At 43.7% G+C, this 238735-nt stretch overlaps 2 protein-coding genes across 52 annotated transcripts; one reads left to right on the top strand and one right to left on the bottom strand.

Moving 5' to 3' along the window:
- Nucleotides 1-54007: 54007 nt before the first annotated feature.
- LOC118386927 (EH domain-containing protein 3-like) lies at nucleotides 54008-93580 on the bottom strand. 50 transcript variants are annotated; one of them, XM_052523660.1, is made up of 15 exons: nucleotides 93456-93580; nucleotides 91399-91596; nucleotides 88234-88410; nucleotides 83479-83576; nucleotides 70757-71169; nucleotides 65323-65487; nucleotides 57587-60077; nucleotides 57074-57503; nucleotides 56732-56989; nucleotides 56487-56572; nucleotides 56358-56443; nucleotides 55670-56185; nucleotides 55541-55626; nucleotides 55154-55497; nucleotides 54008-55110 (listed from the first exon to the last, which is right to left on the bottom strand). In XM_052523660.1, the coding sequence occupies exons 1-7, from the start codon at nucleotides 93524-93526 to the stop codon at nucleotides 59547-59549; spliced, it is 1653 nt and encodes a 550-aa protein (XP_052379620.1). In that variant the 5' UTR covers nucleotides 93527-93580; the 3' UTR covers nucleotides 54008-55110; nucleotides 55154-55497; nucleotides 55541-55626; nucleotides 55670-56185; nucleotides 56358-56443; nucleotides 56487-56572; nucleotides 56732-56989; nucleotides 57074-57503; nucleotides 57587-59546. The 50 variants fall into 50 exon arrangements, with proteins under 50 accessions (XP_052379620.1, XP_052379622.1, XP_052379623.1 ...); XM_052523662.1 differs by having other exon boundaries at nucleotides 55154-55282; nucleotides 55412-55454; nucleotides 55670-56572; XM_052523663.1 differs by having other exon boundaries at nucleotides 55154-55239; nucleotides 55326-55411; nucleotides 55584-55626; nucleotides 55670-56572.
- A 234-nt stretch (nucleotides 93581-93814) lies between these two features.
- LOC118386926 (polypeptide N-acetylgalactosaminyltransferase 14-like) lies at nucleotides 93815-224458 on the top strand. Of its 2 annotated transcripts, XM_052523656.1 has the most exons (15): nucleotides 93816-94187; nucleotides 117086-117255; nucleotides 159500-159598; nucleotides 168474-168541; nucleotides 183507-183572; nucleotides 192951-193072; nucleotides 197991-198078; nucleotides 199658-199742; nucleotides 206521-206624; nucleotides 209032-209158; nucleotides 211440-211532; nucleotides 211981-212064; nucleotides 213037-213181; nucleotides 220654-220773; nucleotides 223913-224458. In XM_052523656.1, exons 1-15 carry the CDS (start codon nucleotides 94056-94058, stop codon nucleotides 224069-224071), a joined length of 1662 nt encoding a protein of 553 aa, XP_052379616.1. In that variant the 5' UTR covers nucleotides 93816-94055; the 3' UTR covers nucleotides 224072-224458. The 2 variants fall into 2 exon arrangements, with proteins under 2 accessions (XP_035630826.2, XP_052379616.1); XM_035774933.2 differs by lacking the exon at nucleotides 159500-159598 and having other exon boundaries at nucleotides 93815-94187.
- Nucleotides 224459-238735: the final 14277 nt, after the last annotated feature.

Here is a 238735-nt window from a genome sequence, read left to right as displayed (position 1 = left end):
TGACTCATTAGCCAACAACAGACAGGTGTAAAAGCAGGGGAAAAAAACTGAAAACATTGGATTTAATAGATTCTTGTTCACTGCTGTGCGATGCAAACGGCAATTCTCCAATCAGAACCGTCTACAGATTATGGATGTAGCTTCGAACACGGGACAAATGCTCCTAGCAGGTGCATTCATTGGACCATGAGTTGTCTCAAACGCAGTCGCTACAGTCTGCCCTCATTAATTTATGAAATAATGAATCAAAGGTCTAAAATTGGGTGAGGTGAGAAAGAGAGAGAAAATAGAGAGGCAGAAAAAGGAAAGACAGCTTGACATGTAATACGGGTTGAAGTTGGAAGTTTACATACACTTAGGTTGGAGTCATTAAAACTTGTTTTTCAACCACTCCACAAATTTCTTGTTAACAAACTATAGTTTTGGCAAATCGGTTAGGACCGCCAACTAAAATAATGACCTACCCAAAACAGGACACCAAACAGTCCAAAAACATAACCAACCACAACCATCCACAAACAGAACAGAAAACAAGCCCGCACAAACGCAGGCGGGCATAGAAGGCTTAAATAGCCCTGAACAAAACCCCAAACGAGAAACAGGTGAAACCAATACAGACATAACCAACAGAAAAGGAAAAGGGAATCGGTGGCAGCTAGTAGACCGTTGACGACGACCGCTGAGCGCCGCCTGAACAGGAAGAGGAGCCACTTTCGGTGGAAGTCGTGACAAGCTCTGTCAGTAGGAATGAGTCACAATTCACCCAACTTATTGTGGGAAGCTTGTGGAAGGCTACCCAAAACGTTTGACCCAAGTTAAACAATTTAAAGGCAATGCTACCAAATACTAATTGAGTGTATGTAAACTTCTGACCCACTGGGAATGTGATGAAAGAAATAAAAGCTTAAATAAATCATTCTCTCTACTATTATTCTGACGTCAATAAAGTGGTGGTCCTAACTGACCTAAGACAGGGAATTTTTACTAGGATTTTTACTAGGAAAAACTGAGTTGAAATGTATTTAGCTAAGGTGTATGTAAACTTCCGATTTCAACTGTAGATTCTAAAGGCTTTCCTGGTCCTTTTAAATGGCCTAGTCGTCTCCCAGCCCTGTTTCTTGGCTGCTGCTTGGTAATCATGCCTGATGTTTCCAGTGGGCCCACAGATCAAAGCTGAAATTACTGGACCGTCCTATTAAAGCTCTGTGCAGAGCCTTAGGTTTACACTGTAATTAATGGGATAATTAAGGGCAGTATGAGTCCAAATCAAGGGCACCGCCCCAGAGAGATATGAAGACAGTCATTGGATATGACTGGATGACCTCTCACTCTGACCTTAGTACAGTCCCCGTCTACCTTATTAGAAATAACCACTGAAGTCTCCCTACGGCACAGCGGTCTAAGGCACTGCATCGCAGTGTTGCGGCGTCACTACAGCCTGGGGTTTGATCTCACAACCGGACCGAGAGTCCCATAGGGCGCCGCACAATTGGCCTAGTGTAGTACGGGTTAGGGGAGGGTTTGGCTGGGTGGGATCTACTTGTCTCATCGCGCTCTAGCAACTCCTAGTGGCGAGCGACTTCGGTCACATGTTGAACGGTGTATCCTCCAACACATTGGTGCATTAAGCTAGCAGGTGTTAAGAAGCGCGGTTTGGCGAGTCATGTTTTGGAGGACGCATTACGCGACCCTTCACCTCTCCCGAGCCATCTGGGAATTGCAGCGATGAGACAAGATCGCAATTGGATATCACGAAATTGGGGAGAAAAAGGGGGTCAAATTTGAAAAATAAATCACCACTGATATTTCTCACTGACCGGCTGGGTTATTGAGCGTGACCTTCTATTGCCATGTTGTAAGAGGGTTATAATACCAGTGAGATTGTAGAGGTTATGCCTGAAGTACTTCTGTTCTGCAAGATTGGTGTAATTTGTCCTGCCAATTAGCCAAATGGCATTAATGGGAACAGAACAGTATCCACTGGGTTGGGTTCCCTCCTACATGCATAGGCCTAATTAGGTTAGCATTGTCTTATTGGCATGATTGCGTTGTAATGTATTTTTATGATATAAATACGAAATCTCCTAAAAATAATTGTATAATTTGGACTCCTAATAAGGTAACAATAGTATCAATTCCATTATGTTACTGTATAACATACTGTGTACTCATTGTGGGTATGGAACAATTTTAACCATTTATATGTGTAGAATTGTTGGAAGAAATTGAAACTTGATACTGTGTGGTGAGATTGTAGAGTGCCTTTTAATATAGTCCAATTCAATACATCTGATTTTTAATATGAATAAAAGCTAGCTAAATTGACACAATTCTGCATTTTCTACATTTCTTTCCTCACACCTGTATCACTTTTAGGAAGATTTTAAGCCACGTAACCCCAAAAAATGTTTAAAGTTATTTTGTTACTTTGTCAAAAGTCACTTCTGAAAATTATGATTTATTTACATCTGTCCCTCCTTTTAAGGTCAACACCTGTTATGTGAACTCTCGTTTTCATAATGGTGAAACTATTTTAAATATCATTTTTACATGGAACATTGAACATCTAAAAGTCAAACCATAGAGAAAAGGCAGGTGAGCTGATTCTACTCTCTTTGGACATGTTCTGGTGTTTTGTGGTGGAAACCTGAGACAGACAGGATAGAAATGTTTTGGGATGAAGCTTGCATTCAATTGCCACTCCCTGATGCACACAACAAGCTTCCATTCCCGCTGTCACAAGGGAATTTCTAATCATATCAAAAATCGAATTGTATTTGTAACATGCACCGAATACAACATGTGTAGACCTTAGTGAAGTGCTTACTTACAAGCCCTTAACCAACGATGCAGGCTTAAGAAAAATATATGTTAAGGAAAAAATAGGAAATAAAGGTAACAAATAATTCAAGAGCAGCAGTAAAATAACACTAGCGAGGCTATATACAGGGGGTACCGATACAGAGTCAATGTGTGGAGGCACAGGTTAGTCGAGGTAAATGAGGTAATATGTACATGTAAGTAGAGTTAAAGTAACTATGCATAAATAATAAACAGAGAATAGCAGCAGCATAAAAGGAGGAGCAATGCAAATAGTCTTGGTAGCCATCTGATTAGCTGTTCAGGAGTCTTATGGCTTAGGGGTAGAAGCTGTTGCCATAAGACTCATGAACAGTGAATCAAATTTATGGCTGATTTAAGAAGAAATCGTCAACCCTGTTACTTTATTTGGCACAAACCTGTTTTTAATGAAGTTGAACATGTGCTGTTTATGACAGAATGTTAAAATTAGGTAAATCCCAACGTTTATTTTTACCAAGTTACACTTCTCAAAAGGCACCGAATTGGTGAAATTACCAAGAGGTCGAGCAGAATTTTCCCAGACTATGGTTTATTAAGGACTGGACATGGAAATGCAATTGTCAATTCTCAGTAAATATTCATAATCTAACCCAACACAGATTGTCACTCTTTATCCCTACAAGGTTGTGTGTTGCCTAGCAACAGTGAAAACTGTAGGTAGAAGGGGCCATATTGATTGGGGTATTTCGCCTCTTGACCTGTGTGTGGGATTTATGTCATTTAAACTATAAGGTAATATGCTGAAATCCCTCTGACACAGCCCCAAAGCATTTCAAACATGCATTGCGTCCATTTAAGAGGCACACATTTGGGTTTGATGAAGATTGGTCTCACCATAGAATTTTAAATAATTATATTTCTATGGGTCTCCCATTGAATGAAATCTCCTTGAGTCATGTCTAAATAATTACCATTTCATAAACAGCTTTAATGGACTACTGTTATACCTTACAGGTGACATACATCAGCAATATGCAATGCTGATTTATTATGCCCAATGTATTTTTCATTCCAATTCACTGTTCAATTTATTTCATTTATACACATTTACTGTTGCATGTTTCATTGGAAACAACTCGTATTGGAGAACGCTTTGGATTTCAATGATATCATATCCCATAGAGAACCCCAACCAAATGAGAGAGAGAGAGGGGAGAGAGAGAATTTAATTTTCTCCAGACATATTGAAGTACCATATGAAAGGGGATCTCATTGCGTATTTGATATGATCCGACCTTTCCTACTCAGAACTTGATTATTTCTCCACAGTCTCTCGTATCCCTGGGTCATGTGTTCGAATTGAAGTTCAGGCTAAAACTGAGGAAATTAACAAGTGTGAACAAGTCAAAAAGGTCAGCACTTGCTGACTGATAAGGATCAGATGATGTACTTCTTACTCACACATTTATTCTCCATTTATTTTATTTTATCAATCAGTTTAAACTTTGGAGTGCATTTGGAAAGGTTTAGCAACCAATCAAGCTTCTCTGCATCTTATTTTTCACAGAACTAAAGGCACCGCCATCTTTGTTAACTTGAGTGGGGGCAAAGAAGGCACAACCGACTTGCCAAAACTATAGTTTGTTAACAAGAAATTTGTGGAGTGGTTGAAAACGAATTTTAATGACTCCAACCCAAGTGTATGTAAACTTCTGACTTCGACTGTTGTCACACCCTGACCTTAGTTATCTTTGTTTTCATTATTATTTTGTTTAGGTCAGGGTGTGACGAGGGTGGTTTGTTTAGTTTTTGTATTGTCTAGGGGTTTTGGTAGTCTAGGTGTTTATATGTCTATGGTTGTCTAGATTGGTTCTTAATCAGAGGCAGCTGTTTATTGTTATCTCTGATTGGGGACCATATTTAGGTAGCCATATTCCTTGGGTAGTTTGTGGGTTCTTATTTTATGTTTAGTTCTTTATTTTATGTTTAGTTCTGTAGCTCAGTTGGTAGAGCATGGCGCTTGTAACGCCAGGGTAGTTAGTGGGTTTGATTCCCGGGACCACCCATACGTAGAATGTATGCACACATGACTGTAAGTCGCTTTGGATAAAAGCGTCTGCTAAATGCCATATATTATATTATTATTATATTATATTAGTTGCCTGTCTGCACTACGCATATTAGCTTCACGGTTCGTTTTGTTGTTTTGATAGTGTGTTCAGAGTGTTCAGAGTTTAGTGTTCTTACATTAATTAAAGAAGTATGTACGCTTACCACGCTGCGCCTTGGTCTCCTCCATACAACGACCGTGACAACTGTAGGTAGTGGTAAAGTGACGAGGCAACAGGATAGATAATAAACAGTAGCAGCAGTGTATGTGATGAGTCAAAAGAGTTAGTGCAAAAAGGGTCAATGCAGATTGTCCAGGCAGCTATTTGGTAAACTGTTTAGCAGTCTTATTGCTTGGAGGTGGAAGCTGTTCAGGGTTCTGTTGGTTTCAGACTTGGTGCATCGGACTTGGTGCAAAATATACATATATAATCCGGTGTTTCTATGTCAAACGGTTTTGTCATATTTCAGTCTACTGTGATGTATATAAAGTGTTGTATGCAATATATTTCAACCATACAGTGCATTCAGAAAGTATTAAGACCCCTTCACTTTTTCCACATTTTGTTAGGTTACAGTCTTATTCTAAAATAAATGTTTTTTTCCCCCTAATCAATCTACACACAATACCCCATAATGACAAAGTAAAAAAAGAACAACTAAAATATAACAGTATTCAGACCCTTTACTCAGTACTTTGTTGAAGAACCTTTGGCAGTGAAGCACCTTACAGCCTCAAGTATTCTTGTGTATGACTACACAAGCTTGGCACATCTGTATTTGGGGAGTTTCTCCAATTATTCTCTGCAGATCCTCTCAAGCTCTGTCAGGTTGGATGGGGAGCATCCAGAGATGTTTGATCGGGTTCAAGTCCGGGCTCTGGCTGGGCCACTCAAGAGACTTGTCCTGAAGCCACTCCTGCGTTGTCTTGACTGTGTTCTTAGGGTCATTGTCTTGTTGGAAGGTGAACCTCCACCCCAGTCTGAGGTCCTGAGCGCTCTGGAGCAAGTTTTCATCAAGAGATAGATACTTCCGGCGCCGACAGAGATGGCCGCCTCGCTTCGCGTTCCTAGGAAACTATGCAGTATTTAGTTTTTTTACGTGTTATTTCTTACATTGTTACCCCAGGAAATCTTAAGTTTTATGACATACAGTCAGGAGGAACTATTGGATATAAGAGCAACGTCAACTCACCAACATTACGACCAGAAATACTACTTTCCCGAAGCGGATCCTTTGTTTGGTCCACCACCCAGGACAATGGATCGAATCCCAGCCGGCAACCCAAAACAACGGCGCCGCAGAAGGGGCAAACGGAGCGGTTTTCTGGTCAGGCTCCATAGAAGGGCACATCGCACACCGTACCCGGGCATACTACTCGCAAAGGTAGACGAAATCCAAGCAAGGGTTCCCTTCCAGAGAGACATCAGAGATTGTAACGTTCTTTGTTTCACGGAAACATGGCTCACTCGGGATACGTCATCAGAGTCGGTACTGCCACCTGGTTTCTTCATGCATCGCGCCGACAGAAACAAACATCTCTCTGGTAAGAAGAAGGGCGGGGGTGTATGCCTTATGATTAACGAGTCGTGGTGTGATCATAACAACATACTGGAAATCAAGTCCCTTTGTTCACCTGACCTAGAATTCTTTACAATCAAATGCCGACCACATTATCTACCAAGAGAATTCTCTTCGATCATAATCACAGCCGTGTATATCCCCCCCAAGCAGACACATCGACTAACCTGAAAGAACTTCATTTGACTCTATGTAAACTGGAAACCACATATCCTAAGGCTGCATTTATTGTAATTGGGGATTTTAACAAGGCTAATCTGAAAACAAGGCTCCCTAAATTTTATCAGCATATCAAATGCTCGACCCGGGCTGGCAAAACCATGGATCATTGTTAATCTATCTTCCGCGATGCATACAAAGCCCTTCCCTGCCCTCTTTTCAGAAAATCTGACCACGACTCCATTATGTTGCTCCCAGCCTATACACAGAAACTAAAACAGGAAGCGCCTGTGCCCAGGTCTGTTCAACGCTGGTCTGACCAATCGGATTCCACGCTTCAAGATTGCTTCGATCACGTGGACTGGGATATGTTCCGCATAGCGTCGGACAATAACATTGATGAATATGCTGATTCGGTGAGCGAGTTTATTAGCAAGTGCATCGGTGATGTTGTACCCACAGCGTCTATTAAAACCTTCCCCAACCAGAAACCGTGGATTGATGGCAGGATTCACGCAAAACTAAAGCGCAAACAACTGCTTTTAATCAGGGCAAGGTGACCGGAAACATGACTGAATAAAAACAGTGTAGCTATTCCCTCCGCAAGGCAATCAAACAAGTTAAGCATTAGTATAGAGACAAAGTAGAGTCGCAATTCAATGGCTCAGACACGAGAGGTATGTGGCAGGATCTGCAGTCAATCACGGACTACAAGAAAAACCAGCCCCGTCGTGGACCACGATGTCTTGCTCCCAGACAAACTAAACAACTTCTTTGCTCGCTTTGAGGTCAATACAGTGCCACTGACACGACCCGCTACCAAAACCTGACAGGGCTCTCCTTCACTGCAGCTAATGTGAGTAAAACATTTAACATTACATTTACATTTAAGTCATTTAGCAGACGCTCTTATCCAGAGCGACTTACAAATTGGTGCATTCACCTTATGACATCCAGTAGAACAGTCACTTTACAATAGTGCATCTAAATCTTAAAGGGGGGTGAGAAGGATTACTTATCCTATCCTAGGTATTCCTTAAAGAGGTGGGGTTTCAGGTGTCTCCGGAAGGTGGTGATTGACTCCGCTGTCCTGGCGTCGTGAGGGAGTTTGTTCCACCATTGGGGGGCCAGAGCAGCGAACAGTTTTGACTGGGCTGAGCGAGAACTGTACTTCCTCAGTGGTAGGGAGGCGAGCAGGCCAGAGGTGGATGAACACAGTGCCCTTGTTTGGGTGTAGGGCCTGATCAGAGCCTGGAGGTACTGAGGTGCCATTCCCCTCACAGCTCCGTAGGCAAGCACCATGGTCTTGTAGCGGATGCGAGCTTCAACTGGAAGCCAGTGGAGAGAGCGGAGGAGCGGGGTGACGTGAGAGAACTTGGGAAGGTTGAACACCAGACGGGCTGCGGTGTTCTGGATGAGTTGTAGGGGTTTAATGGCACAGGAGGGAGCCCAGCCAACAGCGATTTGCAGTAATCCAGACAGGAGATGACAAGTGCCTGGATTAGGACCTGCGCCGCTTCCTGTGTGAGGCAGGGTCGTACTCTGCGGATGTTGTAGAGCATGAACCTACAGGAACGGGCCACCGCCTTGATGTTAGTTGAGAACGACAGGGTGTTGTCCAGGATCACGCCAAGGTTCTTAGCGCTCTGGGAGGAGGACACAATGGAGTTGTCAACCGTGATGGCGAGATCATGGAACGGGCAGTCCTTCCCCGGGAGGAAGAGCAGCTCCGTCTTGCCGAGGTTTAGCTTGAGGTGGTGATCCGTCATCCACACTGATATGTCTGCCAGACATGCAGAGATGCGATTCGCCACCTGGTCATCAGAAGGGGGAAAGGAGAAGATTAATTGTGTGTCGTCTGCATAGCAATGATAGGAGAGACCATGTGAGGTTATGACAGAGCCAAGTGACTTGGTGTATAGCGAGAATAGGAGAGGGCCTAGAACAGAGCCCTGGGGGACACCAGTGGTGAGAGCGCGTGGTGAGGAGACAGATTCTCGCCACGCCACCTGGTAGGAGCGACCTGTCAGGTAGGACGCAATCCAAGCGTGGGCCGCGCCGGAGATGCCCAACTCGGAGAGGGTGGAGAGGAGGATCTGATGGTTCACAGTATCGAAGGCAGCCGATAGGTCTAGAAGGATGAGAGCAGAGGAGAGAGAGTTAGCTTTAGCGGTGCGGAGCGCCTCCGTGATACAGAGAAGAGCAGTCTCAGTTGAATGACTAGTCTTGAAACCTGACTGATTAGGATCAAGAAGGTAATTCAGAGAGAGATAGCGGTAGAGCTGGCCAAGGACGGCACGTTCAAGAGTTTTGCAGAAAGGAAAGAAAGAAGGGATACTGGTCTGTAGTTTTGACATCGGAGGGATGGAGTGTAGGTTTTTCAGAAGGGGAGCCACTCTCGCTCTCTTGAAGACGGAAGGGACGTAGCCAGCGGTCAGGGATGAGTTGATGAGCAGGTGAGGTAAGGGAGAAGGTCTCCGGAAATGGTCTGGAGAAGAGAGGAGGGGATAGGGTCAAGCGGGCAGGTTGTTGGGCGGCCGGCCGTCACAAGACGTGGGAGATTTCATCTGGAGAGAGAGGGGAGAAAGAGGTCAGAGCACAGGGTAGGGCAGTGAGCAGAACCAGCGGTGCCGTTTGACTTAGCAAACAAGGATCGGATGACCTTGAGCTAAATTACTATCGCCCCCGTAGCACTCACTTCCGTCATCATGAAGTGCTTTGAGTCTTTTCAAAATGGTTGACAGAAGTCATCTGCAGAGAGGGAGGAGGGGGGAGGGGGAGGAGGATTCAGGAGGGAGGAGAAGGTGGCAAAGAGCTTCCTAGGGTAAGAGGCAGATGCTTGGAATTTAGAGTGGTAGAAAATGGCTTTAGCAGCAGAGACAGAGGAGGAAAATGTAGAGAGGAGGGAGTGAAAGGATGCCAGGTCCCCAGGGAGGCGAGTTTTCCTCCATTTCCGCTGACGGCTGCCCGGAGCCCTGTTCTGTGAGCTCGCAATGAGTCGTCGAGCCACGGGGCGGGAGGGGAGGACCGAGCCGGCCTGGAGGATAGGGGACATAGAGAGTCAAAGGATGCAGAAAGGGAGGAGAGGAGGGTTGAGGAGGCAGAATCAGGAGATAGGTTGGAGAAGGTTTGAGCAGAGGGAAGAGATGATAGGATGGAAGAGGAGAGAGTAGCGGGGGAGAGAGAGCGAAGGTTGGGACGGCGCGATACCATCCGAGTAGGGGCAGTGTGGGAGGTGTTAGATGAGAGCGAGAGGGAAAAGGATACAAGGTAGTGGTCGGAGACTTGGAGGGGAGTTGCAATGAGGTTAGTGGAAGAACAGCATCTAGTAAAGATGAGGTCGAGCGTATTGTCTGCCTTGTGAGTAGGGGGAAGGTGAGAGGGTGAGGTCAAAAGAGGAGAGGAGTGGAAAGAAGGAGGCAGAGAGGAATGAGTCAAAGGTAGACGTGGGGAGGTTAAATTAATTTAAACGTGTTAACCCAACGGCATCCCCAGCCGCGTCCTCAGACTAGCTGGCTGGTGTGTTTACGGACATATTTAATCAGTCCTTATCCCAGTCTGCTGTTCCCACATGCTTCAAGAGGGCCACCATTGTTCCTGTTCCCAAGAAAGCTAAGGTAACTGAGCTAAATTACTATCGCCCCGTAGCACTCACTTCCGTCATCATGAAGTGCTTTGAGTGACTAGTCCAGGACAATATCACCTCCACCCTACCTGACACCCCAGACCCACTCCAATTTGCTTACCTCCCCAATAGGTAAGCACAGACGACGCAATCGCAATCACACTGCACACTGCCCTACCCATCTGGACAAGAGGAATACCTATGTAAGAATGCTGTTCATCGACTACAGCTCAGCATTTAACACCATAGTACCATCCAAACTCGTCATTAAGCTCGAGTCCCTGGGTCTCAACCCGGCCCTGTGCAACTGGGTCCTGGACTTCCTGACGGGCCGCCCCCAGGTGGTGAGGGTAGGAAATAACATCTCCACCCCGCTGATCCTCAACACTTGGGCCCCACAAGGGTGCGTTCTCAGCCCTCTCCTGTACTCTCTGTTCACCCATGACTGCGTGGCCATGCACACCTCCAACTCAATCATCAACTTTGCAGACGACACTACAGTGGTAGGCTTGATTACCAACAATGACAGGACGGCCTACAGGGAGGAGGTGAGGGCCCTCGGAGTGTGGTGTCAGGAAAATAACCTCACACTCAATGTCAACAAAACAAAGGAGATGATCGTGGAGCAGCCCCCTATCCACATCGACGGGACAGCATTAACATCTTCTAGCCATGAGTATGTGACAAATAAAATTTGATTTGATTTGATTTTGTACTTTGCTCCGTTCATGTTTCCCTTGATCCTGACTAGTCTCCCAGTCCCTGCCGCTGAAAAACATCCTCACTGCATGATGCTGCCACCACCATGCTTCACTGTAGGGATGGTATTGGCCAGGTGTTGAGCAGTGCCTGGTTTCCTCCAGATGGGCCGCTTGGCATTCAGGCCAAAAAGTTCAATCTTGGATTCATCAGAGCAGAGAATCATGTTTCTCATGGTCTGAGAGTACTTTAGGTGCCTTTTGGCAAACTCTAAGTGGGCTGTCATGTGCCTTTAACTGAGGAGTGGCTTCCGTCTGGCCACTCTACCATAATAGGCCTGATTGATGGAGTGCTGCAGATATGGTTGTCCTTCTGGAAGGTTCTCCCATCTCCACAGAGGAACACTGGAGCTCTGTTAGAGTGACCATCGGGTTCTTGGTCACCTCCCTCACCAAGGCCTTTCTCCCCCGATTGCTCAGTTGAGTCAGACTGCCAACTCTAGGTAGAGTCTTGGTGGTTCCAAACTTTCTGAAATTGTATTTTTATCAACCCCCCTTTTCATAATTGGAATGTGATACCACTAGGCAACGGTGTGCTTTAGGACCATGCGGACACCTCCAAACCGTAGGGTAGGCTGTTTGGTGTGTTTATCTGACTGGATAAAAATAATAATATTAATAATAATAATTATGTCCCCCCCACTTCTAAAACCAAAATTGCACCCCTGAAAATAGGCAATAGTGAAATTACAAAACAACAACTAACAATTCAATGAGTCAGGATCGCAGTCCTTGGTCAATTGAGCATCACCACTCAATAGTCTTTCTGGAGGCCTGCTGGTCCTCTGAGACCTGCACAGGGACTGAGGCATTGTGTCAGAAGCTACTGTCACTCTCCCATTACCTGGTGTCCCAGAAACATCCCCCCTAGAGTCACACTCCTAGTACCTGGTGTTCCACAAACATCCCCCCTAGAGTCACACTCCCAGTACCTGGTGTCCCAGAAACATCCCCACTACTGTCACACTCCCAGTACCTGGTGTCCCAGAAACATCCCCACTACTGTCACACTCCCAGTACCTGGTGTCCCAGAAACATCCCCCCTAGAGTCACACTCCTAGTACCTGGTGTCCCAGAAACATCCCCACTACTGTCACACTCCCAGTACCTGGTGTCCCAGAAACATCCCCACTACTGTCACACTCCCAGTACCTGGTGTCCCAGAAACATCCCCACTACTGTCACACTCCACCACTCAATAGTCTTAGAAACAGGCCTGCTGGTACTCTGAGACCTGCACAGGGACTGAGACATTGTGTCAGAAGCTACTGTCACTCTCCCATTACCTGGTGTCCCAGAAACATCCCCACTACTGTCACACTCCTAGTATCTGGTGTCCCAGAAATATCCCCCCTAGAGTCACACTCCTAGTACCTGGTGTCCCAGAAACATCCCCACTACTGTCACACTCCCAGTACCTGGTGTCCCATAAACATCCCCACTACTGTCACACTCCCAGTACCTGGTGTCCCAGAAACATCCCCACTACTGTCACACTCCCAGTACCTGGTGTCCCAGAAACATCCCCACTACTGTCACACTCCCAGTACCTGGTGTCTCAGAAACATCCCCACTACTGTCACACTCCCAGTACCTGGTGTCCCAGAAACATCCCCACTACTGTCACACTCCCAGTACCTGGTGTCCCAGAAACATCCCCACTACTGTCACACTCCCAGTACCTGGTTTCTCAGAAACATCCCCACTACTGTCACACTCCCAGTACCTGGTGTCACATTATTTATGTGTCCTGAGCATCCTGAAACTTCTTTGAAACTCCGGACCCTGAATTCTAACCATATCCTGATCTGCCAACGATGGCAACACTCTAGCAGCTTAGTCATATTATAGTTTTTGTATTGCCTTCAACTGCAGGGCCCTGTCCTGTACAACAGATTGTCAGTCTTTCCTGCAGGGGACAGGCAACCTGGAACGCAACTTGCATCCTATGCAACTTCAAAAGCCTCCCATTTGGACTTCCTGTCACTCACTAATGCTGTTTAACCCAAAAGGCTCAGACTTTTCTTTTTCCATCTACGCGGGCCGGCACTTGTGTCTCACTGGACCATGGCTCCTGCAGACCTGCTCTAACTTGGAGACAAGGCCCTGGGTACTTTTCAGCTGGCATTTACATGACAATGGCTAACTGTGATCTTTAAGACCTTCTTACAAAGCAACAGTCTTGAATGATCAATCAATCAATGTATCAATCAAATGTATTTTATTAAACCCTTTTTACATCAGCAGTTGTAACAAAGTGCTTATACAGATACACAGCTTAAAACCCCCAAAGAGCAAGCAATGCAGATGTAGAATAATGCAAAGATTGGAGATTTTGCTCACCACTAGTCTTTAGTGTCACATTCCTGAGGGAAACACAATAACACTAGAGCTCACATTGACACAAAACAGTGGCAGCCCACAAGTGTGGGGTAAGTCTCATTGGAAAAGCACCACGAGAGAGAGAGCCTTTCAAACCCAGCAAGAGGGATAGGACTACTTCCTGTTCGCGTCCCTCCCTGTCAGAAATGTGATATATTAAAAGCACTAAGTGAGATCCTTCAGTGTGTATATGTTGTTCCAGAAATACAGTTGCTTTCCAAATTCCTCATCACTGACAACTGCGGCAGGGTAGCCTAGTGGTTAGAGCGTTAGACTAGTAACCGTAAGGTTGCAAGTTCAAATCCCTGAACTGACAAGATACAAATCTGTCGTTCTGCCCCACAGGCAGTTAACCCAGTGTTCCTAGGCTGTCATTGAAAATAAGAATTTGTTATTAACTGACTTGCCTAGTAAGATAAATAAAACTCTCACCTAAGGATTGTCTTTGCATGAGAAACATTAATCGGCTTGTTATGCATTCACATTCAGGATGTATTCAAAATAGTATAATTTGTGAGCAAGACTAGACAGGTGTCTTAACTCCAGACAGCAAAACATCTTATGAAACATAGCCTCTCGGTGCTTTTCAAGCTTCAGTTCAAATTTCTAGATGCACAGACATGCACGCGCCGAGGGTCGTATAGTTCACAGTTTTATTGTATTACACAGAGAGCTCAGTGCTCTTCTCATGTCATCCCTGGAGAGGCAGAGTGGCCCTCTTCGTCTATAAGGCAAGTGCAGCGTAAGTATATTGAACTGGATATTTCAATTGAAATTCAAGAGAACAACAGAGCAGGATCCATCCTTGTCTGTCTCAGAGAAAGAGCTTTATAAATGCTTCCCAATGCTAAACGAGTACAGTTTGTCCCCGTGTCTAGGAGGCAGGCAGTAGCATTGCTAAAATGCCCCAGTGTGAGGGGGACTAAGATGCTACTTGTTGATGAGATTACAGTAAAGTGCCTGGGCCTAAACACTGAGTGTACAAACCATTAAGGACACCTGCTTTTCCATGACATACTGTAGACTGACCAAGTGAATCCAGGTGAAAGCTATTATTGATGTCACTTGCTAAATCCACTTCAGTCAGTGTAGATGAAGTGGATGAGACAGGTTTAAGAAGGATTTTTAAGCCTTGAGACTATTAGGACATGGATTGTGTGTGTATGCCTTTGACTGACAACTTGGGGAACATGGGTGTGGATGTGGTTGACGAGTGCCCTCTTGTGGTGGATGATGGTACTACTGATACAAGCATTTCTCCTCACAAACCAGCCAGTGCAATTGAGTCAGATAATAAGCCAATACTAGTGAAAAGCCATGCAAGTGTACACCCCATTTACAGAAAAGCGTTCAGAATCAGTGATCAGACTGTTGAAGTTGGCCAGAAGGATACATTTTACTTCAACAGATTGAAAGAGCTCAGAAAAAAGGCTATGATGAAGGGGAAATTGTTGAAGCCGTCATTCAGTCGATCGCTCCAGAGGTTAAACTGAAGACATACTTAGAAAGCAGAACTGAGTTGACACTGAGCTCATTGAGACAAATACTGAGAACTCACTACATTGAAAAAGATGCAACAGAGCTGTATCACTCATTGACCAGTGCAGTTCAAGAACCCAAAGAAACCCCAATTCAGTTGCTGGTGCGTGCAATGGACATGAGACAGAAAGTCATCTCTGCATCAGAAAGCGCTAAAGCTGGATTGACGTACAATCCAGAACTGATCCAAACATAGTTCCTGCAGACAGTGATGACAGGCCTCCAAGATGACGTCATATGTGCAGATCACAAGCCTTGCTTACAGGATCCAAACATGACGGAGGAGACATTACTGGAGAACATGAACACTGTCTACATTCTGGAGATGGAAAAGAAAAACAAGTGGTCGGCCTTATTGAAGAGCAGAGGAGTTAAAGTAGCTGCAGTTCAGGAAGAGGAGAAAGATGACACAGAACAGGTCAGTGGTTCCAGGAAGGGGAAAGTCACACACCTAAATCAAATACCCTGGTTGAGAAGCTTGACGCTGGAAACAAAGCTATCTCTGATGCTCTTCAAAACCTCACCACACACAAGTAGCCAGCCCCTCTCAGACCAATAGGACAAAGACTGGGAAGTAAACACACCAGCCACGTACAACAACAAAAAAGACTGGTGGTGGTAACGAGAAATGCAAACCAAGACAGTGTGAAGAGTCCAACCCTGATGGAAGATGTGCACACTGTTACAAATGTGTCAGTAATGAACAATTCTCTGCAGGCTGTTGTAAACAAAAAGAGAATACCGCAACTACACGCAAGATTGAGATTACTCTCACTGAAACATGTTCAGCTGCAATTACAGAGAGACAGTTGCCACTTACCAGGAAACAAGCGAGAGCTGCCAAGCTGGTAGGACACATATGTCTAGTCCAGTGCTCTCTTGACAGAATCAACACCTCAGTGTTGTGGGATGCTGGATTACAAGTGTCAATTGTGGGGCTGAACTGGAAGAGGAGATACTTATCTGACGTTGAAATCAGATCCGTTGAAGAAATACTTGATGATGGAGGGTTGAACCTCCCAGCTGCTAAAGGAAAAAGTGTACCTTTCGAGGGCTGGTTTGAAGTGGAATTTGGTCTGACAGACAACCCAGACAGGAAGTCCCAGAGTTGGTAAGCACCAGTTCCTTTGAGAGGCCGATCATAGGGTTCAACATGATTGAAGAGTTGGCTCAAGAAGATTCAACTGCAGACAAAACTGTTTCCTCAAGTCAGTTTGTTTACAGCTTAAACTCAGCTTTAGATGTAGGGCCTAGAGCTGCTTTTACAGTGCTGAAGAAACCGAAACGCAACACCGACAGTCACATTGCAAGACAATACAAAGTTGCAAAAGTGAACTATGGCAATTTGAATAAGAATTTAACGACAGGAGCTCGTGATGCTACAACCCAAAGAGAATACTTCATGGCCTATTGGATTGGAGGTAAAGAAACATGAATACAAAGCTGTTATCACAGTGACAGTAGAGAGCACTACAAACAAAATGACTTCACTCTCCAGAATAAAACAGTGCTTGGTTTGTTACATGCTATTGATGCCATCCACCCTTTTGAAGCTAATCCAGCACCACAAGAGCAGTCCACACGGCCCAGATCCGGACATGAAATACAAAGTGGATAAACACCAAGAGAAGAAACCTGAAGAGGCTAGTTGGGACCCACCAGTCGACCTCAATTACTTATCAGAGGACCAGCAAGAGAAGATTTGTTGCATGTTAAGAGAGGAATGTGATGTGTTCTCAAAATAGGATTGGGAAACTGGATGTATTCCAGATCTACAAATGGAGATCCAACTGAAGGATGCATTCCACTACCACTGTATCAAGATGGGAAGAATCACGTACAAGATCTACACGGTCGAGGATGGACTCAGAAATTGTACTTTTTCTATTCCTCTCTGATCGTGTGCGTCAGGAAGAAGGATGGTAGCCTGCGTCTATGTTGGGACTACCAAGGGTTGAATGAGAACACACGGCTTTCCGAATGCTCGAGCGTCTTTCCAGCGCTACATGGAAGGTTGTCTGGGAGACCAGAGAGATGAGATGTGTGTCCCTTACCTTGATGACATCCTGGTCCTCAGCTCCGACTTTGGCAAACATACCGAGAATGTTCGAAAAGTGCCGCAAAGACAAAAGGAATGTGGAATCAGGCTAAAAGAAAAGGAATGTGTTTTTTTAATAGAGAAGTCTGGGACTTGCGAGAGAGAATGGATACTGCATGGATACTGCATGAACCCCAACGAAGTGGAGGCTGTCCAAGCTCTGACACTGAAAAACCAAAGACATTCAAGGAGGTGAGAACACTGGTTGGCTTTCTGGGATACGTCAGAGCTTACATCGCTGATTTCTCCAGGATCACCAAGCTGCTGTACGACATGTTATTACACCCAAAGAAGAAAAATTGTGGATGTCGTTCTTTCCAGCTGCCATCACCCCAAGCAGTGGAATGGACAGAGAAACATCAAGAGGTGCTAGAGAGGTTCGTCAAGACACTGACTAATCCACCTATGATGGGATATTCAGATTTCAAGTAGCTGTTTTTGTTACACACAGACGAGTCTGAAGAAGGTCTTGGTGCCGTACTGTATCAGCGACAGGGAAGTGTGTTGAAAGTTATCGGATACGGGTTGCGGACCGTTAACCCCTACTGAGAAGAACTACAGGTTGCATTCTGGGAAACTGGATTAAAGTTGGTCATTACTGAGTGATTCCGGACTATCTGTTCCATGCCCCTCATTTCACTGTACATAGTGACAACAAACCTTGACATCGCTGGGTGGGAGAGTTGGCCGGATTATCGGTTCACACTGAAATACTGACCTGGAACCGCTAACAGAGGTGCAGATTTCCTATCAAGATGTCCATCAAAGAGATGTAACACTATGTGACAAGTCTACCGCTGTCTGAAGCAAATGAAACCAAACAGAATGACAAGAACACCGCTGCAAAACATCAAAACCTCTTCCCCATTTGAGATCATCTCAATTGACTACCTTATAAATGAGGAAGACACATTTCAGTTGAATGCATTCATTTGTACAACTGACTAGGTATCCCCCTTTCCTTTTCCTTTCAATTGGAGAGAAGCAAGGGTGATGTTGATTCAGGCGATCACAAAGTTTTCCCAGGCTTACGCTACACCGAACAAGTCCACAAAGACTGCAGCTTGCAAGATCTTCAATGACTTCATTCTGCGCTTCGACTACACATCCAAAATGAATCACAATTAGGGGAGGGAGTTTGAGAATGAACTGTTCAGAAAGTTGCAAAGCTACAGTGGTATACATCACTCAAGAACGACCCCATACAATCCAGATTCAAACCCAGGAGAACGCTTTAACAGAACCTTGTTAAGTATACTGAGGACACTGAAAGAAACACCGAAACTGAACTACTGTTTTCACTCCCTTTTTCCTTCTCTTTGGATGAGAACCGATACTGCCAATCGGCCTGATTTTATGGAGAGAAAATGGAGGAAGAACACAGTCTTGTGAAGGATACGTAGAGAAATGGAAGACATCGATACTGGAAGCTTACAACATTGTGACGAAGAACATGAAAAAAGCAGCAAAGAGACAAAACTACTACAATCAAAGAGCATGGAGTTCAGTACTGGAACTCGGAGACCATGTCCTGATAAGAAATCTTTCGCAGAGAGGAGGCCCGGGCAAAATCTGTGCTTATTGGGAAAACCATGTCCACGTGGTTAAAGGAAGAAGAGGAGTGAACAGTTCAGTCCATGTGGTACAACCTTTGGAAGGAATCGGACTAAAAAATATTTTGCTACCCTGTCCTTACCCCATCGATAGACAAAACACACAGCAAAACTCAACAAACCTGAAAGAGAAAAATAGAGAACCAAGAAAATAATCAGTGAGACGTAAACAGTCAAAGACTCATACCGTGGACAATATGAAAGTTCAAGTGAGGAAAAGTACAACCTGTGGATACCAAAGCAAGAAAACATTCTCAACACTCAGGCAAGTGTCTTCCGACCTGAAGTAAGAGATTATCTTGAAGAAGCGGAAGGTGAAGAGGAAGCTGAGGCACCAGAGTACGCTAATTGCTGCAAATTGAGGATTCTTTGACAAGAGCAAAGCTCACACTTATTATTTAAACGTAAAATCCTTATTTATAACCTTGTCAATGTCTTGACTATATTTCCTATTCATTTTGCAAATCATTTCAAGTATGTTTTCATGGAAAACAAGGACATTTCTAAGTGACCCCAAGCTTTTGAACGGTAGTGTATGTAACAGCTGGTGTCAGAGGAAAGCCCATAAATTTGTCAGAGATTCCAGTCACCCAAGTCATAGACTGTTTTTTCTGCGCCAAGTCTAGGACCAAAAGGCTCCTTAACAGCTTCTACCCCCAAGCCACAAGACTGCTGAACAATTAATCAAATGGCCACCAGACTATTTACATTGACCTCCCCCACCATTTGTTTTGTACACCGCTGCTACTCACTGTTTATTATCTGTGCATAGTCACTTCACCCCTACCTACATGTACAAATGACCTCTAACCTGTACCCCCGCACACTGATTCGGTACCGGTACCCCCTGTATATAGCCTTGTTATTGTTATGTTTCTGTGTTACTTTTTATTATTTTTTACTTTAGTTTATTTGTTAAATATTCTCTTAACTCTTCTTGAACTGCACTGTTGGTTAAGGGCTTGTGAGTAAGCATTTCACGGTAAGGTCTACACTTGTTCTATTTGGCGCATGTGACAAATAAAGTTTGATTTGATTTGATACACTTCTTATGCGGGAATGTTGTAGAATAATATGTATCCTGTGTGTATGCCGTTTTCATCAGAAAAGAGATGTGGACATACTCTTTTGTAATGTAACTATATGCCAGTGGCAGTCTGTGCCATTTAAGATGGAGGACGGTTATTTTTTTATGAGCATGGCCTTATTTCTTGTTCAGCATATTGGATGACTGTCATTCCTGTTCCATTCACCCAGCTCATTGTAATTTTAATAGGTTTAGGCTACTACACGAAACTCTAATTTTTCCCTGTAATCATTGCGAGGTTGCTACAACCTAGCATATGAATAAAAGTTTGCAACATAGGCGCACTAGTTGAGAAAATTTTGAGTAATCAAGGTGACAGACAATACCGCCTTGCACCTAATCAAGGTGACACATTCAATACCACCTTGCACATTCTTGCCTGCATCTATCTGATCTAGGGTGTAATCCTTAGTCCAACAGTTGCAAATGAGAGTTTCTGTTGGACAAATTCAAGTATGTTAATCCCCGTTTTGTTCCATTTGCTTCCATTTTAGAAATGTTTTTCAACAGAATTGGCGGAATGAATATACCCCTGATCACACGCAAACATTTCACTTTCATAGCAGCAACATAAAAACAGCATGATCACTTTGTTTGTGGTATATATAATTCCTTTTCGCAGCCATCTAGGTGCTATACTAATCTGATCTTTCCCTTCACTTGTGGACTTCAGTGCACAACACATCAGCTGACCAGGCCAAAAATTATTTCCAAGCCAAACCTTCATATCATGACCGCTAACCGCTATACACAGCCTACATTGATTTCAGGTCATAGTGAACTAGAACTAACGTGTTAGTAAATCCGCTACAATCATGCAGTACAGTGTACAGCCAGAAAGCAGTTTAGCAGTTACACCAGGGTTCCCCGATGGCAATAAATTAATGACACCAAAAGCTTACCTTGACTTGGACGAGTTCCAGTGTTGGATACCTATATCAAATCAAATCAAATCATCAAATCAAATGTATTTATATAGCCCTTCGTACATCAGCTGATATCTCAAAGTGCTGTACAGAAACCCAGCCTAAAACCCCAAACAGCAAGCAATGCAGGTGTAGAAGCACGGTGGCTAGGAAAAACTCCCTAGAAAGGCCAAAACCTAGGAAGAAACCAAGAGAGGAACCAGGCTATGTGGAGTGGCCAGTCCTCTTCTGGCTGTGCCGGGTGGAGATTATAACAGAACATGGCCAAGATGTTCAAATGTTCATAAATGACCAGCATGGTCCAATAATAATAAGGCAGAACAGTTGAAACTGGAGCAGCAGCATGGCCAGGTGGACTGGGGACAGCAAGGAGTCATCATGTCAGGTAGTCCTGAGGCATGGTCCCAGGGCTCAGGTCCTCCGAGAGAGAGAAAGAAAGAGAGAAAGAGAGAATTAGAGAGAGCACACTTAAATTCACACAGGACACCGAATAGGACAGGAGAAGTACTCCAGATATAACAAACTGACCCTAGCCCCCCAACACATAAACTACTGAAGCATAAATACTGGAGGCTGAGACAGGAGGGGTCAGGAGACACTGTGGCCCCATCCGAGGACACCCCCGGACAGGGCCAAACAGGAAGGATATAACCCCACCCACTTTGCCAAAGCACAGCCCCCACACCACTAGAGGGATATCTTCAACCACCAATTTACCATCCTGAGACAAGGCTGAGTATAGCCCACAAAGATCTCCGCCACGGCACAACCCAAGGGGATGATCACATCAGTGACTCTACCCACTCAGGTGACGCACCCCTCCCAGGGACGGTATGAGAGAGCCCCAGTAAGCCAGTGACTCAGCCCCTGTAATAGGGTTAGAGGCAGAGAATCCCAGTGGAAAGAGGGGAACCGGCCAGGCAGAGACAGCAAGGGCAACGCCTTTCCGTTCACCTTCCCACTCCTGGGCCAGACTACACTCAATCGTATCACCCACTGAAGAGATGAGTCTTCAGTAAAGACTTAAAGGTTGAGACCGAGTTTGCGTCTCTGACATGGGTAGGCAGACCGTTCCATAAAAATGGATCTCTATAGGAGAAAGCCCTGCCTCCAGCTGTTTGCTTAGAAATTCTAGGGACAATTAGGAGGCTTGCGTCTTGTGACTGTAGCGTACGTGTAGGTATGTACGGCAGTACCAAATCAGAGAGATAGGTAGGAGCAAGCCCATGTAATGGTTTGTAGGTTAGCAGTAAAACCTTGAAATATAGCCAGCTAGCTAACATAGCATCCCAATATGTTTGAGCCAAGTGTTTGAGTAGGCTAAACCAGCTAGCTGCATTTGCTAGCTATGCGAAAGTTAAAAAATACAACCAAATGTAGCTCTTCTCTCTTTCTTTTTTGCTTCTCCTTAATTTGTTAAAAACTGTTAATCTACTGTCTTTCTCTTTCTTTGAGTCAACTACTCACCACATGTTATGAGCTGCAGTGTTGTTACTAGCTGTAACTTATGTTATCAGTATCAGATTAATTCTCTGATCCTTTGGGTGGATTGGGTGGACATATCAGTTAATGCTGCAAGAGCTCTGTTCCGTTGGGGCGGGGGGTGGGGGGGGCGACGACTGTAACTCAATATTAGGAAGGATATTAGGAAGGTGTTCTTAATGTTTTGTACACTCAGTGTATATTACCTTAATGTAAAAGTTCCACATAGGTTAACTTCCAGTCTCGGCTCTCTAAATTTGTAAGTCGCTCTGGATAAGAGCGTCTGCTAAATGACTTAAATGTAAATGTAAATGTAAAGCAAGCCCAGATACACTGACGGTATGGTCTAAAACCGTTGAATCTTGGTGGAGTTACCATGGTTTGCAATAGGCAAACTGTAACCAAAGAAGCTCCTTAGAGTATAATTTCTCACCCCATGTCTCTCCTTACATTTTCAGTACCCACTTCCAAAATCCAGCTGCACTGTGCGCTCTGCAAGTGCATTGTTCGAATGTAACCTTTAAATGCATCACTCAGACTACCATTCTGCAGTTTACAAATTCATATATTCATACCATGACATTTTCATACAGTACAGGGAGAATAGATATTTTTAGATACAGTTTAAACCGCATAACATTTATACGCTCCGTTGTGTCTCCCCTGCCAATGCTTCTCACAATGATGGTAAAATGATTGTTTAATTGGTTGGCTTTGTGTGAAGGTCTTAACACCAGAGATATTGTAATGAAGGCTGTTCCTTTGTGTCTCCAGACCAAAATACACATAAAGAAAAATGGGTTCCAAATGGGTTCTTTGCGGAGGGATAGGGTTCTACCATGAACCGTTTTGATCTGAATAACCCTTTTTGGAAGGCAAGAGTTCTTTTGAAAGGCAAAGGGTTCTACCTAGAACAGGGATGGGTAACATTGATGGGGGTGGGGGCCACAAAAAAATCTGAACTCATCATCAGGGACTAGCTGCTTGCAGGTCTGGGTACCCACATCGGGGCCGTAATCTATGAATTTCACATGACTGGGAATCAGTGGCGATTTTAGCGAGTAAATATTGGTGGGACAAACTGTATGTATGCTTTTTTATGCATTCCATCAAAGCCACTACACAACACAACCCTAAACAATACATTAATTGAACTATAACGGTGACAAACGGTGTCCACAAACTGTTAGGGCCTACATAAAGCTGTCCCAACCGTGGAGTCCCAACAGCAGTCCCTTACCACTGTAACCCCTGGCAGCGAAACAGTTCATGCAGCCTCATTTACTGCCGTTTAAAAAAACATAGCTGATATGGCTGACTTGCTTAAACAAATGTGGTTTCTACTGACAATTGAGATGTACAAACTACGGCATAAGGGGACGACAAGCCGACAAGAGGCAATCCCTTATTTTTATTAAGAAATTAATGAGCGAACTAGGACGGACGTAGTCAATATAACTATTTGTTCAGCACATTTGAAATGTACAGCAACAGAATTCAGACCATGGGCCTTTTGTACAGTATTCTCCCTGTACACTAAGTCAGAACTAGGATAAATAAAGGGGGTATATAAGTAGCCAATGAAAGCTCTTGCAATACTCAATTAATACATTTCTCTTAAACAAGCTATAGGCTACATATGTACCACCACCAAGTCAGAACAGTAGACTAAATTGTGAGGGGAAAAGAGAACAAATGATTAGGTTGAGGCACAAACAACTACTAACAACTTACTGCACAACATTACACTTATTATTATTTTCTTAGCTGCAGTATACATATCTCCCTGTCATATTACATCATTTATGCAGTATCATACAATACATCTTTGGACTCACCTTGTTGTGCTGAGCTCACTTGAACAGGAAGGTGGCTTGGCAGTCCATCTTGTGGGCAGATTTTGTCATCAAAGTCTAGCATTCTCTGGATTTATGGTGCTTTTAAGACAACTGGGAACTCTGAATCGTTATGACATTAGTGATCTTCAGGTCAGAGCTCTAGAAAGAGGCCTGAGTACCCGACTTGGAATTCGAAGTTGGATGACCTTTCAAAACATATTTTCCCAGTCGGAGCATGAGTTTCCAGTTGTTTTGAGCGTGCCAGACATCATGCTGGATTGACAGCATGGCCAATGTTGAATGATTATCATTTTAAGCTTGGAAAAGAGACCATTAAACCCAGACTTGGACCACACATCCACGCCACTGAATAACAGGCTAGTGATTGCTTTGTAATGCTTGCAGTTATACAGCTGCACAATCGAGAGCATCATGACCGGTTGCATTACCGCCTGGTATGGCAACTGCTCGGCATCTGACTCTAAGGCGCTACAGAGGGTAGTGAGTATGGCCAAGTACATTACTGAGGCCAAGCTTCCTGACATCCAGGACCTATATACTAGACTGGTGTCCGAGGAATGCCGCAAAAAATGTCCCCCAAGTCATAGACTGTTCTCTCTTCTACTGCACAGCAAGCGGTACTTGAGCGCCAAGTCTAGGACCAAAAGGCTCATTAACAGCTCTTACCCTCATGTCAGAATAAAAGTAGAGAGAATGATTTATTTCAGCTTTTATTTATTTAATCACAATCCCAGTGGGTCAGACGTTTACATACTCTCAATTACTATTTGGTAGCATTGACTTTAAATTGTTTAACTTGGGTCAAACATTTCGGGCAGCCTTCCACAAGCTTCCCACAACAGAGCTGGTGTAACTGAGTCAGGTTTGTAAGGCCTACTTGCTCGCACACGCATTTTCATATCTACCCACACATTCTTTATAGAATTGAGTTCAGGGCTTTGTGATGGCCATTTCAATACCTTGACTTTGTTGTCCTTAAGCCATTTTGCCACAACTTTGGAAGTATGTTTGGGGTCATTGTCCATTTGGAAGACCCATTTGCGACCAAGCTTTAACTTCCTGACTGATGTCTTCAGATGTTGCTTCAATATATCCACACAATTTTCCTTCCTCGTGATGCCATCTATTTTGTGAAGTGCACCAGTCCCTCCTGCAGCAAAGCATCCCCACAACATGAGGCTGCCAACCCCGTGCTTCACGGTTGGGATGGTGTTCTTCGGCTTGCAAGCATCCCCCTTTTTCCTTCAAACATAAAGATGGTCATTATGGCCAAAAAGTTATATTTATGTTTCATAAGACCAGAGGATATTTCTCCAAAAGGTACGATCTTTCTCCCTGTGTGCAGTTGCAAACCGTAGTCTTGCTTTTTTATGGCGGTTTTGGAGCAGTGGCTTCCTGATATAGGACTTGTTTTACTCTGGATATAGATACTTTTTTACCCGTTTCCTCCAGCATCTTCACAAGGTCCTTTGCTGTTGTTCTGGGATTGATTTTCACTTTTCGCACCAAAGTACATTCATCTCTAGGAGACAGACCGCGTCTCCTTCCTGAGTGGTATGGCGGCTGTGAGGTCCCATGGTGTTTATACTTGTTTGTACAGATGAACATGGTACCTTCAGGCGTTTGGAAATTGCTCACAAGGATGAACCAGACTTGTGGAGGACTACAATTTTTTTCCTGATGTCTTGGCTGATTTCTTTTGATTTTCCCATGATGTCAAGCAAAGAGGCACTGAGTTTGAAGGTAGACCTTGAAATACATCCCCAGGTACACCTGCAATTGACTCAAAATATGTCAAATAGCCTATCAGAAGCTTCTAAAGCCATGACATCATTTCCTGGAATTTTCCAAGCTGTTTAGAGGCACAGTCAACTTAGTGTAAGTAAACTTCTGACCCACTGGAATTGTGATACAGTGAATTATAAGTGAAATAATTTGTCTGTCAACAATTGTTGGAAAAATTACTTGTGAAATGCACAAAGTAGATGTCCTAACCAACTTGCCAAAACTATAGTTTGTTAACAATAACTTTTTGGAGTGGTTGAAAAACACGTTTTGATAACTTCAACCTACGTGTATGTAAACTTTCGACTTCAATACTAGCCTCGTTATTGTTATGACATTTTCTTGTGTTACTTTTTTATTTTGGAGCTGCGTTACGGAAGAAAGCAAAAAAGAGACCATGTTTGTATGCGGCTTTATTAACTCAATGATTTATTTTTTACATTGTTTGCAAACCGTTTGTTTTTATTTTTATATCTAGCTTAATAGGTGGGGCTCAAAACAGCTCTGCCCCATCTGCCCAGAATGGCAGGTCCCCACTGCTAGGAATACAGATATTTATTTATTTTTACATTTATTTCACCTTTATTTAACCAGGTAGGCTAGTTGAGAACAAGTTCTCATTTGCAAATGCGACCTGGTCAAGATAAAGCATAGCAATTCAACACATACAACAACACAGAGTTACACATGGAATAAACAAAACATACAGTCAATAATACAGTAGAAAAAAGAAAACAAAAAGTCTATATACAGTGAGTGCAAATGAGGTAAGATAAGGGAGTTACGGCAATAAATAGGCCATGGTGGCAAAGTAATTACAATATAGCAATTAAACACTGGAATGGTAGATGTGCAGAAGATGAATGTGCAAGTAGAGATACTAGGGTGCAAAGGTGCAAGATAAATAAATAAATACATTATGGGGATGAGGTAGATAGATGGGGTGTTTACAGATGGGCTGTGTACAGGTGCAGTGATCTGTGCGCTGCTCTGACAGCTGGTGCTTAAAGCTAGTGAGGGAGATATGAGTCTCCAGCTTCAGTGATTTTTGCAGTTCGTTCCAGTCATTGGCAGCAGAGAACTGGAAGGAAAGGCGACCAAAGAAGGAATTGGCTTTGGGGGTGACCAGTGAGATAAACCTGCTGGAGCGCGTGCTATGAGTGGGTGCTGCTATTGTGACCAGTGAACTGAGATAAGGCGGGGCTTTACCTAGTAGAGACTTCTACATAACCTGTTGCCAGTGGGTTTGGCGAAACGAATATGAAGCGAGGGCCAGCCAACGAGACCATACCATACAGGTCGCAGTGGTGGGTAGTATATGGGGCTTTGGTGACAAAACGGATGGCACTGTGATAGACTGCATCCAATTTGCTGAGTTGAGTGTTGGAGGCTATTTTGTAAATGATTGCCGAAGTCAAGGATCGGTAGGATAGTCAGTTTTATGAGGGTATGTTTGGCAGCATGAGTGAAGGAGGCTTTGTTGCGAAATAGGAAGCCGATTCTAGATTTAATTTTGGATTGGAGATGCTTAATGTCAGTCTGGAAGGAGAGTTTACAGTCTAACCAAACACCTAGGTATTTGTAATTGTCCACATATTCTAAGTCAGAACCGTCCAGAGTAGTGATGCTGGACGGGCAGGCAGGTGCGGGCAGTGATCGGTTGAAGAGCATGCGTTTAGTTTTACTTCCATTTAAGAGCAGTTGGAGGCCAGGGAAGGAGAGTTGTATGGCATTGGAGCTCATCTGGAGATTGGTTAACACAGTGTCCAACGAAGGGCCAGAAGTATACAGAATGGTGTCGTCTGCGTAGAGGTGGATCAGAGAATCACCAGCAGCAAGAGCGACATCATTGATGTATACAGAGAAAAGAGTCGGCCCGAGACTTGAACCCATTCTAGGACAGTCTAAATCAAAGGGAGATTTTCATCAGGTAATCGACTGTAATGATCACACCACGCAAGGCGAGCATAAACTGTTATTAATAGGAGTGAAAGAAGAGTTAACTTCAATGCATTCTCTTAGGCAAAGCCTAACAACTGTGTGGAGACCCTCTCTCTTCAAACTTCAAAACCAGGAGGCAAGATTTACAGTGCCATTAATTCATGGTCCTAATTTCCAAATAGATGCTGAAATAATAAATAAGTGGTTCGAACGGTGACTTTTGAGTGCAACTTGAAATGTAAAGAATGACAGAATGTAAACATTCTAAGACAGGATGTGGCTGAAGACCATGAAAGGCAACTGCTGCTGGATCGCATATCTGTGTGTTCTGCATTCAGCTGCTACACAAAAGCCCTAGCAGCTCCATGAAGTGTTTTTTCAGTTAACATGAGCTCAGTACTGCGTACGTATCATATCATGTGTTCTGTATATTTCAGGGGCTATACAGCATGAATTATACTTTCAAGTTAACACACTTTAGTTGAACATGCTGACATGTCTGAATCATGAGTCATTTCATTCAGAGGGTGTCCATATTTACTTTAAGAGTGTGCATGTTAGTTTCATTTAGAAAGTATTCATTTAGAAAGTATGTTTATCTCGTTCTGAGAAAGACAGAAACAGAGGTAACATCTGATTATATCCAAATAGGATGTATTATTCCCATTAAACCTCAATAAGTTAATCTAAGTAAAACATTTTTTTTTGTATCATGTAGTTATCAAAAGGCCTGATATTCAGCGCTCTCATAGTAGTGTAAAGAAGCCGCTTATTCAATGGGATGTAACAGAAAGGAAGAGGCAACTCGAGAAAGATGGGCCCAAAAATCGCTCTTCTCCAACAGGTGTCTTTTTTTTCACTCACCAAGCGAGGAGTTTTTGTATGGAGATCAATGAGTGTTGAATTTGGTTAACAAAATATGTAATGGCTTATTTGCTAAGTGTGGCTTATTATAGTTATAGTTTCGCAATGCTTAGGTTGTTATGACTGTACTGATATAAGTAAGCCACGTGACATCCAGGCAACGTTGAGAAATACCCCTCCTGTACAACAGGCACGCGAGGCTTCAGGGATTCAACTTTATGCATCAAATCCTGCACCCACTATCACATCTGCTCCTGCGACGCCCTCTAGTGCTCACCCGGTGTCTCCTTGACCTGCCGCCACTCCCCCAGTGTTCTCTCCCTCTCCCTCTCGCTCTCTGTGTGCGCGTGTGTGTGTGTGATTGTGTGGGCAGAGACAGGTGTGCTGGAGTCAGAGCAGAGCCCCACCAGGTGCAACCTGTTCCATAATCACGACCTCTACAAATACTCAGTCCTGCACTTCCACACTGCCAGATCGTAATCTCTGCCCAGTCAGTCTATGTTTCTCGAGGTTTGTTCCTGTTGTGCCTGTTTTCCCTTTCCTGACACTGTTTTCCTCTACGCTACAGTTCTGTCCGCTCTGACTCTGGTCCCTGTCGCCAGTCTGACTTCTCATCAGTCCTGCTACTCTGTCCTGTATTCCACACTCTACACTCCCTTGGATTTTTCTCCGGACCTGCTTACCCTGTCCCCACACCTCTCGCTCCAGCCTCAGCCTCCGCACCTGGTTTCCGGCAACCCGCCCGAGCTTCCCCTGGCCTGCACTCAATCTTCCCCTCGTGTTTCAATAAATACCTTGGTTACCACATGCCAGTCTCCTCGTCTGAGTCTGCTCTTGGGTTCACCTGTTCCGATCCGTGACACCCACTCCTGATCCGGGTTGGCACATCTTCTAACACCATTCCTCATGACAAATCTGAAAGACACATTATGAGTATCAAATAAGGGCCATACTGGTTGAATGGGTAATTGAGTTACCCGTAGAAAAGTATGTAGCCTATTCACATAACGCCATCCTTGGAGCATAGAGGACGTGTCTTTTCATAATTGACCACTCTATCTTTTTGAGGTAATAATCAAAACAGCACTCACCTGCCCCAAAGCTGACTGTGAATGTGTAACATTTGTTTCATTACACTTCTTGTTTACATACGCACAGGAATCAATGGATGCTGTGTGTATGTAACTTTATCTAACTGAAATATTTAAAAAAAAACTTGCGCAAGGCATTACCTTCTATACAATAAGAGATCAACTAACATTACTATAGTACCACTGGATCAGAATAAACCAGGAAGAATACACAGTAAGGTCACAAAAAGAGAGACAAGCAAGAGAACCAAAAAGATGGAGACTTACATTCACAGAGAGCCAGAGCACACAGTGCAGAAAGGAGGAGAGTAGTGGCGATCAGGCTTGTGGGATTCATGGCGGTCAAGTTGAGTTGTTGAGCAGTAGTAGCTAATCTTCAGATGTCTGGTTACCCTCTCTCATAACCTGTCCCCTTTAATCAGTTAACTCTGATGCGTGTGATGGGGAATTTTCCATTTAAACCACATCTATCTAACAATGACTCTCTACTTAGATGTGGTTAAGGCCAGAGCTCAGCAGAAAAACCAAAGTGTGAAATTACCGAAGTGAGAACTGTCTATGATGCACAGTGGAAAAAGAGGTAGGGGACAGCTAGGTTAAGAAGCATCATCACAGTTGTGCCTAAGCTGTGGTGAGTAGCAGAAGTCAATGTGTTTTACAGCTGATGCTGCTTTACAAAATGTGTGGTCAATTGACAGCAAAAGCTATCAACGCTGTCAAAAGTATGCCATAACAGATGCAAGGAAGAAATAATGTTCTCTAAGTAGCCTACAAAATGTCAAACAATTTCAACTGGTTAAGATAGACAACTATTAACACCTAAGAAGTAGCCAATATTCTCAACGGACAATGTTAACATCCACTGCCACACCACATCCACCACCATTTCTCAAACAATTAATTTTACAGACACAAAAAGATCCCACCACGTCGAACAAGCATATTATCTGTCTGCATTCATGAAATTGTACTGAAATTTCCGGTTTCCATCACAGCTGTCATATTTGTTTATATGGTATGATTTTACTCTCATAAAAACAGTGGATGGGAACATGGTTACTGACAGTCACTCAATTAGCCCATGTCAGCAATTTTTTTGATCGCTAGGTTAGTCTAGGCAGCTATGTAAACCTTGTAGTAATCATGGATGAATTCGCTTAGCGACCTGGTACGCAGGGCACTTGCCCAGGGGCGCTGACCTCCAGGGCCTCCCATTGATTTTTTCAGTTTCTCTCAATCACATATCATATGAACATTGCATAAGTCATGGCAAAATGTCTAGAGTTACAGGACATTAGCTTTGAAACGGCCACATTTTCTCTTCTCCATGCCATTAGAATTCACCTGACGATAAGACAACACATGAATTCATTCATTTTTTTACTGACATGTGATGGGGTCCTTGGGTTGCCGGTTTACCTGGGGGGGTCATACACTATAGTTTCTTATTAACCGGTTCCTTCCACAATGTCTCAAATTGTGAGTGCTGTATAAGAATCTATTGGAGATTTTTTTCACAGAATTGGAGGATACTCAGGGTAGATGGAAACACCCGTTAGTGGAGGATACTCAGGGTAGATGGAAACACCAGTTAGTGGAGGATACTCAGGGTAGATGGAAACACCCGTTAGTGGAGGATACTCAGGGTAGATGGAAACACCAGTTAGTGGAGGATACTCAGGGTAGATGGAAACACCAGTTAGTGGAGGATACTCAGGGTAGATGGAAACACCAGTTGGTGGTGGATACTCAGGGTAGATGGAAACACCAGTTAGTGGAGGATACTCAGGGTAGATGGAAACACCAGTTGGTGGAGGATACTCAGGGTAGATGGAAACACCAGTTGGTGGAGGATACTCAGGGTAGATGGAAACACCAGTTGGTGGTGGATACTCAGTGTAGATGGAAACACCAGTTAGTGGAGGATACTCAGGGTAGATGGAAACACCAGTTGGTGGTGGATACTCAGGGTAGATGGAAACACCAGTTAGTGGAGTATACTCAGGGTAGATGGAAACACCAGTTGGTGGTGGATACTCAGTGTAGATGGAAACACCAGTTAGTGGAGGATACTCAGGGTAGATGGAAACACCAGTTGGTGGTGGATACTCAGGGTAGATGGAAACACCAGTTAGTGGAGTATACTCAGGGTAGATGGAAACACCCGTTAGTGGAGGATACTCAGTGTAGATGGAAACACCAGTTGTTGGAGGATACTCAGGGTAGATGGAAACACCAGTTAGTGGAGGATACTCAGGGTATATGGAAACACCAGTTGTTGGAGGATACTCAGGGTAGATGGAAACACCAGTTAGTGGAGGATACTCAGGGTAGATGGAAACACCAGTTAGTGGAGGATACTCAGGGTAGATGGAAACACCAGTTGGTGGTGGATACTCAGGGTAGATGGAAACACCAGTTGGTGGAGGATACTCAGGGTAGATGGAAACACCAGTTAGTGGAGGATACTCAGGGTAGATGGAAACACCAGTTAGTGGAGGATACTCAGGGTAGATGGAAACACCAGTTAGTGGAGGATACTCAGGGTAGATGGAAACACCAGTTAGTGGAGGATACTCAGGGTAGATGGAAACACCAGTTAGTGGAGGATACTCAGGGTAGATGGAAACACCAGTTAGTGGAGGATACTCAGGGTAGATGGAAACACCAGTTGGTGGTGGATACTCAGGGTAGATGGAAACACCAGTTAGTGGAGGATACTCAGGGTAGATGGAAACACCAGTTGGTGGTGGATACTCAGGGTAGATGGAAACACCAGTTAGTGGAGGATACTCAGGGTAGATGGAAACACCAGTTAGTGGAGGATACTCAGGGTAGATGGAAACACCAGTTAGTGGAGGATACTCAGGGTAGATGGAAACACCAGTTGGTGGTGGATACTCAGGGTAGATGGAAACACCAGTTAGTGGAGGATACTCAGGGTAGATGGAAACACCAGTTAGTGGAGGATACTCAGGGTAGATGGAAACACCCGTTAGTGGTGGATACTCAGGGTAGATGGAAACACCAGTTAGTGGAGGATACTCAGGGTAGATGAAAACACCAGTTGGTGGTGGATACTCAGGGTAGATGGAAACACCAGTTAGTGGAGGATACTCAGGGTAGATGGAAACACCAGTTGGTGGTGGATACTCAGGGTAGATGGAAACACCAGTTAGTGGAGGATACTCAGGGTAGATGGAAACACCAGTTAGTGGAGGATACTCAGGGTAGATGGAAACACCAGTTGGTGGTGGATACTCAGGGTAGATGGAAACACCAGTTGGTGGTGGATACTCAGGGTAGATGGAAACACCAGTTAGTGGAGGATACTCAGGGTAGATGGAAACACCAGTTAGTGGAGGATACTCAGGGTAGATGGAAACACCAGTTAATGGAGGATACTCAGGGTAGATGGAAACACCAGTTAATGGGCTGTGCAGTATGTCCAACCACAGCACAGTGAGATGGGGCCGACCACAGGTGACAACGGTAGTCTCCCACAGCCTCCCACTTCCTTCTGTAAATAGACACAGATATCAGTAGCACAGTAGTAGATACCACAGGAGGTTGGTTAATTGGGGAGGACGGGCTCGTGCTAATGGCTGGAGTTGAATAAGTGGAATGGTATTAAATACATCAAGCACATGGTTTCTGGTGTTTGACATTCCATTCGCTCCTTTCTGGACATTATTATGAGCCATCCTCCCTTCAGCAGCCTCCTGTGGTTCATGCTTATTATAATAGGAACTCTGACAATACCATTTCAAGAGAATTTGGCAACACTTTCCTTAAATCCAACATGATATTAATCTTTGATGTTTTATCCTGAAACTCATATCACAGTTCTTTTAACAGTCCCCACTAACCTTTGACTCATTCCTCTCTGCCTGTTTATGTTCAGAATGAACAAACTGTTTTGACCTCACCCTCTCACCTTCATGTCTCACAAGGCAGGCAATGACGCTCTGTGCCTCATCTTCACTAGATGCTGTTCTTCCATTAACCTCATTGCAACTACCTCCAAGTTTATCGACCACTATCAGAGCTCTGTGGTGTTTTATCCAACTGCTGTTAGGCTACTGCCCCTAAGAGGATGGTAAATAAGTCCCAGCGCTACTCTCTCCTCCATCACACTGCCCCTACCGGATTATGTATTTTCTGCTGATGTTCAGTATCAACTCAGAAACACATTCATCCCTACCACTGCATCAAATGTTTCCAACCTATCTCCTGATTCTGCCTCCTCAACCCTCTTCCTCCCTTTCTGCATCCTTTGACTCTATGTCCCCTATCCTCCAGTAGCTCGGTCCTCCCCTCCAGCTCCGTGGCTACTGCGACTCATTGGCTGGGCTCACAGAACAGGGCTCCGGGCCATCAAACCCAAACTTATCCAAAACGCTGCGGACCTGGCATCCTTTCACTCCCTCCTCTCTACATTTTCCTCCTCTGTCTCTGCTCCTAAAGCCACTTTCCACCACTCTAAATTCCAAGCATCTGCATCTAACCCTAGGAAGCTCTTTGCCACCTTCTCCTCCCTCCTGAATCCTCCCCCCTCCCTATCTGCAGATGACTCCTCAACCATTTTCAAAAGAAGCACTCCGTTCTGCCACCTCTGGTCTCTTGGCCCTCCCACCCCTGCAGGAAGGCCACGCCAGCTTCTAGCTCAGCATTCAGTCCAAGCTGTTCTCTGTCCTGGTACCCCAATGGTGGAACCAGCTTCCCCTGAAGCTAGGACAGCAGAGTCCCTGCCCATTATCCAAAAACATCTGAAACCCTACCTCTTCAAAGAGTATGTTCAATAATCGTACAGCACCTTCCCCCTTGTACTCCCTCTTATCATGTGGTCCTTCTGTAGCTCAGTTGGTAGAGCATGGCGCTTGTAACGAGGGTAGTGGGTTCTGAAAAAAAACCGGGACCATCCCTCCGATGTAACAACTACAGACCAGTATCCCTTCTTTCTTTTCTCTCCAAAACTCTTGAACGTGCCGTATCGGCCAGCTCTCCCGCTATCTCTCAGAATGACCTTCTTGATCCAAATCAGTTTTTCAAGACTAGTCATTCAACTGAGTACTTTTTCTAGATCACGGAGGCGCTCCAACAAAAATAACTAACTCATATATCCTCAGTTCTCATCCTTCTAGTAACGCAACAAAAATGTGAAAAAATGAAAGGGCACCTATGATACCCACTGAACATCATAAAGGGTGTGCATTTTGGGCATAGAATCATATCATAACATCTACATTACATTTACATTTAAGTCATTTAGCAGACGCTCTTATCCAGAGCGACTTACAAATTGGTCATTCACCTTATGACATCCAGTGGAAAGTCACTTTACAATGTGCATCTATGGTCTCTCTTTCATTGGGGTGCAGAAGGATTACAATTAATCTATCCTAGGTATTCCTCTAATGACCAGGTGGGGTTCTGCATGTCTCAGGATCAGGTGGATGACGGATCACCACCTCCTGGCCTCGGCAAGACGGAGCTTTCTTCCACCATTGGGGGCCAGAGCAGCGAACAGTTTTGACTGGGCTCACGGTTGACAACTGTCCTCCTCCCAGTGGCTAAGAACCTTGGCGTGAGGCCAGAGGTGGACACCCGTCAGTGCCCTTGTTTGGCGTGTAGGGCCTGATCAGAGCCTGGAGGTACTGAGGTGCCGACCCCCTCACAGCTCCAGGCAAGCACCATGGTCTTGTAGCGGATGCTGAGCTTCAACTGGAAGCCAGTGGAGAGAGCGGAGGGCTGGGGTCCCGTGAGAGAATTGGGAAGGTACAACACCAGACGGGCTGCCCGTTCTGGTGTTCAACCTTTAAGTTGGCAGAGGCAGGGAGCCCAGCCTCCACTGGCTTCCAGTAAGCTCGCATCGGGAGATGACAAGTGCCTGGATTGACCTGCGCCACTTCCTGTGTGAGGCAGGGCACCTCAGTACCTCCAGGCTGTTGTCAGGCCATGAACCAAACAGGGCACGGGCCATCCACCTCTGCCTGTCCCTACCACTGAGGAAGACAGTTTGTCCAGGATCACGTCAAAACTGTTCTTAGCGCTCTGGGTGGAGGACAAACTGGAGTTGTCGCCAGTGATGGCGGAGATCATCACGGGCAGTCCTTCCCGGAGGAAGAAGCTCCATCTTGCCAAGGTTCAGCCTAGGTGGTGATCCTTCATCCACACTGATTTAGATGCCAGAAATGCAGAGATGTCATTCGCCACCTGGTCATCAGAAGGGGAAAGGAGAAGATTAATTGTAAATGTAATCTGCAAGCAATGATAGGATGATATTCATCTTTGATGTTTTATCAGAGCCATCAGTGTCTTTTAACAGTACATAACAAATGTCTATTCCTTACAGAGTTTATGTTCAGGGACAACAGTTTTGAGAAGTCTTTGTATTCAGTCTTTCACCTTGTGAGCCTGTGCCTGCACCTTCAGCTATCACTAGCTATTTAGATGGCGTGGGCCTGCGCTATACAGCATGTTTATCGGAGAGCATTATCAGGAGGCTCTGATGGTTTTTATGGGCTGCTGTTAGGCTGAAGGATGAGAGCAGAGGAAATAAGCAGCTTTATGTATTTTGCTGAGCGCCTCCGTGATACAGAAAGACATTCAGTTGAATGACATAAATGTTTCTCAAACCTGACTGTTTTGGATCAAGAAGGTCATTCTGAGAGAGATAGCGGGAGAGCTGGCCAAGGACGGCACAGTTCAAGAGTTTTGGAGAGAAAAGAAAGTCTGGGATGACTACTGGTCTGTAGTTGGCTGGACATCGGAGGGATCAAACCCAAACTTTTTCAAACGCTGCAGCACTCATTGTGCTCCTCTTGAAGACGGAAGTTCTCCCAGTTCAGGGATGAGTTGATGACAGGCCTCCAGTCAAAGCTTGCATCACAACAAGACCATGGTCTGGAGACGTAGCAGGAAGAGGAACTGGCCCTCCCTATCTTCAGGTTGTTGCTCCGGCCTCACCCGAGCACTCCGTTCTGCCATCTGGTCTCTTGGCCCTCCCAGGGAGGAAGGCCAGAGCACAGGCTCAGCTCAGCTCAGAACCAAGCTGTTCTCTGTCCTGAGTACACCAATGGTTTGGAACCAGCTTCTAGAGTTAGGGCAGAGTCCCTGACTCAGGGTTATCCAAAAACATCTGAAACCCTAGAGTTAAAGAGTTATGTTCAATAAGGGTACAGCCAGAGTTTGGACATGAATAAGTTAGGGTTCAGTTTGACTGAGGGCTATTTTGAGCCAGGGTTTGGATTTTCTCTTCACTTTTGAGAATTTTGTGTAGATCAATGACAACAACACAAAATAACAAGGGCATATATTTCAGTTCCACGTTGAGCAACAAAATGTGAAACATGAAAGGGCAGTTATGATACCCACTGAACATCATAAAGGGTGTGCAGGGTTTGGACATGAATCTATCAGTAACCATAAGCTGTATTGTTGTTGGCTATACTGTTTGGACAGAAAATGGTTAGGGTTAGAGTTATGACTATGGTTAGGGTTGAGCCAGGGTTTGGACATGAAGCTAGAGTTAGGGTTAGAGTTATGACTAGGGTTAGGGTTGAGCCAGGGTTTGGACATGAAGCTAGAGTTAGGGTTAGAGTTATGACTAGGGCTAGTGTTGAGCCAGGGTTTGGACATGAAGCTAGAGTTAGGGTTAGAGTTATGACTAGGGTTAGGGTTGAGCCAGGGTTTGGACATGAAGCTAGAGTTAGGGTTAGAGTTATGACTAGGGCTAGTGTTGAGCCAGGGTTTGGACATGAACCTAGAGTTAGGGTTAGAGTTATGACTAGGGTTAGGGTTGAGCCAGGGTTTGGACATTAAGTTAAAGTTAGGTTTAGGGCTATGGCTATGGTTAGGGTTGAGCAGGGGTGTGGACATTAAGTTAAAGTTAGGGTTAGGGCTATGGCTATGGTTAGGGTTGAGCAGGGGTGTGGACATTAATTTAAAGTTACGGTTAGGGCTATGGCTAGTGTTAGATTTGAGTCGGGTGTGGACATTAAGTTAAAGTTTGGGTTAGGGTTAGGGCTATGGCTATGGTTAGGGTTGAGCAGGGGTGTGGACATTAATTTAAAGTTACGGTTAGGGCTATGGCTAGTGTTAGATTTGAGTCGGGTGTGGACATTAAGTTAAAGTTTGGTTTAGGGCTATGGCTATGGTTAGGGTTGAGCCAGGGTGTGGAAAAGAAGGGTTAGGTGTATTAAAGAGTGGCAAGAGATAGTAGTCTCGTCCACCAGCCGACTCTCTAGCAATCAGCCTGGGGACAAGGTAAAATAGAAAGGAAATAAGTCCTTCTATGACGCACAAGAGTTGGCAGCTGTGGTTTTCATAAGTTTGCCAAAGAGTTAAAGCATGCTAAAAATACAAGATATACGTATTTGGAAAGGTGGCGACATTTCATTTTTCATGATTTCTATTTGATCTTTGCCACATTCATGATGATATCAATTCATGAGACAGTAATCAATATCTACCAAGATTATCTCCAATACTCTACTCACCATCCTCACTGTAATCATTTACCAGGATGATCTTCTCTATTTACCATCCTCACTGTAGTCATCTACCAGGATGATCTGTACTCTACTCACCATCCTCACTGTAGTCATCTACTAAAATAATCTCCTACTCTACTGACACCCTCACTGTAGTCATAAACCAGGATGATCTACTGTACTCTACTAACCATCATCAATGTAGTCATCCACCAGGATAATCTCCACTACTCGACCTACAGTCCACACTGTAGTAATTTACCAGGAGGATATCCTATACTCTACTCACCCTTCTTACCGTAGTCATCCACCAGGATTATTTCATATGCTCTATTTACCATCTTCACTGTAGTCATTTACCAGGCTGATCTCCTCTACTCTACTCACCATCCTCACTGTAGTTATCTACCTGGAAGATCTCCTCTACTCACCATCCTCACTGTAGTTATCTACTAGGATGTTCTCCTCTACCCTACTAACCATCATCAGTGTAGTCATCTACCTGGATGATCTCCTCTACTCACCATCCCCAATGTATCATCTCCCTAGATGATCTCCTCTACTCACCATCCCCACTGTATCATCTCCCTAGATGATCTCCTCTACTCACCATCCTCACTGTTTCATCTCCCTGGATGATCTCCTCTACTCACCATCCCCACTGTATCATCTCCCTGGATGATCTCCTCTACTCACCATCCTCACTGTTTCATCTCCCTGGATGATCTCCTCTACTCACCATCCCCACTGTATCATCTCCCTGGATGATCTCCTCTACTCACCATCCTCACTGTATCATCTCCCTGGATGATCTCCTCTACTCACCATCCCCACTGTATCATCTCCCTGGATGATCTCCTCTACTCACCATCCCCACTGTATCATCTCCCTGGATGATCTCCTCTACTCACCATCCCCACTGTATCATCTCCCTGGATGATCTCCTCTACTCACCATCCCCACTGTATCATCTCCCTGGATGATCTCCTCTACTCACCATCCTCACTGTATCATCTCCCTGGATGATCTCCTCTACTCACCATCCCCACTGTATCATCTCCCTAGATGATCTCCTACTCTACTCACCATCCCCACTGTTTCATCTCCCTGGATGATCTCCTCTACTCACCATGCTCACTGTATCATCTCCCTAGATGATCTCCTACTCTACTCACCATCCCCACTGTTTCATCTCCCTGGATGATCTCCTCTACTCACCATCCCCACTGTATCATCTCCCTAGATGATCTCCTACTCTACTCACCATCCCCACTGTTTCATCTCCCTAGATGATCTCCTCTACTCACCATCCTCACTGTATCATCTCCCTAGATGATCTCCTCTACTCACCATCCCCACTGTATCATCTCCCTAGATGATCTCCTACTCTACTCACCATCCCCACTGTTTCATCTCCCTTGATGATCTCCTCTACTCACCATGCTCACTGTATCATCTCCCTAGATGATCTCCTCTACTCACCATCCCCACTGTATCATCTCCCTGGATGATCTCCTCTACTCACCATCCTCACTGTATCATCTCCCTGGATGATCTCCTCTACTCACCATCCCCACTGTATCATCTCCCTGGATGATCTCCTCTACTCACCATCCTCACTGTATCATCTCCCTGGATGATCTCCTATACTCACCATCCTCACTGTAGTCATATACCAGGATGATCTCCTCTACTCACTATCTTTACGGTAGTCTTTTACCTTGACGATTTCCTGAAGTCTACTCACCAACCCCACTGTATTGATCTCCCTGGATGATCTCCTCTACTCACCATCCTCACTGTAGTCATATACCAGGATGATCTCCTACTCTACTCACTATCTTTACGGTAGTCATTTACCTTGACGATTTTCTGAAGTCTACTCACCATCCTCACTGTATTGATCTTTCAGGATGATCTCCTATACTCTACTCACCATCTTCACTGTAGTAATTTACCAGGATGATCTCCTATACCCCACTCACAATCCTCACTGTAGTCTGGCTAAGAGCATCTGCTAAATGACAAAAATATTACCATTATTTCTGGAGTTGAGATAAAATACATTGTCTTTTTTAATTTTTTACATTCATTGAATTATATAGTAGCAGTGTATTTCATGCTGCACACTTGTCTGACAGGTGGTTACATATGATTTGGCTGGAGGGGATCAGATATAAAAAGTCACACTTGTCTGACAGGTGGTTACATATGATTTGACTGGAGGGTATCAGATATAAAAAGTCACACTTGTCTGACAGGTGGTTACATATGATTTGGCTGGAGGGGATCAGATATAAAAAGTCACACTTGTCTGACAGGTGGTTACATATGATTTGGCTGGAGGGGATCAGATATAAAAAGTCACACTTGTCTGACAGGTGGTTACATATGATTTGACTGGAGGGTATCAGATATAAAAAGTCACACTTTTCTTGACCCTTGGACCGAAATTGTACGCTTTGAATATTTCCCCAAATCCTCCAACTCTGACCCTTAGCAAAAGGAAATAACAGTTGTCCTAATGTCCTTGTACACACCATGTTCATTGCTATGCTTCAGAGAGGAGAATTAGCTGATGGCTGTCAGCTAATTCTCCTCTCTGAAGCATAGTAATGAACACCAACAAAACCAGGGTGTATCCTCTTAAAAACATTAGGAAAATAAACCAACATTTCAAAACAGGATGTTAGTACCATTATTCATCAAATTATACTCTCACAATCATACTTGAACAACTTGTGCTTTTAGAAACATACTATTTCTAAAAAAATAGTTGTTTTTACCTCCACGTATGTTCAGGACTTTAGGATCATGGATCAATCAACACACTGATAATTTCCACACATAAAGCGTAGTAATTCAAAGAACTTCACTTGACTGACCATTATGTGGTGCCATTGGCTAACAATACCAGTGTAAAGGCATGCAAATTACTTGGATTTCCTTACGTTCAACAACAGATAAATAACCAATGAATTCAACAGCCAGTATCTGGCAGTGAAATTGACTGGCATATAATTCATATTTTACATTATTAATGTATTTTATTCAGCTTTTATGCACTCGTAGTCTGACACCAACAGAAACACAAGATATAATGTTTTTGTCATTAATCTTTTTCTGGAGGCAGGCTCTGCAGAATGGTCACTAGTTAGCACAACCACAAAGTCATACCATCTGATTTAAAACCTAACACGGCTTACCCTAATGCCTAACCCTAACCTAATGAATTTTTACACTGTATCTAATATGGACTTTTCAGCTGGCCCATGGAGTAAATTGCTCAGTTCTGCTTCCAGGGCAAGATTCACGAAAATAAATGTCCACCTGCAAAAGAAACCCTCAGCCAAATAAACATCTTACTTCTGAACTAACATAACTTCTTGAGTAAAGCAGCACCACAGACTGCCTGGATCCTCTCCCACACACATCTCAGTAGACAATCCCCACTGGCCACACACTGGTTGAATCAACGTTGTTTCCTCGTCATTCAAATGAAATTACATTGAACCAACTTGGAATAGACATTGAATTGACGTCTGTGCCCAGTGCGTCTCTTCTGCAGCTAATATCTCATTGTGGAACCCACTTTTTTTTATAACATGTTTATCGTCTGGAATCACCACAGGACCATGTCAGGTGCATCACTGCTCTGTCTATACAGTAGGTCCTCTGTCATACTTTCATTAACGCTGTCCTGAAACTTGACCCAAGGCACTACTTTCATTCTCTGCTTGTGTCATACTTCCACATTGGCATACTCAAGCTCAACCATATCCCTGTCATTCAAGGCCCCTCTGGGGTTGTCGCTTGTCAAAGGACAAACATCCTGCCATGCTCTCAGAGGCATAGCAATATTTCTTTCCTCACAGGATAGGAGCTGGAGATAGAAGGCAGGTTAACAGGAAGATGCTGCTTGGTAACGGGCCTGATGTCAGACACTCTTGTTTTTGGTGTTTTTTCTTTGTCAACTTTCGACTTGGCTATGTCTGTAGTGTTTGACGCCATGCTCGTGGAGGTGTTCGGTGTGTGTAGTGTGTCTAAATCCTTGTATCCATTTTAGTGGATGCCATTCATCATCACTATCAATCCCCCATGGGAGCGAGAGGACTCTTTTCTGTGGGAAGTTCAGCATACACTGGTCACAATCTCCCTCGACAGGCTTGGCCAGTATACCACCTGATCATTTCGACATCTACTGTATTGTAGGTTCTTATCTATGATATCCTGTTGACCAGCACTTATATAATACCAAAGATTAGATAACAACATAAACTATTCTAGACATTCTGGAAATTCTATCATGTCTAAATGAAACATGGAGATATTTGAAAAATGGTTTCCTGCTTCAGAATAAACCCACATTAATAATAGCACAGCATTGTTGCCATATCCATGTACTCAAGGGCAACTTTCTAGGTTTACACTGACATTTATTATGACTTTGTGCTTTACCGCTAACACCCAGAATTAGAGAAGAGTAAAACATGGTCTTAAACTGAACACCCAGACATTCAGTACATTAGTCACTCACTACTCTGAAGAGTAGAGTATACCTACACTACCCAGGCTCCTCATGGCTAGGGCAGGCCCAGCATGGCTTATATGACCACAAACATGTCAATGATTTGCCCAGCTGTAGCTGAGTAATGCACTGTTCATGTGCAATTGCACTGTGTTTGATGTAGGGGCAGTGGCAACCCATCAATTAAGGCCTGTTTTGAGCCCCACATTTTTAGCAAAAAAATATTATTATGATTTATACAAATGAAAATGAAAAATTAATAATGCCGTATACAAACATGGTCTCTTTTTTGCTTTATTGAGTAAGGCAGCTCCAAAATGCAGGCATTTCAGCCTAGCTCAGGTAATGTTCTCTAGTTGTGCCGTTATTGGCTCAGTGTTCTGTCACTCATGGGGACAATACGTCACCGCCAAATCTAAGGGTAGAGCTCGAAAATTGTAATGTAGCTTTGATTGGACTGATCACGTCAACATCATACTTTCAAAATCTTAGCTAGCAAATTCAACAATGAGTGGTTTGGAAGCAATCAGTGGCTAACTGCAAGCATTGCAAAGTAATCACTAGCCAGTGGAGTGGTTGTATGGTCCCAAGTATGGGTTTAAGGGTCTCTTATTCATGCTTAAAATGATAAACATTCAACATTGGCCATGCTGTCAATCCAGCATGATTTCTACCGAGCTCAAAACAACTGTTGACTCGGAACTGAGAAATCTGACTTCAGTGAGTTCAAGACAACTGGGAACTTGGGAAAAAACTAGTTCTGGCTGTGAAAATACGTTAATCCAACTCAGAATTGTAAATCGGGAACTCAGGCCTCTTTCTAGAGCTGAAGATCACTGACGTCATCATGATTCGACGTCATCATGATTTGATGACGAAGTTTGATGACAAAATTTGCCCACGAAGGACCGCCGAGCCATCTTCCTGTTCAAGTGAGCACAGCACAAAAAAGTCTTGTATACTGTAGCTAAGAAAGTAATACTAAGTGTATGTTCTGTAGTAAGCTGTTAGTAGCCCATGTGCCTCACCCTAATAATTTGGTCTATTTTCCCCTCTTAATTTCAATTACTGTTCTGACTTGGAGGTGCACATATATCCTTTAACCTGTTTTAGATAAATGTAATCATCAAATATTGTAAGAGCTTTTGTCTGTTTATATACCCCCTTTTATTGACTACGTCTGTCCTAGCTCGCTCATTAATGTCTTAATCAAAATTATGGATTGCCTCTTATCCGCTTGTCGTCCCCTTATGCCATAGTTTGTACAACTCAATTGTCATTAGAAACCACATTTGTTAAAGCAAGTCAGAAATATCAGCTATGTTTTTTTTAAGGCAGTAAATGAGGCTGAATTTTATTTTTGCTGCCAGACAGGGCTCTGATGACAGCCAGGTGTAGCAGTGGTAAGGTGTTGGGACAGGTGTATGTAGGCCCTAACAGTTTGTGGGCACCTTTTGTCACTGTTATAGTGCAATTAATGTATTGTTTAGTGTAGTGTAGTGTAGTGGCTTTGATGGCATGCATCCCAATTTTGTGTTTTTTTTGTTTGCCCCACTACGGTTTACATGCTAAAATCGGCAATGTGTGAGGGCCCTGGTAACTGCAGCAGAATCGAATGTAAAAAACATTGATGTCACTTGTTACATCCACTTCAATCAGTGTAGATGAAGACAATTGAGATACAGAGATACAGTGCCTTGCAAAAGTATTCATCCCCCTTGGCGTTTTCCCGATTTTATTGCATTTCAACCTGTATTTTTATTTGGACTTCATGTAAAGGACATACACAAAATAGTCCAAATTGGTGAAGTGAAATGAAAAAAATTACTTATTTTAAAAGATTCTCAAATATAAAAAACTGAAAATTGGTGCATGCATATGTATTCACCCCCTTTGCTATGAAGCCCCTAAATAAGATCTGGTGCAACCAATTACCTTCAGAAGTTACATAATTAGTTAAATAAAGTCCACCTGTGTGCAATCTAAGTGTCACATGATCTGTCACATGATCTCAGTATATATATACAGTACCTGTTCTGAAAGGCCCCAGAGTCTGCAACAACACTAAGCAAGGGACACCACCAAGCAAGTGGCACCATGAAGACAAGGAGCTCTCCAAACAGGTCAGGGACAAAGTGGTGGAGAAGTACAGATCAGGGTTGGGTTGTAAAAAAATATTAGAAACTTTGAACATCCCACAGAGCACCATGAAATCCATTATTAAAAAATGGAAAGAATATGGCAGCACAACAAACCTGCCAAGAGAGGGCCGCCCACCAAAACCCACGGACCAGGCAAGGAGGGCATTAATCAGAGAGGAAACAAAGAGACCAAAGATAACCCTGAAGGAGCTGCAAAGCTCCACAGCGGAGATTGGTGTATCTGTCCATAGGTCCGGTTTAAGCCGTACACTCCACAGAGCTGGGCTTTACGGAAGAGTGTCCAGAATTTTTTTTATCAAACACGTTTGGTGTTCGCCAAAAGGCATGTGGGGGACTCCCCAAACATATGGAAGAAGGTACTCTGGTCAGATGAGACTAAAATGGATCTTTTTGGCCATCAAAATGCTGTGTCTGGCACAAACCCAACACTTCTCATCACCCCGAGAACACCATCCACAGTGAAGCATGGTGGTGGCAGCATCATGTTGTGGGGATGTTTTTCCATCGGCAGGGACTGAGAAACTGTTCAGAATTGAATGAATGATGGATGGCGCTAAATATAGGGAAATTCTTGAGTGAAACCTGTTTCAGTCTTCCAGAGATTTGAGACTGGGACGGAGTTTCACCTTCCGGGGGTCATTGGACCCTAAGCATACTGCTAAAGCAACACTAGAGTGGTTTAAGGGGAAACATTTAAATGTCTTAGATTGACCTAGTCAAAGCCCAGACCTCAATCCAATTGAGAATCTGTGGTATGACTTTTAAAGATTGCTGTACACCAGTGGAACCCATCCAACTTGAAGGAGCTGGAGCAGTTTTGCCTTGAAGAATGGGCAAAAATCCCAGTGGCTAGATGTGCCAAGCTTATAGAGACATACCCCAAGAGACCTGCAGCTGTAATTGATGCAAAAAAAAATGACCTTGGGGGTGAATAGTTATGCACTCTCAAGTTTTCTTTTTTTTTTTGTTTCACAATAAAAAATATTTTGCACCTTCAAAGTGGTAGGCATGTTGTGTAAATCAAATAATACAAACCCCCCCAAAATCTATTTTAATTCCAGGTTGTAAGGCAACAAAATAGAAAAAATGCCAAGAGGGGTGAATATTTTTGCAAGCTACTGTATGTATTGTGTATGTGTGCCATTCAGAGGGTGAATGAGCAAGACAAAAGAATGGGGTATGGTAGTAGGTACCAGGCGCACTGGTTTGTGTCAAGAACTGCAACACTGCTGTTTCTTTCATGCTCAACAGTTTCCCGTGTGTATCAAGAATGGTCCACCACCCAATGGACATCCAGCCAACTTGACACCCATTTTGGGAAGCATTGGAGTCAACATGGACCAGCATCCCTGTGGAATGTTTTTGACATCTTGTATATTACGTGCTCTGACGAATTAAGGCTGCTCTGAGGGCAAAAGGAGGGGGAAGGTGTTCTTAGTTGGATGTGATGGGACCTCTGTGGGGCTCAAGGCTCAGTTTGAGAGTAGTATGAATAAAACAGATACTTATACTCAGAGCACAGGGGTCAATGTTTGGGATGGGCCTACAACATTTTCACAACATTTTTACCAAACGGAACGAAGAAGCAATATGCAGCATGTTAATAATACTACATGTCATGGAAATGTGGAGGACAAAATGGCTGAATGTTCCCTTTTAATCTGCTTTGCAATGTTCCAATAACACTTTACATGTCTGCACTGTACATACTTGCATGTGTTTTAGATGCAAGTAGATTCATGTATAATATCCATGAATATTATGTGACCTAGATATTAACCTCCAAAGAAAGCTATTTCTTTTTGGAGATGATTCCCAGATTTGTCTTACAGTATCTGTCTCTAATCACACACACACACACACACACACACACACACAGAGTATGGAATGTCGTGCTACAGCAGCTCAGAATTCTTCCGTTGACAGTCCATGGGTGTGCTTGTTGTTCTTGGCCTGTTAGTGGCTCTCTGAGGAGTTATTGTCCTTCTTTTTCTTTGCTCCTATTGGTGGAGCAGAAGGATGCTTTTGACCTGGAAAAGCCTTGACTAAACACAAGGGAACACTTAACGGTGGGACTTATTTCCCGTTGTCACTGTCACTTAAACTCAAATAGAATCGGTATGATATTTGTGTCATCTTTCATCCCCCAAGACCCTTTACTAAATATATGACAATAGATTGAGTAAGAAAAATTTGCTAGAAGTTCAAAGAGAATTGTACCATGGAGAATCATTACAAGGCTATTCCAAATGATACACTCCCACGGTTGCTGTAAATGCCTGTTTTCATTTTGATAGACATTATTTAGGAGACAGTTTCAGGGGTGTTTATTGTGCATTTAACAGTCCCATGTACATAAATCTGTCTCTTCATCTGTGTGTTTGTTAACTAATTGAAACAGTCATTGTCCTTGACCCAGGAGAACACAGCTGTGTTCTTAAGCCACAAAATGGGACTTTGCTGAGAGACTGCAGACTCTGGGAGACTCAACACAACACAATACTATCAGTTAGTTTAAATGGCCATATCACTTACCCCTCCCCCGAGTCAGTATCATCCAAGCCTCTCTCCCCTCTCCCCTCTCCGGCCTCTCAAACACACCCAGGCCGGAGGCTGTGCGAGCCACGCACCATCCGCATCACCACTTCATTAATCCTCTCTGCTGCCAGTAGTCTGATCTGGCACTTAAGTAAGAGATGCTTGTGGTTGCTCCCACACTTCTAGAAATACCTTCATCCATTCCAGGGAGGTATGAGGGGTCAGGGGCCTACCTTGCTGTCTGGCTAATCCCCATTCCTTCTCCATCTTTACTCCTCAACATGAACATATTTCAGAGCAGATGAAACTTCAGATAAGATGAGAATTCCTCAACTCTCTTTGATGAAATAGTATGTTGATGAACTAACTACTATGGATTTTTAAAAATGTTTTACTTTTATTTAACTAGGGAAGTCAGTTAAGAACAAATTCTTACATACAATGATGGCCTACTGGGGAACAGTGGGTTAACTGCCTTGGTCAGGGGCAGAACGACAGATTCTTTGCCTTGTCAGCTCAGGGATTAGATCTGGCAACCTTTCGGTTACCAACCCAACGCTCTAACATCCAGGCAACCTGCCACCCCAATGTTTTCCACAAATGAGGCACGCTCTTCCATTTTCCTGTGTAAAGTACACTATGTGGTATATCTCACATGATGAAGTCTTAGATTTCCTAATCCTAAAGAAAAGATCATGAGTCTAGTCCAGTGTTCTTGTCATTGCTGTGGTCAAGGAGAGTCCACTAATCCTCCTTTCTAGCCTCTATCCACCTGTCTCTGAGCCATAGGTAGTAATGTAGTGGCATTGACACATACTGTATTGGAGTGGTGGTGACGGTAGAAGTTTGGAGTTTGGACACTGCCCTTGTTTGTGCCCTCTGACAGAGGAAGAGTCCAAGGAAAGGTGACCTTCATCATTCACAGGAACTCAAGTTCCATCATTCACCCTGTCAAAAGAAACAAGGCCTTAATCCACATTATTTAAGTAAATTTAATTTGTTTATCATTATCTGTTGATGATTTGTGCAAGCACTGTATCATTCGTAAATACATGTCAGGTATGATTATAGTGAGTCATGGCTGACATTCTAGGGAAATAGTTTCTAAAAATACTGAAAATAGAGTCATTCACTTCTGGTTTCAATGTTTTGATAGGAACATAATGTCGCCCACAGGGATCATCTATAACAAACCTGTGTGTAGCAGTGAAGGTTTTTCTACCCTACAGTCTTTTCCTGTATCTGAGTAACATTGAAATTGATGTACAGTAATGTAGGGTATAGTTTTCCCAGAGGTTGTTTAGGGGCTCATGACCTGCTAGGGAGGCCTTGCTTAATGGGAATGCTTTTGATATCCTCGCACACGCATGTACGCACACACACGGGTCCTGACTTCCACAGCTGCACTCACCCCCATCCTGTGCCCCCCCACCCTCATGATCTCCCCAGCTCTCCCACTGGCCTTTTCTCTCTCTCAATAACCTACATAACACCCAGCATGCAGACAGAGCAACATCCAATCACGGCCCTGTGTAGCTGTAGAGAGCTGCGGAGAACCTTCATCCCAGAGGCAGGTGTGGATTCCCTGAGGTCAAGACTCCTAAGAGTGCTGGCTGAGCCAACAGTCCAGTGTACTTATTTACCCAGAATACTTAGATCAGCCACAGGGGAGAGAGTGGAGGTTCTCAGGGCCTCTCCAATGACACATCTAAACACAGTGCAGTCAGATTGTGTCCGCTCTCACCCTGCCTGGCCTGCTGTCAACCCCACTACCCCCCCACTGTACTGCACTCTATGTTTGTTTGACTGCTGTGTTGATTGTCAAAAGAGCTGAATTTCTACTAGCACTGTCCTCTTGTCTCATTTCTGCTACAGGGTGCGACAAATACTCAACGCCATGCAAGAGCTGAAGCTTACTTCTGCCAAAAGTTGATGATAGATCTATGACTTTGTGGTGGATTTGGTGCGCAGAGATTACAGGAGCGATAACTTCCTCACACGTTAACCACAGTGTTTCCTCTGAAAAGAGAGACATATGAGGAGCACATTGAGTACATCATCTGATATTTTGCAGTACCATATGTTTTGCACTGAAAAAGGCAGAAATAACTGTATGAATTGTAAAAAATATAATCAGCTCTGCAGCTTGCAGGCAGAGGTCAACAGTGCCAGTATAGCTTTGTTCTCGTGAACATATCTGGCATGTACACTACAAAAAGTGTGCCTCCATGTATCTCTTCTCACATGGCTACATGCCCTGGGTTCAATGAGCCACACAGGCACTCCACATTACTATGGTCCTGCTCACCCTCAGTAATGCCCTGTAAACGCTTACTGTTGGAAGATGTCAATTAGCACCAGGGTGTGAGGAGTTATTGTCCCATAACTGGAGCCGGCCGCGTGACTCCCACATACTGCCAGGATGGTGAGGTATCAGGACCATGGTGATGACTCAGGACCACGGGCACCACTCACAACACCCTCCACCCCGTCATAATGTGACTCTTTCTCATGGTACCCCCATTAATATTTTAGCTCTCCGACCTCACTCTCCCTAACTATCAAGCTATGCTGCACCCCAAGACCAAGAACAATCTAAAATCTAAATTTAAGAAGGGTGTGGGGGTTTCTGTGTTTTTATTGCCTTCTCGCTCGATAAGAAGTTAGATTTATAGGGTCATCACAGTGGAGTCACTTTCATGTAGCTACAGATCATTTTAAAGAATAATTACCTTCCCCTGAGGAGGTTCATGGTGTCACATATTCTACAGATTTATATGGTTGTAGATTCACAGCAGAGGTGTTGTTCATGGTTAAATTGAATGCACTACACGGTCTCTGGCTGCTGTAATTCAGAGGGCTGTGGTTGGGTCTGACGGCCTGGGTAAAGGAGAATAGACAAAGAGCCTGGTGCAGGGCTGAAACTGTGCTGCTGGCTGTATCATTTTATTTCCATCTAGCAAATATTTCAAAACATAGAAATGCAAGTGTATGTTCTTCTCTTTAAACAACCTCATATCGAGAAAATAGGCATGAAGAAAGCATTGTAGATGTGTATTTTAAAGAAGAGGAAGTGCCATTATTTATAGGCCAACCCTGCTCTCGCCTCATTCCCGTGAGAACCCACGTCAGCCTGTAGTTGGAGTGGACTATAGTTGGAGTGGGCTATAGTTGGATTGGGCTATAGTTGGATTGGGCTATAGTTGGAGTGGGCTATAGTTGGAGTGGGCTATAGTTGGATTGGGCTATAGTTGGAGTGGGCTATAGTTGGATTGGGCTATAGTTGGAGTGGGCTATAGTTGGAGTGGCTATAGTTGGAGTGGGCTATAGTTGGATTGGGCTATAGTTGGAGTGGGCTATAGTTGGAGTGGGCTATAGTTGGATTGGGCTATAGTTGGATTGGGCTATAGTTGGAGTGGGCTATAGTTGGAGTGGGCTATAGTTGGATTGGGCTATAGTTGGGGTGGTCTGCATCACACAGGGAACGGAGGCCAATGAACCCTCGTTATAGTTTTGTCCTCTGTATCCTGCCTCTTCAGAAGTTATATATGCTCAACTCAATCACTGATTTTTTAGATACTGATTTTCCTTGGGAAGTGATGAGATTCCTGTTTTTGAACTATGTGTCTCCTGCTGAACAGCTTCCAGGAAACATAGTAGTTTTAAAATATTGTACATTGTGTCTCCTTGTCTGTGGAGTTTCTGGAAGTCCACCTCTTCCTCCCATCCCCTCGGGAGCTGTTAAAACCCTGGTTTCTAAAATTAAACGCAAACAGTTTGCTCTGAATCCAATTTATCAACGAAAAGACATCGTTCAAAGCCTCGGGTGAGATTAGACTCATACTAACGTCATGGTTACTGCTAGCACATCACAAATAACATGAACAGTCCAAGAGCATATCTCTCATTTGAGCTCATGATCTTCCGCTCAGGAGACATAGTATAGCTGTACATAAAAGAAAACCTGTGACTCTTTCAGAATTATTATGCACATACTGACTTGCCTGGATTTGGTACTGAGTGAAAATACAAGCCATAGATAGAGTGGATTTTATTTTACCAGGCAAGTCAGTTAAGAAGAAATTCTTATTTTCAATGACAGCCTAGGAACAGTGGGCTAACTGCATGTTCAAGGGCAGAATGACAGATTTGTACATTGTCAGCTGGGGGTTTGAACTCACAACCTTCCAGTTACTAGTCCAACGCTCTAACCACTAGGCTACCCTGCCGCTATAGGGCAGGGATCATCAACTAGATTTAGCCCTGCGCCCATTTCTTTTCTTGAGCAGATGGTCAGGGCGAAACATAATTGCAAATAATTTGTAGACTACAAGAAGCCCAAACAGATATGTTTGACTAAAACATAATAATTTCAAACTTTGCTTACATTTGTATACAATCACGTGTCTCTCTACAACACATTGGGAATACTTGGGATTTTTTATTTTTTATTCAAATAACTTTGAGCTGATTTCCTAGTGTTTTTAGTCTTTTATGTCCAAAACATGAAAAAATAAAAGGAGTGGTTGGCTGTATTGTCAGTCAGGGTACAGGGGTGAGCAAGGAGCACAGACAGAGATTACAGCTGCAACGGGGCAGCATTTCCTGTAGGAAGTGGAGAAAGTGTCGGATGTTTGCGATCTATGGTGTACTTCTCAGCTTCCTCCACAAGTCTGTGTGTGTGTGTGTGTGTGTTTGGCTTTACTATCCTTGTGGGGACCAGAAGTCCTCACAAGGATAGTAAAACAAGGACATTTCTGACAAGTGGGGACATTTCGCCGGTCCTCACAACGAAAAAGGCTATTTTAGGTTTAGGGGTCAGGCTTACAGTTAGGGTTAGAATTAGGGTTAGGTTTAGAAGTTAGGGCTTAAGGTTAGGGTTAGGTTAAGGGAAATATGATTTTGAATGGTAATCAATTGTTTAGTCCCCACAAGGATAGTCAAACAAACATGTGTGGATGTCAAGGCCAGTGGCCTGCTCTTGGCCAGCCCTGACTCCAGGGCTGGGCCTCTCCTTTCCCTCAAATTTCCCCCCCTTTCCCCCATCTCTCCCACGCACACATACAGGGTCTACCGTGACAACTGGCAATATTCAGCTTGGCCTTTTTCTCAATATTTTGACAGCCTAAGGAGCCATGCTGATACTTAGTCTACACAGTGAAAGTGGAAAAGTCAGATCATTACATTATTCTTCACATATTTATGAATTTGTGAATTAATTTTTTTACCAGGTAATTGACTGAGTACACATTCTCAGTTACAGTAACAACTTGGGGAATAGTTATAGGGGAGAGGTGGGGGATGAATGAGCAAATTAGAAGCTGGGGATGATTTGGTGGCCATGATTGGGAATTTAGCCAGGACACCAGGGTTAACACTCCTACTCTTACAATAAATGCCATGGGATCTTTAGTGACCACTGAGATTTAGGAAAACCCATTTAACGTCCCATCTGAAAGACAGCACCATATACACAGGGCAATGTCCCCAATCACTGCCTTGGGGCATTGGGACATTGTTTAAGACCAGAGAGTAAGAGTGCCTCCAACTGGCCCTTCAATACCACATCCAGCAGCATCTGGTCTCTCATCCAGGGACTGACCAGGTCCGAACCCTGCTTAGCTTCAGAGGTAATGCTAGCAGTGGGATGCAGGATGGGATGCTGCTGAACATCATTGTCACCATTGTGGAGGTGTTATTGTCATCATGGGATCAACTGTACAACAGAGTCTATTTGTCATTTGGGTGGGTTCTCATCAAGGGGACACATGGCGCCACATAGCTTCTCATGACCAAGACTGTTTTGTGTGCGTGCAGCTGGGATGCTGTGCAGACCAGAGGCAGTATCTGAGGTGACTCACCTCCCCATGTCCATGAGACACAGGGCAGGGCCAGGGAAGAGGGAAACACACTGGATCCCTGTAGACAATCTCCCATCTCCCTGCTTTGGTCCAGGATGATGGAGCCACTCTCTGCCCTCCCATGACACACAAACATCACATTCTAGATGGCTCGATCCTGGTGTCCAATGTATCAGCCATGTGAATGTATAGGAATGAGGAGTGTGATGCAACAAACAGGAAAACATCATAGAGTTGGTGATGCAGAGGATGTATTCTGCAGAGGGGGTATGACCAATGTATGATCGATGTCAGAATTTCCTTAATAAAGTGAACAAACTGTATCATCTTTCCAGGCAATAAGTCATCTGTTTAATTCATGTGTATTAGATACTGTATCCATGGTGACAGAGAAATGGAGAGAGACAATAACTTTACAATTTCTCATCCATGGTCCATTCCAGAAGTGGGAAAAACAGTACATGCCAACGTTTTGGTTGCTGTATTCGAAGCTCTTGCCCTTCCCGCTGCTCTCTGCCTTCAGTCATAACAAACAAGCATGACCCACATCTCTGGCTGGAAAACCCCAGCAACTAAACTCCACAAAAACACGTTCCCTTCTTCTCCACACAGTCTGAAAAGAAAGAAGAAAGACATGACACGAGCGAGCGAGATGAGAGAGTTTATACAGAAGGCAGTGTGGTCTACTCCCATGTGGGGACACATGAAAACAGCACAATAAACTCTGTAATAAATGAATGAGCTTTATTTCGTTTTCAAAGCAGAACATAATATGCGGAATGTTTCACCATCCAACTTCCCACAAACTGGAGAACAGTTACATAGAAGAACATACACATGAACATGGCTACTGGTTTTCTGCAAGTCTGTTAATCACACACGCACATATGGTACAGACAGACACACGCAGGGTACTGTGGTTTACCAAGTAGACCGCTCATTGTTAATCATGAATAATACAACTGAATGAAAAGATCCATATCCCAGGACACCCCTTTACATTTGCCCATGGCACACACTCCTTCTAACTCTCTATATTCATGGCTCAGAGAGGTGACTGCACAAACATCACCGACAGCTCCACTTGTGATACACCACATTAGCCTATAGATCAGCGAGTGCCACCCCAGCAGCTGTCTGAGTATTCTCCACCAGCTAGACAGGGAAGACTGTGTGTTCTCATTTACAAGGGGCTGTACAATGGATTTACAGTCATTGTGATGAACACAGAGCAGGCATCCAGTGTATGTAGTTATCATTGAATGGGTTGTGTACATGTGAAGCATAACTGTTGAGCACATGTGAGGTGCGATACAATCAGAAGCTGCAATCGGACTCAAAATACATCCCTTTAATTGGCGTGCATGAAAACAGTCATCTGATTTGTGTCCATGTAGATTCATAGCTCCCTGACATCTGGAAAGGGACTGTCTCAGGAGATAAAATAGTCTTACTGAAGTTAATCAAAACAAAAACAGGAAGCAGAATGAAAAATGCTTGGCTCGATCGCCTTTATTGGCTACCGTATCATTTGCAACATCTACTCAAATTGCCGACAACAGGATACCGAGCATACGGTCAGCAGCAACATATTGATGACAACAGGATACCTGGCGTACTGTCAGCAGCAACATATTGATGACAACAGGATACCTAGCGTACTGTCAGCAGCAACATATTGATGACAACAGGATACCTAGCGTACTGTCAGCAGCAACATATTGATGACAACAGGATACCTAGCGTCCTGTCAGCAGCAACATATTGATGACAACAGGATACCTAGCGTCCTGTCAGCAGCAACATATTGATGACAACAGGATACCTAATGTCCTGTCAGCAGCAACATATTGATGACAACAGGATACCTAGCGTACTGTCAGCAGCAACAGATTGATGACAACAGGATACCTAGCGTCCTGTCAGCAGCAACAGACTGATGACAACAGGATACCTAGCGTACTGTCAGCAGCAACAGACTGATGACAACAGGATACCTAGCGTACTGTCAGCAGCAACAGATTGATTACAACAGGATACCTAGCGTACTGTCAGCAGCAACAGATTGATGACAACAGGATACCTAGCGTACTGTCAGCAGCAACAGACTGATGACAACAGGATACCTAGCGTACTGTCAGCAGCAACAGATTGATGACAACAGGATACCTAGCGTACTGTCAGCAGCAACAGACTGATGACAACAGGATACCTAGTGTCCTGTCAGCAGCAACAGATTGATGACAACAGGATACCTAGCGTACTGTCAGCAGCAACAGATTGATGACAACAGGATACCTAGCGTACTGTCAGCAGCAACAGACTGATGACAACAGGATACCTAGTGTCCTGTCAGCAGCAACAGACTGATGACAACAGGATACCTAGCGTACTGTCAGCAGCAACAGATTGATGACAACAGGATACCTAGCGTACTGTCAGCAGCAACAGATTGATGACAACAGGATACCTAGCGTACTGTCAGCAGCAACAGATTGATGACAACAGGATACCTAGCGTACTGTCAGCAGCAACAGACTGATGACAACAGGATACCTAGCGTACTGTCAGCAGCAACAGATTGATGACAACAGGATACCTAGCGTACTGTCAGCAGCAACAGATTGATGACAACAGGATACCTAGCGTACTGTCAGCAGCAACAGATTGATGACAACAGGATACCTAGCGTACTGTCAGCAGCAACAGATTGATGACAACAGGATACCTAGCATACTGTCAGCAGCAACAGATTGATGACAACAGGATACCTAGCGTACTGTCAGCAGCAACAGACTGATGACAACAGGATACCTAGCGTACTGTCAGCAGCAACAGATTGATGACAACAGGATACCTAGCGTACTGTCAGCAGCAACAGATTGATGACAACAGGATACCTAGCGTACTGTCAGCAGCAACAGACTGATGACAACAGGATACCTAGCGTACTGTCAGCAGCAACAGATTGATGACAACAGGATACCGAGCGTACTGTCAGCAGCAACAGATTGATGACAACAGGATACCGAGCGTACTGTCAGCAGCAACAGACTGATGACAACAGGATACCTAGCGTACTGTCAGCAGCAACAGATTGATGACAACAGGATACCTAGCGTACTGTCAGCAGCAACAGACTGATGACAACAGGATACCTAGCGTACTGTCAGCAGCAACAGACTGATGACAACAGGATACCTAGCGTCCTGTCAGCAGCAACAGATTGATGACAACAGGATACCTAGCGTACTGTCAGCAGCAACAGACTGATGACAACAGGATACCTAGCGTCCTGTCAGCAGCAACAGATTGATGACAACAGGATACCAGCGTACTGTCAGCAGCAACAGACTGATGACAACAGGATACCTAGCGTCCTGTCAGCAGCAACAGATGACAACAGGATGACTGTCAGCAGCAACAGACTGATGACAACAGGATACCTAGCGTACTGTCAGCAGCAACAGATTGATGACAACAGGATACCTAGCGTACTGTCAGCAGCAACATATTGATGACAACAGGATACCTAGCGTACTGTCAGCAGCAACATATTGATGACAACAGGATACCTAGCGTCCTGTCAGCAGCAACAGACTGATGACAACAGGATACCTAGCGTACTGTCAGCAGCAACAGACTGATGACAACAGGATACCTAGCGTACTGTCAGCAGCAACAGACTGATGACAACAGGATACCTAGCGTACTGTCAGCAGCAACAGACTGATGACAACAGGATATAGCGTACTGTCAGCAGCAACAGACTGATGACAACAGGATACCTAGCGTACTGTCAGCAGCAACAGATTGATGACAACAGGATACCGAGCGTACTGTCAGCAGCAACAGATTGATGACAACAGGATACCTAGCGTACTGTCAGCAGCAACAGACTGATGACAACAGGATACCTAGCGTCCTGTCAGCAGCAACAGATTGATGACAACAGGATACCTAGCGTACTGTCAGCAGCAACAGACTGATGACAACAGGATACCTAGCGTACTGTCAGCAGCAACAGATTGATGACAACAGGATACCTAGCGTACTGTCAGCAGCAACAGACTGATGACAACAGGATACCTAGCGTACTGTCAGCAGCAACAGATTGATGACAACAGGATACCTAGCGTACTGTCAGCAGCAACAGATTGATGACAACAGGATACCTAGCGTACTGTCAGCAGCAACAGACTGATGACAACAGGATACCTAGCGTACTGTCAGCAGCAACAGACTGATGACAACAGGATTAGCGTACTGTCAGCAGCAACAGACTGATGACAACAGGATACCTAGCGTACTGTCAGCAGCAACAGATTGATGACAACAGGATACCTAGCGTACTGTCAGCAGCAACAGACTGATGACAACAGGATACCTAGCGTACTGTCAGCAGCAACAGATTGATGACAACAGGATACCTAGCGTACTGTCAGCAGCAACAGATTGATGACAACAGGATACCTAGCGTACTGTCAGCAGCAACAGACTGATGACAACAGGATACCTAGCGTACTGTCAGCAGCAACAGATTGATGACAACAGGATACCTAGCGTACTGTCAGCAGCAACAGACTGATGACAACAGGATACCTAGCGTACTGTCAGCAGCAACAGATTGATGACAACAGGATACCTAGCGTACTGTCAGCAGCAACAGATTGATGACAACAGGATACCTAGCGTACTGTCAGCAGCAACAGACAGTGGGAGAAAATAGTATCAGTCATATCAGCCAGGGAAAGAAACTTACCCTTGTGTATAGTGGGAGAAACTCTCATTCGGATTGAGTCGATATACGCAGTGTTTACCGTGAATGCAGTCTCCGCGACCACGGGAACATTGTCTTTAATTGTCAATCGCTCTATAAAGCGGATCTTCAGTGCTACGGATTGAATAGAGCCCTTTCATACTGTGTGCTGTATATTCTCTCAACATATCATTTGCCCCTAAGAACTCCTTTCAGACCAGTGTTCCCCCAACATGGTCCCAGTAATAACCGCCAGTATTACTGAAGCTACGAAATTAAACTTGCCCTGAACACGCAATTAGGGGGCCTTTTCTATATAAAATACCCATATATATTTGACCTATTCAATTTCTGTTTCTGACCAATCAGGTACACAAACACGGGGTATTTGGATTATGATATATTCTTTATGGTGGATCATATCCAGAAGTGGTCTCAACCACAACACTAGTGGATATCATAAAATATAGAACCTAGTCTCTATGGTAGACATACACTCTATGATGAACATTGAAAGTCACAGTATAGGAAGAATGTAACTATTTTTTGTGCTATCTACAGTATTGAGGGAAGCGATCTGAGTACAATAATTGAATGAAATGTAATGAAAGTGCTGATTTAAAACCTAAAAGTTATGCATTCAGTGAGCACTGTTTACCTAAGGAAAGATTGAAGTCTCTTTCCCTCAACAGTGAAGTATTCTAAATAATAGGTTAAATATGCAGGTATAAACATACAAACATTGGACAGGGATACAAGTTACTAGAAAGCACTTTCAAAACATTATACATTTAAAGGTCTACCAACTCAGATTTCCGACATGATAGCCATACAGTTGTAACAGTCTCTTGGTCAGGCTACGAAGGGCCTGCATGTTTAGGATGCCGCCTGTTCACAAGAAGAAAATAGAATATGTCTATTTATTTAAAAAAAATGATTCATTTCACTGCATTTGAGCCATTATTGTATTTTAAAGATGATAAGTAATAAAGATTATTAAGATTAAGTTGATCCTTTTTGAAACATGCCTATTTTATGCCAAGGGAGATATGACGTAGGTTCAAATAAAATACAAAATCCTTTATGCTTGAGAAACAGACAGGGTTCATGTATCCAATGGTGATGCAGGTTATTGTCACAGATAGCACACTAAGTGGGGGTGTTTAATAATATGGCATGCAGGTGGTACAGTCAGTAAGAGTCCAATATCAGTTCCCCCAACTCTGAACCATGACCTTTACCCCCTTCAACTCAGTTTAATCAAAAAAAGAAACAAAACAAAATCATACATAGGTCAGATGAGCAAGCCAACAATTTCAATCTTTTTGCTCTCTCTAAGCATGACCACAAAGTTGAAACTTTTCTTTGTTTCATGTTGAAGCGTGGTTGTCCAACCTTGAGGAATTTACCCCTGCACCCCCCAAAGATCATTCCCTGCCCTTCCTCCTACCAACTCCCTTTCTTCTTCAGTGCCCTGTGGAAGTGAGGATGCAGGGGTGGGTCTACTCAGCAGGGATTTTCCTCTTGGAGGGGGGGATGAGGTGACCGGGGAGGTCGGCGGGCAACTCGTGCCCCTCCAGTTTGACTTTAATCAGGTGATTGGCCAGGGCAAACTCCTCATCATCCAGCATCCCATCCTTATCGATGTCGGCCAGCTTCCAAATCTTCCCTAACACAGTGTTGGGCAGCTTGGACTTCACCATCTCCTTCTTGGCGTTGGCACCCGTCACTTTCCCATTGACCGGCGACAGCGTGTAGAAGATCTCGTCGTACATTGGCTTGTCACGGGCCACCACCCACTCTGCCTCATCGATGCCCTCTCCAGCACCCTCTCCGTAGCCATGGCCAAAGGGCCCGTTGAGGGTACCGTCAAAGGCCCCTCCCTTCACCACTTGCTGGGGTCGGTTGGTCTCCTCCTGCCTGACCAGCACCATGAGGCTGGCGATGTCGTGGGCCAGCATGTCATCCACTGTGTCCAGCAGTTTCATCTTCAGGGGCTGGAACTTGTTCAGGTCATGGGCGTTCAGTTGCTCCTATAAGAGAGAAGAGAGGGCAGAGGTTAGAGTTAAAAAGAGATGTGTTTTCAGAGTCAAGCTGATCTTCGTTGATACATTTTTACAGTCTCTAATGCGTGTGAGGTTGGTTGGAACAAGGTACATGACTGTCCTGGTCTGTGCATTAGAGATACATTTATGACAGAATGGATCAACATGACTGCTGTTTATTCTCTACTCTGAGCCAAGTCATAATGGTGTTTCTCTCAGTGAGGAAAACAAAGTGCTCATCAGGCCCAGATGGACTGGGGGTGGTTCAGATGTAATGGCTGACCACAGCCAATCAGAAAGGGGCTGTTTGACCACCATGGCTCAAAGCAGTTTGTCCCAGTAGGGCAGAAACATTGGTTTGTTAGCTCAGTCAGAGGATTTGTGTTTGCTTGAAAATAGCACAGATTGTGGGCTTTATCCAAAGCAAATCAGGCTCTCTAGGTAAACATGACAATGCGAGTCATGTTTGTAGTCATACTTTTTGGCTCTTATGTATACATGCTATGATGTTGTCTGTCCAGCCCATATGCTGCATTATACACTGCTGTTCAAAAGTTTGGGGTCACTTAGAAATGTCCTTGTCTTTGAAAGAAAATCATATTTTTTGTCCATTAAAATAAAATACAATTTATCAGATGCCGAGAAGTCATACCATGCAGTGATGCAACTGGTCAGGATGCTCTCGATGGTGCAGCTGTATTACCTTTTAAGGACCTGGGGACCCATGCCAAATCTTTTCAGTGTCTTTAGGGGGAAAAGGTTTTGTAATGCCCTCTTCACGACTGTCTTGGCATGTTTGGACCATGATAGTTCGTTGGTGATGTGGACACCAAGGAACTTGAAACTTTTGTGAATGTTGACCTGTTTAACGGCTACCGAGAGCGTTATCACACAGTCATCCAGAGCAGCTGGTGATCTCGTGCATGCTTCAGTGTTGCTTGCCTCAAAGCAAGCATAAAAAGGCATTTAGCTCGTCTGGTAGGCTCACGTCACTGGGCAGCTCGCATCTGGGTTTCCCTTTGTAATCCGTAATAGTTTTCAAGCCCTGGCACATCTGACGAGCTTCAGAGCAGGTGTAGTAGGATTCAATCTTAATCCTGTATTGACGCTTTGCTTGTTTGATGGTTCGTCTGAGGGCATAGCAGGACTTCTTATAAGCGTCCAGATTAGTCTCCCACTCCTTGAAAGCGGCAGCTCTAGCCTTTAGCTCGATGCGGATGTTGCCTGTAATCAATGGCTTCTGGTTGGGATATGTACGTACAGTCACTGTGGGGACGACGTAATCGATGCACTTATTGATGAAGCCGATGACTGAGGTTGTGTACTCCTCCATGCCATTGGAGGAATCCCGGAACATATTCCAGTCTGTGTTAGCAAAACTGTCTTGTAGTGTAGCATCTGCGTCATCTGACCACTTCCGTATTGAGCGAGTCACTGGTACTTCCTACTTTAGTTTTTGCTTGTAAGCAGGAATCAGGAGGATAGAATTATGGTCAGATTTGCCAAATGGAGGGCAGGGGAGAGCTTTGTATGCATCTCTGTGTGTGGATTAAAAGTGGTGTAGGATTTTTCTTCTCTGGTTGCACATGTGACATGCTGGTAAAAATGTAGTAAAACTGATTTAAGTTTGCCTGCATTAAAGTCCTCGGCCAGTAGGAGCGCCGCTTCTGGGTGAGCATTTTCTCCTTTGCTTATGGCCTTATGGAGTTGGTTGATAGCGGTCTTGGTGCCAGCTTCATTCTGTGGTGATAAATAGATGGCTATGAATAATATACAGTAGGCTCCAAAATTACTGGCACCCCTGACTGGCAATGTACAAACAATACTTTAAAAAATATATATTAATATAATTATAGAGAAACTCAAAATACCAACATGTGAGAAATACTGTACATTATTAATGTTTCAATGGAACCAACCAAAATCATACAATTATTTAATACAATATAAATGTAACCAAAATCAAGGTTTCATAATTATTGGCACTCCTCATTTAGTACTTAGTGCAACCACCTCTGGCAAGGATAACAGCATGGAGTCTTTTCCTGTAATAATTGACAAGGTTAAGGAACACATTTGAAGGGATTTTGGACCATTTCTCTATGCAGATCCTTTCAAGATCCTTCACATTCTTGGGTTTGCACTTACCAACTGCCCTCTTCCACTCAGCCCCCAGGTTTTCACTTACCAACTGCCCTCTTCCACTCAGCCCACAGGTTTTCACTTACCAACTGCCCTCTTCCACTCAGCCCCCAGGTTTTCCATTGGATTGAAGTCTGGTGACTGAGATGGTCATGGCAGAACATTGATTTTGTTGTCACAGAACCATTTCTGTGTGGATCTTGAGGTATGTTTCAGGTCATTGTCTTGTTGGAAAGTCTACCTAAGGCCAAGTCCCAGCCTTCTGGCAGAGGCAACCAGATTGTCAGCCAGAATTGCCTGATACTTGGTAGAATTCATTATGCCATCAATCTTAACCAGTGCCCCTGGACATCTGGAATTAAAACAGCCCCAAAACATCACTGACCCTCCTCCATATTTCACCGTGGGTATGAGGTGCCTCTCCTTGTATGCATCTCTGTTTCGACGCCAAACATGCCAATGCTGTATCTGACCAAAATGTTCAATTATGGTCTCATCTGACCAGAGCACCTTCTTCCAGTCTTAATTTAAATTACGTTTGGCAAACTCCAAGCGCTTGCATCTGTGTCTTGGGGTCAGATAAGGCTTTCTTCTGGCAACCCTTCCAAAGAGCCTGTGGATGTGGAGGTGGCGTCTGATGGAGCTTTTTGAAACCTGGTGACCCTAAGACGGCACCAAGGCCTGCAATTTTGTTTTGGTTTTGTTGCTTCTCTCACCATCCTCCTCCCTATCCTGGGGGGCAAAATGCATTTGTGTCCTCTATCCGTGAGGTTTTCAACTGTTCCATAACTTTACAATTTTCTAATAATTGCCCTGACAGTGCTCAGTGGTATATTCAATCATTTGTGGATCTTCTTGTAGCAATTACCAGATTTATGAAGGTCTATGACCCTCTGTCTCTTTTGAATTGCTAGTTCTTTTGTTTTCTTCATGGTGTTGGAATGACAGCAGGATATTGCACGTGTGTTACTTCATTTGTATACCCTAATGAAACAGGAAGTGATGTAATGGCTCAATATAGTTCCTTAAGACTTAGATAACTTAAATAAGTGGAATTTAATTTGAGGTTTAATTTTGGTAGATGTTATTTACAATAATCTTTAAGGGTGACATTAATTGTGAAACCTTGATTTGGAGGACATTGATTTTTAATTAAATCAATACATTATTTTGGTTGGTTCCATTGAAACATTAATAAAGTACAGTATTTCTCACATGATGGTATTTTGAGTTTCTCTCTATAATTATATTGTTTATATTTGTTTAAGCATTGTTTGTGCATTGCCAGTCAGGGGTGCCATTCATTTTGGAGACCACTGTAGCTCTCTTGGTAGATAGTGTGGTCTACAGTAATCATAAGGTACTCTACACCTCAGGCGGGCAATACCTCGAGACTTCTTTGATATTAGACATCACGCACCAGCTGTTATTGACAAATACACACACCCCCATCCCTCATCTTACCAGAGGTAGCGTCTCTGCTCTGCCGGTGCATGGAAAATCCTGCTAGCTCTATATTGTCCGTATCGTCGTTCAGCCACGTCTCGGTGAAACATAAAATGTTACAGTTTTTGATGTTACGTTGGTAAAATAATCTCAATTGTAGGTCATCAATTTTATTTTCCAATGATTGAACGTTAGCAAGAAGAACGGATGGCAGTAGGAGTTTACTCACTCGCCTACGGATTTCTCAGAAGGCTGCCCGAATCTGGGCCTGTTCCAGTGAAAGCAGGATATTCTTCTCGTCGGACTCGTTAAAGGAAAAAGTTTCCTCCAGTCCGCGGTGATTAATTGCTGTTCTCATGTCCAGAATTTATTTTTTTGGCCATAAGAGACTGTAGCAGCAGCATTATGTACACAATAAGTAAAAAAAAAAATGTTACACAAAATGCAAAAAAAAACTAAACAAAATAGCACAATTGGTTGGGAGAATGTAAAACGTCAGCCATGTTCTTTGGCGCCATCTTAATTTTTATAGGCCAGTCTGAAATATGGCTTTTTCTTTGCAACTCTGCCTAGAAGGCCAGCATCCCGGAGTCGCCTCTTCACTGTTGACGTTGAGACTGGACAGGGGAACTCTGCCTAGAAGGCCAGCATCCCGGAGTCGCCTCTTCACTGTTGACGTTGAGACTGGACAGGGGAACTCTGCCTAGAAGGCCAGCATCCCGGAGTCGCCTCTTCACTGTTGACGTTGAGACTGGACAGGGGAACTCTGCCTAGAAGGCCAGCATCCCGGAGTCGCCTCTTCACTGTTGACGTTGAGACTGGACAGGGAACTCTGCCTAGAAGGCCAGCATCCCGGAGTCGCCTCTTCACTGTTGACGTTGAGACTGGACAGGGGAACTCTGCCTAGAAGGCCAGCATCCCGGAGTCGCCTCTTCACTGTTGACGTTGAGACTGGACAGGGGAACTCTGCCTAGAAGGCCAGCATCCCGGAGTCGCCTCTTCACTGTTGACGTTGAGACTGGTGTTTTGCGGGTGCTATTTAATGAAGCTGCCTGTTGAGGACTTGTGAGGCGTCTGTTTATCAAACTAGACACTCTAATGTACTTGTCCTCTTGCTCAGTTGTGCACTGGGGCCTCCCACTCCTCTTTCTATTCTGGTTAGAGCCAGTTTGAGCTGTTCTGTAAAGGGAGTAGTACACAACGTTGTACAAGAACTTCAGTTTCTTGGCAATTTCTCGCATGGAATAGCCTTCATTTCTCAGAACAAGAATAGACTGACGAGTTTCAGAAGAAAGTACTTTGTTTCTGGCCATTTTGAGCCTGTAATTGAACCCACAAACGCTGATGTTCCATATACTCAATTAGTCTAAAGAAGGCATGTTTTGGTGCTTCTTAAATCAGAACAACAGTTTTCAGCTGTGCTAACAATTGCAAAAGGGTTTTTCTAATGATCAATTAGCCTTTTAAAATAATAAACTTGGATTAGCTAACACAACGTGCCATTGGAACACAGGAGTGATGGTTGGGCCTCTGTACGCCTATGTAGATATTCCATAAAAAAATCTGCCATTCTAAGTGACCCCAAACATTTGAATGGTAGTGTACATCTACTCTTATACCTTACACAGGAGTGTGTCTATCTCACCTGCATCTTCTTGAGGTTGGGGAAGTCTCCAGGGGAGATCTGGTGTTCTCTCTCAATCCGGCTGTAGATCTCTCCCAGGCTGTTGATCAGCTCCTTCTTCTTGCCCTCCTTTCCAAACACACTTGGCATCTCCTTCTTCAGAGAGCTGATGATGTAGGCATGGACCTACAACGAGACAGCAGAAAACAACAGGACTGGTAATACCAAGTGGGGCAGAGAGACATCACGCAAGTAATGCAGTGTTTCCCAAATGCTGGTTCGGGACCCATACAGGGGTTGCTGCCAGCTCCTCTTGGGTCATAATATAATAATAATATATGCCATTTAGCAGACGCTTTTATCCAAAGCGACTTACAGTCATGTGTGCATACATTCTACGTATGGGTGGTCCCGGGGATCGAACCCACTACCCTGGCGTTACAAGCGGGTCATAATTTTGTTTATGTGTCTGTTGTGCCACAAAGGGCTCTTTAATGTTTCCCTTATCTCCCAAAGTCATTGAAAAGAAATGCCTGATATTTTAAACATTCAAACAGGAAGGAAGCACTTAAAGCAGTTTTATGAGGGTGCATGTAGCAAGTACCACATCCGGCTACTCAAGAGGTTCCCTTCCTTAGGGTTTCCTAAAACTGAGAGGGGAAGGCGAAAAAAACAACAACTGACTCTCCTGGAGATTTCTGAGAGACAATTCACCATGAAAGAAGAACTTCACATGTTATGTATGCTATATCTGAATGCAATACTCTCTCGCTCTCTACCGCACCTGCTGTCTCGACCTCTAGACCGCTCAGCTATGAAAAGCCAACTGACATTTACCCCTGAGGCACTGACCAGGTGCACCCTCTACAACCACTGTGATTATTATTTGACCCTGCTGGTCATCTATGAATGTTTGACCATCTTGAAGAACAATCTGGCCTTAAATGGCCATGTACTCTTATAATCTCCACCTGGCACAGCCAGAAGAGGAATGGCCTCCCCTCACAGCCTGGTTCTTCTCTAGGTTTCTTCCTAGGTTCCTGCCTTTCTAGGGAGTTCTTCCTAACCACCGTGCTTCTACATCTGCATTGCTTGCTGTTTGGGGTTTTAGACTGGGTTTCTGTATAGCACTTTGTGACATCAGCTGATGTAAAAAGGGCTTTATAAATAGATTTGATTGATTGAGTGATTGAATACTGAATATGGAATGTGGATTTTAAAAGAGAACTACAGATTAAAAAATAAAAGACGCCTGATTGCTGAGATAAGGCATACTAAAAGTGGAAAACAAGTTTCAAGCAGTGAAATGGCAACAGCAACTCAAATCCAAGGCCACAATGTTTTTGTTGATATTTAACAGTTGCTCCGAGACATTATTGACTGTGTTCAATGAGGAATAAAAGCAATTTAACAATAGTAGGTGTAGGGGTGAAAATAACGAATTACAAATACTCTCGTTACAGGAATTGAGTACCTTTTCCAAGAACTTGTACTTTCTTTTGTATTTTTCAAAAAGGCAAGCCATTTTACTTTCAAATGTTTTGTAGTATTGTACTTTGCTACCTTTTTAAAAACATCTATTAAAGAGTACAATTTTTTAGGCTATTCATAATAGTAGATCATGAGGGCATGGAAAGATTTGGAGAGCCCCTTGAAGGCAGAAAAGAAAATGCTCATTGTTGTTTAGTCAGTGACCAATTAAATAAAATGTCACGCATCGTCGCACCCATACAGGCCAATCAAGCTGTGCATACAAATTGAACGATGATGGTCAAAAGATTTTCAAAAAGTAAAAAAGAACTTAGCTAGTATAGTTTGAGATAACTAGCTAGCTATGAATGATCAACCATGTCGTTATGGATGGCTTTAGCAGCTAGTATAGCTAGCTATCTAATAGTGTAACTTATGTATGTTAGCGTTAGCCTAGTCTAGCATGCTAATGTTAGCAAGCTATCCTTGCAGCTAAATTAGCTGTGCATATAACGTTGTTAGTGTACACAATAGGTACAGCTAGACATGGAATCATCTCAACATTAGACAACATTTAGGTCTGAGAACATCTGACCAACTCACTTCAGTCTCAGTATCTGAGAATAACAAGTATGGAATGTCTGGGCTATTGTAATGTCAGTGATATGAAGTTTCCACCTAAAGCAGAATTTGCTGAAATATTAAATATGTGGATGTTTTGTATTTGTAACTATACAGGATTGGTCTACCTGAAGCATCATCTTGACACAGAGAGCGAGACAGAGCAACAGAGGCAGCATTCATCTGATTAAGAGGATTTTTCTGCATCACTGATGCCCAAAAGGTCACCAGGTACAGGGGAGCTGGATGGGTACCTTGCCTGTGTGTCAGATAAGATGGACTTGCTTCATTCCTTTCCATACAGACAGAAAGGAATTGAACTTCTCTTTCAGATGTGTGTCCCTCAAACTGAACAGAGGCCTGCCTTCCTCGGCCGCCTGTGAGCATCTTTTTAGCTGTGTTGGACTGCTCTGCAAAGAGAGCCAGGACAGATTCTATTCACTTGGAAAATCAGCTCCTGCGGAAACTGAACAGCAAGTTCAGAGAGAAGTGAAGGCATTCGAACAGAACCTCTTTGTTTTTGCTCAAGGAACACAACAAAACCTAATGTACATGTAGCCTATATACACTCAAACTGGCCAGTTTATACACCACTCCATTCACGGAAAGGTATCGCTCCTACAGACGGAGTCACGTGGCCATGGCTTGCTATATAAAGCAGGCAGACAGGCATCAAGGCGTTCTGAGTTTGTAACGTCGTTCTGAGTTTGTCGAAAGAGAGTCGGACCGAAATGCAGCGTGGTGGTTACTCATGACATTAATGAAAAAAGCGACACATGAAATAACTATACAAATACAAAACAACAAACGGAACGTGAAACCTAATTACAGCCTATCTGGTGAAACTACACAGAGACAGGAACAATCACCCACGAAATACACAGAGAAACCCCGGCTACCTAAATACGGTTCCCAATCAGAGACAACGAGAATCACCTGACTCTGATTGAGAACCGCCTCAGGCAGCCAAGCCTATACAACACCCCTACTCAGCCGCAATCCCAAATACTACAAACCCCAATACGAAAATACAATATATAAACCCATGTCACACCCTGGCCTGACCAAATATATAACGAAAACACAAAAATACTATGACCAAGGCGTGACAGAGTTGCTGTTCGATTGAATGTTAGAATGGGAAAAACGAGTGACCGAAGCAACATCCCTGTGCAGCATCCACCAACTTCCCTGTGGAACGTTTCTCACATCTTGTAGAATGCCATGAAGAATTCAGGCTCTTCTGGAGGCAAAGGGGCCGACCCTACATCCTCTCTATTTCAGTGGAGTTTGCTCAATCTTTATTTCCATGGTGTTCTGTTGTTGCCTCCAAGGCTAATTTGAAATCAAATCCTTTAGGTAGGTCCAGTGCCCTTGCACTCCTCATTTGGCCTTGAGAGAGTGAGAGAATAAAAGAAAGAGGGAGTTTGAGAGTAAATGGAATGGTCCCCCAGCAGCCTCCACTGGACAGGGGGAGGTCGAGGGTGGGTTGCTATCTCCACTCAAAGTGGCCACCTGTCTGGGTGCGATTCCATGGACTGTGGATAAAACACGCATGCAAAGGCACACACACACCCTTCAGGACATCCTGTTGAACAGCCAGGTACTGTAGAGGAGGGCCCTACAGTACCTGCATTTGTCCAATAGAAACTCTTGGTTTGCTTTGGTTTGTTTCTTAAACGGTAAAAGGTTTCCGTAATGAATACACCCCAGGTCTCGTTGTTTTAGAACAAACACTTCTCATGCTCTCTCAAGGTCTTTCTGCCCATAATTCAATACCCCCCCACCTCCCTGCTTGGCTCTACTATCCAACTCACTCTATCCATCCCTCCCCCAGCCACAGATCATGCCTATACACATCTGGATCCAGTTGAATCCTACTGTAAGGTCAGGGACATCCCAGAAATTATGATAAGCTCATCAATTCAAATCAAAATATTTATTTAACCCTTCTTAGATTAGCTGATATCTCAAAGTGCTGTACAGAAACCCAGCCTAAAACCCCAAACAGCAAGCAATGCCGGTGTAGATGCACGATGGCTAGGAAAAACTCCCAAAACCTAGGAAGAAACCTAAAGAGGAACCAGGCTATGAGGGGTGGCCAATCCTCCTCTGGCTGTGCCGGGTGGAGATAATAACAGAACATGGCCAATATGTTCAAATGTTCATAAATTACCAGCATGGTCAAATAATAATAATAATGATCAATTAAACACTCCTCACTGTTTGTGATCACACACACCCCCTCTGTTTGTTTAGCTATAGGGCGATAATATTGTACTGCAAATCATGTTTGCCTGTGACACCACAATAGTTGGCGGCAAGACAATATGGTCACGACTCACGGCTAGGTCACCACAGAGGCAAGGTGGTGTTGGGGTTTATGGCTGTCTGGGAGGGTTATATACTCAGCCATGGGGAGTGAGATTCATCATGAGGCTGAATGTTAATCATCTGATGGTATTGGACACACCCGGAGCCTGAATGACCTGTCTTTATCCTCATCACTGCTGTGATCCCTGGATGCTCGTCCATCAGTCAGCCAATAGGCCTTGACCACAGAACAACTCACCTCTATCTAGCTTGGAAAAAATGATTCATCAATATAATGACTTATAAAACCTAGTCCTTGTGGAATGATTTCTTTTGCTGTAAAATTATCACCATCGCCCAACAGTTTTTTGTTGACGTGTAAAAAAATCAAATAAAAATAGGATTTGTTTCCAAACTGCATGATGTGAGTTGTAAAATTAAAAAAATAAAAACATTCCTGTGTCCTGAGAGAAAACCATGCTCCCAAAAAAATGTAAGCTACATGTGGGGTTGAAGTTAAGGTTTGTCCATGACCAACTGCGTCTCAAACCCACTTGCAATCAAGTCTCTATGTCAAGTGAACAGTAGTGACCGATGACTGATAGTTGATGTGGTATGACTTTGGGTTCTCAGTGCCACCAATGCTTTATGACTCTATTAGAGTGTAGCTCAGCTGTGAAGGTACCCAGGTACAGCCACTGCACCAGCCTTCAACTCACCACGCAGTCACATAATGTTCCCCTGGGGAGAGGGTTGGCAGCTCGCTTAGTAGGGGAAGGTTATCGTATCCTAACAAAGTGGGTGTGATTGCACTCATTACTCTTGCATAGTGAGTCTACTGTATTGTAGTTCCTGGTCAGTCAGGGCAACTGTGTGGTGTCTCTTGAGATTCTATTCCATTCAAAGACCTTTTAAAAAATGACCTTTTGGAAAAATGACTTAATACTTAATAAAAAGAGAACTTTCTAGTCAGACGAAAATGACATTGTGCTTAGGAGTACTTTCCACTCTTTTCTGAGAGAATGTGTGCGTGCATGTAATCAGAGCTTACCTTAGCGAGCCGTGCCCTCTTGATGAGGTCGTTGAGCTTCCTGAGGGCAGCGTTGCGGGGCAGTGACTGGATGTCCTTGAACAGGTCCTGCTCCTCCGCCTCAAACAGTTTACGGTTGTCAGGGATGAGCAATGGGTGTGACCAGAACGACCCGATATAGACACGGATGACCTCGGGCGTGTTGACGATCTTCCCCAGCGACCACATGAGGGCGCCATAAACCCTCATCAGCTGCTGGGTCTCGATCTGGTCAGCCTTGTTAAGAACCACCCGGATCTTGTCTTCGTGGTTCTTCAGGGCCTTGATGACCTCCGAGAACTCGTCTGAGATGTCTAGCTTGTGGGCGTCGAACAGGAGGATGATGCGGTCCACGCGTTCTGCGAACCACTCTAAAACGGCTGCGAAGTCATAGCCTGGAGAGGGGGGGCGAGGGGTAGTGGAGGGAGATAGGCAGGGTCAACTACCGGCAGGGTCAACAACCAGCAGAACATCAACAGTACAGACTCTTGGAGGGCCAGAGCGATCCAGTGGCATCCAGCTAAGTAGCCAGAAGAATGTTGTAAACTTGGGAGGCCTGCTATTGCTCAAGAGGACAAACAGTATGACACGTCATAAATTCCTAAAGACAACAGTTAAAACCACTATCTGAGATAGCCTGAAAAACATGATCCAATGGTCAATCATTTCGCGCCTCTCCCTTTTCTTACCGTTATGCAGTGAGAACAGGATTTCTAAAGCCAATATTAATCTGTCCTGTCCTCACTTCTCGCTTAACTATGTCATCACTTCATGCTAATACAGTGGATTGAGGAGAATGAGGGTGCTTTCTTTAACCCCAGTCTGAGGAGCAGGGAAGGACAAGAAGGGGCTGAATGACTCAGCATATGGCTTCATGACCTCCTCCTCCTCTCCTACCCTCAACCTCGCTAGCTGGATAACAGGTTTTACACTAAGCGGGTGACTGACCCACTTTATTCTCCTCGTGCACCTATCTCCCAGCAGCAGATAGGGAGGGAGAGAGAAAGACAGGCATTTCAGGCGAGAAGGAGAATTCCCCCAAACAACTGCTAATCTAATGGAGCAATTAGCTGTCTAATCTGAAGCCAGTGATCCGAGAAGCCCAGAGACGAAGAGAGCTGTCGGGGGAAAACAGATTTCAGCTCCAGAGAAATTAAAATGTACTCTTGTCTCTAGATAGCAGCAGGTGATGAGTACTAATGGACGAGTCCATTATCAAAGCATGTATTCCTAGTCGTGAAAGTAGTTAAGTCTCCCATTGACAAGAAATCAGTGGTGGACATGGCTATCGTATTTGAATGCCATTGAAAGAAGAGTTTCCATTGGATGGGGAGAGTATTTCACTGTGTTAATTGGAAGCAGACCTGCAGTCAGCCAGTAAGTCAGAGAGTTGACCTTGGGCACCGCACTCTCTCTCTCTCCATTCCATTCCTAACTCTAACTGGGGAAAATCACATAATAAAAACTACGAATATAAAAAAAAGGTTCTGCTCAAAGAGCTTGACTACAGAAAAATGAATGTGTGTGCTGTAATATAACAATGGGTCAGGGAACTACACACAGCATGTGTGACATAGGATTATGACGAGAATAAAGAAACATAGCTTATGAGTACACCTTGAAGAAAACAAAGCATCTGTTTAAAGCACACGTGTCAAAGTTGGTGAATGCAAATCCAGACAATGGAGTGATCTATGAAATCAAAAATAATAGAAGACAACCCGGGACTTCCATTTCAGTTCTATTGTTTGTGCATAGGCACATCATAGACACAGTAACAACAACCTCAAGCTGTTTGCGCTGAGATGCATTTCAATATCAAGACACATAGCATCTATAAAGTGAAACACCTGTTTCATGGAGCACTTAACCACCCTTCTCCAACCCTACTCCAACCCTACTCCAACCCTTCTCCAACCCTTCTCCAACCCTACTCCAACTCCAGGGGTGCATGGCAGAGCTCCTCCTTACCTTGGTGCACTTACAGATGAGGGGAAGACTTCCACAGAATTGGAGAAGGTACTGTACCAGAAGCTGGGATTAGTGTGTTAATGTCGCTCAAATCAGAGGCATGGAATATAGCAGCCAGGGCCATGTTTCCAGGGAAGGATTTTATTCCATGCCGATACAGGATAGAAACGCAGAGGCCTCATCCCTGATGATTTGGTAGTTTCACTATGGGCCTTTATCGTTACCTTCTGAACACCTTTCTCACCTTTTCGTAGGAGGTATTTTATCATTAGTGGTTACTTGCTACTCCATACCCTTTGACTAGACGTACTATTGACTATGGATCAACAACCGGTATTACCGTCAGGGCTTAAACAGAAATAAACACTCACGGCTCCTTTGCCTCTGGAGCGAAATATAGGCAGCAGTACAGTGGGTCAAAGACCATACGTGAATAATGGGCAGGACAATAAGAGCAGTGAAACTGGTTGGAGGACCATGGCATTATGGCACTGATTTATAACGGTGGGGCACAGTAAGCTGTTAATGTCAAGGGACCCAGTTATTTTAGGCCTGGCTTGACGCAGCACTGCAGAAATCCCATAGTGTAGTATAGGCAAGCTGCGTTGGTTAACACTGCGGTTGTTTAAAGTCGGACTTTCACTACAATACCTCCGTATGGGCATTTATGATACTCGCTGTAGCCGGGTCCATGTTCATTCGCAGCTGTACACAGGAAGAAAGGAGACACAAACAGGTGAAAAATGAAATTTATGAAAAGGGGGGGGGGGGTTCAGAGCTTCAAGTCAACATGGATATGTGTGGGTGAATGTTGTACATTGTGATAATCATAATACAGTCTAGTAATGAATCTCTCCAGAACTGAAACACAGTCAGGGTCCTGACAGAACAGAAAACCAAAATGTTGAAGAAAAGAGGTTTAAAAGAAATTACAGGTGGAAATAAGAGCACTCTGTATTCTGCTTGTAGACAGCTCCTGGTATAACTTCTATTTACCAACCCATTGTATTTCAATAAGTTAAGATGACACACAAACAACGAAGACTGCGACCACATTTCCTGTGGGGTTGCTACAGCAACAAGAGAAACAGTAACATTCACACTCTGAGAGACAGGCGTCAGAGAGATTCAAGAACAGCCCCCCCCACACAGTTACACATCACGCACTTAAACACGCCAAGACTCAGACGCGCACACACACACACACATGCATAAACACAGCTGTGCTGACTCAAATAAGGTAAGATAAAACCAAAGTGTAGAACAAAGTTATGTGGGTGAACAGCCATAGCCGAATAAAGAATTACCATGTTTCAAGTAGTTTAACTATAATTCAAAAGGCACTCGCACATCCGAGCTGAGCAATCTTTTTTGCAGGTGCATGAAAACAGTTGAATAAGATGAGAAAAAATAAGAAACCTGCACACTGCTCTTTATTAAGCCTTAGGTAAAGCTTAAAAAGCAGTGAGAGTAGCAAGAGCAGTGTGCGGGTTTCTTTTTTTTTTCTCAAGCAGTTTAACTATAAATGAATAATGAAGACAGTGAGCAATCTATTGTTATTGGAAGCATGGTGAATGTGGGCTTGCTACAGAGAACACGATGCCAAGGCAAGAAATGAACGAAGTCATACAGTCCACCAACCTGGAACCAATCTTCTGTCTGTCTGTTCTGCTACCTAATTACCTAAGAGTGACACTGTCCTAATGTCCATGTCCAGTCTATCCAAAGGTAACAAGTGTAAGATACATAAAAAATCCCACTTTCCTCACGTCATTGACTTGCAACCGAACTGAACACACAAACAGCTAGTCAACTAGCGCTGTGAATTTGCCTACACTTGGGCTTCAGAAGCCATAGAAAGTGATTGGAATATCAGATCCAGGAATCTGTCATTTTCCACAGTTTAATGACAGTTCACAAGTAAGGGATAGTCTTCATGTCTTTTCCTAGCACTGTACTTCTGACTCCTGGCCCCTCAGAGGTTTAACTGTGTTACTGGTTGACTTGGGAACGCAGGCTTGGCCCTTGGTTATGAAAATACGCTGCAATCAGACACTTATTCACTTAGGGCAGGTATGCGTCCTGCTGAAGATGACTATTGTGTTGCCTGAAAGGGTGGAAAACCACTCAGTAAATAAAAAATACATTTAAAAAACACTGTGCATCTCTTTGTTAGATTCAAATTAAGCTGAAAAGTTATGATCAAATGCTTTATAGATTTGAAAGAATTGATACACTCAGTGGACCTTTCAGTGATTGGGACAGATTTTTGTCATGTATGCCTAAACAAATGTCCTCAAACTTTATCTAGCCAGACCCGTACCTCACCATACCACTTAATTACATTGGGACAACAGGTGCAAGCCATCCAGAATGAGGGAATCTGCTAGGCACAGAATATAACATCATTATTGCTATAATAGACCTGGGCTGGTATTAGTATTTTCCTCAGGATATGAGCATGGTGTAGGTGTCCTGGCCTGGTGTAGTGGAGGTCTGTGCGGCCTGGCCCAGCAGAAAGAGAGGCTTCTCCCGGGGAGAGAGGTGTTGGCTGAGTATCAGTGAAAGCTCCCAGCTGCTAAAACTAACAGCAGCCCTTCTGCCAGGCCAGGCCTCTAATACAGCCCAGAAACTACAGGATAGAACAGCTCTATAGCAGATATAACACAGCTACACTGGAGATATGTGGTTAAAAAGCTCCAAGTCATTTGCTGAATTACTCTTATAAAGCCTTTATTATACTGGGGTTAAATGTTTTCCCCTAAAGGTTAAAAACAGCAGCCATTATCAGGGTATCCTACTGTAGCGAAAGCTGTCCATAAACTAACCAGTACTCTCTCTCTCTCCATTTGTTTGTGGGCTTAGAGACGTCTCTATTATTGTCCCTTCTGGGCATCCTTACTGAGGTCATTATCCTTCCCATCTGCCAGGTAAGTCTGTGTTTTTAAGAAGTCTGATTCTCTCTCGGCTCAGTTCTAAGCATACACAGATGGTCACCCACCTTGTACTGATGTGCTACGGGGGAAGGTGTGGAATATACTTGTTCGGGGTGATAAAAAGTCTTCCTGTGGCAACCCTCCCCTGTCCCCATACTCGTGGCCCTGTCCCTAGCCAACTGTTGCCAGGCCTCTGGCATTCTTAGTAGTTTCCAGAGATATGGCCTGTTTACTACTTAGCTACGAGTGGTACTAAAGAGTTCTACTTTCTGTGAGGGACTTGAAAGAATCAAGCAGTACTTGGCCCTCAACTTTAACCTGTTTCAAACTCATTTCACTCTTCCCTAAATGCTCGACACAAGCCATCTTATTAAATTGGTGATTTGTAACAAACATGTTCATGAGTGATGTTATGGAAATGTGTCCACTTATTATGGAATCCTAAGAACATTAACAGGCTGTTGTAACGGTTTTCTAGGTGTGGTGAAGGAGAGTTGGACCAAAACTCAGCGTGTAGATTGCGATCCATGTTTAATCAAACAAACGTAAACACGAAATAACACAAACACTACAAAACAATAAACGTAACGAAAACCGAAGCAGCCTATACTTGTCAACTAACACAGCGACAGGAACAAAGACACTAAGGACAATCACCCAACCCAAACTCAAAGAAAATGGCTGCCTAAATATGGTTCCCAATCAGAGACAACGATAAACACCTGCCTCTGATTGAGAACCACTCCAGACAGCCATAGACTTTGCTAGATCACCCCACTAGCTACAATCCCAATACCACCACCAAAACCCCAAGACAAACACACCACAATACAAAAACCCCATGCCACACCCTGGCCTGACCCAATACATGAAGATAAATACAAAATACTTCGACCAGGGCGTGACAGCTGTGAAAAGTATCCTCAGGCCTGTCCACTGCAGTGGTGTACGTAGGATCCTAAGCTGTGCTACTTTATTGAAACAGAAACAAACCTGCATCTGCCAAACCTGCACTACGCGCACTCAGCACTATTAATCCCACAGACACGCTCAGGCCAACACGCAGCACAGTGGGAGGGAACAAAACAGTAGCAAATACATGCAGACACATATGCACAAAAACACACAAACCTGTCTCCTCTAAAAGGATTACAACGCTCGTTAAGCATCTTGTCAACACGTGACTACAACCTTTCACCAAACCACATTAAAAACACATTAGGTGTCACGCCCTGGTCGAAGTATTTTGTGTTTATCTTCATGTATTGGATCAGGCCAGGGTGTGGCATGGGTTTTTGTATGTGGTGTGTATATATTGGGATTGTAGCTAGTGGGGTGATCTAGCAAAGTCTAAGGCTGTCTGGAGTGGTTCTCAATCAGAGGCAGGTGTTTATCGTTGTCTCTGATTGGGAACCATATTTAGGCAGCCATATTCTTTGAGTTTGTCGTGGGTGATTGTCCTTAGTGTCCTTGTTCCTGTCTATGTGTTAGTGTACACAAGTATAGGCTGTTTCGGTTTTCGTTAAGTTTTATTGTTTTTTGTAGTGTTTGTATTTTGTTTATTAAAACATGGATCGCAATCTACACGCTGCATTTTGGTCCGACCCTCCTTCACACCTAGAAAACCATTACATTAGGCCTACTCATTCAAGGGTTTTTCTTTATTTTTTACTATTTTCTACATTGTAGAATAATAGTGAAGACATCACAACTATGAAACAACACATATGGAATCATGTAGTAACCAAAAAAAGTGTTAAATTAAAATATATTTGAGATTCTTCAAAGTAAGCGACCCTTGGCCTTGACAACTTTGCACACTCTTGGCAATGAAGGAGTTCCCACATATGCTGAGCACTTGTTGGCGGCTGTTCCTTCACTATGCGGTCCAACTTATCCCAACCCATCTCAATTGGATTGAGGTTGGGTGATTGTGGGGGCCAGCTCATCTGATGCAGCACTCAATCACTCTCCTTTTTTTGTCAAATAGCCCTTACACAGCCTGGAGGTGTGTTTTGGGTCATTGTTCTGTTGAAAAACAAATGATATCAAATATCGCTGCAGAATGCTGTGGTAGCCATGCTGGTTAAGTGTGCCTTGAATTCAAAATACGTCACTGACAGTGTCACCAGCAAAGCACCCCCACACCATCACACCTCCTCCTCCATGCTTCACGGTGGGAACCACACATGCGAAGATCCTCCGTTCACCTACTCTGCGTCTCACAAAGACACGGCAGTTGGAACCAAAAATCTAAAGTTTGGACTCATCAAACCAAAGGACAGATTTCCACCGGTCTAATGTCCATTTATTGTGTTTCTTAGCCCAAGCAAGTCTCTTCTTCTTATTGGTGTCCTTTAGTAGTGGTTTCTTTGCAGCAATTTGACCATGAAGGCCTGATTCACGCAGTCTCCTATGACCAGCTAATGTTGAGATGTGTCTGTTACTTGAACTCTGTGAAGCTTATATTTGGGCTGCAATCTGAGGTGCAGTTAATTGTTGATTTCTGAGGCTGGTAACTTGAACTAACTTATCCTCTGCAGCAGAGGATCTTTCCTGTGGCGATCCTCAATAGCGCTTGATGGTTTTAGTGACTGCACTTCAAGAAACGTTAAAAGTTCTTGAACTTTTCGGGATTTACTGATCTTCATGTCTTAAAGTAATGATGGACTGTCGTTTCTATTCGCTTATTTGAGCTGTTCTTGCCATAATATGGACATAGGTATTTTTACCAAATAGGGCTATCTTCTGCATACCACCCCTACCTTATCACAACACAACTGATTGGCTCAAATGCATTAAGAAGGAAAGAAATCCCACAATTTAACTTTTAACATGGCACACCTGTTAATTGAAATGCATTCCAGGTGACTACCACATGAAGCTGGTTGAGAGAATGCCAGGAGTGTGCAAAGCTGTCGTCAAGGCAAAGGGTGGCTACTTTGAAGAATCTCAAATATATTTTAATATGAACACTTTTTGGGTTATTACATACGTTATTTCATAGTTTTGATGTCTTTATTTTATTATTCTTCAATGTCAAACATAGTAAAAATAAAGAAAAACCCTTGAATGAGTAGGTGTGTCCAAACTTTTGACTGGTACTGTATAATATTCTTATTTTCAATAAAAGTGACTCCAAAATGACAATACATTAGTTACCATTATTTTCTATTGGGCACAATATCATCTGAAACACAACCAAAACAGCAAATGCATCCAACACATGTGTAGTCACAAGCTTGATGTCATCACTGTGTGCTGTGAATATGGGACCAAATACTTAACCTTTTAATACACAAGTGAATTTGTCCCAATACTTTTGCTCCCCTAAAATGGGGGGAGGGGTACTACGTACAAAAAAGTGCCTTCATTTCTAAACGGTTCACTTGACATGGATGAAAATACCCTAAAATTATAGCTAATAGTATAGAGCCCAAAGAAGAACAATTCTTCACCGTCTCAATAATTACAGAGGGCAATGTATATACTATTATATGTGGCTGGTCAGCCTATGGTAGCCTGCTAGGATAACAGTGATAAGCACCATATCTGTCCACTGCAGAGTCCTGATGTCCTTGTTGATAAGAAGGCTGGAACACTGTGACATCATGGTGACATTGATCACTACTCCACTGTCCACTCTGCCATCCTCAGAAACACACAGAGCCATTCGGAATAGCAGACGACATAACTGCAGGTACATACTGTACTTTTCAGCATTGGAACCACTATGAGAGTCATAAGTGATATAAAACCCACATTTTTTTATTAGGATTAACCAGAGTGTACTCAGACTGACATACAATGGTCTTCACTGTTCAAAGGAATTCATGTGGAAAGAGCTGGTGGGCCATGTTACACTTAAGTGATAATTCCCGAGAAGCTGGTGTTTGGAGGATATATTGGCACAGTTTGCCAACACATCCCCAAACACTGGCTTCTCTGGAATTATCACTTCTATACAGCAGGTTACCAACATTCAAATAATGCTAAACATATTTTAATTAAAACACTTGATTTTTATGAATGTATTCGTACTATTTCATCCTTCCACAAGATATAGTCCCGACACAAAATCTAGGGTTGCTACCCAAGCCGGCTGGTCGACCCAGTCATTCAGTTTTTTTCCCCCTGTATCTATGGACAGGGGGAAATAACGTATGTAATAACCCAGACGTTCGTTCAAAATGTTCAAAATGTTCCATTGCCGTATTGGCTGGCAACGTTCTTATCCCTTGCTTGCTAGCTAGCCAACTAGCTATATTTGTTTAAGCTGTTTCTAGTGACATTTATTTGGAACATATATAACAATGAGCTAATGATGAGCGATTTCACCTGGCATAGAAAATGTGCTCTCTCGTCAGGACACTGTTGTTCAGAAGAGCTAGCCAACAACACAGCTAACATAATCACTTCAAACTGAAGCTGGAAAGATTTCACACTAGCTGCATGTCATTTTATTTGACCCGTTTTCTATTGATAATTATTTGTACAGTTGAAGTCGGAAGTTTACATACAACAAATACATTTCAAATCAGTTTCACAATTCCTGACATTTCATCCTTGCAAAAAAATCCCTGTCTGTAGGATCACCACTTTACTTTAAGAATGTGAAATGTCAGAATAATAGAGAGAATTTATTTCAGCTTTTATTTCTTTCATCACATTCCCAATGGGTCAGAAGTTTACATAGTAATTGAGTCTATTAGGTAGCACTGCCTTTAAATTGTTTAACTTGGGTCAAACGTTTTGGGTAGCCTTCCACAAGCTACCCACAATAAGTTGGGTGAATTTTGGCCCATTCCTCCTGACAGAGCTGGTGTAACTGAGTCAGGTTTTTAGGCCTCCTTGCTCGAACACACCTTTTCAGTTCTGCCCACAAATTTTCTATGGGATTGAGGTCAGGGCTTTGTGATGGCCACTCCAATACCTTGACTTTGTTGTCCTTAAGCCATTTTGCCACAACTTTTGAAGTATGCTTGGGGTCATTGTCCATTTGGAAGACCTAATTGCGACCAACTTGTCTTCAGATGTTGCCTCAATATATTCACATAACTTTCCTCTCATGATGCCATCTATTTTGGGTAGTGCACCAGTCCCTCCTGCAGTAAAGCACAACCACAACATGATGCTGCCACCCTTGTGCTTCACGGTTGGGATGGTGTTCTTCGGCTTGCAAGCATCCCTCTTTTTCCTCCAAACATAACGATGGTCATTCTATTTTTGTTTCATCAGACCAGAGGATATTTCTCCAAAAAGTACGATCTTTGTCCCCATGTGCAGTTGCAAAACGTAGTGTGGCTTTTTTATGGCGGTTTTGGAGCAGTGGCTCCTTCCTTGCTGAGCGGCCTTTCAGGTTATGTCGATATAGGACTCGTTTTACTGTGGATATAGATACTTTTGTACCTGTTTCCTCCAACATCTTCACAAGGTCCACTGCTGTTGTTCTGGGATTCATTTGCACTTTTCACACCAAAGTATGTTCATCTCTAGGAGACAGAATGCTTCTCCTTCCTGAGTGGTATGATGGCTGCGTGGTCCCATGGTGTTTACACTTGTGTGCTATTGAACGTGGTACCTTCAAGCGTTTGGAAATTGCGCCCAAGGATGAACCAGACGTGTGGAGGTCTACAATTTTTGTCTTGGCTGATTTCTTTTGATTTTCCCATGATGTAAAGTAAAGAGGAACAGGGTTTGAAGGTAGGCCTTGAAATACATCCACAGGTACACCTCCAATTGACTCAAATGGTGTCAATTAGCCTACCAGAAGCTTCTAAAGCCATGACATTTTTATTAAAATTTCCAAGCTGTTTAAAGGCACAGTCAACTTTAGTGTATGTAAACTTCTGACCTAGTGGAATTGTGATACAGTGAATTATAAGTGAAATAATCAGTCTGTAAACAATTGTTGGGAAAATTACTTGTGTCATGCACAAAGTAGATGTCCTAATCGACTTGCCAAAACTATATTTGGTTAACAAGACATTTGTGGAGTAGTTGAAAAATCAGTTTTAATGACTCCAACCTAAGTGTATATATCCATAAAAATGATGCCGATTCATGATTTCGACTGGCTAAGAAAAGCTGCCTACCGATCTGTCTCATCCTGCCTCCCAACATCTTCATTACTATGGGACAGCTGGAGATCGAATTTGAATATTGAAACAATGTTGCAAATGTCGGAGAGACAGACAGCAAGGTCTGTACAAAACTCCGCTTTTGAAAAACTAAATGTTAGTCTAAAAGAAATGTGAGATTACCAGAGACCCTGGGTTCGCGCCCAGGCTCTGTCGTAACCGGCCGTGACCGGGAGGTCCGTGGGGCGACGCACAATTGGCCTAGCGTCGTCTGGGTTAGGGAGGGTTTGGCCGGTAGGGATATCCTTGTCTCATCGCGCACCAGCGACTCCTGTGGTGGGCCGGGCACAGTGCACGCTAACCAAGGTTGCCAGGTGCACAGTGTTTCCTCCGACACATTGGTGCGGCTGGCTTCCGGGTTGGATGCGCGCGGTGTTAAGAAGCAGTGCGGCTTGGTTGGGTTGTGTATCGGAGGACGCATGACTTTCAACCTTCGTCTCTCCCGAGCCGTACGGGAGTTGTAGCGATGAGACAAGATAGTAGCTACTAACAATTGGATACCACGAAATTGGGGAGAAAAAGGGGTAAAAATTCAACAACAAAAAAAAGTGAGAAAATGTCTAGATGCTTTTTATAGTAGATATAAAGTTTAGAAATTGCCTGGCTGGGTTGATGAGGTGAAATGAGACAGTGGATTGCGCAGTTAGATGGAACAGAGTAAATAGGCATTTTAACATCATAGATTTAGCCGGTGGTAACTTGTGGAATAGACACCGGCTGGAATGCAGTTTTAACCAATCAGCATTCAGGATTAGACCCACCCGTTGTATAAAATCCCATAAACATATCGGTGTCGTATACACTCTCTCTGTGATATCTGGTGTCTTTCAACCCATTATGATTGAACGCAGACTAAAACCCTGCCTCAGCTACATGTTTCACTGTCTTCCTACATGTGGTTTTAAAGGTCAGTCAACGAGAAGCAGGATATCTGAAGCTTGCTTGCTATTTCCACCACAAACATAGAAACCCTGTGGGAATGAAGGTTCAAAAGTGTACTGGAAAATGCTAATAAAGTAATTACAGAAGTGGCGTAAGAAGTGTGGAAGCCACAATGTTTTGATACAGAACTGGTTATGCAAATCCCTCAGTGGGTTCAACAGCACAGGCCGGGTTTAACGTCACCACATTATCATACAAATGTTTTCCTTTGGGAAATTTGTTGTAATGAAGCTAAGAAAACAGAGCTAAAGCCGCCAGCAGTAACAGATGTTGCATTTTTCAAGGACATACTTTCTTTGCTACAGACTGATTTGCACTATCACGATATAGGGAATAGATTAGCAAACAGGCACTGCTAACATTAGAATACAGCACTACTTTCTCCCGAGTCTTGCTTTTGTACACATTTGCATTATGACTACTTCTGTAGTAGTAAATATAGGGTTTTCAGTCAGATTTCTTTCTTCTCACTATGTTGTGCAATAAAACACTGCTGTGCTTGTGTCTGTAAATGGTTTGATCTCTAAATCCTGAGGGTGACCATCCTGGACTGAGTGAGTGTGTGAAAGACGGGTGGAGGGGTTGGGAGAGAGGTGGAGGGATGGAGGGGTTGGGAGAGAGGTGGAGGGGTTGAGACAGGGGTTGAGAGAGGGGTAGAGGGGTTGAGAGAGGGGTAGAGGGGTTGAGAGGTTGAGAGAGGGGTTGAGAGCCGTACCTCTGCTGATCCTCTGCTTCTCTCCAGACAGGATACCAGGAGTATCTATCACACTGATGCTCTCGAGAACAGGGTTGGGAAGCTGGGCACACACAAACCTACAGAACACACAGACATGGCCATAGACATGGTCAGATATATAGCCCAACACTGAAGAATACGGAGCTTACATGATCAAATCTGACACAGAAAGAGTTGGCCGGACATAAGACAAACAGACAGACCGACTCACAGATTGACAAATAGACAGATACAGGAAATCACAAAAGTGAGTACACCCCTCACATTTTTGTAAGTTTATCTTTTCATGTGACAACACTGAAGAAATGATACTTTGCTACAATGTAAAGTAGTGAGTGTACAGCTTGTATAAGTGTAAATGTGCTGTCCCCTCAAAATAACTCAACACACAGCCATTAATGTCTAAACCGCTGGCAACAAAAGTGAGTACACCCCTAAGTGAAAATGTCCAAATTTGGCCCAAAGTGTCAATATTTTGTGTGGCCACCATCATTTTCCAGCACTGCCTTAACCCTCTTGGGCATGGAGCTCACCAGAGCTTCACAGGTTGCCACTGCAGTCCTCTTCCACTCCTCCATGACAACATCACGGAGTTAAGAGACCTTGCACTCCTACACCTTCCGTTTGAGGATGCCCCACAGATGCTCAATAGGGTTTAGGTCTGGAGACATGCTTGGCCAGTCCATCACCTTTACCCTCAGCTTCTTTAGCAAGGCAGAAGTCGTCTTGGAGGTGTGTTTGGGGTCGTTATCATGTTGGAATACTGCCCTGCGGCCCAGTCTCCGAAGGGAGGGGATCATGCTCTGCTTCAGTATGTCACAGTACATGTTGGCGTTCATGGTTCCCTCAAAGAACTGTAGCTCCCCAGTGCCGGCAGCACTAATGCAGCCCCAGACCATGACACTCCCACCACCATGCTTGACTGTAGGCAAGACACACTTGCCTTTGTACTCCTCACCTGGTTGCCGCCACATACGCTTGACACCATCTGAACCAAATAATAATAAGTTTATCTTGGTCTCATCAGACCACAGGACATGGTTCCAGTAATCCATGTCCTTAGTCTGCTTGTCTTCAGCAAACTGTTTGCAGGCTTTCTTGTGCATCATCTTTAGAAGAGGCTTCCTTCTGGGACGACAGCCATGCAGACCAATTTGATGCAGTGTACGGCGTATGGTCTGCGCACTGACAGGCTGACCCCCCCACTCCTTCAACCTCTGCAGCAATGCCGGCAGCACTCATACGTCTATTTCCCAAAGACAACCTCTAGATATGACGCTGAGCACGTGCACTCAACTTCTTTGGTCGACCATGGCGAGGCTTGTTCTGAGTGGAACCTGTCCAGTTAAACCACTGTATGGTCTTGGCCACCGTGCTGCAGCTGAGTTTCAGGGTCTTGGCAATCTTCTTATAGCCCAGGCCATCTTTATGTAGAGCAACAATTATTTTTTCTTTTTCAGATCATCAGAGAGTTATTTGCCATGAGGTGCCATGTTGAACTTCCAGTGACCAGGAGGGAGGGAGTGTGAGAGCGATGACACCAAATTTAACACACCTGCTCCCCATTCACACCTGAGACCTTGTAACACTAATGAGTCACATAACACCGGGGAGGGAAAATGGCTAATTGGGCCCAATTTGGACATTTTCACTTAGGGGTGTACTCAATTTTGTTGCCAGCGGTTTAGACATTAATGGCTGTGGGTTGAGTTATTTTGAGGGGACAGCAAATTGACACTGTTAAACAAGTTGTACATTCACTACTTTACATTGTAGCAAAGTGTAATTTTTTCAGTGTTGTCACATGAAAAGATATACTCAAATATTTACAAAAATGTGAGGGGTGTACTCACTTTTGTGATATACTGTAGGTATTCTTCATGTAAAATAAAGTATTGACCACTTAGAACCAAATCATACTTCCTAAACCACAGGAGGTTGGTGGCACCTTCATTGGAGGACAGGGTCGTGGGAATGGCTGGAGCGGACTAAGTGGAATGGTATCAAATACACCAAACACATGAGTTTGATGCCATTCCATTCACTCCGTTTCAGCCATTATTATCATTAGTCTCCACTGTCCTAAACATAGTACATGAAAGTGACAATTATTACTGAGGGGAAATGACCGGTCTGGTGTAGCCTTTCAAGACAAGACTGAGTGAGCTTGGTGTCTTGAAGCATGTGAACTGTTCCCAGAAACATGTGTCATTTTTCTGGGTGGGTCTCAATGGACCTCTTAGACTAAAATATGTTTCATATCCCCCTTTGGTAATTTCAAACTCAAACGGCAAAATAAGACAAATTCAATTGACCAATTTACAGTATAAAGCATATTCTTGAATCTCGATAGTGGTTACTGTAACACAGGAAGGCTAGCAGACTAGGATGATGCTGCAGACAGGATGTTAAGGCCTCCTCGTCTGCAAGCTGCACCAAGCAGCAGAGGGCTTCTCATGACAGCGTCACATGATCGTTCGCTCACCAATTCAATGACAGCTTTGTCAACCAAATAATGCAACTGTAACATTGGCAGTTTCTTATCTATAAAAAAAAAACATGTTCATGCTGATATAGGAAATATATAATTATGTTGGAAATGCAATAGACTAGAATGCCAGATACATAGTTGTGCTATCCTCTGCTCTTTTGATTCTCCTGTTTGCAAACAAACAGCGGCCTTATGCCAAGAACCCTTAAAAGAAAACTCTTAAGAACCCTTATTTCCACACATATGTTCTCCTCCTTATCATTGTCAGAGCCACCTGCAGAAACCATCACAAGCCCTGTATTCCTATAGTCTCCCTCAGGAAACACACTGAGCCTTGTGCTTACAGTGGAAACCCCCTGGGTTGATCAGTCGACACAGTGCCTTCAGAAAGTATTCATACTCCTCGACTTATTCCACATGTCTTAAATATAGTTCTTCATTCATCCACACACAATACCCCATAATGACAAAGTGAAAACATGTATATATTTTGATTTTAGGAAATGTATCGAAAATGAAATAGAGAAATATCTAATTTACATAAGTGGTCACACCCCTGAGTGGTGTTAGAATCACCTTTGGCAGCATTACAGCTGTGAGTCTTTCTGGTTAAGTCTCTAAGAGCTTTGCACACCTGGTTTGTACAATATCTGTCCATTATTCTTTTTTTTTTAAATTCAAGCTCTTTCTAATTGGTTGTTGATCATTGCTAGACAACCATTTTTAAGCCTTGCCATAGATTTTCAAGCAGATTTAAGTCAAAATTGTCACCCGGCCACTCAAGAACATTTACTGTCTTCTTGGTAAGCAACTCCAGTGTATATTTGGCCTTGTGTTTTAGGTTATTATCCTGTCTACTGAAAAGTGAATTCAACTCCCAGCGTCTGGTGGAAAGCAGACTGAACCAGGTTTTCCTCTATGATTTTGCCTGTGCTTAGCTCCATTCTGTTTATTTTTTATCCTGAAAAACTCCAAAGTCCGTAACAATTACAAGCATACCCAAAACATGATGCAGCCACCACTATGCTTGAAAATATGTAGAGTAGTACTCAGTAATGTGTTGTATTGGATTTAATCCTTTTTAAATTCAGGCTGTAAAATGTGGAAAATGTCAAGGAGTGTGAATACTTTCTGAAGGCACTGTAAAGAGCAAACAGACCCACTGACAGTCTGCAACTAAGGGAAACCCTGAGCAGTGAGCAGAGTGGAATTCAATCAGAGGTGGAATGTAGAGCATGTGTGGCAGGTTCAGGAGTCTCTGGTCATGATATCATCCTGTGACATGGTAAACACAGCTCAACACAGCAACCGCTGAGAAAGGCTAAACTTAACTTTCATTCTCGCTCCTGTACTCATTCCGCCTCCCTCCCTTTCCTTTCCTCAAGGATGGTGAGTTTCATGCCAACTTTATACAAAGGAGTATTCCAAAACATATTGGAATTTCAAATCAAATGGTATTCTGAAACTGATTGGAATTCAGCAAGAGCACAGAGAAGCACTCACAAGGATTACTAGAAGAATTCTAGATAAATATTCTAGCATTTGAGCACAGAAATAAATTAGGGGAACAACAAACTTAAAGCAAATTTTAAGAACTTCTCCAGGGGCCTTTAGAGTTTTTTTCACATTCTGTCTGATGCACAAAATAATTTTTTTGGGGAGAAAGATAATAAGATACTGAATATTTGCCCTGTCATCAAGGATAAGGCCACTAAAAACAACAAGTCATCGTAAAATAAATCAGAAATGTGAGTTTTCATATGCAAGTGTAGACGGGCTGGCTGACAACATCACAAAAAATATGTTCACACATCGATGTGGCCAGAAGGCATGTGTTGTTATGATTCAGAACGGTCAGATAGCTAGCAACAATGACAAGAACCTGCCATGTGGGGAATCATAGGTGGTTCGTTTTAGTTCACTGTATCTTGTTAGTGTCTTGTTTTGAGGCGTTTTGACTGATATCATGTCTATGCTATGGTTGAAATTCGCTAGCTAGCTAACCAACAACTGTAACAATGTATTTTGAGTGATAACAAGTGCTCATTGTGCAAATGTACTTACGTTTTCAATAAACATTTGGAGACTAAATATAGTTTACATGTTGTCAACAGTCTAAGTCAACCCCGTCTGTTTTGCACCATAGTTGTGCACGTGTCGGTTTTGTTGCTAAACAACCAACCCTTCTATAAAAACTTGAGTCATCCAACTAGAATAGTATATGTGGACTGCTATAGTCTCACCTGTTGAGAAAGGCATTTCCGAAGGAGTTGAGCTTCCTAAAGGGTTTCTTGGGGTCGACAACTAGGGCGTTGCCAGGGATCACCCCCTCCGTGTCTCCATGCATCACTGCAATGAAGGAGTCTGTTGTGGGCTCCGGCCCAATCCGCATTCCAGGGAAATCCTGCTCCAACAGGTATCTGGGGAGTAATAGGAGAAATGGATGTCTGTTTATGCATTATTTTATTCTCCACTATCTTAGTTTACATTTTACATTACAGGCCCGGTACACCTACCAGTTACAAAGTAAAACCATACTTAACCATCTTTTTAAAAGAACATACTAACATTCTTGAATTATAGGGTCACGGTCAAGAGTTTCATTGTCAATCAGTCCAAATTGACATTACAGATGTTTAAAAATGTAGTATAATTGTATAGAATGTGCAGAATCCTAGAAATGCATTGAATTGTAAATACTAGTAATTTATAACTGAAGTTGTCCTTTTAAACTACTTTAAACCTTTAAAGCACTAAGAGATGTGAGGTCAACCAGCTGATACTCTATATATCCACTCTACACACATCTTGTCATAGGGGTCAACAGTGCCAGTTAGTATGGTCTCTGTAGACACTGTTTAAATCCATAATATAGTGCCGCAGTAAATGGCCAACAGTAGATGAGCAGCACTGTCCAGAGCCAGATGTTTAACCTTCCCACAGCTCTGCCACTGAGGCTTCAGTGAGAGGAAGGGAGGCAGAGTGAAACTGGCCTGATGGAGAGCACAGGGACAGCGCACGTGTTAGGAGACAGACCAGAGAGGAAAGAAGGCCTGTGTTCTTTCATAGCACGGAGGACTGAGGAGTCAGCACACACACAAACACAGGCTTAGCTCTTCCCCAACAACTCTCCCTACTGCAGCCGCCACATAGGCCTGCAGGTCCTCTATGAACAATGCACACAGGAAACTAAAGACGCTGCCTATGGCCCTATCCTGCAGGACAGTGACCTCGCATAGGGTACAAATCACAGAGAAAAGGAGAGTAGCCCAACTAGCCCCGCCCATCTCTTCCTCTATCCCCAAGCCATTAGGTATGTTGTCGTCATAGGTCTCTCTTTATGTAGTGTTGTCTCTCTTGTCGTGATGTGTTTTGTCCTATATCTTTATTTCATTTATTTGTATTTCAATCCCAGCCCCTGCCCCCGCAGGAGGCCTTTTGCCTTTTGGTAGCCCGTCATTGTAAATAAGAATTTGTTCTTAACTGACTTGCTTAGGTAAATAAAGGTAAAATAAAAAAGCAATTGGGAGAGGCTAGCTCTAGAAACTGACAGTGGACTGGACCATGACAGGCAGCATAGGAAACCCCACAGGGCACACATTGGTTGAATCAACGACGTTTCCATGTCATTTCAATGAAATGACATTGAACCAATGTGGAATAGATGCTGAATTAACGTCTGTACCCAGTGGGACAAAGCCATCATCGACTTGGCCAGTGCTGAACCGTAATTGATTAAACATTCAAATGTTTCTATCTTTAGAAATGGACTCCTATTGTGGGTGCACATAGAGTATGGTCTGGCTTTAGCATCAAATATAAGTATAAAGTATAAAAAGTTATTTAGCAAAAAAACTAAAGTATCATCATATAGAAAGGTCCTAGATGTGTGATATTTTTATCAGATGGCATGCGATCCATATCTAATCCAAGATTGATATACCTGGAATTTAGCATGTCTGATATCAATCAGAGGATTTCAAGGATTTCTCCCTCTGTCTATACCAAGGGATCACGACAATACCTGGTTACAGAATGTTGTTTGCATGTCACCGTGGATTTTAAAGGCCTGCCTAATTAAGACCAGTTATATGGCCAGATTGAGACAGAACCCTATCAACCAGCCCACACTCCAATGTCATTCTCACCCACACGTTCAAAAGCATGAGAACAAAGCCCTACTATTCAATTACTTAACCCAAACATGATAACTCGTTTGAAAATAAGTACTACAATCTATGAAGGGCTATGAAGTAACAGCGCCCTAAAGCTAATAACTCATTTAGATAGTACAAACTTAAAGGGGATAGGAAGTGAGTGTGTCCCAAAGCTGTTCAGACTTTTAAAGCTGATCATACACAGTAAGTGCTTCCAGTGGCCAGGGGCATTCTCTACATGATTCCAGACTAATGTCTCTAACTTATCGTGCCTCTCTAGAACTCCTGGACTAGTCGCTCTGGAAACTATTAGTGACATGTTGCTATAGCAATAAGGGAGCTGATGAGAGGGTTGGAACCAGCAGGGCTTATCAGCGAGAGGACAGCATCTCACTTCTGACCTTGGGATAGCAGGAAAAGCACTAGTATTCACTGGCATTACTGCACAGCTAGAGGGATTCACTTAGTCTCACCAGTAAAGTTTGGATGTGGAAAACATGCCCCCACAAAAACAATTATACAAGGAGAGTTATATCTGCCTCCCATCCCATCTCCAATACAAAGTTTGCTTTGTGGTAGACTCAGAGAGACCAACACATGCTTTTGGGTCCAAGATTTTCCATCTGCTCTTGTATTCCTTTGATGAGCACTAAGTGAGATGGTTGGCATGCCATATAGCAGTCCATAGTTAAATGCTGGAAATATGATATGTTCTATGGTCATGGACTAGTTTAACAGACAAATCAATGGAACAGCTGACATTCCTGTGTTATGGGTGTGACTATAGGGGAACATTGCAGATGATTAGTGTAACATGTAATCACAAAACGGCATTGAGGATTACAGGATAGTAATAGGTAGATCTTTGTCTATAACTATGCAATACCAATAGATTTCCATAATGTACTTGTCGTTTTGTAGTCATCTATACCATAATAGGTGAATGCTAATTCAGCAGGTTGCTCTCTTGTCTGTTGGAATGTCTCATCCCTCCTAAATCAGACTATGTCAACATTTGACCTGCATCTGCCCAAGGTTGAACAGGAATCCAGTCAACCCAAACACTAACAGATGTCTCTTTCTAGGATCATTTGTACTACAATAAAAATCAACTTGTTGCATCAAACTCTACTTATGCAGTGCCTGTCATGCATGTGACGTCCCCTCTTTGCATATTAGTGCACAAAACTCACTAGTGTTTTGGCCTACTGACCGGCAACCAAAGCACCCACATTTCAAACACAGACGTACCGTATGAAGCTGGTCTTTCCAGTGGAATACTGCCCCACAAGGAGAACCATGGGCTTTTTGTCGAAGTCGGCATCCTCTAAGGCGGGCGAGTGGAACTCGTGGAATTTGTAGTGTTCCTCCAAGGGTAACAGCTTGGTTTTGTAGAGCTTCTTGAGGCCATCACTGACTGTCTGAAAGACCTCAGGATCCTTCTTCCTCCTGTCATCGGTACCCAACCAGCTGAACATGATGCAATTCGACAATGGACAATCTTATACTCTATAGGGACCTCTATTGGTGCTTTTTCTATTAAAATAATTCGGATGATCTCTTTCTTATTGGTTTAGTAGATGGTTTGTTTTTTCTTTCAATCAAATATTATGCAGATATATCCTTGAATGGAAAGCGTTCCCCAAGTCTTTACAGGCCAAACACGAGACAAAGATGCACAGACCACTATAAGCCAGTAACTTTACTAGACTAAACACATACTAGTGATCCTAAGTCATTTTTACATGCACATTTACATATCACAGCTAAAAAGCACGATTTTCATTCAAACTGTAGAGGAATCCCAAAAATGATCCACGTATCAAGCTGGCAAATTGTGATGTCGTCTTACATTTGAATTCTGACGCGGTTGAATCTTCAAAATACTGTTCTATATAATATACCTTTTTCGAACCAAATGAAGAAAACAATAATACAGGTATAATATAGCGTAGAATCTTGAGCGGTCACTGGTTTCCACTGGCTTCCCCGGCTTCGTTACTGCAGCATATTTAAATACCAGTCTGACAACGAAATCTAATCCGAAAGGAAATGCCCAACTACTGGCAAAACCCCACCCAGTATTACAGCGACTGAAGGCAGTGATGGCAGCGCCATATTAGCGGATGAGGGACCACTAGCATCTCATTGTTGATGCTCCTCTAGTGGTAATACAACGTAACAAACAATGGGTGATCGCAAAATTGCTATACACATTGTATCAATCATAAATTGCAAGTTTATGGTTTATAACAATCTTCCATCTTACATTACTAAAGAAAATAGAAAAGATCCATGTCAACATTTCCATATACCTACACATATATTGCTTGTGTAATTTAATATATATATATACTGCTACGCGCAAATATATAAATTGTTGACTATATATAAAAACAATAATTTAATAAAATCTTCTCTTTAATAAAAATAGAAAATACCAAAGTGTTACAAAAAAAATGTCATTTTGATGCAGCCCACAATTAAAGGAGAGCACAATGGAACTAAATTGAGGAGAGGATACAACGTAACTGTCTCAAGTCAATTGTAGGCCTACGCTGAAGAATGTATGGTCTACAGTGATGTCAAAAGTTGTAGAGACACAATTGTCCAAATGTAGAGAGAGGGGCAGAGACCATAGCAAGACATCTATCCTTTTCCTTACAGTCTATTCTACATACCAGTATGACACCTGCTGGACAACATTTAAGCATACAATAGTTTATGGTTTATGGATTATTCGACGATTGACCACCACTAGATGGTGCAACAAGATAATACTTTTTTGATCCGTTTGCTATTTTTTTAAGGTCTGTAAATTCAGTTTAGAAGTAAATCGAAGTGAGATTAGTCAATATCAAAAGTACAGCACAATATATAGGATGAATTCGGGAATTGTCAATAAATACATTTGTTCTTTTTTGTCACCAGACCTAGTCTCACCTGTTCAATGGTCACTGCACCTAGCTCTCACAGGCTCACGTCAGAATGAGACATTCATCCATGTTTCTCAAACATACCATTGCAAAGTTGTTGCAAATGTCACATTTCGAAGTGTTTCAGGTTAAGTTTATGTACTACCTCAGAATATGTTAGGGTTAAGGTTAGGGTTAAGTTTGGGCATTCATTCCGAAAGCTTAAGGTTAGCCAAAAACTCCCAATGGTTAACGTAAGGGTTAAGATTTGGGAAAGGCTTAAAACTAAAAACAACTTTCTATTGCCAGATTCGAATTTACAACCTTTGGAATCAGATGCTGCCACCGGTCCACCATCCCCATCCACAATAACCTAGCAAAAACGAAACCTACTTGAAGGTAACCTCGCTGACTGTTACCCCTCGTGGCCGGTTTCCACATTGTCTCCCGAAATCCTCAGACATTGATGAACGTCGAATACTGGCTGGTATCACGGGTGACCCAGCTGGGTCACCAGTATTATAATACCCCTCTGTATAACTCTGTATAAAAAAAACTTGAGATTAATTAGGCTGCATGGTTGATTATAGACGATATCTATTACTGCATACATACATTGCAAGCACAATAGACTACAGAACCTTGTACATTATGATTTACACGGTAGGTGGTGCTAAACCCATTCGATTTTATAGATACCCCCAACCGGCTGATTTTTATCGAGCTGGACGGATTCCAGTATAGTACTTCGTAGCTCCAGCGAGTCATCGCTGTGTAACAGCCTACTACCAGTCCCGTCATAGACATTCTCGCAACCAGGGAATGCGTCTGGAGCGAGCGTGCAGCGCTCGAGAAGAGAACCAGAGAATGTGAGAGCAGCGCGCAAAACCACATCTCCACAACCGACTTTCATAGAATTCCTAGAAATGTGCTTCTCGTAGATTGCCCAGCGCCAATAAAGCGGGGATATCTGCTCCAGTAACTCATAGGAAAATGAAACGGCTTTCCCGAAAGCTGACTTTGGCATTGGTGGTGCTTTGTTGGATTGCTGCACTACTGTATTTGATACTCTTAAGTAGGCAGAAAGTATCGGACCTGGGGACTAAAGATGCACAGTACAGAAAGGTAAGCAGCACTATCAGTTCTTATTCGATAATAATTTTACCTATATCACACAATATCACTTCCTATGCATTTAGCAGTTGTGTAGTCTAAACTTGTACCAATATACAGAAGAGTGCTAGGTGCGCGCAGGTAATGCGTGTTTCTAGGAAAATATTTCATGAGGTTTGAGAGGGTGTCAGAATTTCCACGGAGCTATATGCAGAACGAGTATCACGGCTCCCTCTCTATATTGCTTCCTAGAAGTTTGCAGACTACATACAACCAGTTTTTCCTAACTTTAAAAAAATTCAGGATCGAATGAATTTGTCTGCATACATTATCTATTGCAAAGTGCAGTTTCAAGTGGTTAAAAGTTTCAGGTTTTAATGTCACACCCACAAGTACAGTGAAATGCCTTTCTTGCTAGCTCTAAACTCCAAAAATGCAGCAATCAATAGCAATGTAAAACTAAAAATAATATTAGGTTGAACAAAAACACACAATAAATAAAAAATAAGATATAAGAAGAACACGAGAAACGTAAGCATACGATATACAGGGTCAGTCAGGGTCAGTCAGTTCCAGTATCATAAAGCATGTACAATGTGCAGGGATACTGGAGTGATAGTTATAGATATGTATAGGGGTAAAGTGACTAGGCATCAGGATACATAATAATGTGTTTATAAGTATTTTATTGATGTTTAGATGAGATTTCTGTACGTTCCAAAGTGAAAAGAAGATACAGTTGTAATCATATAATATTTAACGGAATACACATCCGATAGCCTATGACATGCATCTTGCACAAGTTATCAGTTATTAAACACTGATACATGAATTCCTATATGAATTCCTCAAATACACGAATTCCGCAATTCCTCAATCTGTTGTTAACATAATTTAAACTGTATCCATGAATTTCTGCCTATTGGCCCTTTATAGGCACCTGGCCTTAGATGTTCTGTACTTGTGCCTGAAAATGCAGCATTATCAGACAATCGGTTAAATCATTGACTTGTAATAGGTGGTCCCTGTGTGAAAATACATTTTGAATGAGCTGAAGGACATAATGTGATGGAATAACACCGTCTACCTTTACCAAAACAGTCAGACTGGGGCAATTATAGCCATCAAAGATGTAACCTTTTTACAGCCGACACATTTCTATGCCTAATACTCCTGTTTTATAAAGGCAGCTTTAATGAAACCATTGCCACTTTCCCCCCTGAAGTATAACTTGTTTTGTGCAGTTCAGAAGACAGATTTGATCATATTTTGTGGTCCAGTTATTGTGGTATATCTGGGGGGTTTTCAAAGCTGCCTAAAGTGCTGTATGCCACTCCGAATTCCTCAGGCAAATGAGGAAGTGAGTGCTTTTCAGTGTGGGAGCTGAATGGTGGAATTACACTTGTGATGTAGGCACTCGGCTGGATTGATGATTCAGTTTCAAAATGGTACACACCAAAATCAATGGTGCACATTTCACTCGGAAAGTGTTAAAAGTACACTATTTTCAGTGGAACGTATGATTCCCACTTTACTGGTTTTAAAATAACACGTTTGAAAGTGTTAAAGATTTAATTCTGTTGCAGTGTTCTCCATTTAACTTGGAAAGTGTCAAATGAAACTGATTATGGTGTTTGCATAATTCTACTGTAGAGTAATATGCAGCACCTACAGTGTAAAATATAACACTTGATTTAGAGTAGAATTGACTCACTTTGCTTAGTGCTCACGCTGCTTAGTGTAAGAAATGATCACCTGTAGTGTTACACTAAATAGTTTTGGGGTGTTGTTGTAACACTGAATGGTGTAAAGCAAATGTTCCAAACTCATTTCATCAAGGGCTAAGTGTGTGTGGCTTTTCACTCCTTCCTTATACTTGATTGATGAATTAAGGTCACTCATTAGTAAGGAACTCCCCTCACCTGGTTGTCTAGGTCTTAATTGAAAGGTAAAAACTAAAACCAGCAGATACTAGGCCCTTCAACGGAATGAGTTTGAGACCCCTGGGGTAAACCCCAGTTTGCATATTACCCAGGGTGCCTTTTTTTATTTGATTGAATTGTAGCGTTACCACACATGACTGTATTTGTTAGCGACAGAGACGTGGTTATACAATTATTTCCTTATTTCATTATTTACAAAACATAAACATACAAACGCACAGAAACATCCGCGACACCACCCCTGCCCATATCCACCTGCCCATATCCACCTGCCCATATCCACCTGCCCATATCCACCTGCCCATATGCACCTGCCCATATCCCCCTGCCCATATCCACCTGCCCATATCCCCCTGCCCATATCCACCTGCCCATATGCCCCCCCTGCCCATATATCCACCTGCCCATATCCACCTGCCCATATCCCCCTGCCCATATCCACCTGCCCATATCCACCTGCCCATATCCACCTGCCCATATCCCCCTGCCCATATCCACCTGCCCATATCCACCTGCCCATATATGCCCATATCCCCTGCCCATATCCACCTGCCCATATCCCCCTGCCCATATCCATCCCCTGCCCATATCCACCTGCCCATATATGCCCATATCCCCTGCCCATATCCATACCTGCCCATATCCATGCCCATATCCCCCTGCCCATATCCACCTGCCCATATGCCCATATCCCCTGCCCATATCCACCTGCCCATATGCCCATATCCCCTGCCCATATCCACCTGCCCATATCCACCTGCCCATATCCACCTGCCCATATGCCCCCCCTGCCCATATCCACCTGCCCATATCCACCTGCCCATATCCACCTGCCCATATCCCCCCTGCCCATATCCCCCTGCCCATATCCACCTGCCCATATCCATCCATCCACCTGCCCATATCCACCTGCCCATATCCCCTGCCCATATCCCCCTGCCCATATCCACCTGCCCATATCCACCTGCCCATATCCCCTGCCCATATCCCCCTGCCCATATCCCCTGCCCCCTGCCCATATCCCCCTCCATATCCACCTGCCCATATGCCCATATCCCCTGCCCATATCCCCTGCCCATATCCCCTCCACCTGCCCATATCCACCTGCCCATATCCCCCTGCCCATATCCCCCTGCCCATATCCACCTGCCCATATCCACCTGCCCATATCCACCTGCCCATATCCACCTGCCCATATCCCCTGCCCATATCCACCTGCCCCACCCCTGCCCCCACCTGCCCATATCCACCTGCCCATATCCACCTGCCCATCCCCTGCCCATATCCACCTGCCCATATCCCCCTGCCCATATCCACCTGCCCATATCCACCTGCCCATATCCACCTGCCCATATCCACCTGCCCATATCCACCTGCCCATATCCACCTGCCCATATCCACCTGCCCATATCCACCTGCCCATATCCCCCTGCCCATATCCCCCTGCCCATATCCACCTGCCCATATCCACCTGCCCATATCCCCCTGCCCATATCCACCTGCCCATATCCACCTGCCCATATCCACCTGCCCATATCCACCTGCCCATATCCACCTGCCCATATCCACCTGCCCATATCCACCTGCCCATATCCCCCTGCCCATATCCACCTGCCCATATCCACCTGCCCATATCCCCCTGCCCATATCCACCTGCCCATATCCACCTGCCCATATCCACCTGCTCATACCCCCATCTTCAGCGCCTGCATCACTCTCCGCCACATGGCCTCAAACGGCACCACTTTGTTTCTCTTCATCGCCCACACACTTTCAACATTTAGATAATAAAGCAGTTGACCCTTCCATTGTGTTAACGATAGAGGATTGGTTGATTCCCAGTTTTTAAGTATAGCCTTTTTTCAAGATGATTGACAAGAAAAGTATCGTCCAACCCATCGGGTATCTCACTGCACCCTCATATGCCATGTCTTGAAATATGCAGACTGATGGATTAAAAGTACATTTAAATTGTAATACTTCGGACAGCCAACTTTCTAACTCCGCCCATAACATTTAGAGTTTATAGCATTCCCAAAAGGCATGGATTATTGAGTCATTGTTAGTTTACACATACGACATGACTCTGCCATTCTGAATTTGGTCCCTTGTGTAATACATTCTCTACATTCGTATATACTGGATTAAGTGCCCATTTTCATTTAACTGTCATTTATTTATTTATGTTCCAACATTCCCTTCATCAGGGCTCCCGAGTGGCACAGCAGTCTAAGGCACTGCATCTCAGTGCTAGAGGCACCACTACAGACCCTGGTTTGATTCCAGGCTGTATCACAACCGGCTGTGATCGGGAGTCCCATAAGGCGGTGCACAATTGGCCCAGCGTCGTTCGGGTTAGGGGAGGGTTTGGCCAGGGTAGGCCGTCATTGTAAAATAATATTTTTTTTTAACTGACTTGCCTAGTTACATAAAGGTTAAATAAAAATATTGTACCAATATCAGTTATTTTTAAGCCTTGGTTCCAATAGTTGATATATTTTTTAAAGAGATTGTCAGTTGGATAGGGTCTCTGCAAGGTTTTTTATATCTTACCTATCATATGAATATCCTTTTCTGACTCAAATAGGATTCCCTCAAGTTTGCTAATGTGTCCAATAGATTTCAATTTGAAAGTTCTTCCCTTTTAAAGGCCTGTGGCTTTCACCAACGGAGTACCTAGGCGAATGCTATTATTAAAATGTAACTCTATAACAATACAATACATATATCATAAGGCCTTACTTCAATGGCCTAATTTTAACCTAACAGTGGTGTTAAGAAACTCCTGGTTTACAGGTCACATCAGGCCTGCAAGTCACATTATGCTGGCTTGCAAAGTGATGTTTAATTCCTATTGGAATCCAAACACTGTTAGGATATCCAACAGTTGGAATTTACATTCACCCACACCCTGCATTCAGAATGACTGTCAAGGGTTTAAGAAATGTGTTAAGAAGACTGCCTAAACCATTTAAACTGGAACAACCATTTCAGTAACAGTGCAATCAATCGAACTAACTGATTGGATTAGTTTAGAAACATTTGTTATGTATCTATGTGTATCATAAGATTAATCAATCAATCAATCAATCAATGTACAAGCAAAAACACAGATATTAAAAACAATCATAAAAAAAATCTCCCTGAAGTAGAGCATGCTGAAAACTATAACAATGATTGGTTAGGTTTTGATGGGAGTGTTTTACTCTCTAAAATGTAGATTTACTTGACTGTTAATTTCACTTTTACGAAGTGAATTTAATTCTGGAATCAACACTAGAAATGTTACACTGAAAAATCAACACTGGCCAATTGAAGGGCCTCTATCAACTGAGTACTGTTAGGACATTGGTAAAATGGGAAAAAAATGCAGAGTCAGGCGCAGGGCACAGTTCTGAGTAATCATCCAAAGTTTACTCCAAAATAAGTAAGATTCCAACAAGGAACAAATACAATAATCCCAAGGATGAACAACGAGAACCCACACGACAAACAATACAGAGAGGGAAATCAGAGGGTTAATTAAGGAACATATTTAATGGAATAGAAACCAGGTGTGTATGATCAAGACAAAAAAAAATGAAAATGAAACATAGATCGGTGGTGTCGAGAAAGCCAGTGACGTCGACCGCCGACCTCCGAACACCGCCCGAAGAAGGAGAGGGACCAACTTCAGCCGAAGTCGTGACAAGTATGTTTTAGTCTGAGATGGTGTTTGGGTTTCTGGAGTAAAGTTTCAAGTTGGAATGTTCATGCTGATGAGTTTCAACGTTGGGTAAAACATTGAAATAAATCAAAAATATTTTCAAGACGCTGAGTTATGGGTTGAAGACCTGGAAGAAATGATTTGTAGAGTAAGCAGACCAGAAAAATGGGTAGTCTGTGGGAAATGCTGCTGCACAGATAATAAAACATACATTGTGGGTATCTGTCATTCAAATGCAAATGCAATATTCCCACTCAGTGTACTCTCACCACATAGTTTATTTTTGTATTACATTTTTTCAGGGGGTAGGTCAGCTTTAATACTGCAGATAGAGTGTGGCTTCCATTAATGTAAATGTCTGTATCATTTCCAGTCCCCCATATATATTTATGGTAAATATACAGTACCAGTCAAAAGTTTGGACACACCTACTTATTCCACGGTTTTTCCTTCTTTTTACTATTGTCTACATTGCAGATGATGACATCAAAATTAGGAAATAACACATATGAAATCATGTAATAACCAATAACTAAATAAATCAAAATATATTTATATTTGAGATTCTTCAAAGTAGACACCCTTTTCCTTGATGATAGCTTTAAACACTCTTGGTATTCTCTGAACCAGCTTCATGAGGATTGCTTTTCCAACCATCTTGAAGGAGTTCCCACATATGCTGAGCACTTGTTGGCTGCTTTTCCTTCACTCTGAGGTCCAACTCATCCCAATTGGGTTGTGGAGGCCAGGTCATCTGACACAGCACTCCATCACTCTCCTTCTTGATCAAATAGCCCTTACACAGCCTGGAGGTGTGTTATGGGTCATAGTTCTGTTGAAAAACATTTAATAGTCCCACTAAGCGCAAACCAGATGGGATGGCGTATCACTGCAGAATGTTGTGGTAGCCATGCTGGTTAAGTGTGCCTTGAATTCTAAATAAATCACTGACAGTGTCACCAGTGTCCTTCTCCATGCTTCACGGTGGGAACCACACATGTGGAGATCATCCGTTCACCTACTCTGCGTCTCACAAAGACACTGCGGTTGGAACCAACAATCTAACATTTGGACTCATCAGACCAAAGGACAGATATCCACCGGTCTAATGTCCATTGCTCCTATTTTGTCTCTTCTTCTTATTGGTGTTCTTAGTAGTGGTTTCTTTGCAGCAATTAGACCACGAAGGCCTGATTGACACAATCTCCTCTGAACAGTTGATGTTGAGATGTGTCTGTTACTTGAACTCTGAAGCATTTATTTGGGCTGCAATTTCTGAGACTGGTAACTCTAAGGAACTTATCCTCTGCAGCAGCGGTAATCTGGCTCTTCCTTTCCTGTGGCTGTCATCATGAGAGCCAGTTTCATCATAGCGCTTGATGGTTTTTAAGACTGTACTTGAAGACTGTACCTTCATGTCTTAAAGTAATGATGGACTGTCATTTCTCTTTTGCTTATTTAAGCTGTTCTTGCCGTAATATGGACTTGGTCTTTTACCGAACAGGGCTATCTTCTGTATACCACCCCTAGGTTGTTAACACAACTATTTGGCTCAAACTGTAAGGGAGTGCGTACCTGGCGACAGGGAAGTCAGGTGCAGGAGCGCAAAACTGGGTAATCAACGGGGCAGTTTTATTCATAAAACCACCGGAAACCAGAACAATAAACAAATGGGTACAAAACCCGTCGCGCACCAGAGAAAATGTGCACATGCACTTACAATAAACAATTCCGCACAAAGACATGGAGGGTACACAACATGTAATACACAACATGTAATGAGTGATATTAAGACCAGGTGTGTGAGAAGACAAGACAAAACAAATGGAAAATGAAAAGTGGATTGATGATGGTTAGAAGACCGCCGAGCGCCGCCCGAACAAGGAGAGGAACCGACTTCGGCGGAAGTCAAGGCACAAACACATTAAAAAGGAAAGAAATTCCATAAATGAACCTTTAACATGGCACACTTTAACATGTTAATTGAAATGCATTTCAGGTGACTACCTCATGAAGCTGGTTTGAGAGAATGCCAAGAGTGTCCAAAGCTGTCATCAAGGCAAAGTTGGCTATTTTGTATAATCTCAAATATAAAATGTATTTTGATTTGTTTATAACCTTTTTGGTTACTACATGATTCCATATGTGTTATTTCATAGTTTTGATGTTTTCACTATTATTCTACAATGTAGAAAATAGTAAAAAATAAAGGAAAACTCTTGAATGAGTAGCTGTGTTGTCACGTTCTGACCTTTATTTCCTTTGTTTTGTATTTATTTAGTATGGCTAGGGCGTGAGTTGGGTGGGCAGTCTATGTTTGTTTTTCTAGGTTTTGGGTATTTCTATGTTTCGGCCTAGTATGGTTCTCAATCAGAGGCAGGTGTCATTAGTTGTCTCTGATTGAGAATCATACTTAGGTAGCCTGGGTGCACTGTTTGTTTGTGGGTGATTGTCTATGTTAGTGGCTTGTGTCAGCACAGGTCTCATTTTGTAGCTTCACGGTCTTTATTGTTTTTGTAGTGTTCGTGTTTATCTTTTGTTATTAAACATGAATCAAAGAAACCACGCTGCATTTTGGTCCGCCTCTACTTCACCTAAAGAGAACCGTTACAGAATCACCCACCACAACAGGACCAAGCGGCGTGGTAACGGGCAGCAGCAGGAGCAGCACGAGAGACTTCTGGACATGGGAGGAGGAATTGGAAGGAAAAGGACCCTGGGCACAGCCTGGGTCCTGGAGAATATCGCCGCCCCAAAGAAGAGCTGGAAGCGACGAAGGCGGAGAGGCGCTGGTATGTGGAGGCAGCACGGCGGCGTGGATGGAAGCCCGAGAGTCAGCCCCAAAAATGTATTGGGGGTACACAGGAAGTGTGGTGAAGCCAGGTAGGACACCTGCGCCAACTTCCTGTGCTGGGGCTGGAGAGACCGGGCAGGCACCGTGTTATGCTGTGAAGCGTACGGTGTCCCCAGTGCGGGTGCATAGCCCGGTGCAGTACATTCCAGCTCCGCGTATCGGCCGGGCTAGAGTGGGCATCGAGCCAAGTGCCATGAAGCCGGCTCTACGCATCTGGTCTCCAGTGCGTCTCCTTGGGACGGCTTTCATGGCACCAGCCTTGCGCACGGTGTCCCCGGTTCGCCTGCATTGCCTAGTGCGGGCTATTCCACCTCGCCGCACTGTCAGGGCGACCTGGACCATTCAACCGGGTAAGGTTGGGCAGGCTCGGTGCTCAAGAGCTCCAGTGCGCCTGCACGGTCCGGTCTATCCGTCACCACCTCCACGCACCAGCCCTCCGGTGGCAGCCCCCCACACTAGGCTGTCTCTCCGGCTCATCCTTACAGGGGCTCCCGCCTGTCCAGCGCTGCCGGAGCCTTCCTCCTCTCCAGTGCTGCCGGAATCTCCCGCCTGTCCGGCGCTGCTGCCGGAGTCTCCCGCCTGTCCGGCCTGTCCGGCGCCAGAGCCCCTCAGCCCAGAGGCGCCAGAGCCCCTCAGCCCAGAGGCGCCAGAGCCCCTGCCCCTCTGTTCCGAGCCCCCGCCCCTCTGTCCCGAGCCTCCGTCCCACTGTCCCGAGCCTCCGCCCCTCTGTCCATTGAGAAGAGTTGCCATGGTTAGGAAGCCACGGAGGCGGACAATGAGTCGGACTAAGACAATGTTGAAGTGGGGTCCGCGTCCCGCGCCAGAGCCGCCAACGCGGACAGACGCCCACCAAGACCCTCCCCTATAGGTTAAGGTTTTGGGGCCGGAGTCCGCACCTTTGGGGGTACTGTCATGTTCTGACCTTTATTTCCTTTGTTTTGTATTTATTTAGTATGGTCAGGGCGTGAGTTGGGTGGGCAGTCTGTTTGTTTTTCTAGGTTTTGGGTATTTCTATGTTTCGGCCTAGTATGGTTCTCAATCAGAGGCAGGTGTCATTAGTTGTCTCTGATTGAGAATCATACTTAGGTAGCCTGGGTTGCACTGTTTGTTGATGGGTGATTGTCTATGTTAGTGGCTTGTGTCAGCACAGGTCTCATTTGTAGCTTCACGGTCGTCATTGGTTTATTGTTTTTGTTACTCTTTTGTATAGTGTTGCAGTGTTCAGTGTTCTCTTTATTAAAATTCACTATGAACACATACCACGCCGCATATTGGTCCTCTGACCCTTCTCGCCTCTCCTCTTCATATGAAGAGGAGGAAGACCGTGACATGTGTCCAAACTTTTGACTGGTACTGTATATATAAAATATGTACTTAAAAACAAATATTTTCCTTTATTCTTTTCCCGTAACACTACCACCCCTCCCCTAATTGGAGTAAACTAATGGACAACAACACTTAGACTTCTACTTCCATAATATAGTATATACGTACTATATACATTTTACAGACACTGTATATTTTACAATAGCTATCTTTTGTTTGTTCTTATTCCCATCTTTCAGCTACCCTCAACCCCTCCAATCTATCTCAGAAGACCATGTAGGTTTGTTTACCTAGCTGCTTTGTGAACAATAAAAGCTGCAGACTGCCTAAGGATATCTATAGCAGAGCATGGATTCATCCTTCCTTTGAAGAACACAGCAGTTTCTCTTCCCCCTCAAGCTCTGTCTTTTGGGGGTCTTTGAGCTATTCCTGATGCAGATTGGGAGCTGTTCTGCAGAGGAAGCTTGTGCAGCACAAAGCACAGATCCCATAGGGGATCTCGCTCAGCCTTTTCATCCCCAACGATATACTTTTCTTTTCTGAATCAGTTGTCTGCCGCTAGGCTTTTATTATGCGTCTTACATCTCTTTTTGTGTGGCATTTCAGCAGCACACTTTTCTGAAGCTTAAGTTTGTACGGTGCTTGGCATGTGGTTGAGACTCGCCCGGAGCTGTGTGTGGGGAATCTAACTACTATGTAACCTTAGGATAATCGGGTCATTATTATGTTTTTAAGTTGTACTGTAAACTTAAATGACTCGTAGGATGTATAGCACACAATGATTGTTTTCAGGAGAACAATTCTCATAGACACGCGTGTGTTTTTCTCAGCCATACTGGGTTCTTCTATTTTTCCCTCTATGTCATAAAATAACCTTACCTTACCTACCTTACATTCCTCCAGCTCTCAACAACTCTGTTATTTCTCATGTCATGTCTGTTCCCAATGTAACTCTCACCTGGTGAACAAACAAGACAGATGTTCCAATCACAGTGTTCCGCTTTTGTATCACAATGCCAATGACTCGCGAATGCTCTCGTCCACATGATTGGAATGACACATTTCTACCTCGTATGAAATTGAATTTTTGTTATTTTTTCCCATTGCTAGTAGAGCAACGAGGGAGAAATAAAATGAGTTCTGAGGATGAAAATGACTGAAGCTGGGAATGAATATGTTTTACATGTAAGGATTGCCGCACCACATCTTCAGGATTGGTACAGTAGGTGTTATATGAATGTGCTAGGATTACTGTGGACGGAGTCAAACTATGGGATATTGAGTCATCTTGAAGGGAGCGAGTGTTTGTGGTTATAGAGTAGCCATTGAAAGGAGGCACTGTCCTTGTGCACAAGGTCTTTCATTTTCTCTGACGTGGTGTTTGCACAGTACGTGTAAAAAGTGAGTGTTATTGAAAGCCTTAGGCAAGCAGGATGGGATCGACTGAAGGAACTATGAAAACACTTAAACACTTAGCAAAATATGCAGTGTCCTTTTTATTATTTACTCTCAAAGTGTTACCCAAAACCCATCTCCTGTTAAAGAGAAAAACAGTAGCACGCCTCATTTAATATGTGTTAATCATTTTGCTATTCCCAGTTTGATATTGAAAGAAATTGCCTTAGCAGAGGCTGTTAGACTGTTACTCTTAGCTAAGTGCTGTGATAGGGCTGTTTTGCAGTCATTACCATGCCCGGAGGAGTTATTCCCCCTATTATGAGGAGCAGATCAATAAATCATACCATCCTCACACACACACACACACACACACACACACACACACACACACACACACACACACACACACACACACACACACACACACACACACACACACACACACACACACACACACACACACACACACACACACACACACACACACACACACACACACACACACACACACACACACACACACACTGCCTGCTTGATAATAACTTTCCCACCCATACAGCATTGTAATGGCACAACACTGCTGCTGCTGAAATGCTGAAACATTCAAACAGGGCTGATGGGATTCTGTCTAGACTATGGAAAAATTATATACATTTATTCTAAATGGGCTGTCAGTTGTAACCAATGTGTTTTTCGCTCTCCCTAGAAAATGTCTGCTTTTGCTGCACATTTGTAATTTTCACCTTTATCTCCCAAGAATTGAGGCATCAATCTTATTTAGTCAGTGCTGCTAGAGCTATTTCTCAATGCACTAGACAGAGCGAGTGACGTTCTAAAGACAGAATAGTGACAAAGAGCAAATAAAACCATTTAGAGAAGAGAACGTACCACCTTCTTTTTGTTTGAAGTCATTCATGTGAAAGAGTCTGATTTCAACCGGAGTCAGTGAGGAAGATGTTGACAGTGGAGAGGGATCACACACCTAAGTGAAAGGAATAAACTAACTTGTCACGTTTGGTATTTCCCTGAGAAATTGGTGCCGTTAAGCGGATGGCTTTAGAGCTGAGAATCTGCAGTGTTTGCTGTCACACATTGAGCTTTCATAGTGTGTCTGTGAGCAGAGTTACATCATGGAGGATTCATGTAGATGGCCTCACACATGAATCAAACCTGAGACTAAAGCTAAGAGAAAATGAAAAATGAAATTCACCTTCAGGTATTGTTGTTGTTTGTTTGATGATTAAGAATGTATATACACAGTATATAGCCATGTAATAAAATGATAGTTTATTACATCTCTCTTGTATAAAGGAAAAAGTGTTACCAATTGGATTGCTGAATATGAACATTTTATTTTTGTGTGATCAACAGTTTTTTTTCCCAGAGTGAAAAAATATGGATATTTCTTCTAACTTTATGAAAGCCCAGCAGATTTCTCTCAACTCAGGCTCAGCTCAAACACTACCTGAATCTGAAGTTATAATGAAAAGGATTTAGAGGCACACAAAGTCTATACACCTTGATGCCTGGGTGCTGGCACATTTGTGTGAATTTAGTTAATATTGGGGCTATTCAGTTTATTGCCTTTCAGACAATTTCTCTCCCAGCTACCAAAATAACACTCAGAGACCTGTGTCCGGCAAGGAAGCGCCCCAGTTATTAGTTTTTCGGTCTGTTGCCCGCAGCCGCTTTGATAATCTCACCACTGATGTTCTTCTGAAGCCTGCTGGAAGGGGGGGGGGCACCTGGAATTTTCTGTTGCTTTATTGTCCCCCCAGCTTGAAAGACATGCTCTATAATTCAATTTGGAGCCCGGGATGCAGTGGCAGCACAGGCAGCAACAGGGAGAGAATTTCTACCATAGAAACCTTGATGCGCTTTTATTGTTTTTTCATTTTCTTGACCTTAGTAAAGGAGAACATGTTCCATGGCTCTCAGATATTCAGCTATGTTCGCAATGTCCCCCTCCCCGAACAGATTTTCTAAACTTAACAAAGTTAGATTCAAGTAGCCTCTTAGGTTCCTATTCAGCTTGAAACGCAGCACAGGGACCATTATATACTGTACATCCTGCCCTGGAGTGGAGTCACCCACAGGGTTACCAGTTAGAAATGACTCACTTATTAGTATGGTATTTCTGTAAGAAATCTGCACTCCATATATCCAATTTCCATTTCCATTCATTTCAAGTGGACCACATGCAGCAGCCAATCGTGGCAAAGTCAACAAGTTGTCAACCAGAACACAGAACCTTAGTAGGCCTGCTAAACCCCAGTGCCTCAGTGATCAAAAGAGGCAAGAGTCAAACTCTCTGACAAACACATTTGGTGTGTTTATTCTGGTTAAAAAAATGGAGAGGTTGGTTTCTCCAGACGCCAAATGCAGAAAAGCAAAAAGGGAATCAAAGTGAATATTTAATAGAATCATCAGCCGGCTCAGCTTTCATACAGTATGGTTTAGATGCGATTGATCAAAATCGCTTCCAGTGCTGTGTACCTCAAATGCGGTTGTTGATTTTTTTTTTTTTGCTCCACTTCTTCAGCATGTTGGAACTAGACCCACTTAGCCCTGGAGATACGGGTTTCCACTGCTACAGTGACAAAATTAAATGACAAACAAATGATTCACTTTATACTCACCCATTTGATTTGCATGGGAATTGAGACATGGGACTGAGAGAGCTATTTATATTATATGTAGGGAACCGTTGGATGTTCGAATGCCATTATGCTTTGGTACAAGGTATGATGGATATGTGAAAATAGCTATAATGTGTGTGCGTTGGCGATAAAAAGCACTTGTCTGTTCCCAGAAAGGAGGCCTGCTCAGGGAGCACTCAAATAGCCTATTTATGTTTGCTTTGATTTATACTTGACCTCCTGCCACATTTAGACATGCTTTTGACACATACAGTTGAAGTCAGAAGTTTACATACACCTTAACCAAATACATTTAAACTCAGTTTTTCACAATTCCTGACATTTAATCCTAGTAAATATTCAGTGTCTTATGTCGGTTAGGATCACCACTTTATTTTAAGAATGTGAAATGTCAGAATAATAGTAGAGAGAATGAATGCAAACCGTAGTCTGGCTTCTTTATGTCGGTTTTGGAGCAGTGGCTTCTTCCTTGCTGAGCGGACTTTCAGGTTATGTCGATATAGGACTCGTTTTACTGTGGATATAGATACTTTTGTACCTGTTTCCTCCAGCATCTTCACAAGGTACTTTGCTGTTGTTCTGGGATTGATTTGCACTTTTCGCACCAAAGTACGTTCATCATCTGTACAGATGAGCGTGGTACCTTCAGGGGTTTGGAAATTGCTCCCAAGGATGAACCAGACGTGGAGGTCTACAAAAAAAATGTCTGTCTTGGTCTTGGCTGATTTCTTTTGATTTTCCCATGCTGTCAAGCAAAGCGGCACTGAGTTTGAAGGTAGGCCTTGAAATACATCCACAGGTACAGGTAATTAGCCTATCAGAAGCTTCTAAAGCCATGACATAATTTTCTGGAATTTTCCAAGCTGTTTAAAGGCACAGTCAACTTAGTGTATGTAAACATCTGACCCACTGGAATTGTGATACATTGAATTATCAGTGAAATAATCTGTCTGTAAACAATTGTTGGAAAAATTACTTGTGTCATGCACAAAGTAGATGTCCTGACCAACTTGCCAAAACTATAGTTTGTTAACAAGAAATTTGTGGAGTTGTTTCAAAACGAGTTTTAATACTCCAACCTAAGTGTATGTAAACTTACGACTTCAACTGTATATGTACACACACACACGCACGCACGCACACACACACACACACACACACACACACACACACACACACACACACACACACACACACACACACACACACACACACACACACACACACACACACACACACACACAGAAAACAGCACATTCCATGTAACAGCTGCCAGACTAATATCACGTCCTCTTGCTCTCCTCCCACTGCTGCAATGATTCATATGACTGACTGTGTTTTCTCCACCCTGTATTGCGGCAAGCACCATTCCAACATTACCCATTGAAATAGAGAGGAAGCATTAGACAGAGATAGATTGGTGCAACCAGAAAACAATGTAAAAGGTGGTCGTTGTAAAAGTCCCTTTTTTCACTCTTTGTTGATGACTGCTGATTTACCTGATTGTGTTCCGTCCTTTATAAGACACCAGTATTGACACACCCCTGCTCTGCAGTTTTGGGCTAAATAAACACTGGCTACAGTAACACCAAATAAGAAATGAAGAGAAGGACAACAGAAGTCAAACAAAGTACAAATTATTAGAACAATTCATGATGATGATGCAATGATACCATTTCCAAGTATCTTGTTTTTCCACCTTGAATCAATGTGGCCCTCGACAAGGGCAGGGATAAAGGCAGTGACTTTCTATTTGATTTATTTTAATTTTATTTATTTTATTTCACCTTTATTTAACCAGGTAGGTAAGTTGAGTACAAGTTCTCATTTACAATTGTGACCTGGTCAAGATAAAGCAAAGCAGTTCGACACATATAACAACACAGAGTTAACACAGAGTTAATTCCAAGCATCCGCCTCTAACCCTAGGAAGCTCTTTGCCACCTTCTCCTCCCTCCTGAATCCTCCCCCCCTCCCTCCTCCCTCTCTGCAGATGACTTCGTCAACCATTTTGAAAAGAAGGTCGATGACATCCGATCCTCGTTTGCTAAGTCAAACGACAACACTCCCCTACCCTATGCTCTGACCTCTTTCTCCCCTCTCTCTCCAGATGAAATCTCGCGTCTTGTGACGGCCGGCCGCCCAACAACCTGCCCGCTTGACCCTATCCCCTCCTCTCTTCTCCAGACCATTTCCGGAGACCTTCTCCCTTACCTCACCTCGCTCATCAACTCATCCCTGACCGCTGGCTACGCCTCCCTCCCGTCTTCAAGAGAGCGAGAGTTGCACCCCTTCTGAAAAAACCTACACTCGATCCCTCCGATGTCAACAACTACAGACCAGTATCCCTTCTCTCTTTTCTCTCCAAAACTCTTGAGCGTGCCGTCCTTGGCCAGCTCTCTACCGCTATCTCTCTCAGAATGACCTTCTTGATCCAAATCAGTCAGGTTTCAAGACTAGTCATTCAACTGAGACTGCTCTTCTCTGTATCACGGAGGCGCTCCGCACTGCTAAAGCTAACTCTCTCTCCTCTGCTCTCATCCTTCTAGACCTATCGGCTGCCTTCGATACTGTGAACCATCAGATCCTCCTCTCCACCCTCTCCGAGTTGGGCAGATTGCGTCCTACCTGACAGGTCGCTCCTACCAGGTGGCGTGGCGAGAATCTGTCTCCTCACCACGCGCTCTCACCACTGGTGTCCCCAGGGCTCTGTTCTAGGCCCTCTCTTATTCTCGCTATACACCAAGTCACTTGGCTCTGTCATAACCTCACATGGTCTCTCCTATCATTGCTATGCAGACGACACACAATTAATCTTTCCTTTCCCCCTTCTGATGACCAGGTGGCGAATCGCATCTCTGCATGTCTGGCAGACATATCAGTGTGGATGACGGATCACCACCTCAAGCTGAACCTCAGCAAGACGGAGCTCCTCTTCCTCCCGGGGAAGGACTGCCCGTTCCATGATCTCGCCATCACGGTTGACAACTCCATTGTGTCCTCCTCCCAGAGCGCTAAGAACCTTGGCGTGATCCTGGACAACACCCTGACGTTCTCAACTAACATCAAGGCGGTGTCCCGTTCCTGTAGGTTCATGCTCTACAACATCCGCAGAGTACGACCCTGCCTCACACAGGAAGCGGCGCAGGTCCTAATCCAGGCACTTGTCATCTCCCGTCTTGATTACTGCAACTCGCTGTTGGCTGGGCTCCCTGCCTGTGCCATTAAACCCCTACAACTCATCCAGAACGCCGCAGCCCGTCTGGTGTTCAACCTTCCCAAGTTCTCTCACGTCACCCCGCTCCTCCGCTCTCTCCACTGGCTTCCAGTTGAAGCTCGCATCCGCTACAAGACCATGGTGCTCGCCTACGGAGCTGTGAGGGGAACGGCACCTCAGTACCTCCAGGCTCTGATCAGGCCCTACACCCAAACAAGGGCACTGCGTTCATCCACCTCTGGCCTGCTCGCCTCCCTACCACTGAGGAAGTACAGTTCCCGCTCAGCCCAGTCAAAACTGTTCGCTGCTCTGGCCCCCAATGGTGGAACAAACTCCCTCACGACGCCAGGACAGCGGAGTCAATCACCACCTTCCGGAGACACCTGAAACCCCACCTCTTCAAGGAATACCTAGGATAGGGTAAGTAAGGGTAAGTAATCCTTCTCACCCCCCTTCTCCCCCAACAAGATTTAGATGCAAGTGGCTGTTCCACTGGTTGTCGTAAGGTGTATGCACCAATTTGTAAGTCGCTCTGGATAAGAGCGTCTGCTAAATGACTTAAATGTAAATGTAAATGTAGAGTTACACATGGAGTAAAACAAACATACAGTCAATAATACAGTAGAAAAATAAGTCTATATACAATGTGAGCAAATCAGGTGAGATAAGGGAGGTAAAGGCAATAAATAGGCCATGGTGGCGAAGTAAATACAATATAGCAATGAAAACACTGGAATGGTAGATTCGACAGTAGATGAGTGTGCAAAGTAGAAATACTGGGGTGCAAAGAAGCTAAATAAATCAATAAATACAGTAGGGGAAGAGGTAGTTGTTTGGGCTATTTATAGAATGCCTATGTACAGGTGCAGTGATCTGTGAGCTGCTCTGACAGCTGGTGCTTAAAGCTAATGAGGGTGATAAGTGTTTCCTGTTTCAGAGATTTTTGTTGTTTGTTCAAGTCATTGGCAGCAGAGAACTGGAAGGAGAGGCGGCCAAAGGAAGAATTGGCTTTGGGGGTGACAAGTGAGATATACCTGCTGGAGCTCGTGCTTCGGGTGGGTGCAGCTATGGTGACCAGCGATCAGAGATAAGGCGGGACTTTACCTAGAAGGGTCTTGTAGATGACCTGGAGACAGTGGGTTTGGCGACGAGTATGAAGCGAGGGCCAGCCAACTAGAGGATACAGGTCGCAGTGGTGGGTAGTATATGGGGCTTTGGTGACAAAACGGATGGCACTGTGATAGACTGCATCCAATTTGTTGAGTAGGGTATTGGAGGCTATTTTGTAAATGACTAGGAGAAGGAGGATTACTTTGGCCTACACTGTATAAATCACAGATACAGATGAGGCTTTCAAGTCACACCGACTGTATGAAAAATCCAATGAATTGTATTGTGTTTGCGTAAGCAAGATTTGATAATCCAATGCCTCTACCCATACTCCTCTGTATTTCTCTGTTTACCCTCCAGTACAGGGACGAGAACACATCACACAGAAGAACATTTCCCCTCCCTATGAAATCACCTCGGCACACTGTGCTAACCCTGACCTGGAAGTTGAAAAATGAATGGGCTGTCATCAGCAAGAGGGATGTGTTAACATTCTACAGGTCAGGGCTGCCTCTGCCTGTCATAATGACTGACTGTTTCTGTGATACCCAGGGGGACGGAAACTACACCTACATTGGACCAAACACACATCTATCATTTACCCACCATGCACCATGCCCAGGCACTTTGATATATCTCCCTCTCAATTGTTTCAATTCAATTTTTTGGGGTACGGGAAACATATGTTAACATTGCCAAAGTAAGTGAACTAGATAATAAACAAAAGTGAAATCAAAAATCTTATTTAACAGTAAACACACAGTTCCAAAATAATAAAAACATGACCAAACTCTCTCTGTGTCTCTCTCTGTGTGTGTGTGTGTCTCTCTCTCTCTCTCTCTCTCTCTCTCTCTCTCTCTCTCTCTCTCTCTCTCTCTCTCTGATGACATCAGAGAAACAACAATGAAGATTGGAGATGATGACACATTATGATTATTATGGTGTAAAGGGCTGAGGCATTAGGCCTAATGTGTGGACCAGTGGGATGATAAATGAGCCTATCGGTCTCAGGGATAAATTAACCATGCAGGATGTGTGTTATTGGGCTGGAGTGTCCACACCCTCTTAATGTTATTGGTGTCTGGGCCTCCAGCTCGGCCTTGGCACTGATTTGTACTTTATCATTCGCTGGTTTATGAGCCATGACCCCCAGCTCTGAATTATACCACCACGTGGACTTCCAATAATATCCCTGTGTGTGTGTGTGTGTGTGTGTCTTTGTCTGTGTGTGTGCTGTGCAGTCCTGAACATCACGTCTGAGACGAGACAGACAGAGATCTGTAAATGAGCTGCTAGGGGTAATCTCATTACCTGGCTAGGAGTCAAAGGAGGCTGTGCAATTACTACACCATAGCTTTGACACTGTAACTAGGCATGTGCACCTCCTGTGGTACCACCAAGACCACAGACAGACTATGATGAGATTCCCCCTGCTACAGTTTTCCTTTGGTTATCTCTGTTGGGTAAGACGTGTTGCGGTGGTTGAGTTAAGGGGTCTAGGAATAGGACCAACATGCACAAACACACATGCCGAGACACAGGGGAGGAGGGGGGGGGGGCATTAGGATCCAATTACAGCTCCCTCTGTCATACACAACTCATTAAGACACACTTCCCTGTCTGGGGAGCACCCCTAACTGCTGGGGGTTAAAATGTCGCGCAACTCTGTCGCGGTGTAGCTTACCAACCCTCACTCGTTCCTTCCTTCCCCCATTCCCTCCCTCTCTCCCTCCACCAAGGTATCATGTCCAATTAGGCTACAATATCCTCCACATGAAACCTGGCTCTCTGGTGGCTGCCTGCCTGGCTTTCCTGTCTTAACAACCGAGGGGAGGCAAAGGCAGAGTGATGATGACTGGACCAAAGACAGGGGTATTTCTGGAGGACTTGCCTTGCTTGGCAGCCCAGGGGAATTCCAATCTTGAGGCTCGCCCGGTTCTTTCTTGAGTAAAGGACCTTTGGTGGGCTGCTAGGGACCGTTGAGATTTGCACTTATTGCGCTCTGAAATTGAGGCTCAGGCCGCTCAACCTTGTTGTGACAGATCGATTTGCAGGCAGATTTTCTGTGTTGTCCAATTATAATTGAATTCTGTTTGCTGCCTGGGCCATGTTCCCTCCCTGATAAAACACAATAACTTTCCCCAGATTGGTGGCATCATGGGGTGACAGTGGCACTGTGCTGGAGATGACAAAGTGAATATGTGAGCACCAGATTAGCATTTCCTCTGTGGATTCAGCTGTCAACCGTCGTAACTCTGAGAAAAACTCTGAAGGCAAAGGATTAATTGGTGATGTGTCAATGTTTTTCTGGAGCTTTTTGAGGAGTTGCATTTTAATACATTCAGATAACTTCATACAAAGGTAGAGATTATTAAAAAGAAACCTGATTTCAACATCTAGTATTGCACACATAAGCCCCTTTTACTACATCAACTTTTAGTGTGGGAAATGTATAACATAAAGAAACAGGCTGTTTTACCAGGGAGCGCTCCCAGACATCTGGTCTAAGTTATACGGGTGCTGCTGCACTGTAGCCATTATCATGCTAAGCAGTCTATCTTCAGAAACAGACATCTGCAATTAGCCACCTCTATTACCGGCTTGGAGGATGCTGTTGTGATTCTTATAAAGTGGCAGGGCATGACATCCCCCGCCAGACTGAAAAGGCCTTGAAAGACAGCAGTGTGCTTAAGAGGGAATTCATCCACCGCACGGGTGGACGGACAAATAGCGGACCCTAACGACTCATTACTGTCCTCCTAATGTGGGGAGGACGCCCCACATCTCTCCCCACGTCTTCACTGTAGTCCTCTCTCCTCTAGGATCTCCCCTATTCTCTTTCTCCCCCTATCTCCCCTGTTCTCTTTCCTCTCTCGCTTCCCGGGTTCTCGTTCTCTTTTCTCTGTCCCCTGTTCTCTCCCTTCTCTTCTCAGTCCCCTCTCACCGGCCAGCAGTGTCCTCTGGGAAAAATGAGCTTGGCCAGTTAAGACAGAGGAGCTGCCTTCCTATGGCTCAGTGGTCATTGCCATGTGCCCTTGTGCTTGTATCGCCTCATTTAGGTTCGAACCCCACCCCCTACTCAATGGCTTTGTCTCGTGAAATGATCCTTCTTACGAGCAAAGAAATATCATTACCATTTAATGCACCTGTGTTTGACATGAAACTGCCCTATTGTGAGGCCACCAGTCATGTCAGAGAAATGAATAGGATCCTTGGTTGTTTTGTGCTGTTTAATAACACAATGCTGTTTTTTGACGTTATTGCATGATTCTTGTTTCCAGAGGTCATTTGTTGAATGTCTGTTTGTGTATTTTTCGAGGTAAGTGAGTCAAGAACAAATTCTTATTATCAATGACAGCCTAGGAACAGTTAACCCACTGTTAACTAGGGGTAGAACGACAGATTTATACCTTGTCAGCTCAGGGGTTTGAACTTGCAACCTTCCGGTTACTAGTCCAACACTCTAACCACTAGGCTACCCTGCCGCCCCTATTAGGAAGAGACATTGAGAAGGCAATACAATTGCTCAGGGAGACAAGTCTGGTAAATATAATGAATCCACAGGACCTTGAGCAGATTCTCTTCGCCAGGTGTAAAAGACACAAACAAACGCACCATAAAAGAAAAGCCTAGTAGAATTCCCGTCAGTACGGCTCCCTCAGGCTAGCTGTATCTCCCCTGAGTTTCACCTGAGGACTACACGATTCTGTCGTTCTGCTTAATAAGATAAAATATAATTTGTAAAACAGAGAGCCAAGTCCTTGCCACAACCTCCAGCAGGTCCTTCCTGAAGGTGGATTACGTTTCTGGAGTATTGATGCAAAAAGCCATAAGCCAGGGAACATTGTAGGTTGTGTTATTGTCTTGAAGGCCAACAATTACCCTGGCGCTGCCGCAATGCATGGAGATCAGATTTAATCACTCAGCATCAGCAGGCAGTGATTCATGGGCCTTCAGTCACAATGTCGGCTGCCTTTTGTTACCCAGCAGGCTGTGGGGACATGAAGGCTTCACCCAGAACCCCCTGCTGCCTGCCTCTACTGTGGGCCTGCAGTGGGATAAGTGTGTTTGTGTGTGGGTATGTGCGTGTGTGTATTTGCGAGTGCGTGTTGAGGATTTTTCATTAGGCTCCATTCAAACTGTCATCAGGGGAGAAACTAGCAACCTGCTAGATTGTTAATCACCAGCATCATCCAGGCTGGTGGGAGTATAGACCTCTGGTTCCCATCAGCCCAAATGGCTGGAGCTGGAGAATCTGGCACATCAGCAAAACAAAACAGAAAATAATAACAGGAAATATGGAAGAGGCTCCAGTTTATGGGTGATTTCAATCTGCTGCCGCTGCACAAAAGAGGGTTTTATTAAACTAGAATTGATACGCCCTCCAGATTCTGCACCAGCAAATTCAGAGGTGTGTGTGCATCGTCTGCGTACCCTGTTTGTCTCTATGGTTGTTGTCGTTATGTTGAAGACTTATTATGAGGATGGGGACTTGCCAAAATGCTGCCATCAATTGTTATGTTTATGACAGTGTAAACCTCATTTCATGTCAAGCAAAAAAGCTGAACATCAGCAGCTTACAGCACAAATTCCACAGTTGGACGCTGTTGTTCTTGCCGTTTCTAAAGTGAACTCTACCCCAGCAAGTTGTTTACAGTGGGGTTTGTGTGATGACTGGATTTTTTTGTTGTTTCAGATCTCAGAGGCAGAATGGGACGACCTCCTGGAAGAGTTTGAAGAGAAGAACTACCTCAACGCCAGACGTTGGAAACCAGGCCAGGATCCGTACAAACTGTATGCCTTCAACCAGAGAGAGAGTGAGAGGATACCCAGCAACAGAGTTCTCAGAGACACACGCCATTACAGGTAACCTACACAGCACAGCACGCGTACACAGCCCATTAATGTGTGTGTACCTTCATGCACACTCGTATGTGTGTTTAAGTGTGTGAGAAGGCATTTTGTCATTTCCATCTTAATGGCGCTTATTATGCCAGATCACCCTGTCTTTCAAACAGGGCTGCATGTGTCTGCTTCTGTGTGAGCTAACGATGGCTTGTTTCCACACATCGGATATGGTTTCTAGAAGATGAGAGGGAGTTGATCTGTGTAGCAGCAGCTACAAGCTGCATAGACATAGATAATTGCCACATGCGCTGCAGTTTGTGTGAAAACACCCCACTTCATTGGTGGGTGGGTGCTTACATTTGTCCTATTTCACACATGTACAAGTGTGTATTATGTGTGGTTTGGAAATTAGTTTTCAGCATAACACACTCCCCCCGAGACACCCTCGGAGAGTAGGGTCACGGCCAGGGATCAGCCATTATTGACGGCGACCCTGGAGCAATTAGGGTTAAGTGCCTTGCTTAAGAGCACATAGACAGATTTTTCACTTTGTCGGCTCGGGATTCAAACTAGCGACCTTTCAGTTACTGGCCCAATGCTCTTAATCGCTAGGCTACCTGCCACCCCCATTACGTTTGCTTTCATTCGCAGACTCCCAATTAGACTAAGACCATTAGTCTTACAGTGGATATCATTAAATTCCTCTCACTGCACGACTGATGTTTCAAATACCATGAAGCAACAAACCCTACATGAATCCCTCAAAGACGGATTCCCCCGGAAATAAGAAGAACACAGGGGATGCTACTATAATAGTGGAACACATACAGATGTGGAAAATATCAAACACCGTGTTTGCAAATATCATAGGATGATTTTTGACCATAGAAACACAGACTTGGCAACTTCCACACTCAATTGTTGACTGGTGTGATGTTTTCATGAATGAAAGCAGTTGAGCATCATGCTGACAGAGCCTACACTCTCGAAATGTTTAACTAACATACAAAAACCCTTAGGAGGCGAGACAATCGTGTTATTTTACACAGACTAATCTGCTGGCATGAAATGTTCATTTTAGAGCACTATGCTCTACTTCAACTTCGTTTGACAGTGATGTTAAGCTTCTTTTTCATTCTGTTTTCAGGACTATTTAGCTGCTTGCTTTTAACTGAAAATTCTACCCCAAAACTATCTTGCATCATATGGGGATGATTTCTGTATTTTGACAGTTATACTGTACCAGTCAAAAGTTTAGACACACCTACTTGTTCAAGGGTTTTTCTTTATTTTTTACTATTTTCTACATTGTAGAATAATAGTGAAGACATCAAAACTCTGAAATAACACATATGGAAGCATGTAGTAACCAAAATAAGTGTAAAACAAATCAAAATATATTTTAGATTTGAGATTCTTCAAAGTAGCCACCCTTTGCCTTCATGACAGCTTTGCACACTCTTGGGAATCTTGATTGCTGACTATTGAATCATTTGGGGACAACGTCATCAATGCTCCCTGCCTAGTAGACAGTTAAGGACACTGATGCGCCTCTCAGCCATACTCCCATCTCTCACAGCTTCTATTCATCCATGCTGGAATGAAGGGTGAGAGAATTGAACAACCTATATTGATTTTCACTTTTAGTGGTGTGTTTGTCTCCAGCCCTCAGGAACCGCCTGCTTGTTAGCTTCAGCAGAAAAACCTGTTTATGTAATTAATGTGATCTGCTCAGACCAAACAAAGGAGAAAGAGAGATGTGTGTCTTTATCATACACTTATTGTCTTGCATGTCGTTTTAATTTTGTTTGAGCTAATTGTCCTGTACTGTAGTTACCTAGTTGGGTATGTGGATGATCTTCACAAATCTTTATCATGCATTTTTACTGGTGGAGAACGATTTGCTGCAATGTTGATGAACATGGGGCAATTACTAATTTATGACATATCTCTAAGTTGCTTACAGCTATGAGCTATTTTCAAATGAACAACTGCACACCCCAATCTGGGTCAGCCTACCATCTTTGTTTGATCTTTCAGATTACTGTAAATCCATGAAAGTTTAAACATGGAAACTGCATTTGGGGAAAGTGGGATAAGTTGCAACCTTTTGGCGCGTACTGCACCCGGCCCGCCACAGGAGTCGCTGGTGCGCGATGAGACAAGGATATCCCTACCGGCCAAGCCTTCCCTAACCCGGATGACGCTAGGCCAATTGTGCGTCGCCCCACGGACCTCCCGGTTGTGGCCGGTTACGACAGAGCCTGGGCGTAAACCCAGAGTCTCTGGTGGCACAGCTGGCACTGCAGTACTTTTTCAACACTTTTAACATAGGCCTGGCCCTGCTGTTACCTCATATACCAGAAATAATGCCTTGCATTACGCCTGAGAAGAAAACAATTCAATTTGCTCAACTTGCTCAATTGGGCTCAAATTTGCTCAACTTGCTATTGACTATTGATTCAACTTAGCCCATGGCCATTGGTTCAACTTACCCAAGGCAAACATTTGGACTATATTAGCCCACACAGTTACAAGGATGCACTTTCATGCTATGTGTTTAAGACCTTATAGAGATCCCAACTGATGTATAGAACAACCTTAAAAGTATTTACTTTGGTTTAGATAAAGTTAAACATCATGAAACTTCTAACACAATAACTTAATTTGACTTGGTGAAAATCAGTTTTTTGGACCTAACCTGCTTCCCAATTTTTCCATGTGTTTTCTTCCATCACAGACTCTATGAAATGATGACCTCTTCCAAAATATTTGGTCAAATTAATAATTTTGTGTATGGTTTCCTTTAAACAAGGGTGGCTCAACTTACCCCTTTGGCTCAACTAACCAGATAGTATCTTTTGGATACAAAGGGAGAGTTTTCCGCAGATTCGGTTATTTGCATTTCGTGACCTATAAACATGTACTTTGAGCACAAATCGAACTGCTTATGGTTAGCCAAGATCCAGTCTGAAGAGCCAAATTGAGAGTTAAAGTTCGCCTTTGCCCCAGGTATTGCACTCAAGCTTTTTGGATGGTTGGTTGTTGCTGATGAGGCTAGGATAGAAAGCTGTTCCTTCTTGTCTCATTGATCGGGTCCGTCACACGGAGCCTCAGGCTTTTCCACACATTGACCTGGCTTCTACCTGTCTGTCAACCATTGTATCACTCCATCGCTTACAAGACAACCACTTGTCTCACTCCCTCTTTCATCTTTCAGGTCCCCCTGCGGAGAGATAGGACATGTGTGGGAATGTGTGTGTGTGTGTGTGTGTGTGGTTATGTGGGTGTCTATGTGTGTGTGTGTGTGTGTGTGTGTGTGTGTGTGTGTGTGTGTGTGTGTGTGTGTGTGTGTGTGTGTGTGTGTGTGTGTGTGTGTGTGTGTGTGTGTGTGTGTGTGTGTGTGTGTGTGTGTGTGTGTGTGTGTGTGTGTGTGTGTGTGTGTGTGTGTGTGTGTGTGTGTGTGTGTGTGTGTGTGAAAGAGAGAGAGCGAGAGAGAGAGAGAGAGAGAGAGAGAGAGACTGAGTGTGAAAGGTAGAAATGAGTCAGTTATTGATTGCTCCTCTTTATTTCGCTAACACTAGATCTACGGTCAGCCAGTCACCAGGACATGTCCTCCTGTGTTTGGCTAACACCAGATCTACGGTCAGCCAGTCACCAGGACATGTCCTCCTGTGTTTGGCTAACACCAGATCTACGGTCAGCCAGTCACCAGGACATGTCCTCCTGTGTTTGGATAACACCAGATCTACGGTCAACCAGTCACCAGGACATGTCCTCCTGTATTTGGCTAACACCAGATCTACGGTCAGCCGGTCACCAGGACATGTCCTCCTGTATTTGGCTAACACCAGATCTACGGTCAGCCGGTCACCAGGACATGTCCTCCTGTGTTTGGCTAACACCAGATCTACGGTCAGCCGGTCACCAGGACATGTCCTCCTGTGTTTTGCTATTACACAAGCAGCCTCGACCCCCTCCGGGACACACACCAGTCCAGTTGAATAAATGGTGCCTGGCATCCAGCCTTGTTTAGGAATTCATATTTACTCAAAACGTGAAACCTCAACTGCATTTTGCCGTTTCAGCAGGTCTGAAAATATATCCTCACACTGTCTGCCAAGTCTCTATTCACTGTAATATTTATGTTGAATTGGTGCCAGTGAATATTCACAAACGTCACTCCTCCCTGCTCCTGCAGACAGACAGGCAGGCAGACAGACAGACAGACAGACAGACAGACAGACAGACAGACAGACAGACAGACAGACAGACAGACAGACGCTAAACCCATTCTATTATGTTATGAGCTGCCAGCCTACAGCCCAGAGTGACCTTCCTAGAAATGCACAAGCATTTCGCTACACTCGCATTAACATCTGCTAACCTTGTGTATGTGACAAATACAATTTGATTTGATTTGATTTAGAGCAAAGCCTTTCATAACGGAAACATTCACTCACTGTCGTGGGGCTCACCAGTCGCCACACCTAGCGCTTTTCTCCACCTAGAAGCTAGGCTGCTTTGAATGTGAGGAACATGTTGCTGTGGCATTTCGTATGTGGTGGTTTAGGAAGGCAGCTGTGCTTAGGGAGAACATTGGGCTCCATATTTCCCCACAGACTCCCCTCCGCCTCTCAGTCGGCCATCGATCTCCATTGAAGCACAGTGGTTTAGTAATTACACAGAAAACACAGCACAGAAAATGAGTTAATTGCTCTCTGGTTCCACCTGGGTTGTTGTTGTCGTAGCTGGATCTAAATGTGTTTTGAAAATATACCAGGCTTTACTGACTCACTTATGGCCTGTTTATACCTGAAAAGCTCTATGTCAATCAAAGAAATGACCACGTTCTATACGATATTAATAACTCCTGTCCTCCACCCTCCTCTTTTTGTGTGTAGAGCCTGCAATCCACTGTACCTGAATCAAACATGAATCATTCAACTCCTGTCTGTGTTCTAGTAAAACAATGTTGCAGCTCTCACAGCTCCACAGGCTTCATTATAAAGCCAAGGAAGGCTATTGTACAGGGTGAGTTCTCTTATAGGAGGGGTCATTTTTCATCTTTGATTAAAAAAGGGGTTGTATTGAAATTGGGATTGCTGAAGCGCACACCTCACACGAGGTTCATTTCACAACACATTCTCGCTCATATTACTGTAGAGAACTTTCACCGCCTCTTTTAACCTAACGTTTCAGATGAATGGCTAAAATTTGATCAAAGTTTCTCACTCAAATTGTATTTACTTTTTGCACTCAGTTTATTTAAGTGTTACCTGAATTTTAAAAAGCTTAATCTTGAGAAAAGTTTGGCAAAAATGCAGTCAATTTAAACTGATGTGTTTGCTAAAATTGTCTTATATGTTCATTAATCGTCTAATATGCTCATTCATGTATTTGACACTGGGCATATTCATTTATACAATAATTATTATTCAATATGTCCTCACCTGGGATTTGAACTCACTACCTCTTGGGCCATGGCATTCAAACCTTCCTGCTATGCCACTATGTCTGTGTCAACTATGACTTAATTTCACCATTCTGTCTTCATTGATTTAATTTATTATTGAAACAACTTTCGCGTTTTCTGTATAGTTGTCTCTTATTGGTGGGGCATATTACTCTGTTTTAATTAATATTACTCCTTAATCCCTATGATAAATAACATTTTGTGTGTACTTTTAACATACGCGCAAAGTGTAGCAATACAAGGGCCAAATTAAAATGTTGTATGTTAAAGGCACTGTGTGTGTCTAATCAGTTTCACAGCCTTTTTTAGGTAACATGTCCAAATACTCATTTCTAATTGAATGAACCTATTAGGCAATTTGAGGAAACACATCATTTCAAGTTGACAATATTTTCCATATGTTTTCTTATGCATGGACCAACAAAAATGCTTAAGTTCAGGTAACACTTTGACTGAAAAGTGAGAAAAAAAGGCTGTGGAACCAGTTACTTAATGATATTTAGTTGAAACAACATGTTTCAGTGTTTGTCAGATAACCTTCGTACACAGTACGCAACATCAGAAGACGGTTGAGTAAAAGGTTGAATGAAATAGTTTGAAATGTAATGACAGGAGCCATCATCTGTCAATATTGAACGATGACACAATGCTGGCTACAGAATCTCTACCTCCTCTGTCGCACTAGTACAAATCAAATCAAATCAAATTTATTTATATAGCCCTTCGTACATCAGCTGATATCTCAAAGTGCTGTACAGAAACCCAGCCTAAAACCCCAAACAGCAAGCAATGCAGGTGTAGAAGCACGGTGGCTAGGAAAAACTCCCTAGAAAGGCCAAAACCTAGGAAGAAACCTAGAGAGGAACCAGGCTATGTGGGGTGGCGGGTCCTCTTATGGCTGTGCAGGGTGGAGATTATAACAGCACATGGCCAAGATGTTCAAATGTTCATAAATGACCAGCATGGTCGTATAATAATAAGGCAGAACAGTTGAAACTGGAGTAGCAGCACGGCCAGGTGGACTGGGGACAGCAAGGAGTCATCATGTCAGGTAGTCCTGGGGCATGGTCCTAGGGCTCAGGTCCTCCGAGAGAGAGAATTAGAGAGAGCATATGTGGGGTGGCCAGTCCTCTTCTGGCTGTGCTGGGTGGAGATTATAACAGAACATGGCCAAGATGTTAAAATGTTCATAAATGACCAGCATGGTCGAATAATAATAAGGCAGAATAGTTGAAACTGGAGCAGCAGCACGGCCAGGTGGACTGGGGACAGCAAGGAGTCATCATGTCAGGTAGTCCTGGGGCATGGTCCTAGGGCTCAGGTCCTCCGAGAGAGAGAGAGAGAGAGAAAGAGAGAAGGAGAGAATTAGAGAACGCACACTTAGATTCACACAGGACACCGAATAGGACAGGAGAAGTACTCCAGATATAACAAACTGACCCTAGCCCCCGACACATAAACTACTGCAGCATAAATACTGGAGGCTGAGACAGGAGGGGTCAGGAGACACTGTGGCCCCATCCGAGGACACCCCCGGACAGGGCCAAACAGGAAGGATATAACCCCAGCCACTTTGCCAAAGCACAGCCCCCACACCACGAGAGGGACATCTTCAACCACCAACAAACAACTCTACGATTCCTTAACTTGAGCAAGTTTAACCAGAGCCTGTGATCATGTGGCTGGGTCTGCGTTATAGGCAGAGAGAGAGAGAGAGAGAGAGAGAGAGAGAGAACCTGAGCCTACTGTACGCCTTCACTATGGTGAATCCCTAAAACAATACAGAAATACACTTCGGAAAAAGAAGGAACAGCATGTCAGAAACCAGCTCAATGTAATTGAAGAACCCATTGACTACAATCACTTCTGGGAAAATTGGAAAACACTTGTAATGGTTTTCTTCCTCCTCTGAGGAGTAGGAAGGATCGGACCAATATGCAGCGTGGTAAGTGTTTGTCATTTTATTAAACTGAACACTACAACAAAAAGAACAACCGAAACAGTTCCGTCTGGTAACTAACACAAAGACAGAAAACAACTACCCACAACCCATAGTGGGAAAACAGGCTGCCTAAGTATGGTTCTCAATCAGAGACAATGATTGACAGCTGCCTTTGATTGGGAACCATACCAGGCCAAAACCAGAAATACAAAACAAAGAACAAAAACATAGAATGCCCACCTCAACTCACGCCCTGACCAAACTAAAATAGAGACATAAAAAAGGAACTAAGGTCAGGATGTGACAACACTAAACAAACAACAACACGAAGAGTTATCTATTCAATACGGAGATGTATAGTAAACCACTTCTCCAATCTTTTTGGCACTATAACAAAGAACAAACAGCAAAAACATATACAGTACCAGTCAAAAGTTTGGACACACATTCAAGGGTTTTTCTTTGTTTTTACTGTTTTCTACATTGTAGAATAATAGTGAAGACATCAAAACTATGAAATAACACAAATGGAATCATGTAGTTACCAAAAACGTATTAAGCAAATCAAAATATATTTGAGATTTGAGATTCTTCAAAGTAGCCACCCTTGTCTTGATGACAGCTTTGCACACTCTTGGCATTCTTTCAACCAGCTTCATGAGGAATGCTTTTCCAACAGTCTTGAAGGAGTTCCCACATATTCTGAGCAGTTGTTGGCTGCTTTTTCTTCCCTCTGTGGTCCAACTCATCCCAAACCATCTCAATTGGGTTGAGGTCAGGTGTTTGTGGAGGCCAGGTCATCTGATGTAGCACTCCATCACTCTCCTTGGTCAAATAGCCTTTACACAGCCCGGAGGTGTGTTTTGGGTCATTGTCCTGTTGAAAAACAAATGATCGTCCCACTAAGCCAGGCCTGGGCAATTATTTTCCATGGAGGGCCACATTAGAATATATTTTTGCCATTGTGGGCCAGAATCATATTACAGGATTAAACATCATGTGTATGAGTGTGTTGACAGATATATCTACTGTAAATCCTGTCCAGATCTGCTACTTATTTTACTTTTTTAACCTGCACAGAAATAAACCACATCCATGTTCTCCTTTTGGTAGGTATTTTCATTATTAAACATGCAATGAACTACACGGAGGGAAAAGTACACTGTGCATTCAGCACCACGGACAGAACTCTTGTTAATGGGTATGCACAAAAACACAAGAAAGAGGGAGAGCTCAACATTACATTTAAACTACTCAATCAGTGTGAGGTATGAAGTCTCTGATGGGCATTGACTAGAGCAGTGAAGTCAGGTATAGTTTCTGACGTCGCTATGCACAGGATTGCTGAGAGGTGAGAGTCAGTAAGAGATAATCTGTGCCTTGACTTGTTATATTTCATCACTGAAAATGTTTGTTCACATGCAGTCCATGCAACTTGTGATTTTACTCCTGAACCGATTTAGGCTTACCATAACCTGTTTTTAATTTTTAATTCCTTTGTAAACAATTTTAGATATACAGTAGATATAGGTTTAAAAAATAAGTCAATATGCCCTTGAGCAAGGCACTTAAAGGAACAATTGGGGTTAAGTCTCTCTGGATAAGAATGTGTCTGTTGACCCAAATAGTACAAACATATTCTGAGCATGGCTCCTAATCGTTGGAAAGTTTTGTTCATCGAGAGATGCATAGAACCTCGTCAGTGACATTGTTTTGATTAGTTCTCCAATCATTGCATCAGACTGAAGATCGAGAAGCTCGAGCGTTACCCACATTGAAGGTGAAAGGAGAGGAAACCAACAGCATGTCATTTCCCAACACTTTGAAATCCTCAAAGCGAAGAGAAAACTCACCGTTCAAACTACGCAGCAGCGATGTGTACTTCTCTCGCTGGTCATCTCATAGGGAACAGACTAGTAGTGTCGCAAAGTGGGTGAGATTGTTGGCTTTTACTTGGCAGGTCAGGAAGAGTCATTTTCCCTTGAAAGCTTTGACAAGACTGTACATCTGATGTGCAAAAAGGCCTTTCTCTTGCAGTTTGGAATTCAGTTCATTCGTGAAGGCCATGATGTCCACTGTGTAGGCAAAATCAGCCAACCATTCTTTATCTTGCAGTTGAGGGAAATCCACATGTCTTCCTTTCATTTGCAAAAACGCAGCAATGGCTGACTTCAGGTCCCACACCCTTTTAAGCACATTCCCCAAACTCAACCATCTCACGTTTGTGTGGTAGGGGAGATCTGCATGACCCGACTTTGTCTCTTCCGACAGTGAGACAAACTTCCTGTGGTTTAAAGATTTTGCTATTATCACTTTACCACTTTAGTGACTGTATCCACAACGTGGCTCATTTTCAGAGCTCCTCCTGATGGATAATGCAATGCAGGAAAAAAAATCTGATCAGTTACTTGATCTTGTATCCTTTTCAAAAGGCCAACGCTTTTTCCTGTCAAGTTTGGCTACCCATCAGTGGTTACACTGGATAACTTTTCAAAACTCAGTCCCAGCTTTGCCACACACTTATCAACCTCCTCCAATAAATATTTCCCTGTGGTTGTGCTCTTCGTTGACTGCACTGAAGCAAGCTCCTCTGTCATTTCAAAGTTTGGGGTTATGCCTCGTAAGAATATAAACAATTTTCCAGGGCCATGGAAAAATAGGTGAAATCCTTTACCCTGTCTTTCAACTGTTGTTCCATATTCTCTGCGATGTCCTCAACACGTTGTGTCACTGTTCATCTTGACAGGGAAACATTTTCAAACAGCTCTTTCTTGTCTGGGAAGAGTATTGCTGCAGAGTCAATTAAACATTCAATAATGAATTTGCCCTCAGCGAATGGCTTGCTATATTTAGCAATTTTGTGGGACAGTACATAGCTAGCTCTCGCAATTCCGTCGTTTGCTGAATGCAGTTTTGTGAAAAGTCCTTGCTGCTTTTGCAACTGAGAAAGCTACTCTTTCGATGCACTTGCCCTCTGCTCAGAAGGCATATTCCTATATTTCTCTGCATGCTTCGTCTGGAAGTGTTGGGACAAGTTGTAGTCTTTCAAGACAGCAATGCTCTCTTTGCGCACTAAGCACACAGCTTTCCTTGATATCTCAATAAAGAAATAATTAGATGTCCACTCTTGCTGGAACACCCAACATTCATTGTCCACTTTCCTTTTCTTTGAAATCTCTGAAAAACAAATTTTGGAGCAAATTCTAGCAACTATTTGTAACTGTGACGTGTGTCAGCCTGTCAGTCACTGTCTGTCCTCGTGCAGTTGTTATATAAAAAAGTCCCACAAGCGGTGGGAGTTAAATAATTTCACGAAGGTGAGTATTCATTGGGCTTTTAATTTGAATAACAAATAATCTTTTCAAATACTTTGTGATCTGAGCATGGTTCCGCGGGCCATATTGAACACATTTATTTCCAAAGGACCGTGGGGTGAGACATGGATGCAGCTTAAGCCCCAACCTCTTCAACATATATTTAAACTAATTGGTGAGGGCACTAGAACAGTCTGCAGCACCCGGCCTCACCCTACTATAATCTGTAGTCTGCTGATGATCTGGTGCTTCTGTCCCCAACCAAGATGGGCTTATGGGGAGGCTGGTATTCTAGAGGTTAGAGCTTTAGGCCAGTAACCGGAAGGTTGCTGGATCAAATCCCAGAGCTGACAAGGTAAAATATGTTGTTCTGCCCTGAGCAAGGCAGTTAACACACTGTTCCCTGGGCGCCAAAGACGTAAATGTCGATTATGGCATCCCTCCGCACCTCTCTGTTTCAGAGTTGTACAACTGAATGCATTGAACTGAAATGTGTCTTCTGCATTTAACCCAACCCCTCTGAATCTCAGTAAGACAATAATAATGGTGTTCCAAAAAATATCCATTTGCCAGGACCACAAATACAAATGCTGTCTAGACACTGTTGCACTAGTGCACACAAAAAACTATACATTCCTCAGCCTAAGCACCACACTTAACTTCCACAAAGCTGTGAATGAGAGGCAGTTAGGAAAGCAAAGGCTAGCTTTTTCGTACAGAAATGTGCATCCTGTAGCACAAACTCCAAAAAGTTCTGGGACACTGTAATGTCCATGGAGAATAAAAGCACCTCCTCCCAGCTGCCCACTGCACTAAGGCTAGGAAACACTGTCACCACCGATAAATCCACAATAATTGAGAATTTCAATTAGCATTTTTCTACGGCTGGCCATGCTTTCCACCTTTATTTATTTTGCTCCTTTGCACCCCAGTATCTCTACTTGCACACTCATCTTCTGCACATCTATCACTCCAGTGTTTATTTGCTATATTGTAATTATTTTCCCACTATGGCCTATTTATTGCCTTACCTCCCTTATCCTACCTCATTTGCAAACACTGTACCTTTTCTATTGTATTATTGAGTGTATGTTTGTTTTACTCCATGTGTAACTCTGTGTTGTTGTTTGTGTCGCACTGCTTTGCTTTATCTTGGCCAGTTCGCAGTTGTAAATGAGAACTTGTCCTCAACTAGCCTACCTGTTTAAATAAAGGTGAAATAAAAAAGATATATAGACATAATATTTCATTTGAAATGTCTTTATTCTATTGGAGTGTAATGTTTACTGTTCATTTTTTATTGTTTATTTTGCTTTTGTTTGTTATCTTCTTCACTTGCTTTGGCAATGTTAACATATGTTTCCCATGCCAATAAAGCCCTTGAATTGAATTGAGAGGGGCCCTTGATTAACACCAGCAGGGGCCCCTGGCTGCTTTCTCCAGTCCCGTGGTGTAAAGCAGAGGAAATTGGTCTGTCAGAAGAAGCCTGAGGGGTCTAGTATTATCCTCCAGGACTTGTTCACTGTCCTTGTCCACTCTCCTTTCTCTTTCTCTCTTTTTTATTCATCTTTCTTGTCCTGCTGCCTAATGAAATAATTCATGCAAATGGTGTGGACTAATAGAGCAGAGCGGCGGGCAGATGACATAGAAGGAGGAGGCTGATCAGCTAGCCAAGCTTTGGGGCTGGGGTGTACTGGGTGGTGTGTTCTGCTGCTCTGACAGTCAGTAATGGGCATGTGGATCTCCCCTAGAAGGCCAGGAGCTTAGCAGAGTTACAGCCGGACGCGTTCACAATCACAGCCCCTGAGCGAGCCAACGCACACACACACCACACTAGCACTGAACAAGGAGGGAGGGAGGTCACTGCCGCATGTCCACCCCCTCTTTGTCCATTGTGTGTAGCTCTCTCTCCGTCTGTCTCTCTCACCAGCTTATGTTTTCCTCTGTCTGTCTGTCTGTCTGTCTGTCTGTCTGTCTGTCTGTCTGTCTGTCTGTCTGTCTGTCTGTCTGTCTGTCCATCCGTCCGTCCGTCCGTCCGTCCGTCCGTCTGTCTGTTTGTTCACATTGCCATCACTGGACAGTTGTTTTTGTTCTAGACAGCAGCCAGGGTTCCAGACAAATGCAATCAACTTCAGTTTCAACTCTTTCATTGAATTATCCCAAACAACGCAGTCCTCTATTACAAACGTAGAAGTCAGCAGTCCTCTATTACAAACGTAGAAGTCAGCAGTCCTCTATTACAAACGTAGAAGTCAGCAGTCCTCTATTACAAACGTAGAAGTCAGCAGTCCTCTATTACAAACGTAGAAGTCAGCAGTCCTCTATTACAAACGTAGAAGTCAGCAGTCCTCTATTACAAACGTAGAAGTCAGCAGTCCTCTATTACAAACGTAGAAGTCAGCAGTCCTCTATTACAAACGTAGAAGTCAGCAGTCCTCTATTACAAACGTAGAAGTCAGCAGTCCTCTATTACAAACGTAGAAGTCAGCAGTCCTCTATTACAAACGTAGAAGTCACCGCCTTATTTTAGCTGCTGAACTAATGACATGTTCACACTGTAACTCCAATAAAATCTTTTCTTCAGTTCTTGTCTTGTACATACACAGAACGTCTGTAGGATCTGTCTGTGTCAGTCATGTCTGTTTCACCCCATCTCACCTTGATGTTCTATTTCAGCTCACTCCTCCTCGGCCTGTCTTCACTGACAGGTACTAACTCCCTCAGGTGCCTTGGCTACAGAGAGGGGAGGCTCCATGGCTAGATGATTGACATAAAAAAGCACCAGGAACTCCTGAGAAGATCTGGTCTTCCAGACTTGGTTCAAATCAGATGGTTAGCAAACTGGTTACCTGACCCGTATCACTGGGCTAGTGACAGCTGTATAATCCTGTGTGTGTGGTTGGCGGTGCATATTTTTACACTTGTTAGGGGTCTGTAGGAATGTTCTTCACTTCCTGAATGTGGTCTGAGCTGCTTAATAGGGATGGTGGTCTCTCAGTAAGACTGCCTCACTGCCCTCTGACATCATTAAGAGTAGTTGTTAAAGTGCCAGGAGGGCCTAAAAAATAAATAAAGCTGTGAGCAGCAATGAACGGGGTTCACAGGATGACAGAAAGGACACAAAATCGGTTGGATTTTGAATTGTCTGGGAGTGGTTTTGAAAACTGTAAATTATCTGTTATTGGCAGAGACATTTGGAACACTCTTTCTTCTTGATCAATTAACTAATTTACAGCATGGTTATGTCACCATGGAAGGCCAAAACTCCCTCCCACCAAACAGGCTGAAATTTCAAGTGGTCTTTTCAAACAGCTCTTACAGGAAAAGGGCATATTATTACAACCTCATAGTTTTGAAATATATATAAAACACAGTAAAATTAAGTGTTTGACTGCACTGGGCCTCTTTGGGATAGGGGGCAGCATTTTCACGTGCCCAATTTCAACTTCCTGCTTCTCATGCCTAGAATATAAGATATGCATATTATTTGTAGATTTGGATAGGAAACACTCTGAAGTTTCTAAAACTGTTTGAATCATGTCTGTGAGTATAACATAACTTCTGTAGCAGGCAAAACCCCGAGGACTAACCATTCAGAATTATTTATTTTTGAGGTCACGGTCTGTTCACGGTCTGCACTTGTTTGCAGTTTCTACCGCTTCCACTGGATGTCAACAGTCTTTGGAATTTGGTTGAGGTTATTCCTTTATGCAATGAAGAAGTACGGCCATCTTGGAAAATGGTAACACTGTTGAGAGTTGGGCAAGACTAGAAAAGTAGCGTTAGTTTCCTCTCGTCCTCTATTGAAAAAAGATAGACCCGTCTTCAATTTGATCGATTATTAACGTTTAAAAATACAAAAGTATTTTGAAATGTTTTGGCAAAGTTTACAGGTAACTTTTGAGATATTTTGTAGTGACTTTGCGCAAATTGGAAGCTTGTTTTTTTCTGGATCAAATGCGCCAAATAAATTGACATTTTGGATATACAGTGGGGCAAAAAAAGTATTTAGTCAGCCACCAATTGTACAAGTTCTCCCACTTAAAAAGATGAGAGAGGCCTGTAATTTTCATCATAGGTACACTTCAACTATGACAGACAAAATGAGAAGGAAAAAAAAACGGAAAATCACATTGTAGGATTTTTTATGAATTTATTTGCAAATTATGGTGGAAAATAAGTATTTGGTCACCTACAAACAAGCAAGATTTCTGGCTCTCACAGACCATATTTTAATGCATCAACTATTTTGCTGCATTCTCACAATCATTAAAGACTGATGTAATGAGTCTAAATACAAAATCTGGATTGATTATGACGTATAGTTGATGAGGAGAAGATGATTAGAGATGATTTTAAGTGTTAGCGTTACACATGCAAAGAATGAGTTGTAAATAGTTTCCTTGTTTTTTGAGGTATTAATACCAAATTCGGTGTGGTTCATCTTAGGGATGTCCTCGATATCGACGACAAGTTTCAAGTTAATAAGCCACTGTGGAGTGGATTTACAGTGGTTTAAATGGACATGTAAAATCTGAAGACATGTAACATGGGCCCACATACCGAATTTGTTATTTTGTCCTATAATTTATGAGAAGAAGATTTTTTCATATTAGCTATTAACGTATATGCATCTACTGGTATAGTGTGGCCACCGTTGAGTCAAACTCTTAAGAGACTATTGTGTCCACAGACCTAATTTGAAGTGAATATGACTTTTTGTCAATGAGAAGATTTTTTTTATGATTATTTGAACCATTAACATTACATAGTTAAAAAAGTTGTTGAAACATTTGTTAATTGTGTCCCTATTTTTGTAAATATCAATGAACATTTTCAAGTTGATAGGCCATTGTAGAGTGGATTTACAAAGGATTTCAATGGACACACAAAATCTGATTTCTGATTTATCTATAACTCAGCCATCTCTTAACGAATTCCTTAGCTTTTCTCAAACTAAGTTTAGAGATGTACAATGGGCCTACATACATGTGTGGTTTGGACTTATGGTCCATGAGAAGTTGTTTTTCAAAGGTTTTCCAAAATCTATGCCGATTGACCTTATGGGTCCTATTTGAATCTGGTCAGGTCATCCAAAAAGTTACATATTGCAGCGTTAAGATGAATGCACTACTTGTAAGTCTCTCTGGATAAGAGCATCTGCTAAATGACTCAAATGTGCATGTAAATGTCTATAGGCTTTTACTGCTAATGTATGTTGTCACGCACCCTATATAGATAGACGCCCTGCTAATCATGAGTGGCACCTTTGGCTTTTTCAGGCTTTCATTCAACAGCATTGCGGCCATGACGATCTAAAGTACATTAAAAATAAGTCAGTTTCAACACCTGAAAATCATTACAGACTGTTCTTTTGGTGTCGGCCGACAGTTTCCTGTCCTATTAAAAACACATGAGTCAATGCCTCTACAGGACCATGTAGGACAAACTGAATGATGTTAGTTTGAGAACAATAACAAGCAATATCTCTCATCTCGTTCACCTCTTCATATTCACTATTACATCTACCCAGGTAACACTGTTTTCTTCCTGGTATACACTCTCTCCTTGTTCCACTCAGATGCTCTCTACTCATCCATCTGCTCCTGTGGAAACCTCGTTTAAACCTCATTTCCTCCTGTTGCTCGTCTGTGTCTTAGGGTTTTATTACCCTGCTTCCTCACAGGTAACCCATTCCCCAGCCTGGTCATGGTGCACTGCGCTGGGTCCTGTAGCGCAGGGAGGAGAGGGAGAGGGAGGCAGAAAGAGAGCGAGACGGAGGGACAATAAAGTGGCAAGTCATCAGCTCTGTGGTAGCCCTGTATGGAGCTGTCATTGTGACCAGCGGGAGAAACAGATGACAGACAGACTGGCACTGCGGGTGTGTTAGAGGGCCTACCCATCAGGGGCATTAAGCACCCCGAAAATATGAGGGTGCACAAAGTATGTGAGGATGGCTGAGGGGTGGTCCAGAAGGGTGCAACGTGGAGAAACAGCTTTTTCCAGCAATCTAGAGCCATAATCATTCAAAATTCTGAATATCTAAGCTGTCTGTATCCTCCTGACTGGTGGGTATTTTTTTTAAATAAGTACATATAAATATGCTTCTCTGCATCACTGCTAAAATCTGATTGAAAGATTGAAAGGAATGAGTCTTATCCAGTCCATTTAGTAATTGCTTGCTTTTCTAAAGTCTACCAGTCCTGCCAGCCGGCATGCCAGCTAAGATAGTTTGACAAGCTAGCTACTCTTACTTGATTGACAGTCTGAAATGTCTTCTTGGTAGCTCGTTAGGAGGTTGGGAGATTGGGAACCTATCTGGGCTAGCTAAAGACAACTTCATCAAATTGTGGCTAGTAGTATTACAGAGAAAAAATAAATACATGTCAAATCTGAGCGGACACTTGCCGCTGTGCCCCCTATGGGCATGACACCTCTGCACCCCATGGCCACACCACAGCCTTTTTCTCTCACTCTCCAGTTTTGTCTCTCTCAGTTTTTCTCGCTTTTACTCTCTCTTTCGATGTGGTTCCTTTCTTTGAGTGGCTGTTGCATGTTTCTGCCGAGTATCTCTTATACTCCAACTCTCTCCTTTTCTTTCAGTGTTAAATGAATGCATCAAAAGTGTGTCCCATGACTGTCAGTGTCCCCTCCCTCGTTTCACCAAGACTGGCCTCTGGACCACCCCTACATTCCTGACTACTTTTAAATGGATTAGTGTAAACTGATCATACACTTTACGAACACTCAACACTATAGGATTGCCCTCTCTAGCTGTATAGCATGTGCCTTTATTTTTCTATCGTGAGTTTTTTTGTCCTAGGTGTGTGTGAGGGAGAGAGAGAGAGAGAGAGAGAGAGAGAGAGAGAGAGAGAGAGAGAGAGAGAGAGACAGAGAGAGAGAGGTGTGGAGTCTAGACTCTAAGGCTACAGAAAAATATTTTAATTGTATTAGTTAGCTGCCTACAGCTGCCTGCATTGAATGAAAGGCCACAAGGAAAGTATTGAGAGTGCTTGGAAAGGTATTGATAGTTTTTCTTCTCTGAAACCTATATTGTAGGTCTATACTGATATGATGGGAAAGTAGCTATTCATCAAGCCAGACTTATAACATGTTTTTTTATTTAATAATCTGCTTTAAGAAATGAACAACTGAAGGTTATTTGTCACGTTTTACACTAAGAAACAATGTTTCAGCTGCTCGAGAAAATAACAGGGGAAACAGAGGCAAGAAATAAGGAATAAGCCGTGTGTGTGTGTGTGTGTGTGTGTGTGTGTGTGTGTGTGTGTGTGTGTGTGTGTGTGTGTGTGTGTGTGTGTGTGTGTGTGTGTGTGTGTGTGTGTGTGTGTGTGTGTGTGTGTGTGTGTGTGTGTGCTTGCTCAAGAGCATTGGCTGTGTGATGTGCATCCTCTCATAGGAGTTATACAAGCATAGCTAGTAGCTACCAAATGTCATTTTCGGTGAGTGTGGACATTTACAAGTGAAAGTGAACAAGAGAAATTGTGCAAATGAACAAAGTTGTGATGCTTGCTTTTCTGAAGGAAGAGAAGCATGTGTACATGGAGCAGAGGAGAGAAGAACAGAGAAGAAAATGGCAGCTGTACAGACAACTCCTCCAGAGCTCTTTGACTTCTAGTATAAATATAAGATAGCCGATGGCAAACATTTAGTAGTGAATTGAATACAAGTGACCAGAGGGACCGCCTAAGTGCCAAATTAACCTAGGTAGATTTAAAACAGCATTATTCTGGCAAAATGTTTCACAACCTCATCCATGTTGAGGAAGCGTGCCGTCCTTGACTCAACACTGAGAATTCCGAGGTGACTTAACCTGTCATCAACCATTGTTGTCCTAAGGTGGGTTTTAATCCGTTTTAAAGCTGAGAAGCTTCTCTCGCAAGAAGCACTGCTAACTGGTGTAACAACAGGAATCTTACAAAGTCAAATAGCTCTTGGAAGACCTCTTTATAAGGTTCTAGAAACACAACAAAGTCACAGAGGGTAGACGGCCTGTCCCTTACACCTTTCTCTCTCCTATCAAGAAGCTGCCTTGTTTTGACGGACCTCATGTTTGGATAGCTCTTTGGATGCTCTATCACTTTGGTCACTATTTTACTGTTCTACAGTGCTCATCATCAATGAGTCGTGAAATCTTAAACTTGTTTTAGGCATTCTTTTATATACTGTTTGTACTCTTATTTTGCAGTGCTCTGCAATCTCTTCAACCTCTTCCCATAGTTCTCCAAAGTAAATCTCACTTATGTAGTCCTGTAATGTGTCTAAGGGCACCTACTGGATCCACAGCCCTTGCTAGGTCAATAGAGCTTGATTGGAGCATGTCAGAAAGACATTTGGCATCACCAAGCACTTTACAAAAGGTAACCAAAAGCCCTATGAAATGTAAATCTATCTGAGAAAGAAGGCCCTTTCAAGTGTGGTATCTATCCTGTAGCACTCTCATAACTGCTGGAAGCGTGTCCCTCAGATTAAGGCATGCCATGTATCTGCATGCCCACCTTACATCCATCCGTAAGTCTCTGTAGTTCCCTGGGCTGCTGCTGTGGATACAGCTCTTCTGAACAGCAAGCCACTTGAGATGAACGTACGAGCCAGATACAAAGTTAAGAAACTTCTGCAGGAGAGCAAAAACAAGAACCAAATTCAAACAATGTGCATTACATTGCACATAATATGCCAATCTTGCACTGTTTTTAATCCGTGCAGACACATCAGAATGCTTTCCTGCTCATGACGGATGCACCATCACAGCCTTGCCTCTCAAGATAATTTCTGTAGTCCAGACCATGTTTTTCAAGGCAATCATTTATACTTTTTGTGAGACCTGCTGCATCTAAGCTTTCAGCTGACTGAAAGTGTAAAAAGCTTTCGTGGATGGACCCGTTGTAATAGTACCTCACACGTAAAGACATTTGTTCTTTTTTATTTAAATCTTTGGTTTCATCTGCAATTACACTAAAAACTTAACTTTCTTTTACTCTTATTATTTCACATTGTACCATCTCAGCTAAGCCCTCAAGAAGGCGGCAGGGTAGCCTAGAGTTTTGGACTAGTAACCGGAAGGTTGCAAGTTCAAACCGCTGAGCTGACAAGGTACAAATCTGTTGTTCTGCCCCTGAACAGGCAGTCAGCCCACTGTTCCTAGGCTGTCATTGAAAATAAGAATTTGTTCTTAACTGACTTGCCTAGTTAAATAAAGGTAAAAAATAACTTTGTTCTGGATTTGGTGCTTGTGTACTTAGCATTGCCACATGTATTCATCCTTTTCTCTTTGAGAGGGTCATTTAAAAAATATATATATTTAACCTTTATTTAACCAGGTAGGCTAGTTGAGAACAAGTTCTCATTTGCAACTGCGACCTGGTCAAGATAAAGCATAGCAATTCGACACATACAACAACACAGAGTTACACATGGAATAAACAAAACATAGTCAATAATAAAGTAGAACAAAAGAAAACAAAAAGTCTATGTACAGTGAGTGAAATTTAGGTAAGATAAGGGAGTTAAGGCAATAAAAAGGCCATGGTGGCGAAGTAATTACAATATAGCAAATAAACACTGGAATGGTAGATGTGCAGAAGATGAATGTGCAAGTAGAGGTACTGGGGTGCAAAGGAGCAAGATAAATAAATAAATACTGTATGGGGATGAGGTAGGTAGATAGATGGGCTGTTTACAGTTGGGCTATGTACAGGTGCAGTGATCTGTGAGCTGCTCTGACAGCTGGTGCTTAAAGCTAGTGAGGGAGATATGAGTCTCCAGCTTCAGAGATTTTTGCAGTACGTTCCAGTCATTGGCAACAGAGAACTGGAAGGAAAGACGACCAAAGGAGGAATTGGCTTTGGGGGTGACCAGTAAGATATACCTGCTGGAGCACGTGCTACGAGTAGGTGCTGCTATGGTGACCAGTGAGCTGAGATAAGGCGGGGCTTTACCTAGCAGAGACTTGTAGATAACCTGTAGCCAGTGGGTTTGGCGACGAGTATGAAGCGAGGGCCAACCAACGAGAGCATACAGGTCGCAATGGTGGGTAGTGTATGGGGCTTTGGTGCCAAAACGGATGGCACTGTGATAGACTGCATCCAGTTGGTTGAGTAGAGTGTTGGAGGCTATTTTATAGATGACATCACCAAAGTCGAGGATCGGTAGGATGGTCAGTCTCACGAGGGTATATTTGGCATCATGAGTGAAGGATGCTTTTTTTGCGATATAGGAAGCCAATTCTAGATTTAATTTTGGATTGGAGATGCTTAATGTGAGTCTGGAAGGAGAGTTTACAGTCTAACCAGACACCTAGGTATTTGTAGTTGTCCACGTATTCTAAGTTAGAGCCGTCCAGAGTAGTGATACTGGACGGGTTAGCAGGTGTGGGCAAGGATCGGTTGAATAGCATGCATTTAGTTTCCCCTGCATTTAAGAGCAGTTGGAGGCCACAGAAGGAGAGTTGTATGGCATTGAAGCTCATCTGGAGGTTAGTTAACACAGTGTCCAAAGAGGGGCAGGAAGTATACAAAATAGGGTCGTCTGTGTAGAGGTGTACCAGAGAAGTATACAGAGAAGAGAGTCAGCCCGAGGATTGAACACTGTGGCACCCCCTTAGAGACTGCCAGAGGTCCGGACAACAGGCCCTCCGAGTTGACACACTGAACTCTATCAGAGAAGTAGTTGGTAAACCCGGCCAGGCAATCATTTGAGAAACCAAGGCTGTCGAGTCTACCAATAAGAACGTTGTGATTGACAGAGTCGAAAGCCTTGGCCAGGTCGTTGAATACGGCTGCACAGTAATGTCTCTTATCGATGGCAGTTATGATGTTGTTTAGGACCTTGAGCATGGCTGAGGTGCACCCATGACCAGCTCTGAAACTAGATTGCATAGTGGAGAAGGTACAGTGGGATTCGAAATGGTCGGTAATCTGTTTGTTAACTTGGCTTTCGAAGACCTTAAAAAGACAGGGTAGGATAGATATAGGTCTGTAGCAGTTTTCCTCCACTTTCTTTTTCCGGTCCTCATTTATGACATCTAACATTGATGAGTTGCTGTCAATAGCCCTTTTATGCTGATGCTCTGCCTTCGAATGGAGCTTCAATTTATAATCTTTAAAAGGCGCCTTTTTCCAGTTACAAACACTTGACTGTGATGTGAAGGCAGATTCAAGTGTATTGGGCAGAGAAAAAGGCCTACAGGCGAAACAACAAGTCGAATCTTGACTTACAGAATATTCAAGCCATGAATTGTCCTTATACCAGGAGCTGTTGAAAGCCCTTTTCCTAGTACCATGCTGAGTTCTGGGAAATGTTTTCAAACACGGCTGTACAGGACCCTCTACCTCTGAACCTTGAAATGTCTGAAATACACATTAAATAATGTGTCATATCTCTATGGAAATGTATAATTAAGGGATCCACAAGATTAGATCCCAGCTGCTAACTAAAATGTGTAGTTTAAAATATAGGCCTGGCCTACCATTGTGTCCTTTTCGAACAGAAGTCTGATATCTCTCTCTTTCTTTTCATGTTTAATTGACCCTATGCAAAAATTACACAGTCTATGGTTACATCTAAGCATCCAATTACCCACATTCTAGTCCAATCTCAATCTTAATTACAAATCCCCATTACCTTAAAATCAACTACCAACCTAAGGTACTAGATCTTGGCTAGCCCTACTCTGCAGTAAGTAACTTAGCTAGCTATAATTTCTTACACCTTTACGATAGCAAACAGGCTATCTGCAAATTGTGGTTATCTTTTGAGTAACGTTAACAAAATGATAATAACAAATGTTTTGTGTTCAAGTACGAAAATCTAACTGAGTTAATGGATTTCAAATGGCTGAATGTTAACTTGCTGAACACTGACAGTTGTATTCTACTAGTTACCCCACATTAGCTAAACATTCGTATAATGTAACTTAAGACACTGCACTGTATGTGCGTTTGTATTACTAGCACAGATGTAAACATAATGTTAGGCTAATTGGGAACCAATTGGCATCTCTCTTATCTGATTAACTGTCTGTTAATGGAGCCAAAGGTCTAACGTTAACTTACACAGCGACTCAACTTTCCTAAAAGTTGTTCAGGAAACATAAACCCGATGCTAAACCTTAAAACCTACTCCAAAAATATGATGCTTTCGCCAATCGTGATAAGAGCTCATGCAGCTGTGGAAATATTCTCTCTTCTTCTTCTGTATGTTCTTCTTCTTCTTCTTCTTCTTCTTCTTCTTCTTCTTCTGTATCTCGCAACCAACGTTAATATTCTCTCTTCCTCTTCTGTATGTTCTTCTTCTTCTTCTTCTTCTGTATCTCGCAACCAACGTTAATATTCTCTCTTCCTCGTCCTCGATTTGAAAAATGTGCCACCTAATGTCAAAATAAATGCTTCTTTCAACAAGAGGTGAAATGAGATGTCAATCAGCATCAAACTACCAGTAGCAAATTACATTTTGTGGTGGCACCTGGGATGGCCAATCAGATGTCAGGTGCCACCCCGGACACCCCTCTGGCTCCGCCCCTGTATAGAACGCTATGAATTCACCAGCTCCTGTTGCCTTCCGCTGTCTCCCTATTTATAAACAAACATGTGACTGGCTCAACTGTTCTTGGGAACTACGGTAAGCTTCTGGTGTAAATGAATGTGACAGGTGAAATGAAGAACGCAATCTGCTTTATCTCCTAACGTTTTGCACAAATTGACTGCAGGTATTAACTTAAAAAGTAGCTACAAATATTCAAATTTATTGAAAAACTTCAGATAAATAGTTTTGATGGTATTGACAGTATTGTAAAAAAATCCTGTGGCTTTTTCCGACTAACCCGGCATACGGTAGATACGGGATAGCGCCCTAGCCTATGACATGAAAAGCCTCTTTCAGGTCCATTTCCACTGTTTCCAAGAGGAGGAGACTGAGAGGCATGTCAGTTCTGCTGCCTGTATAGGCGTTGACAGGGGGATGTCAGATTTCAGCGTGTTCCTCCTGTCCCTATCATCCCCTCCCATCGCTCTGAGAGCGCAGTAGAGTAGAGCAGCTCCATTCTGCTGGAGACTAGAGCCCAGCGCTGTTTGGAGGCAACGGCAGTCACAGCTTTGATATGAAAATCTAGATTAAAATCGCTGTGGAGAAGATTGGTTGCCCCACGCTTGCATATCTTGGCCTCAGAAGTTGAAAAGGAACTGGCCTGATTGATTATTTTAATGGTGTGGGATTCTCTTTTTTGAAGGAGATAAAGAAATGTAAATGAACTTTTCTAATGTTGACTCTCACTCAGGAGGACATATTGTGGATGATTCACCAAGCTCAGATAAAATAGGCCAAATGTGGAGCACCACTGGTACTGAAATTCTCTGCTCTCTTGACTGAAATTCATCAAATACCCAGCCAAGGCAGCCATGGAAACCAATATGTACTGTACTGTGACAGCAAAGGTGACTCAATGCTATAGAGAACTGTTACATTTTTACATGAACACAGCATTTGCTTAATCCTTTCTCTGGCTGCATACAATCCAAACGATACTTTCGAATATAGTTAAAGCGTTGGGTTTGCATGAGAGATTTCTATGGCTTTGCCTGAAGATTAAGAAAGTTAATTCCAAGCCATTCTGAGGACCGCAAATAAATGAATGTGGAATGATGACAGAGCGGGAGCTGGTGTCTGGTGTCAAGGTGATACATCCACAGAGATCATTGGCTGTGTGGGCTGTGAGCAGGCCCATTCCACGAGGTGTCTTCAGGTCGGTGTGTGTGGCCATTTGAGGAGGACATAATGAATAGACAGGCTCCTCGGGGTGAGCTAGCAGAGCATTAAATCACATGGAAAATTAGACTCTCACTAACATATTTCACTAGGTCTCCCCACACCCCTCCCCTCTCACCCCTCCCCCCTCTCTTTCTGTGTGTCTCGCTCTCTCTCTCTCTCGTTGTAGTAAGTAAAGTACACACAGCTCACACGTTCGGCAGAGCAGCTAGAAGCTTCCGAGAGCTTCTATGCAGACTAGGGAACGATATTTCCCTGGGGCTATTAAATGATAAGCACGCACTGGGTACCTTGCTCTCGTCACTGCTAATTGAAGCTGCCATTTCACAGAATCAACAGGAGCGTTTGGTTTTCATTAGGTTGGCACACCAACATGTAGCATGTAATACAGTGGAGTACAACTTAAACAGAGTTTTTCTCTACTCCAGTGCTTCCCAAACCTTTTCTCCCATGAACCACAGGGTACACATGGCCTTGGTGGTCCACTAGTAGCTACTGTACCAAGAGGACCCCCATTGGTCCACAGACCGCTGCCTGGTTGAATCAACGTTGTTTCCACATCATTTCAATGAAATGACGTGGAGCCAACGTGGAATAGATGTTGAATTGACGTCTGTGTCCTGTAGGAGGTTGGGAATCGGTGCTCTACACCACCAGACTTGACCTACACTCCTTACCAATCTAAGCCCTTACCATTTTACTGTAGCTCATCTTTTCTCCCCACAACCACAGGGCCTGTAGTTGTGGTACTGATGCCTCATTGAAATAGCTCTTAGTAAATGAACACTGTACGAATATCAGTTACTGAATCATCAGGGAATTAATTGTTGCATAAAGACGGATTTCACGCTCAACCCCTGATTTCCAAAGTCCATTGGATTGGAGGGGAGCCATCATTCAGCGTTTTAGCTGCTCAGATAATTGCAGTTGTGTCATTTGAAATGGGAGCCTTGCTATAAATCTTTAGTGTCTTGCACGCTGAAGGAATGAATGCTGAAGGAGATTGGCGCTCCTTAAAGGCTATTTGTGAGTGAAATTGTACATTGAACCAATTATGTTGTAAGTTATGACTGGGTGACTTAATGACATCCAAATGGCCTACACGGCTGTCGTGAAACTCAACATTTGTAAATCGATACTGTGGGGAGCCTACAATCAATAGATCTCATTAATGATAGGAAGCCATTATGCTGAGCGCTAGGGCCTGTTTTAACAATTTCAGGACGGCCCGCAATGAAAATCCAAATTGATGTAATTTATTCAGGCGGAGCCAACATATCAATTACAGGACATGACATCTCCAGATATGCCGTTAAATGCAGGACCATGCAGGCAGTCCTAGGGCACTTTCTCACAGAGGAGCAATCACAGCTTTACTTGAGTCAGACACTGTAGCCAAGGGTATTTTCCATTGCTTCTTTATATTGTTATATCTTATATATCTAGACATGATTTGTACATATTCCTTAGAGCACCATCACAGTTTTTAACAGAAGAGGAGGGCATTTTGAGACCTCTCTATTTCTCCTTAAAGCTGTAATGATCAAACCAAAGACTTCTCAGCTTGTTAGAGGTTTTATTTGGCTTTGCCATTTCCAGCGTCTTTCTTTACCTCTTTGCTGTCTTCACTGTTTGTATCACAGAGGAATAGCAGTGTTTTATTTGGCCGATCTGATTGTGGCGGCAAATTGTCTCGATGGAGTTTTAATTTGTGCCTGGGCTTTGTGGATATATGGGACTAGATAACTGCAATTCATTCATGTATGAGATATTTCCCAATAATACTTTTTTTGTTTGTGAGATACTGATGCATTACATCAATGCAGGATAAAGAAACCTTCACTTGTTTTATTCTAGAGGCCCTTTTCTGTTGATTTACTGGAAAAAGGAAAACCACAGAAAGTTACCATTTCAAAGTCTACAGAACCAATTAGAAACACCCACTGGCTATTTGACCACTACATCAGAGCATGCATTTCTTCTGCAAAACAAATTGTGGAAAGTAGTTGAGGAGAAGATCTATTGTGATGGCAGATCTCCATGCAGATGTCTTCATCTACTTTAGTTTCCCTGAATCTGCCACGCCCGTGACTATAGAGATATTTTATTTAAAACTTAACACTGAGCTGTCAGAGGGGGTTACACCAGGAAGGATGGCTCCTGTCTCTGCGTTTATCTCCTGAACCTGGTGCTGAGCCCCTACAGTTGGAAGCTAGAACAAGACAGGAGGATGTTCCCATTGCTCTTAATGCTTCTAGTTTACTGGCTTAATTTGACCATAGAGGGCATTTTTAAAACAGCATTTAGCGCACTCAGAGCTCAATGAGGGGGAGAAATGAACTCGAGAACAGACACAGACCGATCAATAGCACTAGCACTGGGATCATAGTCACCGGAAAAGTTAAGTAAGTCTCTGGTGTTTGGAACGGTCTGTTCAATGTTTTAATGTTGTTGAGGCAGTAATCCAACAGGAGGCCACACTGTTTGATTATCATTCATCAACTGCTTGATTCATCTCAGGAGATATTATTGTTCGATTATCATTCATCAACTGCTTGATTCATCTCAGGAGATATTATTGTTCGATTATCATTCATCAACTGCTTAATTCATCTCAAGAGATATTATTGTTCGATTATCATTCATCAACTGCTTGATTCATCTCAGGAGATATTATTGTTCGATTATCATTCATCAACTGCTTGATTCATCTCAGGAGATATTATTGTTCGATTATCATTCATCAACTGCTTGATTCATCTCAGGAGATATTATTGTTCGATTATCATTCATCAACTGCTTGATTCATCTCAGGAGATATTATTGTTCGATTATCATTCATCAACTGCTTAATTCATCTCAAGAGATATTATTGTTCGATTATCATTCATCAACTGCTTGATTCATCTCAGGAGATATTATTGTTCGATTATCATTCATCAACTGCTTGATTCATCTCAGGAGATATTATTGTTCGATTATCATTCATCAACTGCTTGATTCATCTCAGGAGATATTATTGTTCGATTATCATTCATCAACTGCTTGATTCATCTCAGGAGATATAATTGCTTCCTCCGAACTCCCGTCTGTCAAGGACATAAATAAATGGAGTCATAAAGCAAACACACTTTGACCCATTTAGAAATGTTTTGTAGAGAATCGAATTGGACAATAAAACAGCTGTTGCTTATAGAATATAGATGAACTGAGCTCACCTGCAACGTCTAGTGTGTCAGACCAGTAATACAACACCTTCACTTAGTAAACAATATTGAGCGGTCCTGATGAAGAGACTGTCTGTTCTGGGGTGTACTGCATTGGACAGCTGCTCCATAGGAACAAGAGCTAATTCAAATACCATCTGGCTAATCTTCTTCCCATAAGTCAGCCATCATATTCAACATCGCTTCTAGCATGTGCATGTTCATCCAGCACCTAGAATTACCCTTTTTCACTGAGATATGTTCGGTCACAGTTTACGTTGCACTTTGAGCTCAGATCGTGTATTATGTTTCCCTTTCTCTGGCATCTAGCTAAAGGTTCTTGTTGTTCCTATGGGAATCATGTGACAGCAACGGGCTCTCATGATGAGAATGATGTGTGGGTAAATGGCTGGGAGAGGTGCTAATGGGTCCGTAGAGAGATGGTTGAACTGTTCTTAATAAGCATGCCACATATCAAGCCCTGGGCTCCCTTTGACTTCAACTTCAATGTGTAAATACATGCAGCAATATGAAGGGAGGAGGAGGTTGACTGAGCCCACGGGTAGTGTTTGCTCTTCTCTCTCAGCCCTTGGAAGGGTGCGGCAGGCTCCACAGTTTCAGTGTGTGTGTGTGTGTGCGCACGTGTGCAATATCAGACCCAGGAGAGTAGGAGGGGTGGTCCTCAGGTTCAGGCCCACCAGGCCTCTCTAACTGCGGCCCACATGCATCTGTCTCCATCTGGGAACTCCTCCAATGAAAAGCACAGCGTTGATTCAGCCAGCTGTTTGGCTGAGATAGCTCAAAGCTGTCAGGACCCGTTTTTCAACAGGGCAATTATATCCAATCACTGCTGTCCGTCGCCTACTCGTCCCGCCAACGGATATTGCAGTCATCACATTTGGTTATCAATTACGATTGCCAATGTGGAGGGATCTGTGAAGGGGGTTCTGGGCTGGAGGAGAGATGCCTCAGAGTGGTGACAGGACCCAATTAGGGAACAGGCAAGGAGCGCTATGACTGGCTGCCCACTAAATCAGCACAGGCAATGAGACAGACGCCCCAAACTAAGAGGTAACTCTCAGAGTAACCTGTGTAATGGCTCACACACACACACACACACACACACACACACACACACACACACACACACACACACACACACACACACACACACACACACACACACACACACACACACACACACACACACACACACACACACACACACACACACATACACACACACATTGCTGCTTCTGAAGGCCACTGAAGGCCACACAATACCTGTGGAAATTTCTCAATTACCATCAACCGAAAGCTTCACTGAATAGTCATGAGTATTATTGAGAAGTGGTTGCTTGCCATGCAAAGATGTGTCGGAATCTCGACAATGCATTCAATGTTAAATGTTTGATGCTAAAATATACATCGGAGAGGCAGATTTCATGTACAAAGCATTTGAAGCAAGCAGACATACACAGAGCAGGATTAAGAGCCCTCTTTATATTTTTTTGTGAGAAAGCATAACCACCTGGTCACGGGTATGTTTTTGCATGCTGTATTATAGGATTACTACTGTAGTTTGAGGTTCAGCTCAAGTTAATGAGGTAGCGGTTGCCGATTGGCACAGATTTAGGATCAGCAAACCCTAGCCAAAACCATTACGGAGTAGAAGGGCAAAACTGACATTAGATCAGTGGCTAGAGGCGACTACACACTTCCCACTTTAGAATGAACCTGACCTTCAGATATGTCAGTGCAGGTACCCATAATCCCTCAGCGCTCCCTGCAGCTGTTTCTCGTGTGGAAAACAAACTAGGGAATCAACCTGCAGGCTGAAAACAGCTCCTCACACCATCTCTTCCTATGGGATACGACAACATAGCTAACCCTTTCAAGACAAGACTGGACAAAACCAGCATCAGAGAAGTGTTTATCAGATCAAATTATACAGGATATCACAATTGCTTCCTTAAATATTATACAGCCACATTTTATTGCCAATGGTGTTTTATTGTCAATGGTGTGATTGTATCCTTAGCTTGTCTCCCCAATGTCTTTCCTTTTATGGCAAAGAGGCTTGTAGCACTGTCTACTACATCTAGGCCCTATTTCTTTGCTGAACTGTGTCACAATACCTGTGGGCCAACTATAAAAAAAACCTGTGCTGTGTCCCAGGCTGGCATTACATTCCAGGGCCTATTTCAGGTGGATGTGACGGTGTGGTACAGTAATGTTAAGATGGCAGTCTGGCACATTTAATATGACCTGGGGGCTTTGGCTGACACAATTAAACAGTGCAGCATGCTAAGTTGACTTCTATGTATGTGTGTGTGTGTGTGTGTGTGTGTGTGTGTGTGTGTGTGTGTGTGTGTGTGTGTGTGTGTGTGTGTGTGTGTGTGTGTGTGTGTGTGTGTGTGTGTGTGTGTGTGTGTGTGTGCAATGTGTGTGTGTGCGTTGAGTTTTGAGCAATGAGCGAGACAGGTCATTTTTCGGGGCTGCAGACACCATCGCTCTCTGACAGATGGGATTGTGTGTGAGGGGATGGAGTGAGGGAGGGTGAGGGAGAGGTTGGTGAGTGGATGTTGGTACAGTAGGTAGCCATTCCTGATGTAACCCAGCTAGCTGTAGCCTATGGCGCTAAAACCAATCACAACCTGTAGCCTGTAAACAACCATCTAGTGTGAGGAGGGGATTGCTGGCGATGACATTGGAAATCTATGGCAGTTTTCAGAAAGTAAAGCCCCTTTTCCCTGTAACTTCAGGCATTATTCCTGTGCTCTGTCTCTGTGGACTAGTCTTTCTCAATGGATTATGTTTCATGTTAGCTGTGCTGGTCCACAGAGAGATTGAGGATGAGTCTAATTATTAGACTCTAATAGATAGACAGGCTAGAATTGTTTTGACCTTTTTTTTGTGTGTGTGTGTGTGTGTGGGGGGGCGCCAGTCAGTCCGTTAGTCAGTGGTAATCCAAACAGGATATGAGCTCCTCTGTTTACCCCATACTACTTCCTGGATCCTCAGAGACTTCAAATCTCCCATTAGCTGTAACACTCACATGCTATCCCACAGAGCCATAGAGATATAATCGGATTCTAAACAGTCATTCTCCGCTCCACCGAGAGACACTGTCAGACAGGTACACATTCACTACTACACACTGGTCCTCACATAATTAGCTTTTTATTGATTGCATATTAATGACATTAGACAGGTGCTGCAATGGAAATGTGCATATAGCCTGTATTTGTTGCCAGACTTTTTGCATTGGATTTTTTATTTTCAGAAGCTGAGACAATGGATGTGCGCCCAGAGGCCACAGTGTGTAGATGTTGTCTTCTTCCTCTGTTTGGCCATCTGGTTCAGTAATAATAACCTGAGTGCATATGGGTTACCTCCTCTCGTCAATATGGGCGGAATGTACTGCCCACCATATCATACCCCCACATTGCTTAATTCTTCACCCCAGCAGAAACAGTTTTAAGTGAGAACGGTGGAGTGACCAGAGATTCTTTGTATGGAACCCCCCCAACCAGAAAGATTCTCTCTCTGCTTTTGCAAGGACGCATTTATCTTCCCTACAGAAACTTCACCAAGTCCACCACCAGCAATACGCTGCTTCCCTTCCCAGTACCCCCACAGCTGTTGTGTCTGACAGAGAGACTAATTATATGCTGTGTGCATGCTATTTTAGAGAGGCTTGTAAGTAAAGTACACCCCAAGCTATGGCTGAAGTGAATGATGGTTTCTGTGCACCAAGTTGTGGCTGCTATCCCCAAGTCCCAGAGGCATTCACAGCAAATAAATGAGATTATATATTCCTCTCCTCCTTCACAAGCTTTTCCTCTGGAGTCTTATCAGATTATTCTCACTTTGATGTTATACAGTATATAAGGACCTGGATATTGCTTATGTCCTAGTTTGTCACTGCTGTTTTTTCTTTATACCATGATATGTACTTCTCATCGAATGTTGCTCATATCATCAATGAAACTGGAGTAACACTTGTGCCTGATAATATGGGTTTTATCGCGTCAGTTGTTATCGATGAAACGTCACAATACTATGCAAAGTGTTCGACTTGGCTGCTGGGGGGCAAGGAGACCCAGGCTCCACTAAAACCATTTTCAAGGGTTTGTTCAATAGATGTTATAACTAGGTATTAATATCATCACCTCTTGTCACATTTGCGATTATGCCACATTTTAGCTCTGTCATCAGCGTTATACATCATGTAACTGCATGTTTTCATGATCAGTAAACATCAATTGATCATGTAATTTCAGATACCTGAGGGTAGACTCACGATATCTCTCAATATTGTCCTACATTAATTGGATATTGGATAGCTAGCCAATTTGACATGTTCCATCAATCAATGTAGCCTATCATGTCTGTCAGCAGCAATTGTGATGAAACACTCTTAAAAACAGTGTCTATTTGTGGAAAAAACAACTTGATTAACTCTTTAGTCATATCCCAGTTTACCTATTTGCTTATCGTCTTACCCAGCGACCTGTTTTTAAATTATAGGAGCAAAAAGTAATCTATTTGATTTGGAACAGTAAGCCAGGTGGGCCTATTTATATAACGAATATGAATTCAGAGGGCAGACATATTAAAGCATTAGAAACTCTCACTAAAGTCTTCAGTCATACACAAATTGTACTTAAATCTGAACTGGTTCTCTAGCAGATGAGTAAGAATGTCTCACCCCATGTTCAAGAATGGCCCCTTTCCCTTTATTCAGATTACAACCTCTCACTTTCGGTTCTTTTCAAATGTTAAAAAGCCATAAAAAGTTGGTTGCAATTTCAATTTAATCCACCAGAAGAAAATGAGCAAATATTACAACAAATATTATGATTAAACTCAAATATACTAATTGACAAAAAAAATATATATATATGTTTTAAATGTTTAAAAAAAAGTATAATTTTTGTAAATTATATCATAAATAGGACTGTTGGTGTTGTCACACATGCAGCTAACAAAAATATATAGAAATGTCTGCTCTACCCAAAATTACAACCAACTAATTTCAGCATTACCACAAAAATGGAAGAAGCAAGTGGAAGGGGGAAAAAAATAAGGAACTTGTTTGTGAAACATAAAAAAGTATACTAGTTTAATTTAAGGACCAAAAAATGTACAACTTTGCCGTATATATTTGTGAACAATATTGCGTTAGGAGGTAGGTGAAGGAGGCAGGTGCAAGAGAGCAGAGATGTCCGAGATGCATCATTTTAATGGGCAAATCCACCAAATACAAGTTAGGCACAATAAAAAAAATCAAACGTCCTCGACAACAGGAAACACCCGTTAATCACGCAAGAGGGAACAAACAAAGCTCCTCAATTTATACACACTTGGTATAAATGCCTGAAGCAAAAATGGGCACAACCTAACCGAGCAACATAAAATAATCCCGCACAAACCTAGGCGGGCAAACAGGGTAAATTATACGCACAGAAATGAAGGCAAATGAAACCAGGTGTGAAAGAACCAAAGACAAAACAAACAGAAAAGGAAAAAGGGATCGGTGAAGGCTAGTAGGCCGGTGATGCCGACCGCCGAGCGCTGCCCGAACAGGGAGAGGAACTACCTTCGGTGGAAGTCGTGACAATATTGCAAAATAGTTCAGATGAGATTTTCAGTGTACCGATTCAATGGCACATGGTTTATGAACTGATATGCAAAACGACGCCAGATACAAAAAAAACATTTTTCAATTTAAATTATTATTAAAAGTTTCTCAAAGTAAACATTATCCGCTGACATTACATCAGCAAATGTGCCCTTCTGCTGCTTGGCAGAAAGAGTCCACGAAGGATGGCACATTTATGCAAAACACTCATACTTGTCAGGTATGGTTCACTTTAATTCAATTAATGGAGGACAATATTGAGAGATATCGTGAGTCTACCCTCAGGTATCTGAAATTACATGATCAATTGATGCTTACTGATCATGAAAACATGCAGTTACTTGCTGTATAACTCTGATGACAGAGCTAAATGTGGAACACTTGGACATTTGTAAGTCTGACTGTGGTCTTCAAGAAAAACCAAATAGTTCACATTTATTTAACAATCCCTTGAAAACAGTTATCAATGGTTTTAGCGGAGCTGGTGGTCTCCTTGCCCCCCAGCAGGATAATCGAATGTGCTGCACCTTACTGTGATGTTTTTTTGTTAGCCACCTAAACTCCCTGGTGCCCTGTATGAGTGTGTAGAGCTGTGATGGTCATGGAATTTTGGATTGGGTTATTGGTCAGTCAAATGACCTCAGTCACGCCTATAATCATTTGAAGAGCACAATCATTTTGTTGTTGTTAAGACACACATTCTCTTCTCTCCTCCACTCCTGACACATGTGCTGCGGCTGCAGGGAGGGAGCTATTGCCTAGGCAACCAAAGACCTGTTTGCTACAACACTTTGCTTGCTTCAGCAAGGAGCAACAAAGTTTCACCACCAAGTTGAATATGTTTATCTTTTAGGGGTTATGACGGATTATTTATTTTCATGACAGTCTTCATCCATAATCGTCGGTCACACGATTATACCTTAATTGTGCAAGCCCTACGAGTGTGCCATCACTTCAACAGTAGGGGGTTTACAAGCAGATGCAGCCTTCTTCTTACTGAGCTTTCTGTACAGCAGCAACAAACTTTGATCCCTGTGTTGGAGCTGTGTTGGCAGAGGTTTACTGAGATAGTGTCGTTCCGGGGGTAGGCCTGCATTTTCATAAGCTGGTTTTCCTCTCTTCTCGCCGAGGAGAGATTTAACTTGGGGCTCACAGCTGGGAAGCACACCAGGGCTGCTCTCATTCAATGTATTTGGATTTGCCCGATTTGAATCACTTCTACTGCGTGGCAGGCAGGTAGGAGTTTGAGTTAGAGAGAGAGTCATACTTCCAGGCTGGGGGAATGCATGGCAATATTCATTTAAATCTGGCTTTCAAGTGATGCTCTGCTTTAAGGGACCTCATGCACATAGCACTGCAGAGACCTGTGAAAACCTGTCAACCACTCTGTTGTTACAGTCAAACTCAAAGAGCTGCTGCCTGGTGAAATGTAGCTTTGTTACAGTAGATTTGACCTCATAATAATAATTCTCTCTGGGAATATATTATGATATACAGTATGTCAATTTCGTTGTGACAATAATGAAAGGAAAAACAGCCGTATTGGCCTAAAAAATACATTTCTTTCAGTCTACAACATACAGCATTGCAATTTCTAAATGGTGATCCTTAGGAAGAACACATTACAAGTTTTCTAATGCAAACACATTCATATTCTAGGAGTGCCAGGGTGCACATTTCCCTTTGCTGCAGAAACAACACTCATGTTTTCCAAACAGAGGAAGAACTCTTGCTGGTCACTGAAGGAACTGTGACTTGGCTGATGAATATGATAAAAAATACTAATGGGAGCTCTATTTTCAAACCAGAACATTGCCTACTATCCTCCCTCGAGACAGGCTTTCTTCGCCACTTTAATAAATCACTATATCCAGTCTCCACGGAGCAGCTGTGAATTTTAATGAATGTTGAAAATACCACTAATGTAGAAGACTGGAGATAAGATCTACTTTGGGTTGCGTCTATGGACTAGGATTTAGTTGTGTGTGTGATACATGAGCAGACCAGACATGATGGATAAAAGTTACTGTCTCCGAACCCACACCATTCCCTGTGAGTGAGTGCTAATGAGAAGGAGAGGAGAGGAAGAGGAGAGGAAAGCTCCGCCTCCTATCCTCAAATCTCATCAGAGATATGACGTCGCACATATGTGCCTGAACAAGAATAAATCCTGATGAGGCATTGATGTCAGGAAGGGAGAGCAGTGGGTTTAGCTGGCTGGTACACTCTCAGATCTGGTGGCCTGGATTCATGACGGAGAGCTTCTGGCTTGTTCCAGGAAATGAGTGCCTTTCGCATCCCTTTTGATATTTTAAGTATAAATTGCGCACTAATATAGCATTTTAAAAGCCTGTTATATTAAATGAAGTGCCCTTTAATATAGACCACATGGAGAATTCAATTCATCCACTTTATGCATTTTGACGTGTCCCTCCGTGCACACTCTGTGACTTCTAGGGAGATGTTTATTTAACCCACTTAATCTCAAGAAGTCTTCACCATCATCGTAAAGTCATTTCTGAAGATGAGTTTGTATTTAATGTGGTTAGTGTTTCACATACATCTGTCCCTCATTTTAAAGACAAAACTGTTATGTGAACTGACCTCTCATTTTAATATGACGAGGAGGAGGAGTAGTAGGAAGGATCGGAGGACCAATGCGCAGTGTGGTAAGTGTCCATATCGTTTAATAAGAATAATGAACACTGAACAAAACAATAAACGACAACGTGAAATAACAAAACCGAAACAGTTCCGTGTGGAACGAACACTGACATGGAAAATAATCACCCACAACTCAAAAGTGAAACCAGGCTACCTAAGTATGGTTCTCAATCAGGGACAACGATTGACAGCTGCCTCTGATTGAGAACCATACCAGGCCAAACACAGAAATCCCAAATTATAGAAAAAGGAACATAGACTGCCCACCCCAACTCACGCCCCGTCCATACTAAAACAAAGACAAAACAAAGGAACTAAGGTCAGAACGTGGCAATATGGTGAAACATTGAACATCTAATAGTCAAATCATAGTGTAAAACCATATGAGCTGGTCTAGCTAACACAATTAAACAGCGCAGCATGCTACGTTGACTTCAATGAGCTAGTTCTACTCTTTTTGGCCATTTCCTGGTGTTTTGTGGTGAAAACTGAGCGGGTTGAGCATAACACGCCGACCCTGTAACCCGTAGATAGACAGGCTAGAAATGATTTAACAATAAAAAAACATTTGTGAAGCTTGTATCCAGTCGCCACACCCTGTGTCCCAGGCTGGCATCACATGCCAGGGTCTAATTGAGGGGGTTGGGACGGTGTGACCTTGTGGTACAGTACCGTTAAGATGGCAGTCTGGCACACTTAATCTGACCCGGGGACTTTGGTCTCGCTGACACAATTAAACAGCGCAGCATGCTACGTTGACTTCTGTGTGTGTGTGTGTGTGTGTGTGTGTGTGTGTGTGTGTGTGTGTGTGCGTGCGTGCGTGCGTGCGTGCGTGCGTGCGTGTGTGTGTGTGTGTGTGTGTGTGTGTGTGTGTGTGTGTGTGCGTGCGTGTGTGTGTGTGTGTGTGTGCGTCTGTGTGTCTGTGTGTGTATGTGTGTCTGCGTGTGTGCGTTGAGCAATGAGCGAGGCAATTATTCAGGGCTGCAGACACCATTGCTCTCTGACAGATGGGATTGTGTGTGATGGGATGGAGTGAGTGAGGGAGGGAGGGTGAGGGAGAGGTTGGTGAGTGGATGTTGGTACAGTAGGTAGCCTTTCCTGATGTAACCCAGCTAGCTGTAGCCTATGGCGCTAATACCAATCACAACCTGTAGCCTGTAAACAACCATCTAGTGTGAGGAGGGGATTGCTGGCGATGACATTGGAAAGCTATGGCAGTTTTCAGAAAGCAAAGCCCCTTTTCCCTGTAACTTCAGGCATTATTCCTGTGCTCTGTCTCTGTGGACTAGTGTTTCTCAATGGATTATGTTTCATGTTTGCTGTGCTGGTCCACAGAGAGATTAAGGATGAGTCTAATAGATAGGCAGGCTAGAATTGTTTTGACCTTTTTGTGTGTGTGTGTGTGTGTGTGTGTGTGTGTTTGTGTGTGTGTGTGTGTGTGTGTGTGTGTGTGTGTGTGTGGGGGGGCTTGCTTACCACTGCCACACCCTGTTGCACACAACAAGCTTCTGTCACAAGGGGATTGATTTATGGATTATGTAAAATGAAGTCGTCAACCCTGTTACAATCATCCCTGTTACATTATTTGGCACATATAGTAGTAGACACTTACTATAGGCACAGCCATTTTTTAAATTTAGCCTCTTGAGATGGAAAAGCATTATGAAGTTCAATGTGGGCTCTTTATGGCAGGATGTTCAAATGAGGTGAAATCAAGTTGGTGGAACGACCCTTTAATATCCTTCAATAACACCAGCTTCCTTCAATCTCTTCAATTAATTCATGCTTCTAGAAAAAAAATCTTATTTTAAGGAAAAGTCCTAGTTTCTGTAAAACCAACAATGGTATTCAAGTATACAGGGTCACTTATGATGAGGAAGATATGGCATTTCTATGGTACTTGGAGAGTCTTAGGGCAGGTGGTGTAATGCATCGTAGATTACAGTCAAGATCATATTTGAATGTCATAGTTACTCATTTCTCTGGTAGTTCTGTGTTAATGTAAAACAAGATACACACATCATAACCAGGACAAGAATCAATGATTTACTACTAATGGGCTCCCTCTCTCCTTCAGTTACTTATCCATACTGAAGGATTTTCCCTATCTCGTACTTTGTAGGGATCCACCACAGAGATCTCTGCTACAGCCTCCACTGTCTCTTCTCCTATGTGGCTAGAGTTGCTTTTTGGCCCAGGCTGCCTCACTATACCCAATGTTCCCACCCAGATAGTCCCTCCAAAAGAGGCGTGTCTACATTACAGGCGATGAAACGGAACACCAGATCTGGAGACTGTCCTGTGGGGTTTATAGGCTTGTGTGTGTGTGTGTGTGTGTGTGTGTGTGTGTGTGTGTGTGTGTGTGTGTGTGTGTGTGGGTGTGAGGAGATGGGTGTTCTTTGACCGCACCCTGCTATGTGCCCGCCCACTTGCCCGGCCACAATCTAGGTCAGAGCTTCTTGAATGTGACCACCTCAGTCGGGCACTATTACTGCCTTGGCACTAGTGTTGTTGTAAAGAGCATGGTGAATTGCAAATGGCTTGAAGTCAGGATAATGAGGACAGCTCTCTATCTATCTTTCTCTCTTCTCTCTCTCTCCCTCTTTCTCTCTCTCTCTCTCTCTGGTTAATATGCCAGAAATAAATGGGATTATGTTGTACGCTGCCATTTCCTCCATCAAGACTGTATCTTGTGTTTAGTTTGCTGGAGGCTTCTCTCTCTCGCGCTCGCACGCACGCACTTTCACTCTCGATCTCGCTCTCGCTCTCTCTCTCCCCCTGAGAGTAGCTGTTGACCACCCACAAGGTCATATGCATTGTGCCCCGTTTAAGTGGGCCAGAGGAGATTTTCTGAGATTCTCAAAGCCTGGTGTTGAGAGGTGTGTGTTTGAGGTAAACTGTTGCTGTGACGCTACGCTACGGCTTATGCCTCTGAGATAACGCTCTCTTGAAACAAGTGTAAGAAAACAGATAGCTTTGAATAGATGTAGGCTTTAGCGCAAGATTGGAGAGGAGAGGAGACGAGAAGAGAAGAGAAGAGAAGAGGAGAAGAGAAGAGAAGAGAAGAGAAGAGAAGAAAATAAAATAAAAGAGAAGAGAAGAGGAGAGGAGAGGAGAGATAGAAGAGGAGAGGAGAGTAGAGGAGAAATAGGAGAGGAGCAGAGAGAAGAGGAGAGATAGGAGAGGAGCAGAGAGGAGAGGAGCAGAGAGGAGAGGAGAGATTGGAGAGAGGAGAGGAGCGGAGAGGAGCAGAGAGGAGAGGAGAGAGAGGAGAGGAGCGGAGAGGAGAGATAGGAGAGGAGCAGAGAGGAGAGGAGAGAGAGGAGAGATAGGAGAGATAGGAGAGGAGAGATAGGAGAGGAGCAGAAGCACTTGACTCTTTGCCACAGGAACAACACAGAACTGCCAGGTACATCTCAACCGATCTGCGTTTTTCTGCGGCAAACAAATGTGGTGACAGGTGTTGCAGTCAGCTGCTCCGCGTCCGTACTGCCCACAGTTTGAATAACTCACTGAAGGGGAGTACTGTATTGGGGAACAGGCCCTTCAGGCACAGATATACATACAGATAGGGGCATCAGATGTCCATGTATCACCCTGACCCCTGACCACCCCATCACACTCCTGTTTCTCTCACCCTTATGTGAACTTTCAGAAGGCTTCAATAACAGAGGCTGTATACATACAGAGAGGACAAACAGCCGTGCTAAAATATGAATGATTCCAGCACCATCTGCATGCTAATCTGAATAATGTCTCCAAAGACCCACTTCGTCCACCCAGGCTTTGAAAAGAAAACATCTACAGAAATTCTCTGTTTTCCTGGCTCTAAAAGGATGAAAGAATCCCACAGAGAGACCAGTGTTTGTCATTAGGGCACTCAATGTGCAGCTTTTTATGAAGCAACAGGAAAACTGTTGAATTCAATGGCTAATTTGATTTGAGCCAAGTTTAAAATAAATGTGAAATTATCATTTGTGTTTGTTTGCTGGTCTTTCCTGTGCTTATCTGTCTGGCACACAGCTCCCTTGATGTTTCTCTGTGAATCTCAGCACACACAGAGCAGACTGCTGAGGAGAAAGCACATCAAACTCATGGCGAAGTGACTCAAAACAGTAGTGTTGACGACAGCAGAAAATAACAACAGCGGTGACCTTATCGTCACCCCAGCGCCTGTCTTTCAGCACAAGTCAGACTTGTTATCTTATCTTTGCACTGGAAAAATTGAATTAATCATCATGAGCTGAAGAGAGAGACAGAGAGAGAGAGAGTGAGAGAGAGAGAGCAAGAGAGACACAGAGAGAGAGACAGAGAGAGAGAGAGAGAGAGAGAGAGTGAGAGAGAGTGAGAGAGAGCAAGAGAGCAAGAGAGAGAGGGTGTTGATTGTTGGTGTCTTTTGAACAGAAGTGTACAGAATTACAGTCTGTGTTCTCCACATTGGTCACAGATGGGTTAGCATCTTCTGTCTCAGAGTAAACACACACACACACACGCCCCTCTCTTCAGCCATGTAGCAGGACTTTGTGGAGGCTGGCATGTTTTTGGTAGTGCTGCACCATGCCACTGCTGGATACCGATTACGGTTTTGCCTGCTACTTACTAAAACATACGGTGTACAACTCGTAGCACATACTATTTAGAACGCACTGTTTAGTTAAAACATTAGCAGTGAGCAACTGAAATCAGCATACTAGGCTCGTCCATACTGAGAATGCATCATTTCATTTCCCACCATTCGTTCATTTTGGTTACATGACCTTTTCTGATTATCAGCTGTTGTTGTCAAAAACATGTGTGTCTGGAAGTGGACCGTCTTCCTCAGTAGTGTGCAGTGAATCCTACGAGACGAAAAGCCTAAATGACTAGGACATCCTGGCATTTAAAGCAAACTCAATTCTCGAAAATGTCTTACACTATGAAACATTCTATTTTCGGAATAGCCAAAAGGCCTACTATATAGAACGCAAGGAGGGGTATTCGGACAAGGCCATAGTCTTCTGCACAAAGAGCTAAGGAATAACAGCGCCTTTGTTTTTTAAATGCCCACTTTTCAATAAATTATGAAAGAACTCATGGATAGTAATTCTTAAATGTTAGTCATTGATGATTGTTATGAGGGAAAGTCCAGTGTGCCAATTATCTTTATTATTCCTCAGTGTTTCGTATGTCGTATCTAATTGGGTAGTGTGTTTGTGTGTGTCCCATCTGCTGTTAGTCCTATATCCTCTCTTCTAAGACAATTGTTCCTGCCCCAGCCATGGCCAGCCAGCTTAGCCTGAGATTTGTTTTTTACACTTATTTAACCAGGCATGTCAGTTAAGGCCAATTGTGCGCCACCTTATGGGGACTCCCAATCACAGCCGGATGTGATACAGCCTGGATTCAAACCAGGGACTGTAGTGACACCTCTTGCACTGAGATGCAGTGCCTTAGACCACTGCGCCACGCGGGAGCCAGCACATCGTCTGGTCAGAGGTAGCTGTGTTTTGGGATACTGTTTTAATAATGAGCTCCTCGCTGCTCATCTATCATTTATAGAGCTGCGCCTCCTCAGGTTTCTGTCCTAGCATGGCTGTCTTTATTGTTTTCACAGTGCTGTCCTTCCTCACACAACAGCATGCTTTTGTCTAGTTACCCTTAGCAACACTGTCCTCAACACTGTCCATTTTGAATGGTTTACTGGAAGTGCAGAACACTGTCTGCCTATCCTTGGCTTTGCTATGTGTCTTTGACTCTGGAATTCCAGTCAGAGACAGGTAAGATGTTGTTATCCAGTATGTGAAGGTATCAAAAGAAGCACAAAGTCAGTGATTGTAAGGCTGTAGCTTTCTAGCCGACAATAACTGTAAGGAGTTGTTTTATGTCGAGTTGAACTGTTGGCTGATGGTCTGCTGAAATGTTCTCTGTCCGTCTGTCCGTCCGTCCGTCCGTCTGTCTGTCTTTCTGTCTCTCTCTCAATTCAATTCAAGGGGCTTTACTCTCTCTCTGTTTCTCTCTCTGTTTCTCTCTCTGATTCTCTCTCTGTTTCTCTCTCTCTGTTTCTCTCTCTCTGTTTCTCTCTCTCTCTCTGTTTCTCTCTCTCTTTCTCTCTCTCTGTTTCTCTCTCTCTGTTTCTCTCTCTCTGTTTCTTTCTCTCTGTCTCTCTCTCTCTCTCTCTCTCTCTCTCTCTCTCTCTCTCTCTCTCTCTCTCTCTCTCTCTCTCTCTCTCTCTCTCTCTCTCTCTCTCTCTCTCAGGTGCACCACGCTACATTATGACCCAGATCTGCCCTCCACCTCCATTGTCATCACCTTCCACAACGAGGCCCGCTCTACTCTGCTACGCACCATCAGGAGGTAAGAGACCCCTGAGCCTGCCCTGTTTACTGACTCTGGACTAGGTCACAGTCAGTTTGCTCTCAGACCATTGCCTTACTCACATGGACTCCCCACTTAAGCCAGACACCCAAGTGCCAAATCCCTCTATTGACTTCGCAGCCTGACCCTTGACCTTTCCCATAGCTGCCTCACTTCTGCCTCACCTCCTCCTCACCTCTCCCTGTCCGTGGGTGTCAGCAGCTTGCCTCAGCAGCTTGCCTCGGCAGCTTTCCTCAGCAGCTTGCCTCAGCAGCTTGCCTCAGCAGCTTGCCTCAGCAGCTTTCCTCAGCAGCTTGCCTCAGCAGCTTTCCTCAGCAGCTTGCCTCAGCAGCTTGCCTCAGCACAATACAGCCCAGCATCAGGCCTCCCTTGTCAACCTTTCCTGATGCCGGTTCAGCTCTCTGTGTGATCGCTTAATGATCACGCAGAGAGTCCTGACCACCGCTCCACTCAGGAGAAACTGTCCAGTTTATGCGCCTGCCCCAAACCATTTTCATTTTCTCTGCCGTTTCAACCAATTAAAAGACAATACTTCCCAGTAGGTTACAGCCTGCCCGTCCCTGTGGTTTTTGGACGGCTTGTCCGTTTGCAACTTTATCACAATTACACACTTCTCCTGCAAAAAAAAAGGTTTGTAATTGCGGCCGTTGCTTCACTGCAGGCTCAGAGGCTCAGGATATAATGGTGCCTAGCTTCAGGCTCCATCCCAAACAATATCAACAGAGAAGCAGCAAATAGCAGTTTACTTTTCTAATAATGAATTCATCTAGAAAACCTACACGTCTCTCTCTTTTTCTCTCTCTCTCTCGCTCTCTCTCTCTCTCTCTCTCTCTCTCTCTCTCTCTCTCTCTCTCTCTCTCTCTCTCTCTCTCTCCCTCTCTCTCTCTCAATTCAATTAAATTAAATTTGATTTATTGGCATGACGTAACAATGTACATATTGCCAAAGCTTACTGTAGATATTTACAATAATAAAATAATAAGAATCAAAACAGTAAAAACAATAATCAAGGGGCAAAACAACCATACATTGAACAATAAGCATACAGTAGAGGATATGTGCAGGTTTATTGGTCTGTCAGACACTGTCCCTCATCTATTGGCAAGCAGCATTATAGCGCGCTGCCAACCCACAGCTCTCTGTGTCCTCCCCCAACAGGATGGGTAGCCTACTCCCATCAGAGAGGTCTTTAAAACCTTGAATATAGGTTTCAAATTTGAGTAAATTACACTCTATAATTGTTTTATGTTTTTGACATTTTGTCAGGAAATGCAGCTCTGTCTCAGGTTCTGCTGTTGTGCAGTGGTTGCACAGCCTTTCCTCTACAGGGAGCCAGGTTTTCTGTTTCTAAGGTTTTGATCAGTAACCATGGTGAAATATTTAGCCACGGTGTACTGTCGATATAGGGCCAGATAGCACTGCATTTTGCTTTGTGCTTGTGCTTGTGTTTCCCAATAAGCAATGTAGTTTTGTTTTGACTGTGTTGTAAATTTGGTTTATTCTGATTGATTGGATGTTCTGGTCCTGAGGCTTCAGTGTGTTAGTAGAACAGGTTTGTGAACTCAGCCCCAGGACCAGCTGGATGAGGGACTGAGGCTTCAGTGTGTTAGTAGAACAGGTTTGTGAATTGCAGGGCTGGATGGGGAATGATAGGAGAGAGGGTTCACTGTGTTTTAGAACAGGTTTTTCAAAACTTAATCAGCCCCAGGACCAGCTCTGAGGCTTCAGTTGTTTTAGGTTTTTCAGCCCCAGGACCAGCTGGATTAGCTTCAGTGTTTTGGATATTGGCTTAAGGTTTTCTGCCCCAGTATGCATTGTTTGTGAAGTCAGCCTCAGGACCAGCTGGATGAGGGGAGAATCTTGATTGCTCTTTTAGTTTTTATTATTAGTGGATATTGGGTTTGTGTTTTTCTGGACATGTAGGAGAATCTTACAGAACTCTGCATGCAGGGTTTCAATGGGGTGTTTGTTCCATTTGATGAAATCTTGTTTTGCAAGTGGACCCCACACCTCGCGGCCATAAAGTGCAATTGGTTCAATGACACATTCAATTAGTTTTAGCCAAATTTGAATAGGTATTTCAATTTGAACTTGTTTTTTTAATGGCGTAGAATGCCCTGCGTGCTTTCTCTCTCAGTTCGTTCACTGCCTCATTAAGGTGTCCACTTGAGCTTATTTTTAAACCTAAGTAATTGTAGTGTGTGCAGTACTCTATATATTTTGTACCAATTGCGAACTTTGTTCTAATTCCCTGAGATCTGGATCTTCTCTGGAAATGATTTAGTCTTTTTGGGGTTTACTGCCAGGGCCCAGGTCTGGCAGTACTGCTCTAGCAGGTTCAGGCTCTGCTGTAGGCCATGTGCTGTGGGTGACAGCAGGCATAGGTCATCTGCGAAGAGCTGGCATTTAACCTCTGAATTGCGGGGACTAACACCAAGGGCTAAGGATTTTTCTAGAATAGTGGCCAATTTGTTGATGTTTCTCTCTCTCTCTCTCTCTCTCTCTCTCTCTCTCTCTCTCTCTCTCTCTCTCTCTCTCTCTCTCTCTCTCTCTCTCTCTCTCTCTCTCTCTCTCTCTCTCTCTTTCTCTTTCTCTTTCTGTGCCTACCTCATTGCATACATCTTTGTCCAGGGTAGTGTACTGTATACAGCACTCTGAGCCACATAGCCCAATAGTTAAATACCTCCTGAGGTGGCACAGTACCAGTACCCTCCCTTTGGCCCTCAGGGGCCTCAGCCTCAGTGGGTGGGGTTTAATTAGCACAGTGCTCCATGTCTGTCGGCATGTTTGTGTAATCATGACGGCCTCCATTCTCCCTGCATGTAATTACACGACCTCCGCCTCACTCAGCCCTCCACCACACGCTGCGGCTGCTGCCGCCGGTGATGTAGCTAATAAGAAAAACAACAACAACCCTCATCTCCTGATATTTCTCTGCATTAATCAAGTTGTCTGGGGTCCATGGGCTGGTTAGACCCAGATAGACCCCCTGACGCACAGCCCACCAGAATCCTCAGCCGGTCTGTCTGTTAGCCCATCTCTCTCTCTCTCTCTCTCTCTCTCTCTCTCTCTCTCTCTCTCTCTCTCTCTCTCTCTCTCTCTCTCTCTCTCTCTCTCTTTCTTTCCCTCTCTCTCTCGTTCTCTGACGCCAGAACCAAACATTGATACAGAGCGAAGTTGAAAAGCAGGCCATGGGCCTCTTTGATTTGTGTTAGTGCTGACAGAGGCTATTACGAGAGTCCAGCCCTCAGAGGTGGAGAGGGGGGAGGGACAGGCTGGAAACCCTCTTCAGACCCTGCTCTCCCAAGACAGTGCTGGGACCGATAGATCAGGAGAAGAGAGGGGAAGGGGAGGAGAATAATATGGAAGTGAGAAGAGGGGAGGGTAAGGGATGAGAGGTAGAGATAATGAATACACAGAGGAGATGAGAGTGGAAAGTAGAGGAAAATAAATGAGAGGAAAGGGGGGGAATAGTGAAGTCAGGAGAGGTGAGGAGAGGTGAGGTGAGGAGAGGAGGAGCAGGAAGGATAGGCCTGTGTTTTCATATCCCCAGCAGGTAGAGCAAACTAAAGAACAGGGAAATAGTCATTGACCCCATACTACACCGGGATGCTATATTCTACTGATGTTTGACGAGACGCTCTCTGTGCCAGACAGCCATAGAGGAGAAGGAGGTGGTGGAAACTTGTCTTAATGGGTTGTGAGTAGTGTGATTAACACAGAGCGGTGCCGCACACTGGCGCCTTCAGGACACACTCATGACGATCAGTACTAAACAAATGAGAAAATACCCACTGGGGGGGAAAACTGGTTGAATCAACGTTGTTTCCATGTAATTTCCCCCAAAAAACATTCCATGTGATGACGTTGAATCGACGTGGAAAATGTCTTGGATTTGCAAAAAGTCATCAACGTAAAGGAATTTTCTCAAAACTAAATGTTGAAATGACGTCTGTGCCCGGTGGGTAATGTAGACTATATTATTTTCCAAATGTCACCTATTCCTGCATGTGCCACAATGGATTTTATTGATGCTGTGTTTACTCATAATGTATTCCTCCTACTCAGGCATTTTGGAATGCATCAGGAGAAACAGAAATGAATTTGGCAGTCAAAGGGCTTCTCTCCTGTGTTTGGGTGGTGAGTGTGGACGTAAAGTGCTGAGCCACCCCATAAACACAGTAGGAATCAATATAATGACATTCTAAGTCCGCAATGTACAGGAAACACATTTCTACCGCTCTGCCAACCCAGTCCTTTTGATTGTCGGTAGTAATTCCACATGGTTTGTGTTAGCTTCATTTTGAAAGGACATATTACCTAACCTGGCTTTGGAATGATGCCAATTCATCCGTTTTTGTTATTGAAAATGGTTAATTGCCTAATATTTGTAGGTTTCCAGCTCTGTCTCCCCCAAAACAATATTCACAAATATGTCTGTCAAGTGGTCTTTCTCTCTTTCTCCCCTTACCCATCTGTCTATTGCCTCCTTTGAATTCCATGCTGTCACATACCAGCCCTTTCAGACTAAATCCTTTTCATTTAGTGGGTTTGATGTTCTTGGAAGTTCATCAGTGAGCTTGATGCCAAATTCTGAGGACGGCTCAGCCCAGTTTTGCGACTTTAACTCCCACGTCTATTTGACTCATTCAACTCTCTGCCTGTTTTTCAGAACTCCTCTCCACATTTACCCACCCTGACTCACCCACTATATTAGGTATTTTACATGGTTGACCTCATCTTTACTAGATGCTGTTATTCCATAACCTACATTGCACTCCCTTTAGTCTTCATATGAAACCACTACCTTGTACATCCTTTTCCCTCTGATGCGCTCTCATCCAACACTTCCTGATTAGGCTGCACACTGCCCCTATTTCTCGGATGGCATATCAGGCGCCGTCCCAACCTTCGCTCTCTCTCCCCCGCTACTCTCTCCTCTTCCATCCTATCTTCTCTTCCCTCTGCTCAAACTTTCTCCAACCTATCTCCTGATTCTGCCTCCTCAACCCTCCTCTCCTCCCTTACTGCATCCTTTGACTCCCTATGTCCCTATCCTCCAGGCCGGAGGTCCTCCTTTAGGTGGGAGGAGGCTCGACGACTCATTATAGAGCTCACAGAACAGGGCTCCGGGCAGCCGAGGGAAATGGAGGAAAATGTGCCTCAGCACTGCGGACCTGGCATCCTTTCACTCCCTCCCTCTACATTTTCCTCCTCAGGGAGCTGCTAAAGCCACTTTCTACCATTCTAAATTCCAAGCATCTGCCTCTAAAAGAGGAAGCTCTTTGCCACCTTCTCCTCCCTCCTGAATCCTCCCCCCTCCCTCCTCCCTCTCTGCAGATGACTTATGTCAACCATTTTGAAAAGAAGGTCGATGAAATCCGATCCTCGTTTGCTAAGTCAAACGACACCGCTGGTTCTGCTCACACTGCCCTACCCTATGCTCCCCTGACCTCTTTCTCTGAACCCTCTCTCCAGATGAAATCTCGCAGTCTTGTGACGGCCGGCCGCCCAACAACCTGCCCGCTTGACCCTATCCCCTGATTCTCTAGATCTCCAGACCATTTCCGGAGACCTTCTCCCTTACCTCACCTCGCTCATCAACTCATCCCTGACCGCTGGCTAATCCCTCCCGTCTTCAAGAGAGCGAGAGTTGCACCCTTCTGAAAAAGTTACACTGATCCCTCCGATGTCTGGTACAACTACAGACCAGTATCCCTTCTCTCTTTTCTCTCCAAAACTCTTGAGCGTGATGACTACAGTGGCCAGCTCTACCGCTATCTCTCTCAGAATGACCTTCTTGATCCAAATCAGTCAGGTTTCAAGACTAGTCATTCAACTGAGACTGCTCTTCTCTGTATCACGGAGGCGCTCCGCACTGCTAAAGCTAACTCTCTCCTCTGCTCTCATCCTTCTAGACCTATCGGCTGCCTTGATACTGTGAACCATCAGATCCTCCTCTCCACCCTCTCCGAGTTGGGCATCTCCGGGCGCGATGCCCACGTGATTGCGTCCTACCTGACAGGTCGATCCTACCAGGTGGCGTGGCGAGAATCTGTCTCCTCACCACGCGCTCTCACCACTGGTGTCCCCCAGGGCTCTGTTCTAGGCCCTCTGGTTATTCTCGCTATACACCAAGTCACTTGGCTCTGTCATAACCTCACATGGTCTCTCCTATCATTGCTATGCAGACGACAGTGACAATTAATCTTCTCCTTTCCCCTTCTGATGACCAGGTGGCGAATCGCATCTCTGCATGTCTGGCAGACATATCAGTGTGGATGACGGATCACCACCTCAAGCTGAACCTCAGCAAGACGGAGCTCCTCTTCCTCCTGTAGATGACTACAGGGGAAGGACTGAGTAGTTCCATGATCTCGCCATCACGGTTGACAACTCCATTGTGTCCTCCTCCCAGAGCGCTAAGAACCTTGGCGTGATCCTGGACAACACCCTGACGTTCTCAACTAACATCAAGGCGGTGTCCCGTTCCTGTAGGTTCATGCTCTACAACATCCGCAGATGCTGTACGACCCTGCCTCACACAGGAAGCGGCGCAGGTCCTAATGACCAGGCACTTGTCATCTCCCGTCTTGATTACTGCAACTCGTACTGTTGGCTGGGCTCCCTGCCTGTGCCATTAAACCCCTACAACTCATCCAGAACGCCGCAGATGTCTGGTGTTCAACCTTCCCAAGTTCTCTCAGATCATCCTGCTCCTCCGTATATGACTCCAGTGGTTCCAGTGAGAAGATCTCGCATCCGCTACAAGACCATGGTGCTCGCCTACGGAGCTGTGAGGGGAAGTAGCACCTCAGTACCTCCAGGCTCTGTCAGGCCCTACACCCAAACAAGGGCACTGCGTTCATCCACCCTGGCCTGTAGCCTCCCTACCACTGAGGAAGTACAGTTCCCGCTCAGCCCAGTCAAAACTGTAGATGACTACAGTGAGTTATGGTGGAACAAACTCCCTCACGATGCCAGGACAGCGGAGTCAATCACCACCTTCCGGAGACACCTGAAACCCCACCTCTTCAAGGAATACCTAGGATAGGGTAAGTAAGGGTAAGTAATCCTTCTCATCCCCCTTCTGTCCCCCAACAAGATTTAGATGCAAGTGGCTGTTCCACTGGATGTCATAAGGTGTATGCACCAATTTGTAGTGAGTCGCTCTGGATAAGAGCGTCTGCTAAATGACTTAAATGTAAATGTAAATGTCTGTCAATCTTTCATCTAGCAGTCATCCGACAATCAATAATAGATTGGACGTACGGTATTGTCTACATCCAGCGCAGACTAAATGTTTTCTCAGTGGGTTTGATGTTCTTGGAACAGTCAGTGTCGTAGCCAAATTCTACAGTATCGGTCTGAGCCCAGTTTTGGAACTCCCACATGAGACTCTCAACTCAATTGTGTTTTCTCAGAACTTCTCGCCACATTTACCACTGACTCACACACTATATTAGGTATTTTACATGGTTCGAGAGAACTTTCACTTATATGTTATTCATGCCCAATACATTGCATTTTAGTCTTCATATGAAACCGACTGATTGTCATAAAAAGAGGGGAAAATACAGTCTAGAATAAAGTCTACAGCAGACATTAGTGATGCTGCTGTTCTAGATATAGCCCACAGGGCTATAGTCATCCGCTTCCCCTGATTAGGCTGCATTTAGAAGCTGAATCAGGGCTCTGTCTTACTGTAAAGCTTTTCCCGTTGCCACCAGGAACGGATTTCTGTCAGGGGGCATTAATAAAGGCATGAGGATCAGGCGCCAGTGGAGGGTGGATGGAGCGGGATAGAGAGGGAGAGAAGAGGAGGGGGAGAGGAGGAGGGGAATGGAGTGATGAATGGGTCCAGCATGCACAGCGATAGAAGAACAGACCTCCAAGCCTGACAGCCCTCTAATTATTCACCAAGACAGGAGAGGAGGAGAGAGAGAGAGATAGGGAGAGAGAGATAGAGAGAGAGAGAGCGAAAGAGAGAGAGAGAGAGAGAGAGAGGCCGGGAAGACAGTGAGAGAAAGGAAGGGAAAGAGAGAGATGCCCTCACACCATGCTACAAATCACACAGCAAATCCACCTTGAGTCCTGTGAGCATCACTGTGTTGTCCCCTTCCATAATTTCACCGCTATCACCGGAGCACGCCTGACCAGTAATGGGACAGGGATGGTTATGCTGATTGGCTGTCTGGGTAGACATGCTCTGCTCTCCACTGGTGTGTGTAATCTCTCCAGGAAGTTGGCCAGGCTGAGAGGAGAGGAGAGGAGAGAGGTTTAGCTTTAGGTGGGAGGAGTGGTGTAGATCAGGGTATAGAGAGTGAGAGAGATAATTTGTGGGTGTGGTAGGTAGAGGGAATGAGGGCCTGCGAGGGAGGAGAAGAGGGTAGATGTGCCTTGATTCAGACTGGGATAAAAGGTGAAGTAATTTGAGGGAGGTGGTGCAGCTCTCTCTCCATCTCTTCTCGCTCCATGACCTGCTGTTCAGCCATGTGCCCCAGGAGAGGAGAGATAATGTTAGAGGGGGATTCCAATGTGGTTCTTATAAAGTGAGAGTTTAATATGAAAGGATGGTGTTAGGAGGAAAAAGAGCTACAGCCAGAAAGAGTGTTCCTGTATTTTCCCATACACTTAATAGAAAACCATCCAAATTGAATTTTGGGGGCTGACGTTATGAATTTTTAATTTTTTAATCTTCAGAACTAATGAAATAGTGTTGGTTTATTAAAGCCGTAATTCCATTCTCAGTTTTTCCCATAATGTGGGTACTTGCAGCTCTGTAACGATTGTCATCTTTAAGAAATGCAATAGTTTCTACTAACTCTACTGTTTCTCCCCTTTCCTTTTGCAGTGTGCTGAACCGGACGCCTGTCCACCTGATTCACGAGATCATCCTGGTAGATGACTACAGTGAGGATGGTGAGTAGAGTAGAGTAGATCATACTGATGCTGTAGGTGACTACAGTGAGAATGGTGAGTAGAGTAGAGAAGATCCTCCTGATTCTGTAGATGACTACAGTGAGGATGGTGAATAGAGTAGATCATCCTGATTCTGTAGATGACTACAGTGAGTTATGATGAGTAGAGTAGAGAAGATCATCCTGGTACTGTAGATGACTACAGTGAGGATGGTGAGTAGAGTAGAGTAGAGTAGATCACCCTGGTGCTGTAGATGACTACAGTGAGTTATGGTGAGTACAGTAGAGAAGATGATCCTGGTACTGTAGATGACAACAGTGAGTTATGGTGAGTAGAGTAGATCATCCTTGTGCTGTAGATGACTACAGTGAGTTATGGTGAGTAGAGTAGATCATCCTGGTACTGTAGGTGACTACAGTGAGTTATGGTGAGTAGAGTCGCTCATCCTTGTACTGTAGATGACTACAGTGAGTTATGGTGAGTAGAGTAGATCATCCTGGTACTGTAGGTGACTACAGTGAGTTATGGTGAGTAGAGTAGATCACCCTGGTACTGTAGATGACTACAGTGAGTTATGGTGAGTAGAGTAGCTCATCCTTGTACTGTAGATGACTACAGTGAGTTATGGTGAGTAGAGTAGAGAAGATCATCCTGGTACTGTAGATGACTACAGTGAGTTATGGTGAGTAGAGTAGATCATCCTGGTGCTGTAGATGACTACAGTGAGTTATGGTGAGTAGAGTAGATCATCCTGATGCTGTAGATGACTACAGTGAGTTATGGTGAGTACAGTAGATCATCCTGATGCTGTAGATGACTACAGTGAGTTATGGTGAGTAGAGTAGATCATCCTGATGCTGTATATGACTACAGTGAGTTATGGTGAGTAGAGTAGATCGTCCGGATGCTGTAGATGACTACAGTGAGTTATGGTGAGTAGAGTAGATCATCCTGGTACTGTAGATGACTACAGTGAGGATGGTGAGTAGAGTAGAGTAGATCATCCTGATGCTGTATATGACTACAGTGAGTTATGGTGAGTAGAGTAGATCATCCTTGTACTGTAGATGACTACAGTGAGTTATGGTGAGTAGAGTAGCTCATCCTTGTACTGTAGATGACTACAGTGAGTTATGGTGAGTAGAGTAGAGAAGATCATCCTGGTACTGTAGATGACTACAGTGAGTTATGGTGAGTAGAGTAGATCATCCTGGTGCTGTAGATGACTACAGTGAGTTATGGTGAGTAGAGTAGATCATCCTGATGCTGTAGATGACTACAGTGAGTTATGGTGAGTACAGTAGATCATCCTGATGCTGTAGATGACTACAGTGAGTTATGGTGAGTAGAGTAGAGTAGATCATCCTGATGCTGTATATGACTACAGTGAGTTATGGTGAGTAGAGTAGATCGTCCGGATGCTGTAGATGACTACAGTGAGTTATGGTGAGTAGAGTAGATCATCCTGGTACTGTAGATGACTACAGTGAGGATGGTGAGTAGAGTAGAGTAGAGTAGATCACCCTGGTGCTGTAGATGACTACAGTGAGTTATGGTGAGTACAGTAGAGAAGATGATCCTGGTACTGTAGATGACAACAGTGAGTTATGGTGAGTAGAGTAGATCATCCTTGTGCTGTAGATGACTACAGTGAGTTATGGTGAGTAGAGTAGATCATCCTGATGCTGTAGATGACTACAGTGAGTTGGTACTGTAGGTGACTACAGTGAGTTATGGTGAGTAGAGTCACTCATCCTTGTACTGTAGATGACTACAGTGAGTTATGGTGAGTAGAGTAGATCATCCTGGTACTGTAGGTGACTACAGTGAGTTATGGTGAGTAGAGTAGATCACCCTGGTACTGTAGATGACGACAGTGAGTTATGGTGAGTAGAGTAGCTCATCCTTGTACTGTAGATGACTACAGTGAGTTATGTTGAGTAGAGTAGCTCATCCTTGTACTGTAGATGACTACAGTGAGTTATGGTGAGTAGAGTAGAGAAGATCATCCTGGTACTGTAGATGACTACAGTGAGTTATGGTGAGTAGAGTAGATCATCCTGGTGCTGTAGATGACTACAGTGAGTTATGGTGAGTAGAGTAGATCATCCTGATGCTGTAGATGACTACAGTGAGTTATGGTGAGTACAGTAGATCATCCTGATGCTGTAGATGACTACAGTGAGTTATGGTGAGTACAGTAGATCATCCTGATGCTGTAGATGACTACAGTGAGTTATGGTGAGTAGAGTAGAGTAGATCATCCTGATGCTGTATATGACTACAGTGAGTTATGGTGAGTAGAGTAGATCGTCCGGATGCTGTAGATGACTACAGTGAGTTATGGTGAGTAGAGTAGATCATCCTGGTACTGTAGATGACGACAGTGAGTTATGGTGAGTAGAGTAGCTCATCCTTGAACTGCAGATGACTACAGTGAGTTATGGTGAGTAGAGTAGCTCATCCTTGTACTGTAGATGACTACAGTGAGTTATGGTGAGTAGAGTAGATCATCCTGATGCTGTAGATGACTACAGTGAGTTATGGTGAGTAGAGTAGATCATCCTGATGCTGTATATGACTACTGTGAGTTATGGTGAGTAGAGTAGATCATCCTGGTACTGTAGGTGACTACAGTGAGTTATGGTGAGTAGAGTAGCTCATCCTTGTACTGTAGATGACTATAGTGAGTTATGGTGAGTAGAGTAGAGTAGATCATCCTGGTGCTGTAGATGACTTCAGTGAGTTATGGTGAGTACAGTAGATCATCCTGATGCTGTAGATTACTACAGTGAGTTATGGTGAGTAGAGTAGCTCATCCTTGTACGGTAGATGACTACAGTGAGTTATGGTGAGTAGAGTAGATCATCCTGATGCTGTAGATGACTACAGTGAGTTATGGTGAGTAGAGTAGATCATCCTGATGCTGTAGATGACTACAGTGAGTTATGGTGAGTAGAGTAGATCATCCTTGTGCTGTAGATGACTACAGTGAGTTATGGTGAGTAGAGTAGATCATCCTGATGCTGTAGATGACTACAGTGAGTTGGTACTGTAGGTGACTACAGTGAGTTATGGTGAGTAGAGTCACTCATCCTTGTACTGTAGATGACTACAGTGAGTTATGGTGAGTAGAGTAGATCATCCTGGTACTGTAGATGACTACAGTGAGTTATGAGTGAGTAGAGTAGATCATCCTGGTGCTGTAGATGACTACAGTGAGTTATGGTGAGTAGAGTAGATCATCCTGTACTGTAGATGACTACAGTGAGTTATGTGAGTAGAGTAGCTCATCCTTGTACTGTAGATGACTACAGTGAGTTATGGTGAGTAGAGTAGAAGATCATCCTGGTACTGTAGATGACTACAGTGAGTTATGGTGAGTAGAGTAGATCATCCTGGTGCTGTAGATGACTACAGTGAGTTATGGTGAGTAGAGTAGATCATCCTGATGCTGTAGATGACTACAGTGAGTTATGGTGAGTAGAGTAGATCATCCTGATGCTGTAGATGACTACAGTGAGTTATGGTGAGTACAGTAGATCATCCTGATGCTGTAGATGACTACAGTGAGTTATGGTGAGTAGAGTAGAGTAGATCATCCTGATGCTGTATATGACTACAGTGAGTTATGGTGAGTAGAGTAGATCATCCTGGATGCTGTAGATGACTACAGTGAGTTATGGTGAGTAGAGTAGATCATCCTGGTACTGTAGATGACTACAGTGAGTTATGGTGAGTAGAGTAGCTCATCCTTGTACTGTAGATGACTACAGTGAGTTATGGTGAGTAGAGTAGCTCATCCTTGTACTGTAGATGACTACAGTGAGTTATGGTGAGTAGAGTAGATCATCCTGATGCTGTAGATGACTACAGTGAGTTATGGTGAGTAGAGTAGATCATCCTGATGCTGTAGATGACTACAGTGAGTTATGGTGAGTAGAGTAGATCATCCTGGTACTGTAGGTGACTACAGTGAGTTATGGTGAGTAGAGTAGCTCATCCTTGTACTGTAGATGACTATAGTGAGTTATGGTGAGTAGAGTAGAGTAGATCATCCTGGTGCTGTAGATGACTTCAGTGAGTTATGGTGAGTACAGTAGATCATCCTGATGCTGTAGATTACTACAGTGAGTTATGGTGAGTAGAGTAGCTCATCCTTGTACGGTAGATGACTACAGTGAGTTATGGTGAGTAGAGTAGATCATCCTGATGCTGTAGATGACTACAGTGAGTTATGGTGAGTAGAGTAGATCATCCTGATGCTGTAGATGACTACAGTGAGTTATGGTGAGTAGAGTAGATCATCCTGATGCTGTAGATGACTACAGTGAGTTATGGTGAGTAGAGTAGATCATCCGGATGCTGTAGATGACTACAGTGAGTTATGGTGAGTAGAGTAGATCATCCTGATGCTGTAGATGACTACAGTGAGTTATGGTGAGTAGAGTAGATCATCCTGATGCTGTAGATGACTACAGTGAGATGGTGAGTAGAGTAGATCATCCTGTACTGTAGATGACTACAGTGAGTTATGGTGAGTAGAGTAGATCATCCTGATGCTGTAGATGACTACAGTGAGTTATGGTGAGTAGAGTAGATCATCCTGATGCTGTAGATGACTACAGTGAGTTATGGTGAGTAGAGTAGATCATCCTGATGCTGTAGATGACTACAGTGAGTTATGGTGAGTAGAGTAGATCATCCTAATGCTGTAGATGACTACAGTGAGTTATGGTGAGTAGAGTAGATCGTCCTGATGCTGTAGATGACTACAGTGAAGATGGTGAGTAGAGTAGATCATCCTGATGCTGTAGATGACTACAGTGAGTTATGGTGAGTAGAGTAGATCATCCTGATGCTGTAGTTGACTACAGTGAGTTATGGTGAGTAGAGTAGCTCATCCTTGTACTGTAGATGACTACAGTGAGTTATGGTGAGTAGAGTAGCTCATCTTTGTACTGTAGATGACTACAGTGAGTTATGGTGAGTAGAGTAGAGAAGATCATCCTGGTACTGTAGATGACTACAGTGAGTTATGGTGAGTAGAGTAGATCACCCTGGTACTGTAGATGACGACAGTGAGTTACTGTGAGCAGAGTAGCTCATCCTTGTACTGTAGATGACTACAGTGAGTTATGGTGAGTAGAGTAGCTCATCCTTGTACTGTAGATGACTACAGTGAGTTATGGTGAGTAGAGTAGATCATCCTGATGCTGTAGATGACTACAGTGAGTTATGGTGAGTAGAGTAGATCATCCTGATGCTGTAGATGACTACAGTGAGTTATGGTGAGTAGAGTAGATCATCCTAATGCTATAGATGACAACAGTGAGTTATGGTGAGTAGAGTAGATCGTCCTGATGCTGTAGATGACTACAGTGAAGATGGTGAGTAGAGTAGATCATCCTGATGCTGTAGATGACTACAGTGAGTTATGGTGAGTAGAGTAGATCATCCTGATGCTGTAGATGACTACAGTGAGTTATGCTGAGTAGAGTAGATCATCCTGATGCTGTCGATGACTACATTGAGTTATGATGAGTAGAGTAGATCATCCTGATGCTGTAGATGACTACAGTGAGTTATGGTGAGTAGAGTAGCTCATCCTTGTACTGTAGATGACTACAGTGAGTTATGGTGAGTAAGAGTAGAGAAGATCATCCTGGTACTGTAGATGACTACAGTGAGTTATGGTGAGTAAGAGTAGAGAAGATCATCCTGGTACTGTAGATGACGACAGTGAGTTATGGTGAGCAGAGTAGCTCATCCTTGTACTGTAGATGACTACAGTGAGTTATGGTTAGTAGAGTAGCTCATCCTTGTACTGTAGATGACTACAGTGAGTTATGGTGAGTAGAGTAGCTCATCCTTGTACTGTCGATGACTACAGTGAGTTATGGTGAGTAGAGTAGAGAAGATCATCCTGGTACTGTAGATGACTACAGTGAGTTATGGTGAGTAGAGTAGATCATCCTGGTGCTGTAGATGACTACAGTGAGTTATGGTGAGTAGAGTAGATCATCCTGATGCTGTATATGACTACTGTGATTTATGGTGAGTAGAGTAGATCATCCTGGTACTGTAGGTGACTACAGTGAGTTATGGTGAGTAGAGTAGCTCATCATTGTACTGTAGATGACTACAGTGAGTTATGGTGAGTAGAGTAGCTCATCCTTGTACTGTAGATGACTACAGTGAGTTATGGTGAGTAGAGTAGAGAAGATCATCCTGGTACTGTAGATGACTACAGTGAGTTATGGTGAGTAGAGTAGATCATCCTGGTGCTGTAGATGACTACAGTGAGTTATGGTGAGTAGAGTAGATCATCCTGATGCTGTAGATGACTACAGTGAGTTATGGTGAGTAGAGTAGCTCATCCTTGTACGGTAGATGACTACAGTGAGTTATGGTGAGTAGAGTAGATCATCCTGATGCTGTAGATGACTACAGTGAGTTATGGTGAGTAGAGTAGATCATCCTGATGCTGTAGATGACTACAGTGAGTTATGGTGAGTAGAGTAGATCATCCTGATGCTGTAGATGACTACAGTGAGTTATGGTGAGTAGAGTAGCTCATCCTTGTACGGTAGATGACTACAGTGAGTTATGGTGAGTAGAGTAGATCATCCTGATGCTGTAGATGACTACAGTGAGTTATGGTGAGTAGAGTAGATCATCCTGGTGCTGTAGATGACTACAGTGAGTTATGGTGAGTACAGTAGATCATCCTGATGCTCTAGATGACTACAGTGAGTTATGGTGAGTAGAGTAGATCATCCTGATGCTGTAGATGACTACAGTGAGTTATGGTGAGTAGAGTAGATCATCCGGATGCTGTAGATGACTACAGTGAGTTATGGTGAGTAGAGTAGATCATCCTGATGCTGTAGATGACTACAGTGAGTTATGGTGAGTAGAGTAGATCATCCTGATGCTGTAGATGACTACAGTGAGTTATGGTGAGTAGAGTAGATCATCCTAATGCTGTAGATGACTACAGTGAGTTATGGTGAGTAGAGTAGATCGTCCTGATGCTGTAGATGACTACAGTGAAGATGGTGAGTAGAGTAGATCATCCTGATGCTGTAGATGACTACAGTGAGTTATGGTGAGTAGAGTAGATCATCCTGATGCTGTAGATGACTACAGTGAGTTATGGTGAGTAGAGTAGATCATCCTGATGCTGTAGATGACTACAGTGAGTTATGGTGAGTAGAGTAGCTCATCCTTGTACTGTAGATGACTACAGTGAGTTATGGTGAGTAGAGTAGCTCATCCTTGTACTGTAGATGACTACAGTGAGTTATGGTGAGTAGAGTAGAGAAGATCATCCTGGTACTGTAGATGACTACAGTGAGTTATGGTGAGTAGAGTAGATCATCCTGGTGCTGTAGATGACTACAGTGAGTTATGGTGAGTAGAGTAGATCATCCTGATGCTGTAGATGACTACAGTGAGTTATGGTGAGTAGAGTAGATCATCCTGATGCTGTATATGACTACTGTGAGTTATGGTGAGTAGAGTAGATCATCCTGGTACTGTAGGTGACTACAGTGAGTTATGGTGAGTAGAGTAGCTCATCCTTGTACTGTAGATGACTACAGTGAGTTATGGTGAGTAGAGTAGCTCATCCTTGTACTGTAGATGACTACAGTGAGTTATGGTGAGTAGAGTAGATCATCCTGGTGCTGTAGATGACTACAGTGAGTTATGGTGAGTACAGTAGATCATCCTGATGCTCTAGATGACTACAGTGAGTTATGGTGAGTAGAGTAGATCATCATGATGCTGTAGATGACTACAGTGAGTTATGGTGAGTAGAGTAGATCATCCTGATGCTGTAGATGACTACAGTGAGTTATGGTGAGTAGAGTAGATCATCCTGGTACTGTAGGTGACTACAGTGAGTTATGGTGAGTAGAGTAGATCATCCTGATGCTGTAGATGACTACAGTGAGTTATGGTGAGTAGAGTAGATCATCATGATGCTGTAGATGACTACAGTGAGTTATGGTGAGTAGAGTAGATCATCCTGATGCTGTAGATGACTACAGTGAGTTATGGTGAGTAGAGTAGATCATCCTGGTACTGTAGGTGACTACAGTGAGTTATGGTGAGTAGAGTAGAGAAGATCATCCTGGTACTGTAGATGACTACAGTGAGTTATGGTGAGTAGAGTAGATCATCCTGGTACTGTAGGTGACTACAGTGAGTTATGGTGAGTAGAGTAGCTCATCCTTGTACTGTAGATGACTACAGTGAGTTATGGTGAGTAGAGTAGAGAAGATCATCCTGGTACTGTAGATGACTACAGTGAGTTATGGTGAGTAGAGTAGATCATCCTGATGCTCTAGATGACTACAGTGAGTTATGGTGAGTAGAGTAGATCATCATGATGCTGTAGATGACTACAGTGAGTTATGGTGAGTAGAGTAGATCATCCTGATGCTGTATATGACTACTGTGAGTTATGGTGAGTAGAGTAGATCATCCTGGTACTGTAGGTGACTACAGTGAGTTATGGTGAGTAGAGTAGATCATCCTGATGCTGTAGATGACTACAGTGAGTTATGGTGAGTAGAGTAGATCATCATGATGCTGTAGATGACTACAGTGAGTTATGGTGAGTAGAGTAGATCATCCTGATGCTGTAGATGACTACAGTGAGTTATGGTGAGTAGAGTAGATCATCCTGATGCTGTAGATGACTACAGTGAGTTATGGTGAGTAGAGTAGATCATCCTGTGCTGTAGATGACTACAGTGAGTTATGGTGAGTAGAGTAGATCATCCTGGTACTGTAGATGACTACAGTGAGTTATGGTGAGTAGAGTAGATCATCCTGTACTGTAGATGACTACAGTGAGTTATGGTGAGTAGAGTAGAGAAGATCATCCTGGTACTGTAGATGACTACAGTGAGTTATGGTGAGTAGAGTAGATCATCCTGGTGCTGTAGATGACTACAGTGAGTTATGGTGAGTAGAGTAGATCATCCTGATGCTGTAGATGACTACAGTGAGTTATGGTGAGTAGAGTAGATCATCCTGTGCTGTAGATGACTACAGTGAGTTATGGTGAGTAGAGTAGATCATCCTGTACTGTAGATGACTACAGTGAGTTATGGTGAGTAGAGTAGATCATCCTTGTACTGTAGATGACTACAGTGAGTTATGAGTGAGTAGAGTAGATCATCCTGGTGCTGTAGATGACTACAGTGAGTTATGGTGAGTAGAGTAGATCATCCTGATGCTGTAGATGACTACAGTGAGTTATGGTGAGTAGAGTAGATCATCCTGATGCTGTAGATGACTACAGTGAGTTATGGTGAGTAGAGTAGATCATCCTGATGCTGTAGATGACTACAGTGAGTTATGGTGAGTAGAGTAGATCATCCTGATGCTGTAGATGACTACAGTGAGTTATGGTGAGTAGAGTAGATCATCCGGATGCTGTAGATGACTACAGTGAAGATGGTGAGTAGAGTAGATCATCCTGATGCTGTAGATGACTACAGTGAGTTATGGTGAGTAGAGTAGATCATCCTGATGCTGTAGATGACTACAGTGAGTTATGGTGAGTAGAGTAGATCATCCTGATGCTGTAGATGACTACAGTGAGTTATGGTGAGTAGAGTAGATCATCCTGATGCTGTAGATGACTACAGTGAGTTATGGTGAGTGAGTAGAGTAGATCATCCTGGTGCTGTAGATGACTACAGTGAGTTATGGTGAGTAGAGTAGATCATCCTGATGCTGTAGATGACTACAGTGAGTTATGGTGAGTAGAGTAGATCATCCTGATGCTGTAGATGACTACAGTGAGTTATGGTGAGTAGAGTAGATCATCCTGATGTACTGTAGATGACTACAGTGAGTTATGGTGAGTGAGTAGAGTAGATCATCCTGGTGCTGTAGATGACTACAGTGAGTTATGGTGAGTAGAGTAGATCATCCTGATGCTGTAGATGACTACAGTGAGTTATGGTGAGTAGAGTAGATCATCCTGATGCTGTAGATGACTACAGTGAGTTATGGTGAGTAGAGTAGATCATCCTGATGCTGTAGATGACTACAGTGAGTTATGGTGAGTAGAGTAGATCATCCTGTATGCTGTAGATGACTACAGTGAGTTATGGTGAGTAGAGTAGATCATCCTGATGCTGTAGATGACTACAGTGAGTTATGGTGAGTAGAGTAGATCATCCTGATGCTGTAGATGACTACAGTGAGTTATGGTGAGTAGAGTAGATCATCCTGATGCTGTGGATGACTACAGTGAGTTATGGTGAGTAGAGTAGATCATCCTGATGCTGTAGATGACTACAGTGAGTTATGGTGAGTAGAGTAGATCATCCTGATGCTGTAGATGACTACAGTGAGTTATGGTGAGTAGAGTAGATCATCCTGATGCTGTAGATGACTACAGTGAGTTATGGTGAGTAGAGTAGATCATCCTGATGCTGTAGATGACTACAGTGAGTTATGGTGAGTAGAGTAGATCATCCTGGTGCTGTAGATGACTACAGTGAGTTATGGTGAGTAGAGTAGATCATCCTGGTGCTGTAGATGACTACAGTGAGTTATGGTGAGTAGAGTAGATCATCCTGATGCTGTAGATGACTACAGTGAGTTATGGTGAGTAGAGTAGATGATCCTGATACTGTAGATGACAACAGTGAGTTATGGTGAGTAGAGTAGATCATCCTTGTGCTGTAGATGACTACAGTGAGTTATGGTGAGTAGAGTAGATCATCCTGATGCTGTAGATGACTACAGTGAGTTATGGTGAGTAGAGTAGATCATCCTGGTACTGTAGGTGACTACAGTGAGTTATGGTGAGTAGAGTAGCTCATCCTTGTACTGTAGATGACTACAGTGAGTTATGGTGAGTAGAGTAGATCATCCTGGTACTGTAGGTGACTACAGTGAGTTATGGTGAGTAGAGTAGATCATCCTGGTACTGTAGATGACTACAGTGAGTTATGGTGAGTAGAGTAGATCATCCTGGTACTGTAGATGACTACAGTGAGTTATGGTGAGTAGAGTAGATCATCCTGGTGCTGTAGATGACTACAGTGAGTTATGGTGAGTAGAGTAGATCATCCTGATGCTGTAGATGACTACAGTGAGTTATGGTGAGTAGAGTAGATCATCCTGATGCTGTAGATGACTACAGTGAGTTATGGTGAGTAGAGTAGATCATCCTGATGCTGTAGATGACTACAGTGAGTTATGGTGAGTAGAGTAGATCATCCTGGTACTGTAGATGACTACAGTGAGTTATGGTGAGTAGAGTAGATCATCCTGATGCTGTAGATGACTACAGTGAGTTATGGTGAGTAGAGTAGATCATCCTGATGCTGTAGATGACTACAGTGAAGATGGTGAGTAGAGTAGATCATCCTGATGCTGTAGATGACTACAGTGAGTTATGGTGAGTAGAGTAGATCATCCTGATGCTGTAGATGACTACAGTGAGTTATGGTGAGTAGAGTAGATCATCCTGATGCTGTAGATGACTACAGTGAGTTATGGTGAGTAGAGTAGATCATCCTGATGCTGTAGATGACTACAGTGAAGATGGTGAGTAGAGTAGATCATCCTGATGCTGTAGATGACTACAGTGAGTTATGGTGAGTAGAGTAGATCATCCTGATGCTGTAGATGACTACAGTGAGTTATGGTGAGTAGAGTAGATCATCCTGATGCTGTAGATGACTACAGTGAGTTATGGTGAGTAGAGTAGCTCATCCTTGTACTGTAGATGACTACAGTGAGTTATGGTGAGTAGAGTAGATCATCCTGTACTGTAGATGACTACAGTGAGTTATGGTGAGTAGAGTAGAGAAGATCATCCTGGTACTGTAGATGACTACAGTGAGTTATGGTGAGTAGAGTAGATCATCCTGGTGCTGTAGATGACTACAGTGAGTTATGGTGAGTAGAGTAGATCATCCTGATGCTGTAGATGACTACAGTGAGTTATGGTGAGTAGAGTAGATCATCCTGATGCTGTATATGACTACTGTGAGTTATGGTGAGTAGAGTAGATCATCCTGGTACTGTAGGTGACTACAGTGAGTTATGGTGAGTAGAGTAGCTCATCATTGTACTGTAGATGACTACAGTGAGTTATGGTGAGTAGAGTAGCTCATCCTTGTACTGTAGATGACTACAGTGAGTTATGGTGAGTAGAGTAGAGTAGATCATCCTGGTGCTGTAGATGACTACAGTGAGTTATGGTGAGTACAGTAGATCATCCTGATGCTCTAGATGACTACAGTGAGTTATGGTGAGTAGAGTAGATCATCCTGATGCTGTATATGACTACTGTGAGTTATGGTGAGTAGAGTAGATCATCCTGGTACTGTAGGTGACTACAGTGAGTTATGGTGAGTAGAGTAGATCATCCTGATGCTGTAGATGACTACAGTGAGTTATGGTGAGTAGAGTAGATCATCCTGATGCTGTAGATGACTACAGTGAGTTATGGTGAGTAGAGTAGATCATCCTGATGCTGTAGATGACTACAGTGAGTTATGGTGAGTAGAGTAGATCATCCTGATGCTGTATATGACTACTGTGAGTTATGGTGAGTAGAGTAGATCATCCTGGTACTGTAGGTGACTACAGTGAGTTATGGTGAGTAGAGTAGCTAATCCTTGTACTGTAGATGACTACAGTGAGTTATGGTGAGTAGAGTAGAGAAGATCATCCTGGTACTGTAGATGACTACAGTGAGTTATGGTGAGTAGAGTAGATCATCCTGGTACTGTAGGTGACTACAGTGAGTTATGGTGAGTAGAGTAGCTCATCCTTGTACTGTAGATGACTACAGTGAGTTATGGTGAGTAGAGTAGAGAAGATCATCCTGGTACTGTAGATGACTACAGTGAGTTATGGTGAGTACAGTAGATCATCCTGATGCTCTAGATGACTACAGTGAGTTATAGTGAGTAGAGTAGATCATCCTGATGCTGTAGATGACTACAGTGAGTTATGGTGAGTAGAGTAGATCATCCTGATGCTGTAGATAACTACAGTGAGTTATGGTGAGTAGAGTAGATCATCCGGATGCTGTAGATGACTACAATGAAGATGGTGAGTAGAGTAGATCATCCTGATGCTGTAGATGACTACAGTGAGTTATAGTGAGTAGAGTAGATCATCCTGATGCTGTAGATGACTACAGTGAGTTATGGTGAGTAGAGTAGATCATCCTGATGCTGTAGATGACTACAGTGAGTTATGGTGAGTAGAGTAGAGTAGATCATCCTGGTGCTCTAGATGACTACAGTGAGTTATGGTGAGTACAGTAGATCATCCTGATGCTCTAGATGACTACAGTGAGTTATGGTGAGTACAGTAGATCATCCTGATGCTGTAGATGACTACAGTGAGTTATGGTGAGTAGAGTAGCTCATCCTTGTACTGTAGATGACTACAGTGAGTTATGGTGAGTAGAGTAGAGTAGATCATCCTGGTGCTGTAGATGACTACAGTGAGTTATGGTGAGTAGAGTAGATCATCCTGATGCTCTAGATGACTACAGTGAGTTATGGTGAGTAGAGTAGATCATCCTGATGCTGTAGATGACTACAGTGAGTTATGGTGAGTAGAGTAGATCATCCTGATGCTGTGGATGACTACAGTGAGTTATAGTGAGTAGAGTAGATCATCCTGATGCTGTAGATGACTACAGTGAGTTATGGTGAGTAGGGTAGATCATCCGGATGCTGTAGATGACTACAATGAAGATGGTGAGTAGAGTAGATCATCCTGATGCTGTAGATGACTACAGTGAGTTATGGTGAGTAGAGTAGATCATCCTGATGCTGTAGATGACTACAGTGAGTTATGGTGAGTAGAGTAGATCATCCTGATGCTGTGGATGACTACAGTGAGTTATGGTGAGTAGAGTAGATCATCCTGATGCTGTAGATGACTACAGTGAGTTATGGTGAGTAGAGTAGATCATCCTGATGCTGTAGATGACTACATTGAGTTATGGTGAGTAGAGTAGATCATCCTGATGCTGTAGATGACTACAGTGAGTTATGGTGAGTAGAGTAGATCATCCTGATGCTGTAGATGACTACAGTGAGTTATGGTGAGTAGAGAAGATCATCCTGGTGCTGTAGATGACTACAGTGAGTTATGGTGAGTAGAGTAGATCATCCTGATGCTGTAGATGACTACAGTGAGTTATGGTGAGTAGAGTAGATCATCCTGATACTCTAGATGACTACAGTGAGTTATGGTGAGTAGAGTAGATAATCCTGATGCGTGAGATGACTACAGTGAGTTATGGTGAGTAGAGTAGATCATCCTGATGCTGTAGATGACTACAGTGAAGATGGTGAGTAGAGTAGATCATCCTGATGCTGTAGATGACTACAGTGAGTTATGGTGAGTACAGTAGATCATCCTGGTACTGTAGATGACTACAGTGAAGATGGTGAGTAGAGTAGATCATCCTGGTACTGTAGATTACTACAGAGAAGATGGTGAGTAGAGTAGATCATCCTGGTACTGTAGATTACTACAGTGAGTTATGGTGAGTAGAGTAGATCATCCTGATGCTGTAGATGACTACAGTGAAGATGGTGAGTAGAGTAGATCATCCTGATGCTGTAGATGACTACAGTGAGTTATGGTGAGTAGAGTAGATCATCCTGGTACTGTAGATTACTACAGTGAAGATGGTGAGTAGAGTAGAGGAGAAGCTGTGAGCAGAGATAGAGCTGATTCCAGCAGGAGGCAGTGTGGAAATGGATTGGAGATCGATGAGACGAGCTCTCCCATTCTGGGTCATCTGCCGGAATAAAAGTGTCAGTGATTTAAAAGATTTCCCCTGTCTCTGTCAATGTGTTTATTGCAATTCATGTCCAGTACCATGCAATGTGTGGGTGACAGTGTTGAGGACATTGCATCTGACCCTGAATCAAATGCTCTCTTTCAGCAAACGACTGCCTTCTACTCACCAAGTTGCCCAAAGTAAAGTGTCTTCGGAATGACAGGAGAGAAGGTAACGTAGTTCATTCGTGTGCGTGCTTGCGTGTGTGTGTGTGTGTGTGTGTTGAGAGTAATTTATCCGTGCAGTACACAATTGTGTCCTCAACTTGAACACATACCATTGAGCCCACCACCAGTTGTCTTCTGAGCGGGAAGAGCAGCATTAGAGCCGAATGTTGTCATGAGGCGATAACAGTAGACCAGGAGGATGGTTCACCTGATTGGAGCACTAGTAGCCTGCCTGTAGTAGATGATTTCAGAGCACAGGGAAAAGCACCTGTTGTGAGCAGTGGCGGAGTGGTGCCTGGAGAAATGCATATACCCTAACTTGGCAAAATCACTCTCAAACGGCTCGCCTGGTGAACAAAACCCACTGGACACACACACTGGTAGAATCAACATTGTTGTAACGTAATTTCAATGACGTTACGTTGAACCAGTGTGGAATAGACATTGAAATGACATCTGTGCCCAGTGGGATGATGCCCCTGTGTGAAACCGTTTATGTTTTAAATGGAAAACTGGAACAAATTGAGTTTTCTAAGACCACAACATTGCTGAAACCACATCAGGAGATGTATTTTTGAGAGGGTGTAGTTGCCCTTTAATTCAATTGGGCACCTAGCAAGAAACATTTGATTTCTTTACTGTAGTCCACAATGTAGGTCTACTGCAATTAACACAATGGGAGACAGAGAGCTGGTTTCAAGTGCAGAGTGCAGCAGGTGTTTATTTGTAAAGGACCACAGGAGGAGGCAGGTAGCTGGGTCCAGGGGCAGGCAGAAGGTCATACACAGGGGGGCCAAAAAAGGAAACAGTACAGGCAGGGAAAACACTAGTAATGTCATCCGGGAGATCAGGCAATCGGTTGATAACAGGAAATCCAATCTAAAGTACAGGCAAAAGGCATCATTAGTGAGGCAGGTCAAAACTATCATACACAGGGGATTAAATTACGGGAAACACAACGCTCCGAATAGAAGTGTGTCACAAAACAAACAATACCTCACAATGATGGGGTGCAAAGAACTGAACTAAATTGTGTGTGATAATGACATACAGGTGTGTGAACAGGTGATCAGAATTCAGGTGATTGGGATCTTGAGAGTGAGCTTCATTCAGGGGATCTATGTGTTTGAGAGTGTGAGCTGGAAAGTGGGCTGGAGAGTGAGCTGCGTTCAGGGGATCTATGCGTTGAGAGTGTGAGCTGGAAAGTGGGCTGGAGAGTGAGCTGCGTTCAGGGGATCTATGTGTTGAGAGTGTGAGCTGGAAAGTGGGCTGGAAAGTGAGCTGCGTTCAGGGGATCTATCAAATCAAACAAAGTATATTTGTCACGTGCGCTGAATACAACAGGTAATAAAGAAATAAAACAACAAAAAAAAGACAGGCTATATACAGTAGCGAGGCTATAACAGTAGCGAGGCTACATACAGACACCGGTTAGTCAGGCTGATTGAGGTAGTATGTACAGTGGGGCAAAAAAGTATTTAGTCAGCCACCAATTGTGCAAGTTCTCCCACTTAAAAATATGAGAGAGGCCTGTAATTTTCATCATAGGTACACTTCAACTATGACAGACAAAATGAGAAAAAAAATGAATTTATTTGCAAATTATGGTGGAGAATAAGTATTTGGTCAATAACAAAAGTTTATCTCAATACTTTGTTATATACCCTTTGTTGGCAATGACAGAGGTCAAATGTTTTCTGTAAGTCTTCACAAGGTTTTCACACACTGTTGCTGGTATTTTGGCCCATTCCTCTATGCAGATCTCCTCTAGAGCAGTGATTTTTCGGGGCTGTTGCTGGGCAACACGGACTTTCAACTCCCTCCAAAGATTTTCTATGGGGTTGAGATCTGGAGACTGGCTAGGCCACTCCAGGACCTTGAAATGCTTCTTACGAAGCCACTCCTTTGTTGCCCGGGCGGTGTGTTTGGGATCATTGTCAGGCTGAAAGACCCAGCCACGTTTCATCTTCAATGCCCTTGCTGATGGAAGGAGGTTTTCACTCAAAATCTCACGATACATGGCCCCATTCATTCTTTCCTTTACACGGATCAGTCGTCCTGGTCCCTTTGCAGAAAAACAGCCCCAAAGCATGATGTTTCCACCCCCATGCTTCACAGTAGGTATGGTGTTCTTTGGATGCAACTCAGCATTCTGTGGGAGCAATTATTAAGAAATGGAAGACATACAAGACCACTGATAATCTCCCTCGATCTGGGGCTCCACGCAAGATCTCACCCCGTGGAGTCAAAATGATCACAAGAACGGTGAGCAAAAATCCCAGAACCACACGGGGGGACCCACTTGCTTCAAGATCCACCATTGTTCCTGTACCCAAGAAAGCAAAGGTAACTGAACTAAATGACTATCGCTAGTTAAGGATCATATCACCCTAGATCCTCTTCAATTTGCTTACCACTCCAATAGATCCACAGACGATGCCATCACCGGGGGAACACTGCCTGCCCTCCAGGACACCTAAAGCACCCGATATCACAGGAAGGCCAAAAAGATCATCAAGGACATCAACCACCCGAGCCACGGCCTGTTTGCCCCTGCTATCATCCAGAAAGCTCAGTACAGGTGCATCGAAGCTGGGACTGAGAGACTGAAAAACAGCTTCTATCTCAAGGCCATCCAACTGTTAAACAGTCATCAATAGCCGGCTACCACCCAGTTACTCAACCCTGCACCTTAGAGGCTGCTGCCCTATGTAAATAGACATGGAATCACTGGTCACTTTAATAGTGTTAACACACTGCTTTACTCATCTCATATGTATATACTGTATTCTAATCTACTGTATTTTAGTCAATGCCACTCCGACATTGCTCGTCCTAGTATTTATGTATTTCTTAATTCCATTCTTCACTTTTAGATTTGTGCGTGTTGTTGTGAATTGTTAGATACTGCTACAATGTTGGAGCAAGGAACACAAACATTTCGCAACATCCGCAATAACGTCTGCAAAATATGTGTATGTGACCAATAACGTTTGATTTGATTTGAAATCTACACTGGAGTTGCTTACCTAGAAGGTTCTTGAGTGGCAGGAACATTCACTGTTAGTTTTGACTTAAATCTACTTGAAAATCTGTGGCAAGACCTGAAAATGGTTGTCTAGCAATGATCAACATCCAATTTGACAGAGTATGAAGAATTTTGAAAATAATCATGTGCAAATGTTGCACAATCCAGGTGTGAAAAGCTCTTAGAGACTTACCCAGAAAGACTCACAGCTATAAACGCTGCCAAAAGTGCTTCTACAAAGTATTGACTCAGGGGTGTGGATATTTATGCAAATTAGATACTTATGTAAATTAGATACTTCTGTTTTTCATTTTCATACATTTGCATAAATTAAAAACATGTTTTTACTTTGTCATTATGGGGTATTGTGTGTAGATGGGTGAGAAAATGTTTTATTTCATACATTTTTAATTTAGGCTGTAACACAACAATGTAGAATAAGTCAAGGGGTGTGAATACTTTCTGAAGGCACTGTAAGTGTCATAGATACATCATGATCCCAACTAGACAACATGTGAATCTAGTCTGTGTATCTCTATAATATATTAGATCAACGCATCAAAAGGTTGACTGGTATACAGTCTGAGCACTACTAAACAGGAAACTATTAGATTGCATTATGAGTCATTGTTTTCAGGAAACTCATATGTCATGATGATTATTTTGCAGCTCCCTGTGTCACCTTTTATATAAATCCACAGGGGTGTTCTCAGTGATGCCATATAAATAGCTTTTAAATAGGGCTAGTTTTAAAAAGCAAACTGAAAAAGGCTGAAAAGCAGCATGTGCGGCTTGCTAGTTAAAAGCCCGCCACCCTTTCTGTCTGTTAAGGCAGAGAGTCATCAGATTCAGCACATTATGCAGTCTGTGAAATATAAAGTTGAAAAGCTGAGAGGTGGAATCAGACAGTAACGAGATGCAGATTGCTGTGCGTGGATAGAGGTGCCTCAGCGTTCAAAGGCGTTTGAAATACCCCTGATAGGTGGGTTCAGTGGAGGGCTAATGGATATGAACCCCATCTCACCTCACAGGCTGACAATCTGACATCCCAAAATCTCCAAAAGCAGCTTCACCTAGTAACACCAAGGGGTATGGATACTATCTGACAGCATCCACCTCAGTTACTGTATAATACAGGAAGATATGGGGCTGTTTTGGTCATTGTTGAAGCCTTCAGTGTGCTAAAGTATTTCATGGTAGACTGGCGCAATAGACTGTTGTCATTGTACTCAGTGACTGAAATGCATGAAACCTCCTCTTGCAAACAAACCTAAAACCCAGTGTACCTTCTTGACTTGTTCTCAGCCTGTGACAGATAAGGGGGGGGGGGTGATGTGACAGAGCATGGATTAGAACGTAAAACCTCTTTTAGAACAGTGATTAGGACCCTTGGTGTGAAGAAATCCATTAATAAACAGTCTAAATAGAAACGTCTCTGTTTCAAGACCCTGTCTTTCAAAGATAATTTGTAAAAATCCAAAAAACCTCACAGATCTTCATTGTAAAGGGTTTAAAGACTGTTTCCTATGCTTGTTCAATGAACCATAAACAATTAATGAACATGCACCTGTGGAACGGTCGTTAAGACACTAACAGTTTACAGACGGTAGGCAATTAAGGTCACAGTTATGAAAACTTAGGACACTAAAGAGGCTTTTCTACGGACCCTGAAAAACACCAAATGAAAGCTGCCTTAGGCATGCTGCAAGGAGGCATGAGGACTGCAGATGTGGCCAGGGCAATAAATTGCAATGTCCGTACTGTGTGACACCTAAGACAGCGATACAGGGAGACAGGATGGACAGCTGATTGTCCTCGCAGTGGCAGACCATGTGTAACAACATCTGCACAGGATTGGTACATCCGAACATCACACCTGCGGGACAAGTGCAGGATGGCAACAACAACTGCCCGAGTTACACCAGGAACGCACAATCCCTCCATCAGTGCTCAGACTGTCCGCAATAGGCTGAGAGAGGATGGACTGGGGGCTTGTAGGCCTGTTGTAAGGCAGGTCCTCACCAGACATCACCGGCAACAACGTCGCCTATGGACACAAACCCACCGTCGCTGGACCAGACAGGACTGGCAAAAAGTGCTCTTCACTGACGAGTCGCAGTTTTGTCTCACCAGGGGTGATGGTCGGATTCGCATTTATCGTCGAAGGAATGAGCGCTACACCGAGGCCTGTACTCTGGAGCAGGATCGATTTGGAGGTGGAGGGTCCATCATGGTCTGGGGCGGTGTGTCACAACATCATCGGACTGAGCTTCTTGTCATTGCAGGCAATCTCAAAGCTGTGCGTTACAGGGAAGACATCCTCCTCCATCATGTGGTACCCTTCCTGCAGGCTCATCCTGACATGACCCTACAGCATGACAATGCCACCAGCCATACTGCTCGTTCTGTGTGTGATTTCCTGCAAGATAGGAATGTCAGTGTTCTGTCATGGCCAACGAAGAGCCCGGATCTCAATCCCATTGAGCAGATCTGGGACCTGTTGGATCGGAGGGTGAGGGCTAGGGCCATTCCCCCCAGAAATGTCCGGGAACTTGCAGGTGCCTTGGTGGAAGAGTGGGGTAACATCTCACAGCAAGAACTGGTTAATCTGGTACAGTCCATGAGGAGGAGATGCACAGCAGTACTTAATGCAGCTGGTGGCCACACCAGATACTGACTGTTACTTTTGGGACACATTATTCAATTTCTGTTAGTCACATGTCTGTGGAACCTGTTCAGTTTATGTCTCAGTTGAATCTTGTTATGTTAATACAAAGATTTACACATGTTAATTAAGTTTGCTGAAAATAAATGTAGTTGACAGTGAGAGGACGTTTCTTTTTTTGCTGAGTTTAGGTGAAGCTTTTCAGTGATTCTCTGTTTGGAAATATGGACCTGGCTCATCAGAAAACGCCATTGATCTGGCAGGGTGGCAGGAACATCATCAAACAGTGAGTGGGTGTGGGGAGAAACAGAGGGGTGGACCTCTGTAGCTCAGCCGTAAGAACATGGCTCTTGCAATGCCAGCATCGTGTGTTCGTTTCCCGGCACTACCCATACATAAAAAAATGTACGCACGTATGACAGAGTGCATTTTGGATGAAAGCATTTGCTCAATGGCATATATTATATTAAGGGGGTTTGGGGGGAGGACTAAAGAGTGTGGCGATGAGGAGGGGGGCTGAAGGGGCTAGGTATGGAGTGGGTGATGGTGTTTATATACAACAGCGTTACAGTTTAATGGAACCCATTTGGACGGGGCCTCTGCCACACTATGATTGCTCAGTAGGTTGGTCGTTGTAATGACGGATAGTCCTCTGGGCCATTTACATGTGCAGCTGTGAGGTTTTTTAGAGCCCTGCAATCACAGGTCTGCCATTGCTTGCTATCATTTTTCATTCGGACCCTGGGATTGATATTTACTTTTACGGGTCAGTTATGAACATGGGTGGCAGGTAGCCTAGTGGTTAAGAGTGTTGGCCCAGTACCTGAAAGATTGCTTGTTCAAATCCCTGGGCCGACTAGTTGATATACCCTTGAGCTAAGCACTTAACCCTAATTGCGCCTGCAAGTCACTCTGGATCAGAGTGTCTACTAAATTACTTAAATGTGATGTTGATGAGGGAGCACATGTTAATGGAATGGGATGATGATTTGAAATCTGTAGCCAACAAGTGCTGTTTGAAATAGTTGTTCTTGTGTATGTTGTTGTGGTGAGACAGGAGTGTGAGGCATTATGGGTAATTAGATTCCAGCTGTACTAATGAAAAGCAGAGACCTTCAATCTCAAGACGACAACTTCCAAGATTCCACCCACAACAATAAGAAATGTTTTTCCGATAATACCTAATCAAGTAAAAAAAGTCATTACAACACCAATTAGATTGTATCTTTAAACCAATTCAGGGGTTTTCTCAAAAATAAATGGTGTCACTAGGCTGTTGTTATGCAGTCCTCTTTTTATTCCTGGAGCTGGAGGTTTCATTAGCCACCCTCAGTGTTCCACTACAGTGTTGATGAGCGTGTTTGTGTGTAGGGGGCCTGGGTGTAGTTAACAGTCTTTAATGCTACAAACAGCAGAAGCTGTTATGCAATGTCAACCTCTATCAGCCTTTATTAGTGAATGTAATCACTATGCACACGCACACACGCACGCACGCACGCACGCACGCACGCACGCACGCACGCACGCACACACACACACACACACACACACACACACAAATGATTTATTCTCTCTCTCTCTCTCTCTCTGATTTCTCTCTCTCTCTCTCTCTCTCTCTCTCTCTCTCTCTCTCTCTCTTTCTTTCCCTCTCTTTCTCTCTCCCTCTTGCTTTCTCTCTCCCTCTTGCTTTCTCTCTCCCTCTTGCTTTCTCTCTCTCACTCTGGTCTGTAAAGGCATCTACCGCAGCAACCCTCTTTTAACACGAGCTCTGTTCTGTACAGAGTCAGGCTTCCTCTAGCAACTGTTGAGGGGAGGTGAGCTCAGCCATCCAGAAAATAAAGTGTTATTGAGGATGAAATGGGTTTTTTAATTGGCTGGAGTCCCGGCGTAGTGCGGAACTTACAGGGGAGTCCTGCAATTTCATACAATGACACTCCGTCCTATGTCAGGGACTATTGATTTCGCTCTTTAGACCAGACAGAATGTCTGATCATTGAGACTTCTTAACAGTGTGATGTCCCCATTTAGGCCCTCATCTCTAAGGGCTGTAATTGCTTCGCTGCACCATAAACAGACACAAATGGCTTTTTTAAAACCTCCCTTGTCTCTACGCATGAAATGGACAATACAGGGACTTCACTGTGTTCAGAGTATCTGAGAAGAAACACTTACAACATCATATTTGACAGTGGTTGAGTTTAGACACGGTGGTTGGGTTTAGACACGGTGGTTAGGTTTAGACACGGTGGTTGGGTTTAGACACAGTGGTTGGGTTTAGACACGGTGGTTGGGTTTAGACACGGTGGTTGGGTTTAGACACGGTGGTTAGGTTTAGACACGGTGGTTGGGTTTAGACACGGTGGTTGGGTTTAGACACGGTGGTTGGATTTAGACACGGTGGTTGGGTTTAGACACGGTGGTTGGGTTTAGACACAGTGGTTGAGTTTAGACACGGTCGTTGGATTTAGACACGGTGGTTGGGTTTAGACACGGTGGTTGAGTTTAGACACGGTGGTTGAGTTTAGACACGGTCGTTGGATTTAGACACGGTGGTTGGATTTAGACACGGTGGTTGGGTTTAGACACGGTGGTTGGGTTTAGACACGGTCGTTGGATTTAGACACGGTGGTTGAGTTTAGACACGGTGGTTGAGTTTAGACACGGTCGTTGGATTTAGACACGGTGGTTGGGTTTAGACACGGTGGTTGAGTTTAGACACGGTGGTTGGGTTTAGACACGGTCGTTGGATTTAGACACGGTGGTTGAGTTTAGACACGGTCGTTGGATTTAGACACGGTGGTTGGGTTTAGACACGGTGGTTGAGTTTAGACATGGTGGTTGGGTTTAGACACGGTCGTTGGATTTAGACACGGTGGTTGAGTTTAGACACGGTGGTTGGATTTAGACACGGTGGTTGGGTTTAGACACGGTGGTTGAGTTTAGACACGGTGGTTGAGTTTAGACACGGTCGTTGGATTTAGACACGGTGGTTGGATTTAGACACGGTGGTTGGGTTTAGACACGGTGGTTGGGTTTAGACACCGTGGTTGGGTTTAGACACGGTGGTTGGATTTAGACACAGTGGTTGAGTTTAGACACGGTGGTTGGGTTTAGACACGGTGGTTGGGTTTAGACACGGTGGTTGGATTTAGACACGGTGGTTGAGTTTAGACACGGTGGTTGGGTTTAGACACAGTGGTTGGGTTTAGACACGGTGGTTGGGTTTAGACACGGTGGTTGAGTTTAGACACGGTGGTTGAGTTTAGACACGGTGGTTGAGTTTAGACACGGTGGTTGGGTTTAGACACGGTGGTTGAGTTTAGACACGGTGGTTGAGTTTAGACACGGTGGTTGAGTTTAGACACGGTGGTTGAGTTTAGACACGGTGGTTGAGTTTAGACACGGTGGTTGGGTTTAGACACGGTGGTTAGGTTTAGACACGGTGGTTGAGTTTAGACACGGTGGTTGGGTTTAGACACGGTGGTTGGGTTTAGACACGGTGGTTGCGTTTAGACACGGTGGTTGGGTTTAGACACGGTGGTTGGGTTTAGACACGGTGGTTGGGTTTAGACACGGTGGTTGGGTTTAGACACGGTGGTTGGGTTTAGACACAGACAGACACAGGTAGGTAGACACACACAGCAGTGGTTAGAGATAAGAATCTCCCTTTCTTTTCCCCTCTTTGACAGGTCTGATCCGTTCCAGGGTTCGTGGGGCGGACGCGGCAAAAGCCGGGGTCCTGACCTTCCTGGACAGTCACTGTGAGGTCAACAAAGACTGGCTGCCTCCGCTGCTCCAGAGGATCAAAGAGGTACATTTCAGGCAGTGATACATCCTACATCTACAGTAACAGTACAGGCAGTGACACTACATCTACAGTAACAGTACAGGCAGAGACACATCCTACATCTACAGTAACAGTACAGGCAGAGACACATCCTACATCTACAGTAACAGTACAGGCAGTGACACTACATCTACAGTAACAGTACAGGCAGTAACACTACATCTACAGTAACAGTACCGGCAGTGACACATCCTACATCTACAGTAACAGTACAGGCAGTGACACTACATCTACAGTAACAGTACAGTCAGTGACACTACATCTACAGTAACAGTACAGGCAGAGACACATCCTACATCTACAGTAACAGTACAGGCAGTGACACATCCTACATCTACAGTAACAGTACAGGCAGTGACACTACATCTACAGTAACAGTACAGGCAGTAACACTACATCTACAGTAACAGTACCGGCAGTGACACTACATCTACAGTAACAGTACAGGCAGTGACACTACATCTATAGTAACAGTACCGGCAGTGACACTACATCTACAGTAACAGTACAGGCAGTAACACTACATCTACAGTAACAGTACAGGCAGTAACACTACATCTACAGTAACAGTACAGGCAGTGATGCTATATCTACAGTAACAATACAGGAAGTGATACTATATCTACCGTAACAATACAGGCAGTGATACTATATCTACAGTAACAGTACAGGCAGTAACACTACATCTACAGTAACAGTACAGGCAGTGATGCTATATCTACAGTAACAATACAGGCAGTGACACTACATCTACAGTAACAGTACAGGCAGTGACAATACATCTACAGTAACAGTACAGGCAGAGACACATCCTACATCTACAGTAACAGTACAGGCATAGACACATCCTACATCTACAGTAACAGTACGGGCAGTGACACATCCTACATCTACAGTAACAGTACAGGCATAGACACATCCTACATCTACAGTAACAGTACGGGCAGTGACACATCCTACATCTACAGTAACGATACAGGCAGTGACGCATCCTACATCTACAGTAACAGTACAGGCAGTGACACTACATCTACAGTAACAGTACAGGCAGTGACACATCCTACATCTACAGTAACAGTACGGGCAGTGACATATCCTACATCTACAGTAACCGTACAGTCAGTGACACATCCTACATCTACAGTAACAGTACAAGCAGTGACACTACATCTACAGTAACAGTACAGGCAGTGACAATACATCTACAGTAACAGTACAGGCAGTGACACTACATCTACAGTAACAGTACAGACAGTGACACTACATCTACAGTAACAGTACAGGCAGTGACACTACATCTACAGTAACAGTACAGGCAGTGACAATACATCTACAGTAACAGTACAGGCAGAGACACATCCTACATCTACAGTAACAGTACGGGCAGTGACACATCCTACACCTACAGTAACAATACAGGCAGTGACGCATCCTACATCTACAGTAACAGTACAGGCAGTGACACATCCTACATCTACAGTAACAGTACAGTCAGTGACACATTCTACATCTACAGTAACAGTACAGGCAGTGACACATCCTACATCTACAATAACAGTACAGGCAGTGACACTACATCTACAGTAACAGTACAGGCAGTAACACTACATCTACAGTAACAGTACCGGCAGTGACACTACATCTACAGTAACAGTACAGGCAGTGACACTACATCTACAGTAACAGTACAGGCAGTGACACTACATCTACAGTAACAGTACCGGCAGTGACACTACATCTACAATAACAGTACAGGCAGTGACACTACATCTGCAGTAACAGTACCGGCAGTGACACTACATCTACAATAACAGTACAGGCAGTGACACTACATCTACAGTAACAGTACAGGCAGTGACACTACATCTGCAGTAACAGTACAGACAGTGACACTACATCTACAGTAACAGTACAGGCAGTGACACTACATCTACAGTAACAGTACAGGCAGTGACAATACATCTACAGTAACAGTACAGGCAGTGACACTACATCTACAGTAACAGTACAGACAGTGACACTACATCTACAGTAACAGTACAGACAGTGACACTACATCTACAGTAACAGTACAGGCAGTGACACTACATCTACAGTAACAGTACAGACAGTGACACTACATCTACAGTAACAGTACAGGCAGTGACACTACATCTACAGTAACAGTACAGGCAGTGACAATACATCTACAGTAACAGTATAGGCAGAGACACATCCTACATCTACAGTAACAGTACGGGCAGTGACACATCCTACACCTACAGTAACAATACAGGCAGTGACGCATCCTACATCTACAGTAACAGTACAGGCAGTGACACATCCTACATCTACAGTAACAGTACAGGCAGTGACACATCCTACATCTACAGTAACAGTACAGTCAGTGACACATTCTACATCTACAGTAACAGTACAGGCAGTGACACATCCTACATCTACAATAACAGTACAGGCAGTGACACTACATCTACAGTAACAGTACAGGCAGTAACACTACATCTACAGTAACAGTACAGGCAGTGACACTACATCTACAGTAACAGTACAGGCAGTGACACTACATCTACAGTAACAGTACAGGCAGTGACACAGCCTACATCTACAGTAGCAGTACAGGCAGTGACACATCCTACATCTACAGTAACAGTACAGGCAGTGACACTACATCTACAGTAACAGTACAGGCAGTGACACTACATCTACAGTAACAGTACAGGCAGTGACACTACATCTACAGTACCAGTACAGGCAGTAACACCACATCTACAGTAACAGTACAGGCAGTGACACTGCATCTACAATAACAGTACAGGCAGTGACACATCCTGCATCTACAGTACAGGCAGTGACACTACATCTCCAATAACAGTACAGGCCGTGACACATCCTAGGCATACTCTATACCTTCTGATGGATAACCCAGAATAGAAAGAATATCCACCCCATTCAGCTATAGACTTTTGACATCATTCTCCCTGAACAAAATGAAGTTTCTTGGGATCTTGAGACACTAACTGCCACCCTCCAATGATCTCCAATGTGTATTTCTCCTTTTGACAGTATACGCTACACACTTACCTGAAGGAAGAAAACCCTCACCCTGCTCTCCAACACATGCTTTTTTGGCATATTTCTATATCTCCAGAAATGAATGATAAACTCCCTCCTAGTTTGTGTTGAAGTGGAGCATTGTGTATTGTGAACTGTCAGTCTCAGTGACCAGCACCAACCCCACTCTTAGTGCGGCTGACGGTAGAGTGGTGTGACTGGGGTAAACACCTTCTGCTGTTCCGCTGATTGCCCCTAATCTGGAATAAGTGCAGTACTCCCTCCATTTGCACCAACAGCACTCTTCCCTCTCTGTCTCTGTCTCATCCCTCCATCTCCCCATCTCCCCCAGGCTAAGACAGAGGATTGACGGTTGACTCTCTCTCGCCTTAAAAGCTCTTATACGGACATGCTGCTTTCTAAACATTGAAAGAAGCCTATGACTAATGCTGGCGGGCTTACATGTTATATTCAATTATATGCTAACCTTAATGCATGTCTGACTTCAAAGTGCTGTCTGAATCTTAATGCCCTGGTGCAGTTGCCGATGTCTGGCCTTAAAATCTCAAAAAATTGCCAACATTATTTTGGATTTGGCACTGCGAGGCATATCACAGGAAGTTATAAAATATACAGTATGTGTTAATACAGGAAGCTCTTGTCTACAAACAGTCCAAATATAAAAAGAAGCAGGATTGATTTTGTTCTGAGGGAGTCATCCATCACTGTCCTCATATATACATATTTATTTAAAAATGTATTACTTATTGATTTGTGTCAATGTAGGCACAAAGACAGATGTATAGTATTCATGACACACCACACTGCTGTAATAGACCATTCCTCATAGAGCAGCATAATGTCGGAGAAGAGAAGGATTTTTACGCAATTGGTTGAAAGGGATTTGATGACTATGTATTCTTGTGTCCCGGGAAACATACCACGGCATTCTTGGGAAGTATGGTTGCCGGTCAAGGCAAATCACCTTGACTGAACACCATAGCAGAGAGAGAGAGGGGGGGTATAGAGAGATGGGAGAAAACAAATATTTTTGAAGTAGAGCAGATGAGCATGTGTGAGACATGAGCTGAAGCTGAGGAGGCAAATCAAATGTCAGATGATGCAGTCAGACCGCCCTGGATGCTGCCTGTCACTATGTTTGTGTGTGTGTGTGACTGTGTCAGCAGCAGAAGGTGATTCTGTTGTGGGCTTTGACTGTGACTGGGCTTGTGTCTGCCTGTCAGCGCTAACTAGTTTGTGTGTGTGTGTGTGAATGCTGACTGGTGTGTGAGAGTGTTTGTTTGCATGGGTGTGTGTGAAGAATATTTAGAGACATGACTTTCACACACCACCCGTTAACCTCCTCTTCACTCTGTCTGATCTGATCAAAGACACTGATCGATGTACAGTACCTTAGATTAGCTGGGCAGCCAAGGGTGAAAGACAATGAGCCTGAGAGACTGTCACATCTGTCAAGTAATTCTAAGGGCAGTTCATCAAGAAACGCAGCACAATGTATCACATTTCCTAAAGGGAGGCATTCTACCATGGTATTTCCTTGTCCTCAAGCGACTTGTAAATTAGCTCCAGAGCATTGACTGAAACATCATCCAACCTTCTGTGTGACCTACTGTATGAACATAATGCATGTTTAATCAGTGCCCTGCAGCACATCAATGCCCCTCATTACACCCACACCTTCCTCATTAACTTCAGCTGCTGAACTGTAAATAATGAATACTGAATCAAATCCCATTATTACCGTATGTCCCATTGTTACTGTATGTTTTGAACATGGTCTCTGACTCCAGTCTCTCTCTTGCCTCCCCAGGACCCCACCTGTGTGGTGAGCCCAGTGATCGACATCATTAACATGGATACATTCGCTTACGTAGCAGCCTCCTCTGACCTCCGTGGAGGTATAGAGCTATAAGGGCTTGACCTCCCCGTTTTCATCGCTCTCTCCACATCTATGTCCCTCCCTCTCTCTATCCATCTCTTCATCTCCAGCCCTCTTTCCACCCCTGTCTAGTGCCTCCCTCTCTCCAATGACTCATCCATCTTTTCCTCCCTCACTCCTGACCCCATCCCTCTCTCCTTTCACTTTCCCTCCCCCAGGCTACCAGGTCTCCATTAACTGGCTAGTTGAGGCTATGCACATATACACACACACACACACACACACACACACACACACACACACACACACACACACACACACACACACACACACACACACACACACACACACACACACACACACACACACACACACACACACACACACACACACACACACACACACAGCCAGATGAACAACTCCTATCAGTGTTCCCAGAGAACTGGATACGACAATTAATGGGGCTGATACTCCTAGGCCTCAGATTGGATATTTTAATTATTGAAGGAGCCATCTGTCATAACATGAAAAAGTTGTGGTGTCAATCGAGCCACATCGATCCACTGAGACCCGGCCCTGCCTGCCTGCAGACTGCTGCGCTAACACTCCTGGGTCTGCCTGCCAAATCAGACCCTCTCTCTCTCTCCCCTGCACACACACACACACACACACACACACACACACACACACACACACACACACACACACACACACACACACACACACACACACACACACACACACACACACACACACACACACACACACACACACACTCATACTGAGACGCGCACAGAAACACACATGGGCACGCATGCATTCGTATGCATTCGTAGACGCACACACATACACACATCTATACTCACACACACGTGCAGACACATCTACACATACATTATCAATTGAGCAAATATGCATTGGTCTTCTCATGCATATATTTGGAGACATGAAGGGCACTGCATCTGTCTCAGGACAAGACGGGATGGGATGGGCTTTTAAAAAGCTCTTGTGTAAAGGTCATTCCAAAGGGTCAGGCCAGATCAGTCATTAGCCCATGAGCCATAATCATCCATAATTAATCATTTGAGTAATTAAATAGGAGACGTTAGCAGGAATGGTGGCTGTAATTATTGACAGTGTTCTGTCAGAGATTAATAAAGCATGTGATGAAAGAAGGGGGCTTCTGTGGATGTGAGGCTGCTGCAGCGTTTATAAACCCCGCCTTAACAGTCCACCCTCCTCCTCACCACTGTCTTCCCATTATCCTTTTGTTATTAATCGTTTGGTTCCCTTCTCTCTGACCTGCACTGATCTCTCCTGACCCGTCTCCCTTTCTTTTCTCAACTATTGTTCTTCCCCACTCTTTCCAAATCTCTCCTTCTTCTAAATCTTCATTCAGACTTGCAATGCTCTCCTCCTGACCCTCCCCTGACTTACCCTCTCTCTCTCTCTCTCTCTCTCTCTCTCTCTCTCTCTCTCTCTCTCTCTCTCTCTCTCTCTCTCTCTCTCTCTCTCTCTCTCTCTCTCCCTCCCTCTCTCCTTCACCCTCCCTCATTCCCAGGTCATGTTGTGATTATCTCTCTCTCGCTCTGCCGCAGGCTTCGACTGGAGTCTACATTTCAAGTGGGAGCAGTTGTCTGCTGAACAGAAAGCCAGGAGAGCTGACCCCACCGAACCCATTAAGTAAGTGAAAGGAGGCATAAAGACGGATATTAGGGGATGGTTTGGCTGCAGATGAGAGGAGAGGGATGGAGCGATGGAGCAGGGAAGTAGGGGACGAGGGGGTGCCCTGCTTGCCTGCCTGGCCATCCATCCCTCCGTCCTCAAGTCCAGTGACCGGCAGCATGCAGCCATGCTTTTTCTTTTTCGTCTGATGGAGCAGCAGGGGAATTAATTCTCTCCCTGAGGTCTTTCACTGCACTGTGATCTAAACAGTCCATCAGGGGAGAGAGAGGGAGAGGCAGACTAGAAAGCAGCATCTGAAAGAGGCAGTTAAGCCATTGATCGCTGCAGAGATAGCAGCAGCACGATTAATGAGAGCGCAGCCCAAAGGAGTTCAGAGAGGAGACCGGACCACAGCCGATTAAAGCACCTTTGCATTATTTCGTCCAAAGAGATGTGATCCTCTTTAATTCTCCTGGCCCCAGGCTCTGAATCGGGGGCAGATTATTTTAATGCTCGGCTAGAATGATTGATTGATCTCTCCCACACATCTCTCTTTCTTTCACTCTCTGTCTCTATCTCTGTTCATTTTCTGTCATAATTATAGTCCAGGTACAGGAAGGAGCATCTTTTCTAATGAAAGACTTGATACTGTTGTCACTCTGCATAAATGCTAATGTGTGTTTCCATGATGAACATTCACCATGCTGTGCGGGGCTTGAGAACCTTGGCTCCTGCCAGTCTGACACACCATGCAGTATGTCAGGGCTGGGGACAGTGTCACAGAGATGCTGGGCTGTGGGCTAACATCTTCCCTCCACTTGAGAAATGAGTTAGACAGTGAGCCTCTCCACTTGGCTCCCTCGGCCCTGCTCAGGGCAATCTGGAGGGCCTCTCTCATCTCCCCTCCTCCTCTCCTCGCTTCTTTCTGTTTTGTTCCTTTTCCTCCCCTCCCATCGTTTCCTCTTCACACTTCTTGAAGAGGAAACTCCTAATCTCTCCGTCTCTTCTTCCTTTCGCACCTCTCTTCTTCTCCTTTCTGCCTTTCTGTCTTCTATTCTTTTCCCCACCTCGTCTAGTTTCCTATTCATACTTCTTTACTCATCTCTCTGTGTGTAATTCATTTCCTTCATCCCTTCCTCTCTTCTCATCTCCTGTTTTTCTCCTCTCCCCTCTTCTCCTGATGAGTGTATATGGTCCACTACCCTACATCCCTCCACGCCGACCCCAAACCCCTGAGCTGTCAGTGGGGGTGTTAGAGTAATGAGATCCCCTAATAGCCCAGGCACAGACCCAGCCCTGGTAGGAACTGATCCCACATCAGGCTCACAGTGTGGCCCATGTGCCACAGACTGTTGCAGCGTCACATGGAGTCTGCTCCTCACACTGGCACAAATAGACAACCAGATAGAGACTTGGTTAAGGACACGCGCACTCGCACACGCACATGCACACAAACACACTCACAGACACTGTAGCAGCCTACTTACCATGGAGTGGTGGGACTGAAACTGAGACAGCATCAGAGCCAGTGTGTGTGTGTGTGTGTGTGTGTGTGTGTGTGTGTGTGTGTGTGTGTGTGTGTGTGTGTGTGTGTGTGTGTGTGTGTGTGTGTGTGTGTGTGTGTGTGTGTGTGTGTGTGTGTGTGTGTGTGTGTGTGTGTGTGTGTGTGTGTGTGTGTGCGTGTGTGCGTGTGTGCGTGTGTGTGCGTGTGTGCGTGTGTGTGCGTGTGTGTGTGTGTGTGTGTGTGCGTGTGCGTGTGCGTGTGTGCGTGTGCGTGTATGTGTGCGTGTATGTGTGCGTGTACATGTGCGTGTACGTGTGTGTGTGCGTGTATGTGTGTGTGTGCGTGTGCGTGTGCGTGTGTGTGTGCGTGTGCGTGTGCATTTCACAGGAGAATGGGCTCGTAGTAATGACTGGAGCAGTATTGGTGGAATGGTATCCAATACGTCAAACACATGGATTCCAGGTGTTTAATGCCATTCCATTTGCTCCGTTCCGGCCATTATTATGAGCCATTCTCCCCTCAGCAGCCTCCACTGGTGCATTTACGTGCTGGCATGTGTGTGGTGTGTGTGCGCGTGCAGCGTTCGCGAGTTAAGGGCAGAGGAAACAGATTCACTACGATGCATTACCATTCACACTTCATTGTATCCACTCAATAATACACTTCACTTAAAGAACACTGCAAACTACACTTCACAGAGCATTTTGAGTCACAAATGTGTCACTATCCACCATCTTACTAACCTGCCACTGTCCTATAGCTGCCTACACATCCAGTCATTCAGTCCCATCATCATGGGGGGAGTCTATTTATGGACCGGCTGAACAAAGTGGGATCTGAAAATGGAGGCAGCATCAGTAGTTAATGGCAGACAGCAATAACTAAGAAGGATTTGGTGATGTGCCTCAGGGTTTTACAACATTGTCCAACGATGATGATTTCCTCCTGTAATGCTCTGTTCGGTTGTTACGACAACACTCATTCAGTCTGGCAGATATTTATGTTGCAGCAGGCGAAATATACAACAAAGGATGTCTCTCGCTGCAAAACGAAGAAGCATCACGTTGTCTGTTGTATTGTGTGAGCTTTCTCATTTGGCTTTCTCATAAAGCTGTTTCTGACTTTATGCTGATATACTTGTTTAGTAGACTGAATCAATAAATCATGAATGATTGTGTTTACTATCAGAAATAGTATGTCCTGGTGCAAGGCTTGAAATGCAGGAGGAAAACATACAGCCTAAAGCTGTTCAGGATGCAGCCACGGTCATCGTTGGCGAGGGTTGTATTTTGTATTTTGTCCACCAAAAGTATGTGGACACCTGCTCGTCGAACATCTCATTCCAAAAACATGGGCATTACTATGGAGTTGGTCCCCCCTTTTCTGCTATATCAGTGGGGCCTTGCTTCCATTCCAGCCACAAGAACATTAGTGAGGTAGTGCACTGATGTTGGGCGATTAGGCCTTGCTCGCAGTCGGCATTCCAATTCATCCAAAAGGTGTTCGATGGGGTTGAGGTCAGGGCTCTGTGCATGCCAGTCAAGTTCTTCTAGACCGATCTCGACAAACCATTTCTGTATGGACCTTGCTTTGTGCACAGGGGAATTGTAATGCTGAAACAGGAAAGAGCCTTCCCCAAACTGTTGCCACAAAATTGAAAGCACAGAATTGTCTAGAATGTCATTGTATGCTACAGTGTTAAGATTTCTCTTCACTGGAACTAAGGTGCCTAGCCCGAACCATGAAAAACAGCCCCAGACCATTATTCCTCCTCCACCCCACTTTACAGTTGGCACTTTGCATTCGTGCAGGAAGCGTTCTCCTGGCATCCGCCAAACCCAGATTTGTCCATTGGACTGCCAGATGGTGAAGCATGATTCATCACTCACGTTTCGACTGCTCCAGAGTCCAATTGGGGCGAGCTTTACACCACTCCAGCCGACACTTGGCATTTAGCATGGTGATCTTAGACTTGTGTGTGGCTGCTTGGCCATGGAAACCCATTTCATGAAGCTCCCGACGAACACTTCTTGTGCCGACGTTGCTTTCAGAGGCAGTTTTGAACTCGGTAGCTAAGCGTTTCGGCACTCGGGGTCCTGTCCTGCGAGCTTGTGTGGCCTGCCACTTCGCGTCTGAGCCGTTGCTCCTCGACGTTTCCTTGTCACAATAACAGCACTTACAGTTGACTGGGACAGATCTTGCAGGGCAGACATTTGACAAACTGACTTGTTGGAAAAGTGGCATCTTACGACGGTGCCACGTTCAAAGTCACTGACCTCTCCATTCTAATGCCACTGTTTGTCTATGGAGATTGCATGGCTGTGTTGTCGACCTGTCAGCAACAGGTTTGACTCAAATAGCCGAATCCACTAATTTCAAGGGGTGTCCTTGTACTTTTCTATATATAGTGTTTCTTTTAGTTTAGTACCTTTTTTAAGTCGTAGCCTCAAGTGCACTCCGGAGATGTTACAGATGACCAGAGAAAGTAGTATTGCCTCCAGAATCAATTCCCCTCCCCTGTCATCATTGGTCCAACCAAATGACTGAAGTTCTGCAGACAGAGACATGAAATGAGAAACAGCTGAAAATGAATGTGGAGAATGTTGTTGACCCCAGAGAGCATCATGGCGTGTCTATTCTAGACAAGAGACAATGCTCAAGAGACAATGGTCCTCATCTTTCAAAAAGCAAAGCAGGTGAATTGAAAATGGCTTGCCTTAAAGTCAGCAACATGAGGAGGGCTCTCTCTCTCTATGAGGAGGGCTCTCTCTCTCTATGAGGAGGGTTCTCTCTCTATGAGGAGGGTTCTCTCTCTATGAGGAGGGCTCTCTCTCTATGAGGAGGGCTCACTCTCTCTATGAGGAGGGCTCACTCTCTCTATGAGGAGGGCTCTCTCTCTCTATGAGGAGGGCTCTCTCTCTCTATGAGGAGGGTTCTCTCTCTCTATGAGGAGGGTTCTCTCTCTCTATGAGGAGGGCTCTCTCTCTCTATGAGGAGGGTTCTCTCTATGAGGAGGGCTCTCTCTCTCTATGAGGAGGGTTCTCTCTCTATGAGGAGGGCTCTCTCTCTATGAGGAGGGCTCTCTCTCTCTATGAGGAGGGCTCTCTCTCTATGAGGAGGGCTCTCTCTCTCTATGAGGAGGGTTCTCTCTCTATGAGGAGGGCTCTCTCTCTCTATGAGGAGGGTTCTCTCTCTATGAGGAGGGCTCTCTCTCTATGAGGAGGGCTCACTCTCTCTGAGGAGGGCTCACTCTCTCTATGAGGAGGGCTCTCTCTCTCTATGAGGAGGGCTCTCTCTCTCTATGAGGAGGGTTCTCTCTCTCTATGAGGAGGGCTCTCTCTCTCTATGAGGAGGGTTCTCTCTCTATGAGGAGGGCTCACTCTCTCTATGAGAAGGGCTCTCTCTCTCTATGAGGAGGGCTCACTCTCTCTATGAGGAGGGCTCACTCTCTCTATGAGGAGGGCTCTCTCTATGAGGAGGGCTCTCTCTCTATGAGGAGGCTTCTCTCTCTATGAGGAGGGCTCTCTCTCTATGAGGAGGGCTCTCTCTCTCTATGAGGAGGGTTCTCTCTCTATGAGGAGGGCTCACTCTCTCTATGAGGAGGGCTCTCTCTCTCTATGAGGAGGGCTCACTCTCTCTATGAGGAGGGCTCTCTCTCTCTATGAGGAGGGCTCTCTCTCTATGAGGAGGGCTCACTCTCTCTATGAGGAGGGCTCTCTCTCTCTATGAGGAGGGCTCTCTCTCTATGAGGAGGCTTCTCTCTCTATGAGGAGGGCTCTCTCTCTATGAGGAGGGCTCTCTCTCTCTATGAGGAGGGCTCTCTCTCTCTATGAGGAGGGCTCTCTCTCTAGCTACACTTAGGAAAAAGGGTTCCAAAAGGGCTCCTTGGCTGTCACCATAGGACAACCCTTTTTCCTTTTTGGTTCCAGGTAGAAAGAACTCTTTTGGGTTCCATGTAGAACCTTCTGTGGAAAGGGTTGTACAGTGCCTTCGGAAAGTATTCAGAAACCTTGACTTTTTCCACATTTTGTTACGTTACAACCTTATTCTAAAATTGATTATTTTTAAATGGTTTATCCTCCTCAATCTACACACAGTACCCCATAATGACAAAGCGAAAACAGGGTTTTAGACATTGTTGCACTTTTATAAAAAACTCAAACAGAAATACCTTATTTACGTAAGTATTCAAACCCTTTGCTATGAGACTAAAAAAGAACGGATCAAAGTATAGAGAGATCCTTAATGCTTAATGACCTCGGACTGGGGTGAAGGTTCACCACCAACAGGACAATGACCCTAAGCACACAGCCAAGACAGAGCAGGAGTGGCTTCGGGACAAGTCTCTGAATGTCCTGGAGTGAACCCGATCAAACATCTCTGGAGAGTCCTGAAAATAGCTGTGCAGCAACGCTCCCCATCCAACCTGACAGAGCTTGAGAGGATCTGCAGAGAAGAATGGGAGAAACTCCCCAAATACAGGTGTGCCGAGCTTGTAGCGTCATACCCAAGAAGACTTGAGGCTGTATTCGCTGCGAAAGGTGCTTCAACAAAGTACTGAGTAAAGGGTCTGAATACTTATGTAAATGTGACATTTCCATTTTTTATTTGTAATACATTATGTTTTGTCATTATGGGCTATTGTTTGTAGATCGATGATGGACAAAAAAAAATTTAATCAATTTTTGATTAAGGCTGTAACCTAACAAAATGTGGGAAAAGTCAAGGAAAAGTGTTGTGTTCCACTGTACATGGAACCCAAAAGGGTTCTTCCTGGAACCCTTATCCTATGGGGACAGAACTGTTTCATATAATTTTTTCTCTCTCCTCTCTGCCTCTATTTCTTTCTGCCTTTGTTCGATCCTGTGCTGAGTGAATTGTGTTAGATAGGTCCCGGTTGGCACTCCATGGAGGGCCTGGGTGCAGCTTCACCTTCTGCATGATAATGAGAAGGTATCCTCTTACACGTCTCACTGGCCTCTGCTTGTCAGCCGGCCCTGCCCTGCCCGCCCCGCCCGTCTGCCCCGGCTGGCTCCTGTATCACTCAATCAATTTATATTTTACTCAGCGGCTCACACGCACTCACTGGGCCTGGCCCGGGACATCCTCATTATTCACATCAGCAACACTCAGCCGGTTGGAGATAGAAGTTTGGACACTTCTACTATCACCTGGATCTATCATAATGTGTTCTTAGTGTCTACAAAAAACATACCAACAAACTACCTCAAGTCTACCCATCCAGTCAACGTTCCATGGTATAATACTCCTGGAATTCTCTCTCTCCTGCAGGACGCCTATCATCGCCGGAGGGCTGTTTGTGATTGACAAGTCGTGGTTCAACCACCTGGGGAAGTATGACACAGCCATGGACATCTGGGGTGGGGAGAACTTTGGTGAGTGAGTCAGTTGACTGGGCAGGAGCTGGGTTGAGGGGATTATGTTGTTGTGTGTGCCTGAGAGCACCTGAATTGGTGCAGTGTGTCAGTCTGTCAGCACTAGTAGCCTGCCTCTATAGCTGACACAATTATTTCAGTCTGCTCAAGGATGCCTTCGCCTTGAGACCTTTTCTTACTAAAGCGGGACAGTTGATTTATTGTGTTTGTAATGGTCATTACCACAGTCCCAAACCCCCAAAAAAGTGTCAAGTGATACTTTTTCAAATCAATCAAACCCTCTCCATATGATGGGCTTCAAACATTTACTGTGTAGTTAAAACACCAAGGGTCAAGAAGACACAAATATTAAGCAGAATTTTATATGACCAATTATTGACCAGCATAACACCACACCACTGTGACACAAGCTAGAGAGAGTGTAACATTGCAGCTATTCCAGTCCTAGCCAGACCCCTGGAGCAATAGGTAGCGTGACCACTTCTCTTCCCTGCTTCATGCTTGCTTCTGTCAGGTACATCTGCAGGCAAGTTGTGCACCACAGCCAGGGCTAACCGAGGTAGTGGTGGGGATGATTCATACTTTATTACAGTTTCTAAAAAGCCAGGAGGCTGACTAGCACTCTCCCATGTATATCTGGCAGAAGGGTGCTGGGGTTCACATAATAGACAGACAGTTTCTCCTGACTGTACTGCTGCTGATCAGATCAGTAAAGAAAGGAGTAGAGACTGGAAAAGAATGCTCTTCCTCTTTCTCAACATCTCTCTCCCCAGTCTCTTTTATTTCTTCCTCTCTCTCTCTCTCTCTCTCTCTCTCTCTCTCTCTCTCTCTCTCTCTCTCTCTCTCTCTCTCTCTCTCTCTCTGTCATTCGCTCTCTCTCCCTCTCATTCTCTCTTTCATTCTCTCATTCTCTCTTTCATTCTCTCTCTCTCTCATTCTCTTGCTCTATCTCTCTCACACACACACACACACACACACACACACACACACACACACACACACACACACACACACACACACACACACACACACACACACACACACACACACACACACACACTTTCTCATCTCCCTCACAACTCTCTTTTATTTCTCTCTCTATATCACGTGCTTACTCCCTGCGCTGCTCCCTTTGACACTTTGAAAAGTCGAAAAAGCTCAGATGCTTGTTGGGAATGTAACGTCTGCTTCCAGCTCACACTCTCAAACACATAGATCCCCTGAACGCAGCTCACTCTCCAGCCCACTTTCCAGCTCACACTCTCAAACACATAGATCCCCTGAACGCAGCTCACTCTCCAACCCACTTTCCAGCTCACACTCTCAAACACATAGATCCCCTGAACGCAGCTCACTCTCCAGCCCACTTTCCAGCTCACACTCTCAAACACATAGATCCCCTGAACGCAGCTCACTCTCCAGCCCACTTTCCAGCTCACACTCTCAAACACATAGATCCCCTGAACACATCTCACTCTCCAGATCCGAATCACCTGAATTCTGATCACCTGTTCACACACCTGTACGTCATTATCACACACTATTTACTTCAGTTCTTGGCACCCCATCATTGTGAGGTATTGTTTGTTTTGTGACACACTTCTATTCGGAGCGCTGGGTTGCCTGTAATTTAATCCGCCTGCGTATGATAGTTTTGGCCTGCCTCACTAATGACTCCTTTTGCCTATCGCATTTCCTGTTATTAACCTATTGCCTGATCTCCTGGACTACGTTACTAGCCTTTTCCCTGCCTGTACTGTTTCCTTTTTGGCCCCTGTGTATGACCTTCTGCCTGCCCCTGGACCCAGCTACCTGCCTCCTCCTGTGGTCCTTTACAATAAACACCTGCTGTGCCCTGCGCTTGAAACCAGCTCTCTGTCTCCCATCGTGTTCATTACAGGAAAAGTTTTGAGCATGTTACTCCGAAAAAGGAAGCATCATTTTATATGCTGTGCTTGAGGCTACAAAACTTCAACTCTGTTGGGTTTAAAAGACAAGTGTGTAGCATCAGCCCCAATGTTTATACTGTATTAGCCTGGGCTAAATTAGACCAGGCCATGGAGGGACTTGTTTATTTACATTCATGTGGCTTGTGGTGCACTTCTATATGAGCAGAGGACACGGCAGTTTAAAACATGAGTTTAAACCTGAGATATGAGGCAACAAGCATGTTATCAAATATTCAAAGCATCAGAGTTGCCCCATATATTGTAGATTTCCAATAACACTTTGTAATACTGTGTGTGTTTGAATTGAATTGCTCCTGTCCCTGCCTTAGGACTCATACCGTCTAAAAGCACTGAGCATACAATACAGTGCTACTCTTCGTGGTTCATGGCTGTCCCCTGAGCCATTCCATGTGACAATGATAACTAATGGTAGCTGTGTGTTGTGTGTGTGTGTGTAGAGATCTCGTTCCGGGTGTGGATGTGTGGAGGGAGCCTAGAGATTATCCCCTGCAGCAGGGTCGGCCACGTCTTCCGCAAGAAACACCCCTACATCTTCCCCGAAGGCAACGCCAACACCTACATCAAGTAAGACCTGACCCCATCTGTACTGTATCCGCCTGCTCCAAAATAGAAAAACAACTAACAACTGCACCCAGACCCACATCTTAATGGATCTATCGGACTGCCTTCTCCAAAATAGCAAGACAACCAAAGTACTGCGCTGTGACTGTACCGCGCTGTATGTGATACTGTACGCGTTATTGAGCTGTATTCACTTTGTTCATGTGTTACAGCTGTACAATCGTGGCAATACAATAAAAAAAATTAAAGGCCAACCCACTGCAGCCAAAATAAGTGTAACACTTCATATGTACTACTTAAAAAATATATATTTAGCTATTTTTACATTGTTCGCGTGATTGATAGGCCAATATTCGTGCAATGCAGCGAACGTGGAAAATATAAATGAAAGAAATTGCTGTAGTGTGCTCTAAAGCTTTGCCAAACATTGTCTTTTGAATGAATTATGCTAAACTCTATTGTCCCCTGCACATCAGAGTGGTTTGTCCCTCTCTTTCCATATTAGGGATTAGGCTCATGTTCCCACTGTGTTTGACAGGGATTTAGTCAGCTAATTGTGTGTGTGCACAAATTCTATTATTTGAAAACTTTGTGAAAGCATATCGTCTTTTATCAAATGTTTAACTTCGACATGAAGCCGAAATGCCGCCCTTGGTTAACAATGCCGCTAATCGACAGAATCAGATTTCTTTATTTGGATTTCTCATTTGCAATTAGCTTTGAGGAAGGTCACGGCATGGTCTGTATGTAAAGTGAGCAGCACACGATTTGATTTGATTGCAGAGCAGTTTCAGAAAATGTGTTGTTGTGTTCCAGTCACCCCTTGACTTGGCTGCATCTTCTTTGACTGACTGGCAGTGTGCGCTCACTGTTTGTTCACTGATTAGCTATCTCTTTTTTTTACTGGCGACATAAAAACACATTAGGCTTCAATTAATAATTACTTCATCCTGTCAACAGAATGTGTATGTCTAGCATAGTTCAGTCGAGTTAATGAATAATTGCTCCAAGAATGATGTTTGACTTCATGTCCTGGGAAGAAAAAAAGCTTCTAAGGGCAGCTGGTGGCTCAGCATGCCCATTGATAATTCTATTTAATTTATTCACCTGCTGTCTCCGTGTGCTCCGCTCTTAGCACAATGTCACTGTCATCTGTGTTACAAGCAGTTTGCGTCCTTCTCTGTCCCAAAGTCTTCTGCTCAGAAGCCAGGCTGTGTAAGAGTAGGGTTGAGTGTAAGGTGGAAAGGAGAGATGTGATGTGTGAGCTTCAAAGGAGTGTAAAACAGCAGGGGTTACAGTAGGCCAAAACGGTGTATTGCTGCAAAAGGATAGGATAAGGCTGTAGACTAGTTTAATTAGCTGTACAGGACAGTGGGTTCTGCGCGAGATGCACTGGAATGCCCCTTTTAAAGCTAGAATCTGCAGTTGCTACATCCATTTGTGGACTTGTAAATTCATTATACATACCCATTGATTCTTGAAGAATATAACTTATAAATGCCTCATGAGCTTATTTCAACTGTCATACCTCATCAGAAACCAAAATATATGCTTGTTTTACTCCAACATCCCTCATCTTTCTATTAGAACAGAAGTGGGGAGGCATCTAGCTTTAAAGGTGTTTTCACCCAAAATTCCAAGTTTGCCAGATGCTTTCAAATGTCAAAAGAGGACTAAAGTTGAGTTCAGGATGTATGACAACGTGATAGAATTTGATTTAGGAATAAACTTCTATAACAGCACACATATATATTGGGAGAAGGTCCACAGTATGTAACAGAGGAATCACGTTACTAGAATTATTTACCCACTTCAGTCACTGTTCCATGGACCAATCCCATCATTACATGAAACGCTTCACCTATGCAGGGCGCTCAGACTTTAAAGGCTGGGTGGGTGTCGCAGGTCCACTAGAGGAACCAGGGTGGTGCGTTTGGGTCTGAGGATTATGGAATTCCCCATTTAATATGCAAACTGTAATAAAATGGAGCTAGGATGAGCATAAGGCCCACAACATTCAGTGAAAAGGGTGAGCTTGACATATACAGAATATGATACAGTATACTTAACTCTCAGGAGAACGTTATTATTTTGCTGCTAATCTTTACCAAGCAAGATGGTGAATTTTCTTGGAATGTGTTTGAGACCAATGTGCGAGGGCTGGCTTGACTTTGGTTATACGTGCTAGGCCTTTTCACACTGGCGGTCTGGGCTGGCCCACCCTGGAGTAAAGTGGTTTAATGTAAAACGCCTGCTGAATCCTACTCTACTGGCTGTGTTGCAGGAACACCAGGCGCACGGCGGAGGTGTGGATGGACGAGTTCAGGCTCTTCTACTACTCGGCTCGCCCTGCAGCACGGGGCAAGTCCTACGGAGAGTGAGTGACATACACTTCTACACAGCATACACTTCTACACAGCATACACTTCTACACAGCATACACGTCTACACAGCATACACGTCTACACAGCATACACGTCTACACAGCATACACGTCTACACAGCATACACTTCTACACAGCATACACTTCTACTGCTATATTTTATATTCTACAGAGGGCTGATAAAGAGAAATATTATAGAACACATACATTGCATCTGGTTTAGCACGATTAACGGGGTAGACGGTTCAGTTCAAACCATATCATTCAGGTTATTTAAAGAGAGCGTTTTTGGTCTCCCTGCATTACATATTGGAGCAATGTGCCTGCCTCTGTGTAAGCGTGTAGCACTGCCTTTTCTCTGATAAGAGCAGGACAGCATTATAAAAAAGGTTCCTCTCTCTAACATACACTTCATTAATTTCCCTCTCTCTCTATTATCAGCATTCATGGCAGGGAAGAGCTCCGCAAGATTCTCAAGTGCAAATCCTTCAAGTGGTATCTGGACAACGTCTACCCAGAGCTCAAGTGAGTGTTTGCGGCTGGCCACTCACACACATCCCATTATGGTTCATTCAGAATAGATGAATTATTCTTTTTCATATTCAGGCCTCTCTATTTTTGTCCCCTGATTGCTCTGTGTCCGCCTGGCATTGGATTCAAAAGCCAGCCTTGCAGCTCAATCTGACTGATACAACAACAGCCAGGCGTGATGGAGTTTAAGTTAATCCCACGGACCGAAATTAACAATGTGACTCAGGGGAGAGAGGTCTGACCTTTTAGATGACTTGGAGCCACCGTTAATTGCGTAGTAAGAAAATAGACTATAAAAAGTTAGTTGAAGAGACAGGTGAATTGAGAGAAAGTTGAAATAGGGAGGACAAGTCCCAGTGGAAGGACAGTAGTGAGGAAGAGTATACACAGAGAATGTTAAAGACATACAAGTGCTAGAGAGAGAGAGTGATATACAGAGAGAAGTACAGTCATAGGCTATTACAAAACTTTTGCAGGGCACACAAAGGATATAAGGGATATGAGTACTGTTACCTATGGGGGGGCATGTGTGTGCGTGTGTGAGTGATGGATCCACTGCTGCTGGTTCCAGGTTCCTGTTTGCTGACTAAGTGAATGAGCTGGGCTGTAAAGCCACCACAGACCCACACTGGCAGCAGGCAACATTACTTACACCCCCCCCCCCAAGCCATGGGTCCTGCCTACCTCTGATAAATGGCTCTGTCATGTGAACAGCTATTTCTTCCTGTACATTTAAATATCGATTGATTAATGCCAGGCCACGGGACATGACACGCTAGCCTCAATGTTAATATCTATACTGAATAGTTATTTATGTGCATGTAAAAATGCCACCATGAATCTATCCCAGGCATGAGTATCAACATATTACATTCAGAGATTATGCATCTGCCTTGTATTCTGCATTGGGGAATATACTCTAAATCAAGAAAATACATTTATAAAATGTGTGTTGTGTATTTTCAGAGTGCCGGATGATTCAGACTCTAAGTCGGGGGTGGTTCGTCAAAGACAGAATTGTCTAGAGTCGCGGAAGCTGGAGGGACAGGACCTCCCCTCTCTCACACTGGCACCCTGCATCGGAACCAGATCTGTGCCGGCACTCAACCAGGTACGGCCTACACTCAACATTCAAACAGTCAAGACTTAATAGACAGACAGTCTCAACAGTATATCTATGGCTTGCTCAAGACTCTACACTCATAAACTGAGAGCTACAGGTCAATTGTTTTTGAAATAAATGTTTTTTTCCATTAATAACATCAAATTGATCAGAAATACAGTGTAGACATTGTTAATGTTGTAAATGACTATTGTAGCTGGAAACAGCAGATTTTTTAATGGAATATCTACATAGGCGTACGTATGCCCATTATCAGCAACCATTACTCCTGTGTTCCAATGGCAGGTTGTGTTAGCGAATCGAAGATTATAATTTTAAAAGTCTCATTTATCATTAGAAAACCCTTTTGCAATTATGTTAGCACAGCTGAAAACTGTTGTCTGATTAAAGAAGCAATAAAACTGGCCTTCTTTAGACTAGTTGAGTATCTGGAGCATCAGCATTTGTGGGTTCGATTACAGGCTCAAAATGGCCAGAAACAAAGAACTTTCTTCTGAAACTTGTCAGTCTATTCTTGTTCTGAGAAATGAAGGCTGTTCCATGCGAGAAATTGCCAAGAAACTGAAGATCTCGTACAACTCTGTGTACTACTCCCTTCACAGAACGGCGCAAACTGGCTCTTCAACCAATGTGATGTGAGGGGAGATTATCCATATAGTCAATAAAAGGTCGCCAAATTCTGTAAAGTGTCTGTAAACTTATTCCTCAAGCAGTAAGTGATTTTCTCCAGTGGGATACAACTATTAACTTCCGAAAGCCACATTGCAACTGGCAGGGAGGAATCCAATTTCCATTTCATGGCAATACATTTCTTGGCAATCACTAGCAATATTTCTGTTAGCTTTATAGTATGGCTTTGCCTAAGATTGGTGTTAGTAAAGTTACCCAGTAGACAGACCTCCGGGTCTAAAGGGAATTGCAACCCCGTGAATTGAGGATATGGTATCGCATACCCCCTGCCAGAAACCGTGTAGTTTTGAACATATCTAAAACATAGGGAGGAGTCTACACTGTATTTCTGATCAATTTTATGTTATTTTAATGGACAAAAAAATTGCTTTTCTTTCAAAAACAAGGACATTTCTAAGTGACCCCAAACTTTTGAATGGTAGTGTAGCTTCAGCGCACACTGACAGAGAGCTACTGTATGGCCCAGAACAGACTCAATATCCACAAAGAATACAGAGAACTTAAGTCTAGTCCAGAGTCAATACTATTGTATCACTACTGCCTGGTTAAGGGGCTGTTCTGCACACAAGTCCAGCAGCTTCAACACTCACTGACAGAGAGGTACGATGTATCCCAGGCTGTCAGAATGTGTCTGTCCTCATTAGCCTCTCCAGCACACACTGTTTTAAAACAAACATGGGCTAAGCCTCTCTCCCCGTCCATCAGTACTGCTCCTGTCATGTTTTCGTTCCGTCTCTGTACAATTCGAGCAGACAAGCATCATCTTGCACTTGTGGAATTCAGCCTGAGCTGCTCCCACTCTGACAGTCTCACACACCGGCTCGCTCACACACCTGGATCGCTCTCTACCTCTTTCTCGATCTCCCCCACCCCTCTCGCTCTCTTTTTCCACCTCTACCTCTTTCTCCCCTTCTCTTTTCCCTTTTCCTCCCTATCAATCTTTCTTGTATTTGTTTTTCTCCCACTCTGTCAATATGCCTCTCCCTTCTCTCTTTTATTTAGCCTCTCTCTCTCTCGCTCTCTCTCTCGTTCTACCTGATGTTATGTCAGTGCTACCAGCAAGCAGACCTGACCTGCCCGAGTGCTCAACGCCTCTCAGCCTCCACAGATTATTCCCAAGTACTTGTTCTGCAGATAGGATCATTCTCACCGCCGTGACCGGCTGTCACAGCACCTCCCTGTACAGTGATTTCTGTCTTTCGCGTTCACGCGTACACACACACACGCACGCACGCACGCACGCACGCACGCACGCACGCACACACACACACACACACACACACACACACACACACACACACACACACACACACACACACACACACACACACACACACACACACACACACACACACACACACACACACACACACACACACACACACACACACACACACACACACACACACACACACACACTTTGTCTAAGGCCAAGTGTTAGCTGTTGATGGGTGATTAGTTATGTGAATCAGAGGATACCATAGAGATGTGTGTTATGCAGAAGTTAAGAAAGGCTCTCAGATGGTTCGACTTGTTTTAGTCGGGAGGAGTGTTTTTTTTTTTTCTCTCCCAATTAATTTCCCTAGGAAGCACATTATGCTTTATTTGGCTTTAATTCAGCGCGGAAACATGGTAAAACAGGCTACTGTATAATTACTGTGTCAGCATTAATTTAGACTACGCCTATTATGCTTCTGCAGTACAGTAGCCCAACTGTTATGTGTTGTTATTATTACAGTGTATAAGAATAGAAGAAGTGTCTGGGTCTAGGTAGGACACTGCTCTCAAAGCAGATTCAGTATGAGACTGGCCACAGCTGTTCGTTATGTTCCAAGCTGGTGGTTCTCAGGTGTTCTGATTAAAACAGGGAAGTAGATGGAGATTCAGCCAAAAACACAGCAGCTGCCAATATGGAAGACTGGATGTTCTTACTCAGACTTTATCCAACCAGCCTGTCTGTGCTCTATTATATAGCCTCTATCAATCAATCAATCAAATGTATTTATAGAGCTCTTTTTACGTCAGCAGATGTCACAAAGTGTTTATAAAGAAACTCAGCCTGAAACCCCAAAGAGTAGCAATGCAGATGGAGAAGCACGATGGCTAGGAGAAACTCCCTAGAAAGGCAGAGAGGCTGTGCCAGTGGAGATTATAAGAGTACATGATCATTAAGGTCAGATCATCTTTCAAGATGTTCAAACGTTCAGGGTCAAATAATAATCACAGTGGTTACAGAGGGTGCAGCAGGTCAGCTGGCTTTTCATAGCCGAGCATTCAGAGGCCAAGACAGCAGGTGAGAGAGAGAGAGAGGGAGAGAGGGAGGGCGAGAGAGAGAGGGAGAGAGAGGCGAGAGAGAGAGAGAGAGAGAGAGGAGAGAGAGGGAGAGAGAGAGAGAGAGAGGAGAGAGAGAGAGGGAGAGAGAGAGAGGGAGAGAGAGAGAGAGAGAGGAGCAGAGAGAGAGAGAGAGAGAGAGAGAGAGAGAGAGAGAGAGAGAGAGAGAGAGAGAGAGAGAGAGAGAGAGAGAGAGAGAGAGAGAGAGAGAGAGAGAAGCAGGCCCGGTATAAGATAGCAGGTGAACAGGTCAGGGTTCCATAGCCGCAGGCAGAACAGCAGAAACTGCATCAGCAGCATGGGGACGGAGACAGCCAGGAGTCGTCAGGCCAGGTAGTCCTGAGACATGCTGCTAGGGCTCAGGTCCTCCAGGAGGGGAGATAAAGAAAGGTGGGAGAATTAGAGGCAGCATACTTAAAAGCACACGGATGAATCTAGTTGCTAACCCCTGCTCTGAAAACACACTGTCTCCTCAAGCAGCGCACAGATCCCCTAGACTTGGAGCCACTTAGATTAACATTACAGTAAATTAACATTGGCGTGCCACAACGGATATCGTAAAAAGCTGTGCCATTACTGCAGGGTAATTAGATTTAATACAGAGCACATTTTCACTGTGCCGTTTATTCTATTAAGCAGTGTTGTGTGCATGCCCTCTGCCTTCCGACCTGTTAATCTGCTAGCAGGCCTCGTCTCCACCCACCTGCCGTTTAATACACAAAACCCAGCTGGTTATTACAGCCCTCTGTTCTCAACCCAGAGACATGCCTTCTGTAGTGGCCTGGCCTCTTGGTGTCACCTCCACAGAGAGGTGAGATGCACGTACCTCCCACACTGCCCTCTGACATGGCTGCTGTCACTTGTGCGCACAATGCCACAAATAATGTATGTGCACACACACTGGCTCACGCACCCCCACACACAGATGCACACTGGGCCCTATCCTCTGTGATGTGTTTCTAGGTGTTGTGATTCTTATTGCAGCCAGGTTGTAATGTAACGATGTGGCTGCTGCAGGGAAACAGGAGGACTATTGATCCAGGTGGACTAGCTCTGACGATGAACATGGCATATACACTACAATATCGGGCTGTCTTCTCAAGGCAGAACGGTGTATCTCATATCAAATGGGGTGTAAAATAGCATGTCAACATGTCATGCCGATGCAGGCCTGTTCCCTATGCAACACATGTTCTAATTATTCAAGTACTCTTGTTAGTAGAGGCTACTGTAGAGGTTGTTATGGTGTGTGGCTGGGAGAATGGATGGGACTTGGTTTTTGTGTGACCTTTTTTGTGCCTGCCCGCTCTCCTTGGGGAATGAACACCCTTGGAAATGTGTTTCACACGTTAGACTGGCTGAACGTAGTGCTAACTCCTCTGGACCACTTTTCCAACGCTAGGCCAACCTTGGCTGCTCCATAGCGATAGACTCTTTCCACAGAGGGTCCTATGTGGAACCAGAAAGGGTTCTCCCCGGAACCAAAAAGGGTTCTCCTATGGGGACAGCCGAGAATCCTTTTGGAACCCTTTTTTTTCCCCAGAAGAGTGTAGATAGAAGACTCTAGTGACCGAAAGCCTGTTTTATCATTGGCAGCGCCATTGAGGACTTTCACCATTTTGAGGAAGGATCACACAATTCCATCCAGGTGACCAGGAGGATTCAGCCAATTAATTTTTGCTGGTGAGGAAACATTCCATAACTGCAGGTGGAATTAAATCGCCAACCTTGGCTTTATACATGTTCAAACAACACACTATGCGGCAGTGTGCAGTTTGTTTGCCATTGACGTAGTAGAAGAAGAAAATGTACCACTTCAAAAGGGAGATGACCTCAACGGCGCTGCCCGTGCTCTCACGGACGCAATACAGGGACCGATAAAATGATACGATGTCTATCTAAGTCTATGGCTGCTCCTCTCTAGGAAGTCATCTTCAAATCCGTGTTACAGCTTGACGTTTGCCTGGGAATTCCTCTGGTACATTGATAAGTGCCTGTAAAAGAGAAAGAAACACGTTAGAACACGGGGTGATGTTCGGGAAATAAAGGTATTCAATCGTTTGTAGCTCTGCTAGTTGTGCTCTATCAGCCATACTTTTTGTATGAATGTTACCACTATAAAGTGCACATGTTTTGGTAATGAGATCGCTATTCATATATTAAGAAATGGTTAGAATTGACCTTTGATTCGTCGTTATAGCGGACACGCATAAAGATGGCGGCCCCCGTGTACTGCCATGTTATTCAGTGCTCTCCATTACTCTGTTTGTATCTTCGTTAGCACAATAAACTTGATGCCAATTCTAAGAGCTCCGTGACAGCGGCAATACAATTCAAAATAAAGTTGATCGTGCTGATTTACTGGCACATTGAACCATGTGTGTAATTTGTGTTCCTTCTGCCGTGCTCGGCAGGGGGTGTGTCAACCAGAGCGCGCGTTCGAGAGCGCCAATTATCCTGTGGTTTGGGCAATGCATGCGCTATGGTTGCTAAATCCCAGTGGAAAGAGAGACTTGTACCAGAGTTTAATACTTGTAATGTACATATAATTAAAAGCCCTCACTCTGGGCATTGCAGTGAATCCTTAGGTCTGCATGTCTTTTCAAAGACCTTGGTTAGAAACAGGCAACATATCCACTGTACATGGCCACCGCTGTCCATGCTAAAGGTCAGAAGCAAATATCTCATGTACAGGCTCATCAATTATGACTATATACTTGGTCCTTCGTAGCATGGCCGTCTAGTGATTACCACGGGACCTCCTTTGTGTTGTCAAACACACACACATACATTCCTACTGGGTGACCATCCTAAACATCCAGTATAGAAATCACCAGTTCAGTTGGGAAGGTTGTCCTTACTGCTGCTGCTCACTACATATCTTCCTAATTGCCTCCGATTACGTTGCCAGAACCCTCTTCCTATCTTGGCGTCAGCCCTCAGGTGTCGCTTGCTATCAACTCACTTATTTTGTGCCAAAAGAAACTAGACAGGATCTGCCATTTCTACAGATAATTACATGTATGTGAGGCACTTGTGTTTGAAATCAGTAGTTCTCAATTTGCTCTGCTATAGGAAAATAAGTACTAGCATGCATACATTTGTAGTTCTAGCTTGAATTGGTCGAAAACCTGTCCTATTTAGTTACCTTAAATATTTCTATACACATGGTTAGACACTATGAAACCAAGGAAGTGCACAAAAGTTGAATCGAAGAACATCACAATATCATGTTAGAAAAAAACTTGCTTTCCAAAAAGGCAGGGACCCAGACAAGAACACAGATGCACTTATTGTTTGAGCGCAGGGGAAGAAGATGTAATACAACTATAAAATGAGACCACAGTTTAGTGCATCTCTGTTGGAGTGCATCTCGCCTGACTAGGACATGTGGGTACAGGGATGTTGCCTGACAGCTTGTACCCAGAGTTTCAAATAGTCTTTTTGTCTGATATTCTACAATAAAACACTAGAATCCATGACATATTATGTGTGAATATTTGGATCCTTTTGGGCCCACTCAATATCAAATCCTCTGTAAGCAAGCTAGACCATGAAAAGTGGCTGGATATGCCTGCACCACCATACACAGGTATCCTAGTGGTTAGTGGGGCGGCAGGTAGCCTAGTGGTTAGAGTGTTGCGCCAGTAACCAAAAGGTTGCTAGATTGAATCCCCAAGCTGACAAGGTAAAAGTGTGTCATTCTGCCACTGAACAAGGCAGTTAACCCACTGTTCCTAGGCCGTCATTGTAAATAAGAATGACTTGTCCAGTAAAAGAAAACACAGACAGGCTTAGCAGCATCTCATTGGCTTACTTTAGTTTCAGCGATCAAAATATGTACTGTTTTTCATCTGAGCTCTTGCCATTCGACTTGTGTGTGTGTGTGTGTGTGTGTGTGTGTGTGTGTGTGTGTGTGTGTGTGTGCGTGTGTGTGTGTGTGCGTGGGTGCGTGCGTGCGTGCGTGCGTGCGTGCGTGCGTGCGTGCGTAAGCATGTGTGTGTCAATCTCCACTATGCTGGCTCAGTAATATTCCCTGGTCTGGTTCCACAGAGACAGAGTCTTATTATGTCATGATGTATGGAATGTTCCTGAAGAGTGAGCCCACTCCCAGAGACAGATGTTTTGGAGGTGTGGGTAGTGGTGTGTGCTGTACTGAAGACACACACTCTCCCAGACTGGGGGAATTGGGTCGCCTCACGATTGGATGTAGCATCCACTGATACACACCCAATCTGTGTGTTTTCAGTAGTATGACATGACTGTGTTCTGCTGTGTTGTGTTCATAAATCTACTCTCACATACAGTGGGGCAAAAAAGTATTTAGTCAGCCACCAATTGTGCACATTCTGCCCCACTGTACATGGTACGTAGACAGTTTTGTTAGTACGGAATTATCGTGTTGTTGATGTGTCATCAGTGTATCTCTCTCTCCTCAGGAGTGGATCTACACTCACGGGCAGCAGATCCGCCAGCAACAGCTCTGCCTCTCCCTCTCTACCACTTTTCCTGCCTCCCAGGTCATGCTCATGCCCTGTAACATCGGCGACGGGAAACAAGTAATAGCCCAGAGGGCGCCCGTCCTCACCTGAACACTCATCACGCCGGCCCCCTGCTGGCCCCCTGCCTCAAACGAGCAAAGTCACTTCTGACAAGCCATAAATCAACTTTCACTTAGGCAGTCTGATAGTGCAGTGGAGAGTGTGCCTGAGAGCTCCGGGTTCTGCCTGTATCACCAGCCAGCTGCTGCTGCCGCTGCTGCTGCACCCTGAGACAGAGGCAAGGTCCTCCCCAGTCTGTTTCGGCTTATCTAACAGTATGCTAGCGAGGCTGTTTACATGGTTTGAGTCTGTACGAAAAGGTTGTACATGTTTTATTGACATTCCTGGTAAACAAGGAGGAAAACAAAACAGAGGAGTTGGTTTGTGGAGAATGTGTGCAGATACTGTTTATGAGTGGGAGGGTGTTTTGAGCAGCATGCATGACTGTAAAATGTATTCACATTGTTTTGTTTGGGTGGTGACTGCAGGAACAGATGATTCATGAATATGTGGTGATAATGATGTAGTGTCTGGTGAAAACATAGGAAGTGAGAGAAAGAAGGATCGCGCGAGAGAAAGAGATGATAAATAGCACACTTAAAACATTATACACAGCTCAGTTACAGTCTAGTGTTGCATAGATACGTCAGGACCACATAATAGACCTCTGAATTGGCAGGTAGATTTTTAGGTCTCCCACTTTTCGAAGTTGCGCAGGTATATACTACCTCCTCCTGCTAAAAAGGCTCCCAAAGCAACATGTTCCACCCCTGGCACATAGACGGAAACTGTTCAATAATAGCTAATTAGAGCCGTGCTCATGTGTTCCCCTCAGGCCACTGTAGGCTACAGCAGAGAGAGGCTCTCAGGACCCTATAAATGTGCTTAACTATCAGTTGTGCATCAACAGCCAGTAACAAGAAGAATTACTTCGAGGCACCACAGGCACTGAATACAAATTGATTTTGTTTTAATTATTTTCTTTTATCAATTAAAAAAGTGCAGTCTCACTTTGCTTCATAAAAAACTGGAAAAAAAACATCTCATGGCAATTTGAGTCTTTCCTGCTTTGATCAGGTTCACAATGGAACAGAGCTTGTTTCTGTTCACTGACTTTAAATACTGTGAAACAAAGACGCTCTGTATCTCTATCACATCCACCCTTGGTCTTTCTGCCATTTTATTCCTTGGGCAGGGCGCCAAAACATTATTTTTTCAAGTCGATTTTCAGGATGGAAAAATGCTTTCAGTGTAAATTTAAACAACTAAAACCAGATATAAATGTTTTTTGAAAATATAATGGATATATCATTTTTTTAAATAATATCATCTGTGAGAACTAACAATTACCAAAATAAAAGGTAGACAGTCAGGGAGAATTGAAAATTCCAAAAACAATGAATTTAGTAGTGTTCATTATGTCATTATGTTTGAGAAAAAGAGTACAGCATTAGCCATGGTGAAAAGCATAGAATTACAGGAAACTAGCTTTAAAACGGCATGATTTTCTCCCAGCTCCATGGTAGAATATGTATAATTGCAGGGAATGAGCTTTAAAACGGCAACATTTTCTCCCAGCTCCATGGTAGAATATGTATAATTACAGGAAACTAGCTTTAAAACGGCATGATTTTCTCCCAGCTCCATGGTAGAATATGTTTAATTACAGGAAACTAGCTTTAAAACGGCATGATTTTCTCCCAGCTCCATGGTAGAATATGTATAATTGCAGGGAATGAGCTTTAAAACGGCATCATTTTCTCCCAGCTCCATGGTAGAATATGTATAATTACAGGAAACTAGCTTTAAAACGGCATGATTTTCTCCCAGCTCCATGGTAGAATATGTTTAATTACAGGAAACTAGCTTTAAAACGGCATGATTTTCTCCCAGCTCCATGGTAGAATATGTATAATTGCAGGGAATGAGCTTTAAAACGGCATGATTTTCTCCCAGCTCCATGGTAGAATATGTTTAATTACAGGAAACTAGCTTTAAAACGGCATGATTTTCTCCCAGCTCCATGGTAGAATATGTATAATTGCAGGGAATGAGCTTTAAAACGGCATGATTTTCTCCCAGCTCCATGGTAGAATATGTATAATTGCAGGGAAGGAGCTTTAAAACGGCATGATTTTCTCCCAGCTCCATGGTAGAATATGTATAATTGCAGGGAATGAGCTTTAAAACGGCAACATTTTCTCTACATGGCAAGACATTTGTTTGAGTTTCAGGAAATTGGCTCAAAAATTCAAACAATTCTCTACACCATGGAGATGGGGACCTGTTCACAAAAATGTAGCCACTCACATGGGCCAGCCGCTAATTGCCACGCCTCCTGCCACGCCCACAACCTTTGCCCTTTTTGATCCAGAAAATCCCCTTAATATCCACTGTATTGTTTCTACCACTGAAGAGCGGCGTGATCATGATACGCTCCACTAGTCTTGGCAACAGGCTTTGCCTGTCAGCCGTCATGTTCTAACCAGTGATGGATGTGTGAGGCAATGACAAATTCCTTGTATGTTTGCTAATATCCTCTAGTTTGGTTCATGTATAAATTCAACAATATCAACAAAAAGAAGAATTACCTGCTCAAAAATGAGTGACTCACCAGAAATTGAGTAAAGAGGGCCATCTAGTGGTGAATAGTGGGAAGAGTGCCATGTTTATTTTTATTTTATTTTATTTTTATTTCACCTTTATTTAACCAGGTAGGCTAGTTGAGAACAAGTTCTCATTTGCAACTGCGACCTGGCCAAGATAAAGCATAGCAGTGTGAACAGACAACACAGAGTTACACATGGAGTAAACAATTAGCAAGTCAATAACACAGTAGAAAAAAATGGGCAGTCTATATACAATGTGTGCAAAAGGCATGAGGAGGTAGGCGAATAATACAATTTTGCAGATTAACACTGGAAGAGTGCCATGTGCCATCACAGTGCCATGAACACGACATGCAATAAAGATCATTAGCTAAATATGAAGTTGACAGAATTACAGGGTCCGTATTGGACAATAGTTGCCCAAACTTTTTGATTGATTTGAACCAATGGCATTCTGTAACAATTAATGGACAATAGCAGTTTAATAACATTGAAATGCATGTCTCTGTATACAGTTATGGATCTTTGTATTGTCTGTTGTGTTCCAGCGATGGCAGAAGTCAGGCACCCATCTGGAGCACCTGGCCTCCCACTTCTGCCTGGACAGTGAGATGGCCCTGGATGGTATCGAGAGCAGCAAGATGCTGGTGATCAGCCCCTGTGAACTGACAGCCTACACCCAGAGATGGGAGATGCCCTTCTCCTGATCCACCCACAACACAATCCTTCCTGTAGAGGAGGACTACACTACGAGCAATCACAAACGTCTGCAGTGCATACTATAGCCAAGGGCTTTTAGAAAGAGAGAGAGAGAGTGATGGAGGGAGATAGGGAAAGGAGAGAGGAGGAGGATACCAGAGTAAAGGGTGTTTTCGGTCACTGAGATAAGTCTTTATAAGATGGCAGGGACTTGGACTGATGTCAGCACATTCAAGTGTTCAACAAGACATTCAGCAGGGCTGAAGTCATTTATTGTGGGCTAATATAGATGAAAATACAGGGGACACCATTTTTCATTGCTGTTTTCATTGAAACTTGTGGTCTGTCAAAACTATTCTTCTAACTGCTGCTTCAAGTGTATAATTTCTTCGTAATGACATTTCAATGGTGATCTAATATGGGATGGGATGCAGCTATGATGGAATTTGTGTCAGCAAATTTAATGCATATGTCAAATGGCAATATTTTAATATCCTCTGATACCCATTTATTTTTAATTGAAATGGAGATGACCTTTACACAAAATGTCTATGATCCTGAAACACATCTATGATCCTGAAACACACACACACACACATCTATGATCCTGAAACACACACACACACACGTCTATGATCCTGAAACCCACACACACACACGTCTATGATCCTGAAACACACACACACACACACACACACACGTCTATGATCCTGAAACACACACGCACGTACACACACACACACACACACACACATCTATGATCCTGAAACACACACACACACACACACGTCTATGATCCTGAAACACACACACACACACACACGTCTATGATCCTGAAACACGCACGCACGCACACACACACACACACACACACACGTCTATGATCCTGAAACCCACACACACACACGTCTATGATCCTGAAACACACACACACACACACACGTCTATGATCCTGAAACACACACGCACGCACGCACGCACGCACACACACACACACACACACACACACACACACACACACACACACACACACACACACACACACACACACACACATCTATGATCCTGAAAACACACACACACACACGTCTATGATCCTGAAACACACACACACACACACACGTCTATGATCCTGAAACACGCACGCACGCACGCACACACACACACACACACACACACACACACACACACACACACACACACACACACGTCTATGATCCTGCAACACAAACACACTAATAGCCAGTGCTGCAATGTCAAAAAGGAAATAAAAGAAATACAGAAAAGGTTTGTTTATTAGTTTTGTGTTCAGCAGTGATAAGTAGCCTATGTAGAATATACTGATAACATTTTGTAATGGTGAAGATTGAATGCCCCTTCCCTGATTGAACAAATTGTGAATTAGTCTCAGTATAATTATTTAAATTGCATTAGATGTGACTGGTACCAGCACAGCACTGGCACCTCGATCAGCATTACCAGCATCTTACAGTTCTGTGCAGTGACACATCATGGGTTAACAAAGACAGACGAACGGCAAGAAGTATTTACCGAAAAAGGGTTAGAATTTGAGAATAAATAGCATTTTAATCGCTCGCTCAAATGAATATGCCTACCTGGCTAACTTCCATGGGAAAAGCATCATTCACAGATATGATGTTGTGTCACGCTATCAGAGAAATATGTCAAAGAATGTAATGGTATTTTAAATGGAATTCTTTACAATTTGAACTCTGAAAAAATCGAGGTCAAATCATGATATCAGCGATCTTTAAGTAAAGGGCTCTAGAAAGTTGCTAGAGTTTCCGACTTGAAATTGAGAGTTATCTTGAACACACTGAAGTCAGAAGTCTGAGATTTCTGAGTTCCTAGTTGTTTAGAACGCTAACAGAGCCCCACATCGGAGGTGTCATAAAACCCATAAAACCTAGTGGTCAAACAGGGCTTACCGTAGCATAACATTTTGATAACCATATAAATCTCTCTTGGACAAGGGGACTTTCATCAATATATTAGTCTCCATTTACTCTTAGATTTGAAAATGCTTTGCCTCGATTTGGCAGTCTCGTCCAGATTATCATGGCATTTATAGTTCTTTATGACACATTAGCAGATTATTTGCAGTTCATTTTTGTGGGGTAAATACAGGCAAATATATTGATAAAAAGTAACTTTGTCCTAGAGAGTTATCAAAACGTCACACAAGAGTAAGTCTACTACACGAAACACAGCCCTGATTTAAGTGTATATAAAATACCTAATGGGAAAAATGAATGGTGGAAAAACAATTGGAACCATTAACTTGTTTGACCACAAGGTTTAATGGCTATTGTGACTATTGTGGTATTCTATACTCCAAGTAGACATCATAAGAAGGAATTCCCGTCGACCATGAACACAAATTGAGAAAAGCAAACATTATTTCCCATTAAACCGCATTGTAATGTACATACTGAACTACGATTGCAATCCTCCCACATAGGGAAGCAGAGCCTGCGAGAAGAGCCCCGTGGCTTCAGGCTATTCAGCGTGGGAGAGTGGGAAATGTGGGGACCAGGTGTCCAAGTAGGCTACACGTAACTACAGTATGTATGTGTAAAACATTTAATCACAGGTAAGACATACAGTACCAGTCACACGTTTAGACACACCTACTCATTCAACGTAAAATAATAGTGAAGACATCAAAACTATGAAATAACAGATATGGAATCATGTAGTAACCAAAAAAGTGTTAAACCAATCAACCACACTCTTGGCATTCTCTCAATCAGCTTCATGAGGTAGTCATCTGGAATGAATTTCAATTAACAGGTGTGCCTTGTTAAAATTTCATTTGTGGAATTTCTTTCCTTAATGCATTTGAGCCATCAGTTGTGTTGTGACAAGGTAGGGGTTGTGTACAGAAGATTGCCCTATTTGGTAATAGACCAATCCGTATTATGGCAAGAACAGCTCAAATAAGCAAAGATACACGACTGTCGAATCAAATCAAATGCTATTGGTCACATACACATGGTTAGCAGATGTTATTGTGTGTGTAGCGAAATACTTATGCTTCTAGATCCGACAGTGCAGCAGTATCTAACAGGTAATATCTAGCAATTCCACAACAAAACCTAATACACACAATCTAGTGAAGGAATGGTATGAGAATATATAAGTATAAAATATATGGATGAGCAGTGACAGAACGGCTAAGATGCAGAAGATAGTAAAGAATAGATAGTGAAGGATACAGTATACAGTATATACTGTACATGAGATGAGTAATGCAAGATAGGTAAACATTCTTAAAGTGGCATTATTAAAGTGACTAGTGTTCCATTTATTAAAGGGGCCAATGATATCAAGTCTGTAGGTAGGGGGAAAACTTTATGACATGAAGGTCAGTCAATCTGAAACATTTCAAGAACTCTGAAAGTCTCTTCAAGTGCAGTCACAAAAACCATCAAGCGCTATGACGAAACTGGCTCTCATGAGGACACTACAGGAAAGGTAGACCCAGAGTTACCTCTGCTGCAGTGGATAAGTTCATTAGAGTTAACTGCACTTCAGATTGCAGTCCCAAATTAAAGCTTCACAGAGTTCAAGTACAGACACATCTCAACATCAACAGTTCAGAGGAGACTGCGTGAATCAGGCCTTCATGGTCGAATTGCTGCAAAGAAACCATTACTAAAGGACACCAATATGAAGATGAGACTTGCTTGGGCCAAGAAACACGGGCAATGGACACTCTAAATTTGAGATTTTTGGTTCCAACCACCGTGTCTTTGTGAGACGCAGGGTAGGTGAACAGATGTGTGGTTCCCACTGTGAAGTACGGAGGAGGAGGTGTGATGGTGTGGGGGTGCTTGGCTGGTGACCAAGTCTGTGATTTATTTAGAATTCAAGGCACACTTAACCTGCATGGCGACCACAGCATTCTGTAGCAATACGCCATAACATCTGGTTTGCGCATAGTGGGACTATCATTTGTTTTTCAACAGGACAATGACCTAACACACCTCCAGGCTGTGTAAAGGCTATTTGACCACAAAGGAGAGTGATGGAGTGCTGCATTAGATTACCTGGCATCCACAATCACATAATCTCAACCAAATTGAGATGGTTAGGGATGCGTTGGATGGCAGAGTGAAGGAAAAGCAGCCAACAAATGCTCAGCATATGTGGGAAATCCTTCAAGACTGTTGGAAAAGCATTCCAGGAGAAGCTGGTTGAGAGAATGCAAAGCTGTCATCAAAGCATAGGGTGGCTACTTTGAAGAATCTAAAATCTAAATATATTTTGTTTTGTTTAACACTTTTTTGGTTTACTACATAATTGCATATGTGTTATTTCATGGTTTTTATGCCTTCACTATTATTCTACAATGTAGAAAATAGTGAAAATAAAGATAAACCCTTGAAAGAGTAGGTGTGACCAAACTTTTGACTGGTTCTGTACATTTAACTTAGTTTGGTATAGTGTGTTTGTACACTTCTTGTAGCTATATAGTCCGTTTGCTTGTGTTGTTGGTCTTGGCTAGCTTAATGTTCCAGACTGGTTGCTAGCAAGGTAGCTCTCATATGGCTGCTAGCACCATAATGAAAAGGGGCATGAGGGAGGCCCTACTGTCAATATTATGTTTTTTAAAGAATTGAAAACACTAATGTTGAAAAGTAATCTTTACTAAAAGCATGAGCTGGCACACACCCAGAGAAAATGATTTAGTGTAGAGGTGCTGACTACGCTGATGAAGGCACAGTGATGCCGAAACGTTGGTGTTTTTTTACCCAATAAATGACTGGTAGGTTAAATGGAGTGTGCAACTCTCTTCGGTTTTATAGAAAAGTAATCTTTAGACATGGAAAGTGAAGTTTTGTAATTGACTAAAACAAGCAGATAACAATAAACTGGCGTTTGAAAAAGGTCAACTATTTGCTATGGGATAACCTAGGTAACCACCGGTTATTTTCCCCACAGATGGGTGGGCCATGACGGTCCCTGAGGTCCTTCCCCTCTTATCTTATTTTTCTTCGATGGGGTTTACTGGCAGTTGGCACACAATATTAATGGTGCATTACCACCACCAGCTGAACGAGGTAATGAATGAGAAAATAAAAAAACATTGTGGGAAAAGGGGAAAACAACATCAAAATGAAAAACATCAACTAACAAAACCCATCCCACTTCTTCAATCACAGTCCACTCCAAAATACCTCCCTACACAGCTCAGGGGCCTGTGATGGCGGAACATTCACCAATAGGATTTCTTGCACGGCCTCGGCTGTGAAATCGCGAAGACACAAAAAACGTTCAGCTCCTTTCAATGATTCCAATTTTCTTGGACTTCTTCTACTCTTGTACTGTACAGTGTATGACCATAAATAAAACAAAGCCCAAATTTTAACATGAGGCATTTCACTTTCACTCAGTTGATGAGAAACCTTCTCTGGTCGTGGAGGCTCTACTACCATTGTTTCTTCTCCACCACTCGTTCCTTCCAATCTTCTCACCTCCTCCAGATAGGAGACACACTGGACACTCCTTACTCTGGCCACCTCAGTCTCCTTCACCTGAACAGGGCACTCCAGGAATTCAGGCACATATTCACCTCCACAACTGCAGCATTTCACTTCAGCTGGCATATGAACGTTATTTACTGGTATACAAAACTTTATTTGTCAGAATGTATTTTCTTAAATTCTTGTTAATCTAACTGCACTGTCCAAAATACAGTAGCTATTACAGTGAAAGAATACAATGCTATTGTTTGAGGAGAGTGCAATATTTTGAACATGAAAAGTTATTAATAAACAAATTAGGCACATTTAGGCAGTCTTGATACAAAAATGTCAACATAAATGCAATGGTTCATTGGATCAATCTAAAGCGTTGCACATACACTGTTGCCTTCCAGTGGCCAATATCGAAATTGCAGCTGGGCTGGAATAATACATTATGTCCTTTCTCTTGCATTTCAAAGATGATGGTACAAAAAATGTAATGGTTGTTTTTTCTTTGTTTTATCTTTTATCACATCTAATGTGTTTTATTCTCCTACATTCCTTTTACATTTCCACAAACTTCAAAGTGTTTCCTTTCAAATGGTACCAATGCATATCCTTGCTTCAGGGCCTGAGCTACAGGCAGTTACATTTGGGTATGTCATTTTAGGCTTTTTTTTTTAAGTGTCCTATCCTTAAGAGGTTATTTAATGTTCCGTGCAAGAGAGGCAAAGTGAGGTTTCAATGGTTGGAGTAGTGCAGAAGTTGTCATATGCTGAGGCAGTGAAGAAAGTAGAGGAAGATGGGTCAAAGGGGAGGGATCCTGAGAGGAGTGGTGTGAGTAGTAGATCTGTACCCGTACAGAGGGATAGGCCAACAAGTGATATACAGTTGAAGTCAGAAGTTTACATACACTTAGGTTGGAGTCATTAAAACTTGTTTTTCAACCACTCCACAAATGTATTGTAAAAAAACGATAGTTTTGGCAAGTCGGTTAGGACGTCTACTTTGTGCATGACTGTGCCTTCAAACAGCTTGGAAAATTCCAGAAGATGATGTCATGGCTTTAGAAGCTTCTGATAGGCTAACTGACATCATTTGAGTCAATAGGAGGTGTACCTGTGGATCTATTTCAAGGCCTACCTTCAAACTCAGTGCCTCTTTGCTTGACATCAGGAGAAAATCAAAAGAAACCTGCCCAAAATATTGTAGACCTCCACAAATCTGGTTCATCCTTGGGAGCAATTTCAAAAACGCCTGAAGGTACCACGTTCATCTGTACAAACAATAGTATGCAAGTATAAACGCCATGGGATCACGCAGCCATCATACCGCTCAGGAAGGAGATGCGTTCTGTCTCCTAGAGATGAACGTACCTTGGTGTGGAAAGTGCAAATCAATCCCAGTACAACAGCAAAGGACCTTGTGAAGATGCTGGAGGAAACAGGTACAAAATGACCTATATCCACAGTAAAACGAGTCCTATATCGACATAACCTGAAAGGCCGCTCAGCAATGAAGAAGCCACTGCTCCAAAACCACCATAAAAAAAGCCAGACTACAGTTTGCAACTGCACATGGGGACAAAGATCGTACCGATGAAACAAAAATAGAACTGTTTGGCCATAATGACCATCATTAAATTTGGAGGAAAAAGGGGGAGGCTTGCAAGCCGAAGAACACCATCCCAAACGTGAAGCATGGGGGTGGCAGCATCATGTTGTGGGAGTGCTTTGCTGCAGGAGGGACTGGTGCACTTCACAAAATAGATGGCATCATGAGGAAGGAAAATGATGGGGATATATTGAAACAACATCTCAAGACATCAGTCAGGAAGTTAAAGCTTGGTCGCAAATGGGTCTTCCAAATCGACAATGACCCCAAGAATACTTCCAATGTTGTGGCAAAATGACTTAAGGACAACACAGTCAAGGTATTGGAGTGGCCATCACAGAGCCCTGACCTCAATCCCATAGAAAATGTGTGGGCAGAACTGAAAAAGCATGTGGGAGCAAGGAGGCCTACAAACCTTCAGTGACTCAGTTACACCAGTTCTGTCAGGAGGAATGGGCCAAAACTCACTCAACTTAATGTGGGAAGCTTGTGGAAGGCTACCTGAAACGTTTGACACAAGTTAAACAATTTGCTATCAATGCTACCAAATACCTATTGACTGTATGTAAACTTCTGACCCACGGGGAATGTGATGAAATAATTAAAAGCTGAAATAAATCATTCTCTCTACTATTATTCTGACACTTCACATTCTTAAAATAAAGTGGTGATCTTAACTGACCTACGACTGGGAATTTTTACGAGGATTAAATGTCAGGAATTGTGAAAAACTGAGTTTAAATGTATTTGGCTAAGATGTATGTACACTTCCGACTTCAACTGTATGTTTCAAAATGTTTGTGGACTTTTAGCATTTATAGCAATGGTTATCAACTGTACTGCAGGGATGAACGTCACAGAAAATTAAGGTTGTCGTGGCAGCTGCAGCTGCAGAGAGGTATTTGGATGTGCGAGACTTGACATCAGATGAGTTACAGACTGTGTTAAGTGGTGGTGTCACATTCTTTCAGGTTGTTGGCCTGAGGTAGGATTAAATATATTTAAATAGTGGAGTAGGGTGGTGTTGTTTTTCATTATTTGTATTTGTTAATTTTGTTGTGTGAGTGTAGTGTTAGATGGCAGAGTATTTGTTTATTTGTATTTTATTTATAAGGGATTTGGACTCCAGACTAGTAGGTGGCGTTAATGCAACATTTATTGGATGCCATCCGCCCTTAAACCTCATCGAATAATAAGAAGAAAGAGATGGCTAACACTTCCGGCTTATTGTGAGGAAACGTTCTTCGGCCAAGTACATTCGCTATTGTTTACATATTGTGTATTCCGTGAAATGCAGATTGAGAACGCAAACTACAGAATCTACCGGTGCCGCAAAAAGTTGGGTAAAAAAACAACCCTATCTCCATCGCCTACTGCCAAAAAGACCAACAGCATGTACAACCGGTAAAGTAAATGTAAACATGATTTTATTCAACATTCTGCCTTCTAGAGACTGTTGCGTCTTTTTCATAGCGACTTCTTTCAGATACATATCCATGGAGTAACCATCAAATCAAATGTTATTTGTCACATGCGCTGAATAGCACAGGTGTAGTAGACCTTACAAACAATGACATGTTAAGAAAATAAGTGTTAAAGTATTTTCTAAAATAAACGGAAGTAAAAAAAAAAAATAAGAAATAGAAAATAAAAAATAATTAAGGAGCAAAAATAAAATAACAGTAGCGAGACTACAGGATATACAGGGTGTGCGGGGGCACAGGTTAGTCGACGTAATTTGGTAGATAAAGTGACTATGCATGAATAATAAACAGAGAGTAGCAGCAGCGTAAAAGCGCGGGCGGGCAATGCAAATAGTCCGGGTATCCATTTGATTAGCTGTTCATGAGTCTTATGGCTTGGGGGTAGAAGCTGTTTAGAAGCCTCTTGGACCTAGACTTGGCACTCCGGTACCGCTTGCCATGCGGTAGCAGAGAGAACAGACTATGACAAGGGTGGCTGAAGTCTTTGGTATTTTTGGGGGCTTTCCTCTGATACCGCCTGGTGTAGAGGTTCTGGATGGCAGGAAGCTTGGCCCCAGTGATGTACTGGGCTGTTCGCACTACCCTCTGTAGTGCCTTGCGGTCAGGGGCCAAGCAGTTGCCATACCAGACGGTAATCCAACCAGCTCTCTGGTGCATCTGTAGAACTTTTTGAGGATCTGACGACCCATGCCAAATCTGTTCAGTCTCCTGAAAGGGAATAGGCTTTGTCTTGGTGTGTTTGAACCATGATAGTTTGTTGGTTATGTGGACACCAAGGAACTTGAAGCTCTCAACCTGCTCCACTACAGCCCCGTCGATGAGAATGGGAGCGTGCTCTGTCCTACTTTTCCTGTCGTCCACAATCACCTCCTTTGTCTTGATCACGTTGAGGGAGAGGTTGTAACAGTCTGATGTTTAGGAAAAGGACAACATTTCACCTGACCCTAGACTTCATCCGAACATTACACTGTTGATTTTATGTGCATTTTACATTTACTGTACTTTTCACAGCATTTTGTTGCTAACGAAATCTGACAATACTCTGGATACATTCAGTCAAATGTGGAGTAGGTGCAACATAAGACAAAAAAATGACAAGGGTTTGAGTGAAAAGACTAGGTGTCTCCCAAGTGGCCACACACCTCTCCAAACTGTGCACAGTTCCTAAGTCATTTCAATGCACTTGTATGACTCAAAGAAGAGTCTTCAGCTATAAGGTACTTCTTTGAGCTCCCTTAGCTGTGCCGTTGACGAACTAGAGCAAGTTTTTGGGTTGTTTGGAACACAACCCTGCATCCCTGTGGTCACACAATTTCAGTTGTTGTTTACGTACCTTTCGGTCACTGGCCCAACTCTTAACCTGTAAGCCACCTGCCACCCCATGAGTTTTATGATATGGAAATGATAAGTGCAAATTTGGACTCAAGGGTATTTGACTTGCTTGTATGACTTCAAATCAGTATTTATTATCGTTTTAAAGGTCTCATCTTTCAAAATACATTGAGTCATCTTAATTTACAGCATTTGCTACAGTTGCCCAAGTAGCGGGAGGTATGGGGGCAACTACTTGTCGTGTGTGGTGCTCAAATTCAGAACGGCTGTCAAGTCAAAACCAATATAGCACTGCTCTGACATCATTTATAGTGTATACAGGTATACGTGTAAAGGGTTAAAACTTATTCCCTCCTCCCCGAACTGTGTGGGCAAACGTGTGAAGCAGTTAAAGCACTGGTTTAGCCCAATCCTGATACATCCAAATAACAAGTGACGAAAACCTCTTCCGTGCTGCTCGTTATTGGTCTACACGCAGAATCTGCACATGGGAGGTTCATTAAGAGTAGGCCTATTCATTTGAGCTCTAAGCTCAGTCTGTTTTAAATTGAAAACCTTGTGTCCGCCTGCGTAAATAAGCAAGTGATATTGCCATTGGAGCGCACATGTAACATTACCACTAGAGGGAGCCACAGGCATAGAATGTATTTCTTAAACCACTTGGTTTTCCTGTTTCACTTTATTCACTTTCAAAAATATTGTAATTGTGTAAATGTTTCCCCACAGTTTATGAGAAATGTCACATTTTCTTTGATGTTGTGGTGTGTCTCCCCCCCATTCCCTTCCCCAGGTTACCAGTGGGAGTACAAGTAGAGGACAGGCATGAAGCCTGACGGCTGTGCGGGCGTCTATAAGAAGGACTGCCTCTCCCTGCTGTCCAGTCACCCAGTGGAGTACTTCCGCCGGGGCATCCCCCTGCTAGACCGGGGCAACCTGGGCTTGGTGCTGTTACTGCGTCCCACGGGACCCTTCAGCCCAGAGGCCTGTGTGTGGCCAACACACACCTCCTTTACAACCCTGGGCATGGGGACATTAAGATGGCCCAGCTGGCTATGCTGCTGGCAGAAATCACAACAGTGTCCCGCCGCTCTGACGGCAGCTCTTATCCCACCGTCCTCTATGGGGACTTTAACTCTGTGCCCTGGTCCCCTCTGTACAACTTTGTTAGGGAAAGCAGCCTGGAGTACGACAGCATTCCCATATGCAAGGTGAGGGCTTCATCATCGACATGCCCAGGCTTAATCTGCAGTGGGATCATAAGCTCTGTGGCTGAAGCTGATTACTACAGAGGGAACATAATATTTCGGGAGTCCTGATATAAAATGTGGGCTGTTATAGAATGTTCGTTGAGCTCCTCTCTGTGAAGCGTCCTCTTTCTGCAGTATTTGTAGTTCATTTTCAATATGGGTTGAATGCCCTGTCTTTGCCATCAAATCAACTTTTATTGGTCACATACACATGGTTAGCAGATGTTATTGCGAGTGTAGCGAAATACTTGTGCTTCTAGATCCGACAGGGCAGCAGTATCTAACAGGCCATATCTAACAATTCCACAACAAAACCTAATACACACAATCTAGTGAAGAAATGGTATGAGAATATATAAGTATCAAATATATGGATGAGCAGTGACAGAGCGGCTAAGATGCAGTAGGTAGTAAAGAATAGATCGTGAAATTAACAGTGTACAGCAAGTTGCTTTACTATGCTAGACAAAACTGTGTGAAGCAACAGAATGTTTCCCGTGTGTGTGTGTGACCGTGCCTATTTGGCCCCATAGCCTGGGCGTCACCCAGCAGTTCCAGTATGAGACTCTGCCTACAGGGAACCCATCATTTTACCCCACACTCTCTCAGTGAACAGCTTTAGGCCATTACCAACACTGAGGGAATACCCTTCTTTCCTCTGATCTGTTTGTGACGTTAATACTCTTCTCTCCTCCCAGATGGGGGTATCTCCAACCTGTCTGTACAGGACTTTGAAGCACAAGCTATGGCAACTATGAACAGGTCAGTTAGCCCCGGTTGCATTTCAGGGTTAAATAATAATTTAGTTGAGACAGACAGTGCCCGTGATCCCTACAGTCAGTTATTTCTGTCAGGTAATTGTGGGAGATCTGATCCTGTCAGGTACTGCACCAGCTGTAGCTCCTCTGACTCACAGCAGACCTTCAATATTAATGCTTTTCAAATCAAATTGTAGTAGTCACATGCGCCGAATACAACAGGTGTAGTAGACCTTACAGTGAAATGCTTACTTATGAGCCCCTAACCAACAATGCAGTTTAAAAAAAAAATAAGATAAGAATAAGAGATAAAAGTAACGGGTAATTAAAGAACAGCAGTAAAATAACAATACCGAGACTGTATACAGAGGGATACTGATACAGAGTCACTGTGCGGGGGCACCGGTTAGTTGAGGTAGTATGTACACGTAGGTAGAGTTATTTAAGTGACTATGCATACATGACAACAGAGAGTAGCAGTGGTGTAAAGAGGGGTGGGGGGGACAATGCAAATCGTCTGCGTAGCCATTCGACTAGATGTTCAGGAGTCTTATGACTTGTGGGTAGAAGCTGTAAAGAAGCCTCTTGGACCTAGACTTGGAGCTCCGGTACTGCTTGTCGTGCGGTAGCAGGGAGAACAGTCTATGACTTGGGTGGCTGGAGTCTTTGACAATTTTTAGGGCCTTCCTCTGACACGGCCTGGTATAGAGGTCCTGGATGGCAGGAAGCTTGGCCCCAGTGATGTACAGGACCGTTCACACTACCCTCTGTAGTGCCTTGCGGTCAGAGGCCGAGCAGTTGCCATACCAGGCAGTGACGCAACCAGTCAGGAGGATACTCTCAATGGTGCAGCTGTAGAACCTTTTAAGGATCTGAGGACCCATGCCAAATCTTTTCAGTCTCCTGAGGGGTAATAGGTTTTGTCGTGGCCTCTTCACGACTGTCTTGATGTGCTTGGATCATGTTAGTTTGTTGGTGATGTGGACACCAAGGAACTTGAAGCTCTCAACCTGCTCCACTGCAGCCCTGTCGATGAGAATGGGGGCGTGCCCAGTCCTCTTTTTCCTGTAGTCCACAATCATCTCCTTTGTCTTGATCACGTTGAGGGAGAGGTTGTTGTCTTGGCACCACACGGCCAGGTCTCTGACCTCCTCCTTATAGGCTGTCTCATTGTTGTCGGTGATCAGGCCTACCACCGTTGTGTCATCTGCAAATGTAATGATGGTGTTGGAGTCGTTCCTGGCCGTGCAGTCATGAGTGAACAGGGAGTATAGGAGGGGACTGAGCACACACCCCTGAGGGGACCCTGTGTTGAGGATCGGCATTGCGGATGTGTTGTTACCTACCCTTACCACCTGGGGGAGGCCCGTCAGGAAGTCCAGGATCCAGTTGCAGAGGGAGTTGTTTAGTCCCAGGGTCCTTAGCTTATTGATGAGCTTTGAGGGCACTATGGTGTTGAACACTGAGCTGTAGTCAATGAGTAGCATTCTCACATAGGTGTTCCTTTTGTCCAGGTGGGAAAGGGCAGTGTGGAGTGCAATAGAGATTGGATCATCTGTGGATCTGTTGGGGCGGTATGCAAATTGGAGTGGGTTTAGGGTTTCTGGGATGATGGTGTTGATGTGAGCCATGACCAGCCTTTCAAAGCACTTCATGGCTACCGACTTGAGTGCTACGGGTCGGTAGTCATTTAGGCAGGTTACCTTAGTGTTCTTGGACACAGGCACTATGGTGGTCTGCTTGAAACATGTTGGTATTACAGACTTGAACAGGGAGAGGTTGAAAATGTCAGTGAAGACACTTGCCAGTTGGTCAGCGCATGCTCACAGTACACGTCCTGGTAATCCATCTGGCCCAGCAGCCTTGTGAATGTTGACCTGTTTAACGGTCTTACTCACATCTTCTGCGGAGAGCGTGACCACACAGTTTTCCAGAACAGCTCGTGCTCTCATGCATGTTTCAGTGTTATTTTCCTCGAAGTGAGCATAGAATTAGTTTAGCTTGTCTGGTAGGGCTCGTGTCACTGGGCAGTTCTCGGCTGTGCTTCCCTTTGTAGTCTGTAATGGTTTGCAAGCCCTGCCACATCCGACGAGTGCCAGAGCCGGTGTAGTATGATTCGATCTTAGTCCTATGTTGACGCTTTGCCTGTTTGATGGTTCGTCGGAAGGTATAGCTGGATTTCTTATAAGCTTCCAGGTTAGAGTCCAGCTCCTTGAAAGCGGATGCTCTAGCCTTTAGCCCAGTGTGGATGCTGCCTGTAATCCATCGCTTCTGGTTGGGGTATGTACATACGTACGGTCACTGTGGGGACGACGTCATCGATGCACTTATTGATGAAGCCAGTGACTGATGTGGTGTACTCCTCAATGCCATCGAAGGAATCCCGGAACGTATTCCAGTCTGTGCTAGCAAAACAGTCCTGTAGCTTAGCATCTGCTTCATCTGACCACTTTTTTATTGATCTAGTCACTGGTGCTTCCTGCTTGAATTTTTGCTTGTGGGCAGGAATCAGGAGGATATAATTATTGCACATTTAACATGCTGATAGAAATTTGGTCAAACTGATTTAAGTTTTCCTGCATTAAAGTCCCCGGCTACTAGGTTGTTTGCTTGTGGTGGAATACAGCTCATTCAATGCTGTCTTAGTGCCAGCCTCTGACTGTGGTGGTATGTAAACAGCTACAAAGAATACAGATGAAAACTCTCTCGGTAGGTAGTGTGGTCTACAGCTTATCATGAGATATT

Source organism: Oncorhynchus keta, chromosome 8, assembly GCF_023373465.1.
Source record: "Oncorhynchus keta strain PuntledgeMale-10-30-2019 chromosome 8, Oket_V2, whole genome shotgun sequence".
In the NCBI taxonomy this organism is placed as follows: domain Eukaryota; kingdom Metazoa; phylum Chordata; class Actinopteri; order Salmoniformes; family Salmonidae; genus Oncorhynchus; species Oncorhynchus keta.
Note: the sequence above shows the minus strand (reverse complement) of the source record. Positions and strands in the feature narration are given on the sequence as shown.

Excerpts from the sequence above, each read along its gene's own strand:
- LOC118386927 (XM_052523667.1), bottom strand. The coding sequence starts at position 93,526 with ATGTCTGAGGATTTCGGGAGACAATGTGGAAACCGGCCACGAGGGGTA. Across the intron at positions 88,411-91,398 it reads GGAAAGACCAGCTTCATACG|ATACCTGTTGGAGCAGGATT; the intron begins GTACGTCTGTGT and ends ATTACTCCCCAG. Across the intron at positions 65,488-70,756 it reads AGAGGGCACGGCTCGCTAAG|GTCCATGCCTACATCATCAG; the intron begins GTAAGCTCTGAT and ends GTCTCGTTGTAG.
- LOC118386926 (XM_052523656.1), top strand. The coding sequence starts at position 94,056 with ATGAAACGGCTTTCCCGAAAGCTGACTTTGGCATTGGTGGTGCTTTGT. Across the intron at positions 117,256-159,499 it reads AGAGACACACGCCATTACAG|GTGCACCACGCTACATTATG; the intron begins GTAACCTACACA and ends TCTCTCTCTCAG. Across the intron at positions 211,533-211,980 it reads CGGGGCAAGTCCTACGGAGA|CATTCATGGCAGGGAAGAGC; the intron begins GTGAGTGACATA and ends CTCTATTATCAG.